Below are 288358 nucleotides of genomic sequence, written 5' to 3' on the forward strand. Positions count from 1 at the left end.
GTTTATTGATGTTCGGCTTGCTCTTTGAGTGCACCCTCGCCTACTTCCAGAAGGTGTCTCATCTGAAAGCCTGGCTGCTCTCGGAGAAGAGGGGGGTCTGGGGGGTATTCTACAAAGGTAAGAAACTCTCATTGAGCTCCAGGTGTCAACACAGCAAGGGGGAGGGGCTGTAACAAGTCTGGGCAGCCTTGACAAAATGCCAAGAGAGCAGGAAGTTACTTGCCTCTGGGGAGGTCATAGTTGCAGAAGGTGAAGCTAAGAGCTCTTTCATATGATTCAAAACTCCTACCCGGAAATGTCTTCACTGTGTAGATGAGCTTCACAACCAAGTGGGGATTTGAACACAGGACTTTGCAATCTAAATTCAACACTTTATAACCACAACAACTTTCAAGCTGCAATCCTATATACATGCTGACTTGGGAGCAATTCCCATTGAACTCAATTAGGCTTCCTTCCAAGTAGACATATACAGAACTACACCATTAATGAGGTGAACAACAGTTTACCGACCTGTGCAAAATAATGGCTAAAAATGCTCAAACACTGACTATAAGGGTATCATACTATAATTACTTGTTACCACTGCATCCAACCACATCTGAAGGCAGTGAACTCTCTTAATATACAGTGTAAATAACACTCTACTTCAAAGGATTTGGACAGTGTGAACAGATTATCTGGCTTTAATACACCACGTTCAAAATTAAAAGAGTCTACCTGGATGGAAAAAAGTTATAACTTTGAGCTCAAAAGCAAACCTCTCTGTAGCAAAGGCTGTGGAATTCGTATTTGCATTTTTCAGCCCTGCTGCCATCCTGTTAACTGGTGCTTACTCCGGAGTAAAGTTGCATTGGAATGCAGCCTCACATACCATGTTGCTCAGCAGAGCCTCTGTTCAGCAATTCAGAAAAGGCTAAAAAATATTTTTAATACATAGGATATTACTGGCAGGTATCTCCCCACCAAAAATCACCCTGCTTCATAGGAATGGAACAGCTGCCCTGCACAGCTTGCCAAGTCTCTAGAATTCACAGCATTTTAAATTTTATTTTTTAAAAAGAGGTGCCAGCAGTCAAGTCTCTATCAAGTTCCAGCCGTTATAGAAGGCTGTTTCCCATCTCTTTGATCTGGTATGTGATAATCAGTGTACTAAAGACTCTTCTCATGTGCTCAGACACCACTCTCTTTAGATATGATGATTGACTGAACTGATAATATTGAAATATTGATTTATATCTACCTTACAATATGTAGTGGTGTGATAATTTCACATTTCCTAATTGTACAGGCAACCTCTCAGTCACCATATTGCTTTTAATTTATGCCTTGCTGGCTTTTTGTTTTACGCTGGATTTTTATACTGCTATATTGTCTTGTTTTATATTTGTTGTGTTTTTATTATGTTTTTACATTGACTGTGCATTTTTATTGTTTTTGCTATGGTTGTAAGCTGCCCTGAACTCTGTTTTTAACAGTGGAAAGGCAGGCTCTAAATCCTCTTAATACATAAATATTCCATAGTGTTGGAAACTAGAGTCTAGGCCAGCCTTTCCCAACTAGTGGGCCACCAGATGTTGTTGGACCACAATTCCCATCTTTCCTGACCATTGGCAATGCTGGCTGAGGCTGATGGGAGTTGTGGTCCAACAACATCTAGTGGCCCACTAGTTGGGAAAGGCTGGTCTAGGCATTTAAGGTTGCAAATGATGGATTTTTTAAAAATCATCACATCCTCCCCCAGTTTTTGGTGGTAATTGCTAGGCACAATAACCTGGACAATGCAACCTTTAATAGGATTAATTGCCTAATTAGGACATTATGCAAATAATTTATAATTTGCATAATATGCAAATCACCCTGCCCAGATTTGTGGAATTGGATATGGCAACCCTAAAAACCATTCAACTTTACTTGTGATCACTCCCCCCTGCTAATTATGGCATCATTTCTGCTCCTTATAAACCAAGGATGAGAAACCTGTGGCCCTCTAACTGTCCAATTCCAAAGTCCATTCAGCCCCAGCCAGCATGGTGAATGGTCAAGGATGATGGAAATTGTGTTCCCAAAACATCTAGAAGGCCGTAGTTTCCTCACCCCTTAGATTTAAACCTTTTTGTAATTTCTAACGTAATGGACAACCTGGGTATGAGTGATTGATCTTTTGATTACATATCAGAGAAAGCAGAATCCCCATTTCTTCTTTTATCTCCTTTTTGAATTATAATCAATTGTTCCAGGGTCAATTACACCATTTCTATATTTAGATATCATCAGCACTTCATGAATATCAAATTTGTGCTGTTGTTCTCTGCATACAAATACCAACACTGACTCTGCCTGGATTAATAATCACTATGCTAAACGTTAGGGAAACTGGTTGCAATCCTCAAAACAGTCAAAGAAAAAGATAAAGGACAGTCACTGACACAGTGAAAACATTAACATTTTTTAAAAAAATGTTTATTCCACTTCCCTTACTATTTTTTTTTAAAAAAAACCTCTATGAATGGTTATTAATGCTGGCTAAATATCTCTGCATGTCTTTGAATGTCACTCACTGGGAAACAACAGCAGAAGCTGGACTTCTGATATGCATCTGCTTTGCTAGCACGGGAAAGAGGATGGGGGACTTGAGACTTTTGACTGATCCAGCAGGATAGACAGACGAATGAAGAACCTTTGGCCCTCCAGATCTTGCTGAACTACAACTCCCATCAGCCTTAGCAGCAAGGCCAATGACCAGGGATGATGTGAGCTGTAGTTCAGCAACATCTGGAAGACCAAAGGGTCTCCACACCTGGAGTAGACAATAAATGGCTAAATGGACCAGTAGCTGATTCAGTATAAGATAGCTCCGCATTAAGACCACAGATTTCCTACAATATTGTAAAGGTAAGGAATTATACAACCACAAGAGTGGCTATATACTATAGCCAGTGTGCATTTTTCACATTCTGCAATGTTAAATTGATCATACCCCCTATGCCATTCTGATGTTTGCCATAAACTCATTTCAAAACAAACCTTACAAACCTTACAGTCCTCAACTCAGAAACGCTTGCTTAACAACCCTCTCAATTTTCATGGCAATACACAAAACAGTCAGAGAGAACAGAGAGTTCAAAGTCTAAAAAGAGAGAAAAACCCAAAGCCCTTTTGGACTTTTTTCTCTCAGAGTTCTCATAATCTGTTGAAATTCATTAAAAATCAGCCATGTTCACAGAGTACCTGTAATCCTGATACTGACCTTGCCCCATACTCTGACCTTTATCTTCTGCAGTTTAAAAGTTAAAAAAAAAATGCCTGGGTGATTTTTAATTAATTTAAGAAATGTAGCATTGAACTGAATGATAGTCGGGCATGCTCAGTAAGAACCAACTGTCAGTGTTCTAAAAGCCAGGCTAACAGCTGCTTGGCTTCGTTAATCAGGGGGCTACACTCACAACCAGACTTCGATTTCACTTGAGACAGTTCTGGCTTCCCCCAAAGAACCCTGGGAAGTGTAGTTTGTGAAGGGTGCTGAGAGGAGACTCCTGTTCCACTGACAGAGCTCCAGTGGCCAGACTGGTTTAAGTCAGCCACTCTGATTGAAGGTCTAGGAGGGGAACAGGGCTTCTCCTAGCAACTCTCAGCACCCTTTACTAACTACACTTCCCAGGATTCTTTGAGAGAAGCCATGACTGTCCAAAGTGAAATAAAGGCCTGGAGTGGATGTGGCCAGGGACAGCTTTGGTTTAAATTTGGGTGGGAGGCTACATGTGCCTGCAGTAGAATAAAAAGGTGGGGGAAACGCTGAAAAACAATGATACCATTCACTATGTTTTCCTTTTGGAAAGGAAAGAGGCTTCCCCTCTACCCAGTGCCCACCCACCCAATCTCCTCCCTCCCCCTCCTCCTACAATCCCTGCTGCTCCCCCGGGTCAGTGTTGGACTATGACCTGGGAGACCAGGGTTTGAATCCCCACAGCCATAGAGCTCAGTGGGTGACCTTGGGCCAGTCATTGCCTCTCAGCCTCAGAGGAAAGCAATGGTAAAACCACGTCTGAATACTGTTTACCATGAAAATCCTATTCATAGTGTCGCCATAAGTCAGGATCGACTTGAAGGCAGTCCATCTCCTTTTTCAAACATGATTGCACAGAAATAAATCCCATTGAACTCAAAAAGTATGCAAATGATCAAACCCACCCTCCCATCTCTTCCCTCCTATCCCCTCCCTCTTGCCCCTTCCCTCCCCCTTCCTTTGCCCCTCCCCATCCCCTTCTGATCCCCTCCTTCCCCTTCCCCTTCCCCTCCTCCCTCCTCTTCCTTCTCCCCATGGTCAGTTTTATTTATTTATTTTATTTATTTAGTATATTTGCATGCTGCTTTTCATCACCTGGTGACCTCAAAGTGGCTTCCATGGGAAGAACAAAACAATAAAATAAAAACAATTCAGAATATAATAATAATAATAAAACTACAACAGTATCAATAAATAACACCACAAAATATCACAAAACAGGCTGAAATCCCAAATCAATTTAATCTGCAAAAGGAAGAGAGAGAAAAATAAATATACAGTAAAGTCCATCATTGTATAACAGTCCGTATCCTTCAAAAAAGGCTGAAACAGATTCCTCAGTAGCAGTGACTTCCCCCAGTGTCCAGATAGGCTTGCTTCCATCTCCATGTCCTCAGGCTCGCTTGACTGCTGCTCCCCGGGCTTCTGCTGCTGCCGCCGCTGCTGTTCCTGCTGGTAGTTCATGTTGGGAGGTGGCTGCGGCAGCTTGGGCTCAGGGGTTTGGGCCTTGCCTAGAAGAGGAGGTGGATGCGGTGGCAGGTGTTGTTGTTGTTGAGCTAGAGGCCCTGCACTGGGCGGCAGCAGCAGCAAGGAGTGCTGGAGGAGGAGCAGGAGATGCTGCTACTGCTGGCGGCAGGAGGCTCTGCGGATTGAGGTGGCTGGGCTTCGGGCTGGGCTCCAGCATGGGCAAGGCAAATCCAATGTGTCCACTTTTACCTATCTTAAGCATGATTGCACGGGAGTAAATACCACTGAACTCTATAAGCATGCAAAAGATCAAACCTGCCCTCCTCTCCCCCTTCCTTTGCCCCCCTCCAATATGCTCCTCCTCCCTCCCCCTCCTCCCCCCCATGGTCAGTTTTACCTATCCTAACCATGATTGCATAGGAGTAAATCCCATTGAACTCAATAAGCATGCAAATGATCAGGCCTGCCTTTCCCCTCCTGCGCCTTTCCTCTCCCTTCCTCCTCCCCTCCACTCTTCCTTCTTTCTCCTTCTCTGCCCACTCCAGCCCTCCCTCCGTCCCCCTGGTCAGTTTTACCTATCATAAGCATGATTGCATGGGAGTAAATCCCACTGAACTCAGTTAACATGCAAATGATCAAACCTGTCCTTCTCCTCCCCTCCCCCTCCTGTCTGCTCCTATCCCCCTCCTACCCTCTGCCCTCCCTCCCCTCCCTCCTCCTCCTCCTCCCCTCCCCATCTCCTGTGATCAGTTTCACCTATCCTAAGCATGATTGCAGGGGAGTCAATCCCACTGAACTCAATAAGCATGCAAATGATCAATCCATTCTCAGTAAACTTGCACAGGATCCTATTTCTTATCTCCTGGATTAAAAAGCAGAGAAATTCACTAATAGGCAAAAAAAACTTGCAGTTTAGGAACGTACCTATAGCCCACATATATTTCTTACCAACTTTAAAAAGCAGGGAAATTGGGTGGCTATAGTGAATGCACAAGGGGAGCAGGAGACCTGACCCCCTTTCTGAGATATACAGAGACTACAAATTTGTCAAAATGCAGACACAATTTGGGTTGGTCTTTCACAGTCTAATCCACTTCATGTGTAGCTTGGAAGAATTTGGTAACATGTGCCTCTGAGCATATGGTGAATGGTGGCAACACCTGCAATCAGCCCAAATAACAACAACAACAAAAAAGACATGTGCTGTGCTGATCTTGTTTTATCAGGGAGGAAGCAACATTATTAAGACAGTTGAAATAGTTCAGATGGTCACTTTAAATATGTCTGATTTACTTTGCAATTTCAGTTAAGTTTCCTATAGGAAATCATTTTCTTTTGTTTCTATTTCTGTGAATATGTGAAGTACAGCAACACCTTGCAAAATTTACACTAAAAAAACTCCAAACATAATTGTGGAATAATGGCACTGACTATTCTGCAGAATAGTCTCCAGTGGACATGAGGAGTGTCTCAGTTTCCACAAGATAAAACAATGGGAGGTGAAATATATGCTAGGTGTGCTCTATGTTTTTAATTGACTGTGCCCACCTTGCCTTAAATGAAGTGGTTTAAACATAGCAGGCTGAAAACATGCATCCTCTTTTTTCTAACAGCTAGAGTAATTCCTGAAGTAACAACATATTGTAATCACTCTGATTTTACATCAAACTGCAGTTTCAGATTCAACTGTTAATGCACCCAAAATAGAAATAGACCATAACCTCCAGTTTGAAACACAAAGGCTGTCTTCACCATCATATGACATTGACCAATAAAAAGGCTTTGAAATTTATAAAAGTAAATTTGACACAGATTTCTAGGATGAAAAATGAGGGAAAATTTTTTCTAGATTAGATTCTCTGTAGAAACATTAGTAACGCAGAAAAGCAGCAAAGTAAGAAGAACACCAACAAACATACAAAAATATAATTCTCCATCTTTGGAGATGGGAGGTGTTGCCACCACTCGCCATATGCTCAGAGGCACATGTTACCAAATTCTTCCAAGCTTCACTGGATTGGACTGTGAAAGACCAACCTAAATTGTGTTTGCATTTTGACAAATTGGTAGGGCAGTCCAATATCTCAGAGAGGAGGTCAGGTCTCCTGCTCCCCTGGTGCATTCACTAGAGCTCGCCAATTTCCCTGCTTTTTAAAGTTGATAGAAATATCTGTGGGCTATAGGTACGTTCTTAAACCACAAGGTTTTTTTGCCTATTAGTGAATAATACCATGAGGTTGAAGCAACTACATTGTTGAGGGGGGGGGAGAGGGAAAGGAGTGCAAGAGAGGTGAGAGAAAGGGGGGTCTCTAAGTGAAATAAGGCAACTAATATTATCTTAAGTGTGAAAGGCCATCGTAAAGAGGTGCATTATCAGTACTTAATGAAAACTGCATAATGATGATGTCCAATGCACCTCTGTGGAGAGGGCATCCCACTGCTTAGGGGCTGCAACAGAGAATCCTCTCCCACCCACCCCTGAACTTCTGGGGTGGCAGAACTATTAAGAGGGCTCCTTTGCCAATCTTAGTATTCAAGATGGGCTCTATGGAAGGGTGGCTGAGCGTTTTAATTAGCCCACATCATGGATGTGGGCCAAGAAACTGAGGTTCAATCCTGAAAAGATAGAAATGTTATGCGTCTGGGGTTCCCATGTGCAGGAGGTGGGGAGCCAGCCTGTTCTGTGTGAAGTTGTTCTCCCCTGGAAGGAGCAGGTCTGCAGCTTGAGGAGATTTGGATTAAAAAAATAATAATAAAATAGTAAGTGTCTCTCCAATTCAATTTATTTTATTACAAACATGCTAAACCTATACTTACAGTTTCATTAAAATGAATTAATGGTTCTATCACGCTCACACACATTGAGTTATCTACAAAATGGGCATTCAAAATGGGCTCTGCCCAGCCTAATCACAATCTCTAACTTCTTGGAAGTTCTTTCAGTTTCTGCTTTTCTTACTAAAGTTACACATGCAAAGACACAGGCTGGATGGGAGTGGGATTGTTGTTCTGATCTTATGTAGTGGAGGAGCTGGGCCCCACAAGGCAAAGGAATTAGGACAGAGACAATATAGAAAAGAATAGTTGGAGGCAGAGTAGAAAGGAACAGTGCAGAGGACTGGAAATCAAAAAGGGAAGACATTACAGGACAGACACAGCTTCCAGTTCATATATTCCTCCACACGTTTGCCAGAGTACTGTCATGTCTTCTGGGCATAAGAGAGACCCTATCTGGGAATATTTTATTTTGCTTTATTTATTATTTATAAATATATTTCTATACTGCTATTTCATTTAAAAACATCAAAGTGGTTTACAAGTTTTGAAAAAAACATACAGTAAAAAACATTAAAAATATAGTAAAAACAGAAGTCAACTATTGCAGAAATTCCTTCCCTGCACAAAAAGGGATAGCGTGCAAACAGTGCAAGAAGGAGACGTAAGGCCTAGTTGCAAGAATGATGAAACATCATAATGAAAACTACTTATTGGGAGAAAATGATGTGGATGAAGGTGTGGATATGTCTGAAGTACAATGTGGATCAACTGGTTAGTAAATTGAGTAATTAACTTTTAAATGCATTATGGGAATGTATCCTTCGTCAAGATTTTCTATGCCTTTTAGTATTAATATTATTCAATAAGCTGCTTGCTATGTTGAATATTAACAGGAAAAAAGTGCTTAGTTCCTTATGGCTTGTTTAATCAGTTAACTTGGTTTAGAATCTACATTTACAGTATTCAAAGCTGCAGTTAAGAACTGACACTGGGTGTCATTTTTTAAATATTACATAACTATGGGCTACCTTGCTTCACTCGCCAGTCCTCTGTACCCTCATCAAACTTCCCCCACCCCTCGCCAAGCCCCATAGTAACCCCTTAGAACTTCCCCTTTCACCTCCTGCAACTTCTAATCCCCACTTCCCCCCTTTAGCCCTTGCTAATCCCCCTCCCTTCCCCCCTGTAGACCTTTAGACCACATGGCCTGGAGATTGAGCAAGCAAACAATTGGGGGGAGGCGAGTGAATGGGCAGTGGCGGCCAGAGCTTGGAAAAGTTACTTTTTTGAACTACAGCTCCCATCAGCCCCAGCCAGCATGGCCACTGGATTGGGCTGATGGGAGTTGTAGTTCAAAAAAGTAACTTTTCCAGGCTCTGGTGGCGGCAGTGGCTTGAGAAAGCTGCAGAACTGTCTCCTGGTAGGCCTCGTCCTTACTGCAAGCCCACCCATGAAGCAGGTCAGTCAATCCATTGCCAGCCACTGCCAGCCACCACTGCCCACATGTTCTTGTGGATGTCTGCTCAGTCTCCTTCCCCTGCTCAGTCATGCTGCAATTCGTGGTGCTTGTTCACTCACTCGCCACCCCTCCACCTCGCCACTGCAACCCCACAGGCACCCACACTACCTACCCCAACCCACTTGCCTCAGCTGTTGCCTCAGCTTGCCTTACCTGTTGCCACTTCAGACACCTTACACCCAGACTATCTTTGTGTCTCGCCACTCTGCCGCCACACCCCCAATGTCACGCTGCGTGATGTCATGATGGTGTGGTGTCATGATGGCATGACATCTTATTTTTTCTTTACCTTTTGGAACATCATGGCAGATCATAATGGAGGTGCCATACATCTGTTCTCTGTTTTACTTCAACCTAAATCAGCTTTCCTAGGGAACTCCATTCTATACTTGTCCTCAAAAAACAAACAAAAGCAACAAGCATCTGCTGCTTGACACAGGCAATATTACTACTAAAAATACTATTTTCTAAATAAATAAAAATCAAGTTATCTAAACAATTACACAAAGTGTACCCTCCTTGTAAAATCCTTTGAGTTGTAAATTAATTAAGTTGTTGAGTTGTAAATCAATGTGCTTTAGTAATCAGATTTGCACCATTGTTTAAGAAATATGTGAAGAACTGTTGGTGACAAACTTGATTTAAATTAAGGATTTCTCTTGGTGATTTAAAAAATGATTTAAATCGGTGATTTAAATTGCCATGATTTAAAGCAATTCACCCAGACTACTGGATCCAACATTGTTAGTGAAGATTCAGGTGGCCTCGGTGGCTAGGAATGCCTTTTTCCAGCTCCCACTGGTTTGCCAGCTTTGGCCCCTTTTGACAAGAGATGACTTGGCCACAGTACTTCATGATCTGGAAACTTCTAGGCTGGATTATTGTGACATGCTCTATGTGGGGCTGCCCTTGAAGACAGCTGGGAAAATTAATTCCTAAATTAATAAAAATCAAGTTATCTACACAATTACACAAAGTGTACCTTCCTTGCAAAATCCTATATTGAGTTGTAAATTAACATGTTTTAGAAATCAGATTTGCACCATTGTTTAAGAAATATGTGAACAACTATAAGTGACAACTATAAGTGAGTGGCTCAGGGGTTACGTGCGCTGCCACCTATGCAGCTGTGGGCAAGCTTCATAGTCCCAAGGAGCCCAGTTGCCCCCCAGCTGGCAGTTGCGGACAAGGAGCTGGCTTGTGCAGCTGTGGCAAGCTGAGCAGTCCCTAGCCAGCTGGGGTGGACTAGCCTCAGAGGAAGGCAATGGTAAACCCCCTCTGAATACCGCTTACCATGAAATCCCTATTCGTAGGGTCGCTGTAAGTCGGGATCAACTTGAAGGCAGTACATTTACATTTTTATAAGTGATAAACTCGATTTAAAGCAAGAGTTCCATTTCATGATTTAAATCTATGTGGGCTGAAACGTCAACTGGTTCAAAATGCAGCAGCCATATTACTGGCTGGGGTTTCCTTTAGAACTCATATAACTCCTGTTTGAAAACAGGTGCATTGGTTGTCAGTTTGGGGCCTAATTCAAAGTGCTCACATTAGTGTGCTCTAAATTACTTAGGTCCCAAACATCTGAAAGACCATCTGAAAGACCATCTCCTTCCCTAATAGCCTCTTGGGTGTTGAGATCAGCCTTTTGGTAGTTCTGTCACCCTCAGAAGCTCGGGGATGAGTGGTTCAGGAGAGGGCATTCCCTGTGGCAGGCCCTAAGTTGTGGAACTCCCGCCCCACAGAGGTGCATCTCGGAACTTCACTGTACAGTTTTTGGCGAATGCTAAAGGTGCACCTCTTTACCCTGGCCTTTCACACCTGATATGTATTTTTTTAGGCCCCATCCTTTTTTTGTGTGATGTGATTTTAGATTGTTTGTAATGGTTTTTTGGGTAATGGACTTTTGGGTGAAGGGCAGGGAATAAAACATCATCATCATCATCATCCCACACAGAATCTGTGTTGCCAGATCTGCCAATGTTGCCAGTGAAAACAGATTGTTGTAACAAGGATACATTAGTGAGAGAACAAAACATCATTAAAAGCATCCTAGCAACTAGCTATCATACATTCAGGGTTGTCGGGAAAATATTTGTTTAAAGCTGCCTTCAGTGACTCTGAAACCTTGAAACAAAAATAGCTGATCCCTGCAGTTTACTAGGGAAAAAAAAGAGTGAACTGCTTTGAGTGGGCCTTGGAGTTATTTGCCCTTTCACCTGTCTCACGAGCTGCCATGTCTTTCTTTTTAGGATGACAGTTGGGGAGGATTTTATGAGAGAACAGCCTACATTTGGTTTGGAAATGACACGCTTGTTTGACAAAACATGCATTTATCCGTGTAATCCTTCCTGACATCTCTACAGCCAGATTGGAGCAGTCGGTGGAAAAAATTCCTGCCTATTTTCAGAAACAGATAAAAGCATTCAGATTATGAAGTGCAGATCTCAGCTCAAAATGGTTGGAAAAATCCATTCTGCACCACTGTCACTGACCCCCATGGCTCCTCCAAGTAATGCATTTCAGTAATCCTAACTCCCCCCCTCTCTGGCATGCTTGCCTCACACTCATCACCACTCCCGGAACTGCTTATGTATCTAACATCTGCAAAATGTCATAGGCCTGTCATAAGTGTTTATGCTGCAAGGGGATGAAAGAGGGAGGTGTTTTCTAAAACAGCTAGGCTTACAGATACTGTTTACTCCTTGTTTTGTATCCCGCCCTTCCTCCAAAGAGCTCAGAGTGACATGCATAGGGTTTCCAGGTGGTCTCCCACCCCAGTATTGGCCAGGCCTAGATCTGCTTTTCTTCAGACTACTATCCAATCCCTGACCATTTAATAGTGATCTCTGCTGCCTTTTTCAAAAAGAAAAAGAACCTTCCTTTAAGAACCTGTTTCTAGATTGCAAAATAATCCAGAAACAGCGAGGGTATGTTTGCATAGGTTTTGTTGAATAAGCTGGTTCAGTGGCTGAGGTTTCACAAGAAAAATGGATGCTATCTGCCCTATGGGAAGAAAGAAGAGAGTGAGAGAGGCAGACAAACAGAACATCAGGGCCTGCACTAGCTGGACTGTTCCCTATACATCATCACCACCACCACAAGGAGCAACACTATATTTTATATCATTTATTAGTTTTGGTATTTCAAAATTGTAAACTGCCTTGGGTGCCTCAGAAAAATGGCCGTCTATACATGCAATAGACAAAATCAATCAATATTAAAATGGCACCCTTAGTCCTTATGGCAGATTGTAAGCCCAGCTCCACCACAGGCCGAAGTGAGGGAGCCACCTCTGTGGCAAATGCTGAGAGGCAGGGAGTAGACACAACTGTGTGGGCCAAGTGCCTTGCCCTGCACCCCCTAAGCTAGCCTGTTGTACTCAAGAAAGATTCAACTGCCATCAGTCTGGTAGGCTTTTGTACATGAAATGTGGGGTGGTGGCGAGGATGCACTATCTTGTTCTTCACCTCAGGCAACAATATGTCTTGAGCCACCCTGGGCAGATGGAGTGGAATTACAAAATCATCATGGATGGCACAGTCTACACTGAGAAATGATGTGCAAAATGCAATGCAAGGTGGTGCCTCCTTTTATCAGGTACTACTTTCTGAAGGAAGAGGTGGTTCGATCTCTCCTTAAAGAGGATGTCCTGGGATCCAGAAGTGCTTGGCAACTATTGCCTGGATGTTAATATCTCCTTCTCAGGCAAGGAGCTTTATTTATTTATATTTATCTATATTTATATAGATATAAATATAGATATATTTATCTATATTTAGGCCTATTTCAATATATCTTTAGGTCTGGTTTGGGGCCCATAACATTCAGTCTGGTTGATGGCCTTTGTTGGGAGAGAGAGGGGGGAGTGCAGTTCTGTTGATTCTCCTTGATCTCTCAATAGTTTTTTTTTTTTACAATAATTTTTATTCAAATTTTCATAAAACATACAAAACAAAATCATAAAACATTCAAAGACAAAAAACAAAACAAAACAAAAATAATTGAACAAAAAAAAATAAAATATTGACTTCCCATTTGTCACAGATCAAATCAGTTATAGGTCTACAATATATAACAATCCTGTCTCTTAAATCATATTATAAAATCACTTTCCTCCAGTAGTTATCTTAATTAATCATCAAATCTCATAAACATTACTTTATTCTTTCCACAAAAAGTCAAAGAGAGGTTTCAATTCTTTAAGAAATATATCTATCAATTTTTCTCCAAATAAACATGTCGATTAATCCATCTCGTTAATAATTATAATAATCTTATTGTCATAACCATAGTCCAAATAAACATTTTGATTAATCCATCTCATCAAAATCTGCTAGGTTCAATAATTTCAATAGCCATTATTCCATTATCCCTATTAGTTCCATCTTCCATCTCCAATAGTCCTGTTAAGTCCAGTAATTTCAGTGTCCAATCTTCCATTATCAGTATTCCATAATAATCTTGCTGTCGTAGCCATAGTCATATAATAAGAGTCTGATGGGAATTTCCTCTATCCCAAATATTTTCTTGCCATCGATTCTGAATAAGTTGCTGAAATACTGTTGTAAAGTCATATCTCTGTTCTTCTTTTTTACAAAATGCACTGGCTCATCTCTTGAGAGTTTTTCCATTGTCACATGGCTGCAGTTAATTCCATAGATTTTCTCTATATCAAACTCCATCACGTCATTCCAGTCCAAAAGATTATCCAAGCCATTGATAACTTTATCTCTAATATCTTCATTAATTTTTTCAGAGATAACGTTAAATTCCAAACAGTAGATTTTATTTCTAAAATCCATAAACTCCAGATCTTTTTCCAATTCCACATTTGTTCCAATCTCTAGGGCTTGTATCTTCCCTTTATTTTTTCTTTTCTCATCTCTGATCTTATTCTCCTCTCTCACAGGATCCCCTATTTCTTTAAGCTCCTGCGTCATTTTGCTCAGTTCAATTTTCAGCTCCTTACTGCCCTGTCGCAGGGTTTGTTTCGTTATCTCAATCTCATCCATTATTTTCTGAAACATAGTTACTTCCAGATTCTCAGCCACTTTCTTGATTGCCATTTTTAAAACCACGAAAACAAAGCAAAACAAAAATAAAGAAGAACCACTTCTTATTTCAGCAACAATTGGGTTAATATTCCAGGCTTGATGACATCACAGTATAAACAGAGCAGCCTGCCTTATCTCTCTATGTTCAAGAATGCAAAACAAATTTAGTTCCCAGCATCAAAACAGTTAGTGGCGTCGTGAAGAAGCAGATTCGTCAAAGTAAAATAAACCAAAAAGAGAATAGTCCCAGACAATATAATATTCCTCGGAATAGAAATCAGGAATAGAAATCCCTCTTCTGTTTATATCTTTAGAATGCACTTCCAGGACAGCTTTTTGCGACAGAAACAGAGATAAGCTGTTAATTTCGTGAATAACAGAGAAGAGTTATATCTCACCCAGAAGTTGTCCAAAGCCGATCAATCTGACAAATCTCCTTTTGCTGCAACAATTTAGACCAAGTAAAAAAAATAATAGAAAGAAGGGTGCTTGCCTGTTAGTCCGTTCTCTCTTTAAAGAAAAGATAAACGTATCGCTTAAACAGATAGAGCTTGTTCAGAAGTCCGTCCGGCATTGTTGGCTGGACCTTATCTCATAAATTAATGAAATCCAGTCCTCCCAACAAAAACAGGCTTTTGAGGTTGATCTCTACGTTTCTCCCTGCCCGGGAGAAATTTCATCAGTCAAAAAAAAAAAAGTTCTGACTGATTTATATCTGAATAAGCTTCTTTTGACGCGGGAGCCCGTCCCAAAAGCAGGCACAAGCGAAGTCACCCTTCCCGGAAGTCGATCTCTCAATAGTTTTTGATACCATGGACCAAGGTATCCTTCTGGACCCCTTCAGCATTTAGGATTTAGATTGGCATTGCTTTGTAGTGCTTCTGCTATCTCTGAGGGCAGTGGAAGAAAGTAACATTGGATGATGTCTAGTCATCCCTGTGGGAGTTGTCCAGTAGGGTCTCACAGGGATCAATCAATCTTGTTGTCCATGCTGTTCAATATCTATAGGAAGTGAGTGAGAGCAGTAGTCAGCGGATCTGGAGCAACATGTCATCAATAGGGTTACTGTGATTACCAACAATATTGCAAGCAATAAGTAAGTTAAATGCAAATGTAAGCAATGGAAAACATATCTCAATACACAAAAGACTTAAAATCTGTCAGGAGGTTAAATAAACAAAGCTAAAAGGAAATGCAATAACAAATAACTAAAGAACAGAGACCCCAGGGAAGACGGCAACCCCAATGGTTCTGAGTCCTAAGGCAAATCAGCTATTAGCACCCCATATGTATTTATGTATTAGTTTAGTTTCTAAACTGCCCTTCATCAGTTATGATCCCAGGGCAGTTTACAGTCTAAAATGCCAATACACTAAAGCAATAAAATTCCAATAACTATTTCAAACCAATATTAAGTACAATCATAATCAACAATGTAGCAGATGGACATTCATCAATATCATAGTTGGTTTCATCTAGATTAACTCCTTCAAAGGCCTGGGTGAAGAGGTACATCTTTAACTGTCAGTGATAACCAAATAGTGAAGCCTCCAATTGTACCTCTAAGAGAAGAGAGTTCCACAGACTATTCATATAATAGAGTAGAATATTCATTTATAAGACTATTGCTGATCTAAATGTGAACCTCTGATGTCTGTTCATAATGGAATAATATTCATATATTTGGCAAATACAATAATGAACATGCCTGAATCAAATTTAAGTGTGAGTATAGTGCATATTTTATTGTTGTTATGTGCCTTCAAGTCAGTTACTACTTATGGCAACCCTATGAATCAGCGACCTCCAATAGCATCTGTCAACCACCCTGTTCAGATTTTGTAAGTTCAGGTTCGTGGCTTCCTCTATGGAATCAATCCTTGTTTAGCCTTCCTCTTTTTCTACTCCCTTCTGTTTTTCCCAGCATTATTGTCTTTTCTAGTGAATCATGTCTTCTCATTATGTGTCCAAAGTATGATAACCTCAGTTTCATCATTTTAGCTTCCAGCGATAGTTCTGGTTTAATCTGTTCTAACACCCAGTTATTTGTCTTTTTTGCAGTCCATGGTATGTACAAAGCTCTCCTCCAACACCACATTTTGAATGAGTTTATTTTTCTCTTACCCACTTTTTTCATTGTCCAACTTTCACATCCATACATAGAGATCAGGAATACCATGGTTTGAATGATCCTGACTTTAGTGTTCCATGATACATCTTTGCATTTGAGGACCTTTTCTAGTTCTCTCATAGCTGCCCTCCCCAGTCCTAGCCGCCTTCTCATTTCTTGACTATTGTCTCCATTGTGGTTAATGACTGTGCCAAGGTATTGATAACTTTGACGGGTTCAATGTCCTCATTGTCAACTTTAAAGTTACATAAATCTTCTTTTGTCATTACTTTAATCTTCTTGACGTTCAGCTGTAGTCCTGTTTTTGTGCTTTCCTCTTTAACTTTTATCAGCATTTGTTTCAAATCATTACTGGTTTCTGCTAGTAGTATGGTGTTGTCTGCATATCTTAAATTATTGATATTTCTCCCTCCAATTTTCATTATTTAATACCCAGAAAAATACCACAGTGATAGTCTTCAAAGATTAACCATGTAAATATTTTTTCAGAGCATCACTAGCATACCTTTTCATATAACATTTGCACCATTGCTTAGCAAACATATGGGAGACCAGAATAATTTTGACCTTGTCCAGTCTACACAATACTAATACCCTCCAGCTAATTAATATAAAAACAACATTGGTGGGATATGAAAAATGATCCATTATGATTGTACTCAATCATTCTGGAGAGCACACACAACAATTTTCTACATAATGTAGCTCAAAAATGAAACAAATCCAGTTCAATACAGATTCTGGATTCTAGATCATGTCACTTTAGTTAACTTCAGCTGGATACATATTTAACAGCTAGTGAGAAGAAAGAACGATGGCCTTGATCCAAATATAGTCATGTACTACAAATTGGCATGTGCAACAAATTCCCCAAGACAGTGGATTAGGATGTGCATTCCCATCTGCATCCCGATGGGATGAAACATCCACATCCATTTTACATTCCAGATTCCCAGTTCCACATAAGCATCTCCTCAATGAACTGGGGCAGCTGTGTACAGTTTTGCTGTTTTCAGCTACTATGTGGCTTGCTAGCTAGGAAAAATAATTACCATCAAGAGGGGAGTGATTTCTAAGCATTGACCTTTGGCCAAAATGTCAAGATTTCTTTTTAATCCATTTCTAATCTATGATGAGAAGTTTGGAAATGGAAATGTGGAAAGGACGCCAGTTGCAATTATTTTTTCTATTTGCCCCTCTGTACCAGTTTCTATTCCCCCTCTCTGTAGTGCACTAAAGCCTAGTGCTTTAGCCAGAATGCTATACCTTTAATAAAGTACACATTTTATAGCAGTTAATAACATCAAGGTTAATATCTTAACATCAAAAATAGTTAACAACTCCCTGTGAGGTTATTAAATTAAGATTTACTATCTCAAGAAATAAATGTTATTAGTTGTTAGTAGCGCTCTCTCTCTCTCTCTCTCTCTCTCACACACACACACACACACACACGCACGCACACACGAGTGTTTACACAAATGAGCCCTATTGTTAATTTTACCTTACTGATCCACTAAGAATCAGTGTGATGTGAGAGGGTGTTGGGTTTAGACTGGATATGAGAGCACCAGCTTCAAATTCCTGTTTAAGCATGACACTCAGTGAAGGCTAGGACATTAATGCATGACACTTGACTTATATACATGGGATTCATGTGCAGTACATAGGGTCAGTGGTGGCTGGTAGCTCTGTGTCAGTGGGGCAGTGGAATCCATTCTGGGTTTTATTCAGATCTTTCAAGAAGCTGTCCAAGGTGCTTCAGCTGCCACTGTATAGGATTAATGCAGTAATGATGACTGTCACCTGCATTTTATTTTAGATGAGCTTGTTTCTGCTTCTTGTACTTGATCTCTCATGATCTCTCACACATTCAGCTGGATTTTGAAGATATGTGAATTTGCATGCATTAGCCAGCCTTTGGACGGGACCATAGCTCCCTGGTAGAACACAGTCTTTGCAAGCAGAAGGTCCCAGATTCAGTCCCTGATATCTCCAGTTGAAATGATAAATTAGTTGGTGATGGGAAAGACCTCTGCCCAAGAAACTGGAGAGCTACAGCCAGGCAATGAATGTGCCAGATGGGCAAATGGTCTTGCCTGATATAAGGCAGCTGCCTATGTGATAGTGTCCTTGGTGATGTTTCCATCACTTTAGCCCAACTTTTCTCATAGTCTTCTCAGGTTATAAATCTTGGATGCTTCTGACTGAGAAGAAGAGATCCAAATAATAAAATTATTCCTTGTCCTACAGAAACCTCTGGAATGTTTTCTCCTTATGACAAGTTATAATCTGTTGTTCCAACTGGCAATATAGGTCAGGGTTGCTTTACACATCATGATTTCCTGCATCAGATCAAGTTCTTCTTGGATGCAAGCCACATCCCACTGAGCTCAATGGCAAAAATCCATTGTATCTGGATCATATTCCATGTGTCAAAATTTAATCCATTCCATAAGTGTAGCAACTTTTAACAATAATAGTAGTAATAAAGATAATAAAATCTGCCTGCTGTTCAAAATGTTCTAAACACATAAGGCAAGTCCAGAAAAAAAAGTTGAACTCTACCATAACTGTAAAGAAGAAAGAACACACACTGCATTTATTATCTGGTTTGTTCAACATATGGGAACAATACTTTCCATTAACAGTTGCAGAGCTACATTTGTATGCAGATACAAATATATTAAATGTGATTTGCCTGGACTGAACTTTAAATATTATTGCCCTCTGACGAAATAAACCATAGAAATGTACTCAGATATCATTCCTGAAAATCATCCATTAACTGGCAATAAAATTGCTTGTATTTATAAAGTGGTTTTAAATTTGAAAAGTTCCAAAGAATATGCAAACACTCTGCACAAAAACAGTCATCCTTGCTATGGGAACAATACACAAAATGCAACTGCTACACATCTCATTTATTTCAATGGGAAAATGAAGGTGTTCTATGCAGTCCCCACTGAAAAGAATAGCAACTGACAGCAGGTGCTCTTGGTGGCTTGCGCTCTATCATTGGCCTTGGTTGTATGTCACGATGAAAATGGAAATGGACTGCCTTCAAGTTGATTCCGACTTACAGCAACCCTAATGTTTTCATGGTAAGTGGTATTAAGAGGGGGTTTACCACTGCCTTCCTCTGAGGCTGAGAGGCAGTGACTGACCCACAATAAACCATAGTTAACCATTGTGACCACACTGATCTTAGCCACTTCGCTCTTCCTGCTACTGCAAGGGGGAAACAAACCATTATCCCTAAGTTACCATTATATCCACAGTTAAAATTGTGGTTTCTTTCACTCCCAGCAACCACAACCTGTAGCCAAGGTTTGTTCTTGACTTACTGATTGTGGCTTGTTTGAGTGAAATAAACCACAATTTCTAGGTTAGACATAATGCTCAGCCCGGAATTGTGCTTTGTTTTCCCCGCTTGCTGGAAGGGTGGAGCAAAATAGCCCAGTTTGTTGTGCTCATGGTAAACCATTAACTACAGAGCTTGGAAGATTACCTTTAAAAAGTAATAAATTATAGTTACAGTTACATGGACCAAAAAGCAGTAATTACTGTTACAATTACAATTGCTCTGAAAGTAACTGATTACTTTACTTTTACTCAAAAGTATTCACTACAGTTACATTTTAGCTAGTTTTTTTTAAAAAAAATTGCCTACAAGGTGCTGGCCTTGGCTGCTTCTTAGTAGCCTAAAACAACATTAGAAATAAGAACACACACGCAGAGGGTAGCAGAATAAAAAAAATTATCTGTAAGATTAACAGAATGGCATAACAATCTCACATCACCACAGCAATGATGATACCCCAACACATAATTCACTTGAAATCAAATTTTACACTTGAAATGCTGCTTTTACAATACATTTCTGTTATGTCTCAAAATAACAGAATGCTCAAAGAGCATGTCAGACAAGGAATGTCTTTTTACAGATTATGTTGCCACCCGTACTGAACAGGCGTTCTACTGAGCTGCTTAAAGGCATGCCTGTGTTGTGCTGCAAAAAACAACGCAGCACCCCTTTCAACTAAAACACATTTTGATCAATATGGCAATCCCCTATCATCAAAGAAAAATGCAGACTTTAGTACTTTACTAGTTGCCTTTGTAATTTTTTTTGTCAACAGTATAACTTAGAGGTAACTTAATCCTGTACATACTTACCAGGAAGTAAATCCCATCGAACTCATTGGGTAGACATGTATGCACAACTGAACTGTCAGAAGCAGAACTTAAGGGACATAACGTAGGTAAACAGAAAATGCACATATCAAAAGTAATCCACCAGCATAAACGTTATCCCTTTTCCTGCAATTAAAAATGTGATCTTGCCCAGCATATAGTGACTATGTTGAAGCCCCAATTAGATTAACACAACTCCCTTCCCACCTACCCATCTGTTTCAAACACATCCAGAAAAGTATTTCTCTTAAATTCTATGTCTGATAGTGCGTTCCTTTCAGAGGTAAAAATTAATCTGCAATCCTATATACTTATCCATTTAACTTAATGAGGCTTAATTTGGAGTAGACATATATAGGACTGAACTCCACCAGAATACATTTCAGCATTTCAGGGGCTATACTTTATTAATGCTGTACCAACTATGACTACCAACTGCTGCTTATGTACATATATTGTCTCAGCATAAGCTACTGCACAGGATTGTTACAAAGATAAACGGGGGGAGGGAATGGCAATGGTCATGGCATTCACAAATCAAAGTAAATCTGTGGAGCGGGGCACACACAAGTAATAAGATGTCTGACAGATAGAATGTTAACAAGTGAAGCTTTCCCCATAATTGTATTTACATACAAAAAAAGCTTACTCCATTTAATTTCTACCTGCCCCACAGCTGTCCATAAGAGCCTGATCTCCTGCAGTGCCATCCCTAAACCATGCAAAGACCTAACATAAAAAAACCCCACAGAATTTGTGCAATTTTTTTTAAAAAAAGAACATTTGTAACAGTATGAAATATGACATTCTCGGGCAAAAAGAAGTTATGAGACAGTAAAAACCCACGCACAAAGCCTTGACAAAGAGCGACAAAAATACTCAGAGCATGAGCATTTTCACATTTTAAATTTTTACTCATCATTGGTTTTGCTTATTTATTGCCTTGGGCCAGTCCCTAACTCTCAGCCTAACCTACCTCTCAGGGCTGTTGTGAAGATTCAGAAAGCAGAATTAAAATGGGAAAGAAGGAAACTAAGGCTGCAATGCAATACATGTCTACTCAGAAGTAAGCTTTATTGGGTTCAATGGAACTTACTCCCAGGTAAGTGTGTACACAATACACACTTGCCTGGGAGTAAGTCCCATTAAACCCAATGGGACTTACTTCTGAGTAGACAAGCAGTGGCGTCACTAGGGTTGGTGTCACCCGGTGCGGTAACTCATGGTGTCACCCCCATGGACCTCCTCCCGTACCAGACCATACAGAATCCTTAGTAATGTTTTTTGTACTAATGTTACTCGTAAATTGTAATTCCCGTATATCACTGAATGTAATAGCGCGCGCGCGCACGCACGCACACACACACACACACACACACACACACACACACACACACACACACACACACAGAGCCAGCTGTGGGATCGTCACACAAACAACCTAGAATATTTTTCCCTTTCACAAGGACATGCAAAAGATTGAACCCAGGACCTTCTGCATGCAAAGCACATGCTCAGCTTGCCACTGAGATATAGGGTAGAAAAGCACTCACTGTTCTGCTGGCCTGAGGATAATTCTGAGGGCCAGTGGGAACCACAGATGTGATGGGAGGCAGAGAGAAGTGAGTGGGTAAAGAGTGCAGGTGCAATGCCGAGGTGCCATCTCAGCAAAACTGATGCCAGTCCTAGTGGGTACGCCCCATTCAACAGGGTGGGATTTACTTCTGAGTAAACATGCACAGGATTGCAAGGTGGGGGGGAGCAGCAAATCCCCCCTCCCTCAACCCCAGCTTAGCCCTTCCCTACTTTAAAGTTGACAGTGAGGACACTGAACTTGTCAAGGGTTATCAATACCTTGGCACAGTCATTAACCAAAATGGAGACAATAGTCAAGAAATTAGGCAAGGACTGAGGAGGGCAGCTATTGGAGAACTCACATGCAAAGATGTATCACTGAACACTAAAGTCAGGATCATTCAGACCATGGTATTCCCGATCTCTATGTATGGATGTGAAAGTTGAACAGTGAAAAAAATGGATAAGAGAAAAATCAGTTTATTTGAAATGTAGTGTTGGAGAACTTTGCGCATAACATGGACTGCGAAAAAGACAAATAATTGGGTGTTAGAACAAATTAAACCAGAACTATCACTAGAAGCTAAAACGATGAAACTGAGGTTATCATACTTTGGACACATAATGAGAAGAATGATTCATTAGAAAAGACAATAATGCTGGGAAAAATAGAAGGGAGTAGAAAAAGAGGAAGAACAAACAAGAGATGGATTGATTCCATAAAGGAAGCCACAGACCTGAACTTACAAGATCTGAACAGGGTGGTTTACAACAGATGTTACTGGAGGTTGCTTATTCATAGGGTTGCCATAAGTCATAATCAACTTGAAGGCACATAACAACAAAAACCTTGAAACGCAGGAAGCTGCTTTAGACTGAGGATCATTGGTTCATCTAGTTCAGTATTGTCTGCCCTGATTGGCAGCAGCTCTCCAAGATTTCAGGCAGGGGGTCTTTCCCAGAAATGTTGGCGATCGAACCTGGGCCCTTCTGCATCCAAGGAGGTGCTCTTCTAATGAGCTTCGTTTCGTTCCCCAAATGGTGAGCCCCCATTCAAAAGAGCCACCACCTGTCTACTGCTGAAGTGTATCCAGAGGGTGGAAGGTGGTGAGCAGCCTCGATGTCAGAGCAGGGGCAGAGAAAGGGCGGGCCTTGGCCTTGTTGGAGGCACGTGTTCGTGGGGGCCTTTACTGGCCCTGGGCTCACAGCCCCCCAAAAGTCTGGTGCCAACCCTAGACCAACCCCTCTCATAACATCAGAGGAGCCTGGCTGCTGCGTCAGGCCAAGAGCGCAGCATCGTGCCCTCAGTAGCCAACCAGAGGCCCCACTGGGAAGCCTGAAAGCAGGCCTCGAGGGCAACAGCAACACTCACCCCCAAATGACATTCCCAGCAACTGGTATTCAGAGACATTTCCTGCCTCCGACAGCGGAGGGAGCAACAGAGCCATCGTGGTCAGCAGCCATTGAGCCTCTAGAAACGTGCAACCCGCTTTGAAAGCCATTCAAGTTGGTGGGCATAGAATCATAGAATAGTAGAGTTGGAAGGGGCCTATAAGACCATCAAGTCCAACCCTCTTTGGCATCCCAAAGTGCAGCCGCTGTTCCCACCCGCCCCATGCAAGGCGGTTTACTCTGCACCAGGACAGCCCCCCCCCCAAAAAATCTGGAGGTTGCAAGAAAACCAGGCAATGGAAGCAATGGAGTTTGGGCTCTGTTTTGCATGACATGGATTGGAGTTGATTGCACGGAGAAGCCCTCAGGTTCTTAAAATGGGTGGAGCCTGGGAGTTTATTCCCCCCCTCCTCCGTCCCCGCTTTCCCCACCTTCTTTGCAAAGGAAACTGACCAGGCCGGAACAGGGAGGTGCAATGACCAGAGACTCAGAAAAGCGATGGAAGACATGCAGCCTTCCGGTCCTCATTCAGAGGCTGGAACTGGTTTCATTGCCATCATACCTCTTTCATCCCCCCTCCTTGTGTTTCTTTGGACCGGCACCCTTCCACATTGCTGCTCTCATTTGGGAACTGGAAGTGTTTCAGAGTCTAAGCCCTACCCCTTTGGCCCATTAACCATTAGAGTTCCGTTGACCTTTTCCTCCACCAGAGGAGCCGCTCGCTCTCACATTCGTCATTCAATTTGAGAGCAAATCTAGCTCGAGGGAGTGCGAAGGAGCCAGCCTGTGAGGCGGCAGGGCAGGCACTGAGGGAAGAGGGCAGTCACCGCACTTGCTCCTGATATCTCTCTCTCTCTCCTCCTTGGCCGTGCCTGCCGCTTCCTGGCGGCGGTGCCTAGGGCGGGGGGCGGCTCGTGGTGTCACCCCCATCTTGTGGTGTCACCCGGTGTGGCCTGCACCTGCCGCACCGCCCTATTGATGCCCCTGTAGACAGATACTGGATTGCAGGTTAGTCCTTGTATTATATGCATCAAATTTTACTTGCCTTAACCAGATTGATGCATCTTTGTATTACAAAGGGTCATATTTTTTCTCTTCCCCCCCCACGAATGGGAGTAAGCTCCATTAAACATAAAGAGACTTACTTCTGAATAGACTTGTATATATTGTACTGTAGGTCAGCTATACAATCATTTTTAACAAGTGCCTGGACAAGTGCCTGTTTCAAATGCTTTGCATTTGCTATGGGGAGGAGGATTTGCACAAAAGAGCCTCCAGGGAATATCTTCCTCACAAGAAAGGAAGGGCAGGAAAGAAAACTGGAAGCAGCAGCTCTTTAGGACCCTGGCTGCTTGCTGCTGCAACTTCTGCCTGCCCTCACTCACCCTGAAGTGTGGTAAGAGAGGAGAGGTGGAGAGGAAGGCAGAAGCCACCTCGAGCTTTCTGCACACACATATTTCTCTCACCTCTGCAGCCAGTTCTTCATGTCCATTTTTTCTGCTGCCTCCTTGCCCTCTGGCTCTTTTCTCCCTCCACTCTTGTCCAGTTTTAAACAATTCTTTCTACCCCGTCTCCCTCTTTACCTCCTCCCTCATTGCCTCCTAAGCACCCATAGAGCACAAAGGAAGAGCGACGCTGCACAGAAGCCCAATTTGAAGCACATGATTTTTATCTACAAATCAGAAAAGCAGAAGACTTCCCCTGCTCCCCCCCCAGTAATGCCCCAAAGTAACTCTGGAAACATTACAGTTACAGCTCAAAAGTAATGAAGTTACTACTTGTTCTATTACCAGCAAAATGTAATGAAGTTACCCACTCATTACTCAAAAAAGTAATAAATTACAAGTAACTCCTTATTTGTAACTAGTTACTTACGTCCAAGCTGAACTTGCTGTACTTCACATATTCACAGAAATAGAAACAAAACAAAATGATTTCCTATAGGAAACTTCACTGAAATTGCAAAGTAAATCAGACATATTTAAAGTGACCATCTGAACTATATCAACTGTCTTAATAATGTTGCTTCCTCCCTGCTAAAACAAGATCAGCACATGTCTTGTTTTTGTTATTTGGGCTGATTGCAGGTGTTGCCAACACTCACCATATGCTCAGAGGCACGTTATCAAATTCTTCCAAGCTACACATGAAGTGGATTGGACTGCGAAAGACCAACCCAAATTGTGTTTGCATTTTGACAAATTTGTAGTCTCTGAATATCTCAGAGAGGAGGTCAGGTCTCCTGCTCTCCTTGTGCATTCACTAGAGCTGCCCAATTTCCCTGCTTTTTAAACTTTGATAGAAATATCTGTGGGTTATAGGTATGTTCTTAAACTGCAAGGTTTTTTGCCTATTAGTGAATTGCTCTGCTTTTTAATCCGGGAGGTAAGAAATGGTATCCTGTGCAAGTTTGCTGGTTTAAAGAAAGGAGCTGCTTCCAAGGAAGTATAGCTATATAGCACCAGTCTAAGAAGACAGAAAATGTGAGCTTCAAAATATGACACAACTTCAGCCTTATATTCCCTTTGGAATAAGCCCCACTGAGACATGTACTTTTGAGTAAACATGTATAGGATTGTGCTTTTATGTATTCAGAGGCAGTATGCTACTGAATGCCACTTGCTAGGGAGGAACAGTGGGAAAAGGCTATTGCCTTCAGGCTCTGCTTGTGAGCTTCCTGAGGGCATCTATTAGCCACCACAGGAGGCAGGATACTGGACTGAATGGACCTATTATCTGTTCCAGCAGGGCTTTTGCTCATATGCTCTTATGTTCATATGGCATTTGCTGAAATGCTCAGGAAGAAAAAGAATTATACTTAGATATCACAAAGCATTTGCCACTCCAGCATCTTAAAGAGGAATCTTTCTGCTGAGGGCCAAGAGGTCATACTTTGATTTGGGATTGCATATCATTTCATTTCATTTCATTTATTTCATTTTTAAACCGCCCATAGTGAATAGCTCTCTGGGCGGTGAACAAAACAAGATTAAAATACAATATTACAATAAAATTACAATAAAATCAGCAACAAGTTAAACGGAAAAAAAAAATTAAATGAAACACATTGAACATTAAAATGCCTGGGAGTATAGCCAGGTCTTAACCTGGCGCCTAAAAGAAAGTACCGAAGGCGCCAGGCGTATCTCCACAGGTAGGCTGTTCCACAGTTCATCATTTCTTATATCATCATTTCTTATAGGAGATTTCTCCCTTCTTCACTTTTAAAAGTTGCTTTTTGGCTCCTACAGTTTCTGATCACTTCCATCCAACAAAATAATCAGGTTTTTTTTCAGCTGGTATTTCCTAAGCAAACTTATGGGCAAATAACATAAGCTTTGGAAACCCTGAGCTGCCAAGATCAAATCTTGCAAGAGCATAGCTCCCATTCAAATTTCAACTCTAAGTATGAGAGAAATTTACTGATTGGCAGATGGAGACAGAGCATTGCCATTGAAGAACATTATCATGCATTTGTTTACAAATTCATGAGTTACTGATATCTGAGCTCTGATCAGAGACATCAAATGAGAAAATGGGCAAATCAAAATGAAAATGTTTGGATACTAAATCATAAGCTGTGAACTAAAGCCTATGAAATGCAGGAAGTAGGAACAGCAATGGCAAGTTCATGAGATTTGAAAAGCTAGAGAGCACTGGATAGAGCAATAAGATATTGTATGGTTACAGCCCAAGCTTGGAAATATTAACAGCCTGTACATGTATGAAAGTAAATTCATTTCTCATAATCCATGGAGGATACTGCATTGAAAATAGGCCAGGATGATGGTACAGACACTGAAAGGGTAGTTATATAATGTGTTACTTTAAGTTATAAAACAAGGAACATTAATACAGTGGTTCTCAATCAAAGAGCTGAAAACCCATGACAAACATAGGTAGGTCTTTCATTATTTATACAGCCATGAGAGTGGCTATATACTATAGCCAGTGTGGATTTTTCACATTCTGCAATGTTAAATTGAAAATACCACCCATGCCATTCTGATGCTTCCCATAAGCTTGCTTCAAAACAAAACCTTACAAAACTTTTAGTCCTGAACTCAGAAACGCTTGCTTAGCAACCCTGTAAATTTTCATGGCGATAAACAAAACAGTCAGAAAGAATCAAGAGTTCAAAATCTGAAGAGAGAGAAAAAAATCCAAAGCCCTTTTGGATTTTTTTCTCTCAGAGTTTTCATAATCTGTTGAAATTCATTAAAAATCAGCCATGGTCACAGAGTACCTGTAATCCTGTTACTGATCTTGCCCCATACTCTGACCTTCATCTTCTGCAGCTTAAAAGTTAAAAAAAATGCCTGGCTGATTTTTAATTCATTTAAGAAATGTAGCATTGAACTCAATGATGAAGCCAGGCACAGTCAGTAAGAACCAACTCTCAGTGTTCTAAAAGCCAGACTCACAGGTGCTTGACTTGGCTAATCAGGGGCCCACACTCACACCAGACTTTGATTTCACATGAGTCAGTCATGGCTTCCCACAGAGAATCCTGGAAGTGTAGTTTGTGAAGGGTGCTGAGAGGAGACTCCTATTCCTCTGACAGAGCTCCAGTGGCCAGAGTGGTTTAACAGTCAGCTGCTCTGATTGAAGGTCTGTGAGGTGAACAGGGCATCTCCTAGCAACTCTCAGCACCTTTCACTAACTACACTTTCCAGGATTCTTGGAGAGAAGCCATGACTGTCCAAAGTGAAATAAAGGTCTGGTGTGGATATGGCCAGTGACTGCTTTGGTTTAAATTTGGGTGGGAGGTTATATGTGCCTGCTGTAGAATAAAAAAGTGGGGGAAATGCTGAAAAGCAATGATACTGTTCACAATGTTTTCCTCTTGGAAAGGAAAGGGGCTTCCCCTCTACCCAGTGCCAACCCACCCAATCTCCTCCTCTTCCCCTCCTCCTACCCTCCCTGCCCCTCCCCCAGGTCAGTGTTGGACTACGACCTGGGACACCAGGGTTTGAATTCCCACACAGCCATGAAGCTCACTGGGTGACCTTGGGCCAGTCACTGCCTCTCAGCCTTAGAGGAAGACAGTGGTAAAACCACCACTGAATACCATTTCCATTTCATTTACCATGAAAACCCTATTCATAGGGTTGCCATAAGTCAGGATCAACTTGAAGGTCGTCCATTTCTATTTTCAAACATGATTGCACAGAAATAAATCCCATTGAACTCAAAAGCTATGCAACTGATCAAACCCACCCTCCCTTCTCCTCCTTCCTATCTCTTCCCTCTTGCCCCTTCCTTCGCCTCCAACCCCCTCCCCCTCCAATCCCCTCCTTCCCCCTTCCCATGGTCAGTTTTACCTTTCTTAAGCATGATTACATGAGAGTAAATCCCATAGAACTCAATAAACATGCAAATGATCAAACCTACACTCCTCTGTCCCTTCCTTTGCCCCTTCCCCTCCAGTCGCTCCTTCCCCACCCCCTCCTTCTGCTGCCCTCTCCCCTCCCTTCTTCTTCCCTCTCCTCTTCCCTCCCTCTGCTCCTCCCCCATGGTCAGTTTTACCTATCCTAACCATGATTACATAGGAGTAAATCCCATTGAACTCAATAAGCATGCAAATGATCAGACTTGGCTTTCCCCTCCTTCCCCTACCTCTCCCTTCCTCCTCCCCTCCCCTCTTCCTCATGTTTGCACGGGAGTAAATCCCACTGAACTCAATAAACATGCAAATGATCCAAACTGTCCTTTTCCTCCCCTTCCCTCCTCTTCTTCCTGCTCCCATCCCCCTCCTCTCCTCCGCACTTCCTCCCCTCCCTCCTCCTCCTCCCCTCCTCCCCATCTGCTGTGGTCAGTTTCACCTATCCTAAGCATGATTGCAGGGGAGTAAATCCCACTGAACTCAATAAGCATGCAAATGATCAATTCATTCTCAGCAAGCTTGCACAGGATCTCATTTCTTATCTCCCGGGGGAGCAGGAGACCTGACCTCCTCTCTGAGATATTGGACAGCACTACAAATTTGTCAAAATGCAAACACAGTCCAATCCACTTCCTGTGTAGCTTGGAAGAATTTGGTAACGTGCCCCTGAACATATGGTGATTGGTGGCAACACTTGCAATCAGCCCAAATAATACAAAGAAGACCTGTGCTGTGCTGATCTTGTTTTAGCAAGGAAGAAGCAACATTATTAAGACAGTTGACATAGTTCAGATAGTCACTTTAAATATGTCTGATTTACTTTGCAATTTCATTGAAGTTTCCTATAGGAAATCATTTTCTTTTGTTTCTATTTCTGTGAATATGTGAAGTACAGCAACACTTCGCAGAATTTGCACTAAAACACCTCCAAAAATAATTATGGAACAATGGCAGTATTTTGCAGAATAGTCTCCAGTGGACAGTGGAGTGTCTCAGTTTGCACAAGATAAAACAGTGGGAGGTGAAATATATTCTAGGTGTTTTTAATTGACCGTGCCCACCTTGCCTTAAATGAAATGGTTTAAACGTAGCACCTGAAAGCATGCATCTTGGGCAGGCTAAGTTTGTTTTTTCCAACAGCTAGAGTCATTCCTGGAGGAGCAACATCAGTCTGATTTTGCATCAAACTTCAGTTTCAGATTCAACTGTTAATGCACCCAAAATAGAAATAGAACATAACCTCCAGTTTGAAACACAAAAGGCTGTCTTCACTATCATATGACACTGACCAATAAAAAAGCTTTGAAATTAATAAAAATAAATTTGACACAGATTTCTAGGATGAATAATGAGAGAAATAAAATTTCCTAGATTAGATTTTCTGTAGAAACAATAGTAACACAGGAATGAAGCAATGTAAGAACCCCAACAAACATACAAAAATGTAATTCTCCATCTTTGGAGATGGCAGGTATTGCTACCACTCTCCATATGCTCAGAGGCACATGTTACCGAAAGGACCAACCCAAATGGTGTTTGCATTTTGACCAATCTGTAGGGCAGTACAATATCTCAGAGAGGAGGTCAGGTCTTCTGATCCCCTGGTGCATTCACTAAAGCTGCCCAATTTCCCTGCTTTTTAAAGTTTGATAGAAATATCTGTGTGCTATAGGTTCTTAAACCGCAAGGTTTTTTGCCTATGAGTGAATTATTATTATGCCTGACAGATGGGAGGTATTGTATGAACTATCTGGGATCATGCCGTGCCCAAAAAATTATTCCAAGCTTTTAGGCATTGTTGTTGTATAATCATGTTGATCCTACATCAAGGCTTAAAGACAACAGAAGATGGAATAAGTGGTAGTTTGTTTGCATTTGTTGAAAATTAAATATGGTTTCCAATCGAACAATGGTCTGCATGCAAGGCTATTTCAGACATGCGTATCGTTAATTGTGAATAAAAAGTTTGCTGAATTATGTTGAACTGCTCTTCTTTTTTGTGGTGTAGGAACCTATCCCTGTTTTTTCTATGCTATTCCTACCTCTGGTGCCAAAATTTCTGTTCAAGAAGAAATGTCCAGGAATGCATGTACTTCATTAACGGAGGTATTACTGTATCAAACAAGTTTGAAAGGTAATTGCTTCAGGAGGCTTTCCCAGTCCTACCTGAGATGGCGGGGATTGAACTTGGGATCTTCTGCATGTAAAGTATGTGCTCTGCCACCAGTGAGCCTTTCCTCATACTGTATTTATGCACAAAATTTTAATAAATAAATAAATAAAATTAAAATGTTGGACTTCAAATTCCAACACCATTTAAATTTTATTTATTTATTTAACCACCCTCCACAATATATATTCAAGGGCACTCTAAAATGCAAATTAGAAAACAATAATTGCTTTATTGCAAAACAGTAAGATACAGAATAAACCAACTAAAACCAAGAACAAAATAACACAAATATCATTTGAAACAGCAGTGAAATTTCATTTCCACTGTTTAATAGACGTCGTCATTCCAATACTTTATCAATACAAATCATTAAAATGCCTGAGAGAATAACCTGATGCCTAAGACAATACTGTGGGTCCTAGGCAAGTCTCCTTGGGGAGGTGTTTCCATAACTGGGTGCTACAAATGAGGAAGTCTGCTCATTTTAGACTTTCTGTCCATACAACATTCAAACCAAGAGCTTAGTGTAACCTTCAGGTAAGTCTGTCAATGGCTATTGGCCATGATGGCTAGCTAGAAGTAGGGATGAGCCATTATGTCAGCCTTCATTTCTCTCAGTTTCTCATCTTTCCAATCAGTTCTCCACATTTCCACATCAGTTTGCATTTTTAAAAAAGTCAGCATGAAATTTCATCACCATGCTAGTGCAAATTTCTCCTAATACACAAATGTTTGTATGCAATTTTGTCTAATATATACATTTTTGCAAAGCACTTGTCCCTAATATAATACATTTTGAATGGTATTTTAATTTATATATGCATTTTATACACACTTTAGTATATGCAGTTTGTTTATACATTATTTGGATGGAGAACTGGATTATAAAATTCAGAGAAGGGCAAATTTCAGAGGATGGCTGTGTTTTGGTTCACATCTTGCTTTGGAAAGTGTGAAATAGGTAAGTTTACATTTAAATGCAAAATGAATTGAATTTCTCCCATGTCCCTAGTTGGAAGGAACCTCCACAACTGGAGATGATGTTGTTCAAAGTGCCAGTTGCTAGAGAAAGGCTATGGACTTCATGCCTTGCTGATGTGCTTCTCAGAGGCATCTGGCTGATCATTGTTAGAAGTAGTTTGTTTCATGGGCCCTTTGTCTGGTCCGGCAGGGCTCTTCTTATGTTCTCTAGGATACTGTTTTTCAACCTTGGGTCCGCATATATTGTTGGACTGCAACTCCCATCATCCTTGGCCACTGGCTAGGGTTGATGGGAGTTGTAGTCCGACAACATCTGGGGACCCAAGGTTAAAGAACAGTGCTCTAGGAGACAGGCAATTGGGAAATATGCTCTGATACAAGAAAGACTGAACCAAATTAAAGCATATTGTCATAAGGCAATCTAAATCTTCCTTGACTGATAATTTTTCATCATTCACAACCTACATTAATGATTACTTCCTCTGTCAGTGGTGACAGAGCTCGTTGTTTATGGCTTGCAGTGCAACACAATATCTGGATTTGGTTTAGGCCGCAGGATATTTGAAAAGCCACATGCTGTTTCAGCAGCCAACTTGAAGTTGCAAGAAACCTCCAGTGCTGAATTCATCTAGTACGTTGGCTCATGCCTCAAGATGAGCTAGAACAGTTTCTAGGTCTAAATGCAGTTCAGGATGTGAAATTGAGATTGACAAGATAAAGCTAGAGTTGCAATCTGAATAATTGGAGACAAATTCTTTTTGGCATCTTTCTGAATGCACTGCTCCAGCAATGATGTGGGCCAAGAGGGGAAGTGTGTTTTCCACTTGTCTTCTCTCTCATTTCCTTTCAAACACATACAGTGGCAATCCTAAAGGCCATTCACAAAAGTGACTATTGATGCTTCATGTGAACATTTGTGCTGTCATATTTTTATATACTAGGTATAATACATAGCAGGAGTAGGAAGACTTCAGGCTTCCCAAATCTACTTTGTTTTTTACTAGCACCCCAAGATCTACCAAAGAGAGCCAGATGCAAAAGACACACAGATGGAATCAAAGAATAGCTGAGCTCATTCTGAGATTAAGGAATTTTTTTCAGTACCAGCACTGAACTGAGCTCTCACAGTCCTTCTACACAAAAGCCCACTCCTGGTTAGCTTTCTTCATTTCAGCAGCCTAATTTAGATAAGAAAAGTCATTTTGTTGTTGCTGTTGTTAAACAACTGGGAATCAAATCATCTGGGGATCACTGAAAGATCAACCAGTACTTCCCAATCTCAATCCCCTCTTCTGCTCATCCCTGCTTTAATTTGGAGTCCTACATTGAACAGGGGGTTGGACTCGATGGCCTTATAGGCCCTTTCCAACTCTATGATTCTATGATGTGTGTAGAATAAGGGTAAGTCAGAAGTGCAGGCTCTCAATCTGTTTTACAAAGTACTAGCAGCCTTGTACTCAGCATTGCTCAGGAATTCTAAGAGAACAAAAAAATCAGTGTGGCATCTAGAGGGTCAGTTCCCCATCTCTAGAGAACTTCTACTGTGTATTTTGGAAAGTTGTATGTTTGCTATGCATTTGGACACTTCTTAAGATAACATTATCTAATTTTGTATGGTGGTTCCTGAGATCAAAAAGCAGGCTTTCATCTACATTTGGATACAATTGGTTGCCATTTTGAATCAACATGGTGGCATGAACCTTTCAAAACTGCACTGATTTTAAGCCGTGATTTCAGAACTGCATAACACTGTATGTTGCACACTTGCATGCTTGTCACATGGTCCTAAACATATAAGTTGAAACTATGCTGCATTCATTTCAGTGCAGAAGTTTTGTTTGTAACAGCAGCTATGTGAACTCTTTGAAGGGCACTGCAGTGTGGTGCTACCTGTGTGTTGTGGATCCTGACCTACTATTTGAATATCAATGGACTAAATATTCTTTGCCCATTGCGACTCTTGTGTCAGACAGAGATGAACTCCTTACCCACCCATCTAATGAATTATTAAATTGCTTCTCTCTGTGTGGGCGTAATCTACCAAACTGCTTACAGATATGTATGAGTTCCATAATCTGTAATGGGGAAGAGACAACAGACTTCAAGATAACTTCTGCAGAATAAGCTATTTTCAGACATCAGCTTTCACATGTGCTGTTTTTTTGTGTTTTTCCATTACTTCTCAGTAACTTTTTTGATATTATATGAATGATATAGAACTTTGATCTTGCGGTTCTGCAAAATACAGCCATCTGCCCCTGTGTTGTTTTACGAAAAATAGCATTCACTTCCGTTATTTGGAAGTGTTTAAAAAAAAAAAATCCAGTATTCCGCTAAGGCTAATGTTTCCTTGAGGCATTTTTGGCATGCTTCTGATGTAAATGCATTGTACATGTGGCCAGGAAGAACATCTTGTTGCATCATGTAAAAAGAAAATACTGTTTCTTCCCTGTTTGCTTGTTTCCAATCTATATAAGCAGATGGTTCAACAAAGACAAAAGACCTGTCTTGGAACAAAAGAATTAAACTCACAAAACAATGGTATACACGAGCCCTACTTAAAAGCACAAGGTTAAATCATTTTACATTTCCCATATTTTTAAAAATAAACTCTATTTATTATATTTTGTACTCAGAAACCTGACAATATTGTCTTTTTCTGCCACATACTCCCTTTGTTATTTTCATGTCAGGGCCAATTATTTTTAGCTGGAGATTTTTGAAAAATTGTCATTCATGTTTAAATGAGGGATGCCAGCACTAGTGTGTATTGCTGAAGTGGGTAATTACCTTGTTGAGAATACAAATTTGTCCAGCTTGTAATGCTCAACAATATGACAAATTGAACAGCATTTCTCCCAAATGTTCCGGATTTTGGTGCATACGTAATAGCCAAGCTGTGAGTGCCTAAGTGTGGGAAATCTGCTTTCTCCCCGGATTAGGATGGGACTTACTGTCTAATGTAAACAACTGGACTTTTTTGAGTGGCCATTTGGCTGTAGCTAACAACCCTTACATTCTGTTTCTGTAAGTCAGGGATAAGAAAGATGTGGCCCTCCATATGCCATTGGACTACAGCTCCCATCATCTCTGACAAATAATGACAATGATTATTAATTAAATTTATATTTCACCCTTCTTCCCAGTAGGAGCCCAGGGCAGCAAACAAAAGCACTAAAAACACTGTAAAGCATCATAAAAACAGACATTAAAAACATATAAAAACATCTTTAAAAACATCTTTTAAAAAAAGCTGTAACAACATCTTAAAAAGCAATTCCAACACAGATGCAGACTGGGATAAGGTCTTTACTTAAAAGGCTTGTTGAAAGAGGAAGGTCTTCAGTAGGCACCAGAAACATAACAGAGATGGTGCCTGTCTAATATTTAAGGGGAGGGAATTCCAAAAGGTAGGTGCCACTACACTAAAGGTCCGCTTCCTATGTTGCGCAAAATGGACCTGCTGATAAGATGGTATCTGCAGGAGGCCCTCATCTGCAGACTGCAGTGATCAACTGTGTATGCTAGGGATAAGATGATCTTTCAGGTATCTTGGTCCCAGGCTGTATAGGGCTTTGTACACCAAAACCAGAACCTTGAACTTAGCCCAATAGCTAATAGGTAGCCAGTGCAATTCTTTCAGCAGCGGGGTGACATGTTGGCAATACTCTGACCCAGTGAGCATCAGCTGCAGCTTCCGGACCAACCTCAAGTGTTGGCACTATTATTGGCACTATGTAGGCTGAAGCTGATGGAGTTGTAGCTCAGCAACATCTGGAGGGCCTTGAGTCAGTCATCCCTGTTTTACCTATTTTTAAATGCTTTGTACCTGAACTTTTCAGTTTTGTTCATTCCAGGAGTTGTATATATTATCTCTGAGCAGACTGCAAACTCAGAAACTTTGGGCCAGGAGCTCTACCATTCATTCATTTATCCTGCCCTTCTTCCCAGTAGGAGCCCAGGGCAGCAAACAAAAGCACTAAAAACACTTTATGAAAATAGGCTTTAAAATATATTAAAACAGAGTTTAAAATATATTAAAACAAAACATCTTAAAAAAAACATTTTTAAAAAGCTTAAAAAAAATTTTTTTTTAAAGAAAAGGTTTAAAAACATCTTAAAAAGCAATTCCAACACATATGCAGACTGAGATAAGTCTCAACCTAAAAGGCTTTTGAAAGAGGAAGGTCTTCAGTAGACGCCGAAAAGATAACAGAGATGGCGCCTGTCTAATATTTAAGGGGAGGGAATTCCACAGGGTAGGTACCAGGAGCCAAAACTGAGGGCCAAGGGCAGCAAGAGGTTCTAGTAAACACAAAGGTTGCCTCCTAATTAGGGATGGAGGAAAAATTTGATTCAGTTTGCATTTAAAGCCAAATCTGTCAAATCCACACTTTCTGAAACAATATGAAACCAAAACACAGCGATCCTTCAAAATTTCACACATCTCTCAATTTTGTGATGCAGTTCTCCAACCAATGAATGTTTACAAAAATACATATATTAGAGGAAAGTGTGCATACAAATTAATATCTTAGTGACAATAACATATATATGCATGATATTTAGATAAATTACTTGCAAAAATGTGTACATTAGTCAAAACTGCATACAAAAATGTATTTACTAGGAGAAATTTGCACTAAAGTGCTGAAGAATTTCCATGAGCATTTTTAAAAGCAAAATTTGCAAATTGCTGCAGAATGTGAAGAACTGAACTTGACAGATCCTTCCATCACTACTCCTAATGCAATTAATGTAGACCATTAATTATCTGATTGAAACTATCACATGCCAGCTCCATCCCAGGCCACATAGTTCCTACACTGTCCCCAGTACTGGTTAAGGATTGTGAGGAATGTCCTGTGCAGGACATTCTGAACTCCAGAACCATCGTGTGCATAGCCTGTCTCTTTAAGAGACTTCCCCAAGTACAGATCTAGCCAATTTGTTTGTATATTTATTGTTATTATGTAAACTGCATAGAGATTTTTATTAAGCTGTATAGAAATTATGTAGCCAGGGCTGGTGCCAAAGGGCAGCCAGATCAGGGTCTGGCTGAGGGCCCTGCAGCCCACAGGGGCCCCTCAAGGGGCCCTCATTAGGGTGGGGGAAGTAGCACTCCCCCTCTGCGATCTGCAGCAGGCTCCCTGCTGCAGATTGCAGGGACAGAGCTTTCTGGCCGTCCACCTATTCGTTCGCTCCACCTACCCCTCTCTCCTGTATTCTGAGCCTGCGCATGCAGGGTTGCCATCAACCAAGATGGTGGTGGAGGCTTTTTAAGGGGCTGATGCTCCTACCGCCTTCTTGGTTGATGGCAGGCATGTGCGTGTGCATGTGCGTAGTGTACCACGCATGCGTGCCATCAACCAAGATGGTGGCGGGGACACCAGCCCCTTAGAGAAGCCTCCACTGCCATCTTGGTTGATGGTAGCTCTGTGTGTGCAAGCGCGCGCAGCAACAGGAGACAAAAGAGGGGTACGTAAACAGGCAGGAGCCGCGCCCCCGTGGCAAGCTGGTGCCCAAAGGCCCAGTCATGCCTGGCGCTGGCCCTGTACATAGCTAACTAAATAAAATAAGAGGCAAGCCTGGATTGTGCAACCAGCTTCTCTTCCTCCTTGTGAGAGTTTGGCTTTATTTATTTATGTATCAAAATTTGTATCCCACTTACTAGAACAAAAGACCTCTACTCGGTTTACAGTAGACAGTCTAAAATAAAAATTTCAATAAAAATACCAATAGAAAAAAACAAACATTAAAAACAAGTTACATAATTTTTAAAAAATATAAAATACAATAAGTCATTTTAAAACACTTATACTTATTAAAATCATGTGCTAAAATTACATGCCTGGGTAGACTTGCAGGAAAAAGTTTTTAGCAGGTGCTGAAAACAATACCGTGAAGGTTTTCTCCATTGGTTGGGGTGTGTTACGTCTGTGTGCACAGCAAGCACAAGCTAAGTCATTTTGTTGGGTCTGTTGTTCTTGGATAAACCAAATTAAATAAAGTTACTGTTACCCCTGCTTCTTGGCATTAAGAGAGGCATATTGGAAGGTTATCTCACACAGTGAGCACTCTCCTTCTTGCCCATGTAAGGAGTGAAGACACACAGAGAGAGAGAGAGAGAGAGAGAGAGAGAGAGAGAGAGAGAGAGAGAGAGAGAGATTTGTGGCAAGGTACACTACCTAATTTATGCTGGTAGTGAAGACTATGGGCCTGAGGACTGCTCCTGGGGCTTGGCAGAAAACAGCTACAGCAAGCTCTGTGCTTTTCACCACTCCTTATCCTGACACAATGGGAGCCCAAATAAGTAACCTTTTATGGTCCTTCCTTGTGTCCAGGAGGGATTACCTGCTTGGTTGTCTGGATACAATCTGCAGTATTATACCACTTTAAACAGTCATGATTTCCTCCAAAAAATCCTGGGAACTAGTTTGTTAAGGATGCTGAGAGTTAAGAGACCCGTATTTCCCTCACAGAGCTATAATTTATAGAGTGGTTTGACAATCAACCCCTCTTTCCAGAGAACTCTTAGAACTGTAGCTCTGAGAGAAGACATGTAGCTCTCTACTACTGGAGAAAGGGCAGGATATAAATCTAATAAATAAATAATAATAAATAAATAATATCTTGTAACAAGTCTTAGCACCTTTAACAAACCACAGTTCCCAAGATTCTCTGGAGGGCTCCACTTCCATTAAAGTGGTATCATAGTGCTTTAAATGCATAGGGAAGATGTGGCCTGAGAGTACTTCACTTCAGCGCCAGGACAATGCTCCAAAGTCGCAGTTTTGAGAGCTCATCTTATGGGGACAGCTGCATGCAGACACAAAGTTTACAACTTTTAGGCCCAATAGCTACTAATACTTGGTTGGTTGTTGTAACTGAAATGGAGCTACTTTTCTCCCTTTTCCCCTGATGTTTGTTTGCCTGTGTTTGTGCTGCCAAGGTATTTGAACGTTTGTCTGCAAGAAGCACTTATGTCAGTTGCTGCTCTCCCACATGCTGTGCCATGGTATTCTGCAGTGGGGAAGATGAACATAGGAAACTGGTGTAGACTAACCATTGGCTCATTCTGCTCTGTATTGACTACAATGATTAGCAGTAGCTCTCCAGGGTTTCAGACCAGAATTTTTCCAAGCCCTACCTGGAGGCACCAGGGACTGAACCTTGGACCTTTTGTATGCAAAGCATGTGCTCTGTCACTGCGCTACAGCCCTTGTAAACCTTCCCTACTGTGGCATTTATTGCAATATTGAAGACCTTCCTCTTTCAACAAGCCTTTTAAATGGAGACCTTATCCCAGTATGCATCTGTGTTGGAATTGCTTTTTAATATGTTTGTAAACCTTTAAAAAAAACAACCAATATGTTTTTAACCTTTTTTTCTTTTTTCTTTTTTTAAGATGTCTTCAAAGCTTTTAAAAATGTTTTTAAAGATGTTTTGTTTTAATGTATTTTAAAGTCTGTTTTATGATGTTTTAAAGTGATTTTCGTGCTTATGTTTGCCACCCTGGGTTCCTGCTGGGAGGAAGGGCGGGATATAAATCAAATAATAAATAAATAAATAATATTGATGATGTTGCCACATGTAGAATGGTGCTTTTCATTCAGGCTGATGGGAAGGCATAATTGGGAAGTGTGAACTGCTGGGGAGTGGTACACTGTGGGAGTATTTATTTATTTATTGCATTTGTATACCGCCCCATAGCCAAAGCTCTCTGGGAGGTTTACAACAAGTAAAAACAATAAAAACAAATATACAAATTTAAAAACACGTTTTTTAAAAAGCAATTTAAAAACATTGTTGTCAATGTTGCTACATTATCACTGGTTTCTGCAACTGTTGTACTTCTTGCTTTGTTGCTGGTTGAGCATGAGGTCAGAATTATGTTACACCAGTGTTAACCCTGGCATAGGCAATGGCCATTTTCATTGGACCTAAGTTGTCCTGCTTATTACAAAGCTACCTTATTTTTTGTAAGCATTAAAACCACTGTCCTGCCCCCCATGTATTTGAAACTGAAACTGCCCCAACAACTATTTTTAAATAAAAAATCTGTATTTTATTTTACATGCACGTTTATTTCTTTAAACATTTCCTGTCCAGATTTTCCGTGATAAAAGTCCTCAAAAACTGATGTTACCTACCTTCTCTTCTCTCCTCCACCCCACAATCTTATTTAACATTGTGGGATGCAGGCTGCACCCTTAGTATTAGTAAAACAAAGTCTTAAGAATTACACATAAATTCCCAGTCTATCACATCCTTCCTTTTGCTGAATACTGAACATTCTTTTCTTGCCCTAGCTGTTGTCTTTGGCTATAAAAATTAGTCTTTCCATTTAAAAAAAAAATCATGGAGGTTTTAATAGTGTATATATAGTTTCTGAATAAACATTTGCTTTCTATCAAAACAGCTGTTCTCAGTCATTCTATTAATTATTTCAAACCGATTAGTGTATCATCAGTTTTCCAGTGTATGTATATAGGTGCTTAACCCTATCCCTTGTACAGCTATCCCTGTTCAGCTAAAAAACACATTGCCCTTCATTTCCTGAAGTATTCTGTAGGTAATCTCCAATGTTAAAACTGTAGTGTGTTTAGGACTGGACCCATCATTAGGCAGGCTGAGGTAACGTGCCTTGGGTGCCAGATTTTGAAGAACCATTAAAGGGAAGCAAATGGTTAATTATTTGGTTTAATATTATATTTTACCATCATGGGAACACCTTTTTGATTTTCTTCCTTAGGCTTCCCTGGAATTTTTGTGTGTCTGGTGTGAATTCAAAGATGTCTTTATTTCAACATAGTGGATAAAATGGTTTCTATTTTGAACCGGGGTTCCCAGACTCCAGAACGTTACTTCTTTATGCTATTGCTATGGCAAATGTGGTAGCTATTGTTCTGGGCTTCAAACGAACCCCCCAGTCTGCTAACTGCAAGGGCCAATTCTGATGTACCAAGCCCTATCAAGCCCTGGTCTCAAAGGCTGCTCCTCAGTCTGAGCAGGGTCACCAACCTGGCACCTGTGGGCACCAGTGTGCCCATCAGTACAGTAGGGCCCCGCCTTTCGGTGGCTCGCTTTTCAGCATTCCGCTAATACGGCGGCTTTCAATTAGAGTAAGGCCCCACTCATACGGCACTTGTTCCGCTTTTACGGTGTTTTTCGGGTGTCGGGCACCATTTTATTGACAGAGTTCAGCTTTTTGGCGGGGGTCTGGAACGTAATCTACTGTATGAGTGGGGCCCTACTGTACATCCTCTGAAAAACCTCAGTAAATATCCCCTAAAAATCCACAGTGCATGAGATAGGGGTGGGGCATGCTTGCATCGTTTTGTGATCTTGTCTCTTTTTCTGCTCTTTCAGGGTGGTAGCCATTTGGTGTTATGTCATACCCCATAATAACCATTTTGTGTTATGCCACACCCCCCACAGCAGCTGTTTTGTGACTGACACCCATGGCACTTTCTCAAAATTCCAAATGTGCTCACTGCCCGAAAAAGATGCCTACTCTAGAGTGAGGACTCTTCCAGTCTCTTGCTCAGTTTTGCTGATTGCTGCCTTCACATGATTTTGACAGTGCATCTGTCTCTAGCCCTTTCATCCATGTTTGCTGCTCTAGATGTTGACTTCTGCCTGACTTTGACTTCACACCTGCCTTCATCCAATTTGATCTGTTTGTCCTGCCAGAATGTGACTCCTGCCTGTTATGGACCATGTGGCTTCTGAGCCACTTGACCAGATATCTGCCTTGGGTCCTGGAACTCTACATCCTGGATACTTACCCTTACTGAGACCAGCCAAAACTCCACAAAGACAAATATTTAAAAAGTCAAAACAACTTTGGATCCAAAATGGCACTGACATACATAATGAAGCCACCCAAAATAACATGTCATAGCACAATCCATGCCACCCTACCAACCAAGTTTGAAAGCTCCATCACAAAGCTTAATGTGCCAAGGAGTGGGCAGTTTTGCCAAACAAATCTCCAACTATCAAGCTGGTTAGAAACATGGAGTATAAATAATTCAAATCAATAAATACTTAAAACTTCCAAAACCAGATTTCTCACAAGATCAGTTCAACATAGCAAAATCTACTCAAGCAATCAGCTTAACTGATATTCACTATATGAAAAATCTTCATGTTAATTAGATTTGGAGGAGATTTCCATAGTGCTTTTCAAATTGCCATTTCAGCATTTGATTCTTAAGTAGGAATTTGGAGACCAGCCTCTCAACTCTGCCAAAAGCAGAAATAACATAGGATGGACATATGATGTTCCTTTGGTGAAACAGACTCCACAGGCTATTGCAGAGGCCCCCTTAGAAGGGAAAATTGAAACCAGAAACACAAATCCAGCCATTGTGTGGGAGGTGATTAACAGTTTAAATAACCCAGCTGTACATGACCTGTTCAATGTGCCAGAAACTGTGTATGAATGTGAATTGGACTCATTGCATTACTGACCACCCTTATGGCTCCACTGATTTAATCTAGTGATGCTATTAAGGAGTCAGTATATATCCAGGGGACAGTACATAATTGCCCCATGCTATAGTCTATTGAAACCGAGCAACAAAAGACACCATTTCTTAAGCAGCACATCCAATGAACAAGCCAGGTGGTAATGAAAAGAACAGGCACTAGGAACAATTTGAGTCTAGTGTGCTGCTCATGCTTTCAGATTAGAAATGGCAGGTATGCATGGGAAGGGCAGGACAATAGAATGAACAAATATTTAAAAACAGATGTTAAGGGAATATGGACTCCACTTAGGAACACATATGCCTTGGTTGCTCTAAGAACTCCTGATGAATCCCAGCAAAAGCAATGAAGTACCAGATTACTGTTCTTTTATTATACAACCATGAGAGTGGCTGTCATATACCATAGCCAGCATGGATTTTTCACATTCCGCCATGTTAAATTGAAAATACCACCCATGGCATTCTGTTGCTTCCCATAAGCTCATTTCAAAACAAAATAATAAAAAACGTGTAGTCCTGAACTCAGAAATGCTTGCTTAACAACCCTCTAAGTTTTCATGGCAACACACAAAACACTCGAAGAGAATACAGAGTACAAAGTCTAAAACAAGACTCATGTTGGATTTTTTTCTGTCAGTGGTCCATAATTTGTTGAAATTAATTAAAAATCAGCCATGTTCACAGAGTACCTGTAATCCTCTTGTATGTAATCCTATTACTAACTGTAATCCTATTACTAGCCTTGCTTCATACTCTGACCTCTGACATTTCCCTAAAGAATCCTGGGAAGTGTAGTTTATGGTGGTGAGAGTTATTAGGAGACTCCTATTTCCCTGACAGAGCTCCAGTGACCAGTAGTTTAACAGTCAGCCCCTCTTCCCAGGATTCTTTGGGGGAGGTCATGACTGTTTAAAGTGGAATGGATGTCTGGTGTGGATGTGGCCAAGGACAGCTTTGGTTTAAATTTCCCCTCCCCTCACCCTCTCCTCCCCCCTCCTCCCCCCGCTCAGTTTCTCCTAGTCTAAGCATGATTGCACGGGAGTAAATAAATCCCACTGAACTCAAACCTGCCTTTCCCCTCCCTCTACCCCTATCCTGCCTGAAGTCAAAAGACTCAGTTGCAATCGTGTCTGTGATTTTCTCTCTTTTTATTAAAGTTATAGATACATCAAAAGCTTTGTGGCTCATTAACCTCTCTATGCTTTCTAAGGACTTTTACCCTGAACTAACAATGACTAAGCATGTCTTCATGGCTCTCAGACATTGACTCAGCAACTGACCCCTCCCCTGAGTCCACTTAAGTAGGCTCGGCTTTCGTGTGTAAACAAAGGCTCCTCCTCAACCCCTTCTGTTGAATGTCCCACCTGTGACACCTCCAGGCGTGGGGTGATGGGGGTTGGATTTCCACTTCCCCCTCTGACTGGTGGGGGTTGCCTGCCTGCTTGAGCATGGAAAGCTGTGGGACAATTGGCTGGGAAACGTCAGGTGAACAAGGCGCCGTCTCCAGCGCAGGCAAGGGGGCGTGTCTGATGTAGCAGTCTCTAACAGGGCAGTCTCTGACAGTGCAGGTTGCACTTCAGCAGGGGGGGCAGGGGTGGAGGGAGTTGAGCTGTCACTGACAGGAATCTGGGCACGCTATGAACTCTCCTTGCTGCTAGTCCCTTCCCCCAGCTCATCCCCCTGAGTCCTCAACTTTGGTATCACCCTCCTCAATGCCTCCCCTTCCAACCTGGGTCATAACAACCCCTCTCCTCTCCCCCCTCCCTTTTCTCTCCTCCCCCTCCCCTTGCCCTCTCCTCCCTCCCCCTTCTCCTTCCCTGTGGTCAGTTTCACCTATCCTAAGCATGATTGCACAGGAGGTGCATTCACTATAGCTGTCCCATTTCCCTGCTTTTTAAAGTTTGATAGAAATAACTGTTGGCTATAGGTATGTTCTTAAACCTCAATGTTTTTTTTTTTTTTGCCTATTAGTGAATAGCACAAAGGCTACATGATGTAACCCCTTCCAGTGTTATTAATGTGGTTCCTCTCCAGTTCCAAATGCAAAAACATTCCAGTCAACGTGAATCACAGTATGCAGAAATGGAAAAGGCCTAGTAAGTCATACACTATATCACTTAAGCAAGGTAGCATCGCTCCTTGCATGGCTGCACACATGCTTTGCAAAATAAATGTTTTTGTGTTACTGTTTTTATCTTGAATGCATTAGCATAGGGAGCCAAATTCTGCACTCAAAATAACCCATGCAGCCAACATTTAAATTCTATAATCTCACGTGCAAGCAAAAATAAGGACAGTGTCAGGTTTAAAAGGCATAGCACCCTTGCAGCATTCTACTAATGCAACAAAACAAAGAGAACATTGTGCTGATTTTACATTTTGGGACAACTCACCAGTATAATTATGCTGGTGCAGACATGCACAGTACAAAGTGGGGAGGATCTATGTGGAGTAGGGCATGGCAAAAGCACAATGGAGAAATGGTGGGCCCAGATGAAATCCTATCCATCACATCAATAAGACTCACCATCATCAGCTTCTCTCCCCAGAAAGAGATGCAATGCTTGACCACAAAATAGGAACACAAAATACCAAGGATCTTAGCTGTATGGTCATATAGTTTTGGGGAAGGGCAGTAGCCCAGTGGTAGAGCATTTGCTTTGCATTCAGAAGGTCCCAGGTTTAATCTCCAGCATCTCCAGGCAGGGCTAGGAAAGATTCCCTGACTGAAATCCTAGGGAGCTACTGCCTGTCAGTGTGGTCAGTACTGAGCTTGAAGGACCAGTAGTCTTACTCAGTATAAGGCAGCTTCCTGTGTCTGAAAGCACATCACATAGCATAAACAGGCATTTTATTAGCTAATACATAATGAAAACCTCAAAAGCACTACGCTTGTTTAATTAATATATTCATATTATACTTGAGACTATGCAGATAGGAGCACTGTAATCCTAGAGCCTATTAGGACCTTGACGAAGGGATTGGTAGTGTTAAATGGGGGTGGCACCAGGCCTGAGCACCACCAGTGACCCAGAGGCCCCTGAGCCCAAATCCAGCAAGAGACCAGTATATTTGCCTCCAAGGGGCTCACATTCCACTGAGCATGAGTTCCTACAGATACAATGAAATATTAGGCCCCAGGCCAGAGGCTTTTAAGGACTTCCACTCTTTCAAGGCACAGGTGGAGCTGAGATGGTTCTGGTTCTTAATGTCAGTGGATAAAAGGCTTAAGTCCAAGATGATGTTAGAATAAGTTGCTTACCACGAACTTTCCTTGCTGTATGAGCTTCTCATTGGGACCAGAATAGCATGCTTCTTTCTTTCTTTCTTTCTTTCTTTCTTTCTTTCTTACATTTATATGTAAATATAGCCAAAGCTCTCTGGACTGTTTACAAAAATTAAAAAATTGAGCAGTAAAAACAAATATACAATTTTATAAACCATACACATATGGTTTAAAACCATAAAGCACAGGTAAACCAGGTAAAAGACCTGGGGTCAGAGCTCAGCACATGCTGTTAGAATGCCTGGGAGAAAAGGAAAGTCTTGCTCTGGCACTGAAGAGATAACAATGTTGGCGCCAGGTGAACTTCATTGGAGAAATCATTCCATAATTTGGGGGCCAACACTGAAAAGGCCCTTTCCCTTGTTGCCATCCTCCCAGCTTCCCTTGGAGTAGGCACCCGGAGGAGGGCCTGTGATGTTGAGCGTAGTGTATGGGTGGGTTCATGTCGGGAGAGGTGTTTCATCAGGTATTGTGGTCCCAAGCTGTGTAAGGCTTTATAGGTTAAACCCAGCACCTTGAATCGGGCTTGGAAACATATAGACAGCCAATGCAAGCAGGCCAGAATCGGTTTTATATGTTCGAACCATCTGGTCCCTGTTACCAATCTGGCCGCTGCATTTTGCACAAGCTGCAGTTTCTGAACTATCTTCAAAGGCAGCCCCATGTAGAGCGCATTGCAGTAATCTAATTTGGAGGTTACCAGAGCGTGGACAACTGAAGCCAAGCTATCTCTGTCCAGATAGGGGCGTAGCTGGGTCACCAACCAAAGTTGATAGAAGGCACTCTGTGCCACTGAGGCTACCTGGGCCTCAAGTGACAGAGATGGTTCTAGGAGAACCCCCCAAACTACAAACCTGCTCCGTCAGGGGGAGTGCAACCCCATCCAGGACAGGTTGGACATCCACCATCTGGTCAGAAGAACCACCCACTAACAACATCTCAGTCTTGTCTGGATTGAGCCTCAGTTTATTAGCCCTCATCCAGTCCATTGTCACAGCCAGGCACTGGTTCAGCACACTGACAGCCTCACCTGAAGACGATGAAAAGGAGTAAGCTGCGTGTCATCAGTGTACTGATGGCAATGCACTCCAAAACTCCGGATGACTGCACCCAAGGGTTTCATGTAGATGTTGAACAGCATGGGGGACAGAACTGACCCCTGTGGAACCCCAAACTGGAGAATCCATGGGGCTGAGCAGTGTTCCCCAAGCACCACCTTCTGGAATTGACCTGCCAAGTAGGAGAGGAACTAATGCCATACAGTACCTCCCACTCCCAACTCAGCGAGTTGTCCCAGAAGGATACCATGGTCGATGGTATTGAAAGCCTCTGAGAGATCAAGGAGAATCAACAGAGTCACACACACCCTGTCCTTCTCCTGACAAAGGTCATCATACAGGGCGACTAAGGGTGTTTCCGTGCCAAAACCAGGCCTGAAATCCAACTGAAAAGGATCCAGATAATCGGTCTCATCCAAGAGTGTCAGGAGCTTTAGATCTGTAAGGTGCCGGGTGATCTGACTTGCCACTGTTGCAAGCTGGATGGCATTCAGAGACCTTTAACGGAAGGCAGATTATAACATTTGAGGCTTTTTAGTTTAGGAAAAAGTAAGAGAAGACATGAAAGGAATGTATAAAATTATTCATGGTGTGGAGAAAATGGTCAGGGAAATGTTATTCTTCCTCTCATAATGCTAGAACGTAGGGCCATCCAAATAAACTGAATGTTGGAAGATTCAGAACAGACAAAAGAAATACTTCTCAGTGTACAGTTCAGAGCTTGGAAAAGTTACTTTTTTGAACTACAACTCCCATCAGCCCCAGCCAGCATGGCCACTGGATTGGGCTGATGGGAGTTGTGGTACAGTTGAACAATGGAGCTTGCTCCCACAAGATATAGTGATGGCCACCAACCTGGATGGCTTTAAAAGAGGCTTAGACAAATTCATGGAGGATAAGGCTATCAATGGTTGCTAGCCACACTGGCTATGTTCTACATCTACTGTCACAGGCAGCATGCCTCTGAATATTAGTTGCTAGGAATTGCTAGTGTGAACAGGGCTGTTCTGTTCATGTCCTGCTTGTGGACTTTACATAGGAGTCTGATTGGCCACTGTGAGAACAGGAAGCTGGATTAGATGAGTATTTGGCTTGATCCAGCAGGGCACTTATGTTCAGGTGAGTGCTCCTTGTCTGCTCCAACTCTGTGGTATAGCGAACACGTGTGTTGGTGATGGGCAAGGAAAGCTGCAGGTTCCTTCTTTGTTGCTCTAGAAGGGATTTTTTCTATTTATTTAAAGCATGTTTTCCTGCTCTTCAGAAAAAAGACTCAGAGGGTGGCTTACAAATGGCAGTGGGAGAACAATCCCTAACCTCAGGTTTATAATCAAAAAGACATAACACAAAAGGAAAAGAGTTTGTGAAGGAGGAGGGAAAAAAACATAGTTACAGAGGTCTTGTAATGATCACCTGGAACAAAGATTTCAAAGGGAGGAGTTGAAAGCTGCTGGTCTTTCAGGAGAACTGCTGGAGAGGCCCATCTTTCTCCTGTAGTCTGATGAAATGACTGCTGGAGATGACAATTTATGAAGGACCTGATGAAGCTAGTTTTTTCAGCAGAGCAGGTGAAGAGACCTTGCAGTTCCATTAACAAAAAATGGACATTGTCTAAATGGTGAGGTAACAACTCTATTTTAACAAGAATTGTTGCTTCTATTCTATTTAGGATTTTTTTGGAGGGGGGGCACATCCTATATTCTGATGGATTGTGGCCTAAGATTTCAGGTATGAGTTATATTACCCTGAGTTGACAGACACCTTCACATGTGTGTTGAATGAAACATACACACACAGAAGAGTGGGGGTGAAAGATCATGAAATGCCAAAAGTATGGACTGTGTGGCCTTTCTATGTAAATCTCAAATTTGTTCAAGATAAGCATGGTGACCGTTCACAACAGCAATAAACATTCCTAGCTTTGCTAATTTAATAAGTGCTAAAAATAGGTAGCAACTTTATTATCTTGTAGTGGGTTGGGTTTTTTTTGTATTTTGAGGGCTTTCGGATAAAAAGCAACATACAAATATGTAATAACACAGTTAAGAGAGAAATCCTTGGTCTCAGATGACTCCTAAGTGAATATACTCAGCGTTGCTGGTTAATTTGCACTCCAGAAATTTCACGCATGGGAATGGCTTTTAGTTTTATAATTTGGCAAGGAAAAAAGAAAATTGGTTCCTGCCCATTTATTTAAGGCTAGTTGTGTTTAAAAGCAGCGTATCTCTTTAAGAGAATCCGACTCAAAGCGGGGGGAAAGCAGAGGTTTCCTTGGCAACAGTAGCGCGGATGACAGCGGACAGGAAGTGGTTGAAGGTGACGAGGTCGAACGCCAAAGGTGGCGCCGGGAGGAAGATGGCGGCGGTGTGCCTTTTGTTTCTGTATCTTAACGCCTCGGCTGCCCTCATGGGGGTCCTCCGTGGCTTGAGCCGGGGCTGAGGCATCCGTTGCAGCTGACGATTCGGAGTATTGTGAAGGAGGCGTGGTGCGAAGTTTTGTGGCTGAGGGCGCCTCCTACCGCTGACGTTTCTGTGTCCGCACTTCAGGTGAGAGGTGTGTGGCTGAAGGCGGCACTAGTGGGAGAGCTAGGCTTGGAAGCAGGTTTCGCTGCAGATGGGACCGGTCGTAGCTGAGTGAAGTGGGTTTGATGGAGGCGCCTGTGTGGGTGTGTGGGTATGTGGGGGGGGGCACATGTACTCTTAATAAAATTTTCCCATCCCTCTTCGGTACAAAACGATACAAATGACTTTCTTACTTCAGTTCTTTTTTTTAAAACACGCCTTTATTTCTTTTGTTCTCTACTGACTTGGTGGTTTAAATCCAAGGGAAGATACATGCGATTTCGTGTTTACTGTTCCTTTTAGAAAGTAACCTTCATGGTGGTGTGGGCATAGTGGTGGATTTTGCCAAGGGAAATTCAAGTTCAATCCCTTGTCAACTATGCCTTCCTAAATAGCCTTGGCCACATTGCCTTCTTTCAGCCTAATCTATTAATGTATGTTTGTGAAATGAAAATACCATTTTCAGTTCCTTGGGGAAAGGGCTGGATACAAATATCTACATCTGACACTTCCAAAATTATCTGCTAGTTTTGAGTAGGAGGATCGTTAGCCCTATTGTTCTCCCCTTCAACTCCAAATGACAAAGGGACGTCTTAATTATTTATTTGCTGAATTAAAGATACCATTGGATACCAGAACTGGGCAAACTAGTTCTCTTGATGTTGTTGGACTAATTTCCATCAGTCCTAGCGAGCCTGTCAGGGAAGATGGGAGTTGTGGCCGAACAACATTTGAAGGGCCACAAGTTCTCCAACCCTCTTGTCTGGACATACATTTCATGGTTTTTGTTTTGTTTTGCATGCACACCATGCAGTTAGTATTCTCCCATTAAACTAAAAGTCTTATTGGTTAGTAGACTGATCATTGTATACATTTTTGGATGCTTTTTCTTCTAGGTACTTGCAGCCAGGTGCTAGCACATGGCCAGGTAGAGCACTGGCCCGAGGTCCTAGGATCTCACACAGGGCCCCAGGGGGCCCTTCTGGGAGAGGTGCAGGCCGACAGCAGAGGAGGGAATCGGCGGGCAGCGGTGCAGGCAAGCCCCACCTGTTCTAGATCCACAGAATCTGTCCTGCTCAGCTGTGCTGCTGCTGGGGAAGACAAGTGTCAGGAGTTTCAGGCATGGGAGGAGGGGCAGAGCTTACTGGCCTATAGCAGCAGAAGCAAGGTAATGTTGAGGGAAGTAAGGCGCTGAAAAAGGCCATAACTATGTCTATTCTTAATTGTTCAAAAGTAAGCTCTGTTGAATTCAGAAGGGCTTCTTCCCAGGTAAATGTGGTTAGAATTGTAGCCTAAGAGTGGGCTGTGGAGCTTGGAAGGAAGGTAAGAAGGCTTTCCTGGTTTTCTTAGGCTGCAATCCAACAATGTCTACTCAGAAGTAAGCTCCATTGGGTTCACTGGGACTTACTCCCAGGTAAATACATTGGATTGCAGTCTTAATTACATAATAATTATTGCCTCCCCAGCCCCTCGTTCCCTTTGCCCCACTGATCAGAGAGAGAGAGTCAAGAGCTTCCCTCTCATTTTAAAGGCAAACTTCCATTATTCAGGTCTGTTCTTGGGGGTTTTGTATAAGGATTTCCTCTCGGTCCTCCCCACCACCCCAGTTATACCTAGGAAGCTCCTATTATTATTTTCATTGATATCTTGCTTTTTCTATAAGGAGCTGAAAGATGGTTCTTCCCCTCCCCATTTTATCCTCTCAACACCCCTGTGAGGTAGGTTAGACTGAGAGACAGTTACTGGCCCAAGGCCACCCAGTGAGCTTCATGGCTGAGCAGGGCTTTGAAAGCAGGTCTGGCAGGAGGTCCTAGTTATCATGTGTCTCTTTAACTTGGAAATTTGTACATTTACGATGCTTGGTGGTAACATGGCATGTTCAGAGACTAGTAGCTTGTCCCTAGAAAGGCCCTTTTTTCAGTCCTTCATACAAAACGTTATATTAGTAATACTAATAGCATTAAATCTCAACCAGTGCTGTGTGTTTATTCTGCACTAGGCATCAAAGGTGATTGCTCTTATTAGACATTTTTATGAGGGTTTCTGATGGACTGAGGCATGCTGGAGTATTGTGTTGCATCTGTGTTTATATGGGTCTACAGTATCAGAAGGTTTTTCTGCATGTAAGCCCTATGATGTGGGGGTATCCTTGTGTAATTTTTGTACACAATACACACTTCTTAACAAATTGGTGAATTATAACTGAATTATCGTGAATGGCTTTTTTTTTGAGAAATTGAATTTTAACTGTTAAAAAATAGTATTTGCCTTAAAAGGGCAGCCTTTAATCTACTGATCTGTTCTTGGCTTCCCCTGGTGCTCTGATACAACATGCCATGTGGCAATAGGAAGTTTTAAGATTAATTCTAGAATGCCTCCTGATATCTCAGCACAGATGAGTAAGTTGTGAGTGCAAGGAAAGGGCCATTGCAGCATCTGCCTTGCATGCAGAAAGTCCCCCAGGTTCAGTCCCCAATGGCGTCTCCAGGTAGGAGAGATGCCATCAGAGACTGAACGTGAGACATCTTCTGGAGAGACTCCTGCCTGAAACTCTGGAGAGCTGCTACCAGTCAGTGTAAATAGTACTGGGCTAGATGGACCAATGATCTGACTCAGTATAAGGCAACTTCCTATGTGAGTAGAAAATCCTGGTGGAAAATTGAAATGTTTATTTGAAGTGCTTTTTTCAAAGATCTTTGCAAATGACAGGAAAGGATGGCTTCATCCCCCCCCCACATTTTTTGTCTGTGAAAGCGTTAAAGTAGAGAAGCCAACAGAAACAGAGAAAAATGAGAATGATTTCTCAGTTCATTTTGTGGAAGATCCCAGGCTCTGATAATATTCATATAATCTGCCTATCATTAACATGGTAGACCAGAATAAATTCTTAGGAGCTGAGGCCTACAAAATAGGTAAATATACCCTAACAAATCAAAATAAATCAAAATTTTGTATTTTTATTTTATAAGAGGGAGTTGCAATATTGGCGAATATTTGTTTTCTTTGAAAGGAGTGGGGCCCCAAGGGAGGAGGAATGTGGTTTGAGGAGGAAAGGGATGGGACAAGGGTTCACTGATATCCTGTGCCTGAGGCCCCCAGAAACCTGGAGCTGGCCCTGCTTGCAGCTTATTAATGAAGATGTGTATTCAAATCTAAGTCCTTCTGAGTTCATACTCTAGCAAGTATGTATCTGCTTTTAAATACTATTTTCCTATAGTTCTGACTGCAAATTATCTACATATCCTTCCTTTATTATTTATTACATTTATATCCCACATTTCCTCCAAGTAGCTCAAGATGGAATATGTGGCTCTCCCCCTTCTCATGTTATCCTCATAGCAACCCTGTGAGGTACATTAGGCTGAGAGACTGACAGCTACTGAGTTTCATGGCTGAATGGGGATTTAAATCCAGGTCTCGCAGGTCCGAAATCCAACACTCTTAACTGCTACACTATACTTAGCTTTTTTAGGCTCATTTATTTCGGAATCTCATAGCTACCAGTCTTACTAAAGCACAATGAAGATGAAACTGTTAAAGGAGAGCATGCAACTTAACTGGAGATGTAATCTCTAATGCACGTAAAATGTTTCTTAGAAGTTGACTCCAAGATTGTCATTTCTCATTGTCATTCACTACTTTACCTTTGCATATATCAATCCTGTAACTAAAAGTATCTTTGGCACTTTTAAAGGTTTTTCCTTTATGAAAATGCATACGATTTCCAGCAGAGGATTTTGTCCATGTGTTCTGTAGAACATAGGAGTGTTTTCAATGTAGCACTAAGTTAAACATTCCATCAGCACAAGGATTCCTCCTTGTGCAGTGGAAAGTTCTCCCCCCTCCTCCTTCCATGCCCTCTTAAAACTGTTCAGGGCTTTCCCCTAACCCTCTAGAGCAGATCTGGGAATGGTATGGATGTGAGGGAAGGAGAGGATGGATGTCCTGTTGTGCAAGTTGAAGTTGTTCTGCTCATGCAGTTATTTAGTTGAATACCACCATTACTGTTTACTGCTTTTGTAGGAACATTCTCAAAATATAGTTTAATATTGGCCTTCTCATTCAAAATCTGATTCAGTTGACAAGACTTCAAAGTAACTAATGAAGTGCACAAAATAATTTTGTCTTCATTGTTAACAGTATTACATATTATTGTCTAAAGCCTGCTACGTGTGTATCCAGTGTAGATGTGAGCCAGAAAAAAACCTGGCAAACCTTGTTTTTTTCTGAACTTTTCCATTTTTTTTTGCTGGGTCTTCCCATCTCTAATCCAGTGGCATGAAAGGTCCTTACCTCTGGTGTGATCTTGTTCTGTGGGAGCAGCCTTGGCAAACCTGGTGGCCTCCAGATGTTTTCTACTACAACTTGCATCAGTTCCAAATAGTGCCTTAAGCTAGTTTAGTCCAAAACATCTGGAAGGTGCTAGGTTGACAGACTGTGCTGGAGAATTTGAGTGCGGTCAAGTGGGCATGACCTTTTTCTAGTAGCATGTTGATTAAGTGGAAAAGACGTACAAAAATCCTCATTCTTCATTTTTATTATCCCTTCATATTATTCTGATGGAGAGATATCGTAGCTCAATGGTAAGATCATATGCTTTCTATGTAGAAAGTCCCAGGCTGAATTCTGAGCATCTGTAGTAAAAAGATTTAGGTGACAGACAAAGGGAAAAACTGCTGTATGGGACCGGCGAGATCTTCTGCCTGTCAGAATAGGCAATACTGGATAAACAAATAATTTGACCTGGTATAGGCCAGCTTGCTTTGTAACTTGTGAGGTAAGTTATATCTTGTGAGGTCCAAGGTCCCCTGGTGAGGGTTTAAATCTGGGCTGTCTCAGTTGTATACTACTATGCTATATTGCCTCTGTAGTATTGCAGTGATCAGTGCAAACTCCCCAGAACCTAGAGGACATTGCTTTCACATTATTTGGACTGTGTGGGTGGCATTATTTATTTAATTAATTTATATCCCACCCTTCCTTCTGAAGTTGCCCAAGGCAGCATGGGGCATCTAACACATATTGGGAAGAAGACAGATGTTAAAATCTATAATGTAACTGAAGAAAATTCCTCTTGGTATTTTTTTAATTCTGAAAATGCTTAATAAATTCTAATTTTGCTAGATGTTTAGAGATCTGTTGCATTTATCACTGTTTCTTTTTTGATCAAAAGACTGCTGTGAAGATAACCTGCAAATGATGTGGAATGTGTGCTCCCTTTTCATGGAAAGTATATTATTTAATTGAGGGCAATAGCGCTTGTCTGTCACAGCTGGCTACTCTGTTTTTCTTCTTTAAGTTTACCTTTAGTTTAGCTGTCTTTCGTTTTTCTTTGCAGCAATACCTTAAACCAGGGTTGACGAACCTATGGCTCTCCATATGTTGCTGGACTACCACACACATAATTCCTGATCATTGGCTATGCCTCCAAAAATAACTGCAGGATCACAGGTTCTCCTCTTCTGCATTAGCAGCATACTGTAAGGTTGTCAATCTTTCTCACGTCAATATTGGCTCAAGTGATATCAAGGAAACTGACATTCATACCAAAGGGTTTCATTGGCTCTTAGCCGTTCAGTCCAGAAACTTATTCAGAATCTAAAGTTGTCTTCCCATACTTACTGTTGCTTTATAGTTTTGATTGTTTTCCTTTCTTCATCCCTATCAAATACAGCATCTTATGTGGGTTGGTGTTGGTGACCCTGACTTCATTCTGTTTGTTCTGTCTATTCCACCTGTGAATGCCTGTATTAAAAGCTTTTCTGTGACTGCCATTTTTCAGCTGCATCAGTTTTTCCTTTGTCCTTAAGAACATAAGAACATAAGAAGAGCCTGCTGGATCAGGCCAGTGGCCCATCTAGTCCAGCATCCTGTTCTCACAGTGGCCAACCAGGTGCCTGGGGGAAGCCCGCAAGCAGGACCCGAGTGCAAGAACACTCTCCCCTCCTGAGGCTTCCGGCAACTGGTTTTCAGAAGCATGCTGCCTCTGACTAGGGTGGCAGAGCACAGCCATCACGGCTAGTAGCCATTGATAGCCCTGTCCTCCATGAATTTGTCTAATCTTCTTTTAAAGCCATCCAAGCTGGTGGCCATTACTGCATCTTGTGGGAGCAAATTCTATAGTTTAACTATGTGCTGAGTAAAGAAGTACTTCCTTTTGTCTGTCCTAATCTTCCAACATTCAGCTTCTTTGAATGCCCACGAGTTCGTTGCCATGTCATAGATGTGAGTGGAGCCCATCATGGCGCCGCCAACCGTTGTGGTCCTCTTCTCTGGCAGAACCATGAACAACTGGGGTGTCTCACTGCCATCCATGGCCTCCTCAATCTTCTTCTTACGCAGCTCAATGAGTTCCAGCGCTTCCATGCCAGTGGGCACCGATGAGAAGCCCCCTGGTGTAATCAGACCACTGTCCGCCGGGGTGATGAAACCTGTCTCGTCCGGCTTCTTTTCGTCGCTCTCCTCCTCCTCAGAGGATTCCTCGTCTGACGGCTCCAGCTCCCCCCATGGTGTGCGCTCAATCTCTTCCTCCTTGGTCTGAAATTCAGCCGCGTTGGTCCCAAAGACGTCTCCGTAGAGGGGCTTCCCTGTCTCATCCACAGGGGGCTTGCCCCAGCCCCCAGTGTGGTACCCAAATGAGCATCCCTCTGGGATAGGGGAATTCAAGCCTGGAATCTTCAGATTGGGATAGGAGGGTGGCGGACCGTAGTGCTGCATGGCGATCAACCAGGGGGGAGGGACTTTGTGCGCGTTCGGCCCGACAGGCATCCCCAGCGCAATGCGCAACTCGTGGAACAGGTCCCCGGGCTTCTTCTCCTTCAGCTGCGTCTCAAACTTCTTGCCCTCATAATACAGATCCCCATGGATGGTCAGCTTGGGCTTGGTCTGCCACTTGAAGAAGGCGTCGTGCAGCTTCTGGTAATCGATGCTAACTCTGGTGCTAACTCTAATGTTATTAGTACCTCCTATTTCTGTCTGCATTTTCAGCTCTGAGGAAACCCTTATGTGTCCATCTGGGATTCTTTACCACTTGTCTTTTTTAACTTGCTTGATGTGTGTTCACTTTACATGAGCAATGGTGAGCTTGTGATCATCCAAGTGTTGATGGACTAAATCATCCCTGACTATTGGCCATGCTGGTTGGGACTGATGGAATTTGGAGGCCGACAACATCTGGAGAGTTACAGACTCTTCATTCCTACTTTACATTACATTATAAGAAACTCTGATGGCTTGCCTTTCAGTTTTAAGAAAGTATTTCAGAAGATTGGAAAAATAGCCAGCCTGTTGCTGAAGTTCCTATAGTTGGGAGAAGTCCATAGTTGTAAGACTAAGTGCAACCCTACCTTCCCCCTCCAATGGTTACAACAGTGGGTAGGTTTCTTTCTGCTAGCAGAGGGAAGCACTACTGGTGGGGAGGGGCTTCTGCCATGTAGGAGGCCCCAATTTTGCACTGGTAGGCAGAAAGCACATGTCCTGACCCCTAACTGAGCAGAGCAGAGGGAGCTGTCTCAGCTAGTCCACAGGAGAGGAGATACAAGCAAGCCAGCCTTCAGAGAGCGAGCGAACAGGGAGGGCAAACTGTTTGACAAATGAGTTCGACAGGAAAGGTCAATGGAGAGGTCCCAAATAAATAAATAAATAAATTACTAATTCTTCTTGTACAGTTCACCGCATTCCAGTGGGACTCTCAAGTTTACCCTAAAGTAGGACAGGACAAAGCACAGGCCACTCCAAAAGAAGTAGCTAGAAAGAAACAAAAGGTAGAAGAGAGTATGAACGGGAAGGATACTCCAGTGGTTGTGACCTGCAAGGTGTGTGCCATGTTTGTTTTCTTGCCTGAGAACAACATGGTGTACACGTGTGACAAGTGCAAGCTCGTGGTATTGTTGGAAGAAAAAGTGAGAGGCCTGGAACGGCGGGGGGCCACACTGAGGAGTATAAGAGAAGATGAAGAGTTCTTACACAGAATGCTGGAACAACAGCAGCGAAAAGAAATGGAGGTGGAAGAACAACAGCATGTGGTAGCAGAAGAGGAGACTGCTTTGGAGAGGAACAATGAAGTGGAGGAAACTCCGTGGGAAAGGGTGGCAGTTAGGAGCAGAGGAGCTAGAAGACACCCTTCACCAGAGGAACTATGGAACTGCTTTCTACCACTCGAGGATGAGACTGGAGGACAGCCTGTGGTGGAAGAATTACAGGAGATCCCATGTTACATTCGAAAGCCAAGATTACTAAGTTTGCTACCTGAAGACAGAAGAAGCCAATGTACGTTGGAGGACAGAAACAAAATTCAGAGGGACCTTGATAGGCTGGATCATTGGGCTGAAAACAGCAGAATGAAATTCTACAGGGATAAATGCAAAGTTCTACACCTAGCAAAAAGAAACCAAATGCACAGTTATAAGATGGGGGATACTTGGCTCAGCAATACGACTTGTGAGAGGATCTTGGAATTGTCGTTGATCACAAGCTGAATATGAGCCAACAGTGAGATCTGGCTGCAAAAAAGGCAAATGCTATTTTAGGCTGCATTAACAGAAGTATAATTTCCAAATCGCTTGAAGTATTAGTTTCCTTCTATTCAGCAGTGGTTAGGCCTCATCTTGAGTCCTGCCTCCAATTCTGGTCTCTGCACTTCAAGAAGGATGCAGACAAGCTGGAACAGGTTCAGAGCAGGGCAACAAGGATGATCAGGGGACTGGAAGCAAAGACCTATGAGAAGAGGCTGAAAGAACTGGGCATGTTTAGCCTGGAGAAGAGAAGACTGAGGGGAGATATGATAGCACTCTTCAAGTACATGAAAGGTTGTCACATAGAGGAGGGCCGGGATCTCTTCTCAATTGTCCCAGAGTGCAGGACACAGAATAATGGGCTGAAGTTGCAGGAAGCCAGATTTCAACTGAACATCAGGAAAAACTTCCTAACTGTTAGGGCCATACGACAATGGAACCAATTACCTAGAAAGTAATGGGCTCTCCGACACTGGAGACATTCAAGAGGCAGCTGGATAGCCATCTGTCAGGAATGCTTTGATTTGGATTCCTGCATTGAGCAGGGGGTTGGACTTGATGGCCTTATAGGCCCCTTCCAACTCTGCTATTCTATGATTCTATGATCTGGCCATTCTCCCACTGACAGCCAGAGGAAATGCTCCAAATGCGGTGGGGGGTGAAGTACTGGGTCAAAAGGCTTGCAAAACCTGTGAAGAACTGGATCCTTGGGGCCCCCAATGTTGCAAAAAATGAGAAACTGCTTCCCAATCATCCACCCTGACTGGCAGATCTTTAGATGTGATGGTGGATATGGTTTTCTGCTCCCTGCTTCTGGCTGAGGATTAGAATTGCTCTTCCCACTTGATCCAGTGCTGGCAGTTGGCATATTTCTTCCTGTTTGCCTTATAGTTGTGGATGCATAGCAAAACCTTTTTGGAGAATGTGATTATCTCTTTAAAAACTTGGCATATTTCATACACTACTACAAACACTTCCTTTCCATTGTAGCTGCAGGACCGTTAGAAATACAATGTATTTTCTCAACCGTCCATTATTTGAATTGGAATGGTGCTTAAAATTGTTAAATAGCCAATTAACAATTTGGCTCCTACTGGGAGGAAGAGCGGGATATAAATAAAATAAATAAATAAATATTAGGTAATGCGATCCATTTAATTTCAGCCCTCTAATGTTGTATGTGGGGAATTTTGGAGGTGGAGAATAGGCCAGATAGTGATAACTGGTGATTTAGAAATAAAATTAACGGTTTTTCCCAAGCTTGTCAGTGTAGTTCAGGGGCACAGGAACATTAAATGGAATGATGGTAGAATGATGACAATGGCAATGTGTGCAAAGATGGCGGCTCTGGAAGAGGATTTTCAAACTGCCTGGGAAAGCATGGCAATATGAGTGATTCAGTGATAGGAAGAGTTGAAACCTTTCCTGAATCCAAATAAGCTATATTTATTGTGTAAATTATACAAGAGTGGCTGTATACTATAGTCAGCATGAATGTTTTGCATTCCGCAATGTTAAACTGAAAATACCCCATGTCATTCTGATGCTTCCCATAAACTCATTTCAAAACAAAACCTTACAAAACTTATAGTCTTGAACTCAGAAAGGCTTGCTTAACAACCCTCTAAATTGTCATGGCGATACACAAAACACTCAGAGAGAATTGAGCATTCAAAGTGTAAAAGGAGAGAGAGAAAAAAACCAGACCCCTTTGGGACTTTTTTCTGTCAGAGTTCTCATAATCTGTTGAAATTAATTAAAAATCATCCATGTTCACAGAGTACCTGTAATCCTATTACTGACCTTGCCCCATACACTTGACGTTTATCTGCTGCAGTTTAAAAGTTAAAAAAATGCCTGGCTGATTTTTAATTAATTTAAGAAACTTAGCATTGAACTCAATGATAAAGCCCGGCATGCTCAGCAACAACCAACTGTCAGTGTTTGAAAAGCCAGACTCATAGCTGCTGGGCTTGCTTAATCAGGGGACCACACCCAGCCCAGACCTTTATTCCAGTTTAAACAGTCCTGGCTTCCCCCAATGAATCCTAGGAAGTGTAGGTTGTGAAGGGTGCTTCCAGCCCTTTTTGAAGACAGGGACAACATTAGCCCTCCTTAACGAATTCTTCATAGTTTTGCAAAAAAAATAGACAGTGGTTCTGAGCGTTCTTCAGCCAGTTCCTTCAATACTCTAGGATGCAGTTGTATAAGCCCTGCAGATTTGAATTTGTTCAAAGTGATTAGGTATTCCTTGACTATTTCTCTATCACTTTCAAGCTGCAAACCTGCCCCTTCAACTTTGCCAGGAGAGCCATAGATCCTCTTTTGGGAGAAGACTGGGCCAATGTAGGAATTGAGCTTTTACTTTTACTTTGTCATCTGTTATCATTTTGCTATCCTCACTGAGTAGCTGTACCACCATTTCTTTTCTCTTGTCTTTTTCTGTGGATATACCTGAAGAAAGCTTTTTTGTTGTTGCTAACCTCAGTTTATTCTCAGCTTTAGCCTTCCTCACACAACCCTTCAATTCTGTACTACCTGTGTGTACTCTTCCTTTGTGGCCTGGCTTTCCTTCCACTTCTTGTATGTGTCTGCTTTTGTTTTCAGGTCATCTCTCAGCTTTTTGTGAAGCCACATGGGCTTCTGCTGTCTTCCACCTTTTTTCCTTGTTGGAATTGATGTAGGAACCCCATCAAAGAAATGGAAAAAGTATCCAGCATATGCTTGATTTCCCCCCAATCTTTTATTTCACTTTGTTATTGGTATTTAGTTAGATAGGAAGAAAAATTAAGTTCTCTCAGTAAATGTAGACTAAAAAAAAAAAGAATCAAGCTTTATTCTCCATTCTGTCAGCCTTGTTTTTAACAAGGGCTCCCTGCTTGCTCCAACTGATTGGCATAGGATAACTAAACAAGCATTTTCCTGAACCAGGGATGGCTAACTTTTATTGGTCTGAGGGTCCCACTGACTGTCAGCCACCTTTAGGACCACATGCCAGTGGTGGGCATCCAGCTTATATACACACACCACACACATGCATCCATCCATTGCCCCAACCCTATATGCACAGAATAAAAGGCAGTGGGTTGTATTCAGCTAAGTCCTGCTGAGAGTAGGCCCATTGGAATTAATGAACCTAAGTCAGTCATGTCTGCTAACTTCAGTGGATCTACTCTGAGTAGGACTAGTATTGAACACCACCCGGTATTTGTCTATTTCTTAAAGATAAAGAGGAAAATGCACTGGAGACATCACTCTCTATAGAACAGACAGAGGGATTTTATCTCCTGATCTTGGTGCTGAGCAACAGCACTGAAATAAAGCTAGTGCATCACTTCACAGGCTGGACCTGGGCCATACGTTAGCAAGAGTAACTGACTGGGTTTTCTCTATCACTGCACCTTTTGCATTTGAAATAATTTGTTGCCATCACGAACATTTTTATCACCTCATTCACTCACCAGCCATAACGGCCCTGGTGAGTGATTTTGTCAAAGTCTTCCTGAAAGTATTTGATTATTTTCCACTTGTCTTGTAAGCTTGTATTTTGTTTCAATATTATCTTGTAAATAGGCACCGCTCCTGCATATTGCTGTAAGCTTATTATTATGGCTTAAACTGCTGCTTAGTAGCCAAATAAGGCCTGCCTTATCAGTTAATAAGGCCTTCTCATTAAACAACTAAGCCTTTCTTCTCTGTTCATTAGTAGTCCAAGTGCCAAGGTCTTCCTCTCTCTCAAAGGCAGTTTCTTTATTTTGGCATAGGGGTTTACTTTTGTGCCGCTGCTATCATCCTTTAGTTCAACATGGCTACCCTGGGATTTGCAGGATCCGTTGGTTCTTTAGGCTTGGCAGAGTTGGATTAACAGTGGTCACATTCCCAACATTTAGTTTGCAGGCAAATTCTGTCACACACAACTTGGTGCAGGTCGGCTGTCTGCATAGCCCCATCCCACTGATCTGTACCGATTGTACTTCCACACTAGGTCTGCATGATCTGCTTAGGTTGCAGGTTGAGATCTGATGTGACACTGAGGCTTGCACTATAGGCATAACAGTATTTCAAATACCTAGATGTTAGCACCACATCTTATACCAAGTTAGGCTATTTGTCCATCTAGCCTGGTATGGACTTTATAACATCACTGGTTACCTGTCCTTTTAACCGGAGGAAGTGAAATTGGACCGGAGACCTTCTGCATGCAAAGCATGTGCTGCACTCCATCAGTTTGAGGAGCTTGAGAGAGCAGGCTGCTGGGATTGTTTTTTCCAGCCCTGACTACAGTCTTTAAGAATCTATGCACACATTCTTTCTTAGGGGAATGGTACTTCAAATAAGATTTCTCTTATACCTTTTCCCAAAATATGCCTGTTTGTCTCTTCTTGTCAATCTTTTCGGTTGAGTTTGGATATAGCTGTCAGTCACCATTTAAAACAGCAACTTCACGTATATGGCTTCATTGTCATGCAGTTAACTGTGTTGTGTAGCATTGTTTTCAAAGTGTTACTATATTATATAGATATTAGTGGAAGATGTTAATGCAGATGGAGTCATGAGATGAAAGATAGTTCAGTCTCTTTTCAGGTTTATCTCCAATTCCTTTGTTATGTATGTTTTACTGCATGTTATAATCATGGGATTCATATCTAGAAAAATAGTGCTAACATTCAGAGTTTGGTTTGAGATGTCAACAAGATGCAAATTGTGAATTAGTGTGCAGTTGCATATGCTGTTGAAATCACTGAGCTTAAGTGTGCATGTCTTTGTACTGAAATATCGGCATAAATGTATTAGTCTCTGTCCCAGTTTAGATAATCACCAATAAACTGTGCTTTAGATGAATGGCAGTGAGCCAAGGCAAGACATGGGCTTGTGTGCTACCCTCTCCTTCATGCATATGAGAAGTTAAATGTGTTTAGAATGTGGATGGCTAATCTGTGGTCCACCAGATGTTGTTGGACTCAACTCCCATCAGCTCCAAGCAGCATGGCTGGCGGTCTGGGATGATGCAAATCTTCACCGAGCAACATCTGAAAGGCCAAAGGCTAGCCACCGCTACTTTAGAACAAAACATGACTCCCATTGCAAACAAATGTAAAAAAAAGTTTCAGATCCTGGTTTGTTCACTGCATTTGTACATGACATGGGACTGTGGTTTGTTCTTAAGTAAAAGTGGAAGCTTTCACTCTTCCTCTTGCATGTGGGGGATGAGGGTGGGGAAGTGTGAAAGCATGAGGCTTCCTATGCCTTGCTTGTTATCAGCTAAACTATTTCTTAAGGGAGTGTCTGAACCAGGGTTCTGTCAGTAAAGTGGAAACTTCAAAGTATTAAATATGTATAAGAGTTTTCTCTAGATTTTTAAGGTTGTAAGGCACAGAATTGGCACTCTGAATATGCATTTTTCCTGAACTTGTTTATACATTTTTATACTTAGTATAATAAAAATGTCTTTAAGCAGTTTACATAAAAATAGGTTGTATCCAATGTTACACTCAGAGTAGACCCACTGAAATTAATGGACAAGACTTACTTGGGTCCATTAATTTCACTACTCTACTTTGAGTAGCATTTAGTTGGAAACAACCCAGGAAAAATACAACAACGTTGAATAACATTTCCTAAGAACTAGATAAAAATGAGATTAGAAACAAAATACAAATGTATACTACAAATAAAGTTATGTAGTTTACAAAAAAAAAGTTCCAAGTCCAGGAAAGCTCAAATAAGTTTTTAATAGAAAGATCATTTCTCTATTTGCTTCATGAGGGGGGACATTTCTGAGGGTGAAGGCCTACTTCGGTGTACGTAGAATGACCAACAGTATCTTTAAGTTTGGCTTGGTCTGTACCTGGGATAGTGGTCTGCTAGGTATCCTGATTTCAAGTTGTGGGCTTTAAATGTCAACAGCAGATCCTTGAACTTGGCTCAGTAGTTAATAGGCAGCCAGTGCATATTTTTCAACACAAGTGTTTATATATGTGTAAAGCTTGTTAGAATATCCTTCCTACTTAGATGCTTATATCTTGGGATGATTTCTGCAGGATATTTATATCAGTCAAGAACTGCAGTCTAAAATAATTCATGGAAAGGATCTATTCTATGTACAAGCAATGTAGAGCAGAAAAAGATAATTGCGTATCAGTGCCAGTTTCATCTTGAAGTATTAAGAAATCAGTTTTGGTTTCTCATAATTACAGTGTTTGAAGAAACAGGCATCTAAACATAGGGCAGCATTTTAGAAGAAGTATACAGTACTTGTTTTTCTAAAGTAGACACAGTTTCTGTGGTGACATTTTCCATGCACTTTATAAATAGATGTTAATTTGTAGGAAAACTTTTTTCAGACATGTTCAAATGAATTTCAAGAACAAGCATTGCCAAAAGAATGTTGCATATCTCCATATGTGGATGAAAGTGGTAAAGAAGCTGAATCTCAACAATATAGAAGTGCTGTGCGTAAATCGCTCTCATATTTGGATAGCTGATGTTCAGCCTGTTCTAAATAGGATTGAACTCTGTCCTGCAGGAGCAGTATTGAAACTTGAGGGTGCTCCTTATCCAGCTTTATCATTGGAGGCACATTTGCCCTTGGTGGCATGGAATAGCTTCCATAAGCTTTGGGTGGTTCACCAGTTGTGACTCTTGCTGGACGGTGATAGTTTTACTATAGTGATCCACGCTCTGATAACTTCCCACCTGCACTACTAGGTTAGTGTAGGATTCAGATGCCAGTATTTTAACAAGTGTAGCCTTACATGAGCTATACTGGTTGCCAGTTCACTTCTAGGCCCACTTTGAGGTGCTGGTTCTAACATTGAGTGTTAAACAGGTTGGGTTCTAAACTCATGAAGAAATACCTCTTCCCATTCCAACCTGCCTGTGTCTTAACATCTTCTGCCAAGATTCTGCTTTAAATGCCTTCTTTATTGATAGTGTGACGCAGTTAGATAGAACACTTTTTTCAGTGGTGGTTCCCTGGTTTTAGAATGGCCTTAAGGAGGCAAGCATGGCACCTATTTTACAAGCTCTTAGATGCTGGTTTGAGGCTTTATATAATGCTTTGGCATTTTGAGATTTTATTACTGTTTCTTTTTACGATAATGATACTTTATAAAAACAATTGCTGAAAGAATCACACTGCTGCCTCTTAGCTGCTGGGCTAAGTTCAAGGTTCTGGTTTTGGTGTACAAAGCCTATACAGCTTGGGACCAGAATATTTGAAAGATTATCTTACCCATTATATACCCAGTCAATTGCTATGCTCTGCAGATGAGGGCCTCCTGCAGATACCATCTTATCAGGATGTCAGTTCTGCACAATATAGGAAGTGGACCTTAAGTGTAGTGTCACCTACCCTTTGGAATTCCATCCTCTTACATATTAGATAGGCGCCATCTGCGTTATCTTTCTGGCACCTACTGAAGACCTTCCTCTTTGAACAAACCTTTTAAGTAGACACCTTATCCCGGTCTGCATCTGTGTTGGAATTGCTTTGTAAGATGTTTTGCTGCCATGGGCTCCTGCTGGGAGGAAGGGCGGGATATAAATCAAATAATAAACAAACAAATAAATAAAAACTTTTTAAAAGATGTTTTGTTTTAGTATGTTTTTAAAGGTGTAATATATTTTAAAGTTTGTTCTTATGATGTTTTAGAGTGTTTTTAGTGCTTTTGCTTGTTGCCCTGGGAGGAAGGGCGGGATATAAATCTAACGAATAAATATTAATAAAAATCTGAGCTAGATCATCTGCAGGAGTGTTGCTGTCATCCAAGTTGGTGAGGGTCATTTAATATAAACACAAAACTTTGCCCTCATAATGGACTTCCGCAAGTACAGTGAGACTACTCCCTTTCCTCCCCCACATACCCCCAAATTTCTTCCAGAGAATTCTCCAACCTTCAGGAACGCATTCTGGAGGTATGCAGGAGGGGAGGGGAGGAGGGAAGTATGTTGCCTGAGTAATTCCCCCCCCTTATTGTTAAGCTGTCATTAATGTTATAACATGGCAGTTTTATCTTTTTGATTTTTGGAATAAATCTAATATTCACTAATAGGCAAAAAACCTTGCGGTTTAAGAATGTACCTATAGTCCACAGATATTTCTACCAAACTTTAAAAAGCAGGGAAATTGGGCAGCTATAGTGAATGCACCAGGGGAGCAGGAGACCTGAACTCCTCTCTGAGATATTGTACTGCCCTACAAAGTTGTCAAAATGCAAACACCATTTGGGTTGCTCTTTCACAGTCCAATCCACTTGCTGTGTAGCTTGGAAGAATTTGGTAACATGTGCCTCTGAGCATATGGTGAGTGGTGGCAACACCTCCCATCTCCAAAGATGGAGAATTATATTTTTGTATGTTTGTTGGTGTTCTTCTTACTTTGCTTCTTTCCTGTGTTACTAATGTTTCTACAGAGAATCTAAACTAGAAAATTTTATTTCCCTCATTGTTCATCCTAAAATCTGTGTCAAATTTATTTTTATTAATTTCAAAGCCTTTTTATTGGTTAATGTCATATGATGGTGAAGATAGCCTTTTTTGTTTCAAACTGGAGGTTATGGTCTATTTCTATTTTGGGTGCATTAACAGTTGGACCTGAAACTGCAGTTTAATGTAAAATTAAATATGCTGCTACTTTAGCAATGGCTCTAGTTATTGGAAAAAAGAGGATGCATGTTTTCAGCCTGCTACGTTTAAACCACTTTATTTAAGGCAAGGTGTTCACAATCAATTAAAAACATAGAGCACGCCTAGAATTTTGCTAGAATATATTTCACCTCCCACTGTTTTATCTTGTGCAAATTGAGACACTTCTGAGGTCCACTGGAGATTATTTTGCAGACGTCAGTGCCATTATTCCACAACTATGTTTGGAGTTTTTTTAGTATAAATTTTGCAAAGTGTTGCTGTACTTCACATATTCATAGAAACAAAAGCAAAAGAAAATGATTTCCTGTAGAAAACTTCACTAAAATTGCAAAGGAAATCAGACATATTTAAAGTGACCATCTGAACTATATCAACTGTCTTAATAATGTTGCTTCCTCCCGGCTAAAACAAGATCAGCACAGGACATACCTTCTATTATTTGGGCTGATTACAGGTGTTGCCACCACTCACCATATGCTCAAAGGCACATGTTACCAAATTCTTCCAAGCTACACAGCAAGTGGATTGGACTGTGAAAGACCAACCCAAATTGTGTTTGCATTTTGACAACTTTGTAGGGCAGTACAATATCTCAGAGAGGAGTTCAGCTCTCCTGCTCCCCGGGAGCATTCACTATAGCTGCCCAATTTCCCTGTTTTTTAAAGTTTGGTAGAAATATCTGTGGGCTATAGGTACATTCTTAAACCGTAAGGTTTTTTGCCTATTAGTGAATTTCCCTGCTTTTTAATCCGGGAGGTAAGAAATGGGATCCTGTGCAAGTTTGCTGAGAATGGATTGATCATTTGCATGCTTATTGAGTTCAGTGGGATTTACACACACACACCAGGCAATCATGCTTAGGATAGGCGAAACTGACCACAGGGGATGGGGAAGGGAGGAGAGGGAGGTGGGAGGGGTGAAAAGGCAGAGGGAGGACTGGGAGGGGAGCAGGCAGGAGGGGGAGGGGAGAAGGACAGATTTTATTTATTTATTTATTCTTGGATTTATTAGTCGCCCATCTGGCTGGTTACCCAGCCACTCTGGGCGACGTACAAAACAGAATAATACATTAGACATTAAGCATACCATAAACATTAAAATATTAAAACATACAGTAAAAGTTTCAACCCATCCCAAAAGCCTGCCTGAAGAGCCAGGCCTTTAAAGTCCGGCGGAAGCTCATCATAGAAGGGGCATGTCGGAGATCATTTGGGAGGGAGTTCCATAGGGTGGGGGCCAATATTGAGAAAGCCCTCTCTCTGGTCCTCACCAGCCTAGCTGATTTAACTGGTGGGATCGAGAGAAGGTCTTGAGAGGCTGATCTTGTCAAGCGGCATCCCTGACGGTGCTGGAGGTGCTCCTTCAGATAAACTGGGCCCAAACTCTATAGAGTTTTAAAGGTCAAAACCAACACCTTGAATTGGGCCCGGTAAACAACTGGTAACCAATGTAACTCCTTCAAAACTGGAGTAATATGATCTTGTCGGCGGCTACCCTTGATCATACGAGCCGCCGCATTCTGTACCAGTTGCAATTTCCGGACCGTTTTCAAGGGTAACCCCACGTAGAGCGCATTACAGTAGTCTAGGCGAGAGGTGACCAGGGCATGTACCACCGGTGGGAGCAAATGGTTGAGAAGGTAGGGGCGCAGCTTCCGTATCAGATGCAGTTGGTACAGCACTGCCCTGCTCACAGCCGAGACTTGAGCCTCCATGGACAGCTGGGAGTCAAGAATGACCCCCAGGCTGCAGACCTGGTCCTTTAGGGGCAATCGTACCCCATTGAACACCAGGTCCACATCCCCCAGCCTTCCCTTGTCTCCCACAAACAGTACCTCGGTTTTGTCAGGATTCAGCTTCAGCTTGTTCCTTCCCATCCAGTCACTCACCGAGTCCAGGCACTTGGACATGGTTTCTACAGCCAACCTCGATGAAGATTTAAATGAGAGATAGAGCTTCGTGTCATCTGCATATTGATGACACTGCAGCCCAAATCTCCTGATGATTGCTCCCAGCGGCTTTACATAGATGTTGAATAGCATCGGGGAGAGGATAGAACCCTGTGGCACCCCACAAGTGAGAGGCCACGGATCTGAAACCTCCTCCTCCAGTGCTACTCTTTGGTACCTACCAGAGAGGAAGAACCGGAACCACTGCAATACAGTGCCTCCTATGCCCAGCCTCTTCAGGTGGTCCAAAAGGATACCGTGGTCAACGGTATCAAAAGCCGCTGAGAGATCAAGGAGGACAAGGAAGGTACCTTAGTTCCTATCCCATGCCCTCCTCATATCATCTACCAAGGCGACCAAGGCTGTTTCAGTCCCATGTCCAGGCCTGAAATCCGATTGAAATGGATCTAGATAATCTGCTTCCTTCAAGTGTGCTTGCAACTGTTTCGCCACCACCCGCTCAATCGTCTTGTCTAAGAATGGCAGGTTTGAGACTGGGCGGAAGTTGTTAAGATCATGAGGATCCAAGGAGGGTTTCTTTAAAATAGGTTTTATTATTGCCTCCTTAAGCACTGATGGCATTATTCCCTCTTTGAGCGATGTGTTAACCACCATCCTGATCCTCTCACCCATTCTATCTTTACAGCTCATAAGGAGCCACGATGGGCAAGGGTCAAGTAAGCAGGTGGTTGGCTTTAGAGTTGAAAGCACCTTGTCCTCTTCATCAGAAGGGAGAAGCTGGAACCGGTCCCACATCACTGGAGCACTACTGGTCACCTCTGGTTCACTCACTGTATCCACAGCGTACGGAATCGCACTCTTAATACAATCGATTTTCTCCACAAAGTGTTTTACAAATTCGTCACAGGAGACCTTATTATGTTCCATCGGTTCCGGAGCAACTGGACGAACCAGGCTCCAGACCACTTGGAACAGTCTCCTGGGACAACACTCTGCGGATGCAATAGAGGCAGCATAAAAATCTTTTTTTGCTGCCTTTATTGCCACATGGTAGGTTGCCGCAGCTACTCTAACCTGTGTTCGATCGACATCAGAGCGAGACTTCCGCCACCGGCGCTCCAGCTGTCTCACCTCCCGCCTCAGAGTTCGCAGCCGTGGGGTAAACCACGGTGCCATTTGAGCTCTATTCAGGGGGAGAGGGCGTTTCGGAGCCACCCGGTCTAATACCCTGGTGATCGCGGTATTCCACCCCTCCACCAGGGCTTCAGCTGAGTGGTTGTGTGCCTGCTCCAATGAGTCCCCAAGCGCATTCAGGAATCCATTTGGATCCATCAGACGCCTGGGGCGGACCATCTTAATGGGTCCTCCACCCCCACGGAGGGTTTGTGGCATCAAAATATCCATCTTCACCAGATAATGATCTGACCATGACAAGGGGTTGATGGACGTATCCCCAATTTTCAGATCACTCCCCTCCTTTCCCGAGACAAATACTAGGTCGAGTGCATGACCGGCTACATGGGTGGGCCCCATTGGAATATGGTGCAGTTCCCAGGAAGCCATGGTTTCCATAAAGTTCCGAGGTGCTCCAGCGAGGGTGGTCTCGGAATGTAGATTGAAGTCCCCCTGTACCAAAAGGTTTGGGGACTGCACTCGCACATCCGAGACCACTGCCAGCACCTCGGCCAGGGAGTCCGTCGTGCAGCGGGGGGGACGGTACACGAGCAGAATCCCTAGACTGCCCTTTGGGCCCAACCTCCAGTACATACACTCAGCCATCCTGGTGTTACAGAGATGGGGTCTGGTGAGAATCAAGGAGCTTCGGTAAATAATCGCCACTCCCCCTCCCCGACTCCTGACCCTCAGCTGCTGTGCATACGAGAACCCAGCTGGGCACATGGCTGCCAAGATAGGAGCAGCAGCCTCATCCAGCCAAGTTTCCATAATACATGCCAGGTCTGCACTCTCACCCAATATCATATCATGGATGAGAGATGTCTTTTGAGCAACAGACCTGGCATTACACAACAGCAACCTAAGGTCAGAGTGTGGAGCTAGGCATCCCCCAGTTATCTGTCGGCTCTGGACAGGTCTGGAATGAGGGATAGATATTATGCATCTATCCCTAGTTCCTCTTACCCGACCTGACCTGTCCCTAGCTTTCCACCAGCTTCTGCCGCCCAGCCTCGATATATATTGGCCATCCACCCTTCCCCCATCACTCCCTTGCAATAAACACATGCCCCAATGTAGGCTTCCGCCGTTCAGGCAGGTATTCAGGCAGGTATTCTCTTTAAAACAGTTCCTTCCTAAAAAAGAAAGAGATAGAGATAATAACCCGCAGCAACAGCAGCTGTAAGCTCTTCTTCTCTGAGCACTAATAATCTCCTTTTCTTGCAGACACTAGTTTTCCAGGTCGTTTCAACCTGCTTGTTTATATACCCTGCAAGAGGGATAGATGGCAAAAACAGTCACAATCACAGTGAAACACAGCAGGTTGACTAGAAACCTGGGACTTAGTGCTGCGAGATGGTCGTTAGATGAACAGAAATCTCACAGAAAAGACAACGTCCAGCAGCAGCGGCAGATTCCTCTTGCCAAGGTGGTAGTGGTCTCATTTCACACCCGGTAGATAGTAATAAAGAAATGGTCAGTCCAGCAGGTTCCTCTTCTCCACTGAGTCCGCCGGCACGGGACGGTAGCAGCAACGGTGGCTGCGGCGGTCGTTTGCATGTTTATTGATTATTGAGTTCAGTGGGATTTACTCCCGTGCAATCATGCTTAGGATAGGTAAAACTGACTGGGGGGGAGGGATGGAGGGATGGAGTGGGCAGGAAGGTGGAAGAAGGAAGAGGGGAGGAGAAAGGGAGAGGAAAGGGGAAGGAGGGAAAAGGCAGGTCTGATCATTTGTATGATTATTGAGTTGAATCGGATATACTCCTATGCAATCATGATTAGGATAGGTAAAACTGACCAGGCTGGGCCTGCCAACCAAGACGTCTTCTGTATCTTTCACAGTTGGGCAGGGGGAAGGGACAATTCTACCTTGTGGTTTTTCCCATTACAATGTTGCAAGAACACCAACACTTGGCTGACTTTCTCTTCTCCTAAAGATACAGGATCAGTCTCAGGCCCTGAACCTGGCAACCCTACCTCCCACCCAAATTTAAAACAAAGCTGTCCCTGGCCACATCCACACCAGACCTCTATTACACTTCGGACAATCATTATTTATTTATCTATTTATTTAGTGTATTTATATACCGCCCCATAGCCGAAGCTCTCTGGGCGGTTTACAATAAATAAAAACATTAAAAACAAATATACAAATTTAAAAACACATCTTTTAGAAACAATTTAAAACAATTTATCATGGCTTCTCTCAAAGCCATGGCTCAAAGCCAATCATGGCTTCTCTCAAAGAATCCTAGGAAGTGTAGTTAGTGAAGGGTGCTGAGAGTTGCTAGGAGACGCCCTGTTTCTCTCACAGACCTTCAGTCAGAGTGGCTGACTGTTAAACCATTCTCTCAGGGGAATAGGAGTCTCCTCTCAGCACCCTTCACAAACTACACTTCCCAGGAGTCTTTGAGGGAAGCCATGACTGTCTCAAGTGAAATCAAGTCTGGTGTGGGTGTGGCTCTCTTATTAGCCAAGCCCAGCAGCGATGAGGCTTTTAGAACACTGACAGTTGGTCCTTACTGAGCATGCTCCGCGCTATGATTGGGTCCCAGCCAAAATTTATTAAATTAATTAAAAATCAGCCAGGCATTTTTTAAACTTTTAAACTGCAGCAGATGAAGGTCAGAGTATGGGGCAGCGTCAGTATTAGGATTACAGGTACTCTGTGAACATGGCTGATTTTTAATGAATGACAACATATTATAACTCTCAGAGAAAAAAGTCTAAAAGGGCTCTGAGGTTTTTCTCTCTCTTTTTACACTTTGAACTGTCTATTCTCTTTGACTGTTTGTGTATCGCCATGAAAATTGACAGGGTTGTTAAGCAAGCGTTTCTGAGTTCAGGACTATAAGTTATGTAAGGTTTTGTTTTGAAATGAGCTTATGGGAAGCATCAGAATGGCATGGGGGGTATTTTCCATTTAACATTGCGGAATGCGAAAAATCCCCGCTGACTATAGTATACAGCCACTCTTGTAGCTGTATAAAAAAGCTTAAGTATGCAGCATTTTGCATTTTCCAGTATAAAATTCCAGATGTGAAGAAATTATGGAGTTGAATTAAATTGTAAAAATGAAGGGGAAAAAATCCATGTCATTCTCTCTCTCATTCCTCCCCCCCCCAAGAAGAAGTAGTCCAATAGTACCTAAAAATTAACTACATGTTTGTGTGGCAGGAGTCTTCAGGCACAAGAGTCCATTTTTAAGAACATAAGAAGAGCCTGCTGGATCAGGCAGTTACCTATCTAGTACAGCATCCTGTTCTCACAGTGGCCAACCAAATGCCTGTGGCAAGCATGCAAGCAGGACCTGAGAGCAATAGTGCTTTCCCCTGCAGTTTCCAACAACTGTTATTCAGAATTCACTGACAGTGGAAGTGTAACATATCCAGTATGGTTAATGATGATGGCTATAAGTTTTTGTTGTCCACCTCTCACCCAGAATGCAGGTCCCGAGGCAGATTACATAGATTTAAAAATACAAAGCATACATAAAACCATACAGAAATTTAAAAAATCAGAAACATACAAAGAACCATACCTAAACAAATCCGTAAAAACATCAGTACGAAAGGGTAAAAATTTAAACAGCAGCCATCTAAAGATGGGAAGAGAGGAGGCTGCTCTTACCTCACAGGGTAGGCCATTCCATTGTCTAGGGGCCATGACAGAGAAAGCTCTGATTAGTAGCCATTTATAGCATTATCATCCATAAATTTGTCTAACCCTCTTATCCAAGATTGTGGTTATCACTGCCTCTTGCGGGAGTGTATTTCATAAGTTTAACTATGCACTGCATGAAGAAGTACTTTCTTTTGTCTGTCCTAAATCTTCAAGCATTCAGCTTAATTGAATTTCCATGAGTTCTAGTGTTATGAGAGAGGGAGAAAAACCTTTCTCTATCCACTTTCTCCACACAATGTATAATTTTATACACCTCTATCATGTCTCCTCTTGCCTTTTCTCTAAACTAAAAAGCCCCAAATGTTGTAACATTTCTTCATATGGAAGTTGCTCCATCCCTTTGATTACGTTGGTTGCTCTTTTGAGCTCATTTCAACCCTTTACAACTCTACACTGTATCTTTTTGTAGTCAGGTGACCGGAACTGTACAGGCATACCCCGCTTAACGTCGCTTCACTTAACGTCGCTTTGCTATAACGTACATTCTCCATTCGTCCCCATACCCTGCTTAACGTTCGCATGCTTCGCAATAACGTACACTTTATTGGCATGACGCCACTGCCATCTAGTGGTGATTGCGTGCAGTACAAGTGAAGACAATTGCTTCACTTAAAGTTTATTTTCGCGTATAGTATACTCTCCGGTCCCATTGCGAACGTTAAAGTGGGGTATGCCTGTACACTGTATTCCAAGTACAGTTGCACCATAGATTCAGCAGTTTTATTTTCAGTACCTGTCCTAATGATCCTTAGTATGGAGTTTGCCATACACTGGGCTGGCATTTTCACTGAGCTATCCTCCACAGCCCCAAGGTCTTGTTCCTGGCTAGACACCGCCAGTTCTGACCCATGAGCATATATGTGAAATCAAGATTTTTTTTTTGCATCACTTTACACTAGTTTACATTGAATTGCATTTGCTGTTTCCGTGCCCATTCACTCAGTGTAATTGGAGCTCTTCACCATCCCGTTTTTAAACCACCCTGAACAATTTAGTATCAGCAGCAAACTAAGCTACCTTGCTGCTCATGCCTAACTCTGGATCATGTTTGAATAAGTGAAAAATGACAGGTCCCAATACTGATCCTTTGAGGATTCCACTTTCTACATCCCTCCATTGGGAGAACTGTCCAGGCTTTTTGAAAGTCCACTTTTCCAGATAGGGTTTTGCAAGCTAGATCACTGTACTTTTCAAAGGGAAAAGCAGAAGAGATCAAATCCTTATCTGCTCTTTCTACTGCTTTTCAAATATTGACTGTCTCTTCTCCACCCCCTTTTGTGGCTCAACAATATATATTTTTTGTGAACTAACTTTAAATTGCAGGTCAATAAAATTGTACAGTAGCTCAGTTAGAAATGAATAGCAGCACTGGAGAAGTGAAGAAATTACTGGATAATGGGGTATGTGGCTGGTTAGAGTAAGGGGTGTTGTGGGAGAAAGCGTGGTGGGAATCAATAGAGGTGCTAACTTCTAAAACATTCTGTTATTGTATTCTGATAAGAATAGATGGGCTTTTGTTTTGGTATAATTTTAAATGTAATTTTCCATTATTTTCGTTTATAAGGGAAAAGCCCTATTCTCTCTTCTCTGGAACTCAGTTGGACTCCCACTGGGAATTAGCTGCACATGCAAAATGGCACTTGGCACTCTTATTACTCATGCCTCTGAAATGGCAAGAGTTGCATTGTGCGTTCTTGGTGATCATCTGTTTACCTTCTTGCAGTATACAAAATAAGCTGCCTTGAGGTCTCCCTCTTACTGCTTTTGCTCTACTAAGCTGGTAAATGTTTGTGGATCCATGCTTAAAGTACAAATCGATAAGGCAGATACAATGCTAATTTATTTCAGACAGATGAGTTTTCAGTGCTATGTAGCTCTAGAAACAGTATTCCAGTGGCGTAGCCAGATAAATAGCCTTTTGCAAGCCATGGTCCAAATGTAATCCTACGATATCCTGGTCCATCCAGAGTGGGAAGACTTGTGGGTTGTAGAGGAAACCATTTTGTTTATATGAGGGATAGCAGTTCACAGCTTAAAAGATGTTGCCATTCTTTAGTGGTGCAGCATGGAGCCATTCAGCTACAAATGAATACATGCAAGTAAACACAGATTTATAAACCTCCTTTTAAAGTTTCATGATAGAAACTTAAGTGTCATTTGAGGAGGGAGAGGTTGTGCCACATTACTAGTTCTGTAATGGGCATTCTTAAGTAGGAACAGTAACAATGTGCAACCACATTCCAAGCCCCATTCACAATCATAGTGGTACACTAACTGAAGATCAAATTGTTGCTGGAAATGTAGCTGTTCCTATGCTGAATTTTTCATTGCATTGGTCCTATTATTTCATCTTGCTATCTCTAGAAAAGCACATCCATTTTATACCATTATTTTGGAAAGAACTTCTATTTGTGAATTGCGATTTTCTGGAAAAAAAACATTTCTTATGATTGCAAGTAACAGAGGATGGCTTTCTCACAAAAAAACTTGATTTTCAGATAACAGAGTGTAGAGCTGTTCAGAACATAAGGTTTAAATTTATTTTCCTTCAAATCAAAGTTTCTAATAAAACTGGACAAGTATCCACTGTTTCCAATGTTTATATCTGGCAATATTTTCATTCCAAAATGGACATTTCAGTTTTCAATTTTGTCATCCCATATGAATGATTATATCTTTGATTTCCAAAATACCTGTTTAATTTAAGTAGGAATTCAAGCAGTCCCCCTCCCATTACAACTGTATTAATGGTAGAAATGGAGCTTGTTGCAGCTCTTTCGGATGAAAATGGTTTTATTCTTTCATTTAGTACTGCAAGCACAGAACCAATGCTAAGAATAAATTCCTGTTTTGTTCAGAGTATTGAATTATATTAAAAGTACATATACGTTAGCCAGCACAGAAATGAAATGGAATGGCAACATCAAAATGTTAATAAATTGGATGTGTGCTCAGTCAGTAGGATTTTCGTCTTGTTAGCAGTTTGTTGTGATAGTCCTTAAAATAGCAAGCACTTCTCAGTAGTGTGGAATGTTAAATAGCTATCATGTATAACCAATATCAAGCGTGATCCTCCAAAAGTTGACCCGTACAGAGCCAAAATTGTGTCATCAGAAGGGGGAGGACTTAGCATGTTCAAAGTTAAAAGAAAAGAAAAACCTTTAGGGGGAAAAATCCCTAAGTGACAAAAGTAAAAGCCCTAAATGGCCCAATGACTACTGAGCATGCTCACTGGACACAGAATGCTGACTGTTTGGGAGGGGAGGAAGAAGAGTATCTTATGATTGGCTGGAATACACAGGAGCATTCCCCACTTCAACACTTTGTTGCTGTTCACACTTGTTTTACCTGTTAAAAAACATTAAAGAGGAAATAATTCTGTTTTGAGTATATAAAGGGGAAAGTAGCCTAGCTTGATATAAAAATACGGTGGACTCTTGAATAGTCTTTATCTTTCCCCCCCTGATCATTCAGGTGAGGTGGAAAATCTTTCCCTGCTATTTTTCCATAGAAAATTTTCCATTTCTAAAAATTATGTCAAAAAATTAATTAGCAACATAATAAATGGATGCAGTACCAGTTGGAGAATTTTCAAAGTAGTAATTAACCTTCTTTCAAGCTAGAAGTTCATCTCCTGCCCAGTACCACGGTGTTGTGGTATATTCTATGGCTGATGTCCCCCTGGGCTTTGGAGTGGCAGCCAAATCCACCCAGGAGTGCCGGAAAGTGGACCCCATGGCAATCGTGGTGTTTCACCGAGCAGATATTGGGGAGTACATACGGCATGAGGGGACACTGACTTAAATGGCAGGGCAGAAAGCCCCAAAGAATTGTGTTCATCTCCTGTGACAGCTAAACTGAGAGCTGGTTTACACACATCCCAGTTTGCAGACTGTATGCACTGGTGCACGGCTAACTCTAAGGCTGCAATTTTGTGCACACTTTCCTGGGAGTAAATGACATTGACTTCATACAGACTTTTGAGTAAACATGTATAGGATTGCACCTTTTCTACTTGTAAAATGTATTGTGTGATTGAGTGCTTACCTCCAAGCATGTTTCACCCATATGATCTGCCTTCTTATTTGGCCTTTTATGGGACTCTGCTTCATGAAGTCATTGCAGGACCCCTAGATGCCCAAAGATGCCCCAAACTATGTAGATATTTTGAGAACACTTTATACGGGCTTGGGAACTAAAGGCAGGGACAAACAGGCTGTGTAGATTGGGTGAACTGTTCTATTTACAACAGTTCCAGCTGCATAATTCTTTAGAATACAGTGACTTCAGGGAATGCTGTCTTTAAAGTAACAATTGGCATTTGATTCTTTAGATAGTTCTAGCAATTGTGTACTTAGAATGTTGTTTTATTTTGAAATATATAAATATATACCATTGGATGTTGTTCCACATGATTTTACTCTAGAAGTGCTACAAAAAAGATTGTTTTGTTTTCCCCAAAATTAATTTTTAGCCAAGGTTACAACTGCAAAAAAGTTAGTGGGATATTGAAAAAGATGGAAATGGACTGCCTTCAAGTCGACCCCGACTTATGGCGACCCTATGAATAGGGTTTTCATGGTAAGCAATATTCAGAGGGTGTTTACCATTGCTTCCCTCTGAGGCTAGTCCTCCCCAGTTGGCTAGGGCCTGCTGAGCTTGCCACAGCTGCACAAGCCAGCTCCCTCCTTGTCTGCAACTGCCAGTTGGAGGGCAACTGGGCTCCTTGGGACTATGCAGCCTGCCCCCAGCTGCACAGGTGGCAGGGCATGTAACCCCTGAGCCACTCATTGTGGGGGTGATCTTTAGCTGGCCCTTGACACCCAGGAGACATGAGCGGGGATTTGAACTCACAGATGCTGGACTCCCAGCCAGGCTCTCCTCCCCACTGTGCTATACCAGCTGTGTAGTGGGATATTATAAAATAACATTTTAAAGTTAGTGTGTCACTCAAGACTAACATTCCTACACTTTTTAGTGCCATAGCATCTTACACTGAAAAGAAATTAATTCTTGAAAGAATGTTGTACATAATTCATTTGAGACAGTTTTGTTAAAGAAATACCAGCTGTCAAGAAAGCTGCAGCCAATGCTGAATTATTACAATAACATATTAAAGGAAGTTTTCATTATGAGAACTCAAAGCAATGTTTCCAGAACTGGGTTGCAGATCTGTTGGGGATGCCTCTTCGGTTGGTAGGCTAAGAGTCTTGTGTTAGACTAAAGGATACTGGGATGCCAAAATGTATGAGGATTGTCACCTTTAAAAACAAACAAACTAGCCCTGCTCCTGTTCCTTTCACAGCAGGCTAGCCTGTGGACAGCATTCATTTAAATTGTAAAGCTTTAACTAGCATTAAGGTTTGTGGTGGGGAAACCTTAGCTCCTGAACTTCTGTGTACTGCTTAAATACATGGGAGGCAACCCTATAAGTAAATTTCATGAACATCATAGTTGCAAGGAAAACTCAGTGGATTGAATCTAGACCAGTGATTCCCAACTTTACCCCCCTAACAAACCACTTGAAAAGTGCTGAGGGTTTTTACAGATCACTGTTGCTAGATGCTGTACGATTTTTAATGATATTTTTATTGCTTTTGTTTCTTGTATTGTATTAAAATTTCAATGTCATAGTATTTTATATGTAGATGTATTTTATATGTAGCATTGCATTAACTAATGCTGCATCACTTTCTGATTTTTGGCAGGTAACATTCTGGTATTTTTCTTGTTAAAATTTATATTGGCTATTCAGGCTAATAACTTTGAATTTTGGGGTGCTGGTTATTCTCTCCAAAAGAAACTTAACAGGTAACATAAGAAGAACCCCACTGGATGAGACCAGAGGCCCATTTAGTCCAGCATCTGGTTCTTACAGTAGCAGACCAGATACCTATCGGAAGTCCGCAAGCAGGACCTGAGGGGAACAGCACTGTCCATGCTTGTGATACTTAGCAATTGATAACAAAAGGCATACTGCCTCCAACAGTGGAGGCATAACATAACCAACATGGTTAGTAGCCATTGATAGCCTTATTCTACATGGATTTGTCTAGTTCTCTTTTAAAGCTATCCAGGTTGGTGGCCATGACTTCCCCTTTTGGGAGCGAATTCCATAGATTCATTGTGTGAAGAAGTACTTTTGCCCAAGTGGGATGGAGTACATTTGTGGTAAGGGTGGATGACTCCTCCCTCTGGCCAGACTGACAAGGTCTTGAGAGATTGACAGCTCATCTTCCAGGGAGAGGAGTCTTCCCTCTCTCCAGACCTTGCCTTGCTTCGGTCAGGTCTTTTATTTCTGTTGAGTCCAGGAGCATATGTAGAAAAATCATACCCCATGGTAGAATTAGTGAAAAGAATGTGCGGTTGGTTTTATTTGATCAGAAGCTACCCGTAGGTACATCATTTCCATGGTGTAACTCTATGGTGTGTAGCGTATAGTTTTGATGACATCATCATCAAGATGACTGCCATCAGAATTCACAAAATCATGAATATCTCTGTAAATACTAGATGGATTTTAATGTATAAGGTCTCAATTTAATGATACATCAGAGAGCTACAGTAACAATAATTTCTATAGTGTAACTGATGTGTGATGCATACTGTTGATGATGGCAGCCATCTTGATGACATCAAAGTTCCCCACATCATCAATATCTCCATAGCTAACGGATGGCTTTTAATTTTTAAGGTCTCAGTTAAAAGGTAATTCAAAGAGCTACAAAATGTGTAACCCGAAAGTAATAATTTTCACTGTACTTTTGTTGTTATATCCACAATTCTTGGTTTGTAAGCATATACTGCAGTGTCATATTAACCACTGTTAACCACTCTAGAGAAATGCAATCTCTCTGGACAAATAAGGGAATCTGATGAGATCCAAAGCCAATCAAACCCAACATTTAAAATGATGCAAGAGTTCATGGCAGTGGTGGAGTGTGTATTGCAAGTAATTAAGTCTGTTTGACTGGAATGTGCACATTTCATCTCTAGAAGCAATCCTTGGATTTCTTTGCATTAGATCTACACAGTTACTCTGGGTTAATGGCATACTACCTTGCTGAAGTATGCGCTTTTCCAGTTCCAGTCTGCGCCTTTGGAACTGATGAAGCATGAACACCAAAATAAAGTTTTGAAGTTTGCAGGAGGCTTGGTAGGTAATAACACAGCATCTTCAGGCCCTTGCCCATTATTTTTTAGGAGCACTAATACTTGACCAAATATCTGAAGAGACATCAGACATGGAAGGGATACCGTTAGGGCCAACAACATTGCACAAGCATAATCAGAACTCAGAAGAATTAGTCCCTCAACAAGATATGGCAATAAATAAACTGCATATCAAACAAAGATTGGAAATCCATTTTCATATGACGGGCCTGAACACATTAACATTGAATCCAAGGCAGTTTTCAGTGAAAACATTGCAAAAGAATGTTAGGTGATTGTGTGTTTTCAGTACCAGGTTGTATGAAGATTTTGAAACACAAAGACTATGAATCTGTGGGATCTAATCAAGAAGAACTCCTGCTGGGAGGAAGGGCGGGATACAAATTGAATAAATAAATAAATAAATAACAAATTACGTTTGTATTCAAGTGCGAAGAAGAAAATAAAAATGCATGTGATGGGTGTTGTTAAAGAATTAATTGCAGACAGATAACTATTTGCCTGACTACTGATAGTAACTGGATCACAGCACCAAGTTGATTTATATGAGACACTGGGACAATATGAATTCTCTGTTATACCATGATCCCTGTTTAATACTGATGGGGCTATGCATCCGTGTCAGCAAAAAGCAAATTAATTGAAATTCAAAGTCACTTCCACCACTAAGTAGTAGCACAACCAGCAAAACACCTAAAACAGTTAGCATCACATCTGAAAGCATCTTTTCTGTTGCAATTATTGATGGCATGGCAGAGCAAATATATTCAAACATGTAGAGATCTGGCTGCTGTATTCATAAAAAAAATTCAGAGCAAGTACTGGGAGCATGATGAACTGCATATGATGTTTGACACACATAAAGTCAATTCTATTAAGAATATGACATGACAAAAAAGACTCCAGGAGATATTACCCACCCAGTACAAAATCATGGACAGCACAAACATAGCAAATGTTACTGTAAAGAAGCTACTTTTGCACATTAGCACCAAAGATGAATTAACTGCATACCTAGCTCCTAAGATGCTTCAGCATGCAAAAATGACTAGAAAAGACTTTGTAGCTGCATGACATACAGATGTGGCTGCCTCACATTGTTCTTTGGAGCTTCTTCATAGTTCCCAGGAAGAAGCAGATACTCAGTTAATGCTATGTGCCATCAATGCCATGGAAAAAGGAGCTTAAAAAAATTAAATATTTGCACAGTACACTAATATTTTGGTTCTTGCTGTACAAAGGTACCCGAGAATTCTGCCTAAGTCTTACTTTGTTCCTTCTTTGAAAAATGTTAGATCACTTGCAAATATATTTCAATCACCAGGCCCTTTGAAGGCTTCTGCATTGCTTGCATTTCATGCGTTGGCTGAGTCTGATGGCACAGGTACTTTGTCAGGGAAAGGTAAAATTTCATACTGGAGAACATTCATTACAGCAACTGAAGATACCCTTCTTCCTTTAAGCTTACTAAGAACACAAGACACAATCCCAGACATAGTATTTGGTAAATTGGAAGCATTCATTTGCCAGGTCTATCTGCCAAGAAACAGGATAACTACTCTTGTGGCGTTACATTGGCCCATGATTTGTGGCTTCAGTGGGCCTGGGACTAAGAGATTTAAGGTTAGAATCCAGTTCTATTAGCACCCAGTGCTGGAAGTGTTACCTGTCAGCTTTGCTGCAGTGGTCTCATTTCCCCCTGCCTTATCTTTCCAATCAGTTCTGCATGGGGGGGGTGCGTGCACGTGCGGGGAGGAGTACGCTCTGGTTAAACATGTCTCACTTCCACACTGGTTTAAATCACTTAAGGCCTGCTCCATTGAGTATGCATGGCAGTAGGTTAATTTTAACATAATAGTTTACATCTATTTTTAAAAATTAAATCAAATTATTTGAAAGAAGAAGACCACTAAAATCAGCCGCTCGTAACACCTCATTTTGGTTAACCATAACAGTAGAGGAGAAGCAGGGTTAGTGATCAGGGAAAAAGTCTCATGCAGCAAGTTGTTGGGTATGTAAATCCAAACATAAACCTTAGCAAGGTGCTGTCTGAAAACCATAATAAAATATCACACCAGGGTCAAGTGACCTGAGGGGATTTCTTCCCATGTTATGTATCTGAGTTTCAGTATGGTGAAGCCTTCAGGAGTGTGGGGAATGGGTGCTATGTCTTCAGTGATAGCCTGAAAACTCCTGCTGTCTTGTTTCCCTGCAGAATCTGCAAGGAAGGTTTTAATATTACCAATAACAGAAGAAAGTCAGGAGCATAAAAACGGTGTGCTCCTTGCAGCCCACAGTTTCTCTTCAGAGACTTGCCTGGAAATTGATCAAAGTGAAATAAAAATAGCAAAGCAATGTTTTTTTGGGGGGGTGAATAGAGTAATATAGTGAAGTTGAAGTGAGAGTGACAGACCAATAACTTCCTTATGGATCTAATTGGGAGGGCAAGTCTACCTAGAAAACAAATGGCCACCATGAGTTAATTCCAAGCAAGCTGGGAATGAAAATGACTGAAGGGGCTGGCTAGGCTACAACTTTTATTTCCTGGACAGCAAAAGGCTATACTTACAAGGTTTCAGTCCTAAAAAGTATTCTATATCCCACTCCCAGTTCACATCATAAGTTCTGAATACAATTATTATCTGTCTAGATTCTTCCCATACTGAATAGAATTGGTATTAGGCATATAACTAGAATATCACACCGGTTGGAGATCCACCATGGCCTTTCTTCCTTTTACAAATATTTTCTTCCTTCAGTATATGCATGCTTTCTGTTAAAAATAAGTTGTATCTGAGTTTCAGCATCTATGCTTTTATCTCCTAAGGCAGTCTTCCAACTCCTCTGAGGCTAGACAGCCTGGGAAATTGTCATCTGGAAATTTATTTCCTCTGTTGTTCATAGTGAAAAGTCCTTTAAAATGTCAACAACATGAACCAAAATAAAAAAAGGACTAGAAGGTAAACTCATTCCTTGCCAGGGTTTACAGAACAGAAATCCCTTCCTTTTCCTTAAAAATTTATTATACAGCCACGAGAGTGGCTGTTGTATACTATAACCAGCATGGATTTTTCACATATTGCCATGTTAAATTATAAATACCTCCATGCCATTCTGTTGCTTCCCATAAGCTCATTTCAGAACAAAATCTTACAAAACATACAGTCCTGAACTCAGAAATACTTGCTTAACAACCCTCTAAAGTTTTCATGATGATACACAAAACACTCATAGAGAATCCAGAGTTCAAAGTCTAAAACAGGATCAAAATAATCCAGAACCCTGTTGGACTTTTTTCTGTCAGTGGTCTCATAATTTGTTGAAATTAAAAATCAGAGACAAAAAAGAGAGGCAAGCTCTGGTGCCGAGTAAAATTTATTGTAGTGCTCTATGTGTTTCGGAAATATTTTCCTTCCTCAGGAACTAAAAACATTCAAACTCAAATTAATGTCGTGGAGACAACACCATGGTCTTAAACATAGCAGAGTACTTTTAGAGACCACATTCTGTATAAATCACTTAAAAAACATTTTAAAAAATCTTTCATTATGATATATCCCTGATAATTAACATCAGACTGGCATCTTATAAAACCATACTATATGGCTCAAATTGAACACAATCTTATAATGCCATTACAAAGCAGCTTAAACATAAAACTCTCTCATCCCCCCAGAAAAACACAAAAACATTGCTCTGTACTGGGATCGACTTGAAGGCAGTCCATTTCCACTTTTTAAAAAAAGTATCACAGGACTCTGATCATATGCAGACCACTTATCTTCTAAATCTTGGAGTTTCTCCCAACTAGGATTGCAAACAAGATTTTGATTCTGGTATGTAATCTTGGAGGAATAGTTCACACACAGCTTTGACAGTTTGGATGTCAAGGCAAACAATGGTTTGAGGAAATAAGGAAGTGTTTGATTAAGCTGCATATGACGGGAGGAGGGAGCTGCTGTTTCCTGAAAAAACAAATATAACCTTAAAACAGACTTGGTAGATCAACAGCCTTGGGGAGTATTGTAATATTGATTTTCATGCTGTTAAGCTTGTTATTCCCTTGTTTTTATATATTGTCTTTGAATATCATTGTTTTAGTGGATTGTTGTTTTAGGATTATGTTATTCCATTTATGTTTCTATGAAAAACATTGTTAACCACCTCAGAAAGCTTGACTGAGAGGTTTGTTCGTGATATGAAGAAATATTACTAATTATATTCTCAAGGGCAAATCAAGAAGGTCATCAATTTTGTATAGGGAACACATTTTTTCCACTGTCACAAAGCCCACTCAGTAGAAGAGGGAGCTTACTTGGACCAGTTGTGATGCCTGGTGGCTGCCTCACTCTTAACTGCTACTAGAAATGGAAAAAGAGGTCAATTAATATATAGCTTGTTCTGACAAGAAACTATCTTTTAGTTATTCTATGCATCTTTGGACAGGGAGTCGCAGAAAGCTAATGAATGGTCCAGTATTCCCTTGAGCCTCCCTCCTCTCATTTGACCTTACTCTTAATGAATGCAGTACTAAACGAAAAAGCCATATTAAGACCACCAGGAAAGATATTTAGAAATGGCTGTAAAGGGAATGTCAAACAGTGAAGCAGCTGCTCTATAAAAAGAGTGAAGTATGGAAAGAAGCTTAATTTTTATTCTCAGCTGTACTCCTATTCATGAAATCTTACACAATCTGGACTTCAGCAGCAGTAGCAAGAAATGTCCAGAGTGGAAGAACTAATTGGTCACAGCTTGTGGCTTTTTCCCCATCAAAACTGCTTCTGTTTGTTCATTAGAAAACATATGAACAATTCCAAGAAGCTACTTCACAGCTTTCTAGTTACAACCCTGTTCAACTTGTTCTTTACATTTCTACAATCTCATGGTGCTCATCTGAAGAACACTGAACACAATAGCTCTCTGGTGATTTGCTCTGCAGAAATGGAATGTGTCAGAAATAGCAACTATACTACCTCCCAAGGGATTCCATTTTTTTAATTCTGTTGGGATAGTCACAACCACAAACACTTGAAACGTAATCCAAGGCTTATTAGTGAAATTTCCACTGTTGTTTTAAAAGAGCTTGATTACATCTTCTCTATTGAACAGACTTATTATTTTACATTCATGTGTGTGTGCACACGGATTGCAGCTTCAAACTTTACCCATCAAACATATTTGGCACATATACCCCAGTGTTACATTTGTCTTTCCTAGAGCAAAATTTATGAATTGTGGAAACTGCGCACATGCTGCTCTAATCAGGGTTCCCCAATGTGTTCACGTAGGACTCAAGACGCTTCTATGCTTACTTTGGGAAACACTGGTGTAAGACCAGTGTACATGCAGCAGTCATATTTGCCCTGAAAAGTGCAGAGCTCCCTCGGAAGTTCAGGCACAAAGAATCAAAACCTTTTTCTGTTTCCTAGTAAATTTGCTTCTGACTCCAACAAATTTTGGAGAGGTTACTTTTAAAAAAACAACCACCTCTTGGTGACTTTTAAAAAACACACAAACACAACATTCAGCAGTACAGTAGGGCCCCACTCATACAGCTGGTTATGTTCCGGACCTCCGCTGAAAAGCAAAAACCACTGAAAAGTGAAACTAATTGAATAGAATGGTGCACGACGCCCGAAAACCACCGTAAAAGCGGAACAAGCGGCGTATGAGTGGGGTGTTAGTCTAATTGCATCTAATTGAGACCGCCGCATTAGCGAAATGCCATAAAGCGAAGCACTGTAAAGCAGGGCCCTACTGTAGTCACTGAATTTGTCCAGTTTTTTAAAAAATGTTGCTGTTCTCTGCTGGAATTGCTGGAAGGTGCTACAATCCCCTCATTGCCTGCTTTATAAATGCATTAAATGCTCACTCTACACATTGCATGCTAGCTATCTGAGTCACTAGGACAGTATTTTTAAACTTTATGGGGATGAAGTTGTCTCTTCACATCTTACCAATGTAAAAACAGTATCAATGTATCTTTCTGAGGTATTAAAAATAAAATCTGGCATTACTCACTTAGCTCCCTCTAATGATCTTGGAGAGTGCAACGGGAACAAAATGAAGTGCCAGTTCATTATGAAAAAATCTTGTATTTTTAAAGCATTCCATAAAGGGTGGTTTAAGAAGCAATTAAGAACAACAATTTAAAAGTTAGAACTTTGAACTGAAGGGGGAAAAAAGCAATAAAATACCTAGTGTAATGAGGACACTGTCTGACTTAAATGGAGTTTAGATAAGGTTTTGCCCTTAACTTGTAGTTAAAACATTTTTTCTTCATTTAACCATATTTTTTAGCATCTCTGAATAGAAATTTTCCTCAAACTGTTGAACAAAGTTGCAAACATCTTCCATTTCATGAAGTATTACATTTGTGAGATCACTTGTTCCATATTCAGCAGCAAATGCATATATTTAATTTTAGAGAATCTGGACTGTAATGACATCAGCTCAAAGGCATCTGCACAAGCTGGGAAACCAAGTTCATCAAACTTAACTAGGGATTTTTGAGGCCTATTATCTCCTATTTACATTTACAAGAACTTGGCATAATGGAAAGAAGTCATCATATATTTACAGCCATTTACAGGAAGATCACAAAAGTATCTGTAAAACCCATTTCTCTCCACTGAGATTTGATCAGAGGACCGGAAATAAAACCCTATGAGGAGAGACTAAAAGAACTGGGCCTGTTTAGCTTGACAACGCAGAGGGGAGGACTGGGAGGGGAGCAGGCAGGAGGGGGTGGTGGAGAAGAACAGGTTTGATCATTTGCATGTTTATTGAATTCAGTGCGATATACTCCCATGCAATCATGCTTAGGATAGGTAAAACTGACCAGGGGGGAGGGAGGGAGGGAGGGCTGGAGTGGGCAGGGGAGAAGGAAGAAGGAAGAGGGGAGGAGAGGGGAAGGAAGGGAAAAGCAGGTCTGATCATTTGCATGCTTATTGAGTTCAATGGGATTTACTCCTATGCAATCTTGGTTAGGATAGGAAAAACTGACCATGGGGGAGGAGGAGGGGGAAGAGGAAGGAGCGGGTTGGAGGGGGGCAAAGGAAGGGGGAGGGGAGGACAGGTTTGATCATTTGCATGCTTATAGAGTTCAATGGTATTTACTTCTGTGCAATCATGCTTAAGATAGGTAAAACTGACCATGGGGAGGAGGAAGAGGAGGGGGAAGGGGAAGGGAAGGAGGGAATTGGAAGGGGATGGGATGGGGAGGGAGGGGCAAAGGATAGGAGGGAAGAGAAGGAAGGGAGGGTTTGATCATTTGCATACTTTTTGAGTTCAATGGGATTTATTTCTATGCAATCATGTTTGAAAATGGAAATGGGCTGCCTTCAAGTCGATCCCCACCTATGGCGACCCTTGGAATAGGGTTTTCATGGTAAATGGTATTCAGAGGTGGTTTCACCATTGCTTTCATCTGAGGCTGAGAGGCAGTGACTGGCCCAAGGTCACCCAGGGAGCTTCATGGCTGTGTGAGGATTCAAACCCTGGTCTCCCAGGTCATAGTCCAACACTGACCCAGGGAAGGGGCAGGGTGGGGAGGGGGAGGAGGTTGGGTGGGTGAGCACTGGGCAGAAGGGAAGCCCCTTTCCATTCCAAAAGGAAAACATTGTGAACAGTATCATTCTTTTTCAGGCTTTCCCCCACCTTTTTATTCTACAGCAGGCACATGTAGCCTCCCACCCAAATTTAAACCAAAGCTTTCCCTGGCCACATCCACACCAGGCCTTTATTTCACCTTGGACAGTCATGGCTTCTCTCAAAGTATCCCAGGAAGTGTAGTTAGTGAAGGGTGCTGTGAGTTGCTAGGAGATGCTCTGTTCCCCTCATAGACCTTCATTCAGAGTGGCTGACTGTTAAACCAGTCTGGCTGCTGGAGCTCTCTCAGTGGAACAGGAGTCTCCTCTCAGCACACTTCACAAACTACACTTCCCATGATTCTCTGAGGGAAGCCATGATTGTCTCAAGTGAAATCAAAGTCTGGTATAGGTGTGGCCCCCTGATTAGCCAAGCCCGGCAGCTGTGAGTCTGGCTTTTAGAATTCTGACAGTTGGTTCTTACTGAGCATGCCCCGGGTTATCATAGGCTGCCAGCCAAAATTTATTAAATTAATTAAAAATCAGCCAGGCATTTTTTTAACTTTTAAACTGCTGAAGATGTTACAGGTACTCTGTGAATATGGCTGATTTTTAATGAATTTCAACAGATTATGAGAACTCTGAGAAAAAAATCCAAAAGGGCTTTGGGTTTTTTCTCTCTTTTTAGACTTTGAACTCTCGATTCTCTCTGACTGTTTTGTGTATCACTATGAAAATTGAGAGGGTTGTTAAGCAAGCGTTTTTGAGTTCAAGATTATAAGGTTTGTAAGGTTTTGTTTTGAAATGAGCTTATGGGAAGCATCAGAATGGCATGGGGGTATTTTCAGTTTAACATTGCGGAATGTGAAAAAGCCATGTTGGCTATAGTATACAACCATTCTTGTGGCTGTATAATTATTGATATTGTTGTGAGTTTGGGGATTGGAATGGATGATCCCTGTGAGTTCCTTCCAGCCTCTGATTTGGAATCCTGTGCCTTGGGGTGAGGGGATGGCTCTGCTGGAGTTTCTTTTGTTAAGCTAATAGAGTGGCCAGGTTGTTAATGGGCCTATTAGGTGCCCAGCAACTGGTGAATGGGCCAGGAAGATCCTTTGGTCATTGAAACTCTTCAGGAGAGCCTCCCCCCCTTCCTGGCGGCTAGCACAGGTTTGTGCTTTGGGTGTTTTTAGAGTGTCTAGAGAACGGCTGGGAACTGGAGACAGGCAGAGAGGCTGGTTCTCTGCACGATGACTTTAGGATGCCTCCTGGAACACTGATGGAAAAGCTGGATATTGGACTGCTGATGCCTTGAACCCCTCCATCCTAAGCTCAGGCTGGAATGTGTGTAAATAAATAAACCATATTTCATAAAGACACCGCAGTCTCCGCTGCCCTTCTTCCCAAAGGAATCCAAACCCTGGATGAGTGCAGGGACCCCTGAAATCTCACCGCTCGGAGATTAGGGAGGCGCACAACAATATTTTCCCCTCCAATTTTCACATCTCCTTCATCTTGGTCCAATCCCACTTTCCATATGATATGTTCTGCGTATAGTTTAAACAAATAGGGTGATAAAATACACCCCTGTCTCACACCCATTCCGATTGGGAACCAATTGGTTTCTCCATAATCTGTGTCCTTACAGTAGTCTCTTGTCTAGCATTGTTGAAGCTAAGTAAGTGAGGATCTGATCAGTGCCCAGACAGAGCACCATTGGGAGCTGCTCTGAGCTTTGTAAAGGAAACTGACTTGTCTACATTTATTAACGTTCCATTAGTATAACATCAGTAAAATCAAAAAAGAGATTTCTAAAAAGAGAACCACAATAAATCTTGGTTCCTTTTTCCTTCCTGCATGTTACAAGACCCAATCTCATATCAATGACTGGTGGTCCATTTCAATCAGACCTTAGTGAGAAATAGAAGCAGGAAAGATCTGACACAAAACTGAAGAATGTTTAAAAAGAAATAATTCTAAAGATCAGACAAAAAATTACTTAAGAGTAGGCATACTATTTCTAAATATTTACTAAAAGAAATGGGCAACCAGTTACTCAACAGCACTGAAAATGGTCCAAGAAATAGATTTAAAGCGATGAAAAAGTAAAGTGAGATTACATATTACATGAGAGATTACAAGGCTTCCCCCAAAGAATCCTGGGAAATGTAGTTTGTGAAGAGTGCTGAGATTTGTTAGGAGACTCCTATTCTCCTCACAGTTACAATCCCCAGAAATCTCAGAGAAGATGAGCTGCCTGTTAAACCACTCCGGCCGCTGGAGCTCTGTCAGGGGAATAAAGAGTCTCCTAACAACTCTCAGCACCCTTCACAAACTATGCTTCCCAGGATTATTTGGGGGAAGCCATGACTGTTTAAAGTGTAATAAATGTCTGGTGTAGGTGTGGCCTCTTGATTAGCCAAGCCAAGCAACTGTTAGTCTGACTTTTAGAACCCTGACAGTTGGTTCTTACTGAGCATGCCTGAGCTATCATAGACTCCAAGGCTAAATTTCTTAAATTAATTAAAAATCAGCCATGCATTTTTCAACTTTTAAACTGCAGAAGATGAAGGTCAGAGTATGGGGCAAGGTCATTAATAGGATTACAGGGACTCTGTGAACATGACTGATTTTTAATTTCAGGAACAAAAGGGAACAGGCACCAAACTGGAGACAAAAAAGAGAGGCAAGCTCTGATGCTGAGTAAAATTTCTTGTAGTGCTCTACGTGTTTCCAAAATACTGTCCTTCCTCAGGAGCTAAAAACATTCAAATAAACTCAAATTGATGTCTTAAACATAGCAGAGTACTTTTAGAGACCACATTCTGTATAAATCACTTAAAAAACATTTTAAAAAATATTTAATTATGATATATCCCTGGGGGGCAACTGGGCTCCTTCGGACTACACAGCTTGCCCACGGCTGTACAGGTGGCAGGGCATGTAATCCTTGAGCCACTCGCTGTGGAATATTTAACTGGCCCTTGACACCCAGGAGACACAAGCGGGGATATGAACTCACAGATTCTGGACTCCCAGCCAGGCTGTCATCCCCACTGTGCTAAACCAGCTGATGTGATACTTTTAAGGTGGACAAATATTAACTTTATTTGAGCTACAGCCCACTTTGTCAGATGTAGGAAATGGTCTTAGCTGGTAGAGAACTTGTATATAGAGAAAACTAGGATATCTTATGCCAGACATCCAAGTTGGATTTAAAAGGGAAAGGCATCAGAGATTATATTGCATACATACATTGGATAATGGAATGGACCAAGGAATTTCAGAAGAAAATCACCCTGTGCTTTATTCATTACAGCAAAGCCTTTGACTGTGTAGATCATGAAAAACTATGGAATGCTTTAAAAGAAATGGGGGTGCCACAGCATCTGATTGTCCTGATGCGCAACCTATACTCCGGACAAGAGGCTACTGTAAGGACAAAATATGGAGAAACCAATTGGCTCCCCATCAGAAAGAGTGTGAGACGGGTGTATTTTATCACCCTATTTGTTTAATCTGTACGCAGAACATATCATATGGAAAGTGAGATTGGACCAAGGTGAAGGAGGTGTGAAAATTGGAGGGAGAAATATCAATAATTGAAGATATGCAGACGATACCATACTACAAGCAGAAACCAGTAATGATTTGAAACGAATGCTGATGAAAGTTAAAGAGGAAAGCACAAAAGCAGGACTACAGCTGAACGTCAAAAAGACTAAAGTAATGACAACAGAAGATTTATGCAACTTTAGAGTTGACAATGGGGACATTGAACTTGTCAAGGATTATCAGTACCTCAGCACAGTCCTTAACCAAAATGGAGACAATAGTCAAGAAATCAGAAGAAGGCTAGGACTGGGGTGGGCAGCTATGAGAGAACTAGAAAAGGTCCTCAAATGCAAAGATGTATCACTGAACACTAAAGTCAGGATTATTCAGACTATGGTATTCCCGATCTCTATGTATGGATGTGAAAGTTGGACAGTGAAAAAAGCAGATAAGAGAAAAATCAGCTTATTTGAAATGTGGTGTTGGAGGAGCGCTTTGCGCATACCATGGACTGTGGAAAAGACAACTAATTGAGTGTTAGAACAAATTAAAGCAGAACTATCATTAGAAGCTAAAATGATGAAACTGGAGTTATTATACTTTGGACACATAATGAGAAGACATGATTCACTAGAAAAGACCATAATGCTGGGAAAAACAGAAGGAAGTAGAAAATGAGAAAGGCCAAAGAAGAGATGGATTGATTCCATAAAGGAAGTAACAGACCTGAACTTACAAGATCTGAACAGGGTGGTTTATGACAGATGCTCTTGGAGGTCACTGATTCATAGGGTCACCATAAGTCGTAATCGACTTGAAGGCACATAACAGCAGGAGTCACATCAATTGATCCACTCTCTTTTGCCTCTGGCTGCACTCACCATTGGCCTATGGCAGCTATTGCTTCCCCTCAAGGTTTTTTTTTGGCTGAAAAAAGTTCCCCACTCTTGCTGTAAAGTGTGAGCCCAAAGGGCCAAGAGACCTTTGTTGTAAAACAGTGAAAGAGACTGGTCAGGTTAGCAAGTTGGTATGTATGATGCTTTAGTGTTCTGCACGGAAAGAAAATTAGGCTATTTTCTGGTTTGCTTTCAATTTCTGTTTGTGCTTAGTAGAAAATATTGTGCATCATTTTTATGTTTAATGAAAATGGGACTGTTGGATGGGATTTCTGCTTAGCAATTGACTAAAAAAAGAATTAAACTAAAACCATTAGTAGTTCAGTATTGCCTGTTGCTATTATACTGAAACATTACCCTGACCGCATTTAGTAATGTATAAAGCCTGGTTTTATATGTTGGACAGGGTCAATCATTATATGGAGAAAAAGTATCTCTATTTAAAAGCCAAATTCCTTTTGTGATGATGAGGTTTGAGGGGTTTTTTTGGTTTTGGTTTTGGTGGGAGGTTTAGAGTTGATTTGGAACCAAGCAGCAATGTTGGATCTATGGTTCATTTGGTCATTCAGAAGCCGGAAATGCACATGAAGTTCGGGGTCAGATTTTGGCTACTGTGCAGCTGCTTGGACAGTTTTAGACACAGCTGAGCCTTTTTTATTTTCATCCCAGTTGTAGGAATAGATTTCATATTGTTTCCTATGTTTCATTCCATGGAATGCATGCATTCTAGTTTGCAGTAGAGGCCAATCTTTGTTCAGATCTTGTTTTAAAACATTTTGGAAAACATAACAAGTTCTGATTTATTTCAGCTGTACCTTGGAGCACAGGAAGAACTTGTATGTGTCACAAGCTCGCAACAATAATACTGCTCTATGAACAGTAGTGGTAAAGATAAATATCTGAATATTCTCAAGTTGCTCACAATGAGAGTCAAATTAAGTTATGGGCTTCGAAAAAATTACCAGTTAAGACAATGCCAGTTAAAAGAATGGAAAATAGATAATCACAAAGACTTCTAGTAGTAAAGAACAGGAATAAGAAATTATCACAGGAAACATTAAAGCTATATGTATGTTATTGTGTTTATAAAACTGTCTGAAAATTATATGCAAAAAAGTTAGAATAAATTGAACAGAAAGTTAAAAATAACTTCTGGCACTTAATAAAAGAATACTACAAAATTAAGTTGACATCAAGGAATTAAAGGATGAGTTTAAGCAGTTATGAACAATAGGCTTTTGGTAAATATTGAAGTGTGGTACTTGGCATGGGAGGCTGCCTTATACTGAGTCAGACTTCTGGTCCATCTAGTTCAGTATGTGGCAGCTCTCTGGAGTTTCAACCAGGAGATGCCAGGAATTGAACCTGGGCCTTGTGCATGCAGGATACATACTTTACCTTCTACCCAAAGATCCTTCATGATAGCCCCATAATCACGTTCCTAAAGGGAAGTGATATACCTTCCCCAATCAGCTGGCATTCATAGAACAGTGAGCTGCTTAAGGGTGGTTCAGTTGTTAGTAAATTGGATTTTGCCTGGGGAGATCTTAGTTCCTATCCCTGATCAGCCATAAGAATCTCAAGAGTGTGGTTGCTGTGATGTTCCTGCTTATAGTGTAAATATGGTACGTGCTGTTTATATAGAAGACATATGGTAAGGAGTGAAAGAGAAGGGGGGAGTACATGAGCAGTAGAATGCTGGATGATTGGCTGAGCGTTTGAATGGCTGGGAGTATAAATGGAAGAATGACAGTTGAATCTGGGTGGATGTTGGGAGTGTGGAGAAAGAGGAGTTTGAGTGTGGATGTTGGGAGTGTGGAGAAAGAGGTGTTTGAGGGTGGATGTTGGGAGTGTGGAGAAAGAGGTGTTTGAGGGTGGAGGTCAGGAGTGTGGAGAAAGAGGGAGTTGGAGTTCTGATTAATAATAAGTCAAGTACAAAACAGGAATAGATGAAACCATACGCTTGTGAAACATTCTAAAACTAATCTTGTTATTTCTGATATTTAATAAATACTTATTTGGTTTACCAAAGGCCTGATCCTTGGCTGGGGGATATACATACCAGAAGGGAGGGCAAGGTAATTAGCAAGGCTGAACAGAAACAGTATCTAATGGTGGCAGCGGTGAAGGGAGGAATAATAACAATTCAAGTATCCAGAGCAACCCAGAGTTGTATGCGTTATCTATAAAGATACAAGGGGGTTGGGAACAGCATAAGCACGCAGTCGCAAAAGTAACCAGCTAGAGAGAGACTCAGGCAAAGTCTCTGGGAGTATTGGTTATAGGACGTGACTAGTGGTGCTGCCTATCAGGGGGATCTAGTGAGATCTGTGCTAGAGCGGAGTGAGAAACCATATAAAGGACGGTCCGGACTGGTGGTATCCCTGGTGGTGCCTAGTGAAAGGCAGTAGCCACAAGCAGGTGGGAACCTGACAGGGAGAACCAGGGAAGGGCGTCACAGTTGCCAACCAGATCCAGGTATCCTCAGGGGAGACAGATTTCCTAGATCCATTTCAATCAGGGTTTAGACTTGGGTTTGGTATGGAAACTGCCTTGGTCACCCTGTCCCAGGACCTGTGTCGGGAGAGAGACAAGGGGAGTGTGACTCTTGATCCTCCATGGTCTTTTAGCGGCTTTTGATACCATCAACCTTGGTATCCTTCTGTGGTGACTGTCCTAGTTGAGTATTGGGAGCACTGCATTGCAGTGGTTCCATTCTTACTTGGATGGTTGGCTGCAGAAGGTGATTCTCAGGGAGCATTGCTCAGCTCCGTGGCGTCTCCAGTATGGGGTCCTGCAGGGGTCGATTCTGTCCTCCGTGGTGTTTAACACCTACATGAAACCACTGAATGGGGTCATATGTTGTTTTGGAGTGCATTGTCATCAGTATGCTGGTGGCACACAGCTCTAGTTTGGGGGTTCTCCTGGATTCACTGCTGTCACTTGAGACAGAGGTGGCAGTGGTGCAGAGTGCCTTCCATCAGCTTAGGCTGGTGGTCTAACTGTGGCCCTATCTGGATAGGGATAACCTGGCTACAGCAATCTAGATAAGACAGAGGTGCTCCTGGTCATTCATAAGGTGAATTAGGGAATAGGGATACAGCCAGTGCTGGATGGGGTTACACTCCCCCTGAAGACACAGGTCCGCAGTTTGGGTGTGCTCCTGGACTCAGCTTTAAACCTGGATTCCCAGGTTTCTGTGGTGGCCAGGAGCGCTGTTGCACAGTTGAGACTAGTGCGCCAACTGCGCCCGTTCCTTGAACCGTTGGACATCGCCACGGTGACACATACCTTAGTTACATCCCGCTTAGATTGCTGTAACGCGCTCTACGTGGAGCTGCCTCTGAAGACTGTTCGGAAACTTCAGCTGGTTCAACGTGCTGCAGCCAGGTTGTTAACTGGGGCTGGTTACAGGGACTATACAACTCCCTTGTTGAAAAAGCTCCACTGGTTGCCAGTCTGTTTCCAAACACAATTCAAAGTGCTGGTGATGACCTATAAAGCCCTATATGGCTTCGGTCCAGGCTACTTATCAGACTGTATCTCCCTGTATGAACCTGCCCGGGCCCTGAGATCTTCAGAAGAGGCCCTTCTCTCCATACCCACTTCCTCTCAAGTTCGACTGGTGGGGACGCGGGATAGGGCCTTCTCGGTGGCAGCCCCTAGGCTGTGGAATTCTCTCCCTAGGGATATAAGAATGACCCCCTCCCTGTAGTCCTTCCGGCGTCAAGCAAATACTTTCCTATTTCAACAAGCTTTTGGTACTGATGGATGCTAAAGTTAGGCTGCTGGGACCTGCACTGCTAATGCCAAATATCATTATTTTAAATTGGCTTTGATCCTCTTTTAGCTATCAGTTTGAATGGTTTTAATATTGGATATAGTTTAATTCTATTTTAATGTAGATTTTGTATGTTTTAATTATATGTGTTTTTATCTGGAAGCCGCCGTGAGTTCCAGTGTTGGAAGGATAATAAATAAATAAATAAATAAATAAGCAAGCAAGCTCTGGTAACCTCAAGGTTGTATTATTGCAATGCGCTTTATGTGGGGCTGCCTTTGAAAACAGTTCAGAAGCTTCAATTAGTGCAGAATGTTCAAGGTGAATGTTCAAGCTATCCTGTTCCAATTGCGCTGGCTGCTTGTACATTTGCCTATACAATTCAGATGCTGGTGTTGACCTATAAAGTTCTTTATGGCTCAGGACTCCAATATCTTCTGGAATGCCTCTGCTAATATGAACCTACCCAGACCCTTAGATTGTCCTCTGAGGCCCTTCTTCAGTTCCCCCCTCTGAGGGAGGCTTGGAGGATGGTGACAAGGGAGAGGGCCTTTTCAGCTGTGACTCCCCATCTGTGGTATATGCTCCCCAGTGAGGTCCACCTGATGCCTTCACTGTTGTCATTTCCGTGCCAGGTAAAAATGTACCTTTTCTCTCAGGCATTTGATAGATTGAAATGATGTTTTGTTTTAATATGCTGCCAAACCTTCCTGTGGCTGCATGGGGGTGCTATTGCCATTGTTTTGCTGTTTATTGGTATGTTTTTATAGTGTGTTTTATTTGTTTTTGTGTAAGTCGCTTTGGAAATCATGCGACTAATAAATCTAATAAATAATAATAGCTGTAATCCTATGCACCTGGGTGTAGCCACCATTGAACTTAGTGGAGCTTGCTTCTGACAGCATAGGTTCAACTTGTAAAACACACTGAACTTTTACAAAAGATCTTGAGCCAGCTGCAATGCAACTTTTAGGTCTTAGCTGGAAATGCAAACAATCTTGCAAAGAAGAATTGCTATTTAAAACTGTTAGAATGATGTAGAAACCCCATCAAAGGAAATAAGTATTAAGCCTCTGCTTGATTATTTTCATCAGTCTCTGATTTCTTCTGTGTATATCTGTCACAAACAATACTAAAACTTGAAAGCCTCATTATCTCCTTGTTCACTTCCCAGAACAAGGAGGGGCTGTCAATTACCCAGGCATTCTGACAGATGATAATATTGTTCCTGCTCTAAAAAAAGTCCTGGAACTGATTTTGAAGGAGGTGGTGAGGAGTATTTTTGGTTATAACTTTCCTTGTCTCCATCACCACATGTAACATTTTATGTGATGAAGAGTTCTGAAAAACTTGAAAGCTTACTACACTTCTGTGGCATTTTGGTTGGTCCCAATAAAGATATTGCTCAACTGTGGATATTGGAGTTGTAAAAAGTATTTTTTTAATTCAAGCAAGATTGGTTACAAGTTAACGTCTAGTTTTTGCAAATGTGCAATCTCCATGAACACCATTCAGACTCTGCCATATTTGTGCATGCTCAGATATTTGCTTTATTATTTATTTAAGACATTTATATACCATTTAATCATTAGCATTTCTAAGCGGGATTCATAAAAATAAAACTATAAAGAAAATTTAAAAAAATAACATTTATCATAAAACCAAACACTACCTTAAAATGCCTGTTGGAGCAAGAAAGTTTTAGATCTGTATCTGAAGTTCAGCAAGGAGGGTGCCTGTCTAATCTCAGTTAGGAGGGAGTCCCACATTCTTGCCCCATAACACTGAATGCTTGGCTTCTAGTACTCAAGAGAAATGTGCATGTGAGCCGTGGGGGACCAACAGAGACCTCCCCAAATATCTCTGTTATCCGGCCAGGATACAAGGGATCAGGCACTCCTTAAAATATCCCACACCCAACTTGATTGTTGCAGTCCTTTACTTTCTGAAGGAGCTGTAAATGTCCCATTTGCAGTGCTTATGTTCACAGTAATTATTTTCCCTGTTAAACTGACTGTAAGTAAGAGGAAGAGTTAAACTGCCAATCAGAGAAAGGGATGTTGTGATGAATGAAATCATGATACCCATACTATGCATGACATGTTCCCAAGATGTATGTTGAGATACATCTGGGAAATGGAAACAAACACTTATATCAGTCCAATCAAAAATTGCTGTAAGATCATTGCAAAATGGTACTTGACGCTCTGAAAACTTAAGGAATAGTAGGTTTCTTTTAATTGCTGATGATATGAAACTGCAACTGGTGCATAATTTTTTAAAAGCAAAAATAAGAGAAATAATAGGTTTTACTGATTAATCCAACTGTATGTTTTAGGACACTGACTGGATTTGGCACCAACAGGAGAGTGAATTGCTATTTTACTCACTTAAAAGCTGCATTTTTCTTACTCAATTTTGGAATTACAAGGAGATACCATTTCTTAAATTATAGTAAACAAAAATTCATTTTTCAAATGAATGTTTGTTTTAAGAGATGGGGAAGTGAGAACCTGAAATTTGGAGTTGCTGAAAAGTGGTTCTCCCCCCCTTCATTAGGAAAGGCATAATAGATTGACTTGGGCTGCAATCCTAACGTCTCTTATGTGGAAGTAAGTCTTGTTTAATTCAATAGGACTTTCTTCTGAGTAGATATAGTTAGGATTGCACTGTCAAGCTGCAGTCTTATACTTGCTTGGAATTAAGCCCCATTGAAGTCAATTGGGCTTTCTTCTAAGTAGGCATGTATAGCATTGTTCTGTTAATTGTTTGGTTTGGGAAGCTCAGTTCCCAGCTTGCCAAATCATACTTAAGCAATCAGGTTAGTAAAATGGTTAGTAAAGGTGTTAAAATGCACTATCCTATTTCAGATGTAATAGCTAACTACAGTTTAATTAAACCAAGATGTGAGCAGTGGGGGAGCAGTTTAGGAGCAAACAATCCCAACAAGGAAAAAAGGTGGAAGACAGCAAAAGAAGCCAATGTGGCTTCATAGAAAGTTTAGAGATGACCTGAAAACAAAAAAGAACACATACAAGAAGTGGAAGGAATGTCAGGCCACAAAGGGAGAATGCAGACAGGTAGCACGGAATTGCAGGGATGGTGTCAGGAAGGCTAAAGCCGAGAATGAGCGGAGGTTAGCAAGGGATGCTAAAAGCAACAAAAAGGCTTTCTTTAGGTATATGGATAGTAAAAGACACAGAACAGCAATGGTGGTTCAGCTACTCACTGAGGATAACAAAACGATAACAGATGACAAAGAAAAGGCAGAAGTGCTCAATTCATATTTTGGCTCAGTCCAAAAAGAGGGTCTACCACTATCCTGGCAAATGTAAAGTACAAGTTTGAAGGGGCAAGATTGCAGCTTGAGATTGACAGAAATGGTCAAGCAATATCTAATTACTTCGAATGAGTTCAAATCTCCAGGACTGCTGAATTACATCATAGAGTAATGAAGGAATTGGCTGAAGAACTCTTAGAACCACTGTCTATTATCTTTGGGAAATAATGGAGGATGGGTGAAGTGCCAGATGACTGGAGGCAGGTTAATATTGTCCCTATCTTCAAAAAGGGCAAAGCAGAGGAACCTGGGAACTACAGACCAGTCAGTCTGATGTCTATCCCTGGGAAAATTCTGGAGCGGATTATGAAGCAGTCAGTCTGAATGCATCTTGAAAACAATGTAGCGATTACCAGAAGCCAACATTGATTTATCAAGAACAAATCCTGCCAGACTAATCTTTTTTATTTTTTTATTTTTATCAAGTAATCTGTGGGACTGTGGAAACGCTGTGGACACAATATATTTGACTTCAGCAAAGCTTTTGACAAAGTTCCCCATGATATTCAGATTAATAAGCTAGCTAAATGTGGGCTGGATGGAACAACTATCAGGTGGATCCACAGTTGGCTACAGAATCATGGTTCCTTCTCAGAGTGGGTGGGAGGTAACGAGCGGGGTACCACAGGGCTCAGTCCAGGGCCCAATGCTCTTCAACATTTTTAGTAATGATTTAGATGAGGAGGTGAAGGCAATACTTATCAAATTTGCAGATGATACAAAATTGGGAGGAATAGCATACCCTGGAGGACAGAAACAAAATTCAAAGTGTTCTTGATAGGCTGGTGCATTGGGCTGAAAACAACAGAATGAAATTTAACAGGGATAAGTGCAAAGTTCTACACCTAGGAAAAAGGAACCAAATGCTTATTAGTTATAAGGGGGGGATACTTTGGCTGAGCAAGTCTACATGCAAGAAGGATTTTGGAACGGTTGTTGATCACAAGCTGAATGTAAGCGAGCAGTGCGATGTGACTGCAAACAAGGCAAATGCTATTTTAGGCTCTTTTAACAGAAATATAGTTTCTAAATCGCTTGAAGTACTAATTCCCCTCTATTCAGTACTGGTTAGGCCTCATCATGAGTGCTGCATCCTGTTATGGACACCACATATTAAGAAGGATGCAGACATACTGGAAGGCATTCAGATGAGGGTGACAAGGATGATCAAGGGACTGGAAACAAAGCCCTATGAGGAGAGACTGAAAGAACTTGGCATATTTAGACTTGAGTAGAGAAAATGAGGGGAGATATGATAGCACTCTTCAAGTACTTGGAAGGTTGTCACACAGAGGAAGGCCAGGATCTCTTCTTGATCATCTCAAAGTACAGGACATGGATTAATGGGCTGAAGGGGCAGGAAGCCAGAACATCAGGAAAAAATTCCCAACTGTTAGAGACAGGGTGGTTCATGACAGATGCTACTGGAGGTTGCTGATTCATAGGGTCGTCATAAGTCATAATCCACTTGAAGGCACATAACAACAACAACAGAGCAGTATGATAATGGAACTAGTTACCTAGGGAGGTGGTGAGCTCTCCAACACTAGATGCATTCAAGAGGCAGCTGGACAGCTATCGGTCAGGTATGCTTTAAGTTGTATTCCTGCATTGAGCAAGTGGTTGGACTTGATGGCCTTACAGGTCCCTTCCAATTCTACTATTCTGTCATTCTAAGTTTTGAGTGTCTGAGCTACTACATTAACTAGATCTAATGATTTGTTGAAGTTATTTATTTTTGGAAGGTTATAGTCAAGAAATAGTTTAGTATGATTTGGAAATACTTGCACATTAGGATTTCTATGTGGATTAGTATGATTTTGCTGCAGTTATGAATTTTGGCTTTGAAATAGTTTTGTTTCCTTTATGCGATTTTTTTGGTGTGCGTATTGTATGTTTATTATAATAATAAACTTTGGAACAAAAATGCAACTGTTTTGGAAAGTAGCTTTCTATTCTTAGCCAAGAATGTTTAAAATTAACTGAAAAATAAAATATTACCGTCCCCTGTTACCTGGAAACAGAAAATGTTTTTCTCTTGCTATGGCAACAAGAAAATGTGAATGTACGATAAACCAATAACTTGGAGTTCTGCCACAAAATAGATGAGACATCTATTTTGTGCTGCAGTAAAGTTGTCTCTCCAAATTTCTAGCCCCTACTTTGACCTAATTCTTCCCCACGCTTCTCAATGATTTTTTTTGTACGAGTGGAAAATTGCTTGAAATAAAGCTTTTATATGGTATTTTAGAAGCTTGGTAAACTTGTTCCTTCTATAGGAAAAGATGGTTGTATCGGAAAAGTGTAAGAAAATGTTTCCATAAACTAATTAACAAAATGGACTTGACTGCATGAATGTGTATTGGGATAGGTTGTTTTGTTTTGTTTTTCTTTGGAAAAGTAGTGGCAACGGATTGAATTCAGGTTTTGAATGAATGCTTTTCTTGTGCCATTCAAGACTGGACACTTACTTTAGCCTTTGTTTTGGGGGAGCAAGCACTGGATCCATAGCTGCATTTCACGTAGAGCTTTGGGCAACCCAGCATCTGGGCTGAAGGTTTGAATGTCATTAGAGATGGAGACAAAAGGGGATGGTAATTTAGCATTTAACAGTGACAAGAAGGTATTTAGAGTTTATGCTAGAAGGCCACTAAGAGTTTGCACAGTTCCCCAAGTTTAATGAATACATTTTAAGTTCACATGAACCTAGGAAGGCAGAGATAATGAAGGGCAACAACTTTCTACCAAAACTGATGGTGCTTAAAGTTCCTTCCACCTCTTCATGGATAAATAAATTGTTCCCATTTACACAAGGTGAAGTGAGACAGAAAGAGTGATTTACTCAAGAGAAGAAGATGATTGATGATGGTGGTGATTAGATTTATTACCTGCTCTTTACCAGCTAGTCCGAGGGAGGGTTACAATAATATAAAATTCAGTATTAAAAACAGTTCAAACAAATTAGTGTCAGATGTCATGGTATAGTTTTCATGTTGAGTCATTACAAAATTATGTATTTATTAAGTTACTATCTTATGGGATGATTGAAAACCAGCAAGATCAACCTTTCATGATATGACTTTAAGATAACTCCCACAGCTGAGTCCACTTAACAAGTAGTCCTTTTAAAATACCCTAGCAGGCATTTGCATTCAACCCTCATTGATTTCAAGGGGGCTTTAAATGAATGCTGTTGATAAAAATTGTCCAGAGGAACTGGATAAAAAATGGTAAGCAATTTAATAAATAATTATTAATGGGAATGAAAAGATCTATCCCCATACTGACAATTAATCTTAATTTATTTTGGATATAGAATTAATGGAAATGCATCCATCCTGCATCTATTATTCTTCATCTAAGTGAAAACTTGTTAAGTAAGTGTTTTCCACTATCCCTTAAGAAATTGTATATAATTTTAAACCTAATCAGCCACATGAATTGAAGACTTATGAATATGTTATTTACATTTTTATCTTGTATAGTATGTGTTGGAACGACCATTGATAAAGACACACAAGTCGAAACGCGTCTGGCCACAGTATACGCATCTTGCTCCATTGAGGCACAGATTTAAAATCTACAAGCAAGATAACCAGCAGCTTTTACAAAAGCACTATAGTAGAAGTGTGTATTCATTCATTAGTATGGACTAAATACTTAGGCACTTTTGATTCAGGAGACAATTCTGGTTTTTTTAAAATTTCATATGTATGTATTAATGTTTGCTATTGTTTATATAAAAAAACCTTTAAAAATCTTGTATAAATTGTAATTGTAATGACCACATGCCCTAACTTTGTGTAAGACACAGATATTATACCAAACCATGTTTACTTCTGAAAGTATGTCCGCTCAGAAACCATGGTTTGTGAGGGGTTGCCAAGCAGGATATTAAATTACAGCTTGAAGCTTGTTTGCAAACTGCAGTGTGTGCCAACTGCTGTTATGTATTCACAAATAATTGGCAGACTGCAAGATGCTGACATACTGTAGCAGTTAGAGTTGCTGTGCTTCAAATATATTAAGCAGAATGCTGAGCAGATGGAAGGTGAAAGCAGGCAAGTAACTCTAAACTATGGCTTGCCTGTTTTATGTTTGGGAACTCAAGCAATAGCATGGGTTCTTAATTATGGTTGGCACAAACCATATGTGGTGTGATGTTTAAATGAAACCAGTGAACTGGTTCACATGTGACACTAAGCCATGGTTTAGTGCTACATGGAAAAGCTTCAGTAAGCCTGAGTGAAGTGTGGGCTTTCATGTATCTGTGAGGAGGATTTTTGCTGAGTTTACTTTCTGCTTCAGAGATTTTTGGCTTAGCATTACACATGAGCCAGGAATCTTGGTTTAAAACAGAACCAAAAAAATGGTTAGTTGCTAATCAAGCAAACCTCAACCAAATAATAATAATAATTATTATTACTGCTACTACTACTACTACTACTACTTATTATTATTATTATTATTATTATTAAAAGGATTTCTGGTTTGCATATAATGCTAAGCCAAGCCAACATTCTTTGAAACTGAGAGTAAACTTGGCACAAGGCCTACTTTGGGTTATTTGGAAGGAAGAGGGAAGGAGTGATTGAGTCTCATGCTTCATTGAAGGTCAACCCCATAATGTTAACCCATGCAAACCAGTCCTGCAGCTACACCCACCTTGGGCACTATGTGCATGAGCCTGTGGGTTGTGCACTTTTACCTCCAATAAAGCTGAGAAGGATATCGACGCTTTTGGTCCCATTTTCAACTATCTGTGGTTTCTGGTTATGTCTGAACCTGGACAAAGTGTAGTAACCATGGTTTATTGAAATAAGCAAAGTTCAAACCATGATTGATGATCCAGATTTGTTTCAGTAAACCATTGTTAGCATTAACAACAATTTCCATTTTGAACAAAATAAGAAACTGCAGTTAGATGAAGCAAAAGCTTCTAATCTCCTCTGTGACCACAATGATGGGGGAGCACATGAACCTGAGGCTTGTGCACAAAAAGCTGCACTACTGTTCAGCATTATGTGTGAACTAAAACAGCCAGCCAGTAGCAGAGGTGGAACTTCACACTCATCCTTCCAGATGCAAATTAATTGGACTAGATAATACTAACTAAAAATGCTTTACTTACCAAAAATAAATGCCATTACTTAAGGAATTGTGTACATGTTTAACACAGTCTGTTTGTTAGATAATTCATTCCCCACCCCATTCTACTTGTATCTACATCTTGTTTAGTTTTGATAGTAACACTGGAGAGAACCAACTTTCATATATATGTATGTGGTGGTGGGATTACTGGAACGTGAAAATACGTGGGTTCCAATGACTTAGCCTAATGGATTGCTTTTCCACTGCTATTTTTTCCCGTCTGAAATTGAAAGCACCAGTTTCCTGTTTGTCTTGTGTGAATTCTTGCATGTAATTTTAAGCTGGCTTTTAGAGAGCTCTTCAGAATAGTGAACAAGAACAGCCTATGCAAAGCATCACATCTTCCAAACAAATAATTTAATCCTAAATAATGGAAAATAGGCTTTTTGTAAATTCTAATTTGGAAAATTAGTATTTCCAAATTTGTTTAATGATAGCAAGGTATCTACTAAGATGCAAAGTTAAGTAGCCAGTAATAAGATACTCTTTGTTCTACATTTAGCCAGCAAAATTTCTTAACATATCTGGTACATTTAATACCAGATGTACATTATGGTTCTGATAGTAGCCTAATTCTGATATTCTTTTTATATCGTAAGTCTATTTATAATTTAATTCTATTATATTTTAATAGAGATTGGCCATACATTCATCCCAGATGTTGTTGTAACAGTGTCTTAGGAATTTATGTAGTGGTTTATCTTACAGAAAGGCCAATAGCTTATTCTGCAGTAGGAGGTGAGAAAATGTTATAGTAAGAACAGATTGGGGGGGAGGGATATGTCCACTTGAACAGTCTCTCTTGAATTCCTGTTAATGTCTAGTTGGGCCCTCAGCTCTTGTTAGTTCTGTGCATTGTAAGCTAGTTTAGGGGGCCTGAACTGGATTGGATGTTGAGGGAGCAGGCTTTAACCCTTTGCCTTGGATGTGGTCTTGTTCGGATTCACACGTACACACACAGAGCCTGCCATGGTTCCTTTGCTTTTTTTTGAAGTATTGATTTTATTTTATTTCAACAATTTATATACATCTTAACACTAATTTCTACATGGTGTACAAAAGTTATGAAATAGATACAAAAGGGAAATCCTCTTCCTTGTTCTGCCCTTCTTCATTCCCCCTCCAATTTTTTAAAATTGGACCCACTTTTATATTTGGAATGTTTTTTTAATGTTAATGTGAAATGAAGAAGAATGTTGTATTCACCTAATCTTAACATAAACAAGAGTTCTCAATACTCTTCTATGTCAGTGATGTATAGAAAACAAGGGCACAACTGAAATATTTTAATTTTATTTATTACTGTGAGGGTCCTTCCTTGATTTTGTAGAATTGTTCTCGTCTTGTGGAGAATATGATTTTTATTTTTATTTAGAGGTGTCCGTGTCATCATCTCATTTCTCAGTTTACATGAATGAATACTGTACATTTATAAATGATTGTTTCCTCACTCAGGGCTGGAGTCTGAGTTCAACATTGTTGGGATCTGCCGAGGCCCACATCCCAACAGAGGGCTCAATACCAAACCTCTGAACTCCCTTATCCTATTGCTCCGTGCTGTTGCTGCCGATTCATTTGGCCTTGTCAAGTGGGAGCAGCATAATTTCCTCTTCCTCTTCACTGTGATGTGGATTGGGTCCAAGGGTCAGGGGAAGAGAAGGGGCAGCGGCGGTGGCAGCAGCGGCAGTGAGAAGAAAGCAAGGCTACTCAAGGAATTCCCTCCCCTGGGACATCTTCTCTAAGGACCCCCAAACCTGGAGCCAACACTGTCTTTACCTCAGCTAGTGACCACTGTCTTTATTGAACATATAAAACCAATAATTTCAAACAAAAATTGAATACTGCCAATGGAAAAGCTCAGGATGGAGTCCATTCAGGAAGCAGTCAGTACTGAAGCTGTTTCTGTAAACACCTTTTTCTTTGTCTTTTTCAGAGCCATGGTGTCATGGAAAGGGATTTATTTTGTACTTGCACTATTCCTGGGAAGTTTTTTTGGAAGCATATTCATGCTTGCTCCCTTGCTGCCATTGATGTGTGTCTCCCCGGCTTGGTATCGCTGGATCACTGATCGTGTTGTGGCTACTTGGCTGACACTTCCAGTGGTAAGTTGCTTATATTGGTGCCCTGGGCTCCTTTGGGAGGAAGGGTGGGATATAAATTTTGAAGTAATAATAATGATTTCTAAAAGTCCCCATTTCTCAAATCACTTGATCTTAAGATGCCAAACAATGACTTTTTATACTCAGTAGTGGCTGGTGTGGTATGGTGAAATTGTGGAGCTGGCCTCTTGACACCAGTGCTGCAACAGCCTACCTGGATAGCACAGGGCGATGACAAGGCTGCATGGACACAGCAGTGGAAGCACTGCATCTGCGTGTTCCCAAACTCACTACTGTCCTGCCCAGCCCTGTTGAGGCGACCTGCAGCAACTCCAGGATCTGGAAGGTGGCTCTGCCCTACCGCTAGCAGCCACTACTACCTCTACTTACCTGTGAACAGAGTTTTATTCTTAGCCATATAATGGCTGTGCTGAAAGAAGAATGAAACCTTTTTCTTCAGCAGCACTTGTGGGGTGGATAGCAAAGGGAGAGTTGCTCTCTGGCCTTCATTATACTCTAAATGCCTTACCAAGAGGCTGTTGCTTTCTCAAGGGCCCAGAAGCATAGGCAAAGACAGTCCCAGGGGCTTTGTGCTAGAAGTTTTCCATTAGTGAGGCTAAGGAACAGGTAAGATTTTAGGAAGGGGAAAGAGAAGGTATGTGGCAGCTTGGAATGGGCTGGACTCATTGCCAAGCCGAAATAACAGGCATTCTGTTTCAGATTATTAAAAAAGCACTGTTTTTTAAAAACTGTTTTAACCTGTCTGTGATGTTCCACCTTCTTCACCCCCAAATTCAAAACTTACTTATTTATTAAATTTATATCCTGCCCTTCTTCCAAGTAGGCAAACAAAAACACTAAAAACACTCTAAAACATTGTAAAAACAGACTTTAAAATATATTAAAACAAAACATCTATAAAAACATTTTTTTTAAAAAAAGCTTTAAAACATCTTAAATAGCAATTCCAACACAGATGCAGACTAAATTTCCTTGATAAGGTCTCTACTTGAAGGCTTGTTGAAAGAGAAAGGTCTTCAGTAGGCCCCAAAAAGATAACAGAGATGGCACCTGTTTATTTAAGGGGAGGGGATTCTAAAGGGTAGGTGCCACAACACTAAAGGTCCACTTCCTATGTTGTGCAGAGTGGACCTCCTGATAAGATGGCATTTGCAGGAGGCCCTCACCTGCAGAGCATAGTGATTGACTATGATTAGAGCAGGCACACTCATTCAAATACCTGGGCGTGCATTTTAGCGAGAAACTTTCATGGAAACATCACCTGGTGGCAACTAAACTCTCTTGCTCCACATCAATCGGCCAAATTAGAAGTTTCTTTTATACCCAAGGTGGGCAACTAATTAACCCCATGCTTAAAGTCTACGTGGCAAAAATCCTACCCCAAATCCTTTATGGGGCCAAACTGTGGGGGGAGTCGGTAAAGCAGGCAGTGGAAGTCCTCCAAAACAAGTTCTTACGGCAGATCTTGGGTTTGCCTCAGGGGGTCTCGGCAGCCCATCTCAGAGCGGAGCTTGGCTTACCCTCCCTCGCAGCAAGAATAGACCTAGCACATTTCAGATTCTGGCGGAAACTACTTAGGCTGGATGAATGCTCCATACCCAAACTTTGTTGGATGGAGCAACATAAGACCAGGGGATGGGCACACATGATCCAAGCAAAACTAGAGACCTATAATCTCTCTATGGGGAAATATCTGAGCCTCAGCTCGCACGCGCTCAGAAACTGGGTCTTCGGCCACGACGCGAGCCAGGATCGGGCAGTAATTGCAGTAGCCCCTTTCTCCCCCTGGTTCCCCCTAGTCAAACCCAATCACACTAGACCCTTTTATTTTGAAGTCCTGACGCAAGCCCATCTGCGCAGGGTGTTCACGGAACTCAGGTTCCAACTGATGCCCTCAGCCTATCTGGACGGGAGATACCTGGGCATCCCAGTTAAGGAGCGGAGATGCATCTTTGGATGCAACCAGTTAGAGGACATCACCCACTACTTGCTATCCTGCCCCCTATATGAGGACCCAAGAAGGAAATTCCTAGCTTACCATATCCGCTTGCTTATGCACGCAGGAAAAAGCCCCCGAGATATGGTCATTGAACTACTGGCCAATAGCAGTAAACAAACAACAGTTGCAGCAGCCAACTTTGCCTTTGCTGCTAGGAAATTACGGGCGAACCACATTAAGACTTATAACATCTTGTAATCGTTTTAAATTTGTACAATTTTTTTAGCCTTTCGAGGTGTATTTGTGTTATGTCGTATTTTGCAAAGGCCTATGGCTATATGCAATAAAGTGTTGTTGTTGTTGTTGACTGGGTATATAAGAGGTAAGATGATCTTTTCAGGTATCCTGGTCCCAAGCTGTATAGGGCTTTGTACACCAAAACCAGAACTTTTAACTAGGCCCAGTAGCCAATGGGCAGCCAGTGCAATTTTTTCAGCAGCAGGGTGACATGTTGGCAATACCCTGTCCCAGTGAGCAGTCACGCTGCTGCAGTTTGCACCAGCTGCAGCTTCTGGACAAACCTCAAGGGCAGCCCCACATAGAACGCCTGGAGGTTACCACTGCATGGTCAGGCTATCCAGGTCCAGAAATGGCCACAGCTGTCTTAACAGCCAAAACTATTAAAAGGCACTCCTAGCCACGGAGATCACTTGGGCCTCTAGTGACAAAGATGAATCCAGGAGCACCCCCAGACTACAAACCTGCACTTTCAGAGAGAGTATGACCCCATCCAAAGAAGGCAACTGACCAATTATCTTAACTCAGAAACCACCAACCCACTGTCTTGCTAGGATTCAGACTCAGTTTATTGGCCCTCTCCAGCCCATCACTGAGTCTAGGCAGCTATCCAGGGCTTGCATGGGCTCTTCCTATTCAGATGTTACAGAGAAATAGAGCTAGGTATTGTCAGCCTACTGCTGACACCTCACCCCACATCTCCTGATGACTGCTTCTAAGGGCTTCATATTAATTTTAAATAGTATCGGGGACAAGATGGTACCCCATGGCAACTCACAGTACAACTACCAGGTGGCCGAAAGACAATCACCTAATGCTACTCTCTGAAAATGACCTTGGAGGTAGGATCTGAACCACTGTAAAGCAGTGCCTCCAGTACCAATCTCACAAAGTCGGCCCAGAAGGATACCATGGTCAATGCTTGAACCCAGATTGGAATGGGTCAAGATAACCAGGCTTGAACCCAGATTGGAATGGGTCAAGATAATCTTCATCATTTCCTGAAGATGATGTCAACAGATCCCTGACAATACAGAAATGCTCCACTGGATGGCTACTTGAGGATGCGATGGTGGCAGAGAAGCAGTCCTTCTTCGCTACCCTCACTGCTACACAGTAGGCATGGTTATGATATTTTACTCATGTTCGGTAAGCCTCACAGCATGTTTTTCTCCACTTGTACTTTAGCCATTGTACAGCCTGTTTCATTGCCCTTAGTTCACTGGTGTACTAAGCTGCAAACCGGGCTCCACAATGCCAGCGAGGGCACTCAAGGGCAACCATGTTAAGAGCCCAATGCACCTTGTTGTTCCACTGCATGACAAGGGCTTCAACAAGGTCATGTGCTCTATCTACTGAGAACTCCCCCAGGGCATTCAGGAATCCAGTGGATTCCATTAGTCTCCAGGGGCAGACCATCTTAATCTGTCCACTACTCCTGCATGGGAGGATTGGAGCCATAAATCCAAGCTTCACCAGGAAGTGGCCTGACCATGACAATGGGGTGACATCCACATACATTTTTATTTATTTATTATTTATTTATTAAATTTTTATACCGCCCCACTAGCATAGCTCTCAGTGCAAGCGGGCCAGAACAGGTGTTACGTGTTCAGACCGTCTGGTCCTCGTTATTAGTCTGGCCGCTGCATTTTGCACCAGCTGTAGCTTCCGAACTGTCTTCAAAGGCAGCTCTACGTAGAGCGCATTGCAGTAGTCCAATCGAGAGGTTACCAGAGGATGAACAACTGAGGTGAGGTCCTCTCTGTCCAGATAGGGACATAGCTGGGCTACCAACCGAAGTTGGTAGAACGCATTCCGTGCCACCGAGGCTACTTGAGCCTCAAGTGACAGAGAAGGATCTAAAAGTATTCCCAGACTACGAACCCGCTCTTTCAGGGGGAGTGTAACCCCATCTAGAACAGAATGAATATCCACCATCTGATCAGAGAAACCACCTACCAACAGCATCTCAGTCTTGTCTGGATTGAGCCTCAGTTTATTAGCTCTCATCCAGTCCGTTATCACAGCCAGGCAACGGTTCAGCACATTGACAGCCTCACCTGAAGATGATGAAAAGGAGAAGTAGAGCTGCGTGTCATCAGCATACTGATGACAACGCACTCCAAAACTACTGATGACCGCACCAAGCGGCTTCATGTAGATGTTAAAAAGCATGGGAGACAGAACTGACCCCTGCGGGACTCCACATTGGAGAACCCACGGGGTCGAGCAATGTTCCCCAAGCACCACCCTCTGGAGACGACCCGCCAAGTAGGAGCAGAACCACTGCAGAGCAGTACCTCCAACACCCAACTCCACAAGCCTCTCCAGAAGGATACCATGGTCAATGGTATCAAAAGCCGCAGAGAGATCCAGGAGAATCAACAGAGTTACACTCCCTCTGTCCCTCTCCCGACATAGGTCATCATACAGGGCGACCAAGGCTGTCTCAGTGCCGTAAGCGGGCCTAAAACCCGATTGAATTGGATCTAGATAATCGGTTTCATCCAATAGCGCCTGGAGTTGACCGGCAACCACTCGTTCCGAGATCTTGCCCAGGAATGGAACATTCGCTACTGGTCTGTAGCTATCAAGATTTTCTGGGTCCAAGGAAGGTTTTTTCAGAAGTGGTCTCACTACTGCCTCTTTCAGACAGCCAGAGACCACTCCCTCTCGTAAAGTGGCATTTATCACTTCCCTGGCCCAGGTGGCTGTTCCATCCCTGCTAGTTTTTATAAGCCAAGAGGGGCAAGGATCTAATGCAGAAGTGGTTGCTCGTACCTGTCCAAGCACCTTGTCCACGTCCTCGAGCTGAACCGACTGAAACTCATCCAACAAAACATGACAAGACTGTGCTCTGGACACCTCATTTGGATCAACTGCTATAAACTGGGAGTCTAAGTCCCGGCGAATGCATAAGTTCTTGTTCTGGAAGTGCCCAGCAAACTCATTACAGTGGGCCACCGATGGTACTATCGTGTCCTTAGGGCCAGAATGAAGTAGCCCTCGGACAACTCTAAAAAGCTCCGCTGGGCGGGAAAGGGATGACTTAATGGTGGCAGCAAAATATTGTTTTTTCGCCACCCTCACCGCTTCTAAGTACAGTTTTGTAGAGGCACTTACCAGTGCATAATTGCATCTGTCGGGAGTTCGCCTCCACCTCCGCTCAAGCCGCCTCCTATCTTGTTTCATCGCTCTCAGCTCTGGAGTATACCAAGGAGCTGTATGAGCTCTACACAGGAGAGGTCGCGCAGGAGCAATCGTGTCAACAGCCCAAGCCATCTCCGTATTCCACAGTTCAACCAGGGCTTCGACAGGAGCGCCAGTCTTTTCAGCCGGAAAATCCCCCAGAGCCCTTTGAAAACCCTCAGGATTCATTAGTCTCCGGGGGCGGACCAGTTTAATAGGTCCCCCACCCTTGCAGAGGGGAAAAGCTGCTGTGAGTCTAAACTTCAACAAGCGGTGATCTGTCCATGACAAAGGAAGAGATGTAAAATTCCCCACATCCAGATCACCATCTCCATGTCCAGTAGCAAAAACGAGGTCTAGAGTATGCCCCGACACATGTGTTGGGCCATTAACATATTGGGACAGCCCCATGGTTGTCATGGAGGCCATGAAGTCCTGAGCCGCCCCAGACAAAGCCGCCTCGGCATGGATGTTGATATCCCCCAATACTAAAAGTTTTGGGGATCTCAGCAGTACCTCCGAGACCACTTCCGTCTGCTCAGTTAGGGAAGCTGTTGAGCAGCAGGGTGGGCGGTACATCAACAAGATTCCCAGTCTGTCCCTCTGACCCAACACAAGGTGCAAACACTCCAGACCAGTTGTTACATGGACATGGTGCTTGATAAGAGAGATGGAACTCTTATAGACCACAGCAACCCCCCCTCCCCAACCCTCAGATCTACCATGATGCTGAACCAAGTACCCCGGTGGGCAGAGCTGGGAAAGGCTAGCGCCTCCCTGCTCACCCACCCAGGTCTCGGTTATACATGCCAGATCGGCCGCCTCATCCATAATCAAATCATGGACAAGGGAGATTTTATTATGTACTGATCTGGCATTTAAAAGCAGCAACTGGAGATCTGAGAGTTGGCTGAGAGGACAACCAACAATCCTGCGGATGTGAGGAGGACCGGAACAAGGCACAGCCACTACTTGTCTGGGCCGCGTTCCCCTTACCTGGCATGTCCTTCTCACAGTGCCATACCTCCCTCTGCCCGTCACTATGCTAATTGGGGCCCCCTCAAGTCCTCCCGGTTGTTGGAAAGGCCCCCTTCCCAGGCACATGGTAAAACTTATATATATTAACTTACGTACTTACTCATCATCAGACACACACACATATACACATCCACACATCCATCCACACCAAGCACCAAACACAATCCTAGACTCTATGCACACAAGCACCGGCGCGAGAGCACTCTTCTTCCCGCGAGAAAAAAAACCTCGTCGTCGGATGATGTCAAAGATGTTAAAAAAATATGTCAGGTCACAGACCATATACATATACACTCACACCACGCACCCCCCACACCCCTGCACAAAGCCAAAACCACTACAGTTAAAAACTGAGGTAGAGTGCCACAAGCAAAAGGTGAGGAGCAGTAGCAATAGCTGCTCTCCCTCCCTGGGCAGCGGTGATGTTCCTTTTTTTCTGCAGGCAGAAGGTCTCCCAGGCCCCTCAGTCAGCGAACCTGTATATCCCTCCAAAGAGGGACAGATGGAAGAGTCGGTCGCAGCTAGGTGAGAGCCTGGGACCTGGTCCTGCAGGGTGTGGCACCTGTCAAGCAGCAGCAGTCCAACAGGGAAGGCAATGATGGTAGTAACCAGAAACCAAAAACAAAGCAGTAGTAACAACAGCAACGGCAGCGATAGCAGCTCTCCCTGGGCAGCGACGATGGTCCTCTTCCGATAATGTTCCTCTTTTAGCAGGCAGATGGTCTCCCAAGCCCCCCCCCCAGCCAGCCAGCCTATAGATCCCTCCAAGGAGGTACAGATGGAGAAAAATTAGCCCAGCCGGCTGGAACCAATCTCTACTCATTCCATCTGGAGCAAAAACCAAGTCAAGGGTGTGCCCTGCCCTGTGTTTTGGGCCCATGACAACTTGAGACATCTCCTTGGTTGTCATGGAGGCCATGAAGTCCCAAGTCGAAACACTAGAGGTAGCCTTAGCAGGGGACACTGAAATCATCCAGGACTATCATTCTGGGCTCCTCCAATATCATAGCTGGATGGCCTCCACCTGCTCTGCCAGAGAAGCTGCTGGGCAGCAAGGTGGATGGTACACCAGCAGCAACCCTAGTTTACTGCCCTCTTGGACCAACACCAGGTGTAGGCCCTCACAGCCAGCTCCAAGACAGAGTGGTTTCCTGGTGACAGAGATGGAAGTTTTGTAGACCACAGCAACCCCTTCCCCCATCCCTACAGCCTGTGCCGGTGTTGCACCGAGTATCCAGGTGGGCAAAGTTGTGTCAGATCAAGTTCTCCCACCCAGGTCTTGGTAATGCACACCAAATCGGCACCCTCATCCATGGTCAAATCATGGATGAGTGTGGTCTTATTGTTTACCGATCTGGCGTTAAAACAACAGCACACGCAGGCCAGTGGGCACAACATGTCTGGAGCAGGCCCTGTCTACTCCCCCCCCTCCGTCTCACACCCAGGGGAGGGACAGCCTTCTGCCAGTTGCAGACTCTCACTCTGAAGGTATCTGGCAACTTTCTCCTATCATTCAGTTCGCTACACAGGTTCTCACCTTGCGCAGGAACTACACATATGCCGTAAGCCCTCCCCACTACCTATGCTCTAGGTTGGTTTGGAAAAAGGGGGAAGTGCCCTTGCCCTCAGGACTCCCTAAGGAGCTCCCCAAGGGACAACTGGGCTTTTATGCCCCCTGATGCAGCCAGGAGCTGATTCAAAAGAATGAAAGATTGGCTGCAGTCTCTGTCTGGATTGAGGGCAGGCAGGGGGTCCCAGTTCTTGCAGCACTTACCAGGGACCTCAGCTGTCTCAAGAGACAGCAACCTAGAGGCGTGAGCAAGCAAGCACCCAGATGCAACTTGGCAATATCAGTTGTGCAGCGTGAAATAATCCCTCACGTAACCCCCAAAGAAATTACTAATATTTCTGTTGGTGAACTGGCAAACATGCACAAATCCAGATTGTTCAAAACCACACCATTTTAAAAACAAATTCTTTTTGAATATGTATTTGGATAGCACTCAAGATTACCTAAGACAATGTAGCAGGGAGGAGAGGACAGGAAATATTCAAATATAATTATTCTGCAAGATGTATGTAAATGGATCTGTTCTTATGTTACCTACAAAGTTAATCTCTGTAAATCTGAAGAATAACGCTGACTCTAATTGTTGGAGTCAGTGTGCTCTTGCCAACTCAATATAGGTACCTTGTCAAGAAGTAACTTTCTTAAAGACATTACAAATTATCCTTTTCCCATCAGTGTGTGAACTATTATTTTGTGTGATCTGAAATGAAAAACCCTGCTCTGGTCAGTAGAGCTCATTTCCTAGTAAGCATGTTTAGGATTGCAGGCTTAATCTTCTATGTGGTGTCAGGATAAGCGTAAAAGCTAATTTGGGGGAAAAACTGCTACTAAATTTGAGACAGGGCTGGGGGGGGGTGTCTGGAAAGAATTTGGCACATGCCCCAAATGACAAACTGTATCACAGCTAGGGAACAGCAACTATCAGATAAGTTAATAGAACATTGAGCTCTCTTTGATCTGTTCTAGCATGGAAAATTCAATGATAATATTTAGCAATATGCTTTGTTTTCTTGATAGTAAATTATCCTTGTTTCCTCGTTTTTCTGAATGACCCATCTCTACTTATTCATGATCTGCAGTTGTTCATATTTTTCCCTTCATGTAAAATATATTAATTTATTTGAGAAGTAAAAGATAGGATTCCCTGATAATAATAGTTGAGATTAAATGCCATGCTTACAGTGGTGAGTGTGAGGTCACTTCTTTCCAGCACATAGTGTCCTCTGCCCAACAGTGAAGAGGCTTTTTTAAAATGTAAGCTGTAAGTGATTAGCAGCCCAGTAATAAATATATATCCCAGTGATTGTTTCACTGTATTGATTGTTTTGTCATTTTTTCCTGCTATTTTTATGTTGTGATTTTAACTATGTTGCTGTTGCTGTTTTTGTTAAGATTTTTATTTGTAAGCTAACTTGAGAGGTAAGCTGATAAGACAGGGTAGACATTTTCTTAATAAATAAATAGAATTTTTTGGTTCCTGTGAGATCAGCCAGGCAGATTTATCCATAGAGATAATTATTGGATATTGCCTGTAGAATATAAAACACAGACTCTGATTGTTGGAGTCAGTGTGCTCTTGCCAACTCCATTGACATCTGATAGCAGTGCCCCAAAAATATATCCATGTTAATGGATCCATGTTAATCCATGTTAATCAGGAGTACATATGGATACATCTCATATAGACCCTAAATTTCTCGTGCAGAAGCATCAGATGAATGAATGTGTATGAAGCATGACTGTGGTTGCAGGCCTCTCTTGCAATACACAGAATACTGACTGACTGCTGAAGGAGGAGGAAACTGGAAAACCAGAAGAATTGAAAATGAGCGTTGGTGGTTGGCAGGGCAGCATGGGTGAGCAATGCTGTCCCACTGGCCGCTTCTGGAACTGGGTATCCTGGAAGGCAGGGATGGCTGCCTGCCTGCCTGGAACCCTGAACAGAGGCATTTTGTTGCAGGTCCCACTTACATTTTTGTATAATGTTGAAGTCAGGACAGAAGAGTATATATATCTAGTATTGTAGTTAAACCAACCCCAACTCTAGTACCATGGTTATGAATTGTAGTTGCACAGAAATGCATATACTTAACTACTTCTAAGGGTTTTTAAAAAACAACGTGGAGTGATATGGATCTCCTAATAACCTGAGGCTGCAGCCTACAGAAGATTCATTTGAAGTAAACTTCACAGAACACATTGGAAATTCAGTGGGACGTGGGAAATAAATCAATATAGGAATGAAGTGTTCTTCTGATCATGTGTGGGATCCATTTCTTGGATTATTATAATAGCAACCTTTAGAGAGACTCAACCAGGTGTGTCTTCTTGCCTTCTTAAAATGGATTCCTAATATCTAATAAGACTGCACAGAGGCTATGCATTTTATTTTATTTATATTATTTTATTTATTAAAATTATATCCTGCTTTTCCTCCCAGAAGGAGCCCAGAGCAGCAGTCAAAAACATTAAAAGCACATTAAAACATCTTAAAAACAAAAGATTTTAAAACATCTTAAAACAAAACATCTTTAAAAATATATTAAAGCAAAAAATATTTAAAACATCTTTAAAAAAAAAACATTAAAAACATCTTAAAAAGCAATTCCAGCACAGACACAAACTAAGATAAGATCTCTACTTAAAAGGCTTGTTGGAAGAAGGTCTTCAGTAGGCACTGAAAGGATAACTGAGATGGTGCCTGTCTAATATTTAAGGGGAGAGAATTCCAAAGTATCAGTGCCACAGCATTAAAGGTCCGCTTCCTAGATTGTGTGGAACGGACCTCCTGATAAAATGGTATCTGCAGGAAGCTCTCACCTGCAGAGCACAGTGTTTGACTGGGTATAGAAGGGATAAGATGATCTTTCAGGTTCCCAGGTCCCCAGCTGCATATGGCTTTGTACACCAAAACTAGAACCTTGAACTTGGCCCGATAGCTTAATGGGCAGCCAGTGCCATTCTTTCAGCAGCGTGGTGACATGTTGGCAATACCGTGCCCTAGTGAGCAGTGGTGCCACTGATCTTTGCACCAGCTGCAAAATGGAACAACTCTGTGCTTTGAGAATACAATGATTTTTACTGACTGATAGTAGAAGTAGTGGAGCTTATACATATGTTCCGTCATGTGTGTTTCTCTATCTGCATTGTCATGTATAAAACAATTCCTTAACTGCTTCTCTTCAGAAATAATTTTCATTTGCAAGAAAGCCAATTGAGAACTCCATCATTTATTCTTAACATCATTAGGATAAAAATTAGTAATGAATTATTAAAATGATTTTCATTGTCATTAGTGAGCTTTTGAGTTAGAGTTCAGAGTTTTTCCTAAATGTTGTGACACCCACCGCCATATTATAGTAATTAAATAAAAAAAAATCAGATAAATCTACCTTAAAAGACAACATACGTTGTGGTTCTCATTTTTTTTAATGAGGGGATTATGACAACATTTATATTCCACCTGTCCTTCAAGTTGAAAGAGCTCAAGGTGGAATATATGGTTCTTTCCCTCCCCATTTAATGATTAAATGAGCTTTATGACTGAGTGAAGATCTGAACTTTGCCCTCCCAGGTTCTAGTCCAACATTCTAGCCACTACACCACACAGGTATATGTTGATAACAATCAGCTCTACCTCATGTCCCAAAATTTTCTTCACACTTCACATCTCACTTGTGGGGAAGAGCCATACCTCAGTGGTAGAGCATCTGCCTTGCATACAGAAGGTCTCAGGTTCAATCTCTGGCATCTTCAGGTAGGACTTGGAGAGACCCTTGCCTGAAACTGGAGAACTGCTGCCATTATACTGAGCTAGATGGACCAGCGGTCTGACTCACTATAAGGCAACTTCCTATGTTCAGTTCCACTTTTGATATTTCTGTTTGTTTGTTCTTTCTAGTTCACTATGTCTAAGACCAAACATCTCATCTTTCCTTCCAAACCCCTCCTCTCCTCATTCACTCACCTTTGTAGTTGACAGCATCATCACCTATTGAACACACACAGAGCTTGTATTTTTCTTTGGCTTGTCTTTCTCATCTCTCTCCCATATTCAGTCTGTCACCAAATCATGTCACCTCTCAATTTCCAGCAGGTGTTTTTATCCAGAAGCTATCAAGCCTTTGTAATTATTCCAGTTGAAGGTTTAAGGGTTTAGCAAACATTCAGTGTAGAATTTAGATGTTTGCCAGATCCCTGCTATCTCCCCCCCCCCTCCCAAAGGCCCAGAAAGTTGTGATGGGGAAGGTGGTGGTCACAGGTGCTCAGGGGGCTTTGCAGAACATCTTTTCCACTGGGTCCTGGGACTACAAGTCCCAAAATTCCAAGCAGAAATCTGTTGCTACATGATGTGCCATTCCCATTAAGGAGAAGGTTGGGGGCAAGAAGAACAATTCAGAGAATGGCATATCGTTGGAGAGGGAGAGTGAAGGCCAGTGTAGAGAGGGGCATATTGGAGCATCAGAGCAAACATTGGGTCTAGAAATAGTAACTTGAGAAGGAAAATTATTTGAAGCTCAGATGCCACACACACTCTGTTTGGACTTTGGGGAAGTTGTTTTGTCTGCATAAGGTTGGATTCTAAGATAAGGTAGCATAAGGAAGTTTAGGGAAGGAAAATTCCACAGAAAGAAAATTTCCCATCCCCACCTCTCAACTTCAGCTATTGAACTTCCAAATAGTCTCTCGGGGTGGGGAGGGTTGAAAGGCTGTCCTGAACAGTGGGTGAGAGGGAATCATTCAAAATTGGCCCGGGGTTCTCACAATGTTAGGCAATTAACCCCTCTCCAGCAGCCCCCTATACCCCATCCCACATTGTTCAGGAGGACCGTCTGACCCTCTAAAGAAACTTTTTGGAGGGCATGAGTAGCTTTGGGGTTTTTTTTTGGCAAACTTTTGTTCTGTGAACTTAAGTTAACTTATCTTAAGATTTAAGCCAGCAATCTATTTCTAATTGTGGGCAGCCACCATTTATTTATTTTACTTACCACATTTATACCCCATCTTTCCTCCAAGGAACTGAAGGTTGTGTATATGGTTCTCTTGCCCCCCTGCCCAAATTTATTATTGCAACCCATGGTGTTGAGAGTGACTGAGAAGCTCATCCGGTGAGCTTCATGGCTGATAGTGTCAGCTCTATACTGCCTCAGCAGTGTCAGGGGGGGCTGGAAATTCCTGGGTCTTTGGCAGGGAAGGAAAGTCCTTAGCCAGCAGTCGGGTTGTAAATCTGCCAGGCCTATCCGAAGCGTACTTGCCGAGTCAGAAGTCCAGAAGCGAGGTCAGTGGAGGTCCGGGATCAATTGCCAAGGAGGTCAGTCAAAGAGATGCTGCAGGGAAACTAGGTCTACACAAGCCACGCCTGACGTTGCAGTCAGCAACAAGCTGCAGCCAAGGTGTGCCTTATAAAGAGCAGGATGGACAGCAGGTGTGAGCCCTCAGCGTTTGGGCCTTAAGGAGACAGGCCTGCCTCTCTTCTGCCTGACCTTCTGCTGTCTATGTTCTGCAGGTGAGGGGGGAGTATCCTGTTCACTGTCTGTGTCTGGCTGCAGGGCCTCTGCTGTCCCTGGGGTGCTCTGCAGCTGAGGGGCAGAAGGAGCTGGATTCTCAGGAGGCTCCTCCGTGTCTCCTGCTGCTCCTGGGTCTGCTGCTGTTACTCCCGAGTCGTCCTCATCTGAGGAGTCCTCTGACGGAGCCATGACAGATAGGGATTTGGACCTTGGTCTACCCGTCTTAGTCCAACCACAACATAACATTGCCTCTCTTGGTGCCTCTAGGAAGCTTACGGACAGGGAATGAAGGCAACAGCACCCCCTATTTGTCTCCAGCAGCTACTGTTCAGAGGTATGCTGCCTCTTATCGTGGAGGTTCCAGCCATCTATTAATATTAATAGGAAAGACTTCCGTGGGCAAAACTGGGGCAGAGAAAATAGGGAATAGTTTGGATGGATGGAGTTGAGGGAAGATAGAGTTGGGATGACTTGTGGGGGAGGGAACAGTGGTAGCACACCCACTTCTAGGAGGCACCGACTGCCACTGTGCATTATTAGTTACAAGCAACATGTTAATGAGCCTGACTGTCTTTGTCCCTGATAGATGGTCAACATGTGATTAGTGGCACATACTTTGCTCTGCTTTTATAGTGGCTTATTCTTAACCTTGATCAATAATAACATGGCAGTACTGCAGTTAGCTGAGTCATCCATTAATGCTTTATGCTCTTTATATAGTTCATTTCACACAGGGAACTAAAAGCCCTTCACAGAGGTAAGTGACATCTCACTTGATTGGATGAGACATAGTCTGTCTTACTTCTTTAGTCTTTAGTCTTTCCTCATTCTAATGCTGTTTTATATTCCTAATGTCAAGATTTATTTTAGATTAGAAGGCTTCACTTTCCCCTTGGGTAGTTCAGAGAGGAATATTGGTGTTTCAATTATATTGTGGATCTAGATTGGTTCTTCCATACAGTAATTTTTTCTGTCGTTGCAGTTGGTTGTTTATATGTATCATCTTTGTATCCAACTTTTCTCTGAGGGGCTCAGGATGATACACACATAGTTACCTTGTTTTATTCTCATAACAGCCCTGTGATCAGTTAGGGTTAGCAGAAAGTGATTTGCTCTAGAACTTGAAGCTGAATACCCTTCATTGTTCAAATACTGTAGGAACTATTCCTTTATGTAGCAATTTTTAGATGCCTTTTCTTTAAAAACAGTTCAAATTGATATACAATATTGGGGGGGGGATATAACTAACGTGAACTGTAAAAATGCAGATCAGTTTAATGATCCTGGAGAACAACAGATCAGAACCTAACTAGTCCCTGAATAGAAAGATCAGTGTCAGAGAAAGGCATAAAGAGAAGGGTGTGTTATGAGGCTTCCCAGGAAGACTCTTCTGAAGGCTGGCTATTACCAGGGAGAAGATCCCACTTCACGCACTAGCCAATCTCACCTCATGTATAGAGGGGATATTTTTACAGGAGGTGTTCAGTGTTTTGGGAGATGAATATGACTACTTTGAATTAACATGTCTGTTTCTGCTGCTTTTGCCACAACACAGTGGTCCTTCTGAGCGATGTGGTTATTTGGTAGTGCATCTTTTCATCATGCAAGTCCCATCCTTCTTTGTCCCATAGTGCTCTGTAATAGTCCTGTTGATACTGTATAGTTGAGCAATATGCAACTCCTCACAGAAGAATATCCTATAAATACCTACTTGGTTAACAAAGCTTCTAAGCTGCTGTTCAAAAGATGTTGTTCCCATAAAACCTCTGCACAGCATCATACACACCATCCCCTTCTTTCCTCACTAAATACAGAATGCAATGGCTGAAACTAGGAAGTGTTATGCTTGCTTAGATAAGGTTTGGATTATAGAGAAATATAGATTCTACATTCAAATCAAAGCATCTCGCTCAGTTCAGGTGGTGTGTGTGTATAGGATGACCATCAGACATGGTTCCAGTCTCACTATGCATGACGGGGATGAGGAGCTTCATTTGAATAGGTCCTTGGTTTACCAAACTCTCCTTATATAGCCTTTGGCTGCTGTTGTCATCCTCATTCATTTTTGCAAGCTTCTGATTATCTATGTATTGTGAATGCTTTCCCCATATCCTTCTGCTAAATAATTAAAAGAACTTGGTACATCTTAGAACAAGATAATATCTTCATATCTGTCAGTGTAAATTATTTATGCTCAGATGTTTGCACATTTTCAAAGTTATGATATAATCAAATTCTTTTTCCTAGGCTTTGCTGGAGATGGTGTTTGGCGCAAAGGTGATTATAACAGGTGATGGATTTATTCCTGGAGAAAGAAGTATCATTATCATGAACCATCGAACACGGATGGACTGGATGTTCCTATGGAACTGCCTGCTGAGATATAGCTACCTCAGACTTGAAAAAATATGTCTCAAATCTAGTCTCAAATGCGTTCCAGGATTTGGTAGGTTACCGACATAATAAAAACTTTTCCTTTTTTTGTGTAGTTTTATATGCTGTTATAATATTTGCTGCTTTATATGGTTGTTCTAGAATATTTTATTTGAGCTCTTCTGTTTTCATAATGATGGGTTTTATTGTTGTATTTCTTATTTTATGACATATTATTAGCTGTCCTGAGGGCTCTGTGGAGACATGCAGAGAGAGAAAAATCCCAAAATGATAAATAAAAGCTTTTATCCATTGTGCATGTAAACTGCTTTCCAACTCATTAAGTTTAAAATAATTTGTTTTCAAAATGTGTGTTAAAATATTACTGTCTTCAGATGAGACACAAATTCATTTGGGTTGTCTTGCTTCATTGTAGTCAGATTCTTACATAAGGAGAGCCCTGTTGGATCAGACCGTAGGTTTACATTATCTAGATTAGCATTCTATTTCCCACAGTGGCCTGCCTGATGCCTTTTGAGAAGCCTTGCAAGCAGGACATAAGGACAACAGCCCTCTTCTACTAATTGCTAGCAACTGGTGTTTGGAGACACGCTATGTCTGTAGCATGAGGTAGCATATAGTAGCCATTGATAGTGTTACCTTATTTTATTCTTGGTTAAAAACTTTCCAATAAAGTTTTCCCCCCTGCTCAGTACTGAAGATTCTGCTGTTTGTAGCTGTATTATTTGATGGAATGTAAGTGATAGAAAGGAAATAACAGAGTGCTAATTCAGATTTAATGGACTATCAGCTTTAAAACCAAGAATGAGTGTTGGGCCTGTGTGCACCCCTCTTGCTTTTAAACAAACCACAGTAGAATCAGTGAAGTCATTGTGTGGAATAGGCATCAGGGAATATCCAGCTTGAGCAGGCTCTGAGCTGGTCTTTGCCTGCCTCTTTCTCTCTTGGAATTTTAGAACCAGGTGACGTGGAACTGTCCAGGTCTGTCCTACTTGCTTTGTACAAGATACTGCAGGAATACTTGCTGCAGGTATAAACGAGCCCAGCAGACTCAGAGATTTGTTGTATATCAAGTTATCTTAAGAAAGTGAAAAATTATGAATATTGTTTATTAAAGAAACTTTTAGACTGTTCTTCATTACAAAGGAATCACAGAATAGTTTACAAAATACCCTAAAACAACATATTATACAGAACAACAAAAATATCAATAAACTATAAAACCATCACAAATAACAGCAATAGAACCATACCTCCTAAAACACAAATAGCCTGCATTCAATCACTAGAAGCTTGGAAGAACAGAAATGTTTTAACCTTGTGCTGGAGTCATATCAGAGTTAGGGCATTCTGTTTCTCCAGGGGAGAGTGTTCCACAGTTGGGATACCCAATCCTGTATCACTGCCCAGTGTACAACAACCAATGGCAGGACAAAAGAAGGGCCTTCTCTGCTGACCTCAAATCCCAGGGAGAGGCGCTCTGACAAATCCCAAAGGCTCTGCAAAATAGGGGTTAAGTGACATTGAGTATTAGCAGTTACGTTTGCACAAACAGCTGCATTCTGCATAGGCTGCAGTTTGTGGACTGTCTTCTGGGGAAGCCCAACAGTGAGTGCATTAAAATAATCTTAATGTAAGGTTACGAGAGCATGCACCAATCTGGCCAGTGCAGGAACGGCCACAGCTGATACAGTTGCCAGATCTGGAAATAGGCACTTCTCACAACTGAGGCTACTTGAGCCTCAAGTGACAGCACCAGATCTACTAATACTCCCGGACTATGAACTTGCTCTTTCAGGGTTGATGCAACTCCGGCTATAACAGGCTGTTCACTCAGTTCCTGGATGCAGGAATCTTCTACCAATGGTGCCTCCCTCTTGTCAGGATTCAGCTTCAGTTTACTGGACCTCATCCAGCCCATAACTGCCTCTAGACACTAGCCCACCACCAAAACAGTTTCATCTAGTTCAAATGATAAGGAGAAACAGAGCTTGGTGGCACTGATATGTTGATGATGCTAAACTCCAAATCCCTTGATAGCCGCACCCAACACCTTATAGATGTTAAATGATATTGGTAACAAGATGGAATCCGTTAGACCTCACAGCACAATTGCCAGAGGGCTGAGTAGAAGTAACCCAATGCCACTGTCTGGAAGTGACCCTGCAGGTTGGAGCAGAATCATTCTAATACTGTACCTCCAGCACCCAACCACAGAGTTGCTCCAGGAGGGTACTGTGGTTGACAGTATCAAAAGCTGCTCAGAGATCCAGGAGGTTCAGGAGTTATTCATGGTGGAAGATTATAGTTTGCTATTCCCTGATAGCCATTTCCATTGTAATTTTGCAGGTTATTGTTTCATATTGAGTTGGATTTTTGGTGTTCCACACAAATACTATGTGGAAATACCTTGATATGACATCAGCAGTTATCAAAAAATGGTATGGTTAGACTTTTTCCAAGTTATGCATAAAATAATTAGATTTTGGAAAGGGTCAAGTACATGGCTTCTAGAGGGAGGCCTTTGCCTTCTTTGTGAAATATAGTATTTGAGTAGGCTCAGAGATTGTTGTTAAGTATAGGCCTTCAATTATCTAAGTGCTTTATAAATAGCTTGTAGTTTGCTTTGTGAACTATAGACGATGGATTCTTTAAGTGAGAATCTGAGCAACAGTGACATGTGATATCTTCCAGCAATTTCATCAAGAGCTGTCAGACTTATTTATTTTAGCTTTAGGAGCACATGCTATAAAGTGTTCTCTGTAGTGTTACCACTTGCAAAATTGTTTACATCAGAAAGATGCATGCCTTTTTTTTTAAAAAAGGTTGAATATTAACCCTGCTCTAAACTTGTGCTGAGGAGAGACTAAAATGACTTTTGACCAAATCAGCTTGGTTAACTGTAGTGGTTTATAATCCTATTCTGATTTTTTAAAAATAAATCTATTCTCAAAAGGACTGTATTTTTACTGGGACATTTTGTGAAAAATAAATGTCTAGAATAATAATTTGAAGGGATCAAAAGACCAGGACCAAAGCTTTGTTTAAAAAGAGTTCATCCAGTCTCCCATAGGTGAACCCAATTCAGACCAACATACCAAAATCACTAAAAACAAATATGATCCACATATTTGTGCTGGTAACCAAATGTGTTAGATGACTTAAGTAAGCAAGCCCAAGCTTTACATCTCATAAATATTTTGTTTATACAAAGTTGAGGTGGGGGAAGAAATAATCTGTCCCTATTCTGCAAACATTAAGCGTCACAGCCCTTCCAGCCCTGAAGCTGTGAGAAAGATTTCACTTTAGAGGGAAAAGAACTGATGTAGTAGTGGATTAACTGGCTTATACATACTGTACATCAGCATCCTTATTAACAATAATAATACTTCTTACTTTTTCACAAAAGTGACTCAAAGCAAACATTAAAAATAAGTATAAAAGCAAGAGTAAAAATCAATCTAACATGTTCACCAGTAATACGTACAAAAGGACAGATCTGGCTAAACTTACCCCACAAGGCCACAAACATACTTTACATTCCAAATTAAGGTCCAAACATCTGGGTGAATAAAATATATATACAAAGAGAATCTGCCCTGGTTCAGATCCATGGCTGAATCATGGCTTAGGGTTATGGGAACTAGCTTGCACAGGCCACTCCTTCACACATCTTCCTGACTTTTCACTTTCTCTTGGCTAGTCTTGTCTGTGGCTCTGTTTCTGAGGCCATCAGGATGCTGCTAGGCCATATGGCCATGAGTACAAACTCCTGCAGCATGACAGAGGGTTCCACTGAAATGGATGTTGGAAGTATTGCGGTGACCTTCAAATCTGGATAGAGAAAAGTTTTTCTTCGTCTCTCATAATACTAGAACTCGTGGACATTCAAAGAAGCTGAATGTTGGAAGATTCAGGACAGACAAAAGGAAGTACTTCTTTACTCAGCGCATAGTTAAACTATGGAATTTGCTCCCACAAGATGCAGTAATGGCCACCAGCTTGGATGGCTTTAAAAAAAGATTAGACAAATTCATGGAGGACAGGGCTATCAATGGCTACTAGCCATGATGGCTGTGCTGTGCCACCCTAGTCAGAGGCAGCATGCTTCTGAAAACCAGTTGCCGGAAGCCTCAGGAGGGGAGAGTGTTCTTGCACTCGGGTCCTGCTTGCGGGCTTCCCCCAGGCACCTGGTTGGCCACTGTGAGAACAGGATGCTGGACTAGATGGGCCACTGGCCTGATCCAGCAGGCTCTTCTTATGTTCTTACGTTTTGGATGGTTACAAAAGTTGTAGAATCCTGTCTTTTGTGAGCCTGAATTGCTGTTTGGATCCTGGCCATTGTTTATTTATTTATTTATTGCATCTGTATACCGCCCCATAGCTGAAGCTCTCTGGGCGGTTTACAAGAATTAAAAACATTAAAAACAAATATACAAATTTAAAAACACATTTTTAAAAAAGCAATTTAAAAACAGCCTAAAGACAACAACCTGGGGTTAGTGAATGCAACTGTAGAATATACAACCAAACTTTTCCCAAGATGTTAAAGATTTTAGTCTAGAATCACAAGTGGTTGTAGCAAAGTACAGGATGTGAACAGTGGTCCAGTCTGTAAAAATATTGGAGGTTATATACCTTATAGAAAAACTTGTAAAAAGCAAATGTGTAGAAGACAGAGAAGGTTGCAAGGAATAGAATATTATACATCAGGGATTAATATTTATTTAAAGTCTGCACATCAAGTAGGTCAAAGTTACTTACAACATACAAAAGTATAAAAAATTAAAAACAAATATAATTAAAAACAATAATAAAAGCATCAGAAGTACTGCATTTGTTAGAAAAAAATGATGCTAGAAGTCCTATCTAAAAGATCAGTTTTCAAGAAAAACGTAAAAGAAAGGAGGAATGGTTCCTCTCAAACCTTTATTGGTAAGGAGTTCTATAAGGCAGGGCCTGCCACATTAAAGGCTCGATCCCTGGTGGAGGCCAAACAAACCTCCGGGGCGTGGGAAACCACCCAAAGTGCTCCATCAGAAGATCTCAGTAATCGAGATGGAACATAGAGAATCAGGCAGTCTTCAAAGGGTTGGGGAACCTTTTTCAGCCTGAAGGTTGCATTTCCTTTAAAGAACTTTCTGGGCCATATGCCAGTGGTGGGTGAGTCTAGAAGCAAAATGGGCAGAGCAATGGATTTGACTCTTATTTTTTGTAAAGCAAACTACATTCCAACCATATACAAAAAAATCTAAAGGTTTCTACACAAACATCCTTCCACCATTTACCCAGGGAAGTAAGAAATATTATTAGAATTCAAGGACACATCCTAGCCAGGCAAAACCTCAAGGAGGGTTTGAAGCAGAGTTGGAATAGGGGGTTGCCTTGGGCAGAGGGCATGACTTAGGGAAATCCCAAGGGCCCGAAAAGAGGTCTGGAGGGCTACTTTCGGCCCCTGGAACTGAGGCTCCCCACCCGTTATACAGTACATGGTCAAAGACTTGTCAAATGTGGGTGCCTTAATGTTGGCAGGCCAAAATCTCATATTTGGCTTCTGCTCTGATAAATGAACAAAGCATACTTTTTCTTGCCATAGGTTTTATAATACAAGAATTGCTTTATGGACTGAGAGTGAATGGGTTGACCTGATGTTGCATCCTTCAAGCATTAAGTTGAGCATCTGTTTCCTCTCCAAAATCATCATTGAGGAACAAACATGAAGATTTTTTTTTAACCTATAGGAAATGTTTGACCTTCCTTCCTTTTCAGTCAGAATGTTACTTTTTGAAGAAAGTGGGTTAGGCTGCAGTACATGTCTACTCAGAAGTAAGCTCTATTGGGTTCAATGGAACTTACTCCCAGGTAAGTATGTATTGGATTGCAGCCTTAGACTGATACCCTGTGCCATAGACAGAGGGGAGTAAGTCCCATAGACCTCAGTGGCTTACTTCTATGTAAATATATGTAGAATTAAGCTGTTAGAATTTGAATGAATCCTCAGTCATAATGGTGCACTTGCTAATGGGATGATTATTGCAGTACCAAGGAAAGCTTTTTGCACTGATCGGGTACTAGAGAAACAGTAACGTAAGACTTTAATATTTCCTGTACTTTCGATAGATGACTGTTTCTTCTAAACATTAATGTTTATATGTTAGCATAATATATGATAAAGCTCAGATAGTTGAGGGAAAGATATCATTAACTGTTGCACAGAACTCAGTTCTCTTTCCTTGAAGAGAAAATGTCTTTATCAGAATGTCCTTGTTAGATCATAATGTTGAAATTAACCTAGTTTACTTTCAGCCACAAAAATATGATCTAAAGGCCACTGATGCCATCTGCTGCATACAGTTTTTCATTTATTTATGCTTGTTTGTAAAACTGCTTAAATGCCTTTTGAACCCTATGATGCTCAAGATGACAAACAGGCTTCTAAAATCCATCATGTAAAACAATAAATACCCCCACCCCACCTGTATAATCAGCAAACGCATTTTCATTAAAAAAAAGAAAAACTGCTGGTGGGAGCTATATCATGACGCTATGAAATGGTGTCCTGGAGTAAAAGAGGTTTCCCCCAAAATTGCTACAAGAGGGATGGCCCAGCTCTCTGCCCAGTCAGATTTAACAACAATAAATGATGGAATGTGGAGCATGGTCTCTTCAGCATATCATAATAAATGGAGTGATACTAATGTTCACCTTATAGAGTTGCTTCAAGCTTAAGAATCCTTTAGTATGGGGGCAGCCAACATGGCGCCCTCTAGATGTGAACTACAATTCCTTTCTCTCCTAGCCAGGATGCCAATGGTCAGGGGTGATAGGAACTGTAGCCCACAGCATCTGAAGCATCCCACATTTGCTACCCCTGCTTTAGTGACCATACAGAAGGATTTTTTTTCAATTGTGGCTTTTTCCACAGCTGTTTGGTTAGTGAAATGATACTTCCCAACATTTTTTTCCTTTGATACAACTGTTAATAGTGCAGCCCCATATTGAATTTGGTAACTGTTAGCTAGGTCATGGAGTTCACATGTGAAATACATGAATATATGCAGGACAGGTCAGATTCTGCAAAAAGATATGCAAGATCGTGGTTGCCTTTCAAGGACTATCACTTTACAGCGATAGGCAGTTGAAATGAGAAGACAAGATGCTTGAGTTTCACTGATATTGATATTGATCTAATGCTGCAAAAATGTAGTTCTGTTCAAAAATCTGAAAAGAAATTATATCAAAGCTTCATCTGTATAGTCTTAATAGGTTCTCTAAGTGTTTTAAGTTCTAGCTCATGTTTTTAATGTGAGACGTGACACAAATTCTTAGTGTTATTTTGCACATTTGATTTAATATTACAAAGAATAACATAATTCCTGCTTTTTTCCACTGACTTCAGAGTGGTTACTAATATGGTCTGGCATATCACAGTGTTAACCCATACTTTTTTTTCAGTATAACCATATTCAGTGCAAAGTAGCCTTTCCTAGGAAAAGTGTTGTGTTTTCACACAAAAAAATCTCTTTGATAATTTGGGAACCTAAGTGATAGGTAAGAACAACCAAGAAACTTCCAGCATAGCATTTAAGAGACTCTTCAAAATTGTTGTAGGCTGGGCCATGCAGGTTGCTGCCTTCATTTTTATTCAGAGAAGATGGGAAGAAGACAAAAATCATTTTGAAAATATGCTGGATTACTTCTGTGACATTCATGAACCATTGCAGCTTCTCTTCTTTCCTGAAGGAACAGATCTCACAGGTACCTTAATTCAGTTGTCTCCTTACCAACCTCAGTGTAGAAATGTTTGTGTCAATTATGTAATTTAAATGTGTACAATTGAAAACGCAAGCTTGGCATTGATAATAAGTTGTGTTTAGTATACTTTTTATTATATTAGTGGTATTTTATCATTAAATGTTATGCTATGTGAGACTTCTCTCCACTTTTACAAGAGATGCTTGTGCCTGCAGGGCAGGAGCGTGAAAGCAAACACTGCACAAAGACTGAAGGTGCTTCAAAATGGCCACAACCTTTTTTTGGTTACGGAGTTTGGTGTGGAATAGGATACAGATCAGCCATAAATGAGCTGTGCTGCTAACTGATACTACCACCACCCAGCCCACATGCTGGAGGGACCAGTGATGGGAATTTTCTATTGATGGGAAATCTCAGGCCTACACTTCATTGGTTAAAATGTTAACCAATACCATGTACTGTTCTGCAACCTGGGTGTTTGACAGGAAAGCCAGCCTACAACCTGGGCTGGGTCATGAACTAACAGCCCAAGGTTCCTTAAGTGGATCTCCCAGTGGGGAGCAAGGAGCCCAACTTGCTTATCCCTGCTAGGTACTCAATGTCTCTATATGAAACATTGGCCTGGTTTGCACATCACACCAAGCCAAATCATGACTTAACACGAATGAACAAGCATGCAGGCTCCCTGGTCATTTTGTTGCTGCACCACACTTTCTCCAGAATTTTTGTTTCTGTAAATCAAATAAAAATATGCATTGGCTGTAATGTACACTTGATTTAAAAAATTGTTTTCTTGCATTTTTTGCACCAAGCCAATAGCATTCAGAATCTCTGCCTTCCAGATCAGAAGACATTCTTCGGTTGACATTTGTCACTTCTTCCATGTGGAGTGGCCTTCCACAGTAGAAATTTGATTATAGTAACTGCTTCCTGGTGATTATCTGTATAGGCATAGTGGCTCATAGGTGTACTGTAGAATGTATTTTATGCAGTGTGTTTGAAGTACTAAATGCTTGTTAGTCATATTCATACCACCATCTGAACATTACTACCATAAATTCAAAATACTAAATAGTAATAAAAATATTATATTTCCCTGAAGGAGTGGGCAGACTGAAGGCTTGTCAGATTTACTTTGTTTTTTTACTAGAACTCCAAAGTCTACCAACTAGAACCATCAGCAAAAGGTATACAATTAGAATGGGGTATCGCAGAGCACATTCTAAACCTCAAAACTCATTTCAGGAGCTGAGCTGAACTGAGTTCAAGTCCTTTAACACAAAAATCCATTCCTGGTTAGCTTTCTTTAGTTTAGCACCCTTATCTAAATGGAAAAAGTTGTTGGTGTTGCTATTGTTAAACAACTGTGAATCAGAAATCTTTGCTGATTTACTGCAAATCATCCAGAGAGGTCCTGATCTGCCTTCATCCCTGTGAGCTGTCGAACATGTCAAAGAAATGTAAGCAAAAATGACAAAAGTTCAAAGAACTTACAAAAAGCTTGACAGCAGAGTGAGAGCACATGTTGGAGGATGAGAGAGAGCAACAAAAGGGGCAGAGATGTTTGAGTGAGCAGCAGATCTTAGAGTAGCTGATGGTGGTAAAATTGGAGGAGCAAAAGTCATAGGGATATAAAGGGTGCATTTTAAAATCGGGTCACAGAGTTTGTGTTTGGTGTAGTTAAAGATAGGAAGCAAGTCAAGGGATTTGCATGGTCTGCACAATTAGAGACATTATTTGGCAGCAGAGTTCTAGATAAAAGAGAAGAGATTGACAAGAGGAGGGTAAAGAGTATTGTTACAGTAGTTCAAAGTGAAAAAAGGTATGGAGAAGGGACACATTTTTGCAGGAAGAGATGGCATTACTTACTGATAAACAAAAAGTAATAAAAGGGAAGCATCAAAAGTAAGACCAACTCTGTTTCAGGTTGACTTAGGAGTATAATAAAGATGCTAATAGATAACAGTGTAATTGAAGAGAATAAGATTTGAGAGGAAAGATGAAAAGTATAATCATCAACATAGTGAGTTTGAGTAGATGTAGGAATAATTTTACAGCTGCAATATTTTTTCTTTGCACCTACTATTTTAGCACATAAATGGTTGTTTATATACCAAGTGGGGTGTCCTAATGCCCCAGAATTAATCAAGATGTGAAATAGTGCCAGAACTCTGGTTTGCCTGGTTGCTAGGTAGTTGGAGTGTGAGAGCCACAAAGTTCAATTTTTCTTAGATTGTGTTGCTAAGCGAAGTAATGCTGTGTGACAGCAGGTAACAAGTGGCTCCTTCTACAAGCTCAATCAGAAATAGAATAAATAATTAACCAAATGCAAACGTTTACACTTGCCTATAGCAGCTAGGCTTAGGTTGGGAAATAAAACTGAAATGCTTTCTTGTAAGATTAATAGCACTGACAGAATACATTCTAATGACACAGAATTTCATATTCTGGTCATATTTTGATTATGAAGTTTTACTCTACCTGTCCCTTCCCCAGAAATACCATATTTTATGTCACTGCCATATTTTTCTGTGCAGTGTAAATTCAGTCAGGAATGTTTACATTTAAAACAATAAGGATGGAAGAGCATTTTAATACTCACCTTACTTTGGCTTGTAAGGTTATCTGAGCAAAGCCTACTGTTACTTAGGTGCTAATAATCATTTTACCTCTGTAATTTCCTAGAAAGGATAGGGTAGTATGAAGTGTCCAAAAGAATTTGGCTTGGGATCTAATGCATTTTTTCCACAAGAAGGTGAAGGCCTTCAGCATGCACCTGTTTTCAAAGCCACTGAGTTTGGTTTCTGCTGTTTCTTCTTATGCTGTTGCCTCTGGATGTTAGGCATGCATAATGCCTCAAATACGTCCCATCTGTAAGCAGCTCAGACTGGCATACTGTCAAATCATAATGCCTGAGAAGGATTTTTTCTGAACTTGTTTGTTCTAATGCCCTAGCTCCACCTGACTGGTGACCAGTTGCAGCCTCAATGGCTGCTGGGACTATTGATGAAACCTTCTGGGGGAGTCCAGGTGGACTTTGAATCAAGATCCCCATGTCTCTTGAGTAATGCAAGCTGCTAGTTAAGGTTGCAGTGTTTTTGTTTTTAATCTGATTTTAATCCATGCCTTCCAGTTTCCCTACCAGTTTGCCTCTCCATGGCATAAAGTCCAAAGATAGAATGTTTGCCTGTAGTTCCTAGGACACAATTCTGCAAAGGTCATTGTATTTGCCCTAAATTCTGTTGCTAACAGTAACTCTGAGGCAAGTTCTACAGCTCATGAAGGACTGAGGACTAGCTTTGACCTAAAGCTCTGCAGCAGCCAACTTTTTCCTAACGCTGCATAATAAAAGTTGGACATTGGGAATAAAGATATGTTTATGTAAGAAAGCAAAACAATAATTATTTCCTGGTGGTGTTAATCTTTTATAATCTCCTTGATGCCTTGCTCCACTGATGTGCTCTGTGATGCTAAAATGTTCTAAAAAGCTTAGTCACTACAATGATTTTAATCAATGTTTTTCATGTTCTTTATAGACTTCACCAAAGCCCGCAGTAATGAATTTGCTGAAAAGAATGGACTTCAGAAATATGAATATGTCTTGCACCCAAGAACTACAGGCTTCACTTTTATAGTGGAACATTTAAGAGACGGTAACAGATCTTTGGATATGTTTTCCCTTTCTTGCCATCTCAAAATAAATAATATTAGATGGGGAACATAGCTCACCACCAATAACTTTGAACAGGTTTCTCCCCCAAAGCCTTTAAAAATAGATTCTACATTCTAAACAAGAAGAAAATGTGTTATTATATTCTAAGGAGTGGTAACACTTCTAATGTCTGTAAAAATGAAGTAATTTGATAAATGAAGACATGGGCATTAATGCAAACTAAATTGTTTCAATTCTCTACTATGAATTCAGTATTCTGGTGCAGGGAAATAGCTGAATAAGGCTGGCCTTGGGGCAAACTGTATATTGCATGAAAATGCATGTAACAAGGTGCTACTGTTAAGAAATATTATTATTACTGTAGTAACCTTGGAATACTGTGATTTTGAGGACTGAAGAGGGAGCTTAATGCTTTCCCTGGTGGCAATTTTTCAACTCAGACTAGTATCCAACCAGTTTCTTTTCCACATGGAATTTTAGATTGTGTTTGCCAATACACATTTGAAACTCCATGGGATCAAAGTAGCTAGGGGAAGGGAGATTTGGAACAGGATAATGGCTGGTGGAAAGATATTTAATTCCCTCCAGCCCTCCTCTGTCCAAAATCACAGTGTGCAAAAAGACATAAATGTATCTAATCTAAATATATAATGCTAATTCAAAAAGTAATGTATTTTATGACAAGGCCTACAAACGAAAAAAAAAGCAGGTAGCTCTTGTGCAGGAATCCAGTGATTAGTCATTTTCATTCTTCTTTATTCATCACATATAAAAACAAATTTGATATATCAAATCATGCCAGCATATCAAATGGTTTTTGTTAAACATTTCTGTGTATTAATAAGCATGTCAATATGCATCTAACTTGTTTTATATGTACTTTTTAAGTTCAATGAGTCTACACATTATCTGTGCTGACAATATGTAGGACTCAGCATGACATAGTGCTTTGTTGGGCTGAAAATTGTAAGTTTCAGTAGTGGCAATCTCCCCATTTACCTTGTGTTTCTTTCTGTGTGTGTGTGTGTTTTAAGAAAATAAAAATAAAAGGAAAGGAATTCTACCAATAAGAGATGATCATTGTTTATTCTCAGATTCAAAGGGAGAAGTGTATAGATGTTGTGTTCCCTATCTTACTCTTCCACTACATCTAGTGTGAATTTCACTGCTAGTTTCTCCATGCTGAAATGACTAATTTGTCATTCATGGTTCTACTTTTTTTGAAGTGATTCCAGCCTACATAACACATTGAAAGGTTAATTTTTCTGCCAATAAATCTGTGAGCAGAACCTGACAGAGGTAATAAATAAGTTACTGTTTATAACACTGCAAGGAGCAAGTGAGCACCAAATAGGAATTGATCTAAAATGCAAACATGGCCAAAGAATGTGGCCTAATTTGACTACTACTTGGCTGAGCATGTATTCAGGTCACTTTGTTCAGCCAGTTTTTTTAAAAGTCCAGGATGATGATTTTTCTTGAGAGGTTAAATGTACTTTTAATAAAGGAATCTTCTGAATAACTCCACTGTGAGCCCAGATTCCTCTCTACAGCATTGTAGTAGAAGTATTTGTAGTAGTGTTGTCAAAAGACTTTTGTGTTTACAATCTTTTCAGCAGAGGCACCAGTCTACATACAAATGACAACAGCATAACCCAGTACGTTTTGCAATCAAGCCCCCAATATTTATGTGAATTGACCATTAGCAGATTTATTATTTGCACCCCCCCAAAAAACCCCCCATTAATACTAGGATAACAAATTCCTCTACTTCCTTGTGCTCTTTTTTCTGCAGCTGTCAGAAATTCATTTGCTGCCCTTGAAGGTATTGGCAATCTCTCACACCTGTATGAAAGATGACAGGATTAAGAACATGAAGAAAGTTAATTTTCAGGTTGTTATCGTGAAGCCTTCAATATCATACCTACACTTTTTTCTCTTGTGCATGGATGACAACCTTAAATGCCTCATACTTTTCTGTGAATAAATTTTGGCTCATGGCAGTTTTCCATTCCTCAGGCTGAAATGCATTCCCTTCAGGCATGAGTATATTATTTAGCTCCAAAAATAGGTCAGTGGCATAGGGGGGAAATGTCAAGAGAAGTTTAATTGCTTTTTTAACTTTGCAAAAATTAATTTCATTTGTCAAGAACCCTGATTAATCTGTATTGCGAGCTGTCGTGTGAATGAATTACCTGTTTTATTATAAATGCCACTGTTATATGAACCGTAAAAATACTAAGAGAGAATCTGAAGTAATAACCTTCAGAAGTGAGTTATGCTCTCCTTTTTGTATTAAGCATTAGCAATGGCCTTATGTTCACTAAGGTAAAATGATTGAGCCTTACTAGTGCTTTATTTGCTGAGGTTTACATCAGTCTTAAAACCACACTAATAGATACTTTTCCTTAGCATAGCAGCCTCTATTTATAAATGCTTGACCTCTATAATAAATCACAGTTAAACTTTTGCTGCTGCAGTTTCTCACAGGTATTACTGGAATTCACAGCAAGTATATTCTCAAGGAGGACTGTTCTTGAAGCGACAGCTGCTGATCCATCTCTGCTTCTTCTGTTTGGGTTCCAAACCTTTTTTTTAAGCTAGCAATCTCACAATTCAGGGCTGCAGCATTTGTACTTGGTCAAATCAGTTTTGACCTAAGGCAGTTGCCATCTGTTTCTACGTTTGCAGAACTCTACGGTAACATCTAGTAGATTCTCACTATCCTCTAGTGAATTGAACTTATTCACTATTTACAGCAAGTCGTAGAGGAATTGTTTTCTAAGGATAGTATATATTTACACAACTCTTTGAAAATAAGCTATTCTCATATGGATTGGATTGCTAAGATGATATGTGAGAAATGGTACCTTTTCATAAAACATTGTGACATGGAATCTCGTGGGATGGCCTGGGGGAATACACTACTAGCTTATTTAGGAGACTGAATTACCCAAGAATACTGAGAGACATCTGTTGATTTTTCAGAGACAAATGTTTGTAATTTTGTATGTAAACTGGGCCAGGTTTCCCGTCTTGATTGATAAACTTCAATACTTTATTAATAGAACATAAAAAGAGCCTGTTGGATCAGACAGATCAGACTACAGACCTGTCCAGTCCAGGATTCTGTTTTCACAGTGGCCAACTAGATGCCTATGGGAAGCCTGCAAACAGGACATGAGCACAATAGTGACCTATCACTTCTGATGCCCAGCAACTGGTATTCAGAAGTATTAATAGATAATATATTTGTTTACTGCTTTTTAATCTACTAATGGTTTTGCTACTTGCTTTGATAAATCTAATAAATCAGATTAAACATTTTATAATACAAACGGTGGCATCCATTTAGTGCATCCTGTCAACACAAGGATTTCTGCTCATGCAGCAGGACTTCCCCTCTCTCCTTCAGCATTCGCCGTAAACTGTACATTGAAGTTGCCAGATGCACCTCTGTAGGGAAAGAGTTCCACAACATAGGGGCTGCCACAGAGAATGCCCTCTTCTCTCTCTCTCTCTCTCTCTCTGTCTCATGCATGCATGCACGCACACACTCACACACACACACCCCTCCCTGCCTCTATGGATGGTGAAACTACCAAGAGGGCCCCCTCTGCTGATCTTAACACCCGAGAAGTTCTGTAGGGAAGGAGGTAGTCTTTCAGATATTTGTGGCATAAGTTGTTTAGTGCCTGGAAACAAACAGACAACCAATGCAACTGTTTTAAAACAGGGTTTTATATGGGATCTAAATGGAACCACATCCAGTAACCTGGCTGCTGCATTTTGGACCAGTTGAAGTTTCCGAGTTGTCTTCAAGGCAGTCCAGTACCGTGGCCAAGTCATGCCTGTTCAAAAGGGGCCATGGCTAGTGAACCAGCCAGAACTGGGAAAAGGCATTCCTAGCCACTGAGGCCACCTGAGCACCCAGGGACCATGTTGAATCCAGAAGCACCCCAAGCTGTGGACCTGCTCCTTCTAGAGGAGTGCAATCCATACAGCACAGGCTATCTCCCCACCTTCCAGACATGAGAACTCAGGACACACAACACCTGTTTTTTTCAAGATTTGTCTTATTATTGGCCCACAATCCAGCCCATCACCACCTCTGAGCCCCCCTTCTCCTGATTCAAATGGAACAGGTAGATAGAGACTGGTGTCATCTGCATATTGATGACACTTCACATCTCCTGATAACAGCTCCCAGTGACTTCATATAGATGTTAAAAACCATTGGGGACAAGATGGAACCCTGAAGAGCCTCCTATAACTACTTTCTGGAAGTGTATCTGGGGTAGGAGCGGAACACTGAAGCACAGTGCTGCAAACCCCTACCTCCTTGAGATGCTGCAGAAGGATACCATGGTCAGTAGTATTGAAAGCTGCCAAGAGATCAAGGAGATCCTAAAGGTTGCCCTTTAATAAAGCTGTTGAGGTGGCATATAACAAAGTAGAAAACTAATCCAAAAGTATGTATGGGCTGCAATAGCTAACTAAAAAACTTGTAGCTCAAGGCTGGCAAAAATTTGAAGTGACTCTGCCCACCCACCTTGGGTGGTCCTGCTTTGCTTCATATGGATGACTTACAGCTGCCTCATTGCAAGGGGCAGAAGGGCATGCTTTGTAGCAAGGCTAGAAATCCTGTATCCTATCCTGCTCTTATTCCACAGTAACACAGCACAAGGAACAGACTTTATGTACAGAGGAACTATAAGGCAATGCAGGTGGCAGTCCTAGATTTGAATTTGTTTTAGGGCTGGCTCATTGAAATACTGTTGTTTTTACAGCTGATCCAAATAGGCTCAGTGTTTGCTGAACCAGAGCTCTTAATAGCATTCTGCTTTTCATATAATCACGGAATGAATTGGCTCTGCAGACTCTGCTATTATCCGTGCTGGAATTGGTGGTTTGGCACACCGCTGCAGTGAAGTAATGCCTTATATTCCATTATGTTGTTTAAAGAAATGGAAGAACTTGGTATTTGCCTCCATTGTCATTCCTACAGAAATGAGTCTAAAGAAGGCCTTCAGAAAAGAAGGCAGTTGCTTAGTGGACCAACTCACAATGTAATACTTTGTATAGAAAATCCTTAAAAAATTACCTGAGGTTCACATGGATTCTTGTAACATTAAAAAAGGAGTTCTGTAAATCTTGATGAGTCCCATATGACTGTGTTGAATTGGCATTATTGCATTGGCAAAGACCATCACAGCTAGATGCACTTACTATGCAAAACTGCAGCATGGCATAAAAATGGAAGAAATGGGGCAGGCCAGGGAATGAACCAATTATGTGCCATGATAAAAGCATTTTGGCCATAATAGGTCAATCTCCTGTATGAGACATGTGTAGTGTCTGACAAGCAGCATAGTAAGGCAGATCTGTCCCACTTGGTGTTTTCTTTAGAATTAATTTAAAATATTTTACTCAGGTACTGAGAAATGAGTACTGACTTGTCCTCGTAACTCAGTGGTCTCAGTAACTTACAGAAGAATTTTATTTTCTGTAGTTACAAGACGGGATGTACAGCAGGAAACGTTCTTATTTTGCCAATGTTCTGAAAACCTCTGTTAAAAATGTTCATATCATGAAACGAGAGAGAAGTGTTGGCTTTTTGTGTGTGTGTTCACTTTGCTACTATTTGAAATTTTTACACTGTCTAGAAAATATCTTAATTCCTATTGTACAAAAACTTTTAAGATCACAGTGATATACACATCAGGATGTTGGCAGTATAATTAAAGCACAGTCGTCTGTGTGATTATTTCGCCAAACATCCAAAGCTGGTTTATATAAACTACAATATAGTTTTTCTCATGTGTGGAAAAACAGCTGGGGGGTGGATTTTGAGCAGTAAAACAGCAAGAATTAAGCAGCCCTCCAGCCTATCTTTTTTTACTTGGATGTAATGCTCCTGCAGCAGCTTTTGATTTAAAGAGCGGGGAAAAGGCAGGAGACATATTTGCAGTATAATATCCAGCTTGGCCCTGAGAGACCAATCAGGCGATGCATTGTGCTGTCATGGTAAGTCAAGAAATTCTAGGAAAATAATAGTACCGAAAAGAGATTGACCAAGATAGCTAGCTGATTGTAACTTTGTTTTGATTAAGCTTATTGCAAATCAACTTAGATAAAGATTCATGGAAAATGTGCACATAACCTGTCCATGAAGAGAGAATTGGGCACATTTCCAGGTTTTCATACATGCATACCTTCCAACAGGCCTTGGGGATTGTGCATATTTTGTGTACATTCTCTAGGAACTGGGTATAATCTCTAGGAGGCCTTGGGGAATATATATCTCAACTGCATTTTGTACATTCTCTAGCCAATATGTGTACTTACCAGTAAACACGTCCTTTGTTTCCCATATCTAGTTCAGAAGTGGGCAACCTGTTATCCACAGGCCACAAGCAACTCATTGTTTAATTTGATCTGCCAGTCAGCTGGGAAAATGGAGAAAAGACGGTGTGACTGCAGCCTCCTTTTCCCTACTGTTTATTTGATCACTGCTGATCAGCATGGAAGTGGTTTAACCCTTCTAAGCAGTGGGGGAAAGTGGATGTGGCTACAGATAAAGTTAATGCTTCATTCATAGTAATACTCCAGTTACACCTACAAGCAAAGGAAGTCGCCTTTTACAGAGTAAGACCATTGGTCCATCTGGCACAGTATTGTTTATGCTGATTCACAGCAGCTCGAGGGACCATCTCACTTGCCATTAGCAGTGGGATAAGAGTCCGGGGTTTAATGTGTGGAAAAAATAAGTTATACAAGACTTTGCCTGTCTGGGTGTAACAGGTTTTGCAGTCTTCTCTGAAAAGGGTAGTAAGATATCTAAAAGATAGTTTGACTTGTTACATTTTCCAGGGAGGTGGCTGCAACTGTAAAAGTCCACTGTGCCTGGATATGCAATGTGAGAAGGTTTGGATTGCTTCTTGGTCTGTCTGTGAGCCCTGTAGTCAATCTTGAAAGCTTGTCTTGCATGAGTTGTTAGGTTAGTGATTTACACATATTACAGATTCAAAGGAACTGTTCATAGGCGATACCTTGTGCCTGCAATCTGAACCTGTGAATTAGAAACTGTGAACTCTGCTTACTGCAGTTGGCTGAACTTGAATGGTCTCTTCTGATCTGTAGAGTAGTTAGATGAAAAATGGTACCTTTCCCAGATTTCAGTCCATTGTTGTTTCGTTCAGAAGAGAAGTGTTTGGCTTTTCCTTCAATGCAACAACACTGGCCCCTAGAGGACAATGATGCTAATTCGATATGGTTTTGCTAATATGAATTCTCAGAATGTGATTGCCTATACTGTGGTTGCACTGTTGCTAATTGGCATAATTCTGAAATGTCAAATTTAAATCTTTTATTTCCTGTGTGAACAGTTTCTGCACATACCCTGGATCTCTAGGTATGAGGTTTTTGCTATCTGTATTGAAACAGATTATAATTCATTTACTATCTCAGCTTTTAGTAGTTGCCTTGAAAAGCCAATGTGTGCCTCATATGGGGGCTCGTTTTCTTCAGCTCTCCCTTTTTATTCCCAAAGTGCACATATTTTGGCCTGTTGTTTTGAGGTGACTCACATTTTTTAGTCTGACAGTCAATTGCTGGGTTTTACTGAAGAGCTCTTGAGAGCACTGGCATATTTATTTTGGTTGGATGTTGCCATGGGTACTGAAGTTGAAAAGTCAAAACATAACAGGGCAGAGATGCATGGGAAAATGTTATAGTGGAGTCAGAACTTCTTTTAAACAATACATTTATTGAAAAACACAAACAGAAATTCATTTCTTTGCCTCTTACAAAACTGCCATATTATTAGGAGCATCGTTCTTTTTCCAAACTTATTTTACCACTCCAGTTAAGATACATGCATGCAGGCAGATGCATAGGCCCAGATCTAGCCAATTGCCTTACCAAATGAGCAGAGCACATGCAAAAGAGTGCTCTGCGCACTGGGATCCTTGCAAGATTAGTGGATGTGGGTGTTAACATCTCCTAATATTGAATCAGTACTGTTTATTCTGACATTGACAGCCACTTTTTTCTGCTACTAGCATGAAAAACTGATGAACTAGCAGACCATAGAATGAAATATCAACAGGCAGGACCACTACATGTTGTGTATGCTACTAGAGAAAAGTTTGCAGTGCAGTTGAATGTAATAGGGTACAGGTTCATGGTGCCATATATCAGTTGAGCAGTACACCCATGGAGATCTCACTCCACCTATGAGCACCCAGCATGTTTTACACGAGTACTCACAGACTGACTGACTGCATCTAGTCTTGAATCTGTCCCACCCCCATGTCTCCTAATCTTCCCTTTATCTGCTTTTAAATATACACCTTATTCCAGTCTGCATCTGAATTGGAATTGTTTTTAAACATGTTTTTAAGATGTTTTGTTTTTAACATGTTTTTAGTGCTTTGTTGTCTGTTTGCTGCCCTGGCTGCCTTTGGGAAGAAGGTTGGGATATAAATTTATAACTACTACTACTACTACTACTATGGGTGTATAGCTGTACTTTTATTGGTATTGTTATAGTAGAAAAGATGAGACCTATATGTAATTAGTAGAGCACATCTTTGGCATGTGCATCTTCAGCTAAATAATCTAAAATTGCATGGCTGGCAAATATTCCAGTCTGAGGCCTTAACAGGCCATTACTGTTCAGTATAACTAGTACTTTGCTGGACAGACCAAGGTCTAACTTGGTATGAGGCAGTTTATGCAAAGCAAATTTCTTTAAAATCAAACTGTGTAGCACAGAACATTCAGAATCATCACAGCACAAATCTAATTTAAGTGAAATCATCACATTAGAAATATAAGGATTTGGTTTCACATATAATCTCTTTTCCCTGTATTTGTTCTAGACCTTACTGTTTTCCTTGAACTAGGAGGGCATAGAAGGAGATCAAGGGACCTGGGAAAAGTACTAGACCTTGGCCCCGTAGGCAGGGTTATTATATATTGTGTGCACTGCTAGAGAAAAACTTGCAGAGACTTGTTTGGCAGTGTAATAGGGCAAGATATTCCATTCTACTGCACATAAATTTATAATATAGAGATTTTTTTTAGGTTGGGCCTCGCCCCCCTCCCTCCTGTCCATTTCCAGCCCCCTAGTGAAATTCAAGATGTCCATTGTTTGAAGTCCTTTTCTACTTTTTTGATGAAATATCAAAAATGAAGGTGAAAAATGGAATGCCTGTATCATTTCATCGGTGTTGCTTTGGCTCTCCCTTGATTCAGAGGAGTGTAGTGGAGTTACAGTCTTTCCGGTCTGCTGCAGCCCATCTGATGTGCATTTAGATGAACTATCTGTGCCTGAGATTCCCTCACAATATAATTTGCTGGAACAGTAGAGGTTTTTTCTGCTGTTGCCATTCTATGGAGGCTAAAACTATACTTTACATGTAAATGTATAATGTTGCCTGATGCCCCATTTAGGTGGGGGAGTTGACTTCCCGTTCGGCCAACTGGGAGCAGAGTGATGACTTACAGATGGAATATTTAACTCTTCTGCCACCTTCTCTTTTTATGTGGCTTGCCCTGGAAGGTTTTAGATGTGGGAAAACATGCATTTAAAATCATGCAAATGTGTTTTATTGAGCTGCAATCTGGAGTGGGGGAAAATAGCATGATAGCGCATATAGATGAGAAGTCCCCTTCTCCCATCTCATCTCTGCACCAGATTGTCCCCAACAAAAGGCACTTTCCCTCATGTAAATAGACTGTCATACTGTTGTTACATGTATATTTCATGTGGCTTGGGCTTCTGAGTCGGGAGGGGTAGAAAAAGAGAAGAAGAAATCTGAAATAAGGAAAGGGAACTAGCTGAGGGTGTCGCTAACAGAAGGGAGCCTACTATCATGTGGAGAGAGAAAATGGGTAATCTGAGGACCAAACTACATGCTGCATTGGAGTATCATGATTGGAACTCCTAATATAATTTACTTCAAAAAGCAGCTGGGGGTGGCTATGATTTGGATTGGGGGAGGGGTAGTCAGACTCTTTTAGTCCTGCACCATAGCCATGATCCAAATTGCTTCCCCCATGAGCTCGTCTGGGCAAATGAGAAGCCCTGATCAGCTGCCTCCTGATGTCTGCTTTCTGATGACAAGTTAAGTCGTGGAGTACCAATGTAAGATGAAGGAACAGAGACCTTCAGTGGGATGGGGCTGAAGAGAAAGATGAGATAAGAAGGGGTAGTAGGTGAGAGAGGGGCAGGGAACACTGTAGGGTGTGGTGATGGAGAAAAAGGAAGGTGACAGATGGGAGTTCAAATAAAATTGTGGTGCTACCAAGAGAGAAGAAAGAAAAAAGGCATAGTACAAGTCATAAATTAGAAAAAAGTGGATGCATTGAGTGGATTAAAAATATCACACTGAGTTGAAATTGTAGCAGAATGTTTTCCTATAATTAATGTAATGATGTATTCCTCCTTGAATTAGTAAAAATGTGAAAGTGATCCTCAGCACAATGAGTTGCATTTCCCTGCTACAAAATGGATATGCATCAGAAACATTTCAGCTCCATATAATCCATATAAGCAACCACAAAAGCTTCATGGTATTGCCAACTGACATTTCATTTAGCAACTCTACCCTTTAAGTTTTTTTTAAGTTGCAATGGCATTATCAAAAAGCCTATAAAGGCCTCCTTGAAGTAATTTTAACTTTGTCATGGTCTGTGCATTCCGCTAACCACATACAAAAATCTGGACCGATGTGAAATTGCATAATAGTGGCTTGGAATATTTTTAAATAAGTTAGGAATAGCAGTGCTCAATCAGTCGGAGGCACTGAAAACGATAGTGCAGAGAGCAACTGAGCTTTCAGAAGTCTTAATGGTGAAGTAGTCACCATGGGAGGCAGAAAATACCAAACCTGCTGCAAATGGGTATGCCTTCTTGCAGAATATAACATATTAAAAGACATTTGGTGACTTCGCTCCCTTGTAATCAATAAACAGAGGGCCTGGCCCAAAAGAGTTTTGGCTGCCAGAGGCTATAAATCTATCCTGTTCCATTTCAGTGCCTAATTCTGTCCATTAATTATCGTCATGGGTATGCAGCATTTAGTGAAATCGTTCAGTAGTTCACCAGCCTGCCAAGAACTACCAGCTTCTGCAGACCACATTGCTTCGGTCTTCTTTCAGCATAGCTGACAAAGCAGAATGTATTTGCTGGAACAAACCAAATTTATCCACATAATTGTAAGCAGCCAAGCTGATGCTAACAGGCCCACCCCATTTTTTTAAACTTTAAAAAAAAGCAGATCGTTATGGAAAATATGGAGAGCCAAATCATCTCACAACTTTTTCAGCATTTTAAATCTCTTGTAATATCAAATTCTTTCTAGCTAATGCTAGAAACGCTTTAAAAACACACACCAAAAGAAGCATCGTATATTCAGCTAAAACCAAACAGTTAAGTATAATTTTCTAATTTAGAACATATTTTTGAATAATAGTGCTAAAAATAATCCATTGTAAACTGCAACCAGTTGAGGATTCTGGTTAATCCGTGCAGCATAGAATAGAAAAAAAAGGGGGGGGGAATTAACAGCCATAAACATCTTAGCCTGTAAATATGATGAAATGCTGAAAATCAACCAATTATTTTCTAACCACCAAATATATTTTTAGTTGTGAGCAGGACTCATTGTAATGCTAATAAAAACCTTTTTTTCTTTAAGTAATGTACTTGGAGGATATCCTGCCTCTGTTGCATTATTAATACAGCCAAACCACTGGAAAACTAAGTGAAAATGCCAACCCACTCTCATTCAGCTCAACAAAATTTCCATTTTAAACTATAGCATGTGTAGAAAAGCAAAAGCATATACATTTTTTTCCAACAATTTGTGTTAGGTTTGGAGGGAAAGAGTGTGATTGACATGCTGTTCACATTTAACATTGTTATACCTTAGTTTATAGGTTGCTTTTTAAATAAGGGACTACTGACATATATATGTATATGTTAGCATTCGGACATACTCACGTTTTTACACTTGATGCTCGACACACACAGATCATCATAAGCCCTCTAATGCTGAACTTGGGTGGTCTGATACCAATCAGTGTGAGAGTAAAAGAGGGCTACCTTATGATTTTTACATATTTGGGGGACTCCCACACTGACTTTCTGGGGCCTGTGGAATGTTGAGAACAGTGTCTCTAGGCATTGTGGTGCCCATTGACACCACAGTGGGGACCCCAGATCAGGATTAACCCTCTATATTAGGAATAAAGTGCTCAGGAAGAGAGCTGGCACCCTTTCCCAACCTTTAGGTCCTCAGATGTTGCTGGACTACTGTTCCAATAATTCCTGTCCATTGGCCATGCTGGCTGGGTCTGATGAGAGTTATAGGTCAGCAATATTTGGGGACCCAAAGGTTGGGAAAGGCTGCTCTAGTTCTCATTGTCGACTAAATGGAAATCTTTTTCATTACAAGGAGTTTCAGAACATTTTCCTGTTAAAATAATCCAGAACTCCTCTATGCTGGCATGGTTTTCATGAACTGATGTTTCACCACTGGAACTAAAGTAAGCTAGCAAAGAGAGAGATTCTAGCCTTAAGTTAGCCTTATAAGTTAACTTAATCGAGGAGATTTTTGCCATAAGGCAAAGCATAGGTTGCAAGCCAAGAACAAACCTTGGTTATAGGTTGTTGTTTTGAGAGAAACAAACCGTGAGCCTGGGTTGGGACATAACGCCAACCAGCCAGACAATATCTTGTTTCCTCACAATGTGGCAGGAGCAAGGGAGGAGCAAAGCACCTACAATTTCAGTGGCATGCACTGCACGTACACGTTTAGCCATAGTGTATTTTTGCTATGGTTTAACATGATGCATATATAAGGCCAGTCTTGCTGGCTCCTTTTTAAAAACATAAGCATGGAGCTTTCATTAGAACAAAGAAGCACCTCTTTCTGGACTCCCCAGCAGGCAAATTGAAATAGGGAAACACATAGGGGAAGTTTAAGCACCTCCAGCTTGCTCTTAACTCCCACAGAAAGTGGTTTTTCCTCATTTAAACAGGCTACTGTTGATTATAACATGTATTTTGGGCCCTACAAACCTCTTACCTATACAGTGAAGAAGTCTTAGACAGAGATTGGCTGTGCCAGTGGGGCTGGCTGATTGCAATAAACTGATGAAAATATCACTAGCTTAAGTATACTCCTCTGAATCCAGAAGGAACAATGCAGATGCTATCCCACCCCTATCCCCCACTTATGATTCCTTTGGGCAAGCTGCGGAGGTGGGAATGGGCTACGAACAGTGGGTGTTTGGAATTTTCCCAGACAGCCAGAAACAGATAGGGAAGGGGTTGCAGTTGGCCCAAGAGCCTTGTGTTGTGCAAACTTATTCATGAAATGTGAGAGGCTAGTGGCATAACAGACTGGAAAAAATTACACGAGAGGCGCTGGGCTTAGTTGTTTGCTCATTGATGTGCATTGCAGCCCTTGACTGCAGGAACATTTTGTGACTGTTTCTGTAACAATGAAATGTACCTTTTATTTACTTTACTCATTTAAGCATGTTGCTTAGGAAATGTATAGCAGAACAGGAAAAATTAGAGGAAGAATTGCATCTCGTCTGTTAAATGGAAACTTGCTGTTATATATGATCATCTTCCATTTCACTGCTTGAGCTCAGTCGAAGTTCCAGGAACTAATTATTAAGCAATGACTGGTGACATGGAAATATATTAAATATACATAGACAGTTACCCATGAATACTTTATTTGTTGTAGAGGAACATCATCGTTTATTTTTATGAGAATTGTACAGGGTTTATACTAACAAAATACATATAATTTGCAAAGCAGCAGAACATGTATGTGATGCAAAGCAAATAATGGGTTGTATTCAACTAGAATGGGTTGTATTCAACTCAGAGTAGTCTCATTAAAATTAATGAAGCTAAGTTAGGCATGTCTATAAATTTCAGTGGGTCTACTGTGAGTACAACTAGTATTGAATACCACCCAGTATGTCCAAAGATGAGACTTGGGCTACTTTAGTTTTGCTTTATGCAGATTATTTCATACTTGGATTTGGTTAAATTGACCATATAAAGACTAGGGGTTCCCCTGCTCACTTTGCTCAATAACTCCTACCCCCACCCACTTCCTTTGACCTTGCCAAGAAAACCATCCCTCAGGCCAAAAAGCCCCAACCCCCTTAGACCTTGTCAACCCCTCCCCACACTCCCCCACACATTACCTTCTTAGACCTTCCCCTTTCCACCTCATGCCACTGCAGCCAAGTGTGATGAAGAGTTGGCCTGGCAAGAGCAGTAGTGCGGTAAGGAGGCCAGAAATGGCTGCTGGCCAGCCTGAGGACCTTCTGGGCTGCCATTGCCACCTTATCTGGCCTGGCTGTTCATCCTCATCACAGGCGGATTACCAGGCTGACTGGTCAATGCTTCTGGTCACCTTCCTCCTTCCCCTTGCTGTTCCTCCTGCCAGCCTGACTCTTCATCATAATGGGCGGTGGATTACCAGGTCAGCTGGCCACTGCTTCTGTATTCCTTCCTGTTTCTCTTGCTGCTTCTCCTGGCATCTGGGACAACTCTTCATGCTAATCAGCAGAGGCACCGGTAGCAGCAGTGGATCCCCAGCCTGGCCAGGGAGAAGGAAGGTGGCCAGTAGTGGTGCTAGCCAGCCTAGGTATCTGGATTCTAGAGGCAGGGCCCCTGAGGCTGGCAGGTGGAGGAACTGGGAGACTACTGTAGCTGTCATTCCGTGGTGTTCCTGGGCTACTCATCCACCACCTCTCATCATGCTGTAGTTCACAGTGCTACCTTTCTGTGGCCGAGCAAACTGCAGCATGATGACATTTAGTGCAAATAATTACAAATCAATTGTAATTTACTTCCATAGCAGAATTCTCCGTAGCCTGCTTAGCAGATCTCAGGGCGTAAGGGGTGAAAGTTGCATCCCTACCCCCTTCCAGGATCCCAGTCAAGTCAGCCCTTTATAAACTGATTTGTGAATCCTACACATTATTTAACTTGCTTAACAATACCTGCTGCTTGTGATGTTCCTGTATTAGTGTATATATGGTAAGTGCTGTTTGTATAGGAGATACATGGTAAGTGGAATGAAAGAGGAGGGGGGAGTGAATGGGCAGTAGAATGCTCGATGATTGGCTGAGTGTTGAGAATGGCGGAGAGTATAAATGGAAGGATGACAGTTAAATCTGGGAAGACGTGAGAGGGTTGTTTTGGTGGGTTTGTGAGAGTTGTTTGAGAGGTGGATGTCAGGAGAGTGTGGAGAAAGAGAGTGGGAGTTCTAGTTTATGATAAGTCAAGTATAGTAATAGATGAAACCATATGCTTATGTGCCTTTATAAAGTAATCTTGTTATCTCTGTTATTTAATAAATACTTATTTGGTTTACCAAAGGCCTGATCCTTGGCTGGGGTTTCACAGACCAGAAGGGAGGGTAAGGTAATAACCAAGGCTGAAGGGAAACTGTAACAAATGGTGGCAGCGGTGAAGGGAAGAATATAACACCACAAGTATTCAGAGCAAACCAGAATTATATGCATTCTGTATAGATCAAAGGGATTGGGACAGCTTAAGCACGCAGTCACAGAGGTAACCTGATTGAGAGAGACTCAGGCAGAGTCTCTGGGGATACTGGTTATAGGACGTGGCTGGTGGTGCTGCCTAGCAGGGGGATCTGGTGAGGTCTATGCTAGAGCGGAGAGAGAAACCATAAAAAAGGACAGTCCGGACTGGTGGAGTCCCTGGTGGTGCCTAGTGACAGGCAGTAGCCACAAGCAGGTAGGAACCTGACAGGGAGAGCCAGGGAAGGGCATCACATGTGGTGGCAGTAGCGGTGGGATACGAACAAAGGAGACTACGTCACAGGTGTTGGCTGTAGCGGTGGTACGAATACTAGAGAATCCCTAACAGTGGTGTGGCAAACAGAAATAACAAATCAAGATTACTTGTGAGAGTGACTGGCAAAGAGTGTGTGGCAAAGAGTGAGTGAACTCAAACACCATGGCTGAATATATAAAAATGAAAAGAGAGGAGCTGGTGGAGAAGTGCATAACATTCAATTTACCTGTAAAGGGGTAGATGAATTGAGGGTAGCACTTATAGGATTTGCAACTGCCCAGCAAAAACAACCTGTCAGGGAAGAGACCCCAGAAGGATACTCAAGCAATCCCGCTTATATAGAGTATTTGAGAGAGAAGTTAAGATGGGAACATGAGTTGGAAACTGAGAGATTGAGGATGGAAGGTGCAGAGAAGGAAAAACAGAGGGAGTTGGAATTTGAGAGAATGAGAGTGGATGCTGAATTACAGGTAGAAAAGTTAAAATTTGAAAGAGAGAAGTTTCATTCTGATGAAACAAGAAAAGACAGAAATGAAACAAAGATAAAGGTTACACCAAAAGACTTTGCAGTGTTTGAGCCTGGACAGGATCCACAAATTTACCTCAGTACTTTTGAAAAGGCAGCTCAATTGTGGGGGCTACCAGAGGATAAATACATGCAATATTTATCAAACCTGATCAAAGGGGAATTGGCTGAGGTATACCAATATTTCCCCTCAGACAAGCCCGTCACATATGCCGAGTTTAAAGAGGCAGTATACAAAAGATTCAGACTGGGACCTGACTATTTTAGAAAGTTGTTCTGAAACTGTCAGATCCAAGCAGGGAGGTCTTTTGTTGAACTGGGAGCTAAGTTGATGGATATATTTGGAAAGTGGATGAGTAGTGCCAAAACTCAGTCAGTGGAAGAGGTGAAAAGCCTCATGATACTGGATCAATTATTCCATCAGTTACCACCAGAAATAAGGCTCCTTGTCAAAGACCGTTCCCCTACATGGGTGCAGGAGGCCGCAGAGATGGCGGATCACATTGCCTCCAACAGAACTGGCTGGGTGGGGAAAACATCAAGAGAGTTTAAACCCAGACCATATAATGGTGGCAGAAAGGATGTGGTACCACAGCGAGTGAGTCCTCCAGTAAAATCTGAAGGGCACAGGACACCCCAGAGTGGATCTGTGTACCCTAAAACAGAGGAGAAATTATGCTATAAATGTGGTAGACCGGGGCACCTACGTTTTCAATGTGAGGTTGCCAACCCCATTAGTAATCCTGCGCAGGCAAGGGCAGTAAAAATAGAACCAAAAGATTTAACCACGAAAAAGGTTCAGTTCTGCCAGATAAACTGGACAGAAGTAACAGACCTTGATTCAAGTCTGAGAGAGGAAGTGAGTGTACAAGGGGCAAATTATTGGGCATTGCTTGATACTGGGGCCGCTCAGACGTTACTGAGGCCAGATTTAATAAAATCTGAGGAAATATTACCTCAGGAAACGGTGACTATTCAAGGAGTGAGGGGTAGACCAGAAAGCTTGCCTGTGGCCCTAGTGAAAATGGAGTGGAGAGGCCGAGAGGGCAAATATAAAGTAGGTATTAATGCCCAACAACAAGAACCAGTGATACTGGGAAGAGATGTTATGGGGGCACAAGGGAAAATATATGTGGTGACCAGACAGCAACTTGGCAGAGAAACAGAAGCCATGTTAAAAGGGACTGAAGGAAACAGGGTGGAATCTGTTTGCGAGCCTCAGGTCACCATAGCAACCCTTGGCAGGCCTGCTGAAGGAGACAAACTGTATCAAATGGTCTCTGGGGAAGAGACAGAGCATTTCAGAGAAGAACTGAATAAGGATACCAGTTTGAAGCAAATAAAGGAGCAAGCCCTGACCCAACAGATTCCTTTCACTGTCAAACTGAGGAATCAAGTTGTGTGTGAGAATGGGATTTTATATAGACTGTGGATGCCTGCTGAGAGAAAGGATGAATGTGAACCAGTGAAGCAATTGATAGTACCTAGCAAATACAGAACCAGATTGCTAGAGGTAGCCCACGATGTCCCATGTGCAGGACATCTGGGAATAAAAAAGACCAAGAGGAGATTGGCTGCACACTATTATTGGTCAAACATCTCCAAAGATGTAAAACAACATTGTCTATCTTGTGGTATATGCCAAAAGGTGGGAAAAAGTGGAGTAAAGACTAAGGCACCCTTAAAGCCCCTTCCTATAATTGGACAACCCTTTTATAGAGTGGGAATAGATTTGGTGGGCCCTTTTTCCAAACCCACAAGGCATGGCAAGAAATATCTAGTGGTGGTGGTGGATTTTGCCACCAGGTACCCAGACGCAGAAGCATTAAGATCCGTAGAAGCCCCTGTAGTGGCAGAGGCTTTATTAAAAATCTTTATGAGGCTGGGTTTCCCTCATGAAGTGCTGACGGATCAAGGCAGTGTATTCATGGGAGAAGTGATGCAATGTATGTGGAAATGTTGTGGTCTAAAACATCTAAAGACCACTACTTACCATCCCGCCACTAATGGGCTAACTGAGAGATTCAATGGAGTTTTGAAGGGCATGATAAGAAGCTATGTTCAAGATCACCCACAAGACTGGGATGAACGTTTGGGATGCTTCTTATTTGCATACAGAGAAGTCCCTCAGGAGTCAACAGGCTTCTCACCCTTTGAACTGATGTTCACTAGAAAAGTGAGGGGACCTTTGGAACTGTTAAAAAATTCATGGGAAGGAACCCTGGGAGAGTACAAAACCTCTGTAGTAGATTTTGTATTGGAATTCCGCAATAAATTAACATCAATGATGGAAGTAGTGAAAGAGAATTTGAGTCAAGCACAGGAGAAGCAAAGTTACTGGTATGACAGAACAGCCAGGGAATGTGTGTATGATGTGGGAGATATGGTTATGGCATTCATACCCAGGAAACATAACAAATTACAGGCTAACTGGGAAGGACCATATACCATAAGAGAAAGGCTTGACACAGTGACATATGTAATCACCACAGACCAATTAAACAAAAGCAAAGTGGTTCATGTAAATATGTTAAAGCCTTACCATACCAGGGATGCAAAGGTGTTGCAAGTTACCTTATTCCCTGAGGGAAGTGGGCCTGAACTTCCAGATTTGGTACAGGAAAGCAAAGACAAAGGAGGGGTAGATCAATTGGAATGGTCAGAGGAGGTGAAGGAGGAAGTAAAAGAAGAGATTCTGAGAGTTTTGAAAAACTATGGGAATCTCTTTAGCAATAAACCTGGCCAAACCAGTATAGCCAGACATTCCATTGATACTGGAGATCATGCCCCAATCAGATCTATGCCATACCGTGTGAATGGGAAAGTTTTGAGTGAGATCAAAAAGGAGGTCGAAGATATGCTGGAACTAGGAGTGATCAGGGAATCTATCAGTCCCTGGGCCTCAAGTATTGTCCTGGTTCCGAAAAAAGATGGAACGACAAGATTTTGCATTGATTATCGGCTAATCAATAAAATTACGGTCCCAGATGCGTATCCTATGCCCAGGGTAGACGCAATGTTAGAGTTATTGGGGGCAGCAACCATTATCTCTACGTTAGACCTCTGTAAAGGATTTTGGCAAATGGAACTAGACGAGCAATCCAGAGCCAAAACTGCCTTCAGTACACCAGATGGGTTATATGAGTTTGTGACCTTACCCATGGGACTAAGGAACTCACCAAGTTCGTTTCAGAGACTAATCAATACTGTGTTGCGAGGCATGTCAGATTTTGCAGTGGCCTATATCGATGACGTGGCCATTTTTAGCAAGTCGGTGCCTGAGCATGTCCAACACCTGACCACAGTATTAGAGGCATTAAGAAAAGCAGGTCTCACAATAAAAGCTAAGAAATGCCAGTTTGGGCTAAAGGAAGTAATCTATTTAGGACATAAGGTGGGGAGTGGGAAAATCACCCCCTTATGGAGCAAGGTGGAGGCAATACAAGTGTGGCCTATCCCCTTAACCAAAAAACAAGTTAGGGCATTTCTAGGTGTGGCTGGATTTTATAGGAAGTTTGTGAAAAATTTTGGGGAAATAGCAACCGGCTTGCATGAATTGACAAAGAAAAAGTGTTCTGAGCGTGTGGTATGGATGGATGAATGTCAGAAGGCTTTTGATCTGGTGAAGCAAGCCTTGTGCCAAGGACCCATATTAATAGCACCAGACTATGAGCAACCATTCATCGTGGCTACAGATGCGTCAGACCTCGCACTGGGAGTCGTCTTGCTGCAGGAGAGAGAAGGCACCAGACATCCAGTGGCATATCTGAGTCGCAAGCTGACGCCGAGGGAGAAAAACTATTCGTCGGTCCAAAAGGAGTGCCTAGTGGTCGTGTGGGGACTGAATAAGTTGCGCCCATACGTGTGGGGATGAAGATTCACGGTAACAACGGATCATCGGGCCTTGTTATGGTTACAGACTATGAAAAACCATAATACTATGCTGCAGAGGTGGTCCTGGGCCCTACAAGACTATCAAGTGGACTTCCAGATCATCAAAGGCAAGGACAATGTATTGGCCGATGGACTGTCAAGGCAGGTGGCTGGGACTGCAGTGACGTGACCAGACGGAGGAACAAAGAAAGACATTTTCCCCAGAGATACTTGTTTTATTTGTTAACGCGGCGTATGAATCCTGGAACAGGAATAATACTCTGCCGTTATTTTAAGGGGGGGGAAATGTGATGTTCCTGTATTAGTGTATATATGGTAAGTGCTGTTTGTATAGGAGATACATGGTAAGTGGAATGAAAGAGGAGGGGGGAGTGAATGGGCAGTAGAATGCTCGATGATTGGCTGAGTGTTGAGAATGGCGGAGAGTATAAATGGAAGGATGACAGTTAAATCTGGGAAGACGTGAGAGGGTTGTTTTGGTGGGTTTGTGAGAGTTGTTTGAGAGGTGGATGTCAGGAGAGTGTGGAGAAAGAGAGTGGGAGTTCTAGTTTATGATAAGTCAAGTATAGTAATAGATGAAACCATATGCTTATGTGCCTTTATAAAGTAATCTTGTTATCTCTGTTATTTAATAAATACTTATTTGGTTTACCAAAGGCCTGATCCTTGGCTGGGGTTTCACAGACCAGAAGGGAGGGTAAGGTAATAACCAAGGCTGAAGGGAAACTGTAACAAATGGTGGCAGCGGTGAAGGGAAGAATATAACACCACAAGTATTCAGAGCAAACCAGAATTATATGCATTCTGTATAGATCAAAGGGATTGGGACAGCTTAAGCACGCAGTCACAGAGGTAACCTGATTGAGAGAGACTCAGGCAGAGTCTCTGGGGATACTGGTTATAGGACGTGGCTGGTGGTGCTGCCTAGCAGGGGGATCTGGTGAGGTCTATGCTAGAGCGGAGAGAGAAACCATAAAAAAGGACAGTCCGGACTGGTGGAGTCCCTGGTGGTGCCTAGTGACAGGCAGTAGCCACGAGCATACAGATAACAGTGTTGGCGCCAGGCGCACCTCGTCAAGTAGATCATTCCATAATTTGGGAGTCACCACTGAGAAGGCCCTCTCCCTTGTTGCCACCCTCCGAGCTTCCCTTGGAGTAGGCACCCGGAGGAGGGCCTTTGATCTTGAATGTAGCGTACAGGTGGGTTCATATTGGGAGAGGCGTTCCATCAGGTATTGTAGTCCCAAGCCGTGTAAGGCTTTATAGGTCAAAACCAGCACCTTGAATCGAGCTCAGAAACATACAGGCAGCCAATGCAAGCGGGCCAGAATCGGTTTTATATGTTCGGACCATCTGGTCCCTGTTACCAATCTGGCCACTGCATTTTGCACAAGCTGCAGTTTCCGAACCGTCTTCAAAGGCAGCCCCACATAGAGTGCATTGCAGTAATCTAATTTAGAGGTTACCAGAGCATGGACAACTGGAGCCAGGTTATCCCTCTCCAGATACGGTCGTATTTGGGCCACCAACCGAAGTTGGTAGAAGGCACTCCGTGCCACCGAGGCTACCTGAGCCTCAAGTGACCGAGATGGTTCTAGGAGAACCCCCAAGCTATGAACCTGCTCCTTCAGGGGGAGTGCAGCCCCATCCAGGACAGGTTGGACATCCACCATCTGGTCAGAAGAACTCTGACCTACTGGGCTCCTACTGGGAGGAAGGGTGGGATATAAATCTAATAAATAAATAAAAATAAATATTAAAATAAATGTGCCTTCCAACATGCTTCCTTGACCTTTCCTGCTGATTGGAGCTAATCAGAGTGACAGGAGGTGAGTCAGCCACTGAGAAGACTCTTTTCAGTAGCTAACACTCTTCCCTCTCATGCTTATCAGCTCCTAGGGACGTCTGTTGTTGTGGGAGAAGGCATTAACAAGGATCTCATTCTTGACTCAGCAGCAAAAACGGGGGGCATGGCGTGGCTGTGGCTACGGCTACCATAAAGGGACCCTGCACTTCTGAATTTGCCACTACACTACTGTATGCTTTATTGTTAGCCACCTTAAATACTTGTTAGACAGAAAGGCAGCATATGAATATTTTAAATAAATAACCCCCCAACTTTTGAGAACACTGAGTTATAAAGTCCATTTCAAGAATCAGACAATGTTAGGGCAGAAACTTTTAGATAATATCTAAAGGGATGTCTTCAACAGACCAGACGCATGCACACACCTGTGGTGTGCCTTCAGAGCCTGCCCACTCACTGCATAAAGAACATATGACCGAATCAGGGGATGCATCTTTTTGAACACAAGATTTCCATGACCACACAATAAACAGAGTTAATAGGACATAATCTGTGGGCACATGTTGCACCCTGCGTGCTGAAGCTAAGTGAGTCTAGATCTTGTCAGTGCCTGAATGGGAGACTGTGTAGGCCACCATGAGCTCTGGGATGTAAAATGGCAAGGTGTAAATACTAAATATATTTCAAAAATTAATTTTGATTACAGGGTCAGGGAGCTGGTGCATTCAAATGAAGTCAGTGTGTCTGCTTGAGGCCCTGTGTTCTGCATGCAGTGATGGGTGAGCATGGGAAATATATGGCCCCAAGACTTGCTCCTGATCTCACAATACATAAAGATTCTGGGTGTAAATTTTGGTTGTATGGACCCTGGAAACTGGAAATAACTGGCAAACTTTATTCCAGATCAATCCCGTAGTAAAAACCAAAGAATTGAATTTCTCTCTGAAGCTCTTTTATTGTTGGAATTCACCAATGGCTCTGGCATGCTCAGGGAGCTTGCCAGGAATCCAAACATTTATAGTGTTGTAGAGGAAAATAATACTTTTTTTATACTGGAATTAAATACTGGGCTTCAAAGTTTGCTATTTCTAAATTGCTAGTCCCATGTCAGTATAATTAATTATAAATATACAATATGAGACTGTTGAATATAACTTTCATTCCTTCCCTTTATCAAATCAGCTTCCTTCATAGCTTCCCATTTAACAAATATACTATGAAGTAAATGTTATGATTCCTGGAATTCTTTAGGTTCAGACAGTTCAAAGTTATTCCTTAATCTCTTCTTGAGGTTACTCTCAGGACTAACTTATAGTGAGCTACTTTTTTCTGCATGGTTTCATTAAATCCTATGACCTTTAGGTCATCTATGTTTTTCATTCATAGTGTGTTATGTCATATAGTAATGTTAAGCATGCCCTAAGAAATATGTGGTGTGGTGTGACTAGATAGCAGCTAAAAGTAATGCCTACGGAGTTGGGAGCTGCTGAGAATAAAAGGCAACAGGACAATATGTGCTGCCTTTGGGCAGGATGACAAAATGAGCTAGGTGAAGGAGTTGTCTGTGGAGCTTTAAGGTAAGATAGAGGGATGCTATGGATATAACCTTTAGCTATGTGGTAGATTTTCAGTCTAAATAAATGTCTAGCTATTCATTTAAAAAGCAGCATTGCATTCACTGATTTTGACAAAGGCAAACCTCCATACCATGTTGAGTGCTAGTGTTTCCCTTCTATGATCTGAGAACCATAATAATATTAAAATGTCTTCAAGTAAGTGCAGTAGCTCTTAGGAGAACTTCATCTCCCATGGGTCTACAGATATGGGAGTAAACTTGTGTTTCCCCATCTAGCCTATAGACTCTTCCAAAGCCCCATCCCACGAGCAGCCCCATGTTCTGCTTTTTATCTGTTTTCCACCCAAAGTCAGGATCATTCAGACCATGGTATTCCCAATCCCTATGTATGGATGTGAAAGTTGGACACTGAAAAAAACAGATAAAAGAAAAATCAACTCTTTTGAAATGTGGTGTTGGAGGAGAGCTTTGCTCATCCCATGGACTGCGAAAAAGACAAATAATTGGGTGTTAGAACAAATTAAACCAGAACTATCACTACAAACTAAAACGCTGAAACTGAAGTTATCATATTTTGGACACATCATGAGAAGACATGATTCACTAGAAAAGACAATAATGCTGGGAAAAACAGAAGGGAGTAGAAAAAGAGGAAGGCCAAACAAGAGATGGATTGATTCCATAAAGGAAAGCACAGACTTGGATTTACAAGATCTGAACAGGGTTGTTTATAACAAATGCTCTTGGAGGTCACTGATTCATAGGGTCGCCATAAGTCGTAATCGACTTGAAAGCGCATAGCACACAGCTGTGTTTCAGTATTCCCTCCACCCTGCTCAGCTGATCAGAGAAAAACAGTGGAGAAGAGGGGGCGTGGCTACAGAGTCCCATTGCAAAGCTGCCATCTGTTTCTGTGCTCCTCGCCTGCTTCAGCAAACAACTTGTAGTTGGCTGCAGCAGCTCTACCCACTTCTCCTCCTCCTGCATACATCTTTATGGGTTACTTTATGAAAAGTTAGGAAGAGGAAGATCCAATAGCATGTTTGAATAAGAGACTCAAGGCTTTTGGGGTGGGGGGTTGCATCTGCCAAGTCCTGGGGGGGGAGAACAAATTCATGGAGGTTGAAATGAGAGAGATGAAAGACTTTTAAACATAGCATGATTTAAGGAAACTTTAAAATGCAGATTATCACCTCAGTGGGCATGTGGATATGCTGCACATTCCTATAGATCTTGATTTTTAGATTTTCCGTTTGCTCAGAATTTATTGTTGTGTGCTTTTCTCCTGACTTTTTAGTTTCCTCTCTTTTTATGTAGTTCAGAACAGTTGGAAGGGGGAGTATTTTTCATTCATAGTGTGTTATATCATGTAGCAGAGTTCCTCAATGTGACCTTTTTCCCCTGCCGCCTATTCCCTTAAAATGCCTTTAAAGCCTCTCAACAGCTTGGTAAAACAGATTTAAGCATGAGAAAGACACAATACTAGAGACAGAATGAACTATTACCCAAGATGGTTTGCTAAAGGGATATTATGTTCATAAGGAAATACTGATATTTACATTGGGGTCTTAAAATGTGCTTGATAACAGTTTCTGAAGATTCAGACGATACTGTTGATGGCAACAGCCTCTAAGTGGCTTTTATCTCAGGCCAAATTCTGTAAACATCCACCCCAGCCTAATTCACTCACATCCCAGTCTAGCTACTAGGCAAATCTACCTCTGACCCAAAGTTCCTCCAGTTGTACTTCTGGCTGCTTAGACAGTTTAGCTGATTTTAAAAAACCGTTATTTTAAAAACCCATCAAACCTTTTGGTGAGACCTTTACGCAAGGCAGTCCCTTAACCAGACCAATCAGAATGAATTTACCTGAACCGGTCCCTGTCTACAAATGCTAAAAGTGATTGTCTCTCACCTTTCAGAACTTTTCTCCAGGTAGCTAGCACTAAACAGCCCTGCAACATAATAACAGCACAAGGCCTTGAACTTTGACAGTAACTCAGACATCAACACAGGTTACAGAAATCTTTTCCAAAAGCATAAAAAATAGATAGATGTATACACAGCATTTCTCCACAGGTAGTCTTGGTAAAAATTGAAGCAGGGCAGTATTTATTCTGGATTACTTAATCCAGAACACTTTTGCATCTAGCTTGGTTTAAGTCCTACATTTTGCTGGCATGCAGCCTGAGAAAGGTTTCTCTCAAGGGAATGCAGCCTTCATGCTGAAAAATGGTTCCTTATCCCTGCTCCACAGGTTTTGGACCCCAGTGAACCTCTAATCAGTACATCAGAGAAATGACGAGAGAAGGAACAAGCTTCTTTCTTCCCCATGTGCTGCCACTGCTGCTGCCCCCACCATTTACCAGAGAAGAGAAGGAGGTGTTTTTGAGAGAGCTGGCAGTGACGGGGAAGGAAACCAGAATTCTTCTCCTGCTTGGTTTTGTATCAAAAACCATAGAACAATTCAGGGGTTTGAAAGCTCATATTTCATCTAGCCCAAAGTCTGTGTGAGCCAGGTTTGAAAGAACTTTCCCTTTAGTGGTTAAGGTGTTGGACTACCACCTGGGAGACCAGGGTTCGAATCCACACATAGCCATGAAGCTCACTGGGCGACCTTGGGCTAGTCACTGCCTCTCAGCCTTATGAAAACCCTAATCATAGGGTCGCCATAAGTTGGAATCGACTTGAAGGCAGTACATTTGCACTATATACTACCTTTATATTGAGCTTCATGCAGCCCAAAACTAACTCATTACTTTTTTATGCTAGTGAAAACATCTAACAGACTTATCAGTGAAACATTGGGCAGAGGTGAATAACAATGGAGTTGAATAGGAAAGAAGATTGACATCTCAAGAGATGTTAGTTCAGTTTTTGCAGCTGATGAACTTCTCACAGAATTGAGACCATAAAGGAAAAGTAGTTTCAGATACAGAAAGCTGAGGGCAATGAACAGACTTTTTAAATATGTGAAAGTTTTACTGAGAATGATTTCAAAATCAAAGGTAATGAATTTATGTGGCAGGAAGGAGTTTCTGAATATAACACCTAAGTATCGTGTGAAGTATTGTATAATGAAAGAAAGGAACTATGGAAGTTAGATTTGCCTGTTAATGAAGCTTTGAAAAACAGTGCAACTAAATACTTATCAGAAATAGTTAATAACATGGCCCCAGTATGGTTGGCAAGGTGATTTGATCTGTACAGCGCTTTCCTAGTGATTCACTTGTTTGCCAGCATAAAAAAAGTAAATGAAATCAAACGTTCTCTTCTTTGGGACTATTATCCAGTCATTTTAAACCATTTAGACCAAAATTAATAAGCAAATGACACATTTCAAAGGATACTTGTTAATTAAGCATTGTGTGCTAAGAGCGAAAATGAACACTGAGGCACTTCTGAAAATATTTTGGCTTGTATTGCAAGGTACTTCACAAATGCCACACAATATTTTTCAAGAAAAAGGGCGATGTTTGAAGGTGCCCTGTCTGAACGGAGTTTTCAGTATGTATGCATGCATATTTATGTATTTTAATTTATTATATTTGTCACTTTTTACACATGCAGGAGTGTCCCAAAGCGACTTAAAGCGTAACATACATTAAAACTAATAATAAAACACAATAACTAAACATGCTGTTCTAAGAATATTTATAAAAGGACAAATCCTACCCATCCCACTACTAAAAGATAAGTACTAAAACAGCCAAAAACGTAATTCACTCCTCTCAATTAATGGTCAAAGGCCTGAGTAAACAGAAAAAAAAAGTCTGGTACCTAAAAGCAAACAATGGTGGTGCCAGGTATGCTCCCTTGAGAGCCACCACTGAGAAGGCCTGTTCTCATGTTGCCACCCTCTGCAACTCCATCAGAGGAGGCACACAGACAAATGCAGTGTATGGGTAGGTCCATATGGGGAGAGGGGGTCCTTGAGGTATTGGGGTCCTGAGCTGCATAAGGCTTTATAGAATTTTAGTTGAATATTTGAGAAGGACATAGTGAATAACAGTTCAGCACATGAGCAGTTGAGCAAAGCTCTAAATCATTGTGAAATAAACTTTTACAAAGCAGATAATGGATTCCTGTCTACATCAGTAATTTTTATTTTACTAACTGAATTCTTTTAGCTTTCTAAAACTGAGCTGCCTTCAGTGTACTTTTCAACATACTTCGTATAGCTATTTTGAGTAAGAAGTTACAGTTCAGTTAAATGAACCAGATCAGCACTAACTTTTGATCTAAGAATATCATCATTGTAGTCATGAAGAAACATAGTGGTGTGACGACAAGACAGGGAGAGGCAGAATATCCCCAATCCAGAGAAAGTTAGTCCTGCTTAGAGCCACTGAAATAAATGGGATTTGTGCTCTACTAGCTATTTTCTGAATCAGGGCCAAGGAGATTAAACTAACAGCTCCACACACTTTACAGAATTGGCAGTTGCACAGCATGTACCCAGTTTATGCCAATAAGGAGGATACATGGTGTTTGGGGTTTTTTAACCATGCGTACATATATTTTGAGGGAGTTGGATTTTAAATTGATCAACTAATACGTTTTAACAGATTTGGATGTAGCTCTCCTTAGGTGTCAATTCACTTAAGAATATATTTAATTTTCATCAATATAGCACAAATTATGAGTTCAGAAATCCCTTCACAATTGAGTTTTTAGTGTGACATCTGCTCAGTATTCACCAGAAACTGTATAAACTGGAGGATAAGACTGATTTTAAAAAGGCTTATTAAGGTTTGGAAACAAATGGTGGAACAGTGAGCTGACCAGTTAGACACTTTTATGGAAAGAAAGAAGGAATAATGGAGAGAAGATTGGCTTAGATGGTAGGATGACAGCATCTTGTCTCTCACTTGTGGGGAAGAGGAGATTTAGGCTGTTTGTTTTCACCAGATTGCTTTGCTTAGTTCTTAATTACATCCTTTTAATAAAACCATAGAGCTTGTGTATAGAAACATTCTATATCTCTTATTTTTTTATACCTTAAAAGGCTTTTTTTTTTTTACTATTCAACCATTGCTTCATTTGGACTAATTCCTTTGGGATTACTCTTTGAGCCTTCTCACTGCATTGATAAATTGGCACTGACAAATTGGAAAATACTGCTCTAGAACATAGGATACCAAAAAAAGGGTGTGTTGATAGAACCGGGGGGTAAATTTAGCACATGTTCATTTTATTAAATTTATGGCTTCAAAATATTCAGCTTAGTATTTCACAGGACAGCCAAATGACCCTCATCCTGCTTGTGTCGATGGAGTTTAGAATGCATGCCAAATACTTCTGGAATTACATCTTTCAGGAAATGTTATTGCCTCTTAGAAACTTGAAAATGACTTTCCCCCCATCTTCTTGTCTTGGTCCTTTACTTGACAAAATAAAATAAAATAAAATCCTTTAATCACTTCAATCAATTTGAAAGTGACATTTCTTATACATGTATTTTAATTTCTTCAGTGTGGCCTTACCTTCTTTATTTCACAGTAAAATACTTGGTGTTATTTTTAAATCAACCTTTATTTAATAAAACTTGATAGTTTTTGGTGAAATCTAGAAAATATTTTGGAGCCTTGATATTTCCCCTTTGATAATAGGTAACAAAAAAATATAAGGGGGGTGGGAAAATGTAAAGTTGGTTTTCAGAATATGATCCTGCTAGTTTCTTAACAAGTTTTGTTCTTTATAGAGTGGAAAAAAACCAGCTTCCAAGAGAGAAGTGATGTAATTCTTCTCTGTTGGAATTTTAACCATATTAAATATTAAACTTAGTTCCAGTATTTCAACTTCTGAACATCAACAGTGTTTGGAATTTTGATGACTCATTCTTAACATTGACATTCTGCAGTGTAGTGTTATCATCCACATTTGTTTACAAACTCTTAAATATACCATTCTGTGAGTTTTACTTTATTATATTTTATAGGTTCAAATTGCTTTGTCTTGTAAACATGCTGTGGCTTTTTTAAAAGCAACCGTTTTCAGATGGGCTAACAATATCTCCCCATAACTTACATCAGCACTGCTGAAAATGGATGCATCTCAAAGTCAAACCCAATAGCTAGAGGAGCAATACAAACATGTACGTTTCAGCATTGGTATCTCTTTCTAATTCAGTTGCTGATGTACCATGTGTGCCAACTACACTGGTTTTTTGGGAAGAGGAAAAAAGTGAGTAGGACATGAAGGATGTAGAGAGTTGCCATCTTTTCCCTCTAGGTCCACCATTCAGAACCTGAGCACTTGAAGCTTACCTTGTACTGTGAAGTGGGTCTAGCCCACTGCTGTCTACTTTTGAATGGCAGAGGATTCTTACAGAGGTCTTTCTGTCTTATCTGTTTGAGATCCTTTCAAAGTGGAGATGCAGGGGATTGAAGATGCACAAAAAAGGATAAATTAACCCCAACATCTGAAGCTGAACTCAAAACACTGAACTGAGTGAGAACAAAAAATGATACCAAGTATTCCTAAATAGTATGAGAAAATAAAATACAACTTTAATCCTGTGTAAGAATGTTAAAATGTAATAATGGTAAAAAGTAATAAGGGTATAAATAAAATTGCTAATATGCAATGTAAATGGACTCATGTATCCAGGTGAATGCCAGATCAACAAACTAATGTGACAAATAATAAATTACTATACCTAAGACCACACGTTTCAAACCTGTGGGCCTTCTTCAGTGGTCAAAAGATTTTTAACATACAACTTGTCACAAAAAATATAGCCACTTGGCTAGTCCTTAATCACAAAACACTAAACAAAATGTTAAAATGCTAAAACCATAAAACAATAAAGTGAAAGTTTAAAACAATAAAGCCGGTAAATTAGGAGGGAGTCACGGAGCTCAGAACAAAACAACCTCCATCGCCATTTTCCCAGCCGATCCCCCACTTGGCTAGTCTGTCTGGATGGTGTGATGAGCTAACCTGTAAAAAACACAGTACAAAATAATCCATAATTAATACTGATTCCTAACAAAACTAAAAATCTTAATATAATAAAGAATGATAGGAACTCGTCACTCCTATGAAATTTCTATACACAAGTGGCAGTCACGGTTCCATGTGAACTAGTATATAAGGTAATTTTTTTCTAATAATGGTGCCCAATCTGCAAATAGTGTTAAATCCAAAGACAGAAGTTAAATCCAGAAAATGCAAAATCCTTAGATTATCTTAAAAGCATAAACTAGCCCAAGAGGGAATTACTACATGGTCTCCAATATTTTCTTCATCCACTCCTGTTTAGATGGTTGCTGGGGAAAGTTATTTATTTCTTTGTTTAGGTAATTTATTAATCATTCTTCATTAAAATTAGTCCCAGAGTGGGATGCAAAATAAAAATATATATCACATAATAAAATAAAACAATCTAAAATGTCACACGACAGCAACAAAAAATCACATTACATCATAGCCCTGCAAGAGCCACAAAACTTGTCCAGTCAACAAACCAGAAGCGTGAATAAATTAAAAATGTCTTAATAAGATGCCTAAAACCATCAAGGTTGGCACCAACTAAATCTGTGAGGGAGGAGAGCATTCCACAATCTAAATGCCACTAGAGAGAATGGCCTCTCATATGTTGCCACATATCAAACAAAAGATTTTTTTTAGGATGTTTTGGTGTAATATATTTTAAAGTCTGTTTTTAATGATGTTTTAGAGTGTTTTTAGTGCTTTTTGTTTGCTGCCCTGGGCTCCTACTGGGAGGAAGGGTTGGATATAAGTCAAATAAATAAATAAAATAAATAAATATCGCATCATCAGCATGTGAGACAGCGTTAAGAAGGCATTGCCACTTAGCACCAACACTTTTGAATTCCCTCTCCTTAAATATTAGACAGGCACCATCTCTGTTATATTTCCGGTACCTACTGAAGACCTTCCTCTTTCAACAAGTGTTTTAAGTGGAACCTTATCCCAATCTGCATCTGTATTGGAATTGCTTTTTAAGAAGTTTTAAAAGCTGTTTTTTTAAAAAGATGTTTATAAGAAGTTTTAATATGTTTTTAAAGATGTTTTGCTTTTCATATCTTTTAAAAGTCTTTTGTTTTTAAGATTTTTAGAGTGCTTTTATAAATAATAAATAAATAAATAAAATCTCAGATGCCAGGATGATGTATAGAGGAGCAGGCCGCCCATGTGTGTAGTGCTTTATGTGTCAACACAAGCCCCTTGTACCTACCTTCTTAGCTGACTGGCAAGCAATGCAGTTCCTTTAGAATTACCATATGTTTGTAGCTAGCCACCCTATTCATCCACCATGCTGCCTCAAGGTAATATACAGGACATCAGAATTCAGGCTAGATTATTTTAGTATTTTTTGAGTGCATGTAGTTTTTTCTGTGACTCTGTATCCTCTGCTGGTGCAGTTGACCTGCTATACCAGGCTCATATATAGGCTTTTTTATATGAATATTATTAGCTACAATATCTCAGACAAGGAGCACATATACAATGTGATATCATAACTGCACCACAAAAAAGATTTGGTACATAGTATGGTGTACTGCTTAGATCAGGGATTGGGAACTGGATCTGGCCCATGGGCTAACTTTGACAGGTGGTTTGGCCAGTCACCTGGTATCTTTATACCATCAGGTGACAACTCCAAAGGGGGCCCTTTGAAGGTTTGTTGTCAGTATGAATCAGCTGATTAGCACTGAGAATGCATCTTCAAAGGGACTTGCCACTTCAAAGTAACTGCTTTAAAGTCCATTTGCAGGCTGTACCTGCAAACAGACACTTTTCCTCTGCAGCTGATCCCAGGGGGGCTTGCTGTCAGCATCATTCAGCTGACTGGCATGGTCAGTGTACCCCATGCACAAATGAAAAAGCTCCTGATTCTTCCTTTGGAGCAGCATCCTTACCTGCTTCACACATGATGTCATGTGATCACCTTCTCCCATATGAGGCTGCCCACCTATTGAGATAATCTTTGGAGACCTCTTGTGTGTCCCAACTTCTCCCCAGGACTAGGGAAAAGGCCTTTTCAATGGCTGTGCCTATGTCAGCGTTCCCCAACCTGCTGCCCTTCAGATTATTTGACTACAACTCCCATCAGCCCATGGCCATGTTGACTGGGACTTGTGGGAGTTGTAGTCCCAAACACGTGGAGGGCACCAGGTTGGGGAACACTAGCTACACTTTATTTATTAATTATTAGATTTATATCCTGCCCTGCCTCCCAGTAGGAGCCCAGGGCCTGTCTCACCTCTGTTATAACAGCCTTTCTTAACTTGTGAAGAACCTTCCCTTTTAGAAAGGTATCAGAGCTGTAACTAACTGTTTGCAGTGTTGATTTTAACGATTCTCATTTTTAATCATGTTTATTGCTGCTGTATTCTGTTGTTTCCTGCCTGCTGTTTTAGTGTTGTTGTAAGGTATGTTTTGAATTGTTAATCTGTTATTTCATCTGTGTTACCCACCTTGAGTTCTTCAAGGAAATATGGGCTAGGAATGTTTTAAATAAATTAAACCAAGAAGAAAAAGCCCAGTTACCTCAGCAATGCATTCTCTCCCCCATTGCCTTAAAGGCATTAACTTTTTAGAGGATGAAAAATGTTGATTGAAAACTCTTCTACTGGTTCAGTTTTAGATGCATACACACAACCCAGTTGTTGTTTTTCCTTCTAACAGCTTCCTTGATTACCAGTATGCTTTAATAGTTTTGGTGCTGTACTTTAACCAGGTCCAGCATGATTTGATCTAACATAACCTTTGCCAATTTGGTGCCTTCCTGATGGTTTGGACTATCGCACACATCATCCCTGACCATTAGCCATGCTGTATGGGGCTGGTGGGAGTAGTAGTCCAAAATATCTGGAGGGCACGAGGTTGGTCTAACTTGATAACCACTCCTCCTCCTCCTCTTCTTCTTTTTCTTTTTCTTCTTCATCTTCATCATCATCATTTGTATGCCACCTAGCTATGCTGCTAGCGGCTGACAACATGAAAAAAGTTTCATAATTAACAATACAAAACAAAATTCACACAGTCAAACAATCACAATCAAACAATAAGTTAAAGAAAACATATTAAGAAATATAAAATAAATTGAAACAATACCATTATAATTCATAACAAGGTCCAATAATAAAATACAAAAATATAATTCCAATAATAGGAGAAATAACTGACCAGCAGAATTACATTCTGGCCCAAACAGAACCCCCAGACAACACCCCACAGTCAAGTTAGTCTCTCGCATCTTCAGGTAGTAGCAGTTTTTATAGCTGCAGTCAGTCAGGGCCATACCCTCTCAGACCAGGTGGAGAGAGGCTAGCAAGCCAAGGAGAGGGTCTTGCAACACTCACGGTTGAGGTGTGTGATGCGTCCTTCCCTGGCTCTCCCTGTCAGGTTCCTACCTGCTCGTGGTTACTGCCTGTCTCTAGGCACCACCAGGGACTCCACCAGTCCGGACCGCTCTCTCTTATGATTTCTCTCCCCGCTCTAGCACAGATCTCAACAGATCCCCCTGCTAGGCAACCACCAGTAATGTCCCAATACTAGTATTCCCAGAGACTCTGAATACTGGTATTGTTATTCTCTTCACCGCTGCCACCATTTGTTACAGTTCCTCTTCAGCCTTGGTCATTACCTTACCCTCCCTTCTGGTCTGTGAAACCCCAGCCAAGGATCAGGCCTTTGGTAAACCAAATTAAGTATTTATTACAGATAACAAAGCTAACAAGATTAACAAGATTTCTTCTTAAGGCACATAAGCATATGGTTTTACTCAATACTAATCCGAACTCCACCCCCCTCCTTCTTCACTCTCTCCTGGCAAACAACTCTCTCAAACCCCACCAAGCAATCCACTCTTTCTCTTCTCTCCCCAGATTCCACAATTCACCACCTCACATTCCCCCAGATTTACCTGTCATCCTTTCATTTATACTGTCAGCCATTTTAAACATTCAGCCAATCATCAAGCATTCTATTGCCCATTCACTCCCCCTCCTCTTTCACTACTTACCATGTATACTCTAAACAACCAGCACTTACCATATATACACTAATATATAGGAACATCACAAGGTGTCTCGGCACTGTTGAGGTGGAGCAGCACATAGCTGCTCCTTGGTTCATCAAATAAGTAAGAAAGCAAGGACTTCCAAACTTTTGTGTTACACATTTTCCCTCAGCCTGGGTCTACTATTTCATATAAATGGGCTCCTAGTGGGAGAAAGTTAGACAGTTAGAAATTGTCAAGCAAGAAATAGAACAAATCAACATTACAATACTTGGTGTGAGTGAATTAAAATGGATGGGAATGGGACACTTTCAATCAGGCAGGTACAAAATATTTCATGCAGGAAATTAGAAATTAAGAAGAAATGGGGTTGCTTTAATAGTGAGAAGTGATGTAGCAAAAGCAATTAGGAGCTACAACGCAAGGTCCGAGCGAGTGATATCAATGAGATTAAATGGGAAACCTGTTAACATAACCATCATCCAAGTCTGCTCCAATGGCAAACACAGAAGAAGAGGAATTGGAGATATTTTACGCAGAAGTATAGGAAGAAATTGGTCACACACCAAAACAAGATGTTTTGATAATCATGGGGGACTGGAATGCAAAAGTAGGGAACAGAGAAGAACTAGAAATTATGGGAAGATGTGGCTTAAGACATAGAAATGAAGCAGGAGAAAGACTTATTGAATTCTGTGAAACCAATAATTTGTTTCTCGCAAACACATTTTTTTGAGCAACCAAAAAAATGAGTGTACACATGGACATCACCAAATTGTTAATATAGGAATCAAATTGATTATATAATTGGTAGCAGAAGATGGAGAAGTTCCATATTTTCTGCAAAAACAAGACCAGGAGCAGACTGTGGTACAGATCATGAACTGGTCATATCAAAAATCAGAGTAAAACTAAAGAAGGACAACAAAGCACTCATAATGCCAAAATACAATTTAAATAACATCCCAGAAGAATATAAAGATCAAATAAGGAACAGATTTGAGGCTTTAAACTTAGTTGATAGAAAACCAGAAGAACTATGGAGTGAAGTCAGAGACATCATCAGGGTAGAATGCAAAAAAGACAATACCTCTAATTAAAAAGAAAGACTTCAATGGGTGACTGATGAAACTCTTAAAATGGTTAAAGAGAGAAGGAAAGCAAAAGGAGATAGAAACATGGTTAGAACCCGAAATGCAATAATACAGTGACTAGTACGTAGGAACAAGGAGAACTATTACAGTAGTTATTCTATAGAAATAGAAGAGGAGAACAAAAAAGGTAGAACAAGAGCCCTATTCCAAAAGATTAGAGAAATTAAAGGAAAATTTAAAATCAAGAGTAGGGATGTTAACTAAACAGGGGAATACAATGACTGATGGAGATGGAAGCAATACACTGATGAACTCTATAAAAGAGATGCAAGGATGACAGATTCATTCATGGAGGAACCATATGATGAAGAACCAGAAATTTTAGAATGTGAGGTGAAAGCTGCTCTTAAAATATTTGGAAGAAACAAATCACCAGGAACAGATGGTGTACCAGTAGAGTTGCTACAAGTTACTGAGACAGAATCTGTCCAAATTTTGACAAAAATTTGTCAACAAATATGGAAAACTAAGCAATGGCCCACAGACTGGAAGCATTCAATATACATCCCAATTCCAAAGAAAGGGGATCCCAGGGAATGCAGTAATTATCAAACTATTGCCTTAATATCCCATGCAAATAAAGTAATGCCCAAGATTCTACAACAAAGGCTCTTACCATATATGGAGCAAGAAATGCCAGATGTACAAGCTGGATATAGAAAAGGAAGAGGTAACAGAGGTTATATCGCAAACATATATTGGATAATGGAACGGACCAAGGAATTTCAGAAGAAAATCACCCTGTGCTTTATAGATTACAGCAAAGCCTTTGACTGTGTAGATCATGAAAAACTATGAAATGCTTTAAAAGAAATGGGGGTGCCACAGCATCTGATTGTCCTGATGCGCAACCTATACTCTGGACAAGAGGCTACTGTAAAGACCGAATAAGGAGAAACCTATTGGTTCCCAATCAGAAAGGGTGTGACACAGGGGTGTATTTTATCACCCTATTTGTTTAATCTATATGCAGAACATATCATATGGAAAACGAGATTGGACCAAGATGAAGGAGGTTTGAAAACTGGAGGGAGAAATATCAATAATTTAAGATACGCAGATGTTACCATGCTACTAGCAGAAACCAGTAATGATTTGAAACGAATGCTGATGAAAGTTGGAAAAGAAAGCACAAAGGCAGGACTACAGCTGAACATCAAGAAGACTAAAGTAATGACAACAGAAGATTTATGTCACTTTAAAGTTGACAATGAGGACATCGAACTTGTCAAGTATTATCAATACCTTGGTACAATCGTTCACCAAAATGGAGACAATAGTCAAGAAATCAGAAGGCAGCTAGGACTGGGTAGGGCAGCTATGAGAGAACTAGAAAAGGTCCTCAAATGCAAACATGTATCACTGAACACTAAAGTCAGGATCATTCAGACCCTGGTATTCCCGATCACTATGTATGGATGTGAAAGTTGGACAGTGAAAAAAGCAGATAAGAGAAAAATCAACTCATTTGAAATGTGGTGTTGGAGGAGCACTTTGCAGATACCATGGACAGCGAAAAAGACAAATAACTGGGTGTGAGAATAAATTAAACCAGAACTATCACTAGAAGCTAAAATGATGAAACTGAGGTTATCATACTTTGGACACATGATAAGAAGACAAAAAGAGGAAGGCCTAACAAGAGATGGATTGATACCATAAGAAGACACTGACCTGAACTTACAAGATCTGAACAGGGTGGTTTACAACAGTTGCTACTGAAGGTCTCTTGACTCATAGGGTCACCATAAGTCATAATCAAGTTGAAGGCACATAACAACAATACTGGGAGAAAGGGCAAGATATAATTCTAATGAATGAATGAATGAATGAAGGCATCTTGTTTACTGTCACACCATCAGTCCATCTAGTCCTGCCTTCCCTAACCTTGGGTCCCAAGATGATGTTGGACTTCAGCCCCCATCACTCCCAGCCAGCCTGGCCAGTCATCAGGCTATTATTGTCTACCTGTACTAGCAATACTTATCAAGAATCCTAGGAAGAGGTCTCTCAGATTTGTTGCCTGAGATATTTTAGCTGGAAATCCTGGAGACTGAACCAGGAAGCTGTCCCCAAGGTACTCTTTCGTTTATAGGTAAGTAAGGATGTGACCACTATATATAAGAACAAGCAGCTTGAGATGAATTTATGTATAGGGATTTTGGGATATTGTAATATACATGCTGCTGCTATATAATATTTCTTTGCATACATTGTTTTATCTACATATCAAAAATGTGGGGATTGGGGGGGAAATACTGTTGTTTCATAGTTGCTTTCTGTTAAGTGCAGTATTTTAAATCAAGCTTTTATTGTGCTTAGGTTTGAACAGGGTACTAACCAGCCTAGACATGTTTGCACATAGCAGTCTCTTCTCATTCAAATTCAATCATAGTCACAAACAAGCCTGGCTTAGACTAGCTGTGGATATAAACTTCATTTTCATCTCATTAGGCCACCTGGAAGCAGCAATCAGTGAGTAGTCCTGACGTCAATGGTCTCTCTGCTTCATTAAAATGTTAATTTCATGGCCTTAATTCCTTTTGTAAAATGTGCTGCTGCGGGACACTCTCTGCTGATCCCGCCCCACAACTAGACAAATCTCCATGCCATATTTCTTTTTATTGCCAAAGGATTTCCCCCCTCTTTTTTTTCTCTTTTAATTCTCTAAAAGGACATTGAGGACATTAGCCAATGTAAATATTTCTTGAAACAGGGCACATTTTTAAAAGCTTATGAGGTCCATGAATTAATAATTGCATAGCTTGCTAGGGTATATTGTTTTTTCACAATGTGTTTGTTAATATTCTAGTAATTTTAAATGAATTATCAAAGTTCTCTCTTGGAATTACAGGCAGCCTCCGTAGATATCACATCACTCCTGTGTTGAAGGAGTTACATTGGTTACCGGTTGTGTACCGAGCCCAATTCAAGGTGTTGGTCTTAACCTTTAAAACCCTATACGGTTGTGGCCCAGCTTACCTGAAGGAGCGCCTCCAGCATCGACAGGGATGCCGCTCAACAAGATCAGCCTCAGAAGACCTTCTCTGGATCCCACCAGTCAAAACAGCTAGACTGGTGAGGACTCGAGAGAGGGCCTTCTCAATTGTGACCCCCACCCTATGGAATTCTCTCCCAAATGATCTATGCCATGCCCCGTCTATAATGAGCTTCCACCAGACCCTGAAGACTTGGTTTTTTAAGCAGGCTTTTGGAACAGGCTAGTTTTACTGTGTTCTTAAACTTTTAACTGTTTTATATACTGTTTTAACGTATACGTTGCCCAGAGTGGCTGGCCAACCAGCCAGATGGGCGACTAACAAATCTCATAATAAATAAATAAATAAATAAATAAATAAATAAATAAATAAATAAAATGTTTATACTGATAAGCCAGTCTTAGACTTCACAATGCAATGGTAAATAGGACAAGGTACTTTACTCCCTGTGCTAATACAAGAGACCACTTTGTTACCTGGCAGCCTCCTTTGCTGGCACTAGGAACAGGTTGATGTCATTGTCTTCTGCATCCTTAGTGCCATGGTAGAAGCTCCTACCCCACCAATATTGACATAGTATTGCATCAGCAAAATAGTGTAATTAAGAGTACAGAGACTTTTAGGGACCTTGAAGGACAAGTAGGCCCTTAGCTGCACACCTCTGATTGTCTCATCTTTCACACGGTGCTCCTTCAGCTAAATATGTATAGAGTCAGGCTGTAATCTTGTATATTTGTTGAAATTGGCATCCTTTTTATCTACTATCTTGAGGAAGATAATAATAGCCAGCTCTACCCCCTTTTCCATTCTGAATATACTGATTGCTTAATGGATACCCATTCCTTATTAAATATCCTTATATGTTCTGTATGTGCTAGTAGTGTAACAGCAAAAGTTAAAAATGTCCCCATAACAGGAATAAAATGCTACAGAGGAAGACAAGCTTAAATGAAGGGTGAAGAAAGGTATGCTAAACAACATGTTAAACAAGGTCACACAACTTTGAGTGGCAACTTCAATAGCTGTGATACATATGAAGATAGATGGTTATAAAAGGCTGATTCACTGAATTTTTTCACACATCTACAAAGGACATCAGAGTTGACCACGAGACCTTTCGCATAGTCATCATCTGGTGACTGATTGTCAGTGGAGAAAATATTTGAAGAGTTTTTGATTATTGGAAGTATGAATTTATATATGCACCCCTTGCTCTGTTTAGAGATTCTGGGCAGCATCCAACTGAAAAGTTCCGCTAGTGTGAGGAGTTTTAGCTGTGCAATGGAGCTTCCGTTCCCCATGCACTCCTTGTAAATCTGATCCTGAGGGTTGGGGGAGCTCCTGGATCAGATTTAGGGCTCGTGCTGGGAGAGGAGAGGGTGGGGAAGTTCCATTGAGCAGCTAAAACTCCTTATGCTAGCATAACTGTTCAGTTGAATACTGTCCTCTTATATGCAAAAATATTGCTTCATTAATAACATATTGCCTAAATCTCAAAGCAGTGAATGAGAACTGAAATTGTATTAAATAGAGCAGACCTACTCAGTATTACTGTTGCCTGTTGTCATGAAGTGTGACCAGTCCTTCAAGAGGGTTATACACACATTGTTTGTTTAAATTGCCCAATAATATGCTTTTCAAATCAGGTAGCAACAGTGATAGCAAAAGTTAAAAACATTCTTTCATCAGTGATCTCTGGGTTGCCAAGAACAGTCCCCTTCAGCCATCAAATGCTTGGGTAAACAGGAATGTTTTCAAATTCCTCCTGAAAGTCAGTAGTGATGAAGATAGATACACCTCACTGGGCAGGGCATTCCACAAACAGGGATCCACTACTGAAAAATCTTGTAATAGATCAGTACCAACCAGATAGCGTTTGGTGGCAGCACCCCCAAGAAGACTTCACCTCCTGATAATAGGGTCCGAGATAGTTGATGCTGGGGAATTTTATATGATACTGGGAAATTAGAGATATATCAATGTAATATTCATCTTTTTATTTAAAACCTTGTTTGCTTCTGTAGCATTTTCTTCAGAAAATAAACCATTTACCAGCTACTGCGCTGCAGTAAACTTCCCCAGTTCTTGGCCAAAACAGCCTTGGAGAAGTTTCAGCTGAAAAATGATGTGCAAGCTCCTTAGAACCTTCTCTAAAGGAAACCTCCGAAACATAAGGAAAGTCAGATGAAGAGATGTAGGTTTCTTTAGTGAAATTGACTCCTGTATAAAGAAGTGTTTTTTAAAAAACAGGATTTTTTGTATCGTTTTGTTGTTGTTGTTTCATTTTAAGAGTGGACTGGAATCTGCCCAATTTTATTTCACCTTGGGGGTTGTTGCCTAAAAGGTCACTTCACCATCAATAGGGAATGCTGCTTACTTTAAAGTGCACAAATGTGTCAGGAGTTCCTAAGCACATGTCCAATATGCTACTCTAAGCTAGTGTTTTGCATATTCTCCTATTCCCTTTTCTCTTATGTTCACAGATTGAGAACCTTCAAGTGATTGTTTTTTAAAATTAAATAACTACTACATTTGGACATTAAATACATTTTAATAATCTATTAAGTGAATAGATGATACATTCATTATCAAGAACCAAGAAAAATATGGAAAAACATTTGGAGGCAAACTGACTATGGATACCAGAAAAACAATCCAGCTTTCAGTGCCTGCTTAAAAGTGGGCAACGAAAGGCCCTGTTGAACTTCTTTGGGAAGAGTATTCCACAATCTGGATGCCATGATGGAAAAGACCTTTTCCTAATCGCTACCAGCTGAAACTCTGTCAGAGGGAGGTATAACAAGCAGCGCCTCACAAACTGAACAAAGTTCTTGAACAAGTTCATGCAAGAGGAAGAGATTCCTGGTGTAACCTCATCCCAAACTGTTTCCATCTTGTTATAAATACATCTTATTTTGTTTAAAATGAGAAAATATTATTAAAAACATAACACTTTATCCACACAGAGGACTTTATCCACACAGAGGGTATATGGTGGGGCAGGAAATAAAGGCTTATCCACATTCAGGCTAGGCTCCTCAAATAAGTTAACTTAAGGAAGGCCATAAAAGCAAACTTACCTGTCCCTTCCTCCTCTCAGCAGCCCCCTGGGGGAGGAAAGGGAAGGGAAGTCCCATTATGCTCCCTGATTATCCCAGATTGGGGGGGAATTAGAGTTATTCTCCTTAATAAAGATCTGAATGTATCCTGAGCAGTGGTGGCATCCTGTTTAATAAAAATATAACTGGACTCCCTTTCAGCACATCCTAATTTCAGTCCTTTCCCTCCTTTGGGTCATTTTTAACTGACCTAATGTGACCATTGAAAAGCAATTGTACCAAATAAATAATGTGTGCTACAAAGCAATATATCACAATTAGAAATCCATTATAGTCTAATTAGGCATTCCATTATTAAATTGATGTATTTGACTTCCTCTAGGTCTCCAGCTAATCCTGAAATAAATTCTTCTTTGTGGATAAATATTAGTCAGTCATAATTAAAGAGTGTTTATTGGAGCTGAGACTTTTCATTAAATCCCTTTCTGATTAAGATGGCTCCCTGAGTACTAGGTTGATTGAACTTAATAAGATTTGTCCACTTGTGTATTGTAGTATGGCAGAAACTGTTTTGGTGCCAGCAGATTAGCAGCTATAAGATCATTTCTTCTTCATTCCACTCATGGATTTAAATACCTGTCATTTCCAAAACTATATATAAGCTGCAGTGTGATCTTCCACTTTATATTATAAGGCTGGCAGGCTGTTTACATAGTTACTGATATATGTAAACCATAATGGCTGCATAGAAAAGTTAATGTTGCAGGATCTCTAATGTTTAGTGGTTTTTAAAAGAGTATCTGTTTTGCAGACCAGGGCAGGATGCAAATTGAAGCTCAAGTAGTTAATCCATCTGAAGCTGGTTCCTTCAGAGATGTGGATGAGCTTGTTTGCGTATGTGCATATAAAGCTCTGCTGGGAATATTCACTTGCTAACACATACCTATTTAAATGCAGTTCTAATGAAACAGCAAGAAGTCTAGTCAGAGCATTAACTGTTTGAAGGAGCATGGGCCAAATTCTATCTGATTCACTTTTAATAACTAAGGAAGCAGCTTAAGAGACTGATTAAACTCTGAAGTTAGTCATCTTAGGCTGAAGGGCAAGTTCATGCCTTCCTAACAGTTGTAGTTCCAAATGCTCTTGGCATCTAGATGTAAGCATTATGAATTATTGGTTACATCACGATTTACATACTGAGTAAAAAACAGTTTCAAAATCTAATAATGGCTTCTTTCCAACAATTACTCATTAAGTAGTTTGGCAGTTTGTAGTTTTCCACTAAGGCCATTTTGATTTTAGTAGCTGGACTCCAAAGAGCTGCATAGGTTTGTGCTAGCCCAGTGACATTTCTGGGTTGCCCCCTTTTGAATAGCCCCACTACCACCACCACCACCACGCCAGTAAACTGCTTTGAATTTCCCTTCCATTTCAAAAGAAGTTTGCTTTCAAGTATGGGGTAAACCTTGAAGATAGCATCCAGTCAGCAGGTTCACAAAGAGTAGAATAACAGGAACAAAATGGAATATATTCAAAGAACTGGAGCTGCAATACATTTTGAACATATGTTTTTCATTGGGAGGGATTAGATTCACAAAATTTAAAAAATATATAATGAGCTTTTATATAGTTGTTTTCGGAGATTACTTGAACCTGATTCCCCCAAATAAAAAGTACATTCTAGTGTTCCAATTCTACACCTATTCTACCATTTTTTATCCCTGTTGGGATGGTGCTATTGTTTAAAGCCCCATTGAGCTAATGGAACTCCTTGCATCATCTTTAGATCTTGGCTAACATTAATAGCCATGCTGTTCACAGTAAAGCTGTCTGAATTAAAAACCTAATTGTTATCTTATTTACTACATCTAAACTCATTGTTATGTCAGTGAATATTGTAAATGGATCACTTCTTAACTTTATAGCTATTACATTTTCTTTTTCTTAGGCTACCAAGGGCCAGAAGCATCATTAATGATGTCTGGGATATGGTTGTGAAGATCGCTGAGCAGCTAAAGACAACTCCCTAGTGGTTGAGTTGGGGCATTGATAGTGCAAAAATGAAGATTTCTGGCAGCAACACAATTTTACCTGAAAATATTATTTAAAGGGAGGGGGATATGAGGCCAAGTATGATTTTTCTTTGAATAAACTTTCCAGATTTGGACTCTCTAATTATAAAAAGCAGATCTTCAAGTCTCCTTAAGACTAGCAAAGAACACTAGTTTGCCAGACAATATTAACTTTTGTTAATATTAACTTTTGATCTATAGAAATGCAGGTCAAAATAAAGGAAGCAACCTTTTAAGGTCCTTGGGTATGGGATTCTACGTATGCACATGCATACACATGAAGTCTTTTTTTTCCCCCTAAAAATTATTCTGGATTTATATTGTCCCATGGCTTGGCTAACGAATGACCTGGAAACCTTTAGTTAAAAATTTGAAGAAAGATGGGCTCCAGAGATCACCAAATAGCTTAATAAAACTTCCCACTGAGAATGGTTCTTAAAATAACTTGGAAGAGAAGGGAGCCATATAATAAAACAAACACGAAACTAATGATGTCAATACAGTTTAAAATGAGTACAGTTAATAACTAAAAGTTCAGCACATAAAATACTTTAGTTCAAAACCATTAAAGCCTGGCAGAAGAAATACCTAAAATAGCAAGAGAGAGCATGTGGTGGATCTCTTTAAGGAATGAGTTCCACTGATAACACTAGGCTCCAAACCCTTAGCAACCACTTCCAACTAGTTTTATGTAGATAAGGGGCATGGGAGACAAACATGGAACCTCTACCAGGGCAACCAAGAGAGTTTCCACAGTGAATCCCAGTCACTCAGTGGTGGAGTATCTACCTTGCATTAAGAAGGTCCCAGGTTCAATTCAGGTAGGGCTTGGGAGAGACTCCTGCCTGAAACCCTGGACAGCCACTGCCAGTCATTGTACACAATATTGAGCTAGGTTGACCAATGATCTGACTCGTTATAAGGCAGCTTCCTACTTTCCTATGAGATCCAAGTAGATCCTAATAGCTCATTTCAACCATGAATACTTGGAGCAGATGGTATCATCTTAGCTAAGAATGGTAAATTAGAAAGTGGCCTGTAATTCACCAACTACTAGGGATAAAGAAATAACTTCTTTTAAGACAACCTTATGTATTATTATTATTATTATTATTATTATTATTATTATTATTATTAAATTACATTTGTATATCGCCCCATAGCCGAAGCTCTCTGGGCAGTTTACAACAATTAAAAACATTAAAAACAAATATGCAAATATATAAATTTAAAAACACTTTTTTAAAAAAAAATTAAAACCGCTGTTAAACTAGATAGCAACCACTATGTTGGTCTTGGTTGCAGCAATATGACTTTCACACACCCCCATATAATTACTCAGACAATCAGACAACATTCATGATCAGTGTTGTGTTGGAGCTGCACATTCATGTCAGTTGTTCATAGAAGTGGAGGGAAAGGTGCTCTGTTGCTACATGATCTCATGAGCAAAGTTTTTTTCAGGGGAGGTGGGGTGGGTAGGGCATAGGCATATTGTCTGAACTCTTTATGTCTTAGAACTGATGGGGAACCTTTTTTTGCCTGAGGGCCACATTCCTTTCTCAGCAACCTCCCAGGGGCCACATGACAATGGTGGGCGATGTCAGAGGCAAACGTGGGCAGAGAAACAAAAGTAAATTTTACCTTTGTACCGTAGGCTAGTTTCTACACACACCTTCATGCCACCCGCTATCCTCCATTCAGACAAGCAAGAAGCATTATCAAGAGTTCAAGAGCAGATTCCAGCCACACAGAGACACTTGGGGTATGAAGCAGGCCTAGTGATGGGGTGTGGCCTGGGGACAGTTCTGAGGGTCAGGTTAAGAGGCCCCCAGGCCTGAGGTTCTCCACCCCAGTCTTAGAAGGATTAATGCTCCGTAACAGACAAGGAATCACAATTCAATAACCAAACTCAGTATAAACGTATAGTGACATTTCTGCTTTTATTGGAACATTCAGCAGACTATGTGTGTATTCAGGAGTTGCAATGCGCATGAAAGTTCTCTGTGTGGTATGGACTTGTGCATTCACTTTAATGCCAGTCCATTGTCTGTTGGACATGGTAGTGGTTGCTTGTGCAGATTGTGTATATGTATTGGACCTCTGTCATGGACCTCTGAACTTTGACCATGCACAATTTCTTTTGTGCTCAATAACTGTGTTAATAGTGATGGCTGTGATGATGCATTTATGTAAACATAGATTTAAAATTATGTGTTCCTGAGAAAAGAACAAGTTTGCATAATTGGGGGAAATGTGCCATTGCAAAGTCTGCTAGCTGAATTAGATAAATGGAGGAATAGAAATCCATGAGTCAGTTCTGCCAGGTCATCCTGAAGAGACTGAAAATAACTTTTGACCTTCTCCTAGCCCACTTTTTGTATGTTGTCTATGGTTTATTTATAGCTCATTCACTTCTTAGAGTGTTGGAATATGACCTGGGAGACCAGGATTCGAATCCCCACACAGCCATGAAGCTCACTGGGTGACCTTGGACCAGTCACTGCCTCTCAGCCTCAGGGGAAGGCAATGGTAAACCCCCTCTGAATACCACTTACCATGAAAACCCTATTCTTGGGTCGCCATGAGTCAGAATAGATTTGAAGGCAGTTCATTTCCATTTTCACTTTATAATTCATAGAATGCACTTCAGAAGCTGCAGGAGAAAGCATAACTATGAAGGCTAAAATGCAGCTGCCATGTTGGCACTTGGATAAATGCAGCCACTAACCTGGAATATTACACATCACAACAGCTGATTTTGTCCTGTTGCCCATATCCTTTATGTACCCCACCTTTGCTCTTTAGTGAATCCTTTCTTAGCACACAAAAGGCAGTCTTCAAAAGAATTTGTATTTTTTGCCAGTTGACACTGCATGAACATTTGAGCTGGTGAAGGGCCTTTCTGTACAATCAAAGCGGCCTCAAATGCATTATTTTGTATGCAATAAGCTTGAAAGCCCTGATCTAGTGTCTCATAATAGGGGGACGAGAATAACCATGCTGCTGTTCATTTCTTTTTAAAGAATGTCAATAGCTCCAGCACTGGAAAGCAGAAGTATACCGCCTCTAAAGAACTGTAAAAACAAATAAAACCCTAAAACCAGGTGGGGAATTGGTCCAGATGTTGATTCCAATTCCCATCAGCCTTAGCCAGCATGGCCAATGGTTAGAGATGATGGGAGTTGTAGTTCAGCAACACCCGGAGGGTCACAGGTTCCCTACCACTGCCCTAATGAGGAAGATGAAGGTGGTGCACAACAAAAGTCAGAAAACATTAGCTGCAATCTTACACACATTCACTTTGGAGTAAGTGGGAATAATTACTCACTTGGGAGTAATTCAAGTTGTAGGGACTTCCTTCTGAGCAGTGTTGGCTGGTACCCATTGAAACTGGTGGGGCGGACATCAAAGTGCCCAACCGCAGGTGGAGTCAGAGCCAATTATAGGCAGAGCCAACTAATTCTGTTTCCCCCCACCCATCCTTCTACATGCTGAGTTCTTCAAGGGGCAACACTGAGATTAAGGAGCAGGTGGAAGATGTGCCACCTCCTAGACTGTTTGGAAATAAGGAGATAGGCAGGCCAGGCAGAAGACTGGCAGGTGAAGGCTGGCTGAGGGCAGACTGAATGTGGCTTCACAAAAAGCTTAGAGATTACCTGAAAACAAAAAAGGACACATACAGGAAGTGGAAAGAAGGCCAGGCCACAAAGGAACAGTACAGGCAAGTATCACAGAATTGCAGGGATGGCGTCAGGAAGGAGAAAGCTGAGAATGACCTGAGGTTAGTGAGGGATGCTAAAAGCAACAAAAAAGCTTTCTTCAGGTACGTCCATAGTAAAAGACAGAGAAAAGAAATGGTGGCACAGCTACTCAATAAGGATGGCAAAATGACAACAGATGACAGAAAAGGCAGAAGTGATCAATTCCTACTTTGGCTTAGTCTTCTCCCAAAAAAGGGTCTATGACCCTCCCGGGAATCATGAAGTAGAAGGGGCAGGATTGGAACTTGAGATTGATAGACAAACAGTCAAGGAATACCTAATCACTTTGAACGAGTTCAAATCGGCAGGGCCTGATAAACTGCATCCTAGAGTATTGAAGGAACTGGCTGAAGAACTCTCAGAACCGCTCTCTATTATCTTTGCAAAATCATGGAGGACTGGTGAAGTGCCGGATGACTGGAAGAGAGCTACTGTTGTCCCTGTCTTCAAAAAGGGCAAAAAGGAGGAATCAGGGAACTACAGACCAGTGAGCCTAACATCAATCCTTAGAAAAACTCTGGAGCAGATTATAAAGCAGTCAGTCTGTAAGCACCTTGAAAACAATGCAGTGATTACTAGGAGCCAACATGGAATTATGAAGAACAACTCCTGCCAAACTAATCTTATCTCATTGTTTGATCAGGTAACCTCCCTTGTAGACTGTGGGAATGCTGTGGACATAATATATCTCGACTTCAGCAAAGCTTTTGACAAAGTGATATTCTGATTAGGAAGCTAGCTAAATGTGGGCTGGATGGAACAACTATCAGGTGGATCCACAGTTGGCTCTAGATTCGTACTCAAAGATTGCTTATAAATGGTTCCTTCTCAAACTGGGCGGAAGTAACAAGTGGAGTATCACAGGGCTCAGTCCTGGGCCTAGTGCTCTTCAATATTTTTATTAACAACTTCGATGAGGAAGTAGAGAGCATGCTTATCAAATTTGCAGATGATACAAAATTGGGGGGCACAGCAAACCATGGAAGAGAGAAACAAAATTCAAAGGGACCTTGATAGGCTGGATCATTGGGCTGAAAACAACAGAATGAAATTCAACAGGGATAAATGCAAAGTTCTACACTTAGGAAAAAGAAACCAAATGCACAGTTATATGATGGGGGATACTTGGCTCAGCAATGCAACATTTGAGAAGGATCTTGGAATTGTCATTGATCACAAGCTGAATATGAGCCAACAGTGTGATGTGGCTGCAAAAAAGGCAAATGCTATATTAGGCTGCATTAACAGAAGTATAGTTTCCAAATCACATGAAGTATTAGTTCCCCTCTATTCAGCACTGGTTAGGCCTCATCTTGAATACTTCATCCAGTTCTGGTCTCCACATTCAAGAAGGATGCAGACAAACTGGAATGGGTTCAGAGCAGGGCAACAAGGATGAAGACTGGAAACAAAGCCCTATGAGGAGAGACTGAAAAAACAGGGCATGTTTAGCATTGAGAAGAGAAGACTGAGGGGAGATAGCACTCTTCAAGTACATGAAAGGTTGTCACACACAGGAGGGCCTGGATCTCTTCTCGATCGTCCCAGAGTGCAGGACATGGAATAATGGGCTCAAGTTGCAGGAGGCCAGATTTCGACTGAACGTCAGGAAAAACTTCCTAACTGTTAGAGCCATATGACAATGGAACCAATTACCTAGAGAGGTAGTGGGCTCTCCAACGCTGGAGGCATTCAGAGGCACCTGGACAGCCATCTGTTGGGAATGCTTTAATTTGGATTCCTGCGTTGAGCAGGGGGTTGGACTTGATGGCCTTATAGTCCCCTTCCAACTCTACTATTCTGTGATTCTATGAACTTGGTGGGGCGGGGCCCTACTTGCTCTAATGGACCAGTCTCCACTGATTCTGAGTAGATATGCATAAGATGTATAATTTTTTTTCCAGAAAGGCCTTTAGCAATCTGATAGGCTTAGAAATTTGCTGGAAATACATGGTATACCTCTTGTCATGAAAAAAGCTCTGGAGATAATATGTGTCATTGTCTGCTGCTATCTAGTAATGTAGCTTCTTGCAAATACAGGATAGATAGCACAATATCCTTCTTAGATGTGGATTTAGGATTCTACCTCTGCCATGTTGGTGTTTGGCAAAGGTTACATCAGCAATTAGCTGTTAGATTTTGTTCTGACAAGATGCCAGGTGTACAGTACAGCCTCATTCATCTGCATGGCCTGAGAGACACCCAAACCCTTCAGATAAATATGCATCTGAGGAGTCAAAAATGCTATTTATTTTCCACTCATATTCATTTACATAGCTTGCCAGAAGGGACACGTTGCTTTTGATAGCTAGAGTTTCCTGACAACCGAAATGTTTTTTACTGTACAATATCCAGTAGCATTCCTATTGTATTGTTAAAGCCAGATTGAATGATTGGGTTTTAATTCTGCAGATTGTGTTTTTACTCATGCTCTATAGACAGATTATAGCCTGAAGAGGACATGATAGTGAGTCAGACACTAACAGTTGGTTTCACTCAGTTTGCTTATATCACACATTCTCATTGTTTGTGCTGTTGCTGAAATGTTGTTTGAAGTATGTGTCCCCTTTACCCATTTGTTATTTCCCCCCTAAAACATGCATTTTGTTCTATACACACTTATTTTTTTTATCATTAATTTTATTCAAATTTTCAAAGACAAAAAACAAAACAAAACAAAAATAATTAAACAATAAAATAAAATGTTGACTTCCGATTTGTCGCAGATCAGTTATAAGTCTACAATATATAACAATCCTGTCTCTTAGATTATATTATAAAATCACTTTCCTCCAGTAGTTATCTTAGTTAATCATCAAATCTCATAAACATTACTTTATTCTATCCACAAAAAGTCAAAGAGAGGTTTCAATTCCTTGAGAAATATATCTTTCAATTTTTTTCCAAATAACCATGTTGATTAATCCATCTCATTCAAATCTGTTAGGTCCAATAATTTCAATAGCCATTCTTCCATTATCAATATTAATTCCATCTTCCATCTTCAATAGTCCTGTTCAGTCCAGTAATTTCAATATCCATTCTTCCATTATCAGTATCCCATAATAATCTTGTTGTCATAGCCATAGTCCAAATAAACATATAGATTAATCCATCTCATCAATCCTGTTAGGTCCAATAATTTCAATAACCATTCTTCCATTATCAATATTAATTCCATCTTCCATCTTCAGTAGTCCTGTTCAGTCCAGTAATTTCAGTATCCATTCTTCCATTATCAGTATCCCATAATAATCTTGCTGTCATAGCCATAGTCATATAATAAGAGTCTGATGGGAATTTCCTTTGTCACAGATATTTCCTTGCCATCAATTCTGAATATGTTATTAAAATATTGTTGTAAAGTCATATCATATCATATCATACCGCAGATCAGAAAAGGTACCGCCAGGGCCAAGAAGATACCAGCATGGTTAACGAGCAAAGTCAAGGAAGCTCTTAGAGGCAAAAAGTCTTCCTTCAGAAAATGGAAGTCTTGTCCAAATGAAGAAAATAAAAAAGAACACAAACTCTGGCAAAAGAAATGCAAGAAGACAATAAGGGATGCTAAAAAAGAATTTGAGGAGCACATTGCTAAGAACATAAAAACCAACAACAAAAAATTCTATAAATACATTCAAAGCAGGAGACCATCTAGGGAGACAATTGGACCCTTGGATGATAAGGGAGTCAAAGGTGTACTAAAGAACGATAAGGAGATTGCAGAGAAGCTAAATGAATTCTTTGCATCTGTCTTCACAGTGGAAGATATAGGGCAGATCCCTGAACCTGAACTAACATTTGCAGGAAGGGATTCTGAGGAACTAAGACAAATAGTGGTAACGAGAAAGGAAGTTCTAAGCTTAACGGATAATATAAAAACTGACAAATCACCGGGCCCGGATGGCATCCACCCAAGAGTTCTCAAAGAACTCAAAGGTGAAATTGCTGATCTGCTAACTAAAATATGTAACTTGTCCCTCGGGTCCTCCTCCGTGCCTGAGGACTGGAAAGTGGCAAATGTAACGCCAATCTTCAAAAAGGGATCCAGAGGGGATCCCGGAAATTACAGGCCAGTTAGCTTAACTTCTGTCCCTGGAAAACTGGTAGAAAGTATGATTAAAGCTAGATTAACTAAGCACATAGAAGAACAAGCCTTGCTGAAGCAGAGCCAGCATGGCTTCTGCAAGGGAAAGTCCTGTGTCAGTAACCTATTAGAATTCTTTGAGAGTGTCAACAAGCATATAGATAGAGGTGATCCAGTGGACATAGTGTACTTAGACTTTCAAAAAGCGTTTGACAAGGTACCTCACCAAAGGCTTCTGAGGAAGCTTAGCAGTCATGGAATAAGAGGAGAGGTCCTCTTGTGGATAAGGAATTCGTTAAGAAGCAGAAAGCAGAGAGTAGGAATAAATGGACAGTTCTCCCAATGGAGGGCTGTAGAAAGTGGAGTCCCTCAAGGATCGGTATTGGGACCTGTACTTTTCAACTTGTTCATTAATGACCTAGAATTAGGAGTGAGCAGTGAAGTGGCCAAGTTTGCTGACGACACTAAATTGTTCAGGGTTGTTAAAACAAAAAGGGATTGCGAAGAGCTGCAAAAAGACCTCTCCAAACTGAGTGAATGGGCGGAAAAATGGCAAATGCAATTCAATATAAACAAGTGTAAAATTATGCATATTGGAGCAAAAAATCTGAATTTCACATATACGCTCATGGGGTCTGAACTGGCGGTGACCGACCAGGAGAGAGACCTCGGGGTTGTAGTGGACAGCACGATGAAAATGTCGACCCAGTGTGCGGCAGCTGTGAAAAAGGCAAATTCCATGCTAGCAATAATTAGGAAAGGTATTGAAAATAAAACAGCCGATATTATAATGCCGTTGTATAAATCTATGGTGCGACCACATTTGGAATACTGTGTACAGTTCTGGTCGCCTCATCTCAGAAAGGATATTCTAGAGTTGGAAAAGGTTCAGAAGAGGGCAACCAGAATGGTCAAGGGGATGGAGCGACTCCCTTACGAGGAAAGGTTGCAGCATTTGGGGCTTTTTAGTTTAGAGAAAAGGCGGGTCAGAGGAGACATGATAGAAGTGTATAAAATTATGCATGGCATTGAGAAAGTGGATAGAGAAAAGTTCTTCTCCCTCTCTCATAATACTAGAACTCGTGGACATTCAAAGAAGCTGAATGTTGGAAGATTCAGGACAGACAAAAGGAAGTACTTCTTTACTCAGCGCATAGTTAAACTATGGAATTTGCTCCCACAAGATGCAGTAATGGCCACCAGCTTGGATGGCTTTAAAAGAAGATTACACAAATTCATGGAGGACAGGGCTATCAATGGCTACTAGCCATGATGGCTGTGCTGTGCCACCCTAGTCAGAGGCAGCATGGTTCTGAAAACCAGTTGCCGGAAGCCTCAGGAGGGGAGAGTGTTCTTGCACTCGGGTCCTGCTTGCGGGCTTCCCCCAGGCACCTGGTTGGCCACTGTGAGAACAGGATGCTGGACTAGATGGGCCACTGGCCTGATCCATCAGGCTCTTCTTATGTTCTTATGTTCTTATCTCTGTTCTTTTTTACAAAATGCACTGGCTCATCTCTTGAGAATTTTTCCATTGTCACGTATCTGTAGTTAATTCCATAGATTTTTTCTATGTCAAGCTCCATCACATCATTCCAGTCCAGAAAATTATCCAAGACATTGATAACTTTATCTCTAATATCTTCATTAATTTCTTCAGAGACAACGTTGAATTCCAAACAGTAAACTTTGTTTCTAATATCCATAAACTCCAGATCTTTTTCCAATTCCACATTTGTTCCAATCTCCAAGGTCTGTATCTTCCCTTTAATTTTTCTTTTCTCATCTCTAATCTCCTCTCTCACAAGATCCCCTATTTCTTTAAGCTCCTGGATCATTTTACCGATTTCAATTTTCATATCCTGTCTACCCTGTCTCAGGGTTTGTTTCGTTATCTCAATCTCATCCATTAGTTTCTGAAACATAATTTCTTCCATGGTCTCAGCCACTTTCCTGATTGCCATTCTTAAAACCACGAAACAAAAATTATTTCAGCCACAATTGGGTTAATATTTCAGGCTTGATGACATCACAGTGCAGACAGCCTGCCTTATCTCTTATATGTTCAGGAATACAAAACAAATTTAGTTCCCAGCTTCGAAACAGTTAGTGGCGTCGTGAACAAGTAGATTCGTCAAAATGAAATAGACCAAAAAGAAAATAGTCCCGGACATATAATACTCCAAAGTTCATAAATCAAATTTATTTATTTTTTCCCCTCCTCGAAATAGAAATCCCTCTTCCGTTTGTATCTTTAGAATGCACTTCCAGGCCAGCTTTTTGCAATAAAAACAAGGATAAGCTTTTTCAATTTCTTTCCTCCTTAATTTCGTGAATAACAGAGGAGAGCTATAACTCACCCAGGAATTCTTTATAGCTGATTCATTGACAAATCTCTTTTCGCTGCAACAATTTAAACCAAGTGAAAAAAAAAATAGAAAGAAGGGTGCTTGCCTGTTAGAGTCTATTTTTCTTTGAAGAAAAGATAAATGTGTCGCTTAATCAGTTAGAGCTTGTTGGAATTCCGTCCGGCATTTGCTGGCTGAACCTTCTCCCATAAATTAATGAAATCCAGTCCTCCCAACAAAAACAGGCTTTTATGGTTAATCTCTACGTTTCTCCCTGCCCGGGAGAAAATCTTTACCAGTCAAAAAGAACGTTCTGACTGATTTTAGAACTGAAAAAGCTTCTTCTGAGACGACAGCTCGTCTCAACAAGCAGGCACAAGCGAAGCCACCCTTCCCGGAAGTCGTTCTATACGCACTTATCTTGGATAATTCTCAGTGAAACATAATAGATCTTACTTCTAAAGAGACATTCTCCTAAGGAATCAGTCTTATATTGTGATAAAGGAGGGGCTGTGAATATTGTCATTGTGAAGTAGCTACAGATAAAAATATAGAAGTATTGTCCTGAAGCAAGTGTTCTAGTAGGCAATAAGTAAGGTAGGCTCATTTTTAATCACAACTGTGCAGTACTTAGGGGATGAAAAGATCTGTCCATTTCAGTTCTCTTAGTTTCTCATTTTCCCAATCTTAAATTCAGTTCTCCACATTTCCGCAGCAATTTTCTCACGAATTATTTTCAGTATTTTAGTGTAAGTTTCTCCTAATAAACATATTTTGTATGCAATTTTGACTAACGTACAGATTTTTGCAAGCAATTTTTCACCATATAATACATTTTATATGCTGTTTTCACAAAAATACTCATTTTTATGCACACTTTCCCCTAATAAATGTATTTTTGTAAATATCGGTTGGAGAATTCTATCGCAACATTTGGATACATGTGAATTCTCGAGTGGCACTAGGACACCACCAAGTGGATTATCATCCACCAATAGCTTAAAGAGGCAGAAAAAGTGACAACTCCAGGTTGCTTCTGGGAAACTGCTTCTGGGAAACTCCTTCCCCTGGAGCTTCAGTTCATTTTTTCTGCCTTGCTTTCTTCCCCGTCCTTACAACATAAATACAACTGTGGAACTCCTTCCCCTGGAGACATGGATGACTATATCACTGATGGGTTCCTGTTGATTAATTAAAAGTCATTAATTAGGTGTATGTGTTCTCTCTTTTTTTGTCTGTCCTAAATATATTACCAATCCATTTATTTTGATGACTGCAGGATCTAATATTCTGAGAGAGAGAGAAAAAATCTCTATTCAGTTTTGCTGCACTACGCATAATGTCATGGAATCCACCTCCTGCTGATGGCCTGACAGATGGCTGTGATAAGAATAGGCCTGAACTAGAGCTACTGAAAATGGAAGGCTACAGCAGGCAATGATAATGTTTGTAAGATTGTTCCTCATGTAGAACTGGCTGATCTTCACAGTAAACTAGTATGTCAGTGTCTCATTGGCATTAATGATCTAGTTGGGGGCCATTTTGCACCTGTGGGGGCAGAAAACCCCACAGATGTAATCTGGGAAAAGATCTTTATTGAGTCTTTTTCTAGTGCAAGAGCACATTGTAGAAGATACTGATCACCACATTTTATCATCTGTATGATGAATGGATGAAATACCACGAACTAACATTTTAAAGATACCCTATGCAGCACAAGAAGACAGAAGACTAAGCAAAAAGATATACTAAGTGAGGTATAATAGTAACGGTGAGGCAACAGAGGATGAAGTTAATGAAGTGGGCCTGTAATGTTGGAGGCTCTTTTTTTTAAAAATGAAATAATTTAGTTGGGTGCAATTGGGTGTTCTGTTAAGTAAGTCTGCTCTTAGTATTCTACCTTTCTCTTTGTTTTTTATTATTATACCATGCAAATATTAGTTTGTAAAGTGATTTAGATTAACCAAAACTGTCATTGCTGTAGTAAAGAGATGTGCATGAAGTTTTAAACCTTTTGTGAATTCTGTTGTCTTATAGGCTATTCTGTCCTTGATGTTGTTCCTGCTTTATATTGTAAATGCCAAAGAAAAAAGATGTTTGAGGTTTTTTTCCATTCAGCACTTGTTTAGAGCAGAGTTATATGTTGGGGAGGGGGTGTAAGCGTTCATGCCATTCTCACAATCAAAATCCACACAGAGATGTTTGCCCTGTTTGGATGCAGGGACACTTTAAGGCCCTGGTGAGCTGGGCATAATAACTATAAGTACAAAATAAAGCAAAGTGTGCCTACTCCTTATATCTATATCTTACATCTTCAAACATTTACAGTGCTGGTGGATAGCCTGTTAATACCACATTGAATGTTACATTGTAAAGAATCCAAGGCTATCAATGGCTACTAATCATCAGACCTGGTGCCAGCAGGCAGCCAGATTGGGCACTGGTGAAGGGCCCTGTGGCTGACCAAGGGCCCCTGCAGCTGGAGCTGGGAGGGTGGAGCTTCTACTCCGAGATCCCCACCAGCATCAGGTCACAATCTGTGACTAGATGGTGGTGCGGATTATGGAGCAGGACCTCCACTCTTCCAGCTGACATCAGCCCTGCACATGCATGCAGTCGGCACACACTTAAATATGCCAGTCTTGCACATCTGTGTGCTGTGTGCGCATGCCTGCCATTACCCAAGATGGCAGGCATGCACACTGACCCATGAGGTGGTGCAACCGAACGTATTTAAGTACACGTGTGCACACATACATAGGGAGGAGGTGGGGGCTGCAGTGGGCTATGTATTACCACCAGTATTAGAGGTAGTATGCATCTGAATGCCAGTTGCTAAGAATCACAAGTGTGGGGAACGCTGTTGTGCTGATGTCCTCCTTGTGGACTTCCCATAAGCTTCTGGTTCACCACTCTAAGAGCAAAATACTGGATTAGATGGGCCCTTTGAATACTAAGATATTCAACTTGAAGACAGAAATGTAAAATAATATATTTTATGTAGCTGAAACACTTGGCAAAAGGGTTCATTCAAAATGCAGATGACTTGTGTAGTTTCAGCTGAAAAGTTTATCCGTGCTGACTAAGATGTCTGGCAAAACCCAACATGACTTGAAATTAAAGACTTCTTAATGTTACAAAACCAACAATCAATAATTGACACTGCAGTCCTTTATGTTAGTACTCATGGTGTTCAGTGGGACTTATTCCCACTTTAAAAAATATAATATTGAAGCCTGAGTATGCTGGTAGATGTATTGCAGAAATTACTTTAAAAGATCCAGCATGTTGTACATGCATCAGCTGCAAAGGGAAATGCATATAACTGAACATTTCAGGGTTTAAGCTGCAGTCCTGTACCCAGTTTTCCTGGTAGAAAGTCCCATTCAATTCAATGGGGCTTTCATTTGAGTAGGCATGTATAGGAATGCAGTGCTAGTCTTTAACATTATTTTAGGACTGCAACCGAATTTCCCCCTGATTAACAGTTGCATATAGCTCAAACCACGTTGATCACTTTGTATAATGTCGTTACCTTAAGCCTGCCTTTTCACTTAATTATCGACCACTGATCTTCTGCTCCATTTTGTATGAGTGCAACATTCTTTTTCATCTACTTGTTAGTGTAAGGAAATGTAATGAATTACATTAATTAGCAACAGTCTTGTGATGTCTTCAAGACTGGCAAATTTATTAAGGCACCACAAGACTATGTTGTTTTTGCTGCAAGAGACTAGCATGGCTATCACTTTGGAAACTCACATTCTCTAAGGTTCCCATTAATCTGGGATATTTCCTCATGGCTATGGGCCAAATGCAGCCCTCCAAGTGCTTATTTAGCCCTCAAGATTCTTCACAGGCCTCTGCCAAGGGCACACCCCTCACCAGCCCACAGTTCTTCTCAAGTGCTTTTGCCTAGGTTGAATGCACCCAATGAATCTTGGATGCCTGGGTGGACGATGGAGAGGTGGGAGTGGTCTATGCGTGTAGAAACCTGTAATCCTTGCACATCTGGAATGCACCCAACTATACAAGAGTAAGATCCGCAACTATTGCTCCACTTATCATTAGCATGCAACTCCTGGAAAGTTGCCTATTAAGGAATGCAGCCCTCATGCTGAAAAAGGTTCTCCACACCTGCTTTAGGCAAAGATAATAGTTAACTTTGTGATCCATTTTGAAGGCCTCCGCTGCACCGGGTTAAGCCTCAAGAAGCAGTTTGCAATTTTGACCATTCCAAGTCTAAATCTCTGTTTCCCAAAATCTACGTAGGGAAACCTACATTTCATCCTACATAATTTAGATTTCTTCATCTGTTGGATTTTTTTTATCCTATAATCCACCTCACAAGATTAATCTTGTTTGTTTTCATAAATCAAGTAGAGAAAAAAATCAGATTATATCTGAAAAGCTTGATTTATGCAGAGGATAAATAATTTCCATTTATATTCAGCTAGAAATTTAACTAATTAAGTTAAATTTGTGTAAAGTCAAGTAAGACACTATTATTAAAGGGAGAATTAAAAGAATCCAGTGCAGTAGATGAGATAAAATGTGATTTTTCATTTGCTCTTGAAAATGCATTCAACTGATTTATTAGGGAAGCTTTTACTTTGGTCATAAGTTTAGCTAGAATGTTTGGAGTTGCCTTTTGCAGGCCTGATACATAATGCCTAAAAGCAATTAACTTTGCACTGGAATTATTGAAAGACATCATGTCTGTAAATCCTGAAATATGAGCAACTTTAAGTGGAATACAAATAGGTCTAAAACATATTAATAGAAAGGACCCATAATCTGGATTGTTGTTTGTTTGCTTAGTAACTTCTAAGTAGATGGAGCCATTGCCCATCTTTATTAGGAATTGTTAAGCATAAGTTCATATTATTTTGTCACCAATGGAATACTGATGGTTTTGTTTTCTGTTATTAGAAGAGCATTAACTCCAGAGTTCTGCTTAGTACTTTAACAGTTCAATCCTTTACAAGTCTACTCAGAAATGAGTCCCATTGAGTCCAACAGGACATGCTTCCAGGTAATTGGACATAGGATTGCAGCCTGTCTCTGGAAACCTTTAGCTACCAAAATTGAAATGGGCTCCTGAATAAGAATTGAGAAACCTGATCCTGAACCACTTAGTGTGACAGTAAGATGACTTGCCCTATAATGGCTATTTGTAGCATTGTTGTAAGGTGATTTGCAGTCATATGGAGAATCACATGATAAGCCAAATGTTGCAATTTCCCTGTTAGCCACCCCTGTGCTAGAGCTTGTGGATTTCATTAAGGGCCCCATATTATTTTGCCCATAATTTGAGCACTCCTAGGTTGGTAACAAGGAAGTCAAGTGGAATCCTTCAGGGGGTTGGCCAGTGGCCTCCAGATGCTGACCCCCTGCCTTATTTGAACACTGGGAAAAACTACAGAAGATAAGCTTGAGTCAGCATCTCCCACAAAAGGCTATGCCTGGACATAAGTGCCTTGCTGAGCAAATGTGAAGGAACCAACCCCAAATGCTTTAAAACAGGGGTTTGGAACCTGTGTCCCCTCCCATGCTGTTGGACTTCAATTCCCATCATCCTCAGCCAGTAACAGTGGGTGGGACTGCACAGGTGGGGCTGCATTGCTATCCTGGCTTCCCAACACCACACATCACTGCCATTTACCAAGAGGGGGAGGGGCATGGCAGTGGGGGGCTCAGCATGGTCCAGCACAATGGTGGAGCCAATCTGATTCTACACCTGCACTTGCACCATGCTGAGCTACCCACTGCCTTGCCCCTCTTCCGCTCCCTCTTTGTAACCTGCAGTGGTGTGCAGTGTCTAGAAGCCAGGAGAGCCAAGCAGCCCCACCTGTGCACCTCTGCTGGCTGCTACTGTCCCTAGGCACCCTGGCCAGTGATCAAGGATGATGGGGATTGTAGTCCAGCAACCTCTGTAGTGCCACATGTTTCCCATCCCTGCTTTTTTTCTTTTTACAGGACCTTCAGTCTCTCTTATGGAACATTCTAATTTCTGGGATAATGCAATTATTTAAAAATGAGTTGGCAGTGGTAGTTTATTAATGCTGATATTAATAGATGTGACTGAACGACTCATTGGGGAACATTTGGAACCTTTTAAAGGTATGCACTGTGGTACCAGCTGCTTAGTGCTATAACAGGAAAGGTCATGCTCCTTTCAACAGTGATTTAATAAATCGGCTGAAGTTTGCCATCTCTGGATAACTAAACTATCAGACTTTTTAAAATAAACAAACAAAGCCTCCTAAGCTGCTCTTTTATGTTATTTTGAAATATGCATGACCCAGACAATGGCTGTGTTTAGAAGCCTGTAATCCTTTTGAATATTAGGAACAATGCATTTTATGTTTGACAAAGTAGGGGAAGTATGAAGTAAATATTGTGGAGATCAAATATATGGGTGCAGACAATATGCCTTTCTAGTAGATTGGCGTTTATTTATTTATTTATTTTATTGACTTTTGCAATGACATCTTACACGTTTACTCGGAAGGATTCAGTGAGGCTTAGTCTAGAGCAGCCTTTTTCAACCAGTGTGCCTCCAGATATTGTTGGACCACAACTCCCATCAGCCTCAGCCAGCATTGCCAATGGTCAGGAAAGATGGGAGTTGTGGTCCAACAACATCTGGAGGCACACTGGTTGGGAAAGGCTGGTCTAGAGTAAATGTGCAAAGCAATGTGGCCTTAAAGAGATACATTGAGGGCAAGCTGGTGAGATCTCCTTTTTGCAAGACTTTTAGGGTAATGATAGAGTTGCATTCTGTTTACTTAATAAAATAGTTCCTGCTTAACAAGGGTCCATCTGGCTGAATGTTCTAGATTTGCAGGGGAATACTGATACCTTTTAAAGCTCAGAGAGCCTTTCCTTTGGGACAAATCTTGGGAAGTTTCAGACACGCTTTGAAAGCTACTTTCATTATCACCCAGGGCATTGTCACAGCTACTGCTGCTTAGCTCATTTAATTTTTTTTTGTTCACAAATGAAGGTTTACCCTGCTTTAAAAATCAGGCAGCCTAGAGAAGGAGAGGACACAGCCCCACTTGTTGATCCAGAAAGTAGGCAGGTGTATGCTATTCAGGTTGGATGGAGGGCCAATAATTCATTCACTTCTGTCTAGGCAGGCAGTTGGATTCTTAGATGACAAGGGAACCAAAGGTGTGCTAAAGCAGGATAAGGACATTGCAGAGAAGCTAAATCAATTTTTGTATCTGTCTTCAGAGTGGAGGATATGGGGCAGATCCCTGTGCCTGAAGTAACTTTTTCAGGAAGGGGTTCTAAGGAACTGAGGCAACATAAAACCTAACCTTTGTGAGCAGGGCAGGCTCCAGGTTTCTGGGGGCCCTCAGGCACAGGATATCAGTGAGCCCTTGTCCCCTCCCTTTCCTTCTCAAACCGCATTCCTCCTTCCTTGTGGCCCCACTCCTTTCAAAGAAAACAAATCTTTGCCAATATTGCAACTCCCTCTTATAAAATAAAAATACAAAATTTTGATTTATTTTAATTTGTTAGGGTGCATTTACCTATTTTGTAGGCCTCAGCTTCTAAGAATTTATTCTGGTCTACCATGTTAATAATAGGCAGATTATATGAATAGTATCAGAGCCTGGAATCTTCCACAAAATGTACTGAGAAATCATTCTCATTTTTCACTGTTTCTGTTGGCTTCTCTAATGTTTTCACAGACAAAAAGTATGTGTGTGGGGGAGATGAAACCATCCTTTCCTGTCATTTGCAAAGAGCTTTGAAAAGAGCACCAAATAAAGATTTCAGTTCTCCACCAGGATTTTCCACTCACAGAGGAAGCTGCCTTATACTGAGTCAGATCATTGGTCCATCTAGCCCAGTACTATCTGCACTGTCTGGCAACAGCTCTCCAGAGTTTCAGGCAGGAGTCTCTCCCAGAAGGTTTCTCAGGTTCAGTCCCTTCTGTGTGCAAGGCAGATGCTGCAATGGCCCTTTCCCTGCAGTCACAACTTACTCAACTGAGCTGAGATATTAGGAGGCATTCTAGAATTAATCTTAAAACTCCCTATTGCCACACGGCATGTTGTATCAGAGCACCAGGGCAAGCCAAGGACAGAACAGTAGATTGAAGGCTGCCCTTTTAAAAAGTTAAAATTCCATTGAAAAAAAAGCATTCACAATAATTCAGCTACAATTCACCTATATGTTAAAAAGTATGTATTGTGTACAAAAATGACACAAGGATACCCCCACATCATAGGGCTTACATGCAGAAAAACCTTCTGATACTGTAGACCCATATAAACACAGATGCAACACAATACTCCAGCATGCCTCAGTCCATCAGAAACCCTCATAAAAATGTCTAATAAGAGCAATCACCTTTGATGCCTAGTGCAGAATAAACACACAGCACTGGTGGAGATTTAATGCTATTAGTATTACTAATATAATGTTTTGTATGAAGGACTGAAAAAGGGCCTTTCTAGGGACAAGCTACTAGTCTTTGAACATGCCATGTTACCACCAAGCATCGTAAATGTACAAATTTCCAAGTTAAAGAGACACATGATAACTAGGACCTCCTGCCAGACCTGCTTTCAAAGCCCTGCTCAGCCATGAAGCTCACTGGGTGGCCTTGGGCCAGTAACTGTCTCTCAGTCTAACCTACTTCACAGGGGTGTTGAGGGGATAAAATGTGGAGGGGAAGAACCATCTTTGAGCTCTATAGAAAAAGCAAAATATCAATGAAAATAATAATAGGAGCTTCCCAGCTATAACTGGGGTAGGGGGGAGGACAGAAAGGAAATTCTTATACCACAGGCCCAAGGACAGACCTAAACAATGGAAGTTTGCCTGTAAAAGGAGAAGGAATCGCTTAACACTCTCTCTCTCTCTGTGTGTGATTACTGGGGCAAAGGGAACAAGGGGGTGGGGAGGCAATAAGTATTATGCAATTAAAGCTGCAATCCAATGCATTTACCTGGGAGTAAGTCCCAGTGAACCCAATGGAACTTACTTCTGAGTAAAGCCTTCTTACCTTCCTTCCAAGTTCCACAGCCCACACTTAGGCTCCAATTCTAAATGGGAGGAAGCCCTTCTTAGTAAACAAGGCTTACTTCTGAGCAGACATTAGAATAGACATAGTTAGGCTCTTTTTCAGCACCTTCCTCCCCCCAGCATTGCCTCGCTTCTGCTGCTACAGGGCAGTAAGCTCCACCCCCTCCTCCCATGCCTGAAACTCAGGACAGGTGGGGCAACTCCTTAGCAACCATCCTGGAGCTTCTCTTCTCCAGCAGCAGCGCAGCTTAGTAGGACAGACTCTGTGGCTGTAGAACAGGTGGGGCTTGCCTGCACCACTGCCCTCTGATTCCCTCCTCTGCTGCTGGCCTATACTTCTCCCAGAAGGGCCCCCTGGGGCCCTGTGTGAGATCCTGGGCCCTTGGACCAGTGCCCTACCTGGCCATGTGCTAGTGCCAGGCCTGTTTGTGAGCCTGCTGGGTGTCATGCACACACACAAGCTGAAACAACCTATTAGTTCCAGGCTATGGTCTGAAGGTACATGAGGCTATCACATTGCTGAAGTTAAGCAGATCTGGGTCTGGTCAGTGCCTGGATGGGAGACCGCCTGGGAACCACATGTATGCTGCCTTGGGTTCCATGGTGAAAGAAAGGCGGGGTATAAATGTAACAAATAAAATAAATAATAAACAAATCTAGGATTGTCCCTGGAGAAATTATTGTCATTGTTATATAACACATAGTACCAACAATAGAATGCCATCAGATGGCTTAGAATCTACACTAGATCAGCAAGGCAAATAAAACAATGGAAGCAATGTCAGGGATTCCCAGTGACAGGAGGAGGTGATGACAGGGGTAGCCAAAATGATGCTATCCATATGTTTTGACTACAATTCCAATCATCCCTGAGCATTGGCCAAAACATTTGGAGAGCACCACATTGGCTCTCTCCAGCCTACAGCATCTGACAGAAGGATAAAATAAGGTAAAAGAGCCAAATGCTAAAAGTGGCTGCACCATCACATGAATGTTTAGAAATGTTTAGAATACTTGAAAGACTGTCTTATCCCTTATATACCTTTTATCAAGAGGTTTGTTCCACGCATCATAGGAAGCAGACCTTTAATGTTGTGGCACCTACCCTTTGGAATTCCCTCCCGTTAAATATTACACATGTCTCTGTTATCTTTTTGGTGCTTACTGAAGACCTTCCTCTTTCAACAAGCCTTTTAAGTAGATACCCTATCCCAGTCTGTGTCTGTGTTGGAATTGCTTTTTAAGATGTTTTTAAAGATTTTTTCAAAGATGTTTTTAGTGTTTTGTCCTTTGTCGCCCTGGGCTCCTTCTGGGAAGAAGAGCGGGATCGAAGTTTAATTAATTAAATAAATAAATAAAACAGGAACATAGCAAAAGTACACCCTTGCAGTGTTGCAAAGCATATGATCACATCAGTATTGCAGCAGCATTATGATGACATGGTAAAGATGTGCTGGCAGAAATATCTGACAAAAATACAGAAGTGAAGAGCAGAATTTTGAAATTAGAGAGAGGGAAATGCATTGTGTTAAAGTTGGTATTGGTGCACATGCAGAAAGTATAAAATAATACTGTGGGCTGCTTTTTGTCTGACAAGAAAGCAACAGTAAAAGGTACGCAGATGACTTACCTTGCAATCCTAATCACGTCTACTCAGAAGTAACTCCTATTGAATTCAGTGGGACTTACTCCTAGGTAAGCAGGGTTAAGATTGCAAATTTATATATTACCTTTCTGCATGTTCAGGCATGTTCTGGCCATTTCTCATTTGTTGGGAAGGAGCTGGTCTTGCCTGATAAGCAAGGAACAAAGCTATCCCCCTCCAAGGGATATCCTTTTTTGGGCCACCACTTCAGGATCACCAGAAGGGAGCCCCCTTCCTTCTCTTCCGTGTTTATTTTTTGCTCTGTTGAGATTGTGGAACAGGGGAAGGAGGCTTCTGCCATGGGTGCTTGTCAGCAACAATTCATGTCACTCAGGGTAAGAGCCTAAGCGGGCTGGAGATGGGAGTGAAAGGTTGATAATAAACCACAAAGTGGTGAGAGATGGGAAGTGAATGGGTTGCCCCAGGTGAGAGATGGGGTAAGAACAGGTGCTAAGGCCACTTGCTTGTTTTAGTCAGTGGGGTGCCCTGTTTTCTTTACCCAGATATTTACCTAAATTTTCAATGTTGTTCTTATTGCTGTTTAGTTTGTTTTGTTTTATAATGGAGTTGTTAACTTGTTTGTTACTTATTGAACTTGTTTTTATTGATTTTGTAAAATTTGTGTTTATCTTCTTTTTTCTTGTTTCCCACTCTGGGATTGAAATTCAGTGAAGAGCAGGTTGTAAATACACACAATAATAAATAATAATACCCATTTAATGTGTCAAATGTTGAATTTCTGTGTGAAACTGGTTTCAATTGCTCACAGTATCTAATCAGTGCTAAATTTCAGGAATATTGAAATACCGGCGGTATTCACAATCTTAACTATTTTTTTCCTTAGGTAATAACCTTGATGCTATCCATGACATAACAGTGGCATATCCTCAAAACATTCCTCAAACCGAGAAGCATCTTCTGAATGGGAACTTCCCAAACGAAATTCATTTTCATGTCCAGAGATATCCAGTGAAGGCTCTACCAACCTCTCGGGAAGAACTGCAACTCTGGTGTCAGAAGCGCTGGGAAGAAAAGGAAGAAAGGCTCCGTTTGTTCTACCAAGGCAAAAAATACTTTGATGCTACAGGGAGAAGTAAAATTCCACCCTGTAAATCTGAGTTCAGGGTCATGGTTGTTAAGTGCGTTTCTCTCTTGTACTGGACATCTTTCACGTTAGCTGCGTTTGTGCTGCTATACTTGTACACCTTTGTACGGTGGTATTTTGTGATTGTGGTTCTCATTTTTGTTATACAACAAAAATCATTTGGTGGGCTTGAATTGATGGAACTTGCATGCCATCGATTTTTTAGTAAACAAAATTTACGCAACTCAAAAAGAAGCTAAATGTATCTGGTGTATATTGTGGGGAGGGGTGTCGTGTATGTGGACACTTTTCAGATGTGCCACAGGGTTTGCAAAAGTGGGAGGAGATGTTGCATGAGGATCATTAATTTTTCTTAATGCTGTTGTTGGTTAACACACTGTGACTTATATTGTAAAAGAAAAAAGGTAGGTCATGTGAACTTTTAATTTTTGAATGTATCTTCTGTGTTTCTTTCTTTGGCAGCTAGCATTTGCAAATGTCACTGCAAAGCAATTTGCCAACCAATTACATTTTATAGCCCTTGAACAAATTGTGGCGCTAAAAGTATTGGTCTGTGATTCCTACACAGCCTTGCCATAAATAAATCGTGAATTTTGAAAGTCCCATGATTGTTTTACATCTTTTCCTATTTCTCTTTCAAAGAGAAAACCATTCCTAGCATCAGCAAATTTTCTGGCAACAAATTTTCTGAGAAAACTGAGGACCTTAATTTGTGTCCATTCTCCATTTTTATATGACTGTTCCTTCTCTTAATTAAACTCTTACAACTTTTATACCTCAGTTGTATTTTGAAACAAGTTTCATTGAAAATCAATTGAGCTGTTCTTTAAGTAAATATGATAGCAGAGGTTCTTAATTTCTCTGTATAAATGAAGAGTCGCTGTTTCAAAAAATATTAAGTCCTCCTCAGCAGCCCACCTCATTCAGACTGGCCATATCCAAGTATTGTGAAAGGTATATCATATATTTAGATACACACCATCTGAAGTTTGGAACAGAAACATGGACACAGCAAACCATTCTCAAGAGAGGAAATAGGGAGTCATTCTGACATAAAGGTGCCCCCATCACCACCACACACATGCACGTGCATGTGCACACACACATGCACACATACACACCATGATTGTACAAAACCAACAAAAAGTATTTTCCCCATGCAATTAAAAGTGGCAGTTAACATTAAAATGTTGCCCTTCTTCAGACTGTGACATTACATGAGAAAATGTAAGAGTATTTTGTTACTCTTTTTAAAGGGAATGTTTTAGATCCCAAATGGCACATATTAATATCCTCACTTCACACCAGGATTTGCATGATTAGTGTCAGTAGGTAGATCACCCCTCATTTCCTGCCCTTATGCTGAGAGTATAAAGAGATAGTCTGTTGGCTTTGCCATGAGGGAAAGCATACCAATGTCTACAACTGAAGGTTTTGCCTCCGGCCTGAAAAATGTCGTGGGTTTTCACATGGTGTGTTAGAAGCTTTTATTATTGTTGTTGTTGTTGTTATTTCTCTGCTTAGTTCTAGTGATCAACACTTTGAAGCTCCATTTAGTAGGAACATCTTTACCTGCTGTGGTTAAAACAGCATCCTAGACATGGCAATCGAAGTTGAGGCATCATGTCCACACTCCTTTGTCCAAAAAAACATAATACCCCTACAACAAGGGACGGTGACATGCTATTGAAAAATGGCTCACAGAGTGCCACATAGAGGAACATCACAGTACCACCCATCCATTGCTCCATAAAATCATGTGCATGTGACCACTTCCCAACAAAAAGAGATGAGCTATTCCATGCCTACACAACTTGTGATGCAGCAAGCTAAAGACAAAGAGCCACATATCCACCAGGGAGGCTAATAAGCCTTGTGTTTGTGCCCGCCAGGAACTGCAAAAACAGGGAGGTTGTCAAGCATCTGGCAGGCCACAACAGGCAGCCTGTCTTGGAAGGTCACAAGTGTCAGAGTCTCACAGACACTGTGGTATATATATTTGATCCATGTGCTGCTTCCTGTTTTCTACAGCATCTGTTACCTTTGCTTTTGACAGAAAAAATAAAGGGAAACCCTGACATTCAAAATACCAGAGTGGGGGGTGAGCATTCTGGTAGAAAGAAAACTCTCTGTTCCAGGAATAGTCAAAATGATGCTCTCCAAATGTTGTTGGACTACAACTCCCATCATCCTTGACCATTGGCCATGCTGGCTAGGACTGATGTGAACTGTAGTTCCACAAATCTGAAGGAGTCCATGTTGGCTACCCCTGCTCTGTTCACTCTCTTGGCCCCTCTTGAAATAGGTCCACAATTTGTATGAAGCAGACTCTTATGGGTTCTCTACTCTGTTTAGTGAGCTGAGACTACATATATTCCTTGAAACATCCTAATTTAATCAGATGTCATCTCTGTTGAGTAAGCACTTTCCCCCCAGCATTTTTTCTTAGAATTTGAATTTTTACAGACTGTATTTGTCATCAAATCCTTATAGCTAAAACAAGCATTTTTCTTCCCTGCACTGACTATAACTAGAAATACAGAGCCATAAGCCAACACGCAAGGTATTCTGTGTTGATCATATTAAGTGTCGTGTCTGCTTCCACATCTTTGTTCAATCCTTGTTGCTTCTACAATGCATTTTTATAGGTGCATTTTATAAATAAATTGTATTAAGAGATCCTGGAATATGAAAGGTCTCCAGCCTAGCCTTAGTTTTCAAGTTTTACCCAAATGTTAGAATGTTTAAGCTGCAAATGAACAAACGTACTCTAAAGCGACAATAAAGAATTTCAACTGCACACTGGTGTTATTTTACTGGATTCTTTGGCATAATATAGATGGTGAAAGTAGTAATAAAAGTGATGAAAAAGGGAGACATGGCCTCACCCCAACTCCCAGCAGACTTTTCAAATAGGACAGGAAACTTCAAAATTGCCAGAATCATTCTCAGGTCACCGTAGCTCAGGACTACTCAGGGATTATCCAGTAACCATCAGGGACACCATCAAGCTTAACATTCCTATTGGCACCCTCAGGCAGCTACCAGAGCCTCAGCAGGGCCCACCATGCATGCATGCCCTGGACCTCCCATTAACTAGGTGCATATGTCTAGGAGACTCTGCCATATTAATTACTTGTAATGCCCTACATGTACCTTATTCAGCCAGCACTCATCCACTTGCCACCAGATAAGCTCACCTGAGGAACAACTGATGTGGAGAGGCACCAGGACACCATTCAGGGAAGATGGAGGAGGAAAACCCTTTTTCTGCATTTCGAACCTTGTCATTATTGTTCCTCCAGAGCACCTATCTTTTGTATCTTGTTATGAGATACAACATTATTCACTAATAGGCAAAAAACCCTTTAAGAACATACCTATAACCAACAGATATTTCTGTTGAATGTTAAAAAGCAGGGAAATTGGGAAGCTATAGTGAATGCACCAGGGGAGCAGGAAACATGACTTCCTCTTTGAGATATTGTACTGCCCTACAAATTTGTCAAAATGCGAACACAATTTGGGTTGGTCTTTCACAGTCCAATCCACTTCCTGTGTAGCTTAGAAGAATTTGGTAACGTGCCTCTAAGCATATGGTGAGTGGTGGTAACACCTACAATCAGGACTGCATCTCCAAAGATGAAGAATTACATTTTTTGTAATGTTTGCTGGTATTCTTCTTTCTGTCCACTGGTTACTAGAGCTGTCAGGGGAATAGGAGTCTCCTAACAACTCTCAGCACCTTTCACAAACTTCACTTCCCAGGATTCTTTGGGGGAAGCCACGACTGTTTAAAGCAGAAAAAATGTCTGGCGTGGCCCCCTGATTAGCTCAATGAAACAGCTGTGAGTCTAGCTTTTAGAACACTGACAGTTGGTTCTTACTGAGCATGCCTTTGCTATCATAGATTCCTATGTTAAATTTCTTAAATTAATTAAAAGTCAGCCATGCATTTTTTTTAACTTTTAAACTGCAGAAGATGATGGTCAGAGTATGGGGCAAGGTCAGTAATAGGATTACTGGTACTCTGTGAACATGGCTGATTTTTAATTAATTTCAACAAATTATGAGACCACTGACAGAAAAAAGTCCAACAGAGGTCTGGAATTTGTTTCCTCGTTTTACACTTTGAACTCCAGATTCTCTCTGGAGTGTTTTGTGTATCACCATGAAGATTTGGAGGGTTGTTAAGCAAATGTTTCTGAGTTCAGGACTATAACTTTTGTGAGGTTTTATTTTGAAATTAGCTTATGGAAAGTAGCAGAATGGCGTAGAGGGTATTTTCAGTTTAACATGGTGGAATGTGAAAAATCCATGCTGGCTATAGTATGCAGCTACTCTTGAGGCTGTATAATAACAAATGCTCTTAAAAGACATAGCTTCTTTGCAAAATATTTTAATGAGAGCAGTATTTTAAACCTGGCTTTGAAATCCCCCCTTTAAAACACACACAGACACACACACACTGTAATGGCATCCCTGATAAGATAGCAAAATAGCAATATATAGGACCCACTAGGGATGCCTGAGGAACTTTATATTTACAAATTCCAATACAAACTGAGCTGATCTGCGTCTCCCAGACTAATGCACAGATCAGATTTTAGGCATCTATTCAGCTGTTGCACTTTGTGAATTCTCCGACACAATTCTCAGCTCAAAAACTTACCAAAATATGTTTAAAATTCATATTTGAGATAATATGTTTAATTTCAAAGTATGTTTAGAAATACATAAATATCTGTAATACAGAAACAAGATGGAATGGGTTTATGGGTGAACACATGCAAAAATGACAGACCGCAAATGGACTGATTTGTGCAATTGCTGTGTAAAATGGGTGATAACCAGCTGTATTTATCAAAATTACTGTGTTTCCTATTTGCGTCTTCATTGTTCACAGCATGGAACTGACCCGGAACCTTTTAAACTGGAGCAGACTCTTAAAAAAAAAATTATGTTAATCTATACATTATCAAGAAATACTTCCAGTGCTATTCAGTACCCATGTTTGGTCATACATGCAGTCTGAGTGTAGGTTTTTTCTTTAGATTTCCATGCTGAGGCATGATGGTGCGCCAGCAGTGGCATTATACACTGAGCATGTAAATACACAACTTTGCTTGAAAATAGCAGTGTAGAGATGAAGGCAATTCCCTGCTTTCCTGAGGCTTAAAAGCACATCTTGTGTTTTCTCTCAATTCTGTGTAATGGAGACAGAGTAGTATGACAATTTGAATTTTGATTTAGTTAGGTGTGAAATAATCATAATCAAAACAGAAGGAGGCAATCTGTTGCTATGTGGATTATTTATTATGTGCTGTATGCGTTTCAGGGAATATACTTCCTCAGGAGCTAAAAACAAAAACATTCAATTGGACAGAATCAAAGAGACAACACCATGGTCATTGCTATGAACATACTTCTACAACATACCGAAGACTACCTCCATTGTTAAAAAGTGAAATAATCATAAGCCACCACATCTGCCTATAATTGTGAAAATGCTAACAGCAATCCTATAGAGGTTGTGGGCAAGGAGACGGAGTCTGTGGTGGAGGAACCATCTCAAACTTTGCAGGGCTCATATCAACCAACACAGGGTGGGTTGTTTTTTTCTTGTAGGTTTTTCTCCATCCCCACTTCCCACCATTGTTTCCAATGGGAGGGCAAATATCTACACCAGCTCCAGTACTGGCATAGTTTTTCCTGTGTTCTGGGGGGCATGTCCAGGGAAGGAGGAGACTTCAGAACTGGTGGATTCAAAGTCTCGCCTTAAGAGGAAACAGATCAGCATTAGAACATAAGAACCCTGCAGGATCAGAAAAAGGCACATCTAGTCAAGCACTCTATTCTCGCAGTAGCCTACCAGATGTGTTTGGGAAGCCTGCAAGCAGGACCTGAGTGCAACAGTATTCTCATATCCCCCAAAATCTGTCTCTGATCCTGGAGGTAGTACATAGCCAACAAGACTAGCAGCTATTGATAGATCCATGAATTTGTCTAATCCCCTTTTAGAAAGCTGTCCAAGTTGGTGCCCATGACTACAGCTCATAGTTTAACTATACATATAAACACAAAATTGCTTACCTGCCCTTCACTACAAGGTCCCAGGGTGGGTTACAACAATATAATATAAATTATAAAAACTTATAAAACTGTTACAATTATAAAACAAGTAAACCATTGCGTATGGAACAGAATAGTATAAATTCAAAAAAAAAAGCTGGGTCCCACAGAACAGAAGGTTGTATTCAATGTTAGTCCTACTCAGAGTAGATCCACTGAAAATAATGGGTGTGACTAATTCCAGTGGGTCTACTCTGAGTCTAACATCATTAGATACACCCCTATATACTTTAACTGTCAAAGGGTAAAGAGGCATGTCTTCAGCATATGTCAAAGGGTCTACAGTGAAGACACACATGTGGGAAGGAAGTTCTATAATTTAGGGGCTGCCACAGAGTAATCCCTTTCCCAAGCCACCATCTTCTGTACTTTTGAGGGTGGCGGAACTGCCAAGAAGGCTCCCTCTTTGCAGAGCTTAACACCCGAGAAGGCCAGTAGGAATGTAGATGGTCTTTTGGATATTTGGGATCTAAGTCAACCTATGTGCTGTGTGAAAAAGTACTTCCTTTTGCCTGTCGTGATTCTCCCTCCATTTGGCTTCATTTGATGACCCCATGTTCTAGTATTATGAGAGAGGAAGAAAAAGGTCTCTCAGTTTCTTCACATAATGTGCAATTTTACACCCTTCTATCAGGATCCCCCTTACTTACTTTTTTTTTTATATAAGCTAAAAAGCCTTGAAAATTCTTATCTTAGAGATGTTGGCATATCATAATTCTTGCAGAGAAGAGGCAATGGCTTCAAGGATAGTGAAGCACAGACAATCAAACACCAAAGGATGAAGTACATGGTACATAGCAGCCTTTGCCAACATGGTGCCCTCCAGATGTTTTGGGCTACAACTCCCATCAGCCAGCCAACAACATCTGGAGGGCACTATGTTGGCTATACCTGCTCTATAAGGACCTGGTAGGCTTGGCCTTGTTTAGTCAGAGGTTGCTGCCAAAAGTAATTCAGTTTTGTAATTCAGTTCTATATTTTTCCTCTTTTGCTCCTAGTTTGATTTGGGTTAGGCATCTTATTATTTGGCCTAGAAACAGTTGAACTGATTGCTTAATATGAGTATAATGTTGATGTCTATACTGGATATTGTTCAGGGACCTTTTGGTATGTTTAACTCTGATTTAAATTGTTTGATATGCTTTAAACCATGAGTGAGAAGACTTAGATTTGTGGGATCTATTTTGTGTGTTTTTCCCCTAAAACCAAGAGGTCCACCACCTGGAACAATGTGTAACATAATGACTTAACAGCACAATCCTAACCATGGCTACTGAAAAGTCCTATTGAATTCAGTGCTGCTTACTCCCAGGTAAGTGGGTGTTGTATTGTAGACAATTTAAGAAAGACACCACCAATCCCTATATGCAATTCCCTTAGCACGATATCACAATGGGGTTAGGATTGCAGCCTTAGAAAGAAAGAATGCCATACACTTAGATTCGGAATAAGAACTGAGCCCACGATCCTTTAACACAAAAATCAGCTCCTGGTTCCTGCCACCACCACTGCCACAAGCTTTGTTCATTTTAGCCACCTAATTTGGAGGAGGAAGAAGTGTTGTGGCTACTGTTAAACCAATGGGAGTCAAAAATCTTTGGTGGTCAAATCACAGAGAGATCTATCAGTAGATCCCATTCTACCTTTTGCCCACCCCTGCCTTAAATGAAATTTTGTCTCTTTTCTGTGAGCTGCTTTGAGCACAATCTATTTGTTAAAGTGCGGTATACTAATAATCTCTCCAACTATCCTGCAGACAACTGGAGAAGTTTTAAGCAGCTCTTTTTTACCTGTTCATGGAACCTGATGGAACTGTGAGGAAAGCAGGCAAGAGAAGGTAACCCTTTGAATGAATTTTGCAGAGGGTGAATCCATTGATTTGTTTAATATCTGTTCCCTAACACAAATCAAGGATTCTGAACAATTTATTTGGAAACAAGTACCATGGATTTTGGTGGAACTTATTTCGAAACAAAATGATATGTTTGGGGTGGGGTGGGGGGAGGAACACAATATCCAGGTTTCAATACCATTCTAATTGAACAGAATAGGACACTTTGATCTCAGGTGCATTAAGAATGGAAATCCTTGTGCAATTAAGATGAAGAAATCATGGAGACAAAACATAACCCCAGAGGGAGTTTCAGCTTGGGAAGCTACTTGCATGGGGATCTGTGAGGTTCCCATAACTGTGTCCCTATATTACATTTAAGCTCAATCAATCAGCTTATAGAATTCATGGTCTTGTTCTAGACTTAAGCTCTCTCAGTGATGCACAGGGCTGTAAGATTACTTGGAACCTTGAGTACTTCCATGGAAAAGTGGAATTACTGAGTCATTAATTAGGTAAATGTGACAGGAAGTCACAGAAAACCTAGGATACTGAAACAATTTAAAACAACCACCAGGTGAGGCATAATTTCTCCCTTGTGACGTAAGTCCCTTGTATGTGTGCCCAACACAAATAAGAGGATGCTCAGTGGACTGATAAGACATGAAATCAAAACACATCTAAATTTATCAAGGCCGCATAACATGTGGATCTAAGGTCACTTCAAGAACTGTTTTAGTTCCTATAGGTGGAGTCAGCCTAAAAATCAGCATATATTTAGCTGACAGGCTGTCACAGGATTGCCTGTGTGAGGAAACCTGGCCCTTTAAAAACACAGTGCTTTCTTGGGGTCCCTGCAGATGACCTGTTTATTGAGCATCCATCCTGATTAGCTTGCACAAAGATTACACAGAGATCAGATGACATCCAGGCTTTATTGAGCATTCGTTCTGATGTGTTTGTGGGGCAGTTATATGACAATGAGCATTCATCCTGATTTGCTTGTGGGGTATTTATACATCTTCCTGTTAGTCATTTGTTTCTCCCACACTTTTCAATGCATTACACTGTTGCTTTCCAAACCGCATTCTTAAAAAAAGAATGGATTTGTTGCACTACAGAGAGAGAGCCCTTTAATTAACTGTGCGAGCCTACCAGTCCAATATGGTCTTGAATCCTTGCCAAACAGTGACAGCCTGGAGGCACCCTTGGAGTAAAGACAGATAAAACCTTTTTCTAGCAGTAGGGGCTGTTTCAAGTGCCCTCACTGCATGCAATATAAGCATACCTTTTCCTATTCCCAGGTGTATTCTAAAAAGTTGGTTCTGCTTTTCAGTACTAAAACCTGTCTCCAGAGAGCTTGGATTGGCTAGTTCCTCATGAAGTCACCAACATACTCCCCTCAATCCTCAGAGAAGGCTTGCAAGTTTGTTTTTTTAAGTGTACGCAGCATTTAAAAGCAACTTGTACTTTTCAACTTGTTCATTAATGACCTAGAATTAGGAGTGAGCAGTGAAGTGGCCAAGTTTGCTGACGACACTAAATTGTTCAGGGTTGTTAAAACAAAAAGGGATTGCGAAGAGCTCCAAAAAGACCTCTCCAAACTGAGTGAATGGGCGGAAAAATGGCAAATGCAATTCAATATAAACAAGTGTAAAATTATGCATATTGGAGCAAAAAATCTGAATTTCACATATACGCTCATGGGGTCTGAACTGGCGGTGACCGACCAGGAGAGAGACCTCGGGGTTGTAGTGGACAGCACGATGAAATTGTCGACCCAGTGTGCGGCAGCTGTGAAAAAGGCAAATTCCATGCTAGCAATAATTAGGAAAGGTATTGAAAATAAAACAGCCGATATCATAATGCCGTTGTATAAATCTATGGTGTGGCCCCATTTGGAATACTGTGTACAGTTCTGGTCGCCTCATCTCCAAAAGGATATTATAGAGTTGGAAAAGGTTCAGAAGAGGGCAACCAGAATGATCAAGGGGATGGAGCGACTCCCTTACGAGGAAAGGTTGCAGCATTTGGGGCTTTTTAGTTTAGAGAAAAGGCGGGTCAGAGGAGACATGATAGAAGTGTATAAAATTATGCATGGCATTGAGAAAGTGGATAGAGAAAAGTTCTTCTCCCTCTCTCATAATACTAGAACTCGTGGACATTCAAAGAAGCTGAATGTTGGAAGATTCAGGACAGACAAAAGGAAGTACTTCTTTACTCAGCGCATAGTTAAACTATGGAATTTGCTCCCACAAGATGCAGTAATGGCCACCAGCTTGGATGGCTTTAAAAGAAGATTAGACAAATTCATGGAGGACAGGGCTATCAATGGCTACTAGCCATGATGGCTGTGCTGTGCCACCCTAGTCAGAGGCAGCATGGTTCTGAAAACCAGTTGCCGGAAGCCTCAGGAGGGGAGAGTGTTCTTGCACTCGGGTCCTGCTTGCGGGCTTCCCCCAGGCACCTGGTTGGCCACTGTGAGAACAGGATGCTGGACTAGATGGGCCACTGGCCTGATCCATCAGGCTCTTCTTATGTTCTTATGTTCTTAACTAAGGCAAGGAGTAAAAGTATGGATAAAACTAAGCACACATGTTTCCTTTAAAACAAATATTTAAAATAGGGGTAGGCAACATGGTGCCCTCCAGATGTTATGGAATATGTTGGCTATGTTGGCCGAGGTTGATGGGGTTGTAGTCCCAAACACCTGGAGGGCACACTGTTGGCTACCACTGCTTTAAAAGCAAGGAGGATGCAACAAGAGTTCCTGCTGCTTCAGCATTTGACTTATTGGTATGTGTACATAGGCAAGGTACCTAGGTGGAATCACACTCCACCTGAAGAATTTGCTATGTTACATCTGTCATCATTCTCAGGTTATAAGACTTCTTATGCTCTAATGAAAACAATGATGTTGTCTATGCATCATGGGAAGTTGCCTTATGCTGAATCAGACAGTTGTTCCATGTAGCTTACTTAGTACTGCTTAGTACAGGAGTTCAGACAGGGATTTTTCCCAGTCACATGCGATCCCACTTTCAATACTGTTTGCACCTGCTAAGGTTTTGGGGTGGTCATACTGCTTCACATCCTCAGTACATATCCTGTAACTTCCTGCTGAAATCCCATAACTTTTTATATCACAAATGTTCTGCTTTATTTTTGTCCCACTTTTATTGCGCTCTAGCCCCTCCGGACAACAGTAATATGGTAGCATTGGGAAAGCATCACAGAATGAACTAAAGCAGAATAAATTTACCACTATTGCATTATTATCAAGAACATGTTGCAGAATTCATTTGCAATAAAACAGCAGTCTGGAGAGGCCCAGAGTCTGGACCCAGCCCTAGCTGTTTATATCCATACTGTGAAAAGTGCCCCCTGCTGTTTTCTGCACATCAAACTGCTATTCAAGGGACAAGAGCTTCTTGTTCTGTTTTTATTTGGTCAGATGGCAACTATAGAAACAAATATTTTACAGGAAAGCAAATATTTTACAGGAAAGCAAACAAACAATCACCCTCTCACACAGTCTGCTTAGCATGTACAGTTGATGTAAGCAGTTGAGGGCTGGAAAAGACCCCTGCCTAAACCTGGAAAGCCACAGCCAGCGTAGAGCAGGAATGGGGTAGTTGTTAGGGCTGTGCACTGTATTTGTACAAATCACAAACCAAATAGGGGAGATTTGGGTCTACATGTATCCTGTCCAACTCGTGTTGAAGCAGCTACAAATCTCTACAGAGTGGATTGGCTAGTCCCGAATCAATTTGTAGAGATTTGGACAGATCACTAGCTCAAAACAGTCTCTAATGAACCCAGACAGGTTATCTGGAATGGAGCAATTACAACACCATAAAGGAGAATACCAGGGTGGGGAGAAAGGAAGAAAGTCTAGAATGTTATCACCCCATCTAACGCTCTCCAAGTTCTTGGAGTGTCCAAATACAGTGCTTGGAAGGGATGACATCTTAAAAGGCAAAAATATTTTGTAAGTCCTGTGCCTTAGAAATTTTGAAGAAAGGAATGGGAAACACAGGAGCATGAGAACTGGCATGACTGGCATTTTTTTAAAAATGAAAAAGCAAACTTTAAAGGTGGCTAACATAAACTACCCACCTGAAATTTGTCAGGGTTAATTCCCTCCATAGGGGCTACCATGTCACCAAATTTCATATCCCGGTGTGAAAAAACAAAGCCACTATGTCTGCTTTAATTTTAAAACATTTTAAACTTTAAAGGTGGATGGCATGAAAACTCCTGGAGCTATCCATCTGCAACACGGCAGTTTAATCCACTATACAGCAGCTACAATGTTTCCAAATTTCATGTCTCTGGGTCAAAAAAGAAGAAAGTAATGGCCATTTCAGTTTTGCAATGTGATTTCTAATTTCACAATGTAGATCAATGGGATTTGTAATAACTGGATTGTGATCCAGAATTGGGTCGCATCAGGTCCAAATCTGTCCAGACTAGATTGATCTGGTATTTACAAATCGAAGCTACAAACTGGATTGGGGATTACGTGCACAGCCCTAGTAGCTGTGGCCTTCCAGATGTCATTGGGCTCAAGCTCTCATCAGTCTAAGCCAGCATGGCCAATCATCAGGGATTATGGGAGATGGCACCCAACAACATGGATTCCCCATCTACACCATAGCCAATATTGAGCTAGATGTAATGTAATGATGTAATGATGAATGCTAAGAACAATTATTATCTGGTCATGTTTTGCAAAATATGATGTTCCTTGGCTGGGTTTTTGCTCCGCTTTTCATATCATATAAAAATGCCATGTAATACACAGTAATTCAATAGTTGCTCAGGCCAGACTGAAAGCAGATGCAAGGAGCCATGTCTGTCAGAAGAGCACTCACTGAAGATGTATATTATTCAATCCATACTATGTTCTTTGTTGTTTTAAATTTTATCATCCTGTTTTTCCAAATTCTCTTGTTTATTTGATGTATTGCATTGCCTGTGAGGCACCTTGTGAGGGTTCATCTTAAATGTGGAACATAAGTACATTAAATAAAAATAAGTAAATAATATATTCCTGCTAACCTTGGCTAAAAAAAGTCCTGTGTCCTTGAACAGTGACACATTAGGATTGTTGTGGGGACAAGGAGTGTGCATTGGGTATGTGTGTACCCCAAATTATGAAGCGAATTGAGGTGATTTGGGGAAAGTTCTGACATTTCCATGTTACATCAAGGCATGTTGGATCAGAAACTCCCTAAGCTTCCAAGTGGCTCTGGGGCCTCAGCCGTCCAAAAAACACACAGCTGATTCCCCATTCCCTGATGAGCCACTACTGTTCCTGCTGCCATGCCAATTCTGGCCTTAGCCATTTTGGCACCACAGGCAAAAAAAACTACATTGACAAGGACCTATTTTACCAAGGCATTTTGCAAGCAACCATTCAGAAATACTCTGGAACACATATAGCACAGGAGAGGTCTCAACTTGCATCTTAAAAGGCAAAAATCCCCCTCAGCCTCCTCCCCATGTTCTATACTAGAGAGCTCTCAAGAGTTTCTTAATGGAAAAGCCAGCCTTGTCTCCATCTGCCAGTTTAGCCCGTTCTCCCTATAGGATGCCTGCTCATCATGACTCAGACACTCACATACTATATGAAAAGATAACTCTGAGTAAAAAAGGGGAAGAGTGAATAATTCATTGTGCATCTTGGTAACATCTACCTAAAACCACTGACATTTCAAACAAGCTCATATAAAGAATAAGGGCCCTGAAGGATTTCTCCCGTGAATTTTCCCTGAGCTTTTAAAAAAAATCATTATAATACACAGCAGATCTATGTGACCCTCTCTCAGTAATTCCTGCAGCCATCTCTGCTCAAGAGCCACTTCACTAAATTCAACTTCATTTCAGTCCCAAGGGATTAGTTGATGAGTATGCGTGTCTATTCACAGTCATTTAGACTGGCTTATATCAAGTTCAACATGGCACTAGGGAGCACTCTTGACTACTTGTTGCTTGAAGCATGTTTGCAGAGAGAGCAAAGAAGGCCAACACTTTTTAAAATGTCAGATGCCAGTTTCTGCCTTCATTTGTTTCCCACTCCCCATGGTATCTTCTGAAGCAGGGTGCTTTATCTTGCAGCAGTGGTGGGGAATCTTTGGCCCTCCAGATGTTGCTGAATAACAGTTCCCATCATCCCAAGCCATTGGCCATGATTACTGGGACTGATGGGAATTGTTGTTCAGCAACATCCGGAGGGCCAAATGTCCGCCTTCCCTGCCATACAGCATAGCTGTGTTGGCCCTGCATGGAAAGGCCTGAAAAGGAGTGGTGGGACTGTGCAGGGACTTTCCCCATTAGGGTGAGGGCTTGCTTAGCTCACTTAAAGGAGTCATCATGCAGCTACTTATTCTAGCCATGCACATAAATGCATAAAGGTTACTAGCACACTTAACTCATGTGCCTGCTCACAAATGTATGGGATTTGGGGGTTGAGATGGATGATTTCTATGAGACCCTTCCATCCTCTGATTTGGAACCCAGCCAGTGTGGTATAGAGAGCCAGTGTGGTGTAGTGGTTAAGGTGCTGGACTACAACCTGGGAGACCTGGGTTCGAATCCCCACACAGCCATGAACCTCACTGGGTGACCTTGGGCCAGTCACTGTCTCTCAGCCTCAGAGAGCCTCAGAGAGGAAGGCAATGGTAAACCCCGTCTGAATACTACTTACCATGAAAACCCTATTCACAGGGTTGCCATTAGTTCCGGATCGACTTGAAGGCATTTCTATTCCGTTACCTGGAAGTGGGCTCCGAAGCAGAGAAGCCTGTACCACTGGTCAGACTAGTTTCCTTTGTTAATCTAATAGTTTAGCCAAATCAGCCTGTAAGTTAGACTCTGAACACACTAGTCGCTAGATCAGTGTTTCCATTAGCCACACATGGAAGGGGAATGGGTTGATCTGCTGATCAGCTGTGAAATCTCTTTTAAGCTGAATTTTTAAAAAACTGCACTCAAGCTGACCCCATCAGGTTTTATAGTAACAAGGGGTGACTAGCGTTGTGTGCCCCCGTTTTCAGGAAAGAGGTGGAGATGCACTGGAACCAGCAGAATGGTGAGTGTGTTTCTACCCTTAATGGGCTTTTTGAATGGTCAATCTGCATACCCAAAGGGATGTGGCCAACAGAGATCTTTTCAGGGGAGAAGCCCTCCTCCCTCCCCCCATCCTGGAGCCAAGGAGAGGCTTGTGTTTTTTAGTTTCATCTTGGGGGTGAAGCTGAAAAGACACAGACAGGCCTGTCCTCTGTGTCTGTATCCCAAAGCTATGGGCTTTGGAGAGCAAGATCTTGTGGACAGTTATGCTCAGGCTGTGAATATGTATAAATAAACCATATATCGTAAAGATATCACAGCCTCTGCTGAACTTCTTTCCAAGGAAACCAAATCCTGGGTAAGCACAGGAATCCCTGGAAGTCTCGTACTGCTTGGAGATTGGGGTTGGTGTGCAACAGGATGCTATTATCATTATCATCATTAATAGACATCCAACTAAGTCATACACAGAGCAGACCCGTTGAAATGAATGGACTTCAGTTATTTAAGCCCATTGATGTCAATGGGTCTGCTCTGAGTACAACAGACAATTATTTAAACCTTTAGCTGCCACATGCCAAAGCCTCTAGGCAACGCACAATAACACTAGTTAGAAACAGCAGATATAATCAAATGCTCCTGTCAAATGAGTAGCGAGTTAAAAGATTCCAGCATGCAAAGCCAATCAACATTATCAGAGAGCAATAGGAAACAATGTTGAAATAATTAAGCTAATTAAAGAGGTTGAAAGGATTTAAAGTCCTGGGAGAAAAGCCTGACAAGACATTAAAGTAGTTGGTCATTGTGGCTAGCTACAACCAAACAGAGCTACGTTAAGACTTCCTTAACCAGGCACCAGGAGGTGATTCATAATCGCCCTCAAGTGATCAAGCAAGAAATTTCTTTCAGGCACAATCTACTTTGCAGGTCCCCTTTCTGTAGTACATACCCCATCTGTGGCACACTGTGGTATTGATGTATTCATCTGTAAATGGATGATGGGAGTTGTAGCCAAGAACATCAGGACAGAGGGTCACAGATTCCCCACTCCTGATTGTCCTTTGTCCATGGACGTGATGAGAGTCTTTCCATTGACCTCAAACAGGGCTAATCTCTTTCACAACATCCTGGTCATAGAACAGACAAGTACTTTCAGGGTCTTGAATGGCAGGCCATTTCACCCTTTCCAGTGTGAGCCTCTTTATTCACATACTGGCAGTTTAATTACAAACTGGTTGAGTAGCTCTGTTAGGGGTAGACTTGGGACTCAAGTCTAGGGCCCCACATCTCAGGGAAGCCTCTGAGGCAGATCTCAGGCAGAAGGTCAGCTGATGGGAAAGCAAGCTGAGGGGCATGTTTTTTATGCAAAGCACTGTTCTGGCTGGACTCCAGTTGCCAGCCATCTTCACTGTCTCAGGAATGCTGCTGGCTGGAGCATTGGCCAATTTATTTATTTATTTAGTTAGTTAGTTGCATTTCTAAACCGCCCTATAGCTAACAGCTCCCAGGGCGGTGTACAACATGATAAAACCACAATATTTAAAATACAGCAAGTGTGTATTGCGCAGACAATATAAAACATTATATAAACAAAGTAAAAGAAAACTAGAAATAAAATAAATAAGATTAAAAAGCATAAAATACATTAAAATGCCTGAGTGAAGAGGTGGGTTTTTACCTGGCGCCGGAAAGATGACAGGGAAGGCGCCAGGCGTATCTCATCTGGGAGGGCATTCCATAATTCGGGGGCCACCACCGAAAAGGCCCTAGATCTTGTTACTGTTCTCTGGGCCTCTGTATGGGTTGGGACCCGGAGAAGGGCCTTAGATGTCGAGCGGAGTGAACGGGTAGGAATATAGCGAGAGAGGCGTTCCATCAGATATTGCGGTCCAGTGCCATTAAGGGCTTTATAGGTAAGGACCAACACTTTGAATCTGGCCCGGAAACATATTGGAAGCCAGTGCAGTTGGGCCAGAATAGGTGTTATGTGGTCGAATTTCCTCGTCACAGTAAGAACTCTGGCCGCAGCATTCTGCACTAGCTGAAGTTTCTGAATCGTTTTCAAAGGTAACCCTACGTAGAGAGCATTACAGTAATCCAATCTAGAGGTTACCAGAGCGTGAATAACCAATGCAGTGCTTCACTTCACGTCACTTTCAGGATGTCTCAAAAGGGTAACAACAACAACCAGCGAAGATAGCAGTGGCAGCAGGGAGGGAGAGAGAAGAGCAGCCCAGCCACCTTGAAGATTATTTAAAAAGTGGCTGTGGCTGTGGTGGCAGGGTTAGTGGCAGAGAAAGCAGGGTGGCCAGATAGTGAAAGAGAAAAAGTGGCTGCCAAGTAGGAGGGGGGAGAGAGAGAAGGAGGCTGGCAAGTGGGGGGAAGAGAGAGAGAGCAGAAAATGGCTGTCACAGAGGATCCAGATTGCACCTTGCCTAGGGCCCCCTCATCCATGGGTGGCAGTGCCTCTGAGTGGCTGTGTGGAACAGCTATTGTATACAATCCAGTCATTCATACACAGAGCCTTTGTATCCATCTGTCAATGAGACACAAGACAAGGCGTGTGAGCTCATCACTTGGCAAACATATTTCTTGAGAAGTGAGAAAGTCCAGGCCAGGGAATGCATACTATCAGGTCCTGACAGAGCCATCAATGTCCTGAGAGAAGAGAACTGTGGGGCAGCTATCAGTGCAGACCTGAGGGGAGGCAGAAGTCAGGAAGTCCAGGCCAGGGAGCTTGTGCCATCAGCCCCCAGTCAGCCTGATAGGACTCTGTCACCCTACATTTTATACCACCTTGGGTGCCTTGGTTAAAAAAGGTGGTATATAAATGCAATAAATAAACAAGTAAAAAAACCCTTTATTTTCTTCAACCTCTACGGTGCTGTGTTGAGAAGAAAGATAGTGGTGTATATGCTGAAGAAAATGGCACTGCCCATTTTGACCATGTACATTTCAACATTCCCGGGGGCATCAACTGGGCAGTGAGGCTAAACAAGCTCCCTCTCAGCCTGGCCTAATTCTGCACCAAAATTAAGCCAAGAGAAATGTTGCTACTGACTGCAGTGGAATTGGGACACATCTCACCATGGCAACTAAAGAGACACAAAGAGGAAAAACAACAACAGCAGCTCTCCCTGTCAACTTCCTATTTCTCAGAGAGTATAATTTATTTGGAGAAAAGATCTTTCTTTTCCTAGCAGAGTTCTCGGAGTACCTGTTTGCCTTTTGTGCCGCCATTTCTCTCCATGAAGAAGTTAGCTGCCATAGTGGCTCTGGCCGTCCTTCTCTGTCTCACTCTCTTCTCTTCCCACCCCTCTCCTGCTGCCTTCATTCTTTCCCAGCGTGAAATTGCAAAGACTGCTTCTTCTTGGCTATGCCTGATGAAATTGCTTTTTATTTTTATACACCAAGATACAAAAGATCCACCTTTATCGCTCGCCTGCAGCGCCTACAGTTCCCCGTCTCCTAATTAAGCAACTCTGATCATCAAGCGTGCATGACAGGCGCCGAGTCACAGGAAGTGGCCTCCCAATGAATGCACAGCTGGTCCTCTGGTTTTATTCTTTAGCAGAATGAGGCTGGTGCGGAAAAGGTTTTATCCATTATTGGGTGTCAGTCTTGAGCAAACAGCAACCTGCCTGTTCCTTTTCATTTTAAAGAAGCAGGTGGGAAGACTTAGGAGAGATGCTTCTTTTGCCCAAACCCTGTGACAATTGGTGGGGTTTGTTCTATGATAAAGAAAAATATTTAAAATGTATGCATTTTTTCCCTATTTCTAGAATCTATTTTGGTAACCTCTATTTTTAACTTTGCAGCCTTCATGCTGATTTGAGTCACTTGATGCTCAAATTTCAAGCCAAAACAGCATATTTTGTGACTGTTACTTGAAACAAGTTCTGACCTGAGTTACCAAAAAAGAAAAAAGACACATACAATTGTACTTGCATGTACAGTTTTGTGTGGCCAGTACAACCCCACTAATGTGGAAATGTGCTTTGGTGATATGTTCATTCCTGATGATCCCCATGATCTTTCACTGCTGGAATAGCTCAATACAGGGCATAGTTAAACTATGGAATTTGCTCCTACAAAAGGCAATGATAGTCACCATAGATGGATTTAAAAGAGAATTAGACAAATTCATGGAGGAAAAGACTTTGCCTCCATTGGTGGAAGTAGTATGCTTCCAAATCCCAGTTGCTGGAAACTGCAGGAGAGGAGGGTGCTCTTTGCACTCGGATCCTGCTTGCGGGTTTCCCATGGGCAACTGGTTGGTCATTGTGAGAACAGGATGTTGGACTAGATGGGCCATTGGCCTGATCCAGCAGGCTATTCTTATCTTCCTATGTGTTCTATATCTTCTCATTCAAATAAATTATGTCCAGCCAGTTACTGACTGAAGAATTACTCCATTGCAACTGCACTGACTGGAGAACTTTTAAATGACTCTTGTGAATGGAACAATGATTGTGAGCCACTTACTGTGCTTCCAGAGTTGGAGACGTGGAACTAAATGTGATGGTTCTAACCTAATTTACAGCAGCATTGGGCAAATGGTGATTGCTTGTAGCCTAGTTTTGAACAGGAAGCAACTCCCAAAGACTTCAAAGGAGCTTACTTTCATGTAAGAAATATATTTAGGATCGTAGCCTTTTCATCTATTTATACATTTTTATAACCTTTCCAACAGCTAGGAAACATAAAATAAATGCCCTTTTCTTAACCATATTTACACAGCAGTAAGATTGTTCAATGGGACTAGCTATACGTACATTCACAAAGACATACACACAGTGGCACACATTTCTACCTGGCTGAGAGGTTTAAAATTTTGACTTACCAGACATCAGTGAAGAGAATTTCCCCCTTTCATTGTCCTTTTCTAAGTTTTTTAGGGCTGAGATTAAAGTTCTCAGCTTTCATGCCTCTTTGTGAGAGGGTCTATTGGGAGGGGTACACTTCAGGCCTAGAAGCCAAATGTGGCCCTTCAGCCTCCCTATTTGACCGTTAGGACTGTCCTTAGGTCCTATCTCCCTAGGTCCTATCTCTCCTCAGGCCACATCCCTTATCAGCCCTGCTCTACACTCTCCTAGAGTCCTTTTGTTTGGATAGAATGTGTTCTGCTGCACTAATGCCTCTTGCGTGTGTGTTTTTTTAAACTCCTGCCTATGTTCCAAGATGGTGGAGAGCAGCAGAAGCAACTCTGGCCCCTGGAACATGCAAACTTGCCATTGCTCTCACCACTAAATGTCACCTCTGAATTTGTCCTGTTCCTGAAAAAGTGCCACAAAGTGCCCCCAACTTCTCAGGCACTTCTCACGGGTTCAGACCACTAGAGATCAGGGTAGGTGAACCTGTGGCCACCGAGATGTTTTTGGACTCTAACTTCCATCAGCCTCAGTCAGTATGGCCAGTAGTCTGGAATGATGGGAATTGGAGTCTCACAGCATCTGTAGGACCATAGGTTTCCCCACCCATGGAATAGATGAATGACTGACCTGAGCCCTCTTAGGGCACTGTTGCCTAAAGAGGTGATGCAGGGCTGTGTTTAAGCCTGCGCCTGGGGCTGCCTGATTTATCCCTCCTCTGTGCATGATTTAAGTGAACTTCTGCAGTGAGGAGCCTTGTATATTTCTGGAGGCGTCCTGTATGAATGAGAAATCTGATCAGCTTCCTGCTTCAGAAATTCACTTGAATCACACAAGGAGTCTAATAACACCAGGAGGGCCACAGGTTCCCAATCCTTGCCTAATACAGTCCACCCTTTTTTCCCCTGACATTTGTCATGGTGCACAACATTTTGCTGCTTCTGATGGACAGGAATTGCTTGTTTATTTGTTAGAAAATTGTTGTTTACTCACCATGCATTTAAAGCACATTGCTTCCCCCAAAGAATTCAGGGAGATTGTAGTTTACCCCTCCCAGAGCTACAACAGAATTATTCTATGTTTTTATGAATTCCCAGCACCCTTAACAAACAATAGCTCCCAATATTATTTGGAGGAAGTCATGGACTTTAAATCACTGTTCTTCAACCTTGGGTCTCCAGACATCGATGGGCTACAACTCCCATCATCCATGACCATTGACCATGCTGTCTGGGGATGATGAGAGTTGTAGTCCAACAGCATCTGGGGACTCAAGGTCGAAGAACAGTGATTTAAATGCATGGTGTGTACACAGCCCTATATCCTGCCCTTCAGAGCAGCTGAAAATAAACGAATCAGAAAAAAACACAAAGTCAACCTATATAGGTTCAAAATAGTGAGTTGGATTCAGACTTTTAAATGTTTTTGTTATTACATTTATATCCCACCTTTCCTCCAAGCAGTTCAAGGTAGCGTACATAGTTCCCTTCCTCCCCATTTTATCCTCAAAACAACCCTGTGAGGCAGGTTAGGCTGAGAGACAGTGACTGGCCCAGTCACCCAGTGAGCTTGAAGGCAAAGTGGGGATCTGAACCTTGGTCTCCCATGTCCTAACCTGATATTCTAATCACGCTACACACTTGGAGTTGACCCATTAAAATGAGTGGGACTTCCACCTTGTCCTGTTGATTTTAGTGGGTCTGCTCAGACTGAATCTGGATGCAACCCAATAAAAACAGAAAAAATGAAGGCCAGCACAGCAGATAACAGGAACTGAAATATGGATTCACCATGCAAAAGCCTGTTGGACTAGAAACGTTGTAACAATGTGGTGAAAAACAGGCGAGGGGTGGAGAGTCAAATCTCCAGATTCAAAGCAAGATGGGCATAGGTACAGAGTAACTTCTAAATTTTCTTCACAGCAAAACAGCAAGAGATATAGCCCATTGGTTCCCTATGTTGTGTTACTCCACGAAGCAGAGAATTTTAGAACAAAGTCCAAGGACATGGGTGGCCTTATTTTGGGGAAACTCCCATAAGGGGGTGCTGTATTCTGTTGATTACTTAGTTTAGTGGGTAATTCATTCTGAGCCTGCCTGGAATTAAGAGAATGTCTAAAGCTGCACTCCTATGCACACTTAACTTGTGCAATTTGTGTAAACTTGTACAGGATTGTGCTGTAAATCCCCTTGGATTTCATGTGGATTTAATGGAATGAGGAAAGGGTGCCAGTCCGTTCAGCTTGACAGGAGCCTAAAAAGCTTGTGGCCCCAGAATATGATTTAACAAAAGGGGCCCATGTCATTAAATCTGGTGCCACTTGCATCCTTTGGAAGACCTGATGATCAGGCTACCTGTCACACCAAGATGTCGAATTGATAGTAAAAGATAGTAGCCATCACTGTTGTTGGTCTGATTGAATGCACAGCTTTTCATAATCTGTCTTCTATACATCTTCTCTAGAGTTTCCCTGGAAATCACATGGATTGAGTGGAGAAACGTGAGTTTGGACCTCAAAACAGAAGCTGGAATAAACAGCTGCGGTGCTGGACTTTGAAAAATCCTGCTTGAGGCTGATTTAGAACAAGTGTGACATAGAACAAGTGTTTGCTTCTGCATCTTTGTGGTTCTTTCTCAATCAACACAAAAGCACCATCAAGACTCCCGCGCTCTCCCCTTCAAAGGAAATTTTCTATGCAAAGGTCACCCTGGACCTCCCCTTTTCCAACAAGGGGGAAACAAAACACTGTACTGTGATTATTGCACAATTGGTCTTTTTAACCAGAGAAGTAAGCCTTGGGTGATGCTAGACAAGACATGAATGATTTCTCCACCTACATCTGTTCCCGTCGCCTTTTGAAAATACTTTGATGAATGACTATTGAAATTGATAGATCAAAGAAGGGAATGTACTAAAATTCAATTGAAAGGGACGAAAATAACATTATGCATCATTTGATGCAGCCAGACATGTCACAGCGAAAATGACTAGAAAAATAGGACTTTCCCCCCCTCCTGAGGAGCCTGCATTAGAGTGTGCCAGGCTTATTATTCAGTAGAAACATATTGATTTTGCTTGAATGACTGGGCCACCCATATTAAATATAATCTGAGAAATGTAATCTTAATCGGTCCTTTAAATGTCAGCCTCATTTGGCTGCATCTGCTTGCTAGGAACGCCACTCTGAAATGAAGATGAAAGAATCATTTTCTAATAGCAAAGGTGGCTCTGAGCTCTCTGAAAGCCTGAGGATGCCTCTCCATGGCTGTCTGGAAGGAGACAGACAGACAGACAGACATTTAATTTATATCTATGCTTGCCAGTTCTTTCAGATCTGTTCTGATTCTCTTCTCTGTCCTCACTACAGGTGGCCATACTTGTGGCACCAGCATAAGCTGAGCAGTGATCTGTTGGGATTTGTACTTTGAGCATAAGGGGGGGAAAGTATGTAGGGGTGAGAGGTTGTGTCCTGGCCAGGAGTGCCAACAGGATTTCCTGGGCCCAGTACACTGTATGTAGAGTGGGCCCTCTACATTCCCACCCTCCTCCCCATAATCTATTGGTAAGAACTGCTGTTTATGTACATACATTACCAATAAGCAGCTCAGGAAAATTTAAACTTGTATAACTCATTTTATTATTATTATTATTATTGTTATTATTGTTGTTATTGTTATTATTATTATTATTATATGCCACCCTTCCTCCAAGTAGGACCCCAGGGCAGCAAACAAAACATAAAAAACACAATGAAACATGATAAAAACCAACATTAAAATTTATTTAAACAAAACTTCTTTAAAAAATAGGGTTGCCAAGTGTCGGGATTTGCCCAGAGACTTTGTTTTTTGGGGGTCCTCTCTGGGTCTCTGGGTGAGTCAGCTTAATATCCTCTTAGCTTTCTTTTTTTAAAAAAAACGTTTCTAGGTGGTCTGGTTCAAAAGATATAAACCAAAATGTCAGCTGCCCCTCCCTTCTGTTAGTACTGGCTGCTCTAATTCCTGCCTTTTCAGGTTTTTAGCCAATAAGTGAAGTCAGGGTTGTGATTGTCAAGATTTGTTGATCCCCAGGCAATACCTAAACCCCATTTCAAGTTCTGAGAACAGTTTCTTTTTCCTGCTTGTCTCACATCAGGAATTCAGTAAATTTATAGCTTTCAGCAGCATCAAGAGTACTTTCTGTGTACAGGATTGGGACTTGCTTCTGAGTAAACATGCATAGGATTACACTACAATAGAAGATCATAGCAGGTTCTGGGTGGGCATACACAGTAAACAATTGTAGTTATAATTATAATAAAAGTGTGCATGCAGGTTTTTTAATTACTTGCAAAAATGGCATATTCTACATTTTATCTTTCAAATAATTTTTGAACAGAAGTTTTAAGAAGTGTACATGCTGGAGTGTTATGCTTTTCTAATTAAGGAGTCGAACAAGTTTAAATTTCACTGGACTGTTGAAGAGGGCAGTTTATTTGTCTTATTCACAACCTGTTTTGAAAACCTTCCCAATATGAAGTTTTTCTGGGAGTAACGCTGCAATGCCAATTCCACATACCTGGGAGTTAACCCCATTGAATCCAGTAGGACTTACTTTTGCATAGACATGGTTAGGGTTGTGCTGAAAATCAATGGGACTTTTGACTGAACATAGAAAAGGATTGCATTGTAAATATTTCTCTCCCCCTTGGATCCTTTCTTACTTAGGTGTCACTGCTTTTATTTGGCAGGAAACTAATACTTAAAAAAAAAGTTCTGCAAAGGCCAACTGGTTTTGACAATAAACTATTATATGGGGTCTGTGTATTTTTACATCTCCAGTATGTGCGTATATGGAATATTTCCAAGAATCTTGTGAAGTAGGATTGGAAACCAAGGCAGCTCACAACAAGAAATAAAGCCATTTGAAATCCAATAACCATAAACAGTTGCAAAACAGCTTAAAGTGGCATGATGGGGTGAGTGAAGTTCCTTATCACTGAATTGCAATCCTGTGCACTCTTCCTTGTTTAAGTAAGCCCCATTGAATACATTGGGACTTGCTTCTGAGTAAACATGCATAGGATTGCACTATAAATACCTTTACAGGTTGTGTAAATCATAAACATCTTTGACATTCATGCTTATTTCTTCATGGTATGTCTTGATCTGTATCTGTTTCACACTATGGTTGTAAATTATTATCTACAAATTATTATTTCCTCTACATTTTAAGTGTGCCCTTCTTGCTTGGGGTGGTCATGGTCCCCCTCTGAGAGATGGTGCGTAGCCATTGGTCACCCAGTAAACTTTGTAGCTTATTTCCATTTTAAAATTTAATTAAAATGATTTATATGCAGGCAAAATTTCTGAAGTAATGCAGATCCACATACTACATTTAAAGCACATTCAACTCGCATTTAAAGTGCATGACTTCCCCCAAAGAATTCTGGGAATTGTCGTTTCCCCCTCACAGTTATAGTTTCCACCACCCTTAACAAACTACAGTTCTCATGATTCTGTGATGGGATTCATGCGCCTCAAATGTGTTTTGAATGTGCTTTAAATGCATGGTGTGGATCTGCCCTAGTATGCTGTACATTCATTAGTGAACTGAAAAAAACAATTTTAAAATATACTTGTTTTAAACAGGGGAAGGGCTGTAGCTCAGTGGTAGGGCACATGATTTGCATGCAAAGGTCCAAAATTCAATCTCTGGAAGAGACTATTGCCTGGAATCCCGGACAGCCAATGCTAGTCCATGTCATCAGTACTGAGCTAAATGGTATCAAATGGCCTTACTTGGTATAAGGCAGATTCTTTTGTGCTTAAAAGAGGAAAGAGACCCAAGGGCCACAGTGACTCCAAAATTTCTTTATGTATTTTCTTTACGACATTTATATACTGCTTTATTGTAAAAAACCTCAAAGTGGTTTATAGAAGGAATTAAAACAATAAAATTATTGGCAAAAACAGTTAAAGACAGGTATTTAAAAACATTCAAAATAATAAAACTAACAATGAATTAAGAACAGATAAAAAACATAATAGCTTCTACATATCTGGGTAGGCTTGCCTAAACAAAAATGTTTTTAGCAGGTGCCAAAATGAGTACAATGAAGTGCCTGCCTAATGTAAATAGGCAGGGAATTCCAAAGTGTAGGTACTGCCACACTAAAAGATCCATTTCTTAAAGAGCAGAACTACTATGTGGAACCCGTAACATGGAAAGCACACCTTGAACTTGGCCTGGTAGCAAATCGGAAATGAGTGCAGATTTCACAGCAGAGGTATTATATGCTGAGAGGGTCTCACTCATGTCAGCAATTGTGCCACAGCATTCTGCACTAACTCCAGCCCCCGGGTCAGGTTGTGCTGCATGGGGATTTCTGTGACCTTGGCTGCCTCACTGCCAGGATTTTTTGTTTTGGGTAGGAACCCTGACTGGTTGTGGGATGCTGAGTTTTCTGTCTTACTCATAGGAATCTTAATGTGGTTGGTATGGTATTGCATTTAGGAAATCATCATTGTCTTTTGGTTTTCTTTTGCTATGTGCTTTTTATTTACCTTTAGCCTCACTCCCTTACATCAATAGAAACAACAACAGTGGTTCCATGCACTCAACCCCCTTAAACCCACTGATGATGCACCTTATTATTTGCATGATGGTTTGTTTCTTGCCTAATAGTGGTAAAAGAGAATTCATATACTGGGAAGTGTGGCTTCAATTGGTGTTGTTCCCATTCTACTGCCTATGAAGGTAGATCAAACCATGTGTGTTTTTTCTCTGTCAATTATTACTCACTGGAATTTGGTTAGCTATCAAAGTGAGTTTATAGCAGCCCACAGAGTAGGCAGGAAAGAGTAGAGAATCTTCTTGACTCTTACTCATTTCTCAAACCTCTCTCTGCAGTGAAAGATCAAGTCTATAAAGAAGTTTGGAGCAGCCACGTTAAAAGGCAGGCAGGGCATTCCAGGTAGGGGGTTCCCAACCCTGCTTTGATACAGATATCTTTGCAGAGGATCCCTAGTCAAGCCTTACCAACAGCACAATCCTAACAATATTTACTCAGAAGTAAGTCCTGTTGGAGTTCTATGGGGCTTAGTCCTTTAGTAAGTGTGTTTAGAATTGCAGCCTTCAGGGGCATCCATCTTCACTCCTGAGTGCTCCCTTATAACATCTCCACAACACTAGGCTTTCTTCCTACAATGGACTTCTGGGGACTGGGCTGGCCTGAGGGCACTTAAACCCTTCTTGCCAGAAGCAAGTAGGCTAGATTAAATGTTTCTTACCTATGCTCTCTAAGCAGGTGAGAAGGAATGATCCCCTCACGTCATCTGGAGCACCCTAATTTAGCTAAGATTTCTATCTTAATTTCCAATCAGAGAATTTTTTTTTCAGTGGTATGCTCCAAGCCACTGTGGTTGATGCTTAACGTATCATGACATCACTAGGGCCTGCCCTTATGACATCACTAGGGCCTGCCCCCATGACATCACTAGGGCACACTCCCATGACATCACTAGGGCCTGCCCCTGAAATCTCAGGGTTTGGGATGCTTTTGACCTGGCAACCCTATTAAAAACATTTTTTTAAAAAAGCTTTAAAAACACCTTTAAAAGCAGTAACATGCTGTAATGGCATCATAAGCTGCATATATGCCTTTCTGTTTCTGATCAAATATTATTGGATAGATAAAATGAATATGCTATTATTTGCAAGTAATGTTTTTAAAAATAACCTACATGTACACTTTTAGTATCATCATAACTGAAATTGTTTACTGTTCATGCCTACCAAGATCCTGCTGTTCTCTTTGTGCTTCATTGCTCTTCTGTTCTGGACCTTGTGCTGAATGTGTACACAGAGGGAAAAGCACACGTGCTGCTGCTGAAAGCTATAAGCTTACTCAACTCATGTGATGTGCAGATGCACACCGTTAACCAATATGCAGAGACAAACAAGAAAAGGCAGCTATTTTCAGGACTTGAAAGGGGTCCTATCTATTGCCTGGAATTCAACAGATCTCTCTGACTTCAGTTATTGGCTAAAAAAACTGAAATGCTGGGAACTGGAGCAGCCAGCTAGCTCATTTCACAGAAACTGCGGGGATGGGGCTCACATTTTAGTGTATATCTTTTGTACTATAAACTTTTTTAAAAAAGAAGAAGGCTAGGAGTCTGGGGCCCCTGCTGCCCCTTGGCCCAATAGAAACTGACCCTTTCTACCTGTCTATCTGTGGCCCTGTTCCTGGCCAATCCCATCAGAATCAGACTCAAGATCACTGATGTGCTTTTCTCAATAATTTGCATGTGAAATTTATCTCTAGAGCAGCACATAGATCAGAATACAGATTACACAGGTCTCTGAGACTCTACAAGGCATTTATAGGCATAGCTGCTCTATTGAAGACATTGTTGCAACCATTGGACAGGCCCTCTAAGACCACTTAAGTAGACACACTCGCTACTTGCACAGGAACTATATATCGAATCAGGACTGGGCCAGCAAACAAGCACTCCTACAGATGGGCAGGTGAACATGCTCAGTCTGTTAATGCCTGCACAGCTGGTGGCATGTCCTTGGCGATGGGGGAGGAAACGCCTCAACCACTTCTTCTCCAGTATCCTCCAGTTGCCACTTCAACTCCCCCTGCCCTAGGGGTGGAGAGGGAGGTGGCTCTGGAGGTAAAGTAGAGACTGAAGGTGCAGAGATAGAAGCTTTCAGACACAGTCTCATCTATTACAGCTGGCATCTCTAGGGCAGGGCTGTTGCTGGCCAGTCTACTGAAGTCTTCTCTGGTTTCAACCCCCTTCCTTTGCAGACCACTGGGCCCTTCCTCCAGATCCCAATCTTCCTTCTTCTCCTGCCCACTTTGCCAGGAGTTCTCTACAGGGCTCATGATAGGCAGGGAAGAAAATATCTGCTTATTCATGATACTTGCATTTTCTGACCTCATGAACTTTGGATTTAGAACATGAACTTTGGATTAAGTACCAAACCCAAACTTGGCACTACTCCTGGATCCAACATTATCACTGGAGATTCAGGTGGCTTCAGTGGCTAGGAGTGCCTCATTTTAGTTCTGGCTGGTTCACAGACCCTTTTGGACAGAGATGACTTGACCACTGTACTCTATATGTATATTTCAGACTGGGTTATTGAAATGTGCTCTACATGGGGCAGTCCTTGAAGAAGACTTGGAAACTTCAACTGGTCCAAAATACAGCAGCCAGGCTGGGGTTCCATTTAGAACTCACATAAGCCCAGCTTTCAAACAGCTGCACTGGTTCCCAGTTCATTTCGAGTTCAATTCAAGGTGCTCACATTGATGTTAAAAGCCATAAATGACTTAGGCCCCAAATATATTAAAAAATACTCTATCCGTACCAACACTCTCAGGTGTTAAGATTGGCAGAGGGAGACTTGTTGGTAGCTCTGCCACCCTCAAAAGTTTGAGGTGCTGATGGCCTGGGAGAGGGCATTCTCTTCAGCAGCCCCTAAACTGTGGAATTCCCTGCCCACAGAGGTGCATTGGGCATCTTCATTGTATAGCTTTTGTCTTACACTGAAGATGCACTTCTTTACCCTAGCTTTTGGTATCAGAGATATACATATTATGATCCACCCTATTCTTTCGATTGTAAATCCCAGAGTGCAGGACATGGAAAAATGGGCTCAAGTTACAGGAAGCCAGATTTCAACTGAACATCAGGAAAAACATCCTAACTGTTAGAGTGGTACGACAATGGTACTAACTGCCTAGGAAGGTGGTGGGCTCTCCAACACTGGAGGCCTTCAAGAGGCAGCTGGACAGGCACCTGCCAGGTATGCTTTCAGGTGGACTCCTGCAATGAGCAGGTGGTTGCACTCAGTGGCCTTCCAACTCTCCTATTATATGATTCTAAGTTGTTCTAACTTAACTGATTCTAATATTGCATTTTTACATTGCTTATACCTGCCCTGGGACCTTACAGCAAAGTGTGCATAAATAATAATAATAATTTAAAAAAAACCAGGAAAGGATGTATACCTCTCGTCCAGAGTGATGGCTGTAATGGCGAGGATACTAATTAGTTTTAGTAAATTAGCAGAATTTAGCTTAGTGTAGCTTGCTCAGCGCTCTGTTTTACCTGAGAGAAAGCGAGCTCTTACCTTGCTTTAAATTACTCAGACTTAGACTTGGTTTCAAAAGAAAAAATACTACTTGTAGAGAAATTTATTGGTTAGTCCAACGACCATTACAAGCAAAGGTCAAGTACAAAACATTAAAACATTAGAACACACACACAAACAAAGTCATAATCAGAGTTATGTAAATATAATTAAAACAGGTATCTTAATCAGGACTATACAAAAGAGCAAATGACTAGAGAAGGGAGTAGCCTTTTGGTGCATTAACCAAAACACTTATACTTGCAAAAGGCTTGTGGCTATGATTGCAATAAAGTTGTTGTTGTTGTTATAGGCTCCAAGCTGGGGCTTACTATTGTATTCTGGCTCTTTTGTTACTTTAATTAATTAATTTAATTTTGCAGAGCAACCATATATGGTCTGTTGATTATGGCTAGGTTCAAGAATTTAGAAACTTGAACCGTGATTACTTTTTCAGCGCCCTCTAAGAGGACAAACAAAAGAGCCTCCAGGGAACAGCCCAGGAAGGATTTCAGGATGGGGTTTAAAAGATCTTTTCTAGCCCCATCGTAGTACCTACAGTTAAAAGGACATGCAAGACAGACTCGATTTCAATCTTGTCACATGGACAGTATCTGAGATTTCTCGGGATTTTTTCATATCTGCCCTGCAAAAGTTCAGAAGGTAGGGCATTGAATCAGGCCAAGGAAAATGCTCTTCTGTAGTTGGGTACAGACAGCCAACTTAGATACTTCATCCCGTCTTTGCAGGGGAGTCCTGAGAGTTCCAATGAGCGGGGAGAACAAGGGCCCGAAGCAGCTGCCAGGATCTCTTGATTGTCTATATCAGCTAGCCATTGTTTGACAATCGCCTTGGCCCTGCCAAGCTCCATAGAAAGCAACTCAGCGGATGAGAGACCCACCGAGGCAACTTTGTCCTGGACAATCTTGGTCCAGGATGATTTAATAGGATCTCTCATCATCTGATAAGTGAATGAATCTTGAGAGGGCATGAGACAGCACCGTAACCAGAATTGAATGACATTTGTCCAAGCTAGACAGTTTAAGGAGTTAAGGCCAGCCTCCAAAGTAAGGGTGGCTCCAGCAACACATCTAGGAGCACCAAAAATAGATCTAAGAAAGGAGGCATAGATTCCTTCCAGTGATCCTTTGAAAAAGGGGTACCAAATTGGGGCCCCATAGAGTATCATCGGGACTATTTTAATTTTTAAAACACGTGTTACAGCTGACACAAATTTCCCGCCCTTAGTGAAAAAGAATTGGGTCAGTGCACCCAGATTTTTCTCAGCCTTGGCCTTAACATATTTAGCTTGGGTTCTCCAAGTGGCTGTTTCTTGAAACCAGATCCCCAAGTACTTATAAGCGTTAACTTGTTCAATTCGGGAAGAACCCATATTTTATTTATTTATTTATTTAATTTAATTTATATACCGCCCTAAGCCCAAGGGCTCTCTGGGCGGTGTACATAAAATAAAGCAATCAGGAATATATAAATACAATAAAACAATAGAATCAAACCAACAAAGGTAAACAAAAATAATCAAACAGTAGCAAAATACAACAATACATATAATACGCATTAAAATGCCTGGGAATATAAAAAGGTTTTCACCTGGCGCCGAAAAGATAGCAGTGTCGGCGCCAGGCGCACCTCATCGGGGAGACCATTCCATAGTTCGGGAGCCACAACCGAAAAGGCCCTATTTCTAGTCACCACCCTCCGAGCTTTTCGATGGGATGGTACTCGGAGGAGGGCCTTAGATGTTGAGCGCAGTGTACGGGTAGTTTCATATTGGGAGAGGCGCTCCACCAGGTATTGCGGTCCCATGCCGTGTAAGGCTTTATAGGTCAAAACCAGCACTTTGAATTTAGCCCGGAAACAAATAGGAAGCCAGTGCAGACGAGCCAGAACGGGTGTAATATGAGTGGACCTTCTTGTCCGCGTCAACAATCTGGCCGCTGCATTCTGGACTAACTGTAGTTTCCGAACTGTCTTCAAGGGCAGCCCAATGTAGAGCGCATTGCACTAGTCCAATCTAGAAGTTACCAGAGCATGAACGACTGAGGCGAGGTCATCACTGTCCAGATAGGGACGTAGCTGGGCTACCAATCGGAGATGGTAGAAAGCATTCCTTGCCACTGAGGCTACCTGAGCCTCAAGAGACAAGGAAGAGTCGATAAGAACTCCCAAGCTACGAACCTGTTCTTTCAAGGGGAGTGTAACCCCGTCCAGAACAGGGTGAACATCCACCATCTGGGCAGAGAAGGCACTCACTAACAGCGTCTCGGTCTTTTCTGGATTAAGCTTCAGTCTGTTAGCTCCCATCCAATCCATTATCGTGGCCAGGCAACTGTTTAGTACGTTAACAGCCTCACCTGAGGAAGATGAAAAGGAGAAATAGAGTTGCGTGTCATCAGCGTACTGGTGACAACGCACTCCAAAACTCCTGATGACTGCACCCAGCGGCTTCATATAGATGTTGAAAAGCATGGGGGACAGTACCGATCCCTGTGGGACTCCACAATGGAGAGTCCAGGGTATCGAGCAGTGTTCCCCAAGCACTACCTTCTGTTGACGACCCACCAAGTAGGAGCGGAGCCACTGCCAAGCATTACCCCCAACTCCCAACTCCGTGAGCCTTCCCAGAAGGATACCATGGTCGATGGTATCGAAAGCAGCTGAGAGATCAAGGAGAATCAACAGGGTCACACTCCCCCTGTCCCTCTCCCGACAAAGGTCATCATACAGGGCGGCCAAGGCTGTTTCGGTACCAAACCCAGGCCTAAAACCGGATTGAAATGGATCAAGATAATCAGTGTCATCCAAGAGCCCCTGGAGCAGGTCGGCCACCACCCGCTCCAGAACCTTGCCCAGGAACGGAACATTCGCCACAGGTCTATAGTTGTTCAAGTTATCTGGGTCCAAGGAGGGTTTCTTCAGGAGTGGTCTCACTACCGCCGCTTTTAGGCAGTCAGGGACCACTCCCTCTCGCAAAGAGGCATTGATTACCTCCTTGGCCCAGTCGGCGGTTCCGGTCCTACCAGCTTTCACCAGCCAAGAGGGGCAAGGATCCAGCACCGACGTGGTCGCCTGCACCAGTCCAAGGATCTTGTCAACATCCTCAAGCTGCACAGACTGAAACTCATCCAATAAATAAGGACAAGACCGTGTTCTGGATGCTTCATTGAATCCAACTGCTATAATATTGGAGTCTAAGTCCCGACAAATGCTAGCGATCTTGTCCTGGAAGTGTCCAGCGAACTCATCACAGTGGGCTACAGATGACTCTATAGTATCCCGAGGGCCAAGATGTAAAAGCCCTCGTACAGTTTTAAAAAGCTCCGCTGGGCATAGACCAGGAGAATCTGACCTTCCTCCTGGAGAAAACTATTACATTGGATTTAGAATGATTAATTATGAGATGGTTGGCTTCGCAGTATTCCACAAAACCATTTAATAATCTTCTGAGACCCAACTGGGTTTGGGAGATTAAGACCGCATCATCTGCGTACAGCAGGGTGGATACTTTGGTAGGCCCAAGCTTGGGTTGATGGGATTGTAACATTCTCATAGCAGGAGGGAGGTCAGCTAAGTATAAATTAAATAAAGGGCAAGAACACACCGCTGCCTGACACCTTGTGAGGAATGGATCTCTCTCGAGAGATGGCCTCAATACCTGCAACGTACTTGTATAGAGGTATTATAATACAATGCATGGATCAGAAACAAAAGTCTCTTCTCTATGAGCAGCGAATCTAGCTTGCTCCAAAGACGATCACGAAGGATGGAATCGAAGGCTGATTTCAAGTCTATAAAGGCTGTGAAAAGTTTGCTGCCTCGTGGTTTGGAGTATTTTTTCACTAAATGGGCCAGTACCAGGCAGTGATCAAGGGTGGAGCGTCCCGATTTGAAGCCTATCTGTTCTTCCCCCAGGATGTTATTGTCGTTTATCCACAGATTTAGCTTCAAACTTAAATAGCTGGCATACACTTTTCCAACAATAGACAGTAAACTGATTGGGCGGTAGTTGCTCGGGTCATTCTTGTAAATAGGAACAATATAAGCTTTCAGCCAGATTGTAGATATGATTCCCGAGTTGTTGATTAAGGTGAAGAGGGAAGCCAGCAAGGGGGCCCACCAGCTGATATTACATAGCAACAGCTCTGAGGGGACTCTGTCTGGTCCGGGAGCCTTACCTGTTTTTAGCTGAAATATTAGTTCCTCAATGGTGTTAATGTCAACGGGGGGCCAGGCAGGAGTGTCCAGAAAGACTAAAGGTGAAAGACTAGGGTTTGATGATTTTGGATTGTTAAAAACGACAGGAAAGTGGTCCTCCCAGATGTTAGCTGGAATTTGACAATCTGGGCTACCATTATAATTAACCAGGGCTCCGGAGACAAGTTTCCCGAAGGACTTGGTGCTGTGGGTCATGGATTCTGCTATTAGCATTTGCCATGATTCCCTAATTGCCTCATTTTTGTTCTTACAGATGAGCTTCTTATACTCTTTCCTTAGCACGTAATATGAGTGCGGAAGTTGTCGTTCATTGTTTAATCGATAGCAATGGTAGGCAGATCGAATTCTTTTCCTGAGATCAAGGCATTCTTTATCGAACCACTTGTTAGTTTTTTCAACCAGAACTTTTGAGGGGTTGGTAGATGTTTGGAGTGTGATGTTCATATCCTTTATCATGTCTTCGTAAATCTTTATGCCCTTACTTGGTGAGTTAACTGTGGTTATTTGCTGTAGGGCTACTTTATTAATAGAAATACGTACTGGGTAGAAAAAGTGCTACTTCTGTCTAGCTAACTAAGTTGGAGGCTGCAATGGCCATGCCTGATCATTGCCCTTCTTGCTAGAGGAGAGGAGACAAAGAGAACATGGCTCCTTCTCCTCTGAGAAGAAAAAACAGGAAGTTGAGTCAGAGGTGAGAACAGATCCCAGAGACATATCAGTTTACATGGAAGAAAGACAGACAGAAAAGATGAGCAGAGATCAGTGGCAGCCTAGCCAGCTAGGAGGACTATCTCTCTATCTCTCTTCCCATGTGAAGAGGACCAAATGGGAGATGTTCTTGTCACACTTCTAACACAGAAGTTCATTTCCTTCAAACTCCTGCTCAGAGCTCATGTATTCCATGAAGCCTTTGGCTTCATCTCTTAAACGTCATCCCCAGCTATATTTACTCTCATTCATCCACTGGGGCTCCTGCCTCTCTTTCTTTCCCTCTGTTGTCTCACCATTTTGCTGCCTGAGGCTGAATAGCAAAACCCTCCCCCCTGCAAGTCAAGATGTACATATTGAAGGCTGCCCAAATTATTTAGGCACTTGAGACAGAAAATCTCACAAGCACCCCTCTCTGGGAATAGAGCTACAATAAAAATAAATTAAATGACTAACGATCTGCTGCTCTTTCATGATACCCAGAATCAGACCGTTTTCTGAAGCACCACATCAAAGTTGAAGCTGAATCTTGTGGTCAGTACACACCCTTAGCAGCTACATCTGTGAATACATAAGGATCCCTAAACTGGACTGGGAGTGCACTACATGGGCTCCTTCTGGGAGAATGCGCGGGATATAAATTAAACAAACATGGGGAGAGGAGGCATGATCCTTCCCTCTCCAGCCATGACTCCCCTCTAAAACTTACACACATTTCCATTACTATTACTTAGTAATAGTAAGTAAAGTAAAATAAAGTAATGAAAAGCTCCACTGGTGTCAGTGGGAGTTTTTTTACTATCTCAAGCTGCCACATGTGAAGAGGAGACGAGTTTATGGGGGCTACAGCAGGGGTAGGGAGGTTAAATCCTTCTCACGTACTGCAGTGCCAATGTGGATCAGCACCCGTGCTTATTTTGAATAATAAAAAGCACATACATAGCTGCAGGCAATATATTAAACATAATGTTTAGTTTGACCCTGAGAGAGGGAATTACTTACGGCTTTCCAGTCATTCTGTGGAAGAGGTGGGATCTGAGCCAGGGGCTAACTCATTCTTGAAACTGCTGTGCTACCTCAGTGTCTCTCTGACATTACTCTTGAGTTAGGCTTGAGATAACTCTACCTGGAGATGCCAGAGACTGAACCAGGAACCTGCATGCAAAGCAGACTTTCTACCACTGAGCTATGGTGCCTCCTTCTCACCTGAGCCCTTCCCCTCTAACATTTAACTCCCACCTCTCCCACATAATGTGGACACATTTTGCACAATGGGACACATATTTAATGGACATCTCTGTTTCAGTAAATAATGGATACCCCTGCATAAGCATAACTGGAAGTGTGAGAAGAGCAATGGGTTCAGAATCAAGTTAGGAATAAAGGAAACTGTCAAAGTCAGAGGCTGTGTGGCCTTCAAGTGTGACAGGAACAGTTTAGAAGTCAAGGGCTGTTTTGTGACAGAACCAATAACTTCCTTGGCAGACTGAGCACACTCTATTGTGGACAAATAAGCCCCAGGGAGGCAAAGATTCAGACAACAGGTGGTGAAGGGCATTTGCTGCACACACTTAAAGAACTCATCATTTTTTGCTTTAAAAAAATAATGAAAACGATCAGACAAGGTCTCTATTAATCAGACAGTGTCCACACATTTACATTCACAAAGGCCCTGAGCAATTATATTATCTCCTTGAAAGTAATACTTATAACTACTCAATTTGCAACTATGCTGGGGGAGATCTATTCTCTCCCCCTCCCCCACTGCCAGCTGTTGAGAACCAACCATATGAATCTCTCTCTAAGCCTTCCCAGCATTAACGGAAGTCCTCCTCCCAGCAAGCCACTGGCTTCATTGTCCTTTGGCGTATTTGCAGCCCAATCCCAGATGTGCTTCTTTGGCAAAGACAAAGTCACAAAATTTCCTCTTGGGGCCCATTGAGTTTACTGGGATTTCATTCCTGATAAGTACCCTTTGGAATGCAGACTTGGGAGGCTGGAGGGCTATAACCAACTTTACAACACTGTCTCTATTTCTCAAAGCAGAGAAACATTTCTGTTCTGCTTCGCTGCTGGGTGGTACCAGTTTGGGTAGTCCATTGCTGTTGCATTTAGATTTGGAGCTGATATAACCAGTTTTTTTTTCTGTTGTAATTGCTTATGATCAACAGCCTTGATATGGAGGTAACCTTCAGATCCGTTCCACTCTTTAACCCTCTTTGGATGTTCAGTTTGAGAGCACAAAAAGAAAAGCAGGAATACATAGGGTGAAACCTGCCCCCTTGATATTGTATGATTTAGGCATCCCTGGGTGATGGATGATCAGCATTAATTTAAAGGGGTCTCCCTTACTCATGTGTAGGGTTTCCAGTAGTTTGCAATTAAAAAAAACTCATTAAAATTCATCAGCATTTTAAAGCATTTTTTCCTAATATACACATGCTTGTATACAATTTTGTCTGATACACACATTTTTCCAAAGCAAAGTTCCCTAATACAATGCACTTTGTATGTTATTTTCACTAATGTATGCATTTCTATGCATATTGTACCCTAGTGTATGCATTTTTGTATACATTACTTGACTGGAGAACAGCATTGCAAAATCCAAAGAAATGCAAATTTTGAAAGATCTTGAAAGGTCTTTTGGAAAGTGCAAATTAGGTAGATTCCCCTTTAAATGTGAATAGAATTCCAGCTTTGGCTGGTAAGACAGCTGTGGCCGTTTCTGGACCGGGATAGCCTGACCACTGTTGTCCATGGACTGGTAACCTCCACGCTGGATTACTGTAATGCGCTCTATGTGGGGCTGCCCTTGAGATTGGTCTAGAAGCTGCAGCTGGTGCAAAATGCAGTGGCGAGACTGCTCACTGGGGCAAGGTATCGCCAACATGTCACCCTGCTGCTAAAAGAATTGCACTGGCTGCCCATTTCTACCAGGCCAAGTTCAAGGTTCTAGTTTTGGTGTACAAAGCTTGGGACCAGAATACCTGAAAGACCGTCTTATCCCTTATATACCCAGTCAATCACTGCACTCTGCAGGTGAGGGCCTCCTGCAGATGCCATCTTATAAGGAGGTCCATTCTGCACAACATAGGAAATGGACCTTTAGTGTGGCGGCACCTACCCTGTGGAATTCCCTACCCTTAAATATTAGGCAGGTACCATCTCTGTTATCTTTTCGGTGCCTTTTGAAGACTTCCTCTTTCAACAAGCCTTTTAAGTTGAGACCTATCCCAGTCTGTGTCTGTTTCGGAATTGCTTTTAATACAATTTAAACAATATGTTTTTTAACCCTTTAAAAAAGTTTTTAAAAGCTTTTTAAAAAAAATTTTTTTTAAAGTTGTTTTGTTTTAATGTATTTTAAGCTCTGTTTTTATGATGTTTTGACGTGTTTTTAGTGCTTTTGTTTGCCACCCTGGGCTTCTGCTGGGAGGAAGTGTGGGATATAAATCAACCAGCCAGATGAGCGTCTAACAAATTGAATGAATTAATGAATGAATGAAATAATAATAATAAAGATAAATAAATTGAATTTCTCTTGCATCCCAAATTGAAACAATGTTTTGGAAACCCCACATTCAAGTAAAGCAACCCTTCAGCCTAATGCCAATCATGTATTGGCCAAGGAGGATGCTTGGCACACATAGTCTCATTGAGGGACAGAGCTCACCCCTAACTCCAGCTTTCCCCTTCCACATGTTCCAACCAGTAGTGTAGTGGCAAATTCAGAAGTGCAGGGCTCCCTTCATGATAGTCACACCATACCTCCTCATAGCCCCACTCCCTCACTTGCTCTCCATTGTCAGCTCCACACTCCTCAGTCCTTCCAAAGCACACCATCTCCCACAATAGCAGACGTCCCTAGGAGCTAATCAGGATGAAAGGTGAGTCAGCCACTGAGAAGACTCTTCGTAGGAGCTAACACACACTTTCACTCAGACTGGCTCCAATCAACAGGAAATGACAAGGAAGCATGTTAGAAGATTCTTCTCAGTGCCCAGCATACTGCCTGTGCGTATTGATCAGCTTGTAGGACACTGGAGACATAGGGGCCTGGCTGGGACGCTGCTTCCCCAAAAAGCAACAGTCTAAAAACCCCTGAGACCTTGAATGATGACAGCCTTGGTTCCAACTGAATGCCTAAAGAGGGCTTTTGTCTCACGCTATCATTGTAGGAACATAGGAAGCTGTGTTATACTGAGCCAGACCACTGGTCCTGCTTGCTGGCTTCCCATAGACATCTGGTCGGCTACTGTGAGAACAGGATGCTGGACTAGATGGGCCTTTGGCCTGATGCAGCAGGGCTCTTCTTATGTTCTTATGGTCCGTCTAGTTTAGTATTGCCTACATTGACTGGCCACAGTTCTCTGGGGTTTCAGGCAGGAACCTCTCCCAGCCTCACTTGGAGATGCTAGCGATTGAACTTGGGACCTTCTGCATGCAAGGCAGATGCTCTGCCACTGAGCTACGGTCCTTATCCAAAGGTTATGTATCTATATCTAATCTATATCTATATCTACATCTATATCTATATTGGTCCATTATATGCAGACCTATACTATCACACACATTCAAGCTGTTGTCAGAATGGGATTGTGAAGACAATCAAGGCACGTTGCATTTTCTCTTTCTATATTCACACTCCCCCTATTCAAGCAGGGGTTGGCAGGATGCAGAAAAGAAGCCAGACAAGTTATACTCCTACGGTTTAAACATTGATTCAAAATGTAGATGTGTGCCTGATAAGGTGGGGGGGCAGGGGTTAGTAATCCTGTTTGTAACAATTTTGTTAAGTCGTGTAGAATTGAATATAGCAAATGCCGTACAGCTCACTTCTCACTATTAGAGCAACCCCGTTTCTTCTTAATTTATCATTTCCTGCATTAAATATTTTGTAGTTGCCTGATTGAAAGTGTCCCATTCCCGTCCATTTAAATTCACTCACATCAAGTATTATAATGTTGATACATTCCAATTCTTGCTTGCCAGTTTCTAACTTTCCCTGGTTCATGCTTCTCACATTCCATGTTCCTATTGTGTACGTTGTATAACTCTTTGCCATAAGTTGTAAGCTACTTGAAGGCACATAAGATACACATATAGCTCAAAAGGAAAACCTACCAAAATGCTCCTGACTGGAGAAATGGTGTGTGTGGGTTTTTTTTTAAAATTTAAAAACAGTTTATCATTTTTACAACTTCTTGCAAATTAATAAACATGATTTTAAAAATAAAGAAAAACAAGCAGACAAAAAGTCTGAAATTGTAAGAACCTAAAGTCACATTTTAAAAACACACAAACAGAAAATGTATTAATAGCCCAGTTCATATTATTTGCCCACATAGGAAGGTCTGCATCAGTGACATTCCATCGGTAGGTGGAAATTTTCAGGATGGAAAGTAATTTACAATTTATTATTATCTTACGCATTGCTCTGTTAGGAAGATTTGGCTGAGACATGATGACTTACAGAAGGTCAGCCAGTGAAATTCTTGCCTGACCAGGATTTTGGCTGCATATATACTATACTGTTAAAGTAGACTCAAAGGACATTCCTCCCCGCTCACAAAGAATTCTGGGAACTGTAGTTTGTTAAGGATGCTGGGAATTGTAGCACTGTGAGGGGTAAACAACAGTTCCCAGTATTCTTTGTGAGGGGGGAGGAATGTGCTTTGTGTTTGCTTTTTTACAAGTGTGGTGTTTACACAGCGCTTTCTCCCATCCTCCAAACAATAATTTGATCAAATTTGATCATGAAACTGAGCCAGTATTTGAAGAAGAAATAGTTTTGTGAAATGGCTTCTTCCCAACTTTGCTTTGCTGATTCCACAGCATGTTTTCTTGGAATATATTGGGACTTATTTTTGATTAGACATGCCTAGGACTGCACGTTTAAGATCTGATTTCTTCTCCCATCCCCCCCATCTCCCATCTCCCCCCCCAATACAACAAGTAACACCATTTAAACCTTTAGGCGTGCTTTCGATTAAAGTATCTTTGGTTTTGTTTGTGTTTTCTGACAACATATTCTTAGTAATTTTGCTGAAAGATCATGAATCAAAACAACCAATTTCAATGTGAGTGAAATAGCTTTGGAATGATCATCATCTTTCAGAACCAGCCCTAGCTTAGCGGTATGTAGAACTTCCTTAAGCAGTTCTTCAGCCTTGTGGACAAGATTTTAACACAGTTGTTTTTTAGTTGCTTGCTATATGAGGAAAGGCTGTAGCTCAGTAGTGAAGCACCAGCATTTTGCATGCAGGAGGTCCCAGGGTCCAGTCCCCAGCACCGCTAGATAGGGCTGGGAGAGACCCTGGTCTGAAATCCTGGAGAGTCACTGCCAATCAGTGTTGTTGTTGTTGTTATGTGCCTTCAAGTCGATTACGACTTATGGCGACCCTCTGAATCAGTGACCTCCAAGAGCATCTGTCATGAACCACCCTGTTCAGATCTTGTAAGTTCAGGTCTGTGGCTTCCTTTATGGATTCAGTCCATCTCTTGTGTGGCCTTCCTCTTTTTCTACACCCTTCTGTTTTTCCCAGCATTGTTATCTTTTCTAGTGAATCATGTCTTCTCATGATGTGTCCGAAGTATGATAACCTCAGTTTCATCATTTTAGCTTCTAGTGACAGTTCTGGTTTAATTTGTTCTAACACCCAAGTATTTGTCTTTTTCTCAGTCCATCAAAGCTCTCCTCCATCACCACATTTCAGAATCAATAATTTTTATTCAGATTTTCATAAAACATACAAGACAAAATCATAAAACATTCAAAGACAAAAAACATAATCAAAAATAGTTAAACAAAAAGAAAAAAAGAAAAAAAAAAACAAAAATAAAAAATAAAGAGTAAAATATTGACTTCCCATTTGTCAAAGATCAAATCAGTTATAAGTCTATAATATATAACAATCCTGTCTCTTAAGTCATATTATAAAATCACTTTCCTCCAGTAGTTATCTTACTTAATCATCAAATCTCATAAACATTACTTTATTCTTTCCACAAAAAGTCAAAGAGAGGTTTCAATTCTTTAAGAAATATATCTATCAATTTTTTTTTCCAGATAAGCATATCGATTAATCCATCTCATTACTAATTATGATAATCTTATTGTCATAACCATAGTCAAAATAAACATTTCAATTAATCCATCACATCAGAATCTGTTAGGTTCAGTAATTTCAGTAGCCATTGTTCTATTATCTCTAGTAATTCCATTTTCCATCTTCCATCTTCAGTAGTCTTGTTAAGTCCAGTAATTTCAATATCCAATCTTCCATTATCAGTATTCCATAATAATCTTGCTGTCAAAGCCATAGTCATATAGTAAGAGTCTGATGGGAATTACCTCTATCCCAAATATTTTCTTGCCATCCATTCTGAATAGGTTGCTGAAATACTGCTGTAAAATCATATCTCTGTTCTTTTTTTCAAAATACACTGGGTCATCTCTTAAAAGTTTTTCCATTGTCACATGGCTGCAGTTAAGTCCATAGATTTTCTCTATATTGGGCTCCATCACATCATTCCAGTCCAGAAGATAGTCCATGCCATTGATAACTTTATCTCTAGAATCTTCATTAATTTCTTCAGAGATAACATTGAGTTCCAAACAATAGATTTTATTTCTAAAGTCCATAGACTCCAAATCTTGTTCCTGTTCCACGTTTGTTCCAATCTCCGGGATCTCCTCTCTCACAGGGACCCCTATTCCAGTCTCCAGGGTCTCCTCTCTCACAGGGACCCCTGTTCCAATCTCCGGGGTCTCCTCTCTCACAGGGACCCCTTCCAGGGTCACCTCTCTCACAGGGACCCTTATATCTTTAATCTCCTGCTTCATTTTACTCAATTCAATTTTCATTATCTCAATCTCATCCATTATTTTCTGAAACATAGTTATTTCCAGATTCTCAGCCACTTTCTTAATTGCCATTTTAAAAGAAAAATATAGGAAAACCACTTCTTATTTCAGCAACAATTGGGTTAATACTCCAAACTTGGTGACATCACAGTATAAACAGAGCAGACAGCCTTATCTCTCCAATAGTTAAGTAAACAAAATGCAGTTCCCAGGATCGAAACAATTAATGGCAATCGTCAAGAAACAGATTCGTCAAAATAAAATAGACCAAAAAGAGAGTAGTCTCAAAACAGTATAATATTTTTCAAAATAAAAATCTGGAATAGAAATCCCTCTTCTGTGTATATCTTTAGAATGCAAATCCAGGACAGCTTTTTGCAACAAAAACAGAGATAAGCTATTAATTAGTGCGTAGCAGAGAGAAGTTACGGCTCCCCAGTGAGATGTCAAAAACCGATCAATCTGGCAAATCTCTTTTAAACAGCAACAATTTAAGTCAAGTAAAAGAAAAATATAGAAAGAAGGGTGCTTGCCTGTTAGTGCGTTCTCTCTTAGAAGATAAGATGAACGTTCGCTTTAACAGATAGAGCTTGCTGTTGAAAATCCGTCCCACCTTCGTCGGCTGGACCTCGTCCCATAAATTAATGAGATCTGGTCGTCCCAACAAAAATAGGCTTTGAGGTTAATCTCTTCGTTTCTCCCTACCCGGGAGAAGTTTAATCAGTCAAAAAAAAAAGAAAAAACTGACTGATATATCTGAATAAGCTTCTTTTGAGGCAGGAGCCCGTCTCAAAAGCAGGCACAGGCTAAGTCACCCTTCCCGGAAGTCCCTCCATCACCACATTTCAAATGAGTTGATTTTTTAGTGTAGACCGTACTAAACCAGATGCACCAATGGACTGACTCAGCATAAGACATCTCCCCTATGTCCCCATGTTTGCTTCCCATATCCCTCTTTAACAGATAGAAATAAGAGCAGAAGAACATAAGAAGAGCCCTGCTGGATCATCAAGTCCAGCATCCTATTCTCACTAATTACCCACAGGTCTCCCACAAGCAGCACCTGAGTGCAACAGCATTGTCTCCATCTGTGATTCCCAGCAGCTGTTATTCAGAGGCACACTGCTTCCAGCAGTGGAGGTAGAACACAGCCATCATGAGTACTAGCTATTGATAGCTTTGTCCTCCATTAAATACATGACTGCAATCTTTCTCTAAGGAGTGATTGGTGGAGAAACTAAAGCAGCAACTGTTGGGTAAGCCCAGCCTTTTTTTTTTTTTTGGGGTGGGGAGAAGACAGTGTGCAAAAGGAAAATAAATATAGATAAAATACATAAACAACACTTCTATGTAATGCCAGTAATTTCTCTTCCTGTTCTGGAAAAAAGGAGCAAGGGTACATGATGCTGGCTGGGCTTTGCTCTTTCAATCGGCTGAGTCAAATGCCATCAAATTACAGAGATCTAAAGGACACATAATGACAATGTTCTCTCATTCTTCTCTGGCAGTGGGAAAGAGAATTGTACAAGGGTTCAGATAGGACTTTGATAGCAGTTATTAATGGAGATTTAAGGCCTATTTTTAAACCACAAAACACAGGTGCAACTCTAAGCATGCATCCACTGGCAAGGGCTTGAATGTTTTCTTTTTTTCTGCTGCTGCTGTCTGGGACAATACCTGCAAGGTAGGCTGGAACTACAAATGTAGTTATTATAAGCAAAAAAAGTTTCTTCTTGTAGATAATGTCATGATAAATGAATGCTCCTATAGCATCACTCCCAGGCTCTCAACAGAGGGCAAAACTCCAGTTATTCACGTCTTCAGCTTTATAGGCACTCCTGTGAGTTCAAGGGCAGGGAGGATGAGAAACTCTATGGAAGTGGCAACGGTGTATACTATGAAATGATCTGAAAAATAAGTGAACATGGTTGCATTCATCTGAGCTCTGGCTCATCCCAGAAGCCCTAGATTAAAAAGTGGCTGGAAAAATATCAGAGTGAGCATGTCAGCTTCCATTTTCATCAGTAACCAACAGCTGTTAGATTTAAGAATGGTCACTGGGCTTATAGAGACTGCCTCAAAACCATTCATCTCAGGGCAATGGACAGATGAAGGGAGAATCTGCAGCCTTCCGGATATTGTTGGCTTCAACTCCCATCAGCCCACTCAGAATGGCCAATAGTCAGGGATGATGGGAGCTGTGGTCCAACAACCTCTAGAGGGCTGCAGGTTCCCCATCCCTGACTTGGTGACGGTAGTGTGGCACAGTGTCTAGAATGACAGATTAGGACAGGTTCAAATCGTCAGTCATGAAGCTCGCTAGATGACCTTGGGCAAGTCATTCCTAGCATAAGAGTAACATGTTGTGGGGGAAAATATAGGTTCAGGTGGTGGTATCAGCACAATTCTCTCGTGCACTGTATTTGGCCTGTCCAGTTCCCTTGCTTGAAGAGCAGGTCAAGCCAGGGCAAGAGAAGATTGCAAGAGATGTGTTTATTTATTTATTTTTAAATGTATATCCCACCTTTCCTCTATGGAGCTCAAGGCTGCACACACATTCTCCCCCTACACATTTTATCCTTGCAACAACCCTGTGAGGTAGGTTAGGCTGAGAGACTGAGATTAGCCTAAGGTCACCCAGTTAGCTTCATGACTGAGTGGAGACTCATACTCTGGCTTCCCAAGTCCTAGTCAAACACTCTAGCCACTATTACCACTTGTACAGAAAGTGTGTGCCACTTTCAGCCGGTGGGCTTCTCTTCTTTCCTCTACAATATATGATAGAGCTGAAAACACCATACACATTTTCTTTCTCTCTTTGGAAATTCCTTTTGTGTATATTATCACAGAAAGCAGGTCACTGATCAAGATTTTCTTGGTTATTGGACCGTTCAGAGAAATGCTGAATCAATAGTCCTTTACACAAGCAGACAAGCTTAGTCCAGTGGCCTGTTTACATGTGAGAAAAATCTGCATCTGGTGCTTTTTGCAGATCCTTTTAATTTGGACCGTTTACTTGACGTTTTAGCCAATGCGCGTGCATTCAACTGCTTTTGCCTTTAACTCCAGATTAAATGGATGCAACAAAAACCCGAATTTGCTTTTAAAATCCGCACCTGCTTCTGCCGTGTATTACCTTTTAAGTGCCTTTTTTTGGCTGTGCAGTTTCTTCACCATTAGATCCTCCCTTTTCTCCACCCCTTTAATTGTCTCTGGGCGTCATTTTGTTTCCTGACCTTGATGAAGCAACTTCCGGTTGTTCTCGCCTTCATTTCTCCCGCTTTCTTCTGCTTCCCCCCAATCCTTCCCCACTCCTTTAAACAAAATTGACACCAACAACTCCCCAAGGGTAGCAGGGCTGGAGCTCATAAAATTCCTTCCTCGGAGCTGTGGTTTTGGCGCTGTTGTTTACATCTAGTATGTGTGTGTGCGAGACAGTGTGTGAGAAAGTGTGCGTGTGGAGGACCTCTTCTGCCTCGTAGCATCCTTCCGCTGCCCCCCAAAGCTGGATCTCCCCCCCCAAGCTGGATCTCTCCCTCCCCCTCGAGCTGATGCATACGTCCTTTTTGCAGCCATGAGGAGAGGCTGGTGAAGGCGCCGCTGGGGTAATTTATAAGCACCCAAAAGCGCAGAGGAAAGGGGAGCTGCTTTCGTGTCTCATCCCAGCATCTGCTCCACTCATGGAGAGCGATAATATTAAACGGTCAATGCTTTCTTTAGTAGCTGCTTTGAATGTCTCTCTAAAGATAATTGTTTTGGGGTTTTTATGTTTCCCAGAATGCATGCTGAGGCTTGTCTCGGGGTGCCAAAGGCACACCTATCTCATGCAGTGACAGCCGTGGGAGTGATTCCATTCCTTTCAAGCTCCTACTCTTTGGTTTAGGGAAACACCGCCCCTTCCCCGCCTCCACAGTTAACATGCTAATGTGTGGGCACAGCAACAAGGAAATGCTGGTAGCAATAAACGCATACTCATGTGAATGCTACAAAGAAAAACAGCCAATTTATTCATAGTGAGGGCGGAAGTATGTGAACTGTCAAAATCAATTGCAATGGAAAAAGCAGCATTTTTAATGTGGATCTTGAGTCCCATGTAAACAAGCCCCAGGGGTTCTCAAATGTTTTTCCCCATGGAGTGCTTGAAAATGGCTGATAGTCTTGGAGGACTGTGATGTTCCTATATATTAGTGTATATATGGTAAGTGCTGGTTGTTTAGAGTATACATGGTAAGTAGTGAAAGAGGAGGGGGAGTGAATGGGCAATAGAATGCTTTTTTTTTTTCAATAATTTTTATTCAGATTTTCATAAAACATACAAGACAAAATCATAAAACATTCAAAGACAAAAAACAAAATCAAAAATAGTTAAACAAAAAGAAAAAAAGAAAAAAAAAACAAAAATAAAAAATAAAGAGTAAAATATTGACTTCCCATTTGTCAAAGATCAAATCAGTTATAAGTCTATAATATATAACAATCCTGTCTCTTAAGTCATATTATAAAATCACTTTCCTCCAGTAGTTATCTTACTTAATCATCAAATCTCATAAACATTACTTTATTCTTTCCACAAAAAGTCAAAGAGAGGTTTCAATTCTTTAAGAAATATATCTATCAATTTTTTTTTCCAAATAAGCATATCGATTAATCCATCTCATTACTAATTATGATAATCTTATTGTCATAACCATAGTCAAAATAAACATTTCAATTAATCCATCACATCAGAATCTGTTAGGTTCAGTAATTTCAGTAGCCATTGTTCTATTATCCCTATTAGTTCCATTTTCCATCTTCCATCTTCAGTAGTCTTGTTAAGTCCAATAATTTCAGTATCCAATCTTCCATTATCAGTATTCCATAATAATCTTGCTGTCAAAGCCATAGTCATATAGTAAGAGTCTGATGGGAATTACCTCTATCCCAAATATTTTCTTGCCATCCATTCTGAATAGGTTGCTGAAATACTGCTGTAAAATCATATCTCTGTTCTTTTTTTCAAAATACACTGGGTCATCTCTTGAAAGTTTTTCCATTGTCACATGGCTGCAGTTAATTCCATAGATTTTCTCTATATTGGGCTCCATCACATCATTCCAGTCCAGAAGATTATCCATGCCATTGATAACTTTATCTCTAGAATCTTCATTAATTTCTTCAGAGATAACATTGAGTTCCAAACAATAGATTTTATTTCTAAAGTCCATAGACTCCAAATCTTGTTCCTGTTCCACGTTTGTTCCAATCTCCGGGATCTCCTCTCTCACAGGGACCCCTGTTCCAGTCTCCAGGGTCTCCTCTCTCACAGGGACCCCTGTTCCAGTCTCCAGGGTATCCTCTCTCACAAGGACCCCTATGTCTTTAATCTCCTGTGTCTCCAAACAATAAATTTTGTTTCTAAAGTCCATAGACTCCAAATCTTTTTCCTGTTCCACGTTTGTTCCAATCTCCGGGGTCTCCTCTCTCACAGGGACCCCTTCCAGGGTCACCTCTCTCACAGGGACCCCTATATCTTTAATCTCCTGCTTCATTTTACTCAATTCAATTTTCAGCTCCTTACAACCCTGTCGCAGGTTTTGTTTCGTTATCTCAATCTCATCCATTATTTTCTGAAACATAGTTATTTCCAGCTTCTCAGCCACTTTCTTAATTGCCATTTTAAAAAAAAAATATAGGAAAACCACTTCTTATTTCAGCAACAATTGGGTTAATACTCCAAACTTGGTGACATCACAGTATAAACAGAGCAGACAGCCTTATCTCTCCATGCTTAAGTAAACAAAATGCAGTTCCCAGGATCGAAACAATTAATGGCGGTCGTCAGAAAACAGATTCGTCAAAATAAAATAAACCAAAAAGAGAGTAGTCTCAGACAATATAATATTCTTCAAAATAAAAATCTGGAATAGAAATCCCTCTTCTGTGTATATCTTTAGAATGCAAATCCAGGACAGCTTTTTGCAACAAAAACAGAGATAAGCTATTAATTAGTGAGTAGCAGAGAGAAGTTATGGCTCCCCAGTGAGATGTCAAAAACCGATCAATCTGGCAAATCTCTTTTAAACAGCAACAATTTAAGTCAAGTAAAAGAAAAATATAGAAAGAAGGGTGCTTGCCTGTTAGTGCGTTCTCTCTTAGAAGATAAGATGAACGTTCGCTTTTCCAGATAGAGCTTGTTGTTAAAAATCCGTCCCACCTTCGTCGGCTGGACCTCGTCCCATAAATTAATGAGATCTGGTCGTCCCAACAAAAATAGGCTTTGAGGTTAATCTCTTCGTTTCTCCCTACCCGGGAGAAGTTTAATCAGTCAAAAAAAGAAAAAATCTGACTGATATATCTGAATAAGCTTCTTTTGAGGCAGGAGCCCGTCTCAAAAGCAGGCACAGGCTAAGTCACCCTTCCCGGAAGTGGGGCAATAGAATGCTTGATGATTGGCTGAATGTTTAAAATGGCTGAATGTATAAATGAAAGGATGATAGGTAAATCTGGGGGAATGTGAGGTGGTGAATTGTGGAATCTGGGGGGAGAAGAGAAAGAGAGGATTGCTTGGTGGGGTTTAGAGAGTTGTTTACCAGGAGGGAGGTGGAGTTCGGATTAGTATTGAGTAAAACCATATGCTTATGTGCCTTAAGAAGAAATCTTGTTAATCTTGTTAGCTTTGTTATCTGTAATAAATACTTAATTTAGTTTACCAAAGGCCTGATCCTTGGCTGGGGTTTCACAGACCAGAAGGGAGGGTAAGGTAATGACCAAGGCTGAAGGGGAACTGTAACAAATGGTGGCAGCGGTGAAGAGAATAGCAATACCAGTATTCAGAGTCTCTGGGAATACTAGTATTGGAACGTTACTGGTGGTTGCCTAGCAGGGGGATCTGTTGAGATCAGTGCTAGAGCGGGGAGGTAAACCATAAGAGAGTGCGGTCCGGACTGGTGGAGTCCCTGGTGGTGCCTAGAGACAGGCAGTAACCACGAGCAGGTAGGAACCTGACAGGGAGAGCCAGGGAAGGACGCATCACATATGGTGGCAGTAGCGGTGGGATACGAACAAAGGAGCATCACATGTGGTGTCAGTAGCGGTGGGATACGAACAACAGAGAATCCAGATATGAACCAAAGAGAGTCCCAAAGACTCTCTTTGGAGACTACGTCACAGGTGTTGGCTGTAGCCGTGAGATACGAATACTAGACAATCCCTAATAGTTGTGTGGCAAACAGAAATAACAAAACAAGATTTCTTGTGAGAGTGACTGGCAAAGAGTGTGTGGCAAAGAGTGAGTGAACTCAAACACCATGGCTGAATACATAAAAATGAAAAGAGAGGAGCTGGTGGAGAAGTGCATAACATTCAATTTACCTCATGAGGGTAAAGGGGTAGATGAATTGAGGGTAGCACTTATAGGATTTGCAACTGCCCAGCAAAAACAACCTGTCAGAGAAGAGACCCCAGAAGGATATTTAAGCAATCCCGCTTATATAGAGTACTTGAGAGAGAAGTTGAGGATGGAAGGTGCAGAGAAGGAAAAACAGAGAGAGTTGGAAGCTGAGAGATTGAGGATGGGGGCTGAGGAAAAAGACAAGCAGAGAGAGTTGGAAGCTGAGAGATTGAGGATGGAGGCTGAGGAAAAAGATAAACAGCGGGAGTTGGAAGCTGAGAGATTGAGGATGGAAGGTGCAGAGAAGGAAAAACAGAGGGAGTTGGAAATTGAGAGAATGAGATTGGGGTTTGAGGAGAGGGAGAAGCAACGAGCATTGGATGCTGAATTACAAGTAGAAAAGTTAAAATTTGATAGAGAGAAATTTCACTCTGAGGAGACAAGGAAAGTGAGAGATGGAGCAAAAATAAAAATTACTCCAAAGGTCTTTGCTGTCTATGAGCCTTGTCAAGATCCTCAAATTTACCTCAGCACCTTTGAAAAAGCAGCTCAGTTGTGGGGGCTACCTGAAGATAAATACATGCAGTATTTATCAAACCTGATTAAAGGGGAATTGGCTGAGGTATACCAATATTTCCCCTCAGACAAGCCCGTCACCTATGCTGAATTCAAAGAAGCAGTGTTTAAAAGATTCAGACTGGGGCCTGATTATTTTAGAAAGCTTTTCAGAAATTGCCAGATATAGACAGGGAGGTCTTTTGTGGAACTGGGAGCAAAGTTGATGGATATATTTGGAAAGTGGATGAGTAGTGCCAAAGCTCAGTCAGTGGAAGAGGTGAAAAGCCTCATGATACTGGATCAATTATACCATCAGTTACCACCAGAAATAAGGCTCCTGGTCAAAGACCGTTCCCCTACATCTGTGCAGGAGGCTGCAGAGATGGCGGATCACTTCGCCTCTAATAGAACTGGCTGGGTGGGGAAAACATCAAGAGAGTTTAAACCCAGACCATATAGTGCTGGCAGAAGGGATGTGGTACCACAGCGAGTGAGTCCTCCATTAAAATCTGAAGGGCACAGGACACCCCAGAGTGGATCTGTGTACCCTAAAAGTGAGGAGAAATTATGCTACAAATGTGGTAGACCGGGGCACCTACATTTTCAATGTGAGGTTGCCAACCCCATTAGTAATCCTGCTCAGACAAGGGCAGTGAAAACAGAGCCCAAGGCTTTAGAAGCAGCAAAAAAGTTCAGATTTGCCAGATAAAGTGGACAGAAGTAACAGACCTTGATTCAAGTCTGAGAGAGGAAGTGAGTGTACAAGGGGCAAATTATTGGGCATTGCTTGATACTGGTGCTGCTCAGACATTACTGAGGCCAGATTTAATAAAATCTGAGGTAATATTACCTCAGGAAACTGTGACTATCCAAGGAGTGAGGGGTCAACCAGAAAGTTTGCCTGTGGCCCTGGTGGAAATGACTTGGAGAGGCCGAGAGGGCCGATATAAAGTAGGCATTAATGCCCAGCAACAAGAACCAGTAATACTGGGAAGGGATGTAATGGGCGCCCAAGGAAAGATCTATGTAGTGACCAGACAGCAAATTAGCAGAGAAAAAGAAGCCATATTAAGGGGGGCTGAAACAAACAGGGTGGAATCTGTTAGCCAGCCTCAGGTCACCATAGCAACCACTAGCAGGCCTGGAGAAGGAGACAGACTGTATCAAGTGGTCTCTGGGGAAGAAGCAGAGCAATTCAGGGAAGAGCTGCATAAAGATATCAGTTTGAAGCAGGTAAAGGAACAAGCCCTGACCCAGCAGATTCCTTTCGCTGACAAGCTGAGGAGTCAAGTTGTGTGTGAGAATGGGATTTTATGTGGACTGTGGATGCCTGCTGAGTGAGGGGGTGAATGTGAACCAGTGAAACAAATGATGGAAGTGGTGAAAGAGAATTTGAGTCAAGCTCAGCAGAAGCAATGTTATTGGTATGACAGAACAGCCAGAGAACGTGTGTATGATGTGGGAGATATGGTTATGGCGTTCATACCCAGGAAACATGACAAATTACAGGCTAACTGGGAAGGACCATATACCATCAGAGAAAGGCTTGACACAGTGACATATGTAATCACCACAGACCAATTAAACAAAAGCAAAGTGGTTCATGTAAATATGTTGAAGCCTTACCATACCAGGGATGCACAGGTGTTGCAAATTACCTTATTCCCTGAGGGAAGTGGGCCTGAACTTCCAGATTTGGTACAGGAAAGCAAAGACAAAGGAGGGGTAGATCAAGTGGAATGGTCAGAGGAGGTAGAGGAGGAAGTAAAAGAAGAGATTCTGAGAGTTTTGAAAACCTATAGGAATCTCTTTAGCAACAAACCTGGCCGAACCAGTATAGTTATACATTCCATTGATACTGGAGATCATGCCCCAATCAGATCTGTTCCGTACCGTGCGAATGGGAAAGTTTTGAATGAGATCAAAAAGGAGGTGGAAGATATGCTGGAATTAGGAGTGATCAGGGAATCCATCAGTCCCTGGGCCTCAAGTATTGTCCTGGTTCCGAAAAAAGATGGAACGACCAGGTTTTGCATTGATTATCAGCTAATCAATAAAATTACTGTCCCAGATGCGTATCCTATGCCTAGGGTAGACGCTATGTTAGAGTTATTGGGGGCAGCAACCATTATCTCTACACTAGATCTCTGTAAAGGATTTTGGCAAATGGAACTAGACGAGCAATCCAGAGCCAAAACTGCCTTCAGTACACCAGATGGGTTATATGAGTTTGTGACCTTACCCATGGGACTAAGGAACTCACCAAGTTCATTTCAGAGGCTAATCAATACTGTGTTGCGAGGCATGTCAGATTTTGCAGTGGCCTATATCGACGACGTGGCCATTTTTAGCAAGTCGGTGCCTGAGCATGTCCAACACCTGACAACAGTATTGGAGGCCTTAAGAAAAGCAGGCCTCACAATAAAAGCTAAGAAATGCCAGTTTGGACTAAAGGAAGTAATCTATTTAGGACATAAGGTGGGGAGTGGGAAAATCACCCCCTTATGGAGCAAGGTGGAGGCAATACAAGCGTGGCCGATCCCCTTAACCAAAAAACAAGTAAGGGCATTTCTGGGTGTGGCTGGATTTTATAGGAAGTTTGTGAGAAATTTTGGGGAAATAGCAACCCCCTTGCATGAATTAACAAAGAAGAAGTGTTCTGAGCGTGTGGTATGGACGGATGAATGTCAGAAGGCTTTTGATCTACTGAAGCAAGCCTTGTGCCAAGGACCCATATTAATAGCACCAGACTATGAGAAACCATTCATCGTGGCTACAGATGCGTCGGACCTCGCACTGGGAGTCGTCTTGCTGCAGGAGAGAGAAGGCACCAGACATCCAGTGGCATATCTGAGTCGCAAGCTGACGCTGAGGGAGAAAAACTATTTGTCGGTCCAGAAGGAGTGCCTAGCGGTCGTGTGGGGACTGAACAAGTTGCGCCCATACGTGTGGGGACGAAGATTCACAGTGACTACGGATCATCGGGCCTTGTTATGGTTGCAGACTATGAAAAACCATAACACTATGCTGCAGAGGTGGTCCTGGGCCCTACAGGACTATCAAGTGGACTTCCAGTTCATCAAAGGCAAGGACAATGTACTGGCCGATGGACTTTCCAGGCAAGTGGCTGGGACTGCAGTGACTTGACCAGACAGAGGAACAAAGAAAGACATTTTCCCCATAGAGACTTTTATTTGTTAACGCGACGTATAAATCCTGGAACAGGAATAATACTCTGCAGTTGTTTAAGGGGGGGAGTGTGATGTTCCTATATATTAGTGTATATATGGTAAGTGCTGGTTGTTTAGAGTATACATGGTAAGTAGTGAAAGAGGAGGGGGAGTGAATGGGCAATAGAATGCTTGATGATTGGCTGAATGTTTAAAATGGCTGAATGTATAAATGAAAGGATGATAGGTAAATCTGGGGGAATGTGAGGTGGTGAATTGTGGAATCTGGGGGGAGAAGAGAAAGAGTGGATTGCTTGGTGGGGTTTAGAGAGTTGTTTACCAGGAGGGAGGTGGAGTTCGGATTAGTATTGAGTAAAACCATATGCTTATGTGCCTTAAGAAGAAATCTTGTTAATCTTGTTAGCTTTGTTATCTGTAATAAATACTTAATTTAGTTTACCAAAGGCCTGATCCTTGGCTGGGGTTTCACAGACCAGAAGGGAGGGTAAGGTAATGACCAAGGCTGAAGGGGAACTGTAACAAATGGTGGCAGCGGTGAAGAGAATAACAATACCAGTATTCAGAGTCTCTGGGAATACTAGTATTGGGACGTTACTGGTGGTTGCCTAGCAGGGGGATCTGTTGAGATCAGTGCTAGAGCGGGGAGGTAAACCATAAGAGAGTGCGGTCTGGACTGGTGGAGTCCCTGGTGGTGCCTAGAGACAGGCAGTAACCACGAGCAGGTAGGAACCTGACAGGGAGAGCCAGGGAAGGACGCATCACAAGGACCACCTAACAATTTCTCTTCAATTGTTGTAGCAGTTGTAATGTGCTGTACTAGATGCTGTATGGCTTTTAATTGCATTTTTATAGTTTCTTTTACCCTTATATTGCATTGTATGACAATTTGCACTCCATGGAATTCAAATTCCGCATGAAAGCGCTGATCATACAACGGAACAAAACCTTTTTAGATAATGTATTCATGTAGTTGATTCACGGCTAAATATTCCAAAGACAACAAAAAGGTCAGCAATCTAGAAAGGTAAACAACTGTCAGTAAAAAGTAACAGCAGCAGCAGCAAAAGAGTGTGGAAAAGTTAGAAGCAGGAAATAAAACAGTGGGTTATTGTGCCTCAGTGGTTGCACAGAAGGCCATCCAGTCTACAGAAACAATTCTGAACGAGCAAACCCGAAGTAAAATTGCAAGCCAAAAAAAAAAAGTGGGGGGGAGCAAATTTTACATATCCAGCTGGGGTGGTGCACTGCAATGTCCTCCCTTCCAGAGTCCCTGATTTGAGACATTTCTTTAGAAATGTTTCTAAAGAAAGTTATGTGGTGGTGTAGAGATAATCACCCAATCTGCATGGTAATCCCTATACACAACCATGTAGCAATATTGTAACATGGCCTTTCTATATTGATATGTTTGTTGCATTTCTAAATCACCCTTCCTGTCAAGGGAGCCAGGGCGATGTACCACAAAAAAGTGGTACCATAAAAAGTCACAACACAAGCCAGAAATAAAACATAGCAATAAGCAATGTAACTATAACATATCTGCAAAAATCAGAACTATTAAAGCACATTTTCAAAAACCATTCTGCAGAATTTAGGCATTGAAATAATGTAACCTCAGCAGTTTGAAAAACTTGAGCAAACAAAAACATCTTCAGCTAATATCTAAACATGTAAAGTGAGGTTGGGATGCCACTTTTGTTGTGCACCCCTGTACTGTGAATCCTTGCAGAGACTATGAGCAAACCCCTCCTCAAGGATAGAATTGGATCTGGAAGAGGCACTTCTTCAGATAACTGGACCCCAAGCCATTTAGGGCCTTATAGACCATTACCTGCACCATGAAAAAAGTGGTTAAGAGAAAAGTCAACTCATTTGAAGTGTGGTGTTGGAGGAGAGCTTTGCACATACCATGGACTGTGAAAAAGACAAATAATTGGGTGTTAGAACAAATTAAACCAGAACTATCACTGGAAGCTAAAATTATGAAACTGAAGTTATCATACTTTGGACACGTAATGAGAAGACATGATTCTCTAGAAAAGACAATAATGCTGGGAAAAACAGAAGGGAGTAGAAAAAGAGGAAGGCTAAACAAGAGATGGATTGATTCTATAAAGGAAGCCACAGACCTGAATTTACAAGATCTGAACAGGGTGGTTTATGCTACTGGAGGTTGCTGATTCAAATTCTTCCAAGCTACACAGGAAATGGATTGGACTGTGAAAGACCAACCCAAATTGTGTTTGCATTTTGACAAATTTGCAGGGCAGTCCAATATCTCATAGAGGAGGTCAGGTCTTCGCTCCCCTGGTGCATTCACTAGAGCTGCGCAATTTCCCTGCTTTTTAAAGTTTGATAGAAATATCTGTGGGTTATAGGTACGCTCTTAAACCGCAAGGTTTTTTGCCTATTAGTGAATTTCCCTGCCTTTTAATCCGAGAGTTAAGAAATGGGATCCTGTGCAAGTTTTCTGAGAATGGATTGATCATTTTCATGCTTATTGAGCTGAGTGGGATTTACTGCCCTGCAATCATGCTTAGGATAGGTGAAACTGACCACAAGGGATGGGGAGGGGAGGAGGGAGAGGGGATTAGGCGGGAGGGGAAGGAGGGGGGCAAGTTTGATCATTTGTGTGTTTATTGAATTCAGTGGGATTTACTCCTGTGCAATCATGCTTAGGATAGGTAAAACTGACCATGGGGAGGGAGGGCAGGGGAGGAGGAAAAAGGAAGTGGGAAGGACAGGAAGAAGGAAGGAGGAAGGGAGAGGAGAGGGGAAGGAGGGGAAAGGCAGGTTTAATCATTTGCATGCTTATTGAGTTCAATGGGATTTACTCCCATGCAATCATGCTTAGCATATGTAAAACTGACCAGGGGGAGTAGGATGAGAAAAGGGAGAGAGGGCTGGAGTGGGCAGGGGATGAGGAAGAAGGAAGAGGAGAGGAGAAGAATAAGGTAGAAGGAAGGGAGAAGAGAGGGGAAGGTGGGGAAAGGTAGGTCTGATCATTTGCATGCTTTTTGAGTTCAATGGGATTTACTCCCATGCAATCATGGCTAGGATAGGTAAAACTGACCATGGGGAAGGAGGGGGGAGGGGAGAGTAGATGGAAAGAGGAAGGGGGGAGAGGGGAGCAAAAGGAGGGGAGGGGAAAGGAGGGGATTGGAAGGGGAGGGGGAGGGATGAAGGAAGAGGGAAGGGGCAAATGGGAGGTGATGGGAGGGAGGAGGAAGGGACGGCAGGTTTGATCATTTGCATGCTTATTGAGTTCAGTGGGATTTACTCCTGTGCAATCATGCTTGAAAATGAAATGGACTGCCTTCAAGTAGATTCCAACTTATGGCGACCCTATGAATAGGGTTTTCATGGTAAGTGGTATTCAGAGGTGGTTTACCATTGCCTTCCCTTGAGGCTGAGAGGCAATGACTGGCCCAAGGTCACCCAATGAGCTTCATGGTTGTGTAGGAATTCGCACCCTGGTCTTCCAGCTCGTAGTCCTAGAATAGGTAAAACTGACCATGGGGGGGATGGGTGGAGGGAGGGAGAAGAGGAGAAGGGGGAAGGAGGGGATTAGAAGGGTTTGGGGAGGTGAAGGAAGGAGGACAGAGGGGGCAAAAGGGAGGGGATTGGAGGGAGGAGAAGTGGAGGGCAGGTTTGATGATTTGCATGCTATTTGAGTTCAGTGAGATTTACTCCTGTGCAATCATGCATAGGATGGGTGCAACTGACCTGGGGAGGGGCAGGGGGGAAGGAGAAGGGCAGAAAGGGGAAGGGAGGGGTGGAGATTGGGTGGGTGGATACTGGGCAGAGGGGAAGCCCTTTTCCTTTCCAAAGGAAAACATTGTGAACAGTATAATTGCTTTTCTGCATTTCCTCCACCTTTTTATTCAACAGGAGGCACATGTAGCCTCCCACCCAAATTTAAACCAAAGCTGTCCCTGGCCACGTCCACAGCAGACCTTTATTCCACTTTAGACAGCCATGGCTTCTCTCAAAAAAATCTGGGAAGTGTAGTTAGTGAAGGGTGCTGCCAGTTGCTAGGAGATGCCCTGTTCCCCTCACAGAGCTTCAGTCAGAGTGGCTGACTGTTAAACCACTCTGGCCATTGGAGCTCTGTCAGTGGAATAGGAGTCTCCTCTCAGCACCCTTCACAAACTACACTGCCCAGGATTCTTTGGGGGAAGCCATGGCTGTCTCACATGAAATTAAGGTCTGGCATGGGTGTGGCCATCTGATTAGGCAAGCCCAGCAACTTTGAGTCTGGCTTTTCGAAGACTGACAGTTGGTTCTTACTGAGCATGCCCGACATTATCATTGAGTTCAATGCTAAATTTCTTAAATTAATTAAAAATCATCCAGACATTTTTATAATTTTTAAGCTGCAGAAGATGAAGGTCAGTGTATGGGGCAAGGTCAGTAACAGGATTACAGGTACTCTGTGAATATGGCTGATTTTTAATTAATTTCAACAGATTATGAGAACTCTGACAGAAAAAAGTCCAAAAGGGGTCTGTTTGTTTCTCTCTCTCTTTTTGGGTATCGCCACAAAAATTTAAAGGGTTGTTAAGCAAGCGTTTCTGAGTTCAAGATTATAAGTTTTGTAAGGTTTTGTTTTGAAATGAGCTTATGGGAAGCATCAGAAGGGCATGGGGGTATTTTCGATTTAACGTTGCGGAATGCAAAAAATCCATGCTGACTGTAGTATATAGCCACTCTCGTGGCTGTATAATAACAGGCTGGAATGCCATGTTAAAAACACCCCAGGCAGCCCCATCTGCACTATACATTTAAAGGAGTATCATACCAATTTAAACAGCCATACTTTCCCCCAAAGAATCCTGGGAACTGTAGTTTGTTAAAGGTGCTGAGAGTTGTTAGGAGATCCCTATTCCCCTCACAGAGCTACAATTTCCAGAGTTCCCTGGGACAAAGGATTGACTGGTAAACCACTCTGTGAGGGGAATAGGGGGATCTCCTATTCAAAATAAATACAATGCCAAAGTCCCCTTGGCTCCTTTTACCCAAGCAAATGCCTGTGACCCAGAGGAACTCTCTTGCCTGTTGTGTCCTTTTTCCATCACTTTTTCATTGTGTGCTTCTCTGATCTGTTCACTGAATGGCTATGAACTGTCATTACCATAGCAACAGCTGTTGATTTCCTATTCCTGTAACAACCTGTTGCAGGCTGATGCAAAATGTTTGTTGATGTTTGCTGGCAGATTGTCTCTGATGCATCCGTAGGATTTGAGCTGTTCAGGATTTCTTTATTTCCTGACCATGCCCTGACATTGGAAGTGACTGTTTGTTGAAAGTTGCACAGAGCACTGGGTGGAGGGCTTCTCTATACAGTAGACAGCTGATGCTCACTTAAAGTCTACCACTGGTTCATTCCACTGCAGGGTGTACTTCTGTGTTCCATACACTGAAGATTCAAGCCATTACTGGTCATCTTCCTCTCCTTATAACAAACAGGGATGATTATGGGTCTGTTGGTGGCTGTTCAGTCTGCCAAGAGGTCTTTCCCACATCTGGGATAAGGAATACTCTAGGAAATATAGACTGTTCAGAAGGGTTTTTTTCATAAATCTGTGCACACAATCTGACACTCAAGGAATATTTTACTCACCAACAACAGTTCCTAGTGAATTCCACTTTTAGGAATGATGATTTCCCCAAATATGTAGGATGCAGTTTGCACGGCACTTGTTTATTTAACGCTTGGAGGTGAAGTGGGCTGCAGGGATACATTGATGCTGGCTGTCAGTCACTGATGGTTTCATTCCTCCAGCTACCCACCCCCCAGGCAGAAGGGAACCAACTCCAAGTATGGAGTAGTGCAGAGTAACAGAAGGTGATGTGATGAATATACAGTAGGGCCCCGCTTTATGGCGTTCCGCTTTAAGGCGTTCCGCTGATGCAGCTGCTTTCATTTTCAATTTTAAAGGTATTTTTTGCTCTTTTGTGACGTTTTGCGCCATTTTCACATCATTTTCGCACGATGCAGCCCATTATAGTGAATGGGGTTCCACTTTATGGCGATTTCCGCTTTACGGCGGGGGTCCGGAACGGAACCCGCCGTATAAGCGGGGCCCGCCTGTATTATGTTGGTAAATATCATAAGCTTTGAGCTGTTTGTTTTCTTCTGTTCAACCTTGTATGGAACTAGGTCTTAGCCAAGCTCCATCCAGAGGGAATCTGTTACAAAGGTGAATCATAGAATTGTAGAATAGTAGAGTTGGAAGGGGCCTATAAGGCCATCAAGTCCAACCCCTGCTCAGTGCAGGAATCCAACTTAAAGCATACTCAACAGGTGGCTGTCCACCTGCCTCTTGCATGCCTCCAGTGTTGGAGAGCCCTCCATCTGGCTAGGTAATTAGTTCCATTGTTGTATCGCTCTAACAGTGATGAAGTTTTTCCTGATGTTCAGCCAAAATCTGGCTTCCTATAACTTCAGCCCATTATCTGTGTTCTGCACTCAGGGATGATCAAGAAGACATCCTTGCCCTCATCTATGCAACAACCTTTCATGTACTTGAAGAGTGTTATCGTATCTCCCCTCATCTTCTCCTCTCAAGGCTAAACATGCCCATTTCATTCAGTCTCTCCTCATAGGGCTTTGTTTCCAGTCCCCTGATCATCCCTGTTGTCCTCCTATGAACCTGTTCCAGTTTGTCTGCATCCTTATTAAAGTGTAGTGTCTAGAACTGAATGCATTACTAACATGAAGCCTAACCACTGCCAAACAGAGGGGAACTAGTACTTCACTATACTTCTGTTAGTGCAGTCTAAAATTGCATTTGCCTTTTTTGCAGCCACATCACACTGTTGGCTCATATTCAGCTTGTGATCACCTTATACTGATTATGTAGGATCCCCCCTTTTAATAGTTTTATGTTTTACTTTGTAGTTCAATTTTTAAAATTTATTTATTGTTAAATTGCCTGGAGAACTGTATGTTATGGCCTTTACAAAGGCCATAAAATAAATAAATAGCTTAAGGCTGATTTTTTTGTTCTTGGCAGAGATGAGGTGAGAAGTAGGGTCCTCGCAGCTCCTCCTCTCAGTCCCCTGGCTCTCACACTCATGTTCTGTGAGAAAGAGATTCCCAGTCCCAGAGACAGACAACCCCTGTAAACCCCATTCTCTCCAACAGCATCCCCAGACAAGGATACCTGTGAAGATCACCTCTTGTTGAAAAAAAAATCCATCTATTGTAGCTGAATATCTGGGCAATGCAAAATTAAAATGTTTAACTGATTAATCCTCTCCCTTTCAAAAATTGATCAATTACATTTCAATTGATTTGCTTATCACCAAGACTTCAAATCTATGAGAATTTCCAGAATATAATAATTACAAGGAGTGCAAGACAATGAAGAATTCAATAAAGAAGCTCTAGGCACACAGTCAAAAAAATTATCGAGGTTGATCTTTGTTATTGTTTCATGCATTCCCCAATATAGTAACACACAAAATTACTCTAAAAACAATAAACAAGTGTCTCATATTAAAACTCATTCTTACCAATAAAAATAGGCCCCACTGATTAATCAACTATCTTTTAGTTAATTAATCTGCTGAAAATTAAAGCTTGTAGCCCTAGAGTTTTGTTTTTTTTAAAAAAAAGTCATTTGAGCAGGCAGACAAGTACTGTTCAGTTCGCATACGATGAATCTCAGAGTTGAGATTAATCTGTTCTCATCACAGCCCAGGCTCGTGTATTTATGTGCACGCCCTTTCTTGATGACATTGCCGTGTGGTGATCAAAGCAAGGAGAAGTCTCAGGCTGTGTGGTGCAGTCGCTGCAACACAATTCCTGCCTAGAAAAGAATGTGCAGGTGCAAAAAGCAGAAGCTCAAGTAAGGTTCAGTAAGATGAGCAGTGCCAAAGCTGCATAGGCTGCAATAGGCAATGTTGAGGGGTTTCATTACTGCTTTTTAGGAAGTGAAGGTCAACCACTTTCAGTGCCGCCCTGGGTTCCTACTGCGAGGAAGGGCGGGGTATAAATCTAATAATAAATAAATAAATAAAGCAGAGATGTAAAGGGGAGTATTTCTTTAGATGTTACCCTACTTTCCATTTTTGCTTCCTATTTGTTTCTAGCCCTATTCTGTCACTCTCCAGTACACATGAAGAAGGGGCAGTGGGGCCGCAGCGCTGGTAGTGCTCCCAATGTCATTGTGGCACTGGCCCTGTACCCTGAATGCCTGCACATTGCATGGATGTCTGCATCTAGCAAGTGCCATGCATCACATTGGGGTTGGGGTCAACAGCACAGGCCCATGCCCTACTTCTCCATGTGTATCTTCTATGCATGAAGAATGACAGAATCGGGTTACTTAGCTCAGTACAATGAAGATTAGCCAGGCAATTGGCCTCCTATGAGTTACTTATAGCTGAATACATAACAGGAGATGGTACAGTTTGTGATGGCAGAGGGGAGCTGTCAATGCTAGTTGAACCTATCCACAAAGGAACCTTCCCTATATCTCTTCTGTCACAGTGTGATTAGGGGGGGGGAACCACTTTGTGCAGGAGAGAAAGTTACAGAGTGAATTGGCCGTATTCTGGCTTGACCCCATGGCTTTGGCTTCTGTCTGGCATATGACAAAGTTTCTGGGTCCTTTTAAGACATACCTTTTTTCTGAGATACCTCAAGTTGGATATGAACAGATAAGGTTGTAGCCAATAAGTTTTACTCAGAGTAGACCCACAGAAACTGATGAACCTACATTGATGTCTGTTAACTTAATGGGTCTACTCTAAGAAGGACAAACAATGGATACAACCCATAGTAATATACTCAGTCATTTAATGTGAATATTTTCTTTACTCTGGCTCAGCAGATTTCTAACTCCTCAAGCGTTCCCTATGCAAGTGAACTAATCATTTGTGGGGCGCATGGGAGTGAGCCACTAGCTCCACCCCCTTTCTATTCTAACTGCCTTCCACAAGTTAGAAAGCGATCTTTGGAAGTAGGGAACCTCCTGCACTCATGGAGGCTCCCCACATATTTTAGAATCCTGGAAAATAGGGGTTCAAAAACATGCAAAGAGTTCTACGAGTCTCTCTGCAGTCACAGATAGCTTTATCTTCCCTCAGTTTGTCCCCTCTTTCAAAGTCATCCGAATTGGTGGCCATCTTGCACTTGTGGGAATGAAAACCATAGTTTAACTTGGTGCTGTGTGAAGTACTTCTTTTTGTCTGTCCTGAATCTTCCAACATTCAGCTTACTTACCTTTTTCTTTAAACTATTATGCCCCAAATCTTGTAACTTTTCTTCCTAAGGGAGTATCTCCATCCCCTTGATCATTTTGGTTGCCCTTGTCAGAACCTTTTCCAGCTCTACAATGTCCTTCAAGTGAGATTAGGTGACCAGAGCTGTGCAACCTATTCCAAGGGTGGTGACACCATAGATTTGTTTACAGTAATACCTCAGTTAAATCCTCCAGGAAAGAAGCTCCTTTAACAAAGCCTGTGTGTGTGCGTGTGTGCGTGTGTGCCCATACACTATGATCATCATCAAAGACCCTCCTCCGAGTTCCTACTCATAGGGAGGCTCGGAGGGTGGCAACGAGGAAGAGGGCTTTTTCTGTGGTGGCCCCCGAACTGTGGAACGATCTCCCAGAGGAGATATGCCTGGCGCCAACGTTACTATCTTTTCGGCGCCAGGTTAAAACTTTTCTCTTCACCCAGGCTTTTTAATATGTTTAGTATGCGTTTGACATTGTTTTAACTTTTTAACATTTTAAACTTTTAATCTGTTTTATATTGCTACATGTTTATTGTATTTTTGATGTTTCTTGTCTTGTGAACCGCCCAGAGAGCTTCGGCTATGGGGCGGTCTATAAGTTTAATGAAATAAATAAATAAATAAATAAATAAATAAACTCTGACATAGACAGAATGTGGCTACTTGTCTACTGGATTGCGGCTGCTGCAAGCAGCTCTCTCACGGGTGGCTGGAATGGTGCTCCTTGCCAGGTGGTGCAGGCACCTCTGCAGTAAGCAGTGATCTGGCTGCCCTGGAAGCCCTGTTTACTGCAGGCACATCTGTTTGAATGTAGGGGAGGATGGCAGAGAGAGAGAGAGAGACCAAGCACAGGGTGGTGGGCGGTGGCTGCCCTTTGCCTGCCTGGTCCAGTGTATACAGAGAGGAGAACTGTGCTCAAAGCTTTAGATTTCTGTAGCAAGATGCTACATGATGAAAGAAAAAAAAGGCAGGACAGGCATCCCTGGGTCCATTTTGGAAGAAGCCTTCAAGTAGTCTGTATGCAAGGTTATTTCAGACATGCGTATCGTTAGTTTTGAATAAAAAGTCTGCTGAAATATGTTGAACTGCTCTTCTTTTTTGTGGTGTAGAAACCTATTCATATCCTTTCCATGCTATTCCTACCTCTGGTACCAAAGTTTCTGTTCAAGAAGGAATGTCCAGGAACGCATGTACTTTGTTAATGGAGGTGTCACGGTAATGGCATTATGATACTGGCAGTTTTATTTTCAGTCTCTTTTCTATTGATCCTTAACATGGAATGACTAACTGAATGAATACTATGCAAGCAAACATCATAGGTATTCTTCTAGGACACATTGGCAAGGGCTTTTCATTTATATATATTTAAAACAGTTTAAATGTTTTTAAATGTGTTTTGTCTTAATGTATTTTAAAGTCTGTTTTTATTACGTTTAAAGTGTTTTTAGTGCTTTTGTTTGCCGTCCTGGGTTCCTGCAGGGAAGAAGGATGGGATATAAATCAAATAATAAATAAATAAATAAATAAAAATAGTTCAAGATTATATACATAGTTCTCCCTCCTTTTTATCTCCACAACGACCCTGTGAGATGGGCTAGGTTGAAATAGTTACTGAGCCCAAGGTCACCCTGTAAATCAGTTTCATGCTTGAGAAGAAATTTGAACCTGAGTCTCCCCTAGTTCAACAGTCAGAGCAACCGCTCCACCACTCTGGTTTTTCCTGTGCTATTGATTTGGCACATTGTATACAACTAAGGTGTAGGAAGTGAATAAAACAATACCATTGCTGTGTAAGAGGCAATCAAAGCCCTGTGGCTTTGCCTAGAGAGCTACTCCACATTCAACAACAGAATCCCATTTGAGGGCTTCCCACAGGCATCTGATTGGCTACTGTGGGAATCAGGATGTTGGACCAGATAGAGACCTTTGGTGTGATTCTGCAGCCTCAAACTACATGTTATGTGAAATGCATAGTCTGCCACTGTATGTTTATTTTTAAAAGAGCAGGCCAGGGGTGGGAGAAAGAATCAGGATCAGGACCATAGCACAGAGGGAGTTCATCTTTTCCTTCCATGTTACATTTCCAACAAAATTGAGCCCACCAAGCTGCTATTTGTCATGGGAGGGAAACTACTGTAATTGCAGGCAAAGCATGGTTCAGGTTAGTGATCTGACTCAAGCCTTGGCTGAGATGACAATGCTTACCATTTGTACAGCAGTTTCAAGTGTCTGAAGCGCTATTGTTATCTCTCTATAATTCTTACCATAACCCTGTAAGGTATGGTAAATATTTTATTTATTTATTTATTTATTTATTTATATCCTGCCCTTCCTTCCAGCAGGAGCCCATTTTTACCCCCCATTTTGCAGATGGGGGGCGGCAGGATTGAAGCTAGCAACTTCGTGGCAGAAACAAATATGCACCAGGGACTTCCTGATTCACAGCCTCAGTCTCTTAGCCACTGCACTACAGCAGCTCTCTTAAAGAAAGGCTACCAAGTTAGTGCACAGTGGGGCAGGTCAACAGGCTCCAGCACACCTGTAAAAGCTGCCAACTTTATAAAATGTCTGAAATAGATCAGTGTGGAGGGTGGTAGCATAAGAAAGAATGTTGAGGGGAGGTGTCTCTTGACTGCTTTCTTTGAATGACAACTGTTAAAAGAGACGCTGGTGCAAATGTCTTTTGGCTATCATACAATTTTGCAAAATGTGATTTGTTTGTTTCCAGAACTGCAGGTTGGATATTCTACATGGGGGGATCTTTGCTGGCTTTTTACAGTTCATGGAGTGGGCATCTGGTGGGCACAATCAAGTCAAGCTTCCTGGCTGTGTAAGTGCTATGACATTCATGATACACATTATTATTATTATTATTATTATTATTATTATTATTATTATTATTATTATTATTATTATTATTATTATTATTATGCAGGCATGAAATCTCAGTTCCTCAATGGCTGCTTCCCAAGAGGTCCCTTTGTCTCTAATTATACATCCAGTATTATGTACACATGACTCACTGACTTTGCAGTGCTTCTCAAAATAGATAAATGCCTGTAAAAGTCAGGAATGAAACCCACTTGTTTACAGAAGACAGGGCAGGTATTTTGGGATGAATGGTTTCATTCTTTCCTGTCTAATTGCTTTCCTTTCTGATTCATTCACAGAATGCCAGAGTGAGTCCATTTTCCCGTTGAGAGCAACAATAGAGTTGCTGGGAATAGACAGAAATGAAGTCTTAGCTCTGATATTTATAGGGTTTGATTTTGTTGCTGTTTTTATAAGGATGGTGGAGTGGGGAACCTTTCTGTTTCTCAGTTTCCTTCTTTGTTTCTGCCTGATTGATTTCCTGGAATTCGTACATAACTGACTTGCCACTTACAAAAAGGAATAAGTAGCACCTGTGTAATTGAATTCAGCAACCTAGGCAAAAGAAGATCAGCAAACAGGAGGCTGCTTTCTTAGAAATTCATCAGTTTCTGGTTTATCTGCAGTTAAGGCAATTAGCCCTTGCCATCTGGTAACTTGAATTGCTACCATTTTTAAAAAAACAAATACTTTAAAAAAATTGTTTGCTTCCCTTTTTGCAATTTCACTGGACAACAGAATCTGACAACCATCCAAGTCCCATGAAGAATGAAGTACTCACAGATGATATTAAAACAATACTGGGGAGGAACATAGAAGACTCCCTTATACTGAATCAGACCATGGGTCTGTCTAGAGATCTGTATCGACTATAATGAATGATAGCAGCTCTCCAGGGTTTCAGACTAGGGTTGCCAGGTTCATGGCCTGAGACTGATCCTTTAACTTTAGGAGAAGAGAAAGTCAGCCAAGTGCAGGTGTTCTTGCAACAGTGTAATGGCAGGCCTCCAAGAGGTCTTCTGTATCTTTAAAAGTTGTGCAGGGGGAAGGGAGAATTCCACCTTGTGGTTTTTCCCATTACACTGTTGCAAGAACACCTGCACTTGGCTGACTTTCTCTTCTCCTAAAGATACAGGATCAGTCTCAGGCATTGAACCTGGCAACCCTATTTCAGACAGGGCTTATTTCCAGTCCTACCTGGAAATGGCAGGGACTGAACCTGCAACCTTTTGCATGCAAAGCATGCTCTACTATATTTCTGAAGAGTCCTGCTAAGAAAGCATGAATGTCCACCCTGCTAAGATTCACTAAGCCCTGATGCTTTATGGTTTTAGGCATTTGGCATTTAGGAAAGCCTTTGACTGAAAAAAAAAATTGAAAAAATTGTATACCACTTAACTGTAAATAAAACTTCTACAGGTGGTAATAGTGACTGGCTCCAACCCATGCTTTTATCACCCTCAAGTTGCCATTTTGTCTTTGACTCCGGTTAGAGAGTGTTTGGCTCTGGTAAAAGAAAAGGAAGTTGATCACACAAGCCTGTTTGCCTACTCTGAGCTGGTGGGTGATTCCATGGAAAAAAAACTGGTATTGCTGCTGTAGGCATAAGCCTGCTCCACATTTCACAGGATGTTTCTGAATGTAGCATGTTGTGGTCTATAGATATATGTCAGTGTTTGGGCTTATTGTACTCCCTCCTTTTTGCGACGATAAATGCTTGCATATGTGCAAGAAGCATGTGTCATAACTGTCACACTCTGCTTTCCTGGTTTGGCACCGTGGTGAGAGTTCCTGTGACGCTCTTATTTTGGGAAGAGGGGCAGAGGTGTTGGTGGACATTTCTATCCCAGCTGCTGCTCTCTGAGATGATGCATATTGTGCTGTGCGAGAGCGACAGAACATCCTGAGACAGCAGTTCTCTTAAGCATCCTGCTCTAGAGGTCAGTAAACATGCAAGGGGAGGCCCTCGGGGATGACAGCACTAACTGCGCCCCCATACTGTTTCAATGACCCTCATTTGTTGGAGGCCAATCTTCTGGGAGCCGGCCATACTCAAAAACACATGGGGATCCTCCATGAATATGGGAGCCCCTCCTTCCCCACTTTAAAGAGTGCCTCCTGAGTAGGGATGGGGGAGAAATTTGATTCAGTTCACATCACTGGCAGCTGGTGACTCCGTGTCAGTGGGGCAGTGGAATCTGCTCCGGGTTTTAGTCTGGACTTATAAAGACCTGTCCAAAGTGCTTCATTGGGACAGTGATGAAGCAGAGCTGGTGAGCCTTCTTGCCACCACCCCCAGCTTGCTGCCACCTGTATGCTTATGAACTACTGAACAGCATACGTATGGTGCATATTGTGACTTTTAAATCTATTCCCGTATTAGTTCCATGAGCTGAGATCTAACCTGGGTTTTTACCCCAACCAGCCCCGAAAAGAAAGAGAACTTCTATCCCACCACAGACCTCTTGCTATGTGTTGAAAAGATTCTTTAGGCTGTATAAACGCTATGCTCCTTTCAGATTTAGAGGCAATATGCCTGTCTGAGAGCTTCTCTCTGGTGTAGTGGTTAGTGTGTACGACCTTGGAGACCAGGGTTCGAATCCCCACACAGCCATGAAGCTCACCGGGTGACCTTGGGCCAGTCACTGCCTTTCAGCCTCAGAGGGAGGCAATGGTAAACCCTCTCTGAATACCGCTTACCATGAAAACCCTATTCATAGGGTTGCCATAAGTTGGAATTGACTTGAAGGCAGTCCATTTCCATTTTCCATGCCTCTCTGAATACCAATTGTCAGGGAACAACAGTGAGAAAGGGCTGCTGCTCCAATGTCCTGCTTGTGGGCTTCCCATAAGAATCTCGTTGGCGAGTGTGGGAAACAGGATGGTAGAAAGATATGCCTTTTGGTCTGATCCAGTGGGGCTCTTCTTATGTCTCTCGAAGGCAGGTAGGTCCAGATGCTTTCCAATATAATTAACATAGCTTAGGCTCTGAGAAAATGTTTTCTGAATGACTACTGGGCAGCACTGTTCTCTGATTCAGGCAAAGTATGGATTGTGTGCATGCCTGTAATTTTCTTCCTGACTAAAGATGTTGGCATGCCATTTCCAGCATTGGTGCTGTTGTTTGTTTACCAGTTTCATATATCTATATAAATATACAAACTAAAGGGTATATTTAAAGTTGAATTTTGCATTGATTGGCTTGATTTCATTGCTTGATTTAACACTGATTGGGCAATTAGAGAATTGAAAGGATAATCACTTGTTCACTCAAGAATGGGGGAGCAGCTGTTACTCAGTTTCTTAAGCATTGGCTGAAGGGGAGGCAGGGAATTAGGCAGCGCTTTCCTTTCCCAGTCTTGTTCACAAACGAGAGGTGTGTGGATAGGTGGTGCTAGTTATCTAGCCCAATCCAACCTATGCAGAGAGAAATTGAAATATTGTATTGAAATATTGCCATTTCTAAGACACGAGAAGGGTTGGACTCAACTCCCCCTTTCCATGTTCCCAGTTTGGCAATGACCTCATTGGGTGCAGTGGTGCAATTTTTAGTAGTGGGAACTAGAGATTAGGGATGGGCAATTCTGACTATTTCAGTTTCTCATTTTTTCTAATCTTAAATTCAGTTCTTTACTCTTTCACATCAGTTTGTGAGTAAAAAAAATCTCATGAAACTTCAACAGCATTTTAGTGCAAATTTCTCCAAATAGATGTACATGTTTGTATGCAATTTTAGCTAACATGCACATTTTTGCAAAGCAATTTCCCCTGATATAATACATGTTTGTATGTGATCTTCACTAATATATGCATTTTTATGCACACTTTACCCCAGTGTAAACATTTTTGTACACATTACTTGGCTGGAGAACTGCATTGCAAAATTTAGAGAAATTTGAATTTTGAAGGATGGCCGGGTTTCAGTTGCCGTACTGTTTCAGAAAGTGTGAATTGAAGTAGCTTCATCTTTAAATGTGAATTGAATTTCTCCCCCCGTCCCTAGTAGCAACCAGACATGCAGCAGCCCTCTGTTGTATGCATGTACTGTTAGATCCCTTAATCCTGTGGAAATCCTTGGACCTTCTGGTCTTCCAAAAAAAAAAAAGTATGAGAGAGAGAAGTCCTAATTATATCTGTGTCCCAGGCATGGTCTGAAGGCACATGGTGCAGCAATGGTCTGGGTCAGATCAGTGTTTAGATGACAGACTACCTGGTAACGCTATGCTTTCAGTTCCACCAAAGAAGAAAAATTGGATTTACATGTAATAAATGCTAAATCAGAATGTACTACCTAATTCACACCTATGGCCTGGAGGGCATCAACCATCTATCTCTAAACAAGCCAGCCCTGTTTGGTCTATTCCAATGGGGTAAGTCTGATTCTTACGTTATCCCTCTGGCTTGGGATGGAAAGTGTTATAGCACTGCATACTAGCTGGCAGCATGAGAAGCCCACACTAGTGCCATGGGGAGCAGAATCAGTATGGGTTCCCATGTGGCCAGGACTCTCGTGTTACCTGGCGCAGCGCAGCCTGCAGGGGACAACAGCACTGTACTGGATCCCACCACCACCAGGAGAGCATAAGCACAAGGACCTAGAAACACAACTTGGGCCAGGTCCATGCAGGCTGGGCAGGCTCAGTGGAGGTGGGGTCTGCAGGGGTAGGAAGTGGGTTTAGCACCGCTCCAGTTTGGTCGTCATTTACTTTCTATCGTATAAATGAATGGAAAGGTAAAGGAAAAGTAAGGAAAGGGAAGTATTACAGCTGGGGGCAATGTTAGGGTAGAGACAGCTAACTTTTGCCCCAACAGTGTCCTTTTCTTTTATTTATTTATTAGATTTATATCCTGCCCTTCCTCCCAGTAGGAGCCCAGGACAGCAAACAAAAGCACTGAAAACACCATAAAAATAGACTTTAAAATATATTAAAACAAAACATCCTTAAAAACATATTAAAACAAAATATCTTTAAAAAGATCTTTTTTAAATAAAAGCTTTACAAACGCATTAAAAGCAATTCCAACCCAGATGCAGACTAGGATAAGGTCTGTTGTATATATATTTACTTTCTTTCTAAATGAACAGCTGCCATTCCTATATAGCAACAGTAATAATAAATGGTTATGCTTAGGCGCACTGTTACAGTGCCAATAAATTATCACACACACACACCCCAACATTTCACAGGTAAAAACAGCTTGTGACAGAGGACACATATGTTGCTTTCAATAGGTCCTCATGTCAATCCCTGGCATCTTGCATTAAAAATAGGGCAACAGATGATAGGATAGACCTCTGCCTGAGACCCCGGAGAGCTGCTGCAACCAGAGCAAAACATGACTGGGCTCATCTGACATCATGTAGGTGGGTTAGCTGTGTCTATTTAAAGGGGAAGAGTCTTAACTCCATAAGAGAGCACATCGAAAGAGCCCTGCTGGATCAGGCCAGTGACCCATGGAGTCCAGCATCCTGTTTTCACAGTGGCCAACCAGATGCCCATGGGAAGCCCACAAGCAGGACCTGAGCACAAGAGCACTCTCTCCTCTTGCAGTTTCCAGCAACTGATATTCAGAGGTATATCGTCTCCAACAATGGAGGTACTACATAGCCACCATGGCTAGTAGCCATTGATAGCCTTATCCTCCATGAATTTGTCTGTCCCTCCCCATCTATTTTATCCTCACAACAACCCTGTGAGGTAGGTTAGGCCGGCTGGTCCGTGGCCACTTTGTCAGCTCCATGGCTGAGTGGGGATTTGAACCCAGATCTCCCCCGATCCTGGGCCAACATTCTAACCACTATACTACACATTTACCATCTGGATTTGCAGTTCTTGGTATTTGTGTATGAAAGGGAACCCTGAGTGCACATGTGTACACAGTAACCACATTTTTAAATGGCACAGCACAAAATCTCCAAATAGTGACAGCGATTTAATCCGGGACAGGAACTGAAGAAAGTGACTCTCCCCAGTCAATAGGGTCAGATGGAGCACATGAAAGGCTCACTCTCTGCCCTTGATCAATGTCTCAGCCTCCAGTAGGAGGGCACGAGAAGCTGCCTTATACTGAGTCAGACCCTTGATCCATCTAGCTCAGTATTATCTACACTGACTGGCAGCAGTTCTCTAGGGTTTTAGAGTGGGGGCATTCCCAACTTTATCTGGAGCTGCCGGTAACTGAACCTGGGACCTTCTGCATGCAAAGCAGATGCTCTGCCATTGAGCTGCAGCCATTCCATCTTTCATGTACTCTCTCCCGCCAGGGATACCTGAAAAACAAAATGGAAATGGACTGCCTTCAAGTCGATCCCGACTTATGGCGACCCTATGAATAGGGTTGTCATGGTAAGCGGTATTCAGAGGGGGTTTACCTTTGCCTCCCTCTGAGGCTGAGAGGCAGTGACTGGTCCAAGATCACCCAGTGAGCTTCATGGCTGTGTGGGGATTTGAACTCTAGCCTCCCAGGTCGTAGTCCAGCACCTTAACCACTACACCACACTGGCTGTTGGCCCTTCAAATCCTCGCCCACCCATATGCCCACCCTGTCATTCATGATGGAGGATTTTGTGCATCATACCTACTTAGCGTGTGACATTCTAATTCTGGAGTCATCTGTTCTATTCCACAGCTTCACTGAAGCTGTTGTGTGCAGCAAACAATCCCATAATCTCTCAACAAACCCGGGAGACCAATCAGAATTTCCAGGCTGCCGCCGAGAGATGGATCTGTAATTGCACCAACTGCTGTACCCGCGGAGCACTTAAAGTTCCTGCTAGCCCTTGAGAAAATCTTTCCCCCACACCCTTCCCTTCTTTCTGCTCTTGCTGCATGCTGAAACTCAGGAATCTGTGCCATGGGCTTGATGCCATTTGGCCTCAATCATAACACAAGCCCAGGAACATGCTCCAGTGCCTGTCATTCAAAATCTGCTTACATTTCAAAATGGGGGGGGGAACGGATTAAGCAGACTGATGCAGCAGATTCCTCAAGCTGGAGAAATCTTCCTCCTCTAACTCCATGGCGGACTTGCAGCCACCAGTCCTCAACAGAGAAGTGCTCATCTTGGCAAAAACGAAGCCAATAGAGCATTAGCTTTCCGCGCAGAAGGTCCCGGGTTCAATCCCTGGCATCTCCAGTTAGGCTGGGAAAGAACTCTGCCTGGAAGCCTGGGGAGCTGCTGCCAACCAGTGCAGACAATACCAAGCTAGATGGGCCAATGGTCTGGCTCATAAGGGAGCTTCCTATGTTCCTAAACAAGTTCAGATAGTTTAATATTTACATTTTATGGTTTTGATGTTGATAACAAGACTGATGGTTCAATTGTATGTGAAGGGCTTTCTTTTGTCTGTTGTGATTGGCAGGACGTTCAAGACAGACAAAAAGAAGTAGTTTCTCATGAAAATGGATGGACAATTCTGTCTATCTTTGGCCTGAGTCACTTTTTCGTCTGTTCTTAGAGAAGTCTGTTCCATCCTGTTTCTGCATTAATCTGCAGATTTAGATGACAGATCTGTACCTATTTTGAAATGTATTTTCTCTTAAAAGATACATGTTTAAATGTATTTTATCTCAAAATGTGCATTTTAAAATAGATTTTGATATTTATTTATTTTGAGCTGTGAACTCTGTTGGAACATTCACAGATGTGCAACATCTGATGGATAGCTATGTTCCGATCCACACATTAGTCTGGGAGGTGTGGAAAAGGACAGTTCATATCAGAATTCACAAAGATAAAATTTCTCAAGCATTCCCACTTTACATATAATTAATGTATGGAACTCTCTGCCACAAGTTGCGGCCACATCTGCTAGCTTAGGTAGCTTTAAAAGGGAATCAGGCAAATCCATGAAGGATATGTATATCAATGGATACTAGTCACGACAGCTAGTATTCATTGGGTGCTTCCAGTCTGTCAATATTTTTGGGTGGGATTCAGTCACATACCAGCAAATAGTGCAATTACAGTTGATTGTCTTGAGCAACAAACCCACTTCCCTAAAAGATCTTATACTAAAGAAAGTGACAGGAAAATGCATTGGAAAGTGTGGAATAAAACTTGCTTTGATACAACATCATCAACAACATCATCCCCACAAACAAGTTAGAGTCGAGTGCTGATTAAATAGCCACCATAATCTAATCTCCCTGCAAATGAATTGGGTTGAATTCTCAATAAGCAGGTTGTCTAGAGGTTGCTCTCCAAGTTGGGAGGTAATATGCCATTGAATCTCAGGTGCTGTGAAACAGCAGGAGAGGAATGCCTTCATGTCCTGCTTGTGGGCTGCTCAGAAGCATTTGGTTGGCCATTATAGGTGCTGGACAAGATCAACCTTTGGCCTGATACAGCAGGGCTTTACTTATATTTTCAAGGGCTCTTCTGCAAGGCAATAAGTAAACATATGAGAATGGAAAATGAATCATTAGGATGGTGAGCTAAGGGCCCAATCAACCGACACATCACAGAACCCGGGATGCTGATTAGGAGTAAGGTACTGACCAGTGCAAGTAGAGTCAGGCTGTTGCATGCTCTTTAACATAATGCAATTTGGCTAAACAAGATATCTCATTATTCAGCCTGCTAATGACATATCTTGGGGCAAGTTCTACTTGGCTGTAGCAGCTCCTATTTTTGAAAGCATCTCTTGATTTCTTAATAGCAAGTTATACTGTGTAGGAAACTTTGGTGACCCCCCCACCAAGAAAAACCCTGTATTTATTAGAATAGAATGAAAAACAGCAAACAAGAAGCTGAAATAAAGGAAGGAGGTGAAGAGTACAGAGATTTAATTGTCTATACTGGGGTAACCTTTATTGTATCCAGTACAGGAAGGGACTACTCTTACTTGCATGTTCGCATGCTTCTGTTTTAATTCTTTTATTTTAGTGAAGAATTTTTGATATATCTTTAAAACCTGGTTCACACCGGCAAATGCAGCACATGATCTTGAGATGCTTGATGATCCTTGGTCAAATGTGTCAATTGTTTCCAGGTGCTCAATTAATGATGGCTCACTTAAACAAGCAATCTGATGCTGTAGATAAATGATGAGTGAACTGGTATAATTGACCAGAAGGACATGATGGGCAGGATTTAAAAGCGATAGCAAGGTCTAACAAGTGGGAATTTGCCACCCAATTTGTAGGACTGGTAATGTTTATTGTCACCTTAAAAAAGAGAGTTGCTATTTATCTTAGGAACCTGCAGGTATCCTGAGCATGCTGAAAAGAAGCACTGAACTGGCAGTGTTGGGGCTAGGGTTACCAGGTTCCTGGCCTGAGACTGATCCTGTATCTTTAGGAGAAGAGAAAGTCAGCCAAGTGCAGGTGTTCTTGTAACACCGTAATGAGAAAAACCACAAGGTGGAATTCTCCCTTTCCCCTGCACAACATTTAAAGATACAGAAGACCTCTTGGTTTCCAGGCCTGGCCTCTGAGAGGTCTTCTGTATTTTTAAAAGTTATGGAGGGGGGAGGGAGAATTCCATCTTGTAGTTTTTCTCATTACAGTGTTACAAGAACACCTGCACTTGGCTGACTTTCTCTTCTCCTAAAGATACAGGATCAGTCTCAGGCCAGGAACCTGGCAACCCTAGTTGGGGCCGAGCACAGAATCAGCAAGGAGAATTGAAATTGAAATTGAAACTTTTTTTTTTTTACCCCGCCCTTTTTCCAAACTGGAACTCAGGGCGGCTTACAAATAAAACTACATGTAGTTAAAAACATAGAAAAACATACAATTAAAATACAATTAAACTATGCACAACCTTAAAACCGTAAAAGGCACTAAAAATCTAAAAACAATTAAAAATAATACAGATAATATAAAACAATAAAACAAGCCTTGTAAAGCCCAATCCTAAACACCTTCTATCCCAAAAGCCTGTTGAAATAAAAAAGTCTTTACTTGCCAACGGAAGGATGGCAAGGAGGGGGCCATTCGTGCCTCCCTAGGAAGGGAGTTACAGAACCTAGGAGCAGCCACCGAGAAGGCCCTATCTCACGTCCCCACCAATCGCACTTGCGAGGGTGTTGGGACTGAGAGAAGGGCCTCTCCTGAAGATCTCAGGGCCTGGGCAGGCTCGTATAGGGAGATACGGTCTGACAAATAGCCTGGACCTGGGCCGTATAGGCTTTAAAGGTCAAAACCAGCACTTTGAATTGTGACCGGAAACAAACTGGCAGCCAGTGGAGCTGTTGTAACAAGGAAGTTGTATGGTCCCTGTAACCAGCCCCTGTTAATACTCTGGCTGCAGCTCTTTGTACCAGTTTAAGTTTCCGAACAGTCTTCAAAGGCAGCCCCACGTAGAGCGCATTACAGTAGTCTAAATGGGATGTAACTAAGGCATGCATCACCATAGTCAAATCAGGCATTTTCAGGAACGGGCGCAGCTGGCTCACTAGTCTTAAATGGGCCACGGCCAAGACCTGGGCCTCCAAGTTCAGAGCTGAGTCCAGGAGCACACCCAAACTGTGAACCTGTGTCTTCAGGGAGAGTGTAACCCCATCCAGCACAGGCTGAATCCCTATTCCCTGATCTATCCTTCAACTGACCAGGAGCACCCATGTGCTGGGTCCAGCAGAAGTATGACAGCACCATCCTTCTTGGTAAGTGAATCTCCTATGAAGATACAGGCAAGGCCACCCACACAAATGAAATAGGTCTCTCAGCTGAGCCTGGCTCTTTCTTTTCCAGCTGTGGGATGATCATTACATGGATAATAATTTACAACATTATTTTGCTTTTTTCTGATCTCTTTTGTCTGATGTGCTATTTTAGAATGATATTTTCTAAGTAGTGCATAAGAAGTATTTTTAAGAAGTAATAACTGCCCACCTTCCTGCCCTGCTGCTCGCTTTTCTTGCTATTACTTGTAATATGTTGCCTGTCTGTGCCACCATTCTGCTATTCTATTCCCATATGAAAGGAGCATTATGGCACTGTTGCCATATTATTGCTATGGGTGCTGTATCTTCTGTCATTAAGGATGAGTGGAGGCAGCATACAGAAGCACAACAGCATTGTGCTCCCTCTTTCTTCAGTCTAGATAACAAAGGAACAGTCACACTGGATTAAAAGGAAACCAATCTTTTGGGTCTGAGAACAGAGGACTGGAGACTACTTTAAGGGCCGGTGCCAGGCATGACTGGCCCCCTGGGCCCCAGCCTGCCCTGGGCCCCAGCCTGCCCTGGGCCCCAGCCTGCCCTGGGCCCCCTGCTCCCAGCCCTCCCTACAGACTATGTGGGACCACTCCACCTACCTCTTTTCTTTCTGTGAATGCCCTGCACACTGGGCATGCAGGTTGCTGCCATCAAACAAGGTGGCGGCGGAGGCTTCTCTAAGGGGCTGATACCCCCACTGCCATCTTTATTGATGGCACTGATGTATGCTATGCTGTGTGCGCACACATGCCTACCATCAATCAAGATGGTGGTAGGGGCATCAGCCCTTTAGAGAAGCCTCTGCTGCCATCTTGGTTGATGGCAGCTGTGGGCGCAGCGTGCAGGGCATTCACAGAAAGGGAGGAGAGGTAGGTGGAGCAGGCGGGCACCACGGGCCTGCATGGTGTGTAGGGGGGCTGGGAGCTACATCTCTGCGATCTGCGGCAGGGTCGGGAGTCTACCCCACACTCTAAGGAGGGGCCCCTATGGGCCGCAGGGGTCCTTGGCCAGGACCCAATCTGACCGCCCTTTGGCACCAGCCCTGACTATCATGATGGTGGTAGAGAACTGGAAGGAAGGCTGTGTCAGATTCTGTCACCAATCTGCTTCTATGGGGGCAGCTGCTACTCACTACCATGTTAAATAAGTACCACTAATGTGGTGACGGTGTTTCTCTTGCTACAGGTTGATAATCAGAGCTGGTGTCACCAACAGGTATCATTGGCCAGCTGTCAGGATCCCAGTGTCCTGGCAGGGCTCACTGCTGCCTGGTCTGCCCCCCGCTAAATTTTGCTGGCCTGACACTCGAAGCAGTTCCAGAAGGTTGGATCTAGCCACCCTTTTAATTCCTCACAATGCCCCCAATTTAGCATTGTTCCAGGGGATTGTGGGAAACTTAAAAAGTGGCTAAACCCACCTGCCCATCAGTACTCGAAGCCCACAGCCAAGTAAGCCCATCAGGGCACACTGGCTGAGTGCACCAGAAGGCACTTTGCCCAGGGAACCCTCAAACCTGTATCTAGCCCTGTTGATGATCTCCTAAACAACGCTGTTTGGAACTTGTTTGGAGCACCCAAGCGCTGCACAAATATCACCTTATCCAGAAACCTTTACATTGTCACATCTCATCTCAACTCTCAGTGATGCTAGTTTTGTCTCTGCAGTTGCTAGACCTCTATGGTCCTTTACTGCCAAAAACAGAGTGTGTGCTGGGGAGTGATGGCAAAGATTTCCAAAATTTAAAAAAGATGACAAGGTTATAGAGGCAGTGATTTTCTTCTGAAGTTACCCATTCAATACGTGTTTGGAGCATGTAGTTATATTGGTCCATGAGACAGAAGATATTTTTATATGAAGGTCATTCTGATTCCCTCCCTTCAAATGGAAACTCTTCAAGAAAATCCATTGATTTTCTCCATGCCGTATATATTTCTACCAGTCATTTTCTCTTAGCAGAGGAACTCAATTCTTCTCTCTAATTGGATACTGCTTTGTTTCAAGACATACACCTCACTGACCCGCCTCACCCTTGGGGAACATTTCACTCTAGCTACCCAGGTGTGTATGAAACTCATCCTTCTCAATCCATAATTCTTTGATGTATCAAAGTAGCCCAGCACTTATTTAATACAAAACATAAGTGATCTCCGAGCCATCTAGTCCAACTCTAAGAGGGTCACAGTTTTGCAGTGTCTGCCCTACAGATTCATTCCTTTGTCCTTCCAGTGGCACTGCTGTCGGTAACATTTTTGGCCATACTTTGTTTTAATTGCTCTTTTAATTGTTATGCTTTTTAATGGGCTTATTGTATTGTATATTTTAATTATGGATGCTTTAATGTTTTGATGGAATTGTTTTGCTGTGTATTTTAATTATGTGTGGATATTTTATGGAATATTCATCTATGATGGCAAAAAAAAATGACAGATACTCAGCCTTGTGTATCCTGAAGAGTGGGTCTGTTCAAGGGTAACTCTATTTCTGAAGACTGTCATCCAAACGAAACATGATGATTTCCTGAACAAGATACCACATAAACCAAATTTATAAGTTCTAAAAAATGGAGGGGGGAAGGAGAGGGAGAGAGAAACTAGCATACAACAGGTTGCTGTTCTTTGCTGCTTAGGATCTTCACAAACAGACTCAATCAGCAGAGAAATATTTCTGTATTGTTAAAATTTAATTATGGATTTTTCATAACAACTAAATACAGCTATTAAGCAATATAAAATACATTCATCAGGTCTTTATGTAATAGGATAGATATAACTCAATCATGTGGTCCTAAACTAACCATTGATATAGTCATGTATATCCATAAGTCCACAATGTCGTTTTCCACCCCGGAGGGAGCAACTGTAATTAGAGAGGTTAATCAGGTTATAATTAGATAATTATATCTGCAGGAATAAATAAGCTGTCTAGATTAATGTATATTCAAGCTGCATATAGGAAAAAATAGGAGGAAAAGAGAGAGAAGGAATCTTGAGGTGAGTCAAGGAGGTTGCATTTTATCGCCCCCAAAGGAGTCAATAAATGTAAATGTTTCCAAACAGTTCTCCCTTTCAGATTTAAATATTCAGGGACTTGGCATAGTAAAGATTAAAGCTGCATATCATACTTATAGTCCAGAGGTTGCAAACCTGAAAAAAAAAAGGACTGTCTACAAGTCGATCCCAATTATGGCTAGGGTTGCCAGGTTCCTGGCCTGAGACTGATCCTGTATCTTTAGGAGAAGAGAAAGTCAGCCAAGTGCAGGTGTCTTGCAACCCTGTAGTGGGAAAAACCACAAGGTGGAATTCTCCCTCCCCCCTGCACAACTTTTAAAAATACAGAAGACCTCTTGGAGGCCGGGCCTGGCAACCAAGAGGTCTTCTGTATCTTTAAAAGTTGTGCAGTGGGAAGGGAGAATTCCACCTTGTGGTTTTTCCCATTACACTGTTGCAAGAACACCTGCACTTGGCTGACTTTCTCTTCTCCTAAAGATACAGGATCAGTCTCAGGCCAGGAACCTGGCAACCCTAGCTCCAACACTGCCAGTTCAGTGCTTCTTGTCAGCATGCTCAGGATACCTGCAGGTTCCTAAAATAAATGGCAACTCTCTTTTTTAAGGTGACAATAAATATAACCAGTCCACCCTAGTGCAGTGCTATATGCAGAACTCAGAAATAAATAATGGAACAATGGAGAATTCCTCACACAGCCTTCTGCAGTATGGTGCCCTCCAGACATTTTGGACTACAACTCCCATCATCCCTAGTAAGATCACACTGGGGGCTGATGGGAGTTGTGCATTTGGAGGGTACCAGGTTGGGGCAGGCTGCCTTAATGCAGTGGTCCCACTTCAGAGACAAGGTCAGGTAATTCAGTCTCCAAATTTCAGGGAGACATTACGATGAGGAAAGTTACAGAAGCATCCATAGTCTTTTTTGGAAAGTGATGCAAACTAGAGACTCCCCCTCTTCTTTTAGTGTTACGTATGTAAATAACTGGAATTACTTAGGGCCAAAGAAGATATGATTAGCAACCACATCTGGGTTTGGGGGCTTTTTTGGTTGTTGTTGTTTAACCCTTCCCTCCCAAGCAGTAATCCCAATGAAAATGCCTTTGTGTGGCAATTTGCTTTAGGAAAAAGTTTCTATTAGCACCAATGAGAGTTTTTTTTCTAATGTAAATTGCTGTGAGGAGGCAGATTTTTGTTGCTAATTATGCTGTTAAAGTAGCATCTGATTTGGTCTTTACTTATGCAGGTAATTATGCATGGGAAGTGACTGTGGCTGAGTGGTAAAAGCACATATTTTGCTCATGAAAGGTCCAAGGTTCCATCCTTGGCATCTCCAGATAGGGCTCAGAAAGACACCTGCCTGAGACCTTGAAAAACCTGGACCAGGGTTGGCAGATATCAAGCTTCCCAGATCTACTTGGACTTTTACTTAAACCCTGAGGATCCACCAGTGAGAACCAGGGGCAAACATGCTCTTAGAAGCCCCCTAAGCATGTGCTGACCCCAGGGATCTTTGGAAATAGTGTCATTGCCTCTTACCGGGATGGTGCATGGTCTGGCAGGGCAGTGGCAACACTGCTGTCAGGAGACCTGTGGTGTGGTTAGAGCTGTGCAGGCACACTGGTGGTGTCAATCTGGCATTCCCACTAGTGTGCCCACACATCCCTGCCCCCAAGCCATCCTGGTCAGCAGCAGGACAGAGTCAGAATCCTTGCTGATGTGGTGCAAATCACTTAGAGACCTACCAGTAGATCCCAGAAACCATTCAGCACCTTGGACAACTCACTGAAAGTTCAGACTAAAACCCGAAGCAAATTCACTGCCCCACTGGTATCGGAGACATCAGTTTCCGCTGCGTAACACCCTTGTGTGTTATATGCAAAATCAAGAATGGCAGCAATGGACAAACCCTACCAATCTCAATTTTGAATGGGTTGGAAGTTTCTGACCCTTTTCGGAGAATTTGCAGGAGAATTGTTTTCCCCCTCAGAATTGTCCAGTGCTTGGAAGGTCCCAGCCTGGAGAGCACTCTACCACCAGCCACTTTCCTATCTATCAGTTCCTCTCCCCTAGTACTATAGCCCCAAGCTAATTTTTTTGAACCACCCAGGGGATGTATGTTGTTGGGTAGCAGTCATACAGACACAGTTAATAGATAACAACAAATGAAATAATACATGCATCTTCCTTCCCCTATGGCCATTTTAAAGTTGTTGTCTTTAAAAGGAAATCCAATCACGGAACTCTCATCATCTAATTTGAAACTTGGAGCCAACTTTTTATCACACTGTAAAAATTACTTCAGGGGCCACAGTCACTCTAAAGCAGTCTTTCCCAACCAGTGTGCCTCCAGATGTTGTTGGACCACAACTCCCATCAGCCTCCGCCAGCATTGCCAATGGTCAGGAAAGATGGGAATTGTGGTCCAACAACATCTGGAGGCACATTGGTTGGGAAAGGCTGCTCTAAAGAATACCAACTAACTATCTTTGCTTTAGGGCAGGTGTGGGGAATCTTTAGCCCTTCAGATGTTGCTGAACTACAACTTCCATCATCCCTGGCCCTGTTTGCTGAGTCTGATCCAAGTGGTAAGTCAGTAACAACTGGAGGGACAAAGGTCTCCCACACCTGCTTTAGGGCATAGCAGTATGCCAATAACATCAGAAACTCCCATCCTCTCACCCAGCCTTACATCCAACCTACCGCATGACCACAAGCAAGGATTTTATCCATCTGTGACTTTGTCACTTTTTACACTACTAGAGTTACTATATTTTCTTTTCCACCCCTGACCCACCCAAGCTCAGTCTCCTCAACCAGGAGTGGGAACCTTTGGCCCTCCAGATGTTGCTGAACTACAACTCCCATCAGCTGCAGCAAGCGTGGCCAATGGCCAGGGACAATGGGAGTTGTAGTTCAGCAATATCTGGTGTTCCCAAGGCTCCCCACACCTGCCCTGAGGAATGATATATTAGAGCAGCCTTTCCCAACCAGTGTGCCTCCAGATGTTGTTGGAACCCAACTCCCATCAGCCTCAGCCAGCATTGCCAACGGTCAGGAAAGATGGGAATTGTGGTCCAACAACATCTGGAGGCACACTGGTTGGGAAAGGCTGTATTAGAGCCTTGATTCTGTACATACTTCCTTGAGAGTAAGTCCAGTTGAACTCAGCAGAGCTTGCTTCTGAATAGGCACACATGGGTTGGGCTGAAGGCTGCAGGCTTAAACACACTCGGTAGCAAGCCTCACTGAACCCAATGGGACTTATTCTGCATAGGATGATGCTATACCAATATAGTCGGGTTATAGCAGTTTTCAGGTGGCAGAGAACATACTTTTATCTTGAGATTTGTGTTGGAGGTTGTGTGCACCCCTTAACGGACTCCCACTTTCCCTATTAGACTTCCAAATTTGTTGCAGTGGCTCTACATTGTATTTCTGTTTAAATATTGCAAATTGTCAGTGAACCCAGATAAATTCTGTATTAACATTAAAAGGTTAAGTGAGCTATGACCCCTTGTGCTTCAGACAAAACATGGTAAATGTCATGAAGGAATTTACAGATATACAAAGGAAGTGCTGAGCAAAGTCAGGTCAGGATAGGTTGCCAATGCCATAGCTGTTGTCCTTAGCTTGAAATGCGGCTGGTTCCAGGTAATCGTTCTCCAGCTCTATGTTGCCATCTGCAGGTCATATTAAATTTACAAGGGAATTTTTCAGACTACAGGATGAATCTGATTTTTTTTCAGATTAAACTGCATTTAATCTCTTTTTAGAGTTTTCTTAGGGTTCTGTTGTTTTTTTGTAAGATCCTAATATGCCACCAGCTGGGAGAAGAAACTGATTTGAACTGTAGTTCCTTTGAGAAACTGATGTTCAAAAGAGAAAAGGACAGGTTTATGGATTTCTGTTCTCTCTCCCCCAATATTTGAGTCATTCCCCTCTGTGTAGATATAAATATTTTGTGGACACAGTTTGTGTGTATAAATGTGTTATTGTTTACACCAGTGGTTCTTAAGTGATGAGGTTCACGGCGTCCATGAACCAGGACCAAAAAGAAATCAATTTCCAATGCAATAAAATACATTTTATTTATTTATTTATGGGGGTCCATAGCTTTCATGAGATTCTCAGAGGGATCCATGACCTAAAAAAGATTAAGAATCACTGGTTTACACCATGATATCCAGAACTCATTGGTACAGAATCTCATACGTTTATGTGCACTTGTAGACATGGGTATGACTCCTGCATATATTATTATTAATGTACGAGGGGTTCCACCACCTAACCCCAGCACTAGAAACTCCAAGTATCCCCCAATCTCTCATGAACCCCTATGGCCCACTTCACTCACTTAATGCCATCACCAACCCCCTCTCCTCCCCCCCAGATTTCCAAGCTTCCTCCTGTCCTCCCCTACCTACTCATAGATTGCCAAGCTTCTGCTTCTCCTCCCACCCATACCCACCAAGCATCCCTCTCTCCAGGCCTCATGGTAGTGACAGTGAGGCATCCTGGAGCTGCCTTGGCCTGTTGCTTCACATCTCGCCCAGGGTGCTGCCTGACACTGCTTGCTCACTCTCCCCCGCTCAGGTCATCATGCTGTAGTTTGCAGCACCACCTGTCTGTGGTCAAATGAACTGCAGTGTGATATTTGAGGCTTAAATTTTAACGTATATAGATTTTTCAGGCCTTCTGGCCATGAGGCACTGTAGGGTAGCACCCCAGAAGGCAGTGGAAGAAGGCCATGTGGGATAACATTCCAGTTTGAGCCCATAGCCAAGTACTTTAATCAAGCCAAGACACTAAAACACTTTCCCAACATTGTATTGAATCTGTGAGTGTGAGTGGAAGCATTTGATTCATGCCATCATAGCAACATATCCTGAGTGACTGGTACTGGCTCTCCATAGTTTCAGAGAGGAGTTTTCACCAGCCATATCTGGAGCTGCCAGCAATAATAATAATAATAATAATGATGATGATGATGATGATGATGATGATGATGATGATGATACCAGCCCTTCATCAGCAGGTCCCAGGGCAGGTTACAACAATTTAAAATTCAATATTAAAAACAGTTAAAACAAATTACAGTCACTGGTGGATCTTGAAAACACATATCTCAGGTATCAAAGGTCAAGGTAAAGAGGTGTGTCTTCAGCATATGGCAGAAACTATATAATGGAAGTGTCAAATGCATCTCTGTCGTGAGGGAATTCCACAACATAGGGGCTGCCACAGAAAATGCCCTCTCCTGGGCCACCACCACCCTGAGCTTCTGTGGGTGGCAGAACTACCAAGGGGGCCCTGCTGCTGATCTTAACACCCAAGGTGGTCTGTAGGCAAGGAAGTGGTACTTCAGATATTTGGGGCCTAAATTGTTTAGGGCTTTAGACACTCATGTGAGCACTTTGAATAGGGCCCGGAAACAAGTTGGCAACCAATGCAGCTGTTTTAAAATAGGGGAACCCCAGCCAGTAATCTGGCTGCTACATTTTGGACCAGTTGGAGTTTCTGAGTCATCTTCAAGGGCAGTCCCACGTATAGCGTCTTGCAATAATCCAGTCTGGTAGTTACCAGAGCATGGAGTAGTATTGCCAAGTCATATCTATCCAAAAGGGATTATTGCTGGTGATCTGACTGGAGCTGGAAATAGGCACTCCTAGCCACTGAGGCCACCAGAGCCTCAAGTGATAATATTACATCTAGGAGGAACCCCAGGCTACAAATCTGCTCCTTCCAGGGAAGTGCAACCTCATCCAGAATATGCCATCTCCCCACATTCCGGATTCAAAAACCTGAAACACCTCTGTCTGTTCAGGATTTTTGGGCCCACATCCAGCCCATTGCTACCTCCAAGCACTTCTCTGGCACCTCAGCCACCTCTTCTGATTCAGATGGAAGTGAGGGATAGAGCTGATTGTCCGCTGCATATTAGTGACACTTCACTCCAAATCTCCTGATGACAGCTCCCAGTGACTTTATGTAGATGTTAAATAGCGTGGGGGACAGGATGGAACCCTGCAGGACACCACATGATAGATCCCTTGGTGTAGGCCCCCATAACTACTTTCTAGAAATAGCCCTGTAGGTAGGAGCAGAATGACTGAAGTACAATGCCCTCAATCCCCTAAGCTGCTCCAGAATGATACCATGGTCAATGGTGTTAAAAGCCACTAAGAGGTCAAAAAGAATGAGCAGGGTCACTCTCCCCCCATCTCTCTCCCAACAAATATCATCAACCAGGACAAACAAGGCTGGTTCAGTGCCATGGCCAGGCCGGAAGTCAAACCGAAATGGATCTGGATACTCCGTCTCCTTCAAGCATGCCTGAAGCTACCCCACCACCACCCTTTTAAGCACCTTCCCCAAAAGTGGATATTTGCCACTGGGCAATCGTTATTTATCACTTCCAGGTCCAGGGAAATCCTTTTAAGGAGAGGATGCACCACTGCCTCCTTCAATTGAACCTGGGACTTTCAGCATGGAAAGCATGTGCTCTGCCACTAAGCTATGGCCCTTCACCACTCCTGACCTCCATGCATTCATAATATGTGCACAGATGCCATCCCTGTCCAGCTGGGTGCTCATAGGGCTGTTCCTGCATGATCAACAATCCTGTAATAGTAAAGTACATGTGTGGGACCTATGGGAAAAGACCCAAGCTCAGTGGCAGAGCATCTGCCTTGCATGCAGAAAGTCCCCAGGATCAATCCCTGGTGTCTCTAGATAGGGCTGGGAAAAGCTCCTGCCTTAAAGAGAGTAGAGAGTACTGAGTTAGGTGGGCCAATTCCTATAGGCACACATTAAACCGAATGTGTGGAGGGTGGTGGGTGCCATCCTGCTTCCCTTCCTGCCCCAGCATTTCTTGTAATACCTGAAAAGAGAAAACGTAACTGTAGTGAACAAGAATAAGGCCTAGTCAATTGCAACAAACCCCCAGAAGAATGATAGGACAGAGGAAATGGTAGCACCGAAGTGGTCTAGCAGAGAGTTGGCTGGAACAGAACGTGTGGATACCACTGGGAGAGAGAAAGTGTGGGAAGGAAGGTAGGTTGATGGGTGAAGTGTAAGGTTGCCAGTCTGCAACCTTGAGAAGGGCCCAATATCTTTAAAAGCTTAGCTCTTCAGTCACTGTGTAAAGATGTGCAGCATGCAGCAATCAAAAATTGTGATGAGGTCAGTTTGCTGATCATTGCAACCTACCTGGTGAAGACAGTGATGGTGGCTGTGGTCATCACGTGCCTGGAATTCTGAAATGGCAGCACCAAGGTTAATGCCAGAGACATTGGGGTATGTATTTTTCCAGAACACCTGAGTAATTCAGTAGGAATGGCAGGTACCCTGGATGCTACATCTCCTAGGGCTTTTTGCATTTGTAACACTGATGAGCATGCTCACAATGGTGCCCCCAGCACAAGGAGCCCTGGGAATGCAGTGGCCAGGGCATCTGACATCCCTATTGAGGACTCATCTGCCGTGGAAAAATGCATGTCCATGGGCTCCTTGTTGACCTGCACATGCTTAGAAGCATGGTTTGCATCCCAAGCTGGAAAATGAAATTTTTGGGAGATTGCATTTAATTAATAATGCAACCAAGCATTACAAACTGGAGAAAATTATATTCCTAGTTAGGTACCAACAAATTTTGGCAGCCTCACTGCTACCTCCTCAGTTAGCCTCCCTTCCTGTTGACTACCACCCAGCTTTAAAGATACAGAGTAATGAAGCACTGAACTTCAAAAAAGTCGCCCATTGACCCAATTGGGAAGGAGCAGTTTAGGGCCAAAAAGGGTGTAATACTGCTTCCATCTATTGCACAAGGGCATAGATTCTGAAGGTGTGGAGCAAAACTCAGCTGTGTTCCTCCCATTCCTCAGCTGTCATTGTGTTTCTCTGGAAGACCCCTCAGAAAGACACTGCACCACAACATAGCATCGTTCTGGGGCGGGGGTTAGGAATGGTGGCCCCCAGCCAAGGGGTGGGAAAAACATTGGTGAATTCACCCTCCACCTCTAAAATGGCCAGTGAAATGGCCCCTTTTGTGGCCTACAAATGGGGCTATGATGGGGGGGGGATCTTCAGCCCTAGCATTCAGGCTCTTGTTCCACTCCAATGCATTTGAACAGACCCCAAATGTAGCCTCAGTTTTGTCTGACATGCATTTTTGTGGCATCCTGAATATTTACTTTATACATTTTTTTTAGTATTCCTTTTCATAAAAACATTTTGAGCAGGGATGTGCAGCACAGTTCTATGTATGATAAGTAAGTGCCATTGAGCTCAATGGGGCTTACTCCCAAGTAAGTGTTTGTATAGGATTGCAGCCTTAGGAGAACCCCCACTCCAAGTCATGGATATTTTGGAGAATTCAAACTAACTGTCTTAGAATTCAGGACA

The 288358-nt window shown here is 41.6% G+C and overlaps 2 protein-coding genes and 1 long non-coding RNA gene across 9 annotated transcripts; 1 reads left to right on the plus strand and 2 right to left on the minus strand.

Moving 5' to 3' along the window:
• The first annotated feature begins 48309 nt into the window (after positions 1–48309).
• Positions 48310–202983, plus strand: LCLAT1 (lysocardiolipin acyltransferase 1). Of its 7 annotated transcripts, XM_061624990.1 has the most exons (8): positions 102782–102835; positions 102922–102982; positions 103091–103232; positions 106690–106858; positions 122667–122865; positions 130425–130571; positions 134105–134221; positions 199929–202983. In XM_061624990.1, the coding sequence occupies exons 4-8, from the start codon at positions 106694–106696 to the stop codon at positions 200426–200428; spliced, it is 1128 nt and encodes a 375-aa protein (XP_061480974.1). In that variant the 5' UTR covers positions 102782–102835; positions 102922–102982; positions 103091–103232; positions 106690–106693; the 3' UTR covers positions 200429–202983. The 7 variants fall into 7 exon arrangements, with proteins under 7 accessions (XP_061480976.1, XP_061480975.1, XP_061480973.1 ...); XM_061624994.1 differs by lacking the exon at positions 103091–103232; XM_061624992.1 differs by lacking the exons at positions 102782–102835; positions 102922–102982; positions 103091–103232 and adding an exon at positions 48310–48400.
• On the minus strand, positions 55518–56324 carry LOC133384203 (splicing factor 3B subunit 2-like; the record flags this gene model as incomplete). Its single annotated transcript, XM_061626117.1, has 1 exon — positions 55518–56324. A coding segment is annotated over exon 1 (807 nt), but the record flags the coding sequence as incomplete, so codon positions are not given.
• Positions 164440–197531, minus strand: LOC133384486 (uncharacterized). The gene is made up of 3 exons (XR_009762581.1): positions 197420–197531; positions 168944–169114; positions 164440–164860 (listed from the first exon to the last, which is right to left on the minus strand). It is a non-coding gene; the product is annotated as an uncharacterized LOC133384486 (long non-coding RNA).
• Positions 202984–288358: the final 85375 nt, after the last annotated feature.

Source organism: Rhineura floridana, chromosome 4 (assembly GCF_030035675.1).
Source record: "Rhineura floridana isolate rRhiFlo1 chromosome 4, rRhiFlo1.hap2, whole genome shotgun sequence".
NCBI classification, from domain to species: Eukaryota; Metazoa; Chordata; class Lepidosauria; order Squamata; family Rhineuridae; genus Rhineura; species Rhineura floridana.

Coding starts and splice junctions, on each gene's coding strand:
- LCLAT1 (XM_061624992.1), top strand. CDS start 106,694: ATGGTGTCATGGAAAGGGATTTATTTTGTACTTGCACTATTCCTGGGA. Junction 106,859..122,666: donor CTTGGCTGACACTTCCAGTG/GTAAGTTGCTTA, acceptor TCTTTTTCCTAG/GCTTTGCTGGAGATGGTGTT. Junction 122,866..130,424: donor CAAATGCGTTCCAGGATTTG/GTAGGTTACCGA, acceptor AAATTGTTGTAG/GCTGGGCCATGCAGGTTGCT.